This window comes from Callionymus lyra, chromosome 1, assembly GCF_982586985.1.
Source record: "Callionymus lyra chromosome 1, fCalLyr1.hap1.1, whole genome shotgun sequence".
In the NCBI taxonomy this organism is placed as follows: domain Eukaryota; kingdom Metazoa; phylum Chordata; class Actinopteri; order Syngnathiformes; family Callionymidae; genus Callionymus; species Callionymus lyra.
The window spans coordinates 29,789,355-29,998,457 of record NC_141818.1 but is presented as its reverse complement, the minus strand read 5'-3'; the positions used below and the strand labels follow the sequence as shown (position 1 = coordinate 29,998,457).

At 40.3% G+C, this 209,103-nt stretch overlaps 21 protein-coding genes across 26 annotated transcripts; 11 read left to right on the top strand and 10 right to left on the bottom strand.

The window, feature by feature from the left end:
• Positions 1-4,871: 4,871 nt before the first annotated feature.
• On the top strand, positions 4,872-16,122 carry p4hb (prolyl 4-hydroxylase, beta polypeptide). Its single transcript, XM_087800819.1, has 11 exons — positions 4,872-5,155; positions 6,866-7,072; positions 7,815-7,948; positions 8,201-8,338; positions 9,406-9,510; positions 9,587-9,712; positions 9,804-10,004; positions 10,760-10,880; positions 11,072-11,253; positions 12,490-12,600; positions 15,045-16,122. The coding sequence occupies exons 1-11, from the start codon at positions 5,017-5,019 to the stop codon at positions 15,114-15,116; spliced, it is 1,536 nt and encodes a 511-aa protein (XP_087656945.1). The 5' UTR covers positions 4,872-5,016; the 3' UTR covers positions 15,117-16,122.
• A 1,671-nt stretch (positions 16,123-17,793) lies between these two features.
• ppp1r27b (protein phosphatase 1, regulatory subunit 27b) lies at positions 17,794-19,809 on the top strand. The gene is made up of 3 exons (XM_087782686.1): positions 17,794-18,067; positions 18,143-18,293; positions 19,234-19,809. The coding sequence occupies exons 1-3, from the start codon at positions 17,857-17,859 to the stop codon at positions 19,355-19,357; spliced, it is 486 nt and encodes a 161-aa protein (XP_087638812.1). The 5' UTR covers positions 17,794-17,856; the 3' UTR covers positions 19,358-19,809.
• Positions 19,810-20,768: 959 nt separating this feature from the next.
• On the bottom strand, positions 20,769-22,498 carry anapc11 (APC11 anaphase promoting complex subunit 11 homolog (yeast)). Its single transcript, XM_087782655.1, has 3 exons — positions 22,401-22,498; positions 22,173-22,290; positions 20,769-20,974 (listed from the first exon to the last, which is right to left on the bottom strand). Exons 2-3 carry the CDS (start codon positions 22,279-22,281, stop codon positions 20,829-20,831), a joined length of 255 nt encoding a protein of 84 aa, XP_087638781.1. The 5' UTR covers positions 22,282-22,290; positions 22,401-22,498; the 3' UTR covers positions 20,769-20,828.
• Positions 22,499-23,692: 1,194 nt separating this feature from the next.
• On the top strand, positions 23,693-25,942 carry LOC148088876 (aly/REF export factor 2-like). The gene is made up of 6 exons (XM_087782597.1): positions 23,693-24,118; positions 24,706-24,867; positions 24,941-25,088; positions 25,173-25,224; positions 25,291-25,498; positions 25,579-25,942. Exons 1-6 carry the CDS (start codon positions 23,705-23,707, stop codon positions 25,591-25,593), a joined length of 999 nt encoding a protein of 332 aa, XP_087638723.1. The 5' UTR covers positions 23,693-23,704; the 3' UTR covers positions 25,594-25,942.
• A 2,145-nt stretch (positions 25,943-28,087) lies between these two features.
• On the top strand, positions 28,088-36,058 carry LOC148088875 (rho GDP-dissociation inhibitor 1-like). The gene is made up of 6 exons (XM_087800729.1): positions 28,088-28,214; positions 31,723-31,908; positions 32,608-32,691; positions 33,855-33,931; positions 34,002-34,065; positions 34,872-36,058. The coding sequence occupies exons 2-6, from the start codon at positions 31,725-31,727 to the stop codon at positions 35,069-35,071; spliced, it is 609 nt and encodes a 202-aa protein (XP_087656855.1). The 5' UTR covers positions 28,088-28,214; positions 31,723-31,724; the 3' UTR covers positions 35,072-36,058.
• Positions 36,059-36,434: 376 nt separating this feature from the next.
• ppp1r12c (protein phosphatase 1, regulatory subunit 12C) lies at positions 36,435-47,232 on the bottom strand. 2 transcript variants are annotated; one of them, XM_087800716.1, is made up of 20 exons: positions 46,885-47,232; positions 45,154-45,328; positions 44,951-45,081; positions 44,542-44,660; positions 43,462-43,621; positions 43,215-43,359; positions 43,077-43,151; positions 42,908-42,987; positions 41,657-41,769; positions 41,529-41,596; positions 41,219-41,349; positions 40,766-40,853; positions 40,071-40,188; positions 38,964-39,079; positions 38,859-38,908; positions 38,753-38,789; positions 38,575-38,679; positions 38,443-38,493; positions 37,937-37,987; positions 36,435-37,650 (listed from the first exon to the last, which is right to left on the bottom strand). In XM_087800716.1, exons 1-20 carry the CDS (start codon positions 47,076-47,078, stop codon positions 37,564-37,566), a joined length of 2,094 nt encoding a protein of 697 aa, XP_087656842.1. In that variant the 5' UTR covers positions 47,079-47,232; the 3' UTR covers positions 36,435-37,563. The 2 variants fall into 2 exon arrangements, with proteins under 2 accessions (XP_087656842.1, XP_087656835.1); XM_087800709.1 differs by having other exon boundaries at positions 41,529-41,769.
• A 1,782-nt stretch (positions 47,233-49,014) lies between these two features.
• LOC148088873 (nicotinate-nucleotide pyrophosphorylase [carboxylating]-like) lies at positions 49,015-52,551 on the top strand. Of its 2 annotated transcripts, none has more exons than XM_087782554.1 (5): positions 49,015-49,125; positions 49,780-50,033; positions 50,103-50,413; positions 51,952-52,083; positions 52,150-52,551. In XM_087782554.1, the coding sequence occupies exons 2-5, from the start codon at positions 49,781-49,783 to the stop codon at positions 52,345-52,347; spliced, it is 894 nt and encodes a 297-aa protein (XP_087638680.1). In that variant the 5' UTR covers positions 49,015-49,125; position 49,780; the 3' UTR covers positions 52,348-52,551. The 2 variants fall into 2 exon arrangements, with proteins under 2 accessions (XP_087638680.1, XP_087638703.1); XM_087782577.1 differs by lacking the exon at positions 49,015-49,125 and adding an exon at positions 49,163-49,354.
• A 1,293-nt stretch (positions 52,552-53,844) lies between these two features.
• Positions 53,845-69,517, top strand: LOC148088872 (integrin alpha-L). Its single transcript, XM_087800695.1, has 31 exons — positions 53,845-53,890; positions 56,108-56,225; positions 56,299-56,390; positions 56,489-56,571; positions 57,193-57,307; positions 57,402-57,532; positions 57,616-57,758; positions 57,843-57,999; positions 58,917-59,052; positions 59,113-59,186; positions 59,249-59,366; positions 61,648-61,790; positions 61,870-62,016; positions 62,087-62,284; positions 63,273-63,403; positions 63,484-63,641; positions 63,717-63,877; positions 63,946-64,062; positions 64,173-64,243; positions 64,314-64,446; positions 65,097-65,189; positions 65,256-65,335; positions 65,415-65,486; positions 65,552-65,627; positions 66,139-66,246; positions 66,341-66,382; positions 66,449-66,571; positions 67,375-67,485; positions 67,568-67,591; positions 67,656-67,766; positions 69,044-69,517. Exons 1-31 carry the CDS (start codon positions 53,845-53,847, stop codon positions 69,248-69,250), a joined length of 3,519 nt encoding a protein of 1,172 aa, XP_087656821.1. The 3' UTR covers positions 69,251-69,517.
• A 2,027-nt stretch (positions 69,518-71,544) lies between these two features.
• LOC148088871 (group XIIB secretory phospholipase A2-like protein) lies at positions 71,545-73,982 on the top strand. Its single transcript, XM_087782533.1, has 4 exons — positions 71,545-71,809; positions 72,875-72,963; positions 73,101-73,266; positions 73,843-73,982. Exons 1-4 carry the CDS (start codon positions 71,551-71,553, stop codon positions 73,959-73,961), a joined length of 633 nt encoding a protein of 210 aa, XP_087638659.1. The 5' UTR covers positions 71,545-71,550; the 3' UTR covers positions 73,962-73,982.
• A 1,449-nt stretch (positions 73,983-75,431) lies between these two features.
• LOC148088870 (uncharacterized) lies at positions 75,432-85,616 on the bottom strand. Its single transcript, XM_087800788.1, has 13 exons — positions 85,385-85,616; positions 84,792-85,056; positions 84,594-84,710; positions 81,523-81,630; positions 81,340-81,450; positions 81,180-81,272; positions 81,026-81,112; positions 80,438-80,551; positions 79,744-79,845; positions 79,515-79,631; positions 79,261-79,353; positions 79,001-79,108; positions 75,432-77,186 (listed from the first exon to the last, which is right to left on the bottom strand). Exons 2-13 carry the CDS (start codon positions 85,020-85,022, stop codon positions 75,618-75,620), a joined length of 2,850 nt encoding a protein of 949 aa, XP_087656914.1. The 5' UTR covers positions 85,023-85,056; positions 85,385-85,616; the 3' UTR covers positions 75,432-75,617.
• Positions 85,617-85,911: 295 nt separating this feature from the next.
• On the bottom strand, positions 85,912-89,016 carry LOC148088869 (uncharacterized). The gene is made up of 4 exons (XM_087782518.1): positions 88,866-89,016; positions 87,857-88,396; positions 87,539-87,622; positions 85,912-87,105 (listed from the first exon to the last, which is right to left on the bottom strand). Exons 2-4 carry the CDS (start codon positions 88,382-88,384, stop codon positions 86,125-86,127), a joined length of 1,593 nt encoding a protein of 530 aa, XP_087638644.1. The 5' UTR covers positions 88,385-88,396; positions 88,866-89,016; the 3' UTR covers positions 85,912-86,124.
• Positions 89,017-89,199: 183 nt separating this feature from the next.
• scrn2 (secernin 2) lies at positions 89,200-94,201 on the bottom strand. The gene is made up of 8 exons (XM_087800682.1): positions 94,078-94,201; positions 93,381-93,543; positions 92,637-92,818; positions 91,348-91,547; positions 91,072-91,287; positions 90,844-91,009; positions 89,726-89,906; positions 89,200-89,666 (listed from the first exon to the last, which is right to left on the bottom strand). Exons 2-8 carry the CDS (start codon positions 93,540-93,542, stop codon positions 89,514-89,516), a joined length of 1,260 nt encoding a protein of 419 aa, XP_087656808.1. The 5' UTR covers position 93,543; positions 94,078-94,201; the 3' UTR covers positions 89,200-89,513.
• Positions 94,202-105,459: 11,258 nt separating this feature from the next.
• sp6 (Sp6 transcription factor) lies at positions 105,460-110,422 on the top strand. The gene is made up of 2 exons (XM_087782469.1): positions 105,460-105,588; positions 108,060-110,422. Exon 2 carries the CDS (start codon positions 108,094-108,096, stop codon positions 109,057-109,059), a length of 966 nt encoding a protein of 321 aa, XP_087638595.1. The 5' UTR covers positions 105,460-105,588; positions 108,060-108,093; the 3' UTR covers positions 109,060-110,422.
• A 1,307-nt stretch (positions 110,423-111,729) lies between these two features.
• cwc25 (CWC25 spliceosome associated protein) lies at positions 111,730-114,829 on the top strand. Its single transcript, XM_087800670.1, has 9 exons — positions 111,730-111,869; positions 112,140-112,312; positions 112,387-112,623; positions 112,704-112,773; positions 112,854-113,005; positions 113,373-113,430; positions 113,503-113,687; positions 113,758-113,925; positions 114,003-114,829. The coding sequence occupies exons 1-9, from the start codon at positions 111,852-111,854 to the stop codon at positions 114,112-114,114; spliced, it is 1,173 nt and encodes a 390-aa protein (XP_087656796.1). The 5' UTR covers positions 111,730-111,851; the 3' UTR covers positions 114,115-114,829.
• A 1,621-nt stretch (positions 114,830-116,450) lies between these two features.
• Positions 116,451-127,703, bottom strand: LOC148088865 (polycomb complex protein BMI-1-like). 2 transcript variants are annotated; one of them, XM_087800858.1, is made up of 9 exons: positions 127,580-127,703; positions 124,612-124,740; positions 123,256-123,352; positions 123,100-123,155; positions 122,889-123,018; positions 120,391-120,430; positions 120,224-120,316; positions 118,890-118,970; positions 116,451-117,562 (listed from the first exon to the last, which is right to left on the bottom strand). In XM_087800858.1, the coding sequence occupies exons 2-9, from the start codon at positions 124,727-124,729 to the stop codon at positions 117,179-117,181; spliced, it is 999 nt and encodes a 332-aa protein (XP_087656984.1). In that variant the 5' UTR covers positions 124,730-124,740; positions 127,580-127,703; the 3' UTR covers positions 116,451-117,178. The 2 variants fall into 2 exon arrangements, with proteins under 2 accessions (XP_087656984.1, XP_087656976.1); XM_087800850.1 differs by lacking the exon at positions 127,580-127,703 and adding an exon at positions 125,270-125,881.
• Positions 127,704-127,903: 200 nt separating this feature from the next.
• On the top strand, positions 127,904-139,394 carry LOC148088864 (phosphatidylinositol 5-phosphate 4-kinase type-2 beta-like). Of its 2 annotated transcripts, none has more exons than XM_087800838.1 (10): positions 127,904-128,047; positions 130,923-131,020; positions 132,521-132,617; positions 132,680-132,832; positions 133,781-133,927; positions 135,016-135,054; positions 135,166-135,279; positions 136,368-136,629; positions 136,717-136,820; positions 138,466-139,394. In XM_087800838.1, the coding sequence occupies exons 1-10, from the start codon at positions 127,904-127,906 to the stop codon at positions 138,544-138,546; spliced, it is 1,239 nt and encodes a 412-aa protein (XP_087656964.1). In that variant the 3' UTR covers positions 138,547-139,394. The 2 variants fall into 2 exon arrangements, with proteins under 2 accessions (XP_087656964.1, XP_087656958.1); XM_087800832.1 differs by having other exon boundaries at positions 136,714-136,820.
• A 2,649-nt stretch (positions 139,395-142,043) lies between these two features.
• Positions 142,044-144,482, bottom strand: psmb3 (proteasome 20S subunit beta 3). Its single transcript, XM_087800658.1, has 6 exons — positions 144,354-144,482; positions 143,893-144,077; positions 142,683-142,790; positions 142,436-142,613; positions 142,271-142,365; positions 142,044-142,189 (listed from the first exon to the last, which is right to left on the bottom strand). Exons 1-6 carry the CDS (start codon positions 144,354-144,356, stop codon positions 142,141-142,143), a joined length of 618 nt encoding a protein of 205 aa, XP_087656784.1. The 5' UTR covers positions 144,357-144,482; the 3' UTR covers positions 142,044-142,140.
• Positions 144,483-146,964: 2,482 nt separating this feature from the next.
• Positions 146,965-148,680, bottom strand: LOC148088862 (CDGSH iron-sulfur domain-containing protein 3, mitochondrial-like). The gene is made up of 3 exons (XM_087782362.1): positions 148,495-148,680; positions 147,546-147,665; positions 146,965-147,454 (listed from the first exon to the last, which is right to left on the bottom strand). The coding sequence occupies exons 1-3, from the start codon at positions 148,570-148,572 to the stop codon at positions 147,266-147,268; spliced, it is 387 nt and encodes a 128-aa protein (XP_087638488.1). The 5' UTR covers positions 148,573-148,680; the 3' UTR covers positions 146,965-147,265.
• Positions 148,681-148,942: 262 nt separating this feature from the next.
• Positions 148,943-170,744, bottom strand: LOC148088861 (protein AF-17-like). Its single transcript, XM_087800607.1, has 20 exons — positions 170,420-170,744; positions 169,045-169,124; positions 168,920-168,974; positions 168,750-168,859; positions 163,589-163,692; positions 162,160-162,253; positions 161,935-162,045; positions 161,769-161,861; positions 161,573-161,711; positions 160,732-161,514; positions 159,851-160,047; positions 159,669-159,786; positions 159,304-159,370; positions 157,770-157,918; positions 157,285-157,479; positions 157,133-157,209; positions 155,361-155,674; positions 155,229-155,295; positions 151,793-151,996; positions 148,943-150,944 (listed from the first exon to the last, which is right to left on the bottom strand). Exons 1-20 carry the CDS (start codon positions 170,526-170,528, stop codon positions 150,909-150,911), a joined length of 3,102 nt encoding a protein of 1,033 aa, XP_087656733.1. The 5' UTR covers positions 170,529-170,744; the 3' UTR covers positions 148,943-150,908.
• A 1,854-nt stretch (positions 170,745-172,598) lies between these two features.
• LOC148088860 (zinc finger protein Aiolos-like) lies at positions 172,599-182,862 on the bottom strand. 2 transcript variants are annotated; one of them, XM_087800596.1, is made up of 8 exons: positions 182,560-182,862; positions 182,097-182,156; positions 181,950-182,030; positions 178,810-179,160; positions 175,808-175,975; positions 174,540-174,656; positions 174,134-174,244; positions 172,599-173,667 (listed from the first exon to the last, which is right to left on the bottom strand). In XM_087800596.1, the coding sequence occupies exons 2-8, from the start codon at positions 182,140-182,142 to the stop codon at positions 173,105-173,107; spliced, it is 1,437 nt and encodes a 478-aa protein (XP_087656722.1). In that variant the 5' UTR covers positions 182,143-182,156; positions 182,560-182,862; the 3' UTR covers positions 172,599-173,104. The 2 variants fall into 2 exon arrangements, with proteins under 2 accessions (XP_087656722.1, XP_087656715.1); XM_087800589.1 differs by lacking the exon at positions 182,560-182,862 and having other exon boundaries at positions 182,097-182,363.
• A 2,552-nt stretch (positions 182,863-185,414) lies between these two features.
• LOC148088859 (insulin-like growth factor-binding protein 4) lies at positions 185,415-202,939 on the top strand. Its single transcript, XM_087800575.1, has 4 exons — positions 185,415-186,430; positions 197,253-197,416; positions 198,368-198,493; positions 200,122-202,939. Exons 1-4 carry the CDS (start codon positions 186,073-186,075, stop codon positions 200,257-200,259), a joined length of 786 nt encoding a protein of 261 aa, XP_087656701.1. The 5' UTR covers positions 185,415-186,072; the 3' UTR covers positions 200,260-202,939.
• The last annotated feature ends 6,164 nt before the right edge of the window (positions 202,940-209,103 follow it).

Genomic DNA, 209,103 nt, shown 5'->3' with positions numbered 1-209,103 from the left:
TCACATTACACGCCACAAACTAGATATATCTCATTAGAATTTATTGTGAAAGACCAACACAGTATCACACAATTGTGAAGTACAGAGAAAATTATCCATGATTTTTAATTTTTGCAAAATTATGAAGCCCCTTTTCTCTGAGAGAACTAAATGCCTTCAGGCGTTGATGATTGAACGATTGAATATTGACCTAATAACTAAATAGATCCACCTGTGTGTGTGTGTGTGTGTGTGTGTGTGTGTGTGTGTGTGTGTGTGTGTGTGTGTGTGTGTGTGTGTGTGTGTGTGTGTGGGGGGGTGTGTGTGTGTGTGTGTGTGTAAAAAGAGAACTTTTGGGGAGCATACAGGACCATAAAGTCCAAGGAACACACCAGACGGGTCAGAGATAGAGTTGTTAAGATTAAAGCAGTCTTGGGCTATTAAAAGATTTCCAGAGCTTTGAACATGTCACAGAGCAACTGTTCAATCCATTATTAATGGACTAATACACAGGACAAGTATTGGATGTGCTCTCCTCAAATCTGGACTTTATGAGTAGAAAGAAGATAACCTTAAGAAGCCCCGTTTGCAGTTTGCCAGAAACCATGTGGTGCATACAGCAAACATGTGGAAGAAGGTGCTCTGGTCAGATGAGACCAAAATTGAACTTTTTGGCCTGAATGCAAAACGTTATGTGTGGCGGAAACACTGCACATCACCCTGAACACACCACTGTCAAGCATGGTGGAGGTCGCATTAGGCTCTGGCTTCTCTTCAGTGGGGACAGGGAAGTTGGTCGGAGTTGATGGGAAGATGGATGGAGCCAAATACAATCTTGGAAGAAAACCTGACTTGAGACTGAGGCGGAGGTTCGCCTTCCAGCAGGACAACGACCCTAAACATAAAGCCAGGGCTATAATGGAATGGTTTAAAACATATTCATGTGTTAGAATGGCCCAGTCAAAGTCCAGACCTAAATCCAATCAAGAATCTGTGGCAAGATCTGAAAACTGCCGTTAACGAACGCTCTCCATCTAATCTGACTGACCTTGAGCTGTTGTGCAAAGAAGAATGGGCAAAAATCTCAGTCTCTAGATGTCAAAGAGACGTACCCCAAGAGACTTTAGTTCTTTATTTGTGATGTGGCGTGTAATGTGACAAAATGTGGAAAAGTTCAAGGGGTATGAATACTTGTGCAATCCACTGCGTATATATATATATACTTTGTCTTTTAAAGTTTATATTTAGTTCCTCCACTTTTCCAAAACCTGTTAAAATATATGAAAGAAATATTTTTAACCAGAGAACGTAAAACACTTTAAATCATTGAAAAAAGTTTTTTTTCCTTGTTTGTCTGTGGAAGCTTTTATTTTTACAGTTCTGGTTGAGATAAAACTTATTTTGAAACCGTACACATTTGGCCCTTGATTTCACTTATGATCCGATGATTATGATGCTATCACCATATATTGTGATACTGTAGTAACCAGGATATATTTGTAGTATTGTCGAGTACTTTGGAATTGCAGAATTTACAGACCAAATGACTCTTGATGGAGTCGTAACTTTTTTTTGTTTTAAAATCAAACATGTCCAAACATCAGCTTTTAAAAGCTGCCCGAGTCGACTGTATCCTCTCGTCCTCAGTCATCTCAATGTTCGTTTAGCTGTGGTGGATGTAATGACTGCTGCCATCTAGCGGGTGGAAGTTTATTGGGACCACAAAAAAACGCTGTGAATATTTCTATGTTCAATAGTTAATAAATAAAATAATCAAATTATTTTATTTTATACAGACTTTATTTTTAATTAAATTACTATGTTGATTAAATTAAAATATGCCAAATAAAGCCGATTGAAAAAGGAAACTATAAAGAATTATTGAATATCAATCAGTATCGTGAAAAATGATCACTATATTTAAGTGTATTAATGTTTTTTACACCTAATCAAATTTATGAGTTTTGTTAAACTATGGGAAAGATTGTATCCCAGCTAAATGTGTAAATCATTGGAACATAAATCAAAGAGGCAGGTAGTTTATTTGCAACACAAAAATGAACAAAAGCTGTGAATATTTTCATGTCAATTGCAAATTTAAAAATCTAATTATTTTATGTAGCACACACTTAATTGAATTATAAACCATAAAAGTCATCTGATTTGAAAAAAATATATCCTTTTATTTATTGATTTATTTAAGATTAGACAACACAAGCCTTACACTAGGGGCTGGGGAACATTGGAAAATAAGCTTGGCTCTTTATTTTATTGTATACAATTTATTTTTTTTATTATAAAAACCGTTCCATATTTTATATGTTTTATCATTTAAAATAAAATACATCAAATGCAAAACTAGTGTTATTATCCCATAATTTTATTTTATTGTATTAATTGAATCTATTATTATTATTGTATATAATGATATTTTATAATAATATTTTATATAATAACATATTCAAACAAAGATCTTTAGGAAAATATATGTTAAGAAAAATGCATGATAAAGAAATTACGTCAAGACCTGAGGTAAATAAATTGTGCAAAATTTGATTCTATATACATTTTATTTTAAAAATATACAAAAGAACTAGGAGAAAAAACATAAATATTCAAATAAAGATCTTAAGGAAAGTATATGTAGGGTTGAGCCAGTTATAGCATTGATGGAAAATCATTGTAAACATTTATAAATGTCCAGTTTTATAGTATTATTTTAAGTTCATGTGGCCGCGGTCAGCTTCCAGATGTTGGGATGAAATCATTCAAAATCAGTGTGAGATCATAGAACTAAATCATATTCTTAATATGTTATCATTGCTTTTACTCTGCACCTCTCAAAATAATATATATATATTTATATGTAAATATTAAGTTTTTTTTTCCTCAATAGCTTCCAGATGTTGGGATGAAATCATTCAAAATCAGTGTGAGATCATAGAACAAAATCAGCTCTATAATATGCTATTATAGTTTTTACTATGCACCTCTCAAAATATATATTTATATGTAAATATTACTTCATTTTTTCTCAATAGCTTCCAGATGTTGTGATGAAATCACTCAAAATCAGTGTGAGATCATAGAAATAAATCATCTCTATAATACGCTATTATTGTTTTTACTATGCACCTCTCAAAGTATATATTTATATGTAAATATTAAGGTTTTTTCTCAATAGTTTCCAGATGTTGGGATGAATTCACTGAAAATCAGTGTGAGGTCATATAACTAAATCATCTCTCTAATATGCTATTATTGTTTTTACTAATGCACCTCAAAATATATATTTATATGTAAATATTACTTTATTTTTTTCTCAATAGCTTCCAGATGTTGGGATGAAATAACTCAAAATCAATATGAGATCATAGAACTAAATCAGCTCTATAATATGCTATTATAGTTTTTACTATGCACCTCTCAAAATATATATTTATATGTAAATATTACTTTATTTTTTCTCAATAGATTCCAGATGTTGGGATGAAATCACTCAAAATCAGTGTGAGATCATAGAAGTAAATTAGATTCATAATATATTATCATTGCTTCTACTATGCATCGCTCAAAATATTTTAAATATATACATTTATATGTATATATTAGTTTATTTTATCTCAATAGCTTCCAGATGTTGTGATGAAATCACTCAAAATCAGTGTGAGATCATATAACTAAATCAGCTCTATGATATGCTATTATTGTTTTTACTATGCACCTCAAAATATATATTTATATGTAAATATTTGTTTTTTTTCTCAATTACTTCCAAATGTTGTGATGAAATCACTCAAAATCAGTGTGAGATCATATAACTAAATCAGCTCTATGATATGCTATTATTGTTTTTACTATGCACCTCAAAATATATATTTATATGTAAATATTTGTTTTTTTTCTAAATAACTTCCAGATGTTGGGATGAAATCACTCAAAATCAGTGTGAGATCATAGAACTAAATCAGCTCTATAATATGCTATTATAGTTTTTACTATGCACCTCTCAAAATATATATTTATATGTAAATATGACTTTATTTTTTCTCAATAGCTTCCAGATGTTGGAATGAAATCACTCAAAATCAGTGTGAGATCATAGAAGTAAATTAGATTCATAATATATTATCATTGCTTCTACTATGCATCGCTCAAAATATTTTAAATATATACATGTATATGTAAATATTAGTTTATTTTTCCTCAATAGCTTCCAGATGTTGGGATGAATTCACTGAAAATCAGTGTGAGATCGTAGAAATAAATCAGCCTCTATAATATGCTATTATTGTTTTTACTATGCACCTCTCAAAATATATATTTAAATGTAAATATTAGGGTTTTTTCTCAATAGTTTCCAAATGTTTGGATGAATTCACTGAAAATCAGTGTGAGATCATAGAACTAAATCAGCTCTATGATATGCCTTTTTTTTGTTTTCACCTCAAAACAATGTTCATAATAATTCAATAATTTGTATGTTAATTTTCGCCAAAGTAAAAAATTCATCGACGGTCCCTAACAGACGCTGGAGCGTCAGCGACTCTTGGCAGTTCTATCGGCCGCTTCTAGTGAACTCTCTCCGGACATGTAGCGGGACAATGACTCGGCGGTTGCCGGAGCGAAAGTCCGTCGAATATCAAACTAACTTCAGTGTCAGAACATCTGGAATATAGTTGTTGTTTTTTTCAAGCTGACGTCATTAAAAAGAACCAAACATGTTTTTATTTATTTCCACGTGAGACTAACAAAGCGGGTCCGTGTTCTCTCGGTGTCGAGCCGCACTGACGCGCACACAGAGGTTTCACTTCCAGGTGACTTGCTCAACGGTCCAGTCACAATTCAACACGAACTGCTTACGGAGGGATAAATGCGCATGCGCGCTCCGCCTAACCCCTCCGGTTCCTCTGCTGTGTGCCACGTTAGTAGCGGTCCAGACCCAACACCAGCTACTCTCTAGACTCGAACCCTCGCGTCCAGCTTCTCTTCTTCTCCTCCTCCATTCCGCGCTCCATTCTTCTTCTCCGCGCGACCATGTTCAAGTGGCTGCTCTTGTGCGCCCTGGCAGCGGCCAGCCGGGCTGACATCACCGAGGAGGAAGATGTTCTGGTGCTGAAGAAGTCCAACTTCGACGAGGCTCTGGCGACACACAAGGACATCCTCGTGGAATTCTGTGAGTGTTTGAACTGGATCTGTTTCCTGCGGCTCCCGAGCCTTCGTCCAGCCGGGTGTTCGCACCGGTGCTCCTGCTATGCTAACCGTTAGCATCGAAGTTTTGACACTTGTCAAGTTGTTTCTCGTGCGTGTGACTCGGTGATCCGAGCTCGTGCGCGATCGAACCCGGCGTCAGACTCGAGTCGATCGCGTCGATTATCGATTCTCGATTATTGTCGACTTGTGTAGCCTTCAAGTGTAGCATCGATGCTATGAGTTCTGGTGAAGTTTTGAGACGAGGCTCTGACGTTAGATCCACGGCCAACGTCCCCTCTGTTTTTAGCGTTTAAATCCAATGTTTTATAGATTATTTACGTTTATATTGTTGACATCTTTGCTCCCTGTTTAGATCCAGGGGCGTGACGTCACCGACTTTCATCTGGTTTTGCGCTTTGTTTATTGGTAGCGATGGTTGTTTTTTTTTGTTACTAGTTGGAGCTCAAAGTTAGTCGTGGTTCTCACTCCTGCAGAAGTGTTCGAGGGGAGGGTCACTGGTCTTTTGTTTGTCATCGGGGCGGGATCTGACCTGTGACTGCGGCTCTAGGTCGACGTGTACTACACTCCTGAGTGACTCGTTGTATCAAGTGTGATGAAACTCTCTTCCTTGTGACGTGGCGTTCCCGATAACGTGATGTGTTAGGATTCATGTTGTGTTGCCGAGTCACATCTCGAGCTCAACAAATTTTATCTTCTATAAAATCTAACATGCAAAGTTGTTTTTAACGTCACAAAACAACAGGCTTTAAATCGAGTGTTATTGTGAGTCTTTAATATTGTAATATTGGTGAAAACACACGTTAACTATACATGGAAGTTGCTGCTTATTTATCCCACAAGTGTCAGATTACAGCAAGAATGTTCATAGACGTTGAAGAATTGGCTACAGCGTTGGATTACAACTGTACCTTACAGGCGTGTGTATTTGCAACTAAATGTATTAAGATACTATTGGAACAAAGATCTATTTGTAGTATTTTCGAAGTACTTTACCATGGAGTTGCAGAATCTTCAACCACTCTTGATGAAGTCATAACTTATTTAATTGGTTTTGAAGCCAAAATATACCCCAATGTCGGCTTGAAACGTTGCTGGAGTCGAACTGTATCCTCTTGTCCTCAGTCATCGTGGGGTTTCAATGGTCCTTTTAGCTGTGTAGGACTTGTGACTGCGGCGATCTAGTGGCAGGATGGTTATTTGCAACACAAAAATGAACAAAGACTTGAATATTTACACGTTAATTGTAAATAAAACTTTTATTGCCAGAGTTGTAAACGCAACACAGGAACTTGTTATGGCGGCATTACAGAATATACGATTGGAATAAAAAGAGAATAATTAAAGATACAATAAGTTAAAATAAAAACGGACTAACAATAAAATGGAATATATATATTATACAGTATTGTGGAAAAAAAATAATGTTATCTCTGTATCGATCTTTTCTTACACGCCTAGTTCCTCATCTCAGTGACTCAACATTATATAACACAAGCCAAAATAATTCATATACTTTTTATTAAACGACCTCGTGATAAATGCAGTAAAACGCATAATACTGAGATGTATACTGAACTTTTTTGTTCACTATTTGTGGAATGGAAATGATTAGTCTTTTTTTTCAATAATGTTTTAAGGAAGTTGTAAAGCTTATCTATCACTCCTTCTGCAGATGCTCCTTGGTGTGGTCACTGCAAGGCCCTGGCGCCCGAGTATGCCAAGGCCGCTGGCTTGCTTAAAGCCGAGGGCTCCACGATCCGCCTCGGGAAGGTGGACGCCACCGAGGAGACGGAACTGGCGCAGGAGTACGGCGTCCGTGGATATCCAACCATCAAGTTCTACAAAGGGGGAGAGAAGGAGTCGCCGAAGGAGTACTCTGGTGCGTACTAACAACTTTGGACTTTGGACTTCCTCATTCGTTTATGAACGACTTGAACACTGCAGCAAATTTTTTTATTCATCGTTGGACAGTCTTTGTTCAAATTATGGATAATGATGAATGAGCGAGTAGGATTTCAGGAGCTGCTCTTTTGATGCCTGAAACCAGATGCACACTGTGAGGATTCACTGGAAATCTCCTCCGGACACGATGCTCACAATTAAACTCTCGGTTTCAAAAACAGTATTTTTGTCATTTTAGATCGACACACTTTTTTGTTGTTCCCTTTTCTTTGATTATATTATTTAAACAAACTTTCCTTGTCTACTTCATCATCAAACAACTTGTTTTTAACTATTAAAAAAATGACAAACTGGATATTTCTGTGCAGTTTGGGACAGAAACTAGGATTGAGTTTTCTCCACAATTATACAAAATACATACCTATGTTATTCTGGATATAGCTGACAGTTTCCTTGCGTTAAATTCTTATTGTGGTAGTTATTACACTTGTTGCTTATGTCAACATTAAAGAAACTTATTTTTAAGATCAAGAGTACATTTGGCTGATCAGGCAGATCTTTCCTAAAAGAGGGAGAATATACTCAGTTAGTCCAGTTGCTGCTCTTGCATCACTTCACCGCTGAAAAACAAGATTAACTGAGCATGTGTAGGGAATATAAAAACATGTTTTTTCTTTCCTTAAATCACTTGAAATAAAAATGGATTATGTGTCCTTAAGCTGGCAGGCAGGCTGAAGACATCGTGGCCTGGCTAAAGAAGAGAACCGGACCCGCCGTGGCTCAGCTAACTGACGCCGCCGCCGCCGAGTCCCTGATCAGTGACAGCGAGGTGGTCGTCATTGGATTCTTTAAGGTAATTATTCCTGTTCGTGGAATGAACCTTTTTAATCAGTGTCTTCTGTTTTAAAACACCCAGTGGTTTCTGTTTCCTCAGGATTTTGTTCTACTTTACAAATGTATGAATTTATTATTATTTAAATTGATGCTTCAAAGAGTTAGTATTGGAGATGTTGCCGTTTAAGTTAAGATAAATCTTTATTTACTAAGGTCCATGTAGCCTGAACATTACATGTCGGGTCATCTAATGTTTCTGTGTGATCTTCAGGACGCAGCATCTGCCGGAGCCAAGGCTTTTGAAAAAGCGGCCGAGTCTGTCGATGAAATTCCATTTGCCATAACTTCCGACTATGCGGTTTTCACCAAGTACGAGGTGTCGGTAGACAGCGTGGTCCTCTTCAAGAAGGTACTTTACTTTTTGACTCTCGATTGAAATCACCTCCTGTAGGAAAACAATGGTTTGAAGAAAAATGAGAAAGAAACTGTGATTATAATCAATTTATTATTATTATTAGTAATATTTTATAATTTTGTGTGGTATATTGGATTCCCATTGGGCGTTGAGCTCTCACATCCACCTGTAACACAAGTGTACAGGTTACCAAAAAAAACACTCATTGAAAACGTTGTTTCTGGCTCCCCCATGTGGCCGAAATGTATTACTGCTTTTCTTTTTGTTAAATGAAAGAAGATAGTTTTTCTATCAGATTCTCCTGTATCTTGTTATTTGATAAAAACATGTCACGTTTTATGAAAACATGTGAACTCCTTGATTAAGTTTCAGGAAGTATTATTTTCCCATCCCACTTTTAGAGTTCTGAAAGTTATAAAGGTGATTCGTGAAGCTTCATAGGCCCATACAGGGCCGGGTCTAGGCAGGGGCAAGAGGGGGCCTGGCCCCCTCAAATAAATGTTGTGCCCCCTCAAACTTACATGTAAGTAAGTAACAGCACAATGCCCCCTTAAGATTTGTGGCTGCCCCCTCATACATGCCTGTCTAGACCCGGCCCTGGGCCCATAAGTAGTTTGAACCACTCCTGTTAGAGGGTTTTGTGGACACACAAGCTCGTCCTAGAAATGAATAAACCTTGCATGTTGTCAAATGTCCCTTCTTTTAAACCGTCCGTGATGGTCTGGTTTTGCCATTAACTTGTACTTGAAGTGACCTGTGTCTGAAAAACGAACCCCGTCCAGGCTCCACTATGATAAACAGTTGCTCTGTCCTTTAGTTAATCCCAGAAGGCTGTGCCAACATCACTCAAGCTTCTCGCTCAGGCCTTCGCTCTGAGTGCCAGTAAGTGCGCAGTGGATATTCCTGACGCGTTTTATGACGCTGGGCTGGGACTTTTCCTGGGGGTTACCAGGGATTTGAAGTGGTTTCATGCAGGAAATCTATCTGTGGTGTTCACAGGCAGACAACAGACACCAGGTGTTCAGTTATTAATATGGCCTCTTTCCTATCTCGCTTCCCAGTTCGACGAGGGGCGCAATACCTTCGACGGAGAGCTCACTAAAGATAATCTGCTGTCTTTCATCAAGGCCAACCAGCTGCCTCTTGTCATTGAGTTCACAGAGCAGGTAAGTGTCGAGTCGCCATTTAATTTTCGCCACAGTTTGACCGGAAGTGACTCATTATCTCGGACGGAACTTGCAGACCGCCCCAAAAATCTTTGGTGGAGAAATCAAGTCCCACATCCTCATGTTCCTGCCCAAAGGTGCCTCAGACTTTGAAGATAAAATGGAACAGTTCAAGAAAGCCGCACAGGGATTCAAGGGTCAGGTAGGTGTTGACTGTCATGACGTTACTACGCTTGCCAAGATAGAGTTAAGTGATCTTGATTAAAAAAAATTAAAAAAAATTTCCCCTCCAGATTCTGTTCATCTTCATCGACAGCGACGTTGACGACAACCAGCGCATCCTGGAGTTCTTCGGTCTGAAGAAGGAGGAGTGTCCCGCTGTGCGCCTCATCACCCTGGAGGACGAGATGACCAAGTACAAGCCCGAGAGCGAAGCCATCACCCAAGAGAGCATCACCGACTTCTGCACTCGCTTCGTCGAGGGCAAACTCAGGGTAGGAACGCTTAACATTTCATTGCCATTCAATGTCACGTTGACATTATTCACATGTTTTATCCTTGTTATTTATGAATGACATTTTATGTACTAATATTAGGAATTATTTTTGGTCACTATTATAGTTAATTGTGTTTTATAAGTAACATATCTAATGGAATTAACACATGACACAGGCCTGCATTTTATGATGAAAGGAATTGATGGAATCATTAAATAAATGTATATTTATTTAACTTTTAAACTAAAAAAAACAAATCTATTAAATGACAGAGTATAACACATTTTATATTAAAGGTATCACACAAGTGGCAAAAATGTAAATAAAAAATAAAGACACTAAACGTAAGTGGTTATCAATTCACTGGAAATAAAGTGACATTTAATGTTTCAGCTTCACTAATTGAATATGTATAATTATTTACATATATTTTTTACATTTTAATAAAATGACAAAACATTACTAAGGCACCACCTACTGTAGAGTCGTTGTAAGCGTTTTTGTATTTCTTTTTTTTTTTTTTCTCAAATTGCAAAGTGCGTTGTTTTAAATCGCAATGTAACAATGGTGGTCAGTTGGGTTCAGAGATAAAATGTAGTTTATAACTTTCCATGTCTGTCTCTGGATCAAAGTCATCATCTAAACAAACAGAAACTTTTGTCGTTGCATTCTTTGACTAACGTGTGGCCTGTGTTTGATGGTTTCATGTTAGAACTAGTTGAGTAATGAGTTGTTTTTTTTGCTCCTTCCAGCCTCACCTCATGAGCCAGGACATCCCCGAAGACTGGGAAAAGAATCCTGTCAGGATTCTGGTCGGCAAGAACTTTGAGGAGGTCGCCTTTGATCCTAAGAAGAACGTCTTCATCGAGTTCTGTAAGACATTTCTGTGATTTCATGGAACTTGCATGCAGATGTTATTTGGGAATAAGTGACTGTGTCGGGTTTTTGGAGGGTGTTTCATCTTCCCCTTCTTTACTTTGTGAATCACTCCCGACTCACTGCCATTGAAAGCTGGATCAGACACTATTAATAAAAATGAACCAAGTTTTAACTCCCTCTTCTAGACGCCCCCTGGTGTGGACACTGCAAACAGCTCACCCCCATCTGGGAGAAGCTGGGCGAGAAGTACAAGGACAGTGAGGACATCATCGTCGCAAAAATGGACTCCACGGCCAACGAGATCGAGTCCGTGAAAGTGCACAGCTTCCCCACTCTCAAGTTCTTCCCCGCCGGAGACGATCGCAAGGTGAGCTCGCCTCCGTCATCGACACTTGAACCTTGAAGACGCCGGATCGTGATCCATGTGTTTGTTGTCGCCCGTCTCTGCTGGGGGTCTGGAAGGGGATTTGGCTCCGAAATGATTGGCGAAGCAACAGATATTGAAAGTAGAGCAACTTAATTTAGCCACGTCAAGTGTTGCTGTCTGATGCCAAAGCGGCCGGTCAGCTTTTTTTCTTTTTTTGAGGGACCGTGATGATGCACCTCAAGATTCCTACTTGTTGACTCTCATCACAAGATCAGACTGCACCTGCTGCACACGCGCACACGGTTGTAAACCATCCACCCTCGCTCCAGAATTCTCACCAACGTCTCGAATACTGTAATAGAGCCAAGAGATTAGCCTGTGACCCCCATTCAAGGAGGCCCGCACGTGTCACTGGATTGAGAACCTCGAGGTTTTCAGATATGCAGCATTTGATAGATTTGATAAATAATTTGTGCCTCGTCACCCACATGACCTCGGATAGAACTTGGATTGACGGCGGATTAATTGAATTAGTATCTTATATTTATGTGTATAAATAGGTCATTCTTTGAAGTACATAATAAATATATTTTGAAGTTGATAACTATGTGTATACAGGTAATTTTGAAATGATTGATGGTATAGTATGTAAAGTAATGATAATATTGTAGTTACATGTGTATAATGTATATTATGTTTTTAAATGGATAACTATATATAAGTTTGTGACAAACTGAATAATAATTTAGAACTGAAGATAATTAGGATGATGATGATGAAGAATAAAATAATTATGATAAAGATGAAGATGAAGAAAATAATTAGGATGATGATGATGAAGATGATAAAGAAAATAATTACGATGGTGATAAAGAAGAAAATAATTAGGATGATGATGGTGATGAAGAGTTTTGTTTTCTTTTTTATTTGGCTTTATTTTTCTATCAAATGCTGTTCAAATGATGCATGTTTGATTGGTTTATTCATACTTGTCATTCATGGACGTGATTATTAATCTAACAGCAAGGGAGGCAAGTCAGCGATATTTTTGAACTGGCTATTTTAGGGATGATCTTCAGCTTCAAAGCTTCATGAAGCATTGTCCTCATTTTCAGAGCCCACTAGATGGCGCTCTTTGGCTTTAAACCATTTTACCCAGTTAGTAATGCTTCGGTCTGCCGACTCGGCATCATTGTCGTTCAAACCTAACCATCAAAACTCTTCTTTCGTTTCCAGGTTATTGACTATAACGGAGAGAGAACACTAGAGGGCTTCACCAAGTTCTTGGAAAGCGGTGGAAAGGAAGGCGGTGCTCCCGCAGCTGACGATGACGACCTGGATGGAGAGGTAAGAATGAATTCCGCGCGTCCAAAATGTTCAAGGGAGGTTGAACCTATTGTACCAAGAGTTTGATGACGGGTCGATAACTGGACAAGTCGGTCCAACTTGAATGATTTCAGGATCATTTCAGCATCTCTGCCAATAACCACAGATGCTAATATATTTGCTAGCATCGTGGCAGATACACAACAAAGTTTCACCTGTATATTTTTTTGAAGCGCTTGTTGGCCACAGAAAACCTGTCGCAGATTTAAGGCATCACTAATGCTAAAAAATACACCCAAACATATGCTTTAAAAGCAGCTTCAGCCAGCTGCATTCTATCCTCTCGTCCTCAGTTGTCGCAAAGGTCTTGCAAAAATGTAATTGTTCCATCTAGTGGCGTGAGGTTTAGTTGCAACATCAAAGTGAATAAAACACTGTAAATGTTTGCCTGTTAATTGTAAATGAAAAAATGTAGTTTTGTTTCACACACATACACTTGATTTAATATATTTAAATGAATTATACATTAAATTAACTAAATTAAATTTTACTCACTCAAAATAATCAATAAAACCACTTAAAACGAGTGTCACAGACTATTGTTACTTCAAAGAAAATTCCATCTTTTTCCACTTTCACGCTTACAACAGAAATTATCAATAAAATATATTTTGTGTCCTTTTTCTGCCTTGCACACCAGTACCGTTGATACCGATCTTAACTTCCTTAAATGACAGAGATGACTCTGCAACGAACTAGGCAGAAACTTCCAAAAAAAGTTTTCAGTTATAAATGTATACATTCACAACTTGTGGGCCAAGAAACGTGCTCTTTCATGTTTGTTCTGCCAGAAAAAAAATCTTGTTGTGGGTCACGGTCACCCTGAACCAGAAAATGGGGTTCGAGCCAAGATCTTGCCCTGAATCAGCAACCATATATATTTCCTTCATGCCAAACTGTAAACTCTGTCTATTTGACCTCCTTTGAGCACGAACCATAGATGGCATCTGACAGAGTTTGTTTTGGGGTCATCGCCGAGACCGAGACTAATGTTTACATGATCTACTTGGAGTCGACCTAGTTTGTTTTGGACCGACTAAACTAAAAGGCTCAATAAAACCGTAATAAAACCCTTATTTTAATTTAAATAAAATGGCCTAAAGAGAAGGCTTGAAAACGCATGACTAGTAAAAACATTAGCATTGAATAGTGTTACATTAGTAGTATTCGGTTAACTTGTGAAATATATTTCGTCACTATATTAATATATTTTAACGGTTCTTATTGCAGCCACTGATATTTCTTCCAGCTGCTCTCACCCGACACCCCCCCCCCCCCACAGTAGAGCAACACGTGCATCTCTGAGCGCGACACAGATTAGCAAGTCCACCCTGTCATCGGGGTCGACAGTTTGATCTATGAACTGCATTTTAATTTACACGTGAGGTGTTGAAGTCCTTGATTTGTTAGTTTTGATTTCGGGCGTGAATAATGCTCACACAGGAGGAGGTTGAACGTCTCTTGGATCTAAGACGAACCCATTTAATAAAGTTTCAAAAGTGTTACTGTCGTATGACATGGTAAAGTATTTTAATCACATTTTAACTTTACTCTCTTTCCTATGGAAACCATGTTGTGCGTCTGTAAGTTCACTGATACACGTATCAAGTGTCAAAAATGTGTCTTTAAGATGAAGTCACGACTGAATCCGTCATATTGTATTTCCGTCGACTCTTCATCCCTCAGGCACGTTTTTGCTTCATGGCAGAACCTTCTCTCTATATTTGAAGCTTCAGTGCGACGTATAGATATAGTCTCATGATCGTGACATGTGCTGTGCATGAGTCGGTTCAAGATGAGACCATGGAGCCAAAGAAGGATTAAGGATGTAGTTGTGATGGAGACGGGGCGAGTGGATGAGCTCACTGAATTAAAACGAGCATCAGTCTTGTGTGTTGAAGTGTAAAATGAGTGTTTTCTATCTAATCTAAAACTCGACCCAGAGGTGGCCCCTCGCCACCCCGACACAGAAAAAGATTCTGACACCGCCCAAACAAATGAATGCGCAATAACCACCCCGACACGGAGGTGGACGCTCACCACCCCAACACAGAGGTGGCCTCTCGCCACCCCGACACAGAAAAATATTCTGTCACCGCCCTAACAAATGAATGCGCAATAACCACCCCGACACGGAGGTGGACGCTCGCCACCCCGATACAGGAAAAAGATTCTGTCACCACCCTAACAATTACCACTCCAACGCCACCCCGACTCAAATACACATTCACCGCGTTGACACAGAAGTGCCCGCTTGCCGGACCGAACACTCAAAGATTTTTGTAGGCTAGCCTGATGTACTTTTACATTAGTGTTATTGAACATCATCATTACTCCTCGTTGACACCTCAGTTCAAGCTGCAGTCCAGTCGTCACGTCTGCTCACCTTCTCTTGTTCTCCGTAGGAACTGGACGACGTAGAGGAAGGACAGGATGACGACTCTGACGGCGAGGACGACGGACACGACGAGTTGTAAGAGGCGGCGGAGGAGAAAAGAGGAGACGAGTCCCACCTCACCCCTTCCAACCAGTCACCACCTTCACCTTCTCGCCATCCAATAATCCCTCGAACCTACTTCAAGTGTGCTACTTCAAGCCAGACTGGTCCCAGCTTGAGGGGGGTCAAGGGGGACTCGGGGAACAGCCAAATGCCTCGTAAGGAGACATCCATGCCTGCTCGACAGAGCTCCACACTGACCCTGTGTATTTGACGCCAAATTGCTACTTTTGTTGAATCTCCACCTGTCAGAGCAACTGATCAAGAGGCCTGTTGTACGGGGGGAGGGGGTGTTTTGGCTTTCCCACGACTATTTTAAAAGCACTAGTCTACATCCCTTTAGATTTGATTACCACACAAGCATTGTCAATATCCAGACCCCCTCCATCAGACGTGAGGGCGGGGTCTCCTTCTCTTGAGCTTCATTCCCAGACTTGCTCGTCTTCACAGCTACTGACTTACTCTCTAAAAGGAACCAAGGTAACATTCTTGAGGGGGAAATCCTGTTTATTTAATTCTTTTACACTCGGTGTTTTTTTTGTTTTTTTTTATTTAGTACCATTGTGCTCAACTGTAGGCAGTTGGGGTACAGAGTTGGCTCTCTGTCTGGGGTTCTGTGTTTTTTCTGAGCCAATTCTGATGGGTCGCACTGCGTTCACGCCTGATCAGAGATTCATCACGGTTACTAAAGCGGTCGGATTCGGGTCGGACGAAGATTTGTTTACCTGCACAGGTCGCCCCGCCCTTCACCCACTCTGAACCCCCGCCCCTCCCCCCCACGTGTGTGTCTTTCTTTGTTTGTACTAATGTAATCGGTTTACATTGATGAGTTTTTGTTAAACGTGTGAATGGGAGGAGGGGGAGCTTAAGCGTGGGTGAGGAGCTGGTGGACGGCAGGAAGGGAACTTGACAAAAGCATTCCATCATAAATTGTTATGGAAAAAATGAAATGGTGGCCAATAAATAAAAAATGTTTAAAAACACTACATTTTGTGTTGACATTGTTTATATTCGTGGTCCGACCTTCATATAAATACATTTTCCACTAGTTTACAGGTTTATTTTGTAAGTAATATTTATAGAGCACTTTTCCAGACCAGATTCACAAAGCGCTTAAACAATCAAAACAATGCACAATAAAATATATACTTAAAAGGTCAAGACAACACCGAGAACAACACGGGAGTCTCCGAGAATCAAGGAAAAGTCTGAACAAATATGAACATCTTAAGATGTTTCTTGAAGGAGTCAGTAGATCAATCAAACACAGAGAGAGAGGAAGCTCATTCCAAAGCTTAGGAGCAACAGCCTGAAGGATTTCTCTCCTGGTCCTGAACCGTGTTCAGGAACCATCAGTAGATTCTGATCCACAGACCTCAGAGCCCGAGCTGGGGTGTAAGTCTGGATCAGATCAGTGATGTAAGGAGGAGTCTGACCATGAATAGATCTGAAAGTAAGAACCAGAATTTTAAAGTTGATCCTGAAAGAAACTGGCAGCCAGTGAAGAGTTTTAAGGATCGGAGAAATGTGAGTTCTTCTACTAGAGCGGGTCAGAATTCTCACCGCAGAGTTCTGTATCAACTGCAGGCGAGACAGCTCCTTCTTGTTAAGACATGAAAATAAACTGTTACAATAATCTAAACGACACAAACGCATGGATTACAAGCTCCAGATCGTGTTGTGACATCATTTTCCTAATTCTAGAGATTTTTCTCAGTTGAAGGAAACAGTTTCTGGTCAGTTTTCTGCAGTGTTGAACAAGAGACATGTCTTTATCACACCCAGGTTTCTCAGGCTCAGTTTGACAGACTGACCCAAGTCACCCAAGTACTGACTCAACCCTGGAACATTATCATCAGGAGAAATAACCAAGGTTTCATTTTTTACACATTTAGCTTTTTTCCCTTTTTTTTAAAAAGTTTTGTGAGTACAATTAGCTGTAGTGAGTGTCTTGATATGTCACAGGCTGATGTTACTTCAGAGAAAGTTCCATCTTTTGGAAAAACATTTTTAAGACAGTAATATTCGATAATGATCTTTCTGTGGTGGTGGGGACTTCTTAGGAGTGTTCTTAAGAACGCGATGGAGACTTTTCAAAGAGTCGCTCTTTGCTTAAGAAGATCTTTCACTAAGAAGTAAATGTAAGATGGAGATGACCCACATCAACGTCAGGGACATTTTTATCTAATAAAACAATGATCGATGAATGAAAAACGTTTTTCACAGATGTACTGTAGTACTACTACCACTAAATTAAACATTACATGAAGAACAGTTATTCAGAACCAGGAGAGCGTCTAGACTCTTCAAACAAAAAGGTTCTGTTGCGTTACGCAGCAGTTGTTGTCTGGTCAAGAACTATCCCACATGACCATCCCGGTCACCAAGCAGCTCGGGTCAGACGGCAACAACTTCTCGCCCCAATGTAACCCTGCAGTCGGCCCTCCAGAGCTCTCGCTCTTCCACCTGGTGTTTACCATATTTTCTGGGTGGAGCTGCTGGGAAGAGTATCAGGATCCAGGTTCGAGTGTCAACGAACAGAAGCTGGTGGGAGGGTCATGGAGGGGATTCTCATCTTCCAGCCCTTAAAATAACTCTTGGGAGAGTATAAAGGGATCCACGGGGGAGGTCAGCCCTCAGAGACCCTCAGACCGAGAGAGCATTTTTACATCCCGAAAAGGACTTTGAGAAATCAACTTTTTTTTTGACAAACAAAGAGGATGAAACTCATTGAAGTCAAGGCTTACAAGCAGGACTTTGAGCTGCCGGTCACCTGCAGCTCAAGTGCTTCTTCCCTGGAGTCCGGCGACCGCAGCGTCCACTTCCCCAACGACGTGGTTTTCCAGGAATACGTCCGAGAAGGTGAGCTGGATGGAATCGGTGGTTTCATGCGAGCCAGAAGAGTCAGCCTGGAGACCATCTACCACTCTGGTGAGACCCCCTGGTCCGATTAGTTTTTGGACCCTCGTTCATGTCGGCACAACCGCTCACAGTTGCTCTACGCAGGTATGGCCGCCATTCACGAGGCCGTCCTCTCCGGGAATCTGGAGTGTGTGAAGCTGCTGCTCAAGTATGGAGCAGAGATCCACCAGAGGGACGAGGAGGGCTGGACGCCGCTGCACATGGCCTGCAGCGACGGGTTCCCCGATATCGCTCGGTGAGCAACCAAGCATTTGTTGCTTTTAAAACCTTTTTTTTTTTAGCCTATGAGACCATTTTAACAGAATAAATACGGGCCCAGAACAGTGCCACCTTAAAGTGATATTCAAACTTCATTTAAAAAATAATTCCAACCTTTGGTCGACATGAGGGTGAGCCGTAAATGAGTGAAGTTTGAATTTTGAATTGTCATTAAGATAAACAACATTGGTTGTACTGAAGTAGGAAAAGCACACAATGATAATCAAATAAATTAAAATATCTTGGTTGACAAATATGTTTACTTTATGGGTTTTTGTCTTTTGGCTGCTACATTTTCTACATCTAATTGTTTTGTTATTTTTAATCCACTATTGTTTTACCAACTTATATTTTAATCAACTACCTTGATAAATGAGAACCATCTTGAAATGCATCTCCCGGGGAGAATAAAAATGGTTCAATATACATTTTAAAAGTTACCTTTTCAAATATTACAATCGTTTACCAACTCTTCATTCTTCAAGCAGCAGCAGAAGGTATTAAAAATTCATGTTAACAAACAATCACACTTCACTGAAACAGAGGAGGAAAAGAAGTTGCATTTTTTGGCTACTTCCTGTAACTCAAGTGCAGAAAGTTGCCTCTCCACATTAAGAGATTTAAAACATATTTAGTTGTATCTAAAATAACAAAATTCATGTTGCTGAACTTGAGTAAGAATTTTTTTGACACAACTACACCCTTCATTTACTCAAGAAAAAAAAATTAATTCAGCCAGAATTGTGTTTTCCATGACTGTTATTTACATTATTATATAATACTAACAAGTTTAAATGCATATATTTTACCAAAATGGTACTTACTAGGCCACGTCAATACATCTTTGTTTCGTCTATAATCTTACTTCTCATCAGCAAAGAAGCCTCATATCGACGTCATTCTTAATTCTTTTTCAGATATCTCATTTCTCTGGGCGCTGACGTGACGCTGGAGAATGAGTGCGGAGAGACACCAGCTGACCTCATCGACCCCGAAAACAAGGATCTGCTGGAGCTATTCGGGCTGGCCAACAAAGACTGACCACTTCATGCCTTTTTTTTTTTCTTTTTTTTTTTGGACCCGAGTTAAAGGCCTGTCGCTCTGCCGGCAGAGATGGACAGAAGATAAAGAGTCCAGCATCTTCTTCTCGAGGAGCAGCTGCTCGTCACCTGAAGGTCTGGACCAGCAGAGGATGACTTTCCAGGGACTCCTCAATATCTTCAATAAACAATTTCCCGAAGGAGAACTCCAGAGGGATCAATAAAGTTTATCTATCTATCTATCTATGTTTACAGTTTATTTTGTATTAGACAAGTTAGTGAAAATATATATTTTTCCAAGTTTGTAATAACTTCAAACTGTTAGCTGCATGTTAGCACTTTAAAGATAACTAATGGCGTTTTAATGCGATCTGATTTTATTTTGATATTTTTTTGTACCTTTTTTTTTATGAACAAATAAAGTTATTTTACTTCATTCATTTGTGACTCTGTGTGGGAAATAACTGAAGTAATTGACTCGAATACATTTTTATGTTATTTAATTAACAACCGTAAGTTACTACATCATTGTGGTTATTTAAGTATTTAATCTATATATTATTTACCTGTTTTTTTTGGAAGATGATGATGTGATTTGTTTTTTTTGTGTGAGATTGTACACTTTTTAGATAAAGCAAAAACAGTGCAACTTAATGTGTCGCCTGTAAACATACGACACCACATCATAGTGTAACGTCTGGAATGATGAAGCTGAGCTGTGTCTCAAATCGCATACATGCGTACTCAACTTAACGTAGTATTTTTAGTGCATAAGCCCGTCTCAATTCTTAGTATGTGAAATATAGTTCTCCATGCACACTAAATTGTCACTAAAACGCCCACAAAACTGAGTATGGATCGATGGACACTTTCTACCCTAAACGGCCGCCATCTTGGTGACGTAGAAGTTACGTATATATATATACACGTATAAGTATATATATATATATATATATATACAGGTGAATTTTCAGCCAGCAGTAGGAGGATGACACGGTGCTGATACCGGCGTAAATATCTCACGAATATTGCGTTTCTCATATTTCTTAATCAAACGTGCTGCCAGCAGGTGTCGATAGTGTTACTACATCTGGTTGCAATCATCGTTAAATAGTAGTAGAAGAAGAAGCTGTCGCGTCATTTACTGTTAGTGCGTAGCGGCAGTGTTTGATTTGAGACATACTATCTTCCAAGAATTTGTTACTAGTTAGTACGTACACTATCCTGATGCATACTAACCTCGAGTGCACTAAGAGAAGTATGTGATTTGAGACACAGCTCTGGTGTCGTGATTTAATTTGGGGCCCCCAAATTACATTTTGCTGAAGGCCTCACAATGAATTAGAACAGCTCTGCAAGCAATGAATAAGAAAAGATCGATGACGCACCACAGACTTTTAATGTTTGCGCACATCACATAAAAATACGGACAAAAAATGACAGAAAAATATTTACATAAAACCTCAACGGAGTCATTCTTTAAACTTCCACTCTTGTCGACACATGGGACACTGTTGCTGGACCTGCTGCGAGTTGAGCCACTTGAGGATACAGTGCATGTGGAAGCAGTGGGAGCACTGACCCCACACCAGCGGGCAGTCATCGCCTGGCACTTTACCTGCAACACAGGAGCTCTTTATTTATGCTGCATTGAAAACCCGCACACAATGATGAGTCACACAAAAAATACATGACAAACGTTAAGTTGAAGCCATTACAACGACAATTTAACAATAATAATATAACAACATTACTCTTTACGGACTAACTTTAAATTGTGTTGATCGTGGACCAGATTATGATCCGAGTTTAAGGAACGCATCTTCATCATCGTTCAATAAATTGACCACGACTCGTGCCGTGTCTCAAATCGCATACTAGCGTACTCAAAGTTAGTATTTTTAGTCTCAATTCTTAGTATGCGAAATTTAGTGCGCCATGCACACTAAATTGGCGTACTAAAATGCCCACAAAATTGAGTATGGTTCGATGGACACTAACCACCCTAAACGGCCGCCATCTTAATGATGTTTTAAACGGAAGTTATGTCATATATATATATATGCATATATATGCATATACTTACTGGTGTATTTTCCGCAGCAGTAGAAGGATGACACGTCATCGGTGCTGATACCAGCTTAAATATCTCACCAATATTTCGATTCTCATATTTTTTCTTTATTTCTTTTTCTAAACTTGCAAAACGTGCTGCCAGCAGGTGTCGATAGCGTTCCAACAGCTGGTTGAAACATCGTTAAATAGAAGTAAAAGAAGAAGCTGTCACCTCAATTCCTGCAGTGTTTGATTTGAGACATACTATCTGTGGAGAATTTGCGTACTAGTTAGTATTTACACTATCCTGATGCATACTAACTTCTGGTATACTAAGAGAAGTATGTGATTTGAGACACAGCATCGGTGTCTGTCGATGATACTGTATTTACTCAGTTTTAATTAATTTAAAATGTGTGTTCTCACACACAGACGCGCTTCAGACAGTTTCTTTACTATACATTCATTTGCTAACCATTATTTACTTTGGAGTTATTTGGGGGTTTTCTTTTTTTTTTACAAAAAAGTGTTTTTCTAAACACCTGAACTTGAGGTGAGAATTTTTTTGTGATCCCATAATGGGCTTTACGCCTGCAGGGTTTTTGCACTTTTTATAGTAGTGTTACACAAGCAGCCCTCATTTCTGTTTTGCGGGATTCTGGGCATCATCTGGTCGATGCTGAAAGCCAGAGTATCGGTACATACAAGTCGGATCGGTGCATCCCTAATACTTAGTTAGGTTTTTTTCGTAACATACTCACAGTCCGGACAGCAGCCGTTGAAAGGCATCCTGCAGATGCCACAGTTCTCATCGTTGGCGACCCACAACCAGGAGGCGATCCCGCTCCACTGCCGAATCTTTACCTTCATATTGTTGTCCTGAAACCACAAGTATTTGTAATGTCGACCAGCAAATATCCAAACATCTATCTCAACATTTTCACCGCTACTAGTTCATAAAAATATATTAAAAATATATGTCGGATTACCCGATTTTAGCTGCTTCTCAATTCCCAAAACAATTTAGCTGGTTTTCACAGGAATATAAAGTCAAATCAAACCGCGAATGTGTTTACTTCCCGGTTTGTCTTCTTTTTTTGGCGCTTCAAAATGCACTAGTGCCACCTACTGGTATGGAGTCAGAATAGGAATTAAAAATGTTTTCTAATTTCCCTAATAACTTTTACTTTTAATTTACTAATTTAAATATTACCATTACTAATTTCATTCTCCTAAGCAGTTCTCCAAACCGTAACATGTTTACCTGTCATTTCAAATGAATATACCTTTTAAATCCAAATATATCTTCAACTTCTTTAAATTACTTGGTGGTTTTTCACTATTTTGTTTTTCCTGATCCGTGCTTTATTATTTTAATTTTAAGTGTACTGTTCCATCCTGCGTGTCCAAATCATTAGCCTGATATTATTGTTTCTATTTGTTGTTGTTTTGTTGTGTTTCTCATTTTTTAATTTCGTTTAATCTCGTTTTTTGTTATTACCAGTCCTCTCTTCTGCTCTCTATTATTTGTTTCTGTTGTCTGTATCCAGAGAAATGCAATCGTTATGCCTGCCATTTGGATTCTAAATAATGTTACTAGTATTTCTATAAGAATGCAAGTGTAAGTCATAAACTTGCGTCTAAGAAAATCACACATTTCCATTGTTTCTTGGTCATTCTTCCAACCACTGGACAACTAGTAACAACACCATCATTTGTATACTTATACAATTCCCTTATTCCTGTTGTGTTATCAGTTTTATTTTGCCCTTTAAAGTATATACTTTATTGAATATGGTTTAGACTGTTTAAGCGCTTTGTGACCCTGGTCTGGAAAAGCGCTATACAAATAAAAATTACTTACTTACTTAGTTATTCTTTGGTTCTCTTATGTTGGGGCATTAGTTTACACGTATGTACAATCACAGAGTAATGTAAAGTTTAAAACACGTTTGACAGAACGTTATTACATCCTCTACCAATGTTTTGTTTAAGTCTACTATTCAAATAAATAAAGAAATAGAATATTCTGTTACATCATTTATATTAGGGATTGAAGTTCTTAGAAAACATTCACAAAACAAAAAATCGCCCATAAAGTCTACTCTTACTTAATGATTTTTGTTATTAGATTAATGTATTGTTTTTCAATAAATGTTTTCTTTATAGAAAACTCGGAGCGTCTTTGGGTTTGTCCCTGTGGGATCACCGTAGTTACGTCATCGAACACCCGTTGCTTCCGCAAAACAAAATCTTTTGGCTCAAAGGCGTCACGCAGTCACGTCTGGTACTAATGAACTTCATCTTCCTCTTCTTCATCTTCATCTTCATCAGCCCTTATCGATCAAAGGCGTCCATCGATAACGAACAACGACCAAGTGCGCGCCTCGGGGCATGGGCGGGGCTTGCCAGTGACGCACTTCCGCTTAACAATTTCCGCAAGTTTGGAGCCCGCGCTGCCGGAGAGACCATAAGAACCAGCGACCTTTCTTTGTTTAGTCACTTTCTGTTCGAGTTCTGTTCACGAGAGACCACGATGGCGGACAAAATCAGCATGTCCCTGGACGAAATTATCAAGATGAACAAGAAGGGAGGCCGGGACGGGGGTTCCAGGGGCCGATCAGACCGCGGTTCTTCGAGGCCCACGCGTGGACGACAGAACAATTTCAACCGGGACCGAAACCCCAGACCAGCACCGTACAGCAGGGTAAGAACCACAAAGACACGAAAGCTTGCACGACAGGAAAAACGTTGTTGACTCATTTTAAACTACACGAATGAAGTCACGGACATCGTGTGCCGTTTTTTTTAAAAAAAAAACTTTTATCCGAAGGCCTATTAAGAAGCACGGGTTCTTCGGGAGAACTTTTGTGTATTCTCAATTCGCAAATCGGGATCTTAAAGTTAAGTCTTAAACACAAAGAAAGACCCGATGCTCTTTCGCCAAGATGGCCGCCACGATTTTCTGTTGTGTCGTGAAGTCATCAGGTGAGGGCAGCCGTGGGTGATGCTACCTTCGTTCATGCTAACACTGTAGCGTCTAACTTGTAGCTCGTGTCTCGACACAACCCTAGCGGGTTCAGGGACTGTCATCGTAGTTTTCAACTGGACTCTAGCGACTTCTGGGCCTACATAATGGTGCTATAACCTTCTTCACCACCAGACTGTTGAGTTTAGTGACTCATCCACCGTAACTTAAATCTGTTCAACATCTGAATAACCCTCTCTGTTGTCACCGTTGAATGTAGTATTCCGTGGGAAATCATTGTGCCTTTTTTTTTTTCTTTCTTCCAGCCAAGGGAGTTGCCTGACAAATGGCAGCACGACATGTTCGAGGACGAAGTGAGCAGTCAGAGGGTACGAAGAACGTCGCCCGTCGCCGACAGAAACGGAGACTCCGTTGGGAAGTTGCTAGTTTCCAACCTGGACTTCGGCGTATCGGACACAGACATTCAGGTAACAAAACGGTTGGGTTTTGGCTGTAATGGTTATCGTTGGGCACGGCTGATGTTGGCTTTGTGCGTATCAGGAGCTGTTTGCGGAGTTCGGCGCGCTGAAGAAGGCTTCCGTCCACTACGATCGCTCCGGCCGTAGTAAAGGAACGGCGGACGTCCACTTTGAAACGACGGCAGATGCGATGAAGGCGTTGAAACATTACAATGGAGTCCCACTTGATGGTGAGGGTCGTGCGTTGACATCATCCTCGCACCAGTGAACAATGGACTAGTTTCTGTGTATTTAACTTAACCCGTGTTCTGCAGGTCGCCCCATGAAGATCCAGCAGGTCGCGTCAGACTCCTCCTACACTAGCAGGTAAAGTTGAATCGGCAGACTGACGACATGGCTTCGGACACTTTTCTTACTCCCTTTTTCTTGTAGTTCCAGCGCCGGTACTGGTAGTTTTGACAGAAGCAGACTGGGCAAGCCCACGTTTGAACGCAGTGAGAGAGGCGACCGAAGCGAAAGGCGGTGGGGAGGAGGAGGAGGAGGCCGCGGCGGATCCAGAGGACGGGGTAGAGGAGGTGGAAATAAACCCCAAATGTCGGCAGAAGAGTTGGATGCTGAGCTGGACGCATATAACGCCAAGGTTCGACCATATACGTTTATACAACGGCTGAAGTACATGTCCTGTATGATATAAATGTAACCTTTTTTTATTTTCCTCAGATGGACACAAGCTAGGAGAACCCTGCGGACGGATTTGTCTACCCAACATGCAACCTGTGATTTATTTTATGGACCCCCATGTTATATTTAAATGTATTTTCTAGCTTTTTTTTTTTAATTTGTTTTAGAAGGTGGATGCTCTGGAATATCTTTAGACATCTTTACCTTTTTTTTCTTTTCTCTTTTTTAATGGAAAATGAATTTACACAGGATGGTAACATGGTTGTCTGTTTTTAAAGAATAATTTGAACATTATTCACTGGTTTGATACAATGTTTATTTTGTTACTGTAAATCTACTCTGACATGGTACCGAGTACTCTGGACATGTTTTAAAAATTTGTACATAAAAGTCTCAACGTCTATTTTGCAGCTTTTTTGTCTTTCATACACTCGTATTTCATAGATATTCTGGTCTCATCACCCATTTAATTTGTTGTATTATACCTTTTTAGTAGAACATGGTTCAAAGCAAACAAATTGATATTTCTGAAAAATCCTAGGAGTGTGTTCATCACTATTACACTATTACATTATCCCCTAAAATGTCAGTACTACTGCTACACATGTTTTCTTTGACAATTTATCAGAAGTTAGACTTATTGGGGATTTTAAATTGGCTTGACAAGGGACGCTGGAAAAAAGCTTAAAGAAATTGCCAGAACACATCAGATGATACCAATGATAAATGTAATGCAAATCAGCGTCTGCCTTGGTTTAATAGCAATCTCTGGGATGAAAAATAGAGATGCCTCTACAACAATTTCTAATAAGCATTGTAACTTAAAGGAAAAGCCCAAATATGGTAGCATGCAGCTTATGAAAAATTGTAGTTTAATTTAAAAAAAATGTTGGGTTAGAAAGTTTCAAAGATCCACCCTCGGCACTCCCAGAGAATCAATAACCTGTCATAACTATATGATAAATCCATCAATGAGTACTTTTCCTAGTGCCTTGAAATCTGCTATAGTAACCCCTGTGTATAAATCTAGTGACAAACAGGAATTTAGTATTTATCGTCCTACTAGCATATCCTGCCAGCCGTTTCAAAGGTCATTGAAAAGGTTGTCGCAGAACAACTAATTATTCACCTTGATTCCAGGGCTTTTTTACATCCTATGCAGTTTAGCTTTAGGGGGAAAAAAGCATCCTGCTACTTACTTGAAATGAAAACTAACCTAGACCAGGGAGGAGTGGTGAGAGCAGTGTGTCTTGATTTGCGCAGCTTTTGACTCAGCTAATCATGACATACTACTAAACAAACTGCCAAATTATGATCTTTCCATAGGCACACAAAATTGGTTTAAATCTTGTGCAGGTGAACAATACTCTATCCCCACTTAAAGCATTCTCCCTGGGAGTGCCACAGGGGTCAATGTTAGGACCGCTGCTTTTCAGCATATATATTAACGACTTTCCATCTTTGTGTGTACTGGTGTTGATTTTATTATGTATGCCGACGATACCGTGTTATATACTCATGGGAAAAATGCTAGGTTGCTATGAAACTAACTACTGAAATGCAGAAGGTTGTTGGATGGCTAGACAGCTCCTGTCTGACTTTAAACATTGAAAAGACTGTAACCATGTTCTTTACAAACAGGAGGAAACTTAGAGATTGTCCTGAAATCTTATTAATTTGGCAAAAAATAAAAAATGTGGATGAATTCAAATACTAAGGTGTTACCCTTGATCAAACTCCTAATTTTAAAAACCATATTAAAAAGCTGACTAATAGACTGAAAATTAATTTTAGAACTTCAGCCACAAAATAAATGATCTTTCTGTTGAAGCATCACGTACATATTTAAATGCAGTGATTCTCCCACATTTTCTCTATTGCATGACATCTTGGTCTCCGGCGTGTAAAACAGCCTTAAAAACACTTGAATAATTATATAATAGTGCCCTTAAGATTCATGACAAGAAAACACGTCAGTATCACCACTGATGGGTTCTTGGATATGTTTGCAAGATGACCAGTTGTTTTTTTTTAAATCAAGAACTTGCAGTTGTAGGGCCAATCTTATTTCATTCCTTTATTCTGTAATGGCACTACTTTCTCTGTGTTTACAACACTAGCAGTACAAATTTAGTAAAATGTTTTCCCTGGCTAAAAAGACAGACTGCAAATAACCAGTTAATGGTTTATTAAAAACAACCACGTGGAAGCTTCTAGAGTTGAAACCTGCATCAGTTTGTTCTTCCGTATGAATCCATAATATAATGTATTTGCGAATATCTTTCCACTTTAAGTCTACAATGTTTTTGGGATAACGTCCCCTTTTTTTTATTGCTAAAAAAACATCAAGTTTATTGACCATTTTATGGGGTGTTACGTAATACGTGAAAACAGACCGTTCCGTTCATTTTTAGTAGGAATAACAAAACCAGTCTAGTTTCATTAAAGGAATACAAACTTTGGTTTTGTATTAATCATTTCTTTTTTTTATAAAAATAACTCGACTATCTGTCCAGACGCTCTGCGTGTGCGCGCACGTAGATTGCGTCCGCGGGAACCGTTACGCGCGCGACCCACGGGGCGGCTCCGTTAGTTGTTCGCCATCGTGTCTCAGCAGCAGCAGCAGCAGCGTCTCGTGCAAACACCTGGGCTCGCAAACCGCTTCAGAATAAAAGGTTGGTACTTTTCCCTTCCTCGAGGAGACGTGTTCCTCGACCTCTGAAGGCCAACCGAGCTCCCGGGAGCCGTGGAGCGGCCTTTCTTTTTGGCGTGAAAGGGGCGGTTAGCTGCCAAATTGTTTGGAACATTCTAGCTACTAGCCACTGGTCTCCTTCCTCAAGTCCCACCCTGTGGGGAAAAGTCGAATCTGCAAAAGTTCTGCTTTTACTTGTTTCTTCTGAGAAACAGACGTGTTTCGTTTAGTTAAAACCAACGCGAAGGTACACGTCGAAAAGACGGAAGACACTTTTTTTTTTTCGAAACACTGAGCTTCCCCTTTTTGTCTGTGCTCGACTCATCATTGTGTCACCTGTGTTTGTCGCTTTAGTCCGTTTTCACTTCTGATTTTTATATGTACACAAGTGGCTCCACTAGTTTACAATACACACAATAAAAGATACATATTTAATGTGGAATGTGTGTAAAAAAGATGATTTATTTCTGTGAATCAAGTATCATCGGACAATAAGGACGATCCGAGATATAAGCATCATTATATATATATATATTTATATATATATATACATATATATATATATATATATATAAAGCTGTGGATTATCAAAACCGATGAAAATAAACTAATTTCTGGTCAATCTCCTTAATACTAAATCAATAGTTCAATGTATGTATTTTAAAAGGTTGCTATCATTGTAAAATATGCATAGTAAAAACAAATGAATAGCCCAAATTGAAGAAACGCACCATAAGTTACTCAAATACAAAGTTATGGAAATGTAAAACACAGTTACTTTTTTTTTTTATTGATTAATTTCAGGAAAATAGTGGAAGTGAAGATTCGGTAAACATCAACTCAAAACACAAGTTTGTATCGATTAATTTAAAATATATTTGACAGACTTGCAGATAAATATTTAATGTTTATTATTATACCCTTTAGATTTGGATTTGTGCCATGTGATCTTGCTCTATCTGAAAATGTAGACATTCTTGATAAACTAGGACACGTGTTCTACATCAGTATTGTTGTTTAGTGGTGAAAAAAAAACAACGCAAACACAGTTGAACAGGGAATACAGAATTCTGGCGTTAATCACAATCCAGGAAAAGGCAAACACACAAACCTGCTCTCAGTGAATGCAACTTGTGCATTTCCTTTCCAAATAGTCTTTGGAAGTTTATATCAAAAGGGGAATATTTTATCAGGATATTAACAAACAACATTCCAATGTCCTCGTCATAGCATAACAAATATTGTTTTCAAGTTCAATACATTGACGCAACAATTTCACTTTTTTTATTCCCTTCCCTTTATAGAAGCCTACATAACCACACAATGTCATTTAGACATCCTCCTATGGGCACAACATCAAGAAGAATGAATCAACAACCAGTCGTGCCTGAACACCACAATGAAATGAAAGACTAGTTGACGCAGATAATTCAATAAAAATGTAATTTATTGCAAAAAATGTAATTGATTTTATATTGGTATAAAATGATAAAATGAAGGAAATCTAACAATAAAAAGGCAAATGTGTAATAATGCATTACATTCAAAAGTCGCGCACACAACACGTGATGAACAATCCAAATATATTTGACGTAAACCTGGGAGTTATCTGACTTAAGGCTGCACGATGTATCGAAAAAATATCTATCGCAATGTTGGCATGTGATCAGCTACGAGTTTCATCTCAACTTGGGCACATTTCAGTGCTCGGCGAGTCCATTTCAGTTAAAACATCTAGTCTTACTATAGTTTTGTTACGATACCAACATCTCGGTACCGGTACCAAAATTTATTCAGATACTCACATTTTCTTACTGAACCCGAAAAATATTTTTAGAAAACTGAGTCTATTAGTGTTGCATCATGGGAGGAGCATTCATGCTCGATCTGCTTCTATGTTCACTGATGACAGTGTTCGGAGGATGACTGTCATCAAAAATAATCAATAATATAATAATAAACCTGCTCTATTTTCTTTTATTTCAAGACCTGCTTTTGTTTAGAGTGAAGGTTAGTGGCACATAACCTAAACTCTGGGTGCTTGTCTTTAAGGTGTATGGCTTTTAGTGTGTAAGTTTAAGGCGTTTCCTGCTGTCTCTAACTTTTACACTCAACTCCCCCTCACATTGGTTCTCTGCACAGGAAATGATTTTCACTGACCTGATTTGACTTTTTTTGGTGTAACTAAAATACAAGCATTTTACTGATGCTCTCGATTTTACCCTCATATCTTGCATTGGCAAAATTTTGTTTTGCTTTTTTGATATTCAATATTGAAACTTACTAAGGTTATTTTAATACTCAATTTAAAGATATCCACTGTACATCATGTCTCAAAAACTTTTCAGTTTTGGTAGTATCAGGGATTAAAAAGGAGGAAAATCATGACAAGCTTTTATAACGTACTTTAAAAGTTATCAAAATAAAGTGCTCTCTGCCTGGTTACTTTGGAATTAAGCCGTGATCTTGGTCCTCGAATACTATGTTGCCTATCCCCTGGATGACTGAAGTACATCAAAGAATACTTCGACGGGGACAATAAATGGGAACGTTTGAACCAGAGTTTTGTCAATCCCATTTAATTTAAAATGGTAATGCCATGGTTCACAACAACAACACTTGCAACAGATGCGTTGGTTCTCCATAAAGGAGGGAAACGGTTTATTTATAGGCAACATCCCTTCAGGGTCAGAGGCTCATAGAGTTGGCAAGTTACCCAGTTTTCCCATCTGAACCCTTTTCAGAGCGGTCATCTGTTTGGCCTGCATCATTTGACTCTGGCAAGATATAAATGCTGTGCCAAAGAAATGTGTACAAGTTTTCTCTATTCAACATGAATTTAGGTTTTATGTAAATATAAATGATAGAGTATTTGGCAATTCATGTCACTAGGGTATGTTTTTCTATTCTACCAAAGTGGGCCCGGGGGAGGGGGGGGGGATTCATAAGATGATTTTAAAGCAGGTCTATGGCTCTGTATGGACATGTTTGACGCTCACAAGTGTTGGTTCCTGACTGCTGGAAGACATTCCTCCGACAGATGCTAGTTTTGACAGGTCAGAATCGGGGTGAAGAGGAAAAGAATGCTCCTGATGCTTCACTGATAACTCTTTAAACTCTGAGAATTCTCTTATGGGCTTTGCCTGCCAAGGGATTTGAATATACTTGTCTCTGTGACTTGTGCTATTACTAGGCTTTTAGCTTGTCTTCTGAAGTGACTAGTTTCAGGAAGGAAGACGGAAGAGACAGGTCTATGGTCTCGACATTTCAAAAGAGTTGCGGTTTAACTGTGAGATGTTGAAAAGGTTGCAAATGCACTTTCCTAGCTAATCAGTCATGACTTCAAGTCGCGATTCCGGGATGATGACATGCGTTGTTGCCTGCTGGACACATCGTAGACGGACATCTTCTACTTAACAAATGTGTATTCGGCACATTGACTGGTAATACTTATGCTATCCATCCATATTTCTTCCTTTTCGCCCTCATAGACATGGCTGACGATGATGTGACCCCCGAGCAGCTAGCAGCTGTTGCAGCTGAAAACGAGGACTGCACCGATCAAGTCAACTACAAGGCCCCGGCGAAGAAGAGCCTTCAGGAGATCCAGGAGCTGGATAAGGATGACGAGAGTCTCTGCAAATACAAGCAAACCTTGCTAGGCGTATATAAAGCTGGTAAGGCAATTTAATGTATACATGTATTAAACCCTGATTGTCTGAGATTATTGCATTTAAATTGCGGTTTCACTGCCAGCAAGTAGCAGATAACTTCTAGCTATTTTGGTCTGATATTTGAAGTTTTTCCGTAGATCATGTATAGTTGTGATAAACTATTGTAACTACTGTTTTATACTTTTCTAGCATCTAGCAGTCTAGCATCAGAATTTTTCATGTGTAAAATCTTCATATACAGTATATTCTAAGGCTGCACGATATATCGAAGAAAAAAAAATTGATTGATTGATCAATGAAAAATTATTGCAATCAGTCAAATCAATATACTGCCAGCGCGGCTCAATATATATACGGGAAGAAGACTAACTTATGAGCGCTACTTAAACACGAGTAATCCAGTATAAGTGATATTTTTCTCTGATCATGTCGACACTGAAGCGCGGGAATAAACAAAGCGCCGTTTTCCTTCTCTAAACCTCCAGGAAAACCCAAGGAAAGAATTTTGCATTAATAACGATATTAAACTTCGAGATACCAATATCAAATATCGCTCATATATCCAATATCGTGCAGCCCTAGTATATACTTAGTTAAATTGACTTGGATATTTAATGGTCCGCCAACTTCACCAAGAAAGTGTCTGTCAATGACCTTCCAGCAATACCTTTGTAATAAAATAAAATCCTTGTCTTTGGTTAGATCCCAATAAGCCGATGGTGGAGGTGACCAAGATGGCTCTCATTTGTGAAACTGCCCCAAAACCCTTGGTGTTGGACCTGAAAGGTGAGACGGAAGTGTGTTGATGCATGTTTGTGTCTACACTAAGATGAACTCGCTCGTGTCCGTAATAGTTTACTTTTGTTCTGACTTTATATGGAAGTATATCACTGACATCAGAACTTTGAGTGCTTGAACTTACCATTTTTTATTTAACAAATATTATTTAATAACTTGTATATTTAAATGTTGAATTGTTGTTTTTTTAAAAAATGGATTAGAAATTAATGATTTGTTTTACAGATAATTCATATAATTATTTCAATAATATATTTAAAAAAAATCTAAATTACAATTTCTTTTAATCAATAGCCTTCAATTCAATGTACAATAGTTTGTTTTATAGTGCTAAATAATTAAAACTGCATGTTCTAAATTAATTCTGAAGACTTTTGAATCCAATATAGAAAGATATTGTTGTAACGTTACATGACATTTCTGGAACATCTTACTCTTGTTTGTGTCAATTAGAAAGTTCCTTTCATTTTTGAAGTTCAATTTTATATTTAAAAAAAATTCCAATATACAAATTATTGTATTTAATTATTAACAAAAACAAATTGAATCTTTTGATATTTCAATTATTGAATGTTATTATTTGAAGAAAAAAACAAACATTTTAATTAACTTACATTTGAAATGTTGACGCTTTGAAGTTTAATTCTTATTCTTCATCTCATGTTGAACTGAGCCCCCCGACGATCAGGATTTGCTCCGACATGCACCGTGAGGTCGTCTGTAGACCGTCGTCAGTAGACCGTCGTCAGTAGACCGTCGTCTGTAGACCGTCATCTGTAGACCGTCGTCTGCATTTTCTTACCAAACCCTTGGGAGCTTTGGTTTCTAATAAACCTTAAAGAACGTTGGTTGAGTCGCTCTGCTGCCCTAGATTCATTTAATCTAAAACCTGCCGGGGCTAAAAATAATCTTCTCTGCAGAACGATCCAAACTGCTTTGTTTAGTGTTTGCAGCGAGAAGGTTTAAAGCCAGAGTTCAGAACCAGAACAATGTTCAGAACCATTTTGTCCACAGAGTCTCTCTCATGCTAATGAGTGACTCACCGTCTGCTCTCACTTCCCGTTAAAAAGACTCATTTGACTTCCAGGACTCTCATGGAGAATCGAAGACTCTGAAGTCTTTGACATTGTGTTTCTTCATCTGTCCTCCAGGTGAACTGGAGAGTTTCAAGTCCCAGGCGTTCGTTCTGAAGGAGGGCGTGGAATATAAAATCCAGATCAGCTTTAAGGTGAGGACGTCAAGATGATGTCATGGTCGGTAGAGTCCGGTTCATGAAGTTATGTTGTCGTTGTCGTCAGGTGAACCGGGAGATTGTCTCTGGACTCAAGTATGTGCAGCAGTCGTACAGGAAAGGAATAAAGGGTGAGTGCCTTGAATAACTGTTGATACCTGTGAGTCTCTAATGCATCGACTTGTGTAATGTTGCCATCGATCTCATAGTGGTGCTAATACTGGCATTCATTGTTTTATATACTGGCTTTCAAATCATATTTTATTGTTATCATAGTTATTCTAAGGTTTGTATTTGAATGAAGTGTGAATAACAATAAACGCTGAGGTTTCCAAACCTTTGAGGCAGAGGTTTGATGAGGAAAATAAAGTTTCTCTTACGTTTAACTTTTACAGAATAAGCATCAACACTTGATGAAAAATGCGGTTAATAACTGACTGATGAGACGACTGAGGACGAGAGGATACCGGCAGCTTTTAAAAAAAAAAACGACTACAGACCACATGACTCTTGAAAAAGTCGTAACTGATTTAAATTCTACCAACACCGGAGTGGAGTACTCGACAATACTACACGTATATCCTTGTTCCTCCAGTATTATAATATATTGTATCGTGAAGCTTATCGTATCATCAGAATTTTGCCAATACACATCCCTAACTGTACGATTTATAGTTAAATTACCCAACATAATATTTTGAGCTAATTGCTTATTACAAACTGCACAATTTGATGGCTCAGCAGTAGCGCCTCTTGGATACCGGAGGTCGCTAGAAACGACAACAAAGAAACCGTGACGCCTTTTTTACTTTTTCAGTTGCTAAAAGTTTCAGGGGCAACGGCTGTAACATAAGATCCGATAAATAAAGTCAGCTGTGGGCTCATATCTTGCCCCCCGCCCAGAGTAACATGACTGTCGTCTGTCGCACGCCTACAGTTGACAAGTCCGACTACATGGTGGGCAGCTACTGCGCCCGCGAGGAGGACTACGACTTCCTGACCCCACTGGAGGAGGCGCCCAACGGTTTTGTGGCTCGAGGCACCTACGTGGTCAAGTCCAAGTTCACGGACGACGATAAGCACGACCACCTGTCCTGGGAGTGGAACCTGAACATCAAAAAAGACTGGACAGACTAAAGAAGATACAACTGTGCCCCCCCCCCTGCACACCATGTCTGCCTTCTTCATTTTTTTTGTCTCCTGCTTCCTTTCCTCAATTCCTTCCTTAACTACTCACCTCGATCAGCAGCAGTAGCACCCCCCCTCTCCCCTCCTCCTCCTTCTCATTTGTTCCATACAGCGCCCGCCCCCCCCGCCATCATCTCCCTTCGCTGCTAGAAGAGATTAGTCGGTGTCTACCTGTCCCAGTATGAAGTTGAGTGCTTGTCCACGTCGACTCCTTTTCTTTTTAGAAACGTGATTGTCGTACATCACGCCGCTCTCGTCCTTCGGTAGTGTAACCGAGTCATGCCTTTCAACTCTCGAGTCTCACATGACGAAGATGTTTCCTCCTCGGTAAAGTCCCGTATAAGCGACTGTGATGAGGATCAGCTCCTCCGAGTCCCGATGTCCCCCCTAAAGGCGTTGGTCACGTTGAGTGTAGCCAGAAGATGAACGAAGGGCAACTCGTTCCCTCACGAGGTGAAGATGTTTCTGCCTTATCTCTCCTCTGACCACGTTTGTGTCGAGGGCTTCACTGTTTACAGCCCCTGCTGTTCCGAGTCACCAACTTCAATTATGAATGTGTAAGAATTGAGCCAAGACCCCAAACTGAAGAGAACGAGGCCTTAAAATAGTCAAACGGAGGAATTTTGTCGCTTTTTTTTCTCCTTCAGCCTTAATGTCATTTTCTGCTCATTACTTCCCGACAATATGTGGAGGAAAACCGGGCCTCAACTCAGACGCTGGCGCTTCTTCCATATCTCCCGCCAGAACTGCGGGGTCCGGTTGCTCAACCCCCCCCTCAACGATCAAATTGTACTGTATCAACTGAATGGATGTAAAACTTTGTATATCTTTTGCTGTCTTCTCCATGCATTCCCTCACTTTGAACAGTTGAAGTCACTGTTGCTGGGTTGTGTCACCTGTGATTGTTCTTCTGTCTTTAAAGACTTGTTTTGCTCACTTTGTGCGTCACTTCATTTATTCCTTCTGCTCACGGGAAGGGTTTTGCTGTCATGGCGAGTCCAGCAGGACACTTGGAGAAAAATGTTTAATGAAACAATGAATGTTTGATTTAACAAATCCTTTCCCCAAAAAAGTAAATGCTGTAAAAGTGTCTTTAAGACTAATTTGGTTTAAATGTAAAAAAAAAAGCTGATCTTAACATGACTTATCACCCAAAGAATTATCACTTTAAAGTTTTGTACTTGGGAGGCATAAAAAAAATTGAGTAAATGTACTTTTTCTTTCAATCACTTTGAAAATACTAAAGTACTGGATATATCAGTGTTTCTGGTGAGATGACCATTGAAATGCTACAAATATCAAAAGGAAACGATTGAATGTTGAAAAAACAAGCCTGTGATGCAAACAGGCTCATTTTAACACTTTATTACCATCAAAATATTTTGGCCTTCCACTCATTTTCACCATTTTCTGTCCAGTGTCTCCACAAACGCACAAATAACAAGCACTTGTCAGCCAGACTCCCTCGTATTTACAGTGTTCATCGTCGCACCCACACGGCTCATACAGAAGAAACAAACCATCCACGACTCAAAGAATAAAGCGGTTCAATAGCAACGTTAACTTATTTTTTGAGACTATTCCCGATACAGTCGTAGAACATCAACACATATCTAGTATTTGTTAGGTGGTTAAGGGTTCTAGTTGTGCTCACGATGAACTACCTTCACAGCAGGTTACTAAACAAGAAACATCCCGCCCCGGAAAAGATCACTTTCCTCTCAGACATCCAAGTATTTGGCTCCAGTGTGAAACCGGAATCACATCAGACCCTGGATCAGTGTTTGCTGAAGCAAAAATAGATAGGAAACAAATGGAAGCAGAAGGCACATCATCAAACTCATGCACGTTAAGTTGTATTTTCCCCTCGAAGTTCTAGTAAACATTCAGACTTGAACGTGACCACGTCGGTCACAGGAACGAGGAACCCGGGAGACGCTCGCAGGCAGAAGATGGTTCTGTGTCGTCTCCCTGCTGCACATAAATACGTTAAATACAGAGTCGGAGGAGAAAATCTACGTTGGTCCTATGGTGGAGGTGAAATAAAGAGACTCCGGAAATTCAAACCTGGGCAGGATTTTGGCACATTTTCTTTTTTTCCAGTTTTCCCCCAAAATTCCCTTATACGTCCTGACTGAGGTCTGGAAAGTGTCTAAGCGTTCAAGTGATGCTGCATGGCTTTAGGTCCCAGGTCTCCAAGTAACACAGGAGTGAAGCATGTACACGTTAAAAACAAACAACAAAGAGCTAAAAACTGAGTAAAAGGAGGAAGTGAAGCTGGAACGTCCCATCGGACCCGAAGAAGCAACAGGGGCCGAACTTGAACCAGCGTAACTGTTGAATGTGCAAACGATCGACGCTGTTGCCGCTCCTGGTTTGTGTGTTTCCGGAATGAGGAATTCTTCCCGTTAATACTTTCAAATGTGGGCTTTTCTGAAGGTTCATCTGGAGAGTTTGCTGATGACTCGAATGAGCGCCGCGTTCTCGTCCTTCAGTCGCTGGTTGTCGGCCTTCAGGTCGGACATGACCTGCAGGACGAAAGAGAGGGAGACTCGTCTTGACACGCGCATCCATGCAACGACAACGGCTGCGAAAGCCTCAAATAACAATTCATGCTTTAAGTGAATACTCCTTTTTTTAATGAGTGATCGATCATTAAGTTTTGTGGACACAATAAACGGTTAAATCGAATTGTATTTAACAAGACGTGTTTGAGGAAACGTCGATTACTCTCTCCGCCACCAGAGGGCGCAGATGCGTTAACAGTGTCCAGATCATCACGTGAGGAATTCGATTCAACTGAAATGTTTTTACCTTCAGCTCGTCCTCCAACTCCAGAGCTTTCCTCTGAAGGGTCATCTTCTCCTGAAAAACATCACACCGTGAGAAGGAAAACTGGGTAAAAATGTTTCAATATAAAAAAAAAATGTTAATTCTTTAACAGACTTTTCAGAATCAGGAACAAATGATCGAATGTGTCGTAAGAATATGTAACAAAAAGCAAAATCCTAAAAACGAGGATATAAGTGTCACTTAATCTTATTGTATTTTACTAATCTCATTTGACGTGATTAATACTGTAATGTCGCCAAAAATTGTTTCAAATACATTTTATTTTCACCGCACAAAATGTTTATTTCAGAGTATATTGATGTTAATGATGCGTTTGTCAGTTTTGTTTCTAAAACATCGCGCTACAGCCGTCAAACCATCATATTTATAATTCATTTTTAAAGTCGACTTCATCAAATGTCTGTGTGGAGATGAGTGACAGACATGGATCAAATGCATGTGTTTTGTTTTGATGCAACTGGACTCACAAATCTCTCCAGCTCCAGCAGAGCGGGCCTCTCCACGCTGCTCTCTTGGCTCTGTTCAGAAGGAAACGCGAGGATCCGGATTATTGCCGATCGTCAAATCCATCATCGACCGACTTTAAAACGGACACAAACCTGTCGCAGTTTCTCCAGCTCAACCTTGCTCTGGCTCAGCTGCAGCTCCATCTCCTCCAGCTTTTCCTTCAGAGCCCGGTTCTGCTGCCTCTCCTGGTGGTACATCTGTGCGACGTTATGGACGCGATCAATCAAAGTCCTAGACGCATGACGCCGTCAAAAAAGCAGCAATACATACCATTCTGTAGCCGGTAGTCGATTCTCCTCCACTCCCGCTACAGAAGCAAAACACGATTAAATGAGATAAAACACGAAGAAGAAACATTGACGCAGATCAAACTCACATAACGGTGGAGTCAGTGTTCGTCTCCTCCTGCTGAGCATCGTTGTCGTTCTGAGGGAGAGCATCTGTCAGACCAGGTGTGGAGACACAGCAGCAAGACTCTCACCTCTTCATCAGGCTGAACGATGCCAGTGGAGCGTCGCTCCTTCTTTCCTCTCCTCCTCTCCCTCACTGCCAGTCGCTTGTCGCCCTCCGGCTCCGCCTGCTTCACCGTGTCGGTGTCTGATTGGAAGCAGAAAAAGTTTTTTCTTTCCACGGAACTAGGACTGCACGATATATCGATATCGCGATATTGGCATCTGCGATAATTTATAATTTTTTATAGTATAAATCAAGCATTTCTTAAATGCGAACTTTGGTGGAGCTCTCTGGGGAAGGAACCGGAGGCGTAAGCAGGGATCTCACCACGTTTCTTTGACTAGGTTTACCGGGACTGTTCTCCTTCTCCTCGCTCAGCTCCAAACCTCCCGAAATTAAATGCGCACTTTGACCAATCAGTAAAGTTGTCAATTTGTACTTCTATGTCTCGTTGTCGTCTACGTCTCCGTCCGTGACGATATACTATTCGATGCATTTCCTTTTGAAAATAACAGGATGTCTTGCAGAACTTCCTGCCTGCACGTCCGGCTCTTTGCTGAATCGATGCGTCAAAAATAGATTTTCGCCAGTTCTGTTGTTACTTTGGCTCGGAGGAAATGACGAATGTTGCCAACTAGTGGCCGGAGGTTTAATTGCAGCACACAAATTAATAAACACCGTGAACATTAAAGTGTTAATTGTAAAATAAAAACATTGATGATTGTCTTTTATACACACACCATTGAAATATAAACCATAAAATTACTTATATTGTCATTTTTAATATCGATTCAATATCTGGAATAAGTAATATGGCGCCTCATGGTTATATCAATATTTGCTTACACCTATTGAAGATTGTTTGCTTTGTGCTGCGACTCACTGTCATGAGCGACTATATAGTGTCAGAACTGCAACGATGCTGCACCAATGACATGTTTTTATCCACCAAGACTAATTTAGGTCATATGACCACAGCTGTAGCCCCGGGAAGATCCAAGATGGAAGATATTGACATTCCCGAGGGGAATCCCAACCTTGACCCTTGATCCAAGCAAGGGATCAACCATGGATTAACCTTTTATCGGTTTGAGAGTTTTTGAGGTTGCATTTTTGTCAAGTTGCAAGTTCTCACCTCTTTCGGCCGGAGTGAGGGTGATGATGGGACTGACGGGCTGGATGTTGCGAGGCGTCGCGTCGGGGGCTTTACCCACCGTCTTCTCCGCTTCTTTCAAGTCCGTCAAAGTCACACCCTGAGACAGAAACGAGAGGAAAAGTTATTATACATTTCTTTATCAGACCTTTTATTCAAATCACATGATGCGTTATGAAAAGCCCCGTTACACTGTATTACATAGTGTACTAGTATTTGCATTCAAAGATGGCCGCCTGCCATACAAGGTTGTTAAGGAAAACTATGACCTTCTTTAAGTGAAGGAAACAAGGCATAAAAGTTGGATTTGAGGAATAAAACAAGACTCAATATGTTTTACAAAATAAAAACTTTGATAACCGAGATGAGAAGTTGCTCAATTTTGCTTAATAACATCTGGAAAACCCCATCTCAGCGCTGGATCGACATGGATGATTGAAGTGCAGTCTATGGTGCATTCAATAGCGTAGGACAAAATACATTTGAGGACAAACACATTTTTAATAAATTAAAATCAACAGTGAATTAAAGATTTGTTGCCTGAACTGGACACGGCACAAGAGTATTAAAGGCAAAACTAACATTTAAAAAAAGTTACTTTTAAAGATGGATTCACATATGAGGCTAATCCAAGACCAGAACATCCGTATAGATAATGTTCCGTGGGCGACTCTCACCTGAGTGGAACGGCGGGTCTGACGCAGCAGCCGAGAGCGAGCTTTCCTCTGAGACTCCGACTCCTCGTCCCTGACTGCTGGTTGGAACCTGAACACAACGCATGCTGCATTAGAACTGACGCATTTACACGCACAAATACAGTATGTACAAAAAAAAAAATCTTTTCACTTTTGGATATGGATTGTCGTGACTAAGCTCCTTGGCTGGTTGTTGGTTTATGTAACAAGATGATTCAGGAGAATCTGTTGCGGTGTACTTTCAGTACAAGTTCACACATTAAATGAGTCCAACTGGTTCCTTCGTGAACATTGCAGACTCTGTATCCCTCAGGATGTTATTAATCCATCAGCCTAAACACTGTTTTCTTGAACACATGACTGGCTTGTTTGCTCAGTCTGAGATCAGATGGAAGCAGCCAGAGAGCACACAGCGGTGGAAACGGTGGGACTCACTTGCGTCGTTCAGAGGTAGGAGTGTTTGGACTCTCGCTCGGCGCTTCCCGGTTCTGAAGCGTCGGCTGAACCCGGGCTGTCGGAGTGGTCTTGTCGTTCTCCTTCTCTTCCTCGTCCTTCTCCTCGGGCGTCTTCGTAGAGTTCAACGAAAACATTGATCCAAGATAAAGAACAATTACACACAAACTTCCATTAACAGTATGAAACGCTTGTTAATACGGTAATTAATACGGTAATTAATACGGTATAATATGGTAAATCTGAAAATGAGTCATGTGACATCAAACATTCCTTCATCGAGGTCGCGTACCTTCTCAGCAGGGCTGACGGTTGATGTGGTCACGCTCTCACTTTCTGGACTTGAAATGGTGGAGCTCTCTGGGGAAGGAACCGGAGGCGTAAGCAGGGATCTCACCACGTTTCTTTGACTAGGTTTACCGGGACTGTTCTCCTTCTCCTCGCTCAGCTCCAAACCTCCCGAAACGCCCCTTTCTTTGGACTGATCCTGAACGTTCATCTTGTCTCGGCTGCTCATCCTGCACACGGAGCTCCTGTGGAGACATCCATAACCATTTGTGTCTAATTGCCCACTTTTTTGTAATCAAAAAGCAATATTCATGTGAACATCTGATGCGAGGACCCATGGCTCATTGGAAATGAAATAGAGGGTTGCAGATCAGCATCTATTGGACCAGATCATTTGATATGAACAGATCATTATGTGATTAAGCGAGTGATTTATCAAAGTACTGACCGTTTAATTTCTAACTCTTTTCACACAACATTTATTTGAACTCATCATCTCAACATCACACATGAGGTGCCGTCTCTCTTAATAACCCTGCCATAGTGCTTTGCCGCCCAGCCAGCCGATCACAGCCATCAATCCCTTTTGACACATTTACAGCCACCACCAAGTAGAGCTGGGCATCATGGGAGTTGTTTAGTTGGCACCATAACTAAATGGGTACGTTAGTTAGTTGGGATGTTTATCTGCCGTGAGATAACGAAGACATGGAGCTTTAGCAGGTCATGACCACAGCTGGAGACGATGCATTTAAAATATACAGTACAGGGTACCTGGGAACCGTGATATGGCGAGTTACCGCTGTAATGTCTACGTAATGAAAGTGTCCAGTGACATCATGATGTTGGCTGATTCGGGTAAATACACTGTTCTGGTTCTCTTGGATCTGTCCTCATTCTCAGTTGATCACCAGATCCTGCTGAGAAGACTCAGGGGTGAAGTGGTTCTCGTCATACTATCTGGGCTCAGTTTCAGTGTATCTGCCAATCAAATGAGGTCTGAATCGGCGGATCTGTTGTGGGGAGTCCCTCAAGGTTCTGTTCTGGGTCCTATATTGTTTTATGCTGTACAGTGCTCTACAAATATTACCTACTTAATGCTCGTTGTTCAAAATGACTGTCAAATATATTTGGATTACATTGATGGATCGTGGAACACATTTCTGGATTCTTGACAGAAGATTTCAAGCAGGATATAGTTTCTACAGCGTGTGCCGGAACAATAAGAAAAACAACATGTTCTTCTCCATACAATCAAACTGAGGTGTCAATGTCAACGCCACAGTAGTCAGAGAACGAGCCAACATCCGTAGGCCTTTGCAAAGTACTCTTTGGATAACTGTGTCTAAGGATATTGACTCAAGACGTCAGACGGATACGAACCTCCGTAATTTATTCTGCGCGTTTGCCGTGGTGGAGCCTTGTGGGTTTTGCCTCTCCAGTATAGAGCGTTCGTTCCTCCACTGTGAAGACAAGCAGCTGTCAGTGAGCGACGCCGATCCTTCATCATCTCGCCATTTTAAAAGAAGGCGCAGAGTAAACACGCAGTGACCTTTGTTTGCTTCTGAGAAAGATCCTCCAGGAGCTGCTCCACGCTTTCATCCGCCACGTCAAAGGGAGTTTGACCCTGTGGACGGCATCAAGAGAATGAAAAACAATAACAACAAGAAATGACAAAGTGCGCTTTTACCGCTTTGCTTCTGGCCTCCATGTTACACAGCTGCTCCGCCAATATCTGACAGGCATCCCCTTGACCCCAGTGAGCGGCAGCGTGGAGGGGCGTCCAGCCGTCGAAGTCGATCGCAGAAACATCAAGGCCACACTGACACAGTATTCTGAATGAGAGTTTAATTAGACAAGAGTTCTTAAAGTACAAATAAACTTTAATATTTGCACTTTAAGTTCACACATGTTGTTCTCAAAGAGGAAACACAGACCTGAGAGCCTCCAAGTAGCCTTTAGCCGCAGCCACATGAAGAGGAGTGGCGCCGGTCTTGGGTTGCCGGACATCTTCGGGGAGTCCGTCGGTCAGCCAGGTCCGGGCGTCTTTCATCATCTGTTCTTCTTCTAACCTTTTCACGGCTTCCAAGTCCACACCTGCCCACAATCAAACAATCGATGAGTCATCACGAGAGCAACGACGAAGATCAGGTCGTCGACGAAACACTTGGACGACAATATAGATCAGAACAGATGCCGTAGAAAGTACGGTACGACTCTCCAGTATTTACTGTGGTTTCATACACAGATTATAAGAATCTCTAAACAAAGAGTCAACGTTCAAGTTCAATACTATTCATCGAAACCACTTAACATTATAATTTTTATTTAAATATTCTCTAAACAAATATTGGGATTCAACGGTTGAATCCTGGTGCATTCAAAGTGCATGTGTGCAAACACTTCTTTACTCTCTGACAGAAATACAAACTGTGGTAAACTGGTCGTCAACTGTAGTTGAACAACCATTGCTCAAGCATTTGAATACATTAATCACAATTATCTTAAAGGACAACTAATGTCTGACTCCAACTTTCCTGATTTACTCCCATGTTACTCCAAACATTAAAGTTTTACTCTACAAGATGCAGTAAGTCCCTCATCATGAACATGTTTTGAACTTATCGTTTTGTAAAGTTCTCTCTCGTAACCTCTCATTCGCTGAGATTTCAGACAAACTTTATAAGGTAATAATGGCTTCACGCCTCCTTCAGTCAGCTGTAATCACGTCTCGCTTTGTTTTGTACAAGAAGTCCATTAGAGTGGGAAACTTTCAGCTTTGATAACGCTGCGTGACGAACCTTGATGTTTCACCAATCGCAGCGGAGTGGATGTAGTTATGGTAAACAAGATTTCATCTCCAGAAAAACAAAGTATTTTCAGTGGGTGGGGCTTAAGCACATTTTCTAATGTCAATATTTCAATGAAATGAGAAATTTGTTGATACAATAGAGTCCAACAACTACTTAGGACAGACTTATATCAAGACACTAGTTGAACTTCTACACAATTCTGACCTTGTCTTTGGGTATATTGTTGGATCAGAGACTCTGTGCTTTCGTCCAGAGCGATGTCCAGAGGAACATCTCCGTCACAGTTGACCGCACACAGGGATGCGCCTTGCTGTAACAGAAACCTGGCGAAAACAACAAAAAAGTAAATGTATCCAAAATCGAATCAAAAGTTGAATGTTTACTGAAGACTCGAGTCCGTTACGACACGCCTCGTACAATTAAAAAAAGTTTACATTGTCAACACCACCAACATTCAGAGTAATTTGATGAAACGGTGCAGTTTTAAAGTTGTGCGTTTGTGCACCAGAGTGACAGTGTTGCTATTGTTAAACGCAGAAATAGTGTGGCACCAACACAGCGATTAAGATAAAAAGCACCACAACAACAACTGCATTGTTTCGACACAACATACTCTGCGATGTCGGGGTGGCCGCAAGAGGCGGCGACGTGCAGCGGCGTCCAGCCCTCGCTGTCGACCTGGTTCACGTTGGCGCTTCGCTCCAAGAGAAACGACACCATCTCCATGCTGCCATCAATGCACGCCTGTGTGCAGGGCGGGGGGGGAGCAGAAGTCAGGCAAGTGGATGGAATCCAGTGGAACCTCAGGACACTCACTTGGTGCAGAGCGGTGATGCCGTCCGCGTTGGAACAGTTGACGATGTCAGGCACGTTCTCCTCCTTCTCGTTTTTGGTCTCGTTAGCATCCTTGAGCATCGCTTGAGCCTCGTCCGTGTCGCCGCTGGCACAGGCCGCCAGGAACTCGGCCGCCCTGTCGAACCTCACCCTCTTGCTGAGGGAACACGGAACAAACAGGTGGAGTTTACACAACATGCATTTATGAAACATGAATTTACACATCAACTTAAGGAACATGGATGACCCGGACCGGGGCGTGAGTCATTCAGTACTGAGCTGCACAGAAATAATAACAACTTGTATTATTGACTATTACAGACTGAAATGTATTTTGACAAAAGATGGTGTTTTCTCCAAAGTAAAATGAGCTTGTAGCTTTTTACAGTTTTTATCTGAAGGTTGGTCCATGAAAATAATGTAGACACTGGTCCGTGTTGCAAAAACGTTTGGGGACCCCAGGTCATCATGATTTATACCCTGTGATGAGGGTTGAATTTCGAGCAAATATTTTATATACCAGTACTTATACCTTCCCCTTTTTTTTGCCAGTTCCTTAACGACTCTTTAATAAATTAAACAAGACACATTCTGACAAAAACAACACGACCACAAGACCTAAAGACATTTTAAAATAGTACAAATCTTGAGTTTAACTCTCAGAAATAAGTAAACAATTTAAGACAAAAGAAAAATTGCCAACAAGCAACAAATAAATCCTGATATTATGAAGTTTTGACCTCGGCAGAGCCTTCTCTTATTGTCGAAAACAAAAGGCCTAAAAACTTTCCTAGTATTTGTGCCATTGTTCACACACATCAACGACCTGATATAGCTGGGATACACTATGAATAGTAAAAGTATGATATTTTAGCGAAGTATGCTATTTTAGTCATGACATCCTCCATAGCTACGGGAACAATAAAATCCTGCGGGATCCCAACGATGACTGAGGACGAGAGGATACATATGGCTCACACCGCTTTTCAAACTGATAATTGGACATATTTTGGTTTTAAAAACAAAAGAAAGCAGTTACGACTTCATCAAGAGTCATGTGGTCGGTAAATACTGCAACACCAGAGTCAAGTGCTCAACAGTACTACACATCACAATCACAATATCACAATATGTCGTATTGTTAGCCCTGCATAGTGATAGGTATCGCCAGATTCTTACCATTTCACACTACCTGTTATTGTTTTTCCAACAGAATGGGAACGTAAAACAAATAAAAAAAAAAAACATATCTCTGGGGTTGGATCGTCCATCACAGCTTATATCAACTCTACATTGAGCAATATTCCACATTATGAATGTCTGAATCGATGATCAGAGTATTTTGCTGCAGATATAATGGACAATCATGGAGGGAAGCGTCAAATTGTGAAGGGCATCAACATGTCGTGTGATGCTCGATCCAAACATGAGCTGGTGTTCAACGACAGCAGGAGGAACAGATAACACGACGGTGGTTGAAGCAAAAACACCGATAAAAGGAAGGAGAAGAAACGACTTGTAAGAGGGCGGGAGAGGAGAAGAAGATTAAAAGTGTCTAATGTTCGTCCTGGATCTTCACACACGTCACTCTGGACTCAAATGCTAATAATATTGAGCTAAAAAGCTTGTTTTGTTCGCTTCAAACGCAGAACATATCTACGCCATTCTTTCCGTGAGGAACGAACCGACGGTTCCGGAAGACTTTTGACGAACCTTTTCTTGCCCCCATCCCCGCCGGAGCCCGGCTGCTCGCACAGCGGTTCCCCGAGCTCGGCCTCCGGCTGCCCGCCTCCGTCGTCGGCATCGCCCCGCCACCTCCGCCTGGGAACGGCCGAGGCTTTGTCGGTGCAGGAGCCGGCCCAGCGCTTCAGCTGGTCCCGCCGCTTGGTCCTCGCCGCGTCGCCCATGGAATCAACCGAGGAGGACTGTTTTAAAAATAAAACACTCGGTGGCAGAGGCAGACACACCCTCCATGTGTACTTTCACTTCCTGGTTCTTGCTCGAGCTCCGGCTGTGGAGGAGGACGAGGAAGAGGCGCGTGACCCGAGCGTTGGACGCGCGCAGGAGCAGGCACAGGCCGGATGACGTCACGGTGTGGAGCCGGATCAAGAGGCAGCGCCGACGGGAAGTTGCCGCGTGCCACGTGACACGCACTTCCTGTCATTGTGCAAGCGTCGACCTACTGTGTTTCTGGCGTTAAGAAAGAAGACAGAAAATATAGACGTCAAGCATTTTGTAGAGGAAAAGTATAACATAAAGATATTAACATCCGATAAGACTGGATAGAATTAAAATCTTGGGCAAATGAACAGAAAATAATATTACTTAAAATATCTAAGATTTAAATATTAACAGGGAAATATAATAATTATAATTATATATATATATAAATAATAGAAAAATATTAGCATTATTTTGTAAGACTGGTAATAAAAGTTTCTGATTCTCATCTGCTTAAGGACTTGGCTGCTGTAAGGAAGAGATCATAAAGAATTATCTTGTTTAAATATAAAGTAGCCTAGATATTATAGTGATTGCAGATTGTAGTTTTAATATTTAAATTTACTTTTATTCCAATACTATGGGGGACTTTTCAAAAACTTAGATCGGACCCTGCAGGGAAAATGACTAAAAGTTTAAATGAACTGCAACGTTTTCATATATAATGGGCACTTAAGTCAGCTTGGTTCTCTCACAGGTGCTACAGGGGTCCTACAGAGCTCTTCTTGGGCTCAAAAATTGGGCTAAGTTTTTCGTCTTTTTCGTCCCTTAAAGCCGAAAAGGCCAAAAATCACTATATGCTAACTACTCCCTTATTATTAGTGCAACAATGGCGTTTATGGACCCCAAAATCGCACGCCCTCCAACCTTTTTGACCTTCTTTTAACCCTTAGCAGCTTCCGAGTTCCAGAGTGGCCGAAATAAGACTCTAGATCACTTTTAAGTCAGTAGTGACTTTAATTTTCACTTTTACTTTTCTCTAACTGTCAACCGTTCAATTGTTATTACACTGTGAAGTGATATATTGTTAAGTGAATGGGTTACATAACATACATGGCCTTTGCATTTTTCATTTAAAAATATGTTTCTCATGGTTTTGTATCTTGTTTAAATCCCTGGGTAATGTCGGGTCCTCAGGAGTTGAGGCTTCCTCACCACTGCAAACATGATGGTTATTCAGTTATGAAGGGTTTGCTGGGTTTTAAGTGACGCAATAAACAGTAGATGATTTGATAAGTTGAGCCGCGGGAGCAGGTGGTTACAGGTCGAGACTATCAAGACCATCGTGGAAAAACATGCAGTGAAAGCATCAAGAGAAGCCACTCCAAGTTTGGTACACACTTTTAAAAATAAATGATATAGTTATATATATAATATAGAAATATATAATCATGGATGATAAAGGACATTCTTAAAAGACACTAATTGCATTTTTAATTTAAATAATTACCACTATGGGGCATTAATAAAGGACAGAGAAAAATGACAAGATTATAATAATATTATTTATTTATTTTTACTCGTTAAGTGACCCCTGATCTAGAATTAGAGATGTCATTCCATCAAAACAGAAAACATCCAGATGCAAAAGATGATTTATTTCTTCTATATTCTAACAATCAAATTCCAGCAAAAAGGACCCAAAGGCAAAACAAATTCCTCTTGTGATCTTGAGTAGACTAGAAACCTGTTATATTTATGAACTAGTCTTTCTCTGGAGGTGTACTTCATGTACAACCGAATACCTTAAGATGACAACCGATTATAGTGAGTGATGGACTCCTGATCTCATCATGTTCTTTGTTAAAAGTCTTGTCATTCAGACCCGTGTTAACTCTATAGCGCCTCCACTTATCTCGCTGTCAACATTCCAGAATACAAAATAGGGTCAAATTCCACGTCGCACGTAAAACCCGCCGCCGTCACTTCAGCAGCGTCACACGGAACGATCACGTAAGTATGTGACGGATCTATTTACGAGCGTGTTTTTATGTCCGTGACCACTTGTTGGAGATTCTTCAACGTGTATCGAGCAGTTGTTTACGAATTGTTTGCTTGGAGCGATGACAACATGTAGCCACGTGATCACTGTCGCTAAATCGCCGCAATAAGGTAGATCGACGCGCTTCTCAACCAGCAGGGGGCGGCAAAGGCTTGAAATTGGCCTCTACTCCAACTCTTGGTACGTCATTATTCGCAGCTTATTAAATGCCGTCAATTTTTTTTAAATGCTCGTTTGATTCTGTGCTTTGTTTCCCGTATTTAAAGTACAACTAGTATGAAAACTCAACCCTCCTAAATCATTTTTCAAATGTTGAACTCTCCAACATGCCCTAAGTCTCTCATCACGAACATATTTTAAACTTATTACTTTTTAAGTTCTCCCCGTCGGAAATCTGAGCGAACGAGAGGTTACGAAAGCGGTGTCCATTATGACCTTATAATGGCTTCACTCCTCCCAAGCCATTTTAAACAATCTAACTAAAACGTTTTTTTTGGCTAACCCAAACAATTAGATGCATTTGAGGATCACACATGTATAACAAGCTCAGTCTTGTGAACGATTCTATGTTTTCTTCAATTTCTTGTTGATTTGAAACGTTGCAGAATGTCGTCGCACAAACAAGTATTGTGCGACTCCATCCCTCCACACTCCCTGACACGGTTGGCACGCCAGTGGCTGGAAGAGGACACGCCAAACTTTGACCCCGCCGGAGTGTGTGTGGGTTCCCAGGACGTGGAGGCGAGACTCCTGTGTAAAAGTCCCGACAGCGTTTTGGCAGGAAGTCTCTTTTTTACGGCGGTTTTCACCGAGCTGGGCTGCACCGTCCACTGGATTCACCAGGAGGGAGATGAACTCGGTGAGTGTCGATGAACAATAGTAGGCGACTTTGATGGACAAGATACAGAGCGTCTCGCATCCACACCAGGCTCGGATGCAGTGATCCTGACTGCCATGGTCCGAGGCCCGGCACGGAACCTGCTCCTCGGCGAACGGCCGGCTCTTAACTGCCTGGCGAGGGCGTCGGGGATCGCCACTCGCTGCGCTCAGCTCCAGAGGAAGGCGGCGGCGTCAGGCTGGCACGGGGAGGTAGCCGGTACACGGAAGACAACGCCGGGCTTCCGTCTGGTGGAGAAGTACGCCATGCTGGTGGGAGGGGTCTCGATGCACCGGCAAGACCTGAGTGGAATGGTGATGCTGAAGGACAACCACGTGTGGGCGTCAGGCAGTATCTCAGAGGTGGGTGACCTGGACTCAATCTAATACAGTGGGTGTATCGGCATGAAATCCGGGGATACGATACGTATCACGATACAGAGGCAACCTTACAATATTGCGATACTGTAGTAACAAGGATATATGTGTAGTACTGTCGACTGACTCTGGTGTTGCAGAATTCACAGACCACATGACTCTTGACGAAGTCGTAACTGCTTTCAGCAGCTTTAAAAGCTGCTTTAGCCCACTGTATCCTCTCGTCCTCAGTCATCGTGCAGTATTTGAATGTTTCTTTAGTAGCAGAGGATGTAATTACTGCTGCCACCTAGTGGCTGGTAGTCTTTTGCAACCAAACATGTTGTGGATAATTGTATGTTAGTTGTTTATTTTTTATATATCTATCAGGGAAGTGCGGTCAGGGGAGGCAGGTGAGGCACTGCCGCACCTCTCATTGCACAATCCATCACAAACTGCGTTGATACATGCAATTGACGCGTGTCGGTTGCCGTATCTCTGAATGTCAATATAATGTTCACAGATACGTTTGATTGGATTTTCCACAGTCTGGTTGATGCGTTTAACCATTAAAGTTTAATGTTTGTAAGGGTCTTATTTAGTTTCGCTTGAGGCACATGCTAATGATCCTCCACAAACTACATCACATCTCCATTGAGGCGCAGAGACTTTTAAAACTAAAGGAAACAAGGTGAACTTTTACAACAAAGTAAAGGAGGTTTGTGTGGTCGAAGGAAAGACGCATGAACCTTATCTAAAGATAATGGTAAGACGGAAACGGTTTTAATCTCAATCGTATATATCTATTGATTGTTTAAAACGGATTTAGATTTTCAGCCAATTGAAAGTTTTAGACCAATAAATATGGGTTAAAGATTTGGAATATAGAATTTAAATACACTTATAATTAAAACATAATATTTCAATATCAATATATAAATATTTATCCAAAATCGATGACTGCCATAGATCTAGAGAATGTAGACTAACATCCCACAAAATATCACAAAAATTCAATATAGACTTTTTTTTTAAACTATCTTAATATGATATTATCAAATATGACAGATTTATGATTTACCTGGCAAAGAGGACATCCGTCTAATAAAATCATTTAAATCGTCTTTTAAAGTTTGTACCCAAGAACCTGCGTGTGCTTGTGTGTGTGTGTGTGTGTGTGTGTGTGTGTGTGTGTGTGTGTGTGTGTGTGTGTGTGACTGAATGCTGTTGAGATATGAAATAACAGCAAACAATTGAATAAGCTTCTATTTTGTGTTTATATACTTGTAAATCTGACACTAGAGGAGTCAGTGCTTCACCAACCATGAACCTCACCACACGTCACTGATATCTATATATACTATGCTGTATTAACATAAAAAATATACAAATGACATGCAATATATATTTAAAAAAATTATTTAAAAAATGTGTGATATTTAAGTATATCAATAATATTTTCTTACACCTCTTCATATGCATATTATTCCACTCAGGAAAAACATTCTTTCAACTTTTATTTGAGGGTGTCTCATGTGCTGCAGGCGGTCAGAGCTGCTCGCTCAGCATGTGGCTTCAGCAGCAAGATCGAGGTGGAGTGTTGCTCCACAGACGAGGGCAGGGAGGCGGCCAGAGCCGGAGCAGACATCGTCATGCTGGACAACTTCCATCCCGGGGTAACGACCGCCGACGGACGGACTTTGAAGGTGAAGTTTCTTTCCCTGACGCTATGTCTCCTGCAGGAGCTTCAAGTGGCAGCCGGAGTTCTGAAGCAGGAGTTCCCGTCCCTGCTGGTGGAGGCGAGCGGAGGAGTCACGCCCGAGAATATAGCTTTGTTCTTCTCTCCGTTCGTGGACGTCATCTCTCTAGGCTGCATCACACAGGGTTGTCCAGTGGTGGACTTCTCCCTCAAGGTTCTGAAGCCTCAAGCACACCTGTGATGTCTCGCATTAGACCTTTTATTTACTGTTACTTATTCATTCAACGTTAACATGACATCAACAAACATCTCTGATGTCAAACGACACAAACATTCACACATATACACACATAGACTTGGCACACATCACACACAAAAAACACAAACATTCACGCATACACACACACACTTAAATTGTGTATACACTTGCAGTTGCAGGCACACATTATACACACAAACTAGACACACAACACAGATATTCAAACATACTCACAAAGAGACTTGTCTATACACTTGCAGGCACACACCACACAAGCAAAAACACACACATTCACACATACACACGGCTTGTGTATGCACTTGCAGGCACACATCACACACACACAAAATACACACAACGCAAACATTCAAACATACACTCACTGAGGCTTGTGTATACACTTGCAGTCACACACCACACACACAAAACACACACATTCAAACATACACACACTGAGGCTTGTGTATATACTTGCAATCACACACCACACACACAACACAAACATTCAAACTTTCACACACAGAGACTTGTGTATACACTTGCAGTCAAACATCACACACACACAAAATACACACACAACAAAAAGACTCACGCAAATACACACACAAACTACAAACACGACAGAAAAATGTACACATACGCACAGAGACGCTTGTGTATAAACTCGCAGACACACATAAAATACACGTGTCACACATACACTTGCAGACACACACGTAATTATCTTGTTGCTTTGGAGAAAATCCATTCAGTGATGTAACTGTTAATAAACACATTTGTTTCCACTGTTTGTATCGTATTCATGTGGAAGTGAAATGCTGCTCGCACTGCGACGACTAAAACTAGTTGAGGGTTCACAGATCACAGATCAAAGGTCAACTTCAAGTCACGAAAAATCCTGAAAAAAAAAGTATTTTTCTGGAAACTTTCGCACCATCTGTCCTGAGGGTGTCGCTAAAATCATATGCTCTGAACATTTATGACGTCATCTATGAAATGTATTTTTGCCTTTTTTTTTTCTTTTTTTTTTTTTTTGTTGTTAAACCGCCCGAAAACCTTTACATGTAAAAAAAATGTACATGTCACTGTGTTGACAAAAATCCAATAGTTTATTCCAATGGTTATCAATCAAGTAATAACTCTGTGTGTATCCCGGGAATAGCAGAAAGGAAAACATGGAATGACAGAAAGCACTGCCTTAACTACTGTGTAAAAACCATGGAAACTGTAAAGATTCAAGCTTTTTAAATTCAACTCTTATTCGTTTACTCATCCAAACAAATGTACTTCTAGTTTTTGCAGGCTTTAAATAAACAAGTCGACATTTTTTTTTTTAAAAAGGACAGAAAACAGGAAGCTTAATAGAAATGAAGAGTTACGTCGGGAACTGAGAAAATGTCACAACCATCTTTGACAGAAACGCCCTTTTACAAGTAAAAAACAGGAACTTCTGCTGAGATGTTTCATTTGTGGTCAAAGATGAGCAAGTGTCGTATCTTGCTGTTCATCTCCGTGCTGTCGGCTGGTAAGCAATTGCAATTTCCGTTTTAAAAGCAAAGTTATAGGTTTTAACGAGGTCGTCTTATAAGTGAAATGCTGAGATTGGTTGGTTTTTAGGGCCTAACAAGCTCCTGTCAATCATCTTCTAAATAGCTCTTATTGATTCAATTCATATCGAGTCATTTTCGGCTTCAAACAGCTGCTGCACAATCCATAACTTATCAACTTGGCAAGATGTTAATTACAAGTTTCTTGTTGAGGTTTTCCAGTTTTGACTTCTTAGTAGTGAGAGAAACAAAGATCATAGATCTTAATCATATTCCTAATATGTATTGATTGTTTTTACCATGCACATCTGAAAATATTTAAAATAAATATGTATTTGTAAATATTAGTGTTTTTTCTCAACAGCTTCCAGATGTTTGGATTAAATCAATCAAAAACACTTTGAGATCATAGAACTAAATCATAATATGCATTCATTGATTTTACTATTAACCTCTGAAAATAATACAAATATATATATTTATATCTAAATATTAGTGTTGTTTCTCAATAGCCTCCAGATGTTGGGATGAAATCAATCAAAATATGTTTGAGATAATAGAACTAATTCATATTCATAATATGTTATCGTTGTTTTTTCTATGCACCTCTCAAAACATTTAATAAATATATTTTTCATATGTTAACGTTAGTCAAAGTTAAAATGTATTGACGGCCCCTAACAGACGCTAGAGCGCCAGCGACTCTTGGCAGTTCTATCGACCGCTTCTGGTGAACTCTCTCCGGGCGAATGTCTGTCGAATATCCAACTAACTTCACCTCGGTGAGAAACACAAGGTGGAAAGTGTCAACCATAGAAAGTACAAATGGTGACAGTGATGCGATGAAGAAGAGAAGATGCTGCCGAAACTGACTCATCTTATCCATTGTTTGCATCTTCCATTGCGTTTATGTCCCAGTTAGTATTTTTGCTGCGACAGAAAAATAATTTTGACGCGTGTTTTGAATTGATAAATTGTGAATTAATTCATTCAGCTTGTTCTGGACAGTTTTTCAGGTAGAATATTTTTTTTGAACCGACCCTCCATAAGTTTATTTTTTATTTCACTTTGTGAATTATGTTTCAAATAAAGCTGTCATCACTGTATTAAGTTTAGTCAAGTTTTGTCAAAGAGTGAAAACTGTTTCAACAGAGAATTAAAAAGTATTACGTTAATAATTAAAGTAAAGTTGCAAGTGTATACACGTTTCTGTGTGTGTGTGTGAATGTGTGTTTTGTGTATGTCTTTTGTGTGCCTGCAAGTGTATATAGTGTCTTTGTATGCACATGTGAATGTTTGTGTATTTCATGTGTGTGTGCCTGCAAGTGTATTCACAAGTCTCTGTGTGAGTATGTGATAATATTTGTGTTGTGTGTCTAGTTTGTGTGTGTATGTGTGAATGTATGTGTTTTGTTTGTGTGGTGTGTGCCTGCAAGTGCATCCACAAGTCTCTGTGTGTGTATGTGTGAATATCTGTGTTGTTTGTCTAGTTTGTGTGTGTATGTGTGAATGTGTGTGTTTTGTTTGTGTGGTGTGTGCCTGCAAGTGCGTTTTATCTTTTCTACATTCATTCAAGATGGCGCCTCTGATAGTTGTCTTGGTGTATGGTGGTTTTTTCTACATCTTTTTTTTTGCATGTGTTAATACTGTTTCCTGTGTGACATGTTCAAGTTTTAACTGATGCATTTTTCTTTTATTTGTATTTACTATTTTGACGTCATCTTATGTTAATGTATTTTAATTTATTGTATTTTATTTGTTTTAATCTCTTTCTTTTACATTATTTTATTCTTTCTTACGGTCACCACCAAAAAAAACATGTTGTGTTTACAAGTTTCTGATTCTAAAGTATACGACAGTAATTACATGTTGTAATTGTAGACATTTAAAGGCACATTTTTATAATGACAGTTGTGGTTAATATTGTGTAATTGACACTTGAGTCTCAAACACGGCGGAATATAAATGACTAAAACCGCACATGTTCAAGTCTGTTGAAAAGTAGAAAATACATTTATGAAGACACTTTATTGAATAGTTTGAACTGTCACAATCATGAACTCAAACGGAAAAAAACACACACTAAGAGACTTTTTCCAACTATTTAAAGCTAAAATTAAAACTACAGTGAATTAATTACACTTTGTGATTCATTAATCAATATCTCTATTGATCATTCATCTATAAATGTGTAGTTACTACAGGAGCCTGGAGTTTCAACATCGACACAACACATCCAGATGTTTACCACGGTGACAAAGACGACTTCTTTGGGTACAAAGTGCTTCAGTTCCAATCTGGTTCAGCTAAAGGGTAAATGACATACATATGTATCTCGTGCATGTTTTTGAACGCACTGGACCTCACGACTCGCTTCACTCCACAGGTTCATAGTGACCGCACCCCTGCAGCACAATGGGACGGGTGGAGTGTGCAGACCCATTCTCAACGACAAACCACAATGTTTCAACCCCAAAGGTTTTCCCATTCAGTTTACATATATATATATATATATATATATACTTTAAAAAAATGTATCTATTCATTAAATCCATGACTCATTTGTCACTCAACAGAACTGTCTCTTGGGAGCACAAAAGTACCCGTGAAGCTCTTCGGACTGTCGATAGCTAAGGATGCTGCACAGTCTCACTTCACAGTAAGAAGTACTTGATAATGGTGATGCTCACTTAGAGCAATAGGTTGTTAGACAATATATCAAAACATTTATTTTTACGATACTGTATCGATATTTGACAGCACTGTGTCGATTTGAAAAAGATGATTTATTGTTTTGACTTCAAAAACATATATATTTACAATAGCTATTGAATGTTTAATATTGAAATAAAGTGTGTTTCAAATCAAATAATAGAGGATGAGAGGACACAGTCGACTCTGATTTTTTGGACATATTTTATTAAAAAATAAAACGACTTCATCAAGAGTCATGTGGTCTATTAATTCTGCGACACCAGACTCAAGTTCTCAAGAATACAACAAATATATATATCTATATATTTATATATCGTGATAGGTATCCTCCGCAGCTAAAGAAACAATGAAATCCTGCAAGATCCCAGCGATGACTGAGGACAAGAGGATACAGTCCAGCAGCTTTTAAAGCTGATGTTTGGACATATTTTGGTTGAAAACCAAATGAAAGCAGTTAAGACTTCCCTATCAACGGCAAGCATCATATTACTATGAAGTAATAATAAAAAGTTATTTTCAGTTTTTAAAAGGATTCTTTTTTTCCCTTCTTTTTTTTGTGTTACAGGTTTGCAGTCCAAATGTTGCTCACGAATGCTACGAGAATTCCTATCTGAACAGCGTGTGCTACACCCTGAAGAGAGATCTGGAGGAGGTTGCCTCTTTCAAACCAGTTTTCCAGGGTAAACAAAAAACAAACAAATTAAAATATTTGAATGCAATCTGCTTTTCTTTTTTTCCCATGTTTATGAACCAACAACACTTGCTTTTGCTTAGATTGCACCAAAAAGGTTGTAAACCTTGTTTTTCTCTTCGATGGATCCAGTAGCATGACAGAAGAGGACTTTGAAAAAAATAAACATTTCATATTGGATATGATGAGGCGCCTTAACGACACTTCGATAAAGGTAAACCATTTAAAAGAAAATCATTTTTCCAATATGCTGAAAGTATTGAAATTCATATGTTATGCTCTTCTGTGTCTTTAAAGTTCGCGGCAGTTCAGTTCGGCACTGATTACAGAATGGTTTTTACGTTCAATGACTACAGCGACGGTCTTGCTCAGAAGAAACTAACCCAGGAAGTTCACATGATGGCGTTGACCAACACATACAAGGCGCTTGAATTTCTGTTGTAAGTTGTGCCCTATAGGCTTGTTATGTTCTTGGGATTATTTATTTTATGGATATGAAAGACATTTAGTGCTTCATCTTGAAGGAATGACGTCTTCGACAACAAGAACGCGGGTGCTTCGCCTGATGCCACCAAGGTTCTGGTTCTGATTACGGACGGAAATCCTACGGACGGCGACAACCCTGTCAACAGCACCATAACGGCATACGATAAGAAATCCGTTATCAGATTTGTCATTGGGGTAAGATATATCGTCGTTTTTCTATAGATTCAAATAAGCTTAATCTTTTATGACATTGCAGTTGCACTATTACGAACAGGAGAGGGAGCCAAAAAAAACACTTTCAATCTTGCGTATTGGTACTTTTACAAGACCTGTGATGTATAGGGCATAAAAGGAAGTCACATAAAAGGCTGACAGTAGCTGAAAGTCGAAACTTATGTGCGTTAAACTGAAGAAAGAGACATGTGAACAATAAGGGACTCAACAAACTTCTTTCCTAGAAACTGGTGATCGCTCAATCATTGAACCCGGTGAGCCTCAGAAAAGAAAAGAAAAAGAACAAACCAGAAGAAAAGAAAGGAAACTACAAAATCTTACAGGAAGTTAGGAAGCTAACACAGGCAGATATTTTCATGAAGGGCTTTGCCAGTCTCCAGGAAGAAGTGATGAAATTGTGTTAAGTTTCTACAGAAACATTAGGGAGAGGCAGCTTTAGCAGTTGTGAAATAATTGTACCAATCCAAAAATAAACAAAAGTGTCTTCATTGTGAAGTAATGACTAGAGCATTCTTCAATTTATGGTTGATTTAAATGTCTGGTAAAACAAAATTTAAATTTTGGATAATTATTGGTAAGTAAGTAAATAAGTAAGTAATATTTGTAGAGCGCTTTTCCAGACCAGGGTCACAAAGCGCTTAAACAATCAAAACAATACCCGATAAAATATATACTTAAAAGGTCAAGACAACACTTAGACAAACACAGGAGTCTCAGAAAACCAAGAAAAAACCTGCACAAATACAAATTTCTTAAGAACAATGACAAGAAGTATAAAATGTATTTCCATGTGGTCACTGTCCAAAGAAATGGGTTTAATTTTAGTAATAAATGTCACTGAATTCATGAAATCAATAACAAAGTATTGTATTTTTTAGGTGAAAATAAAAAATATGGATAAAATCAGAGAAATTGCATCTCACCCCAAAGACAAAAACACTTTCAAAATTGAAAACTATAATGGCCTAACAGGAATTCTGGAGAATTTCCAAAAACATCTCTTCAGTGTTGAAGGTAGGTTTAAAAAACATCTCGCACGTGTGACAGTTAGTGAGTTTATTTCTCCACGACAAGGTTCTACGGTGGCACGGGCGGGAGAGATGACCAAGGAAATGTCTCAGACTGGATTCAGTCTCGCCTCCTTTCAGGTGAGTCAAGCTGAAATCAAAGATACTTTGCGACTCTAAACTCTGGGTCTATATCTTGATAGGACACTTTAATTTTGGGATCAGTGGGATCCAACAGCTGGCGAGGGGCCCTTCAAGAGCGTCAACAAGAATCAGCAAAACAGATAGAAGATCCACTCATGGAGATGGACTCGTATATGGGTATCTGCAATTTTCATTATACCGAAGATATATACTGATATTTACTTCAAAGCTAATGCTAACTACATTAGCTTTAATATTAGAACTTGTATTGAAAATATATGTACGCTTTTACTTTCACGATATACAGTATGTTCCTATTCAACCACAAGCTAATGCTAACTATATTAGCTTTAACATTAGAACTTGTATTGAAAATATAGGTTCGTTTTTGCATTCATGATATACAGTATGCTCATATTTAACCACAAGCTAATGCTAACTATATTAGCTTTAATATTAGAACTTGTATTGAAAATATAGGTTCGTTTTACTATCATGATATACAGTATGCTCATATTTAACCACAAGCTAAGGCTAACTATATAATCTTTAATATTAGAACTTGTATTGAAAATATATGTTCGTTTTACTTTCATGATATACAGTATGCTCATATTTAACCACAAGCTAATGCTAACTATATTAGCTTTAATATTAGAACTTGTATTGAAAATATAGGTTCGTTTTTGCATTCATGATATACAGTATGCTCATATTTAACCACAAGCTAATGCTAACTATATTAGCTTTAACATTAGAACTTGTATTGAAAATATAGGTTCGTTTTTGCATTCATGATATACAGTATGCTCATATTTAACCACAAGCTAATGCTAACTATATTAGCTTTAATATTAGAACTTGTATTGAAAATATAGGTTCGTTTTACTATCATGATATACAGTATGCTCATATTTAACCACAAGCTAATGCTAACTATATAATCTTTAATATTAGAACTTGTATTGAAAATATATGTTCGTTTTACTTTCATGATATACAGTATGCTCATATTTAACCACAAGCTAATGCTAACTATATTAGCTTTAATATTAGAACTTGTATTGAAAATATATGTTCATTTTTGCTTTCATGATATACAGTATGCTCATATTTAACCACAAGCTAATGCTAACTATATTAGCTTTATTATTAGAACTTGTATTGAAAATATAGGTTCGTTTTTGCATTCATGATATACAGTATGCTCATATTTAACCACAAGCTAATGCTAACTATATTAGCTTTAATATTAGAACTTGTATTGAAAATATAGGTTCGTTTTACTATCATGATATACAGTATGCTCATATTTAACCACAAGCTAATGCTAACTATATAATCTTTAATATTAGAACTTGTATTGAAAATATATGTTCGTTTTACTTTCATGATATACAGTATGCTCATATTTAACCACAAGCTAATGCTAACTATATTAGCTTTAATATTAGAACTTGTATTGAAAATATAGGTTCGTTTTTGCATTCATGATATACAGTATGCTCATATTTAACCACAAGCTAATGCTAACTATATTAGCTTTAACATTAGAACTTGTATTGAAAATATAGGTTCGTTTTTGCATTCATGATATACAGTATGCTCATATTTAACCACAAGCTAATGCTAACTATATTAGCTTTAATATTAGAACTTGTATTGAAAATATAGGTTCGTTTTACTATCATGATATACAGTATGCTCATATTTAACCACAAGCTAATGCTAACTATATAATCTTTAATATTAGAACTTGTATTGAAAATATATGTTCGTTTTACTTTCATGATATACAGTATGCTCATATTTAACCACAAGCTAATGCTAACTATATTAGCTTTAATATTAGAACTTGTATTGAAAATATATGTTCATTTTTGCTTTCATGATATACAGTATGCTCATATTTAACCACAAGCTAATGCTAACTATATTAGCTTTATTATTAGAACTTGTATTGAAAATTTATGTTCGTTTTACTTTCATGATATACAGTATGTTCCTATTGAACCACAAGCGAATGCCATCTTTATTAGTTTTATCTTGGTACTTTGGATTCATCTAAGTGTTGGAAATGTTTGAACTTGGTGTGACCTTGGTTTGAACCTGCAATGCTTTCTGTTCCTCCATTCTGTGTGACTCCCAAAAGTTTAAACAGCTTGTGTTTAGTACCGTGTGTCACCACCTATGCTTAAGGTGATCCAGCAATGTGTTTGTTCCAATCTAAAACGTTTTTACAGTATATGGTCGATCACGTATGTTTGAAGTTTTGAGATTCACAGGGGATGGTAGAACTCCCATTAGAGTGGCCTGTGGCTGGAAACATATCTTGTAAAAAAGACTGAGAATCCCAAAGTTATTCACCCCACTAGAGTAGGAGTTAAGGTCCCATCCAACCATAAGGTTATTTTTACTTGAACTGAAGAGTGTGACGATCATGGATATGGTATTGCAGGATACTCCATCGCTGCAGGCGAGAGGAATCACGTCGGTCTTTACTTCACTGGCGCGCCAAGATTCATGCATGTCGGTCAAGTGGTGTCTTTCAGAAAAGATACGAGAAACTCAAAAGTGGTCCAAAAGATCACCAGCGACCGGGTCGGTACCTCAACGTTTGTTTCAAGTCTCTGTTAATATTTTCATGTTTTAAATCAGTGATGGGTTTTCTCAACCACAGATCGGGTCCTACTTTGGGGCGGAGCTTTGTTCAGTGGACGTCGACTCTGATGGTGACACTGACTTTGTGTTGGTGGGAGCACCGCAGTTCTTCGAGCCTCAAGAGAAGACGGAGGGAAAGCTCTACGTCTACTCACTGTCAGACGAGGTGCCTGCAACTGAACCTCCTCCAGCTGGTGTTGCTACACAACATGCCCTGTTGACCTTCATCCCTGCAGTTGCAGCTAAACAGCGTGGTGAACGTGAGTGCGCCCTCCATGGGTCGGTTCGGCTCCACCATAGCGAGCCTTGCTGATCTCAATGGAGATTCACTTCGAGATGTGGCAGTGGGAGCCCCGCTGGAGGACGATAACGGGGGTGTCGTCTACATCTTCCTGGGCGACAAACAAAATGGCATACGCAGCCATTTTTATCAGGTGACAACTATTATCATTGATTTGATTTGCCTTACAAAGATGTTGACTATTCCTAAATTTTAAAGAAAATAACTGTACTTCTGCCTAGGTGCTCAAAAAGACAGGCTACGCTCAGAAACCCGATGGACAAATCTGGCCAACCATGTCAATCTTCGCGGCCCCCTCGATGCTTTAATCAATACGTTTAAAGGGCACCTAATGTGCTGATTTAGGCGTCTCTTAAATTGTTATAGGACCTTTATTATACTCATCAGTATGTTTCTTTTTGCACATTTAATAAAGATATTTACATTACAAAAAACTGTTTTGGCTGAGAAGAAATCTCATCCAAGCAACCACGCCCACTCTGCTCTGATTGGCCACAAAACACAAGTTGCATTCAAGGACTCTCTTAAATTTTAAACTCACCCCTAAAACTCCCGTTTTCTACATTAAAAACGAATGATAAAAATAAGGTTTGCTGCTTAATGTACACATTACAAAAACACCTAAAAGCAGAAGTAACTCTTCCCATGTTTACATAAATATTTATTTTGTTTCACGATTAACATGTAGGTACTTAACTGATTTAGGGCTTCTAGGGGAGGAATCCTCCACCAGAGTGACGTCAGACTATTTAATTTAAGTCGTAGTATGTTTGGCGAGATTTCAGACGGGAGAGAACTTTATTAAGTAATAATTTCAAAACGAAGCAACGTCATAATGAATGACCTGCATTTTGAAGAGGACGACTTCAACATTTACAACATGTGAATAACTCAGGAGAGTTGGGTTTTCACATTAGGTGCCCTTTAAAGTAGGTTAATGTTCAGGTAGAAACCATGCCAGTGTTTAAGCTAATAAGGGTAGAACTGAAGTCCAGGAAACCTTGTGACTGTCCTTCATTTCAAACATTATCCACCATTTCAATCTTTTTTTTAAAAGCACTGACATATCTGTGGTGGTGAAACAATTAATAACCACAGTCACTCAACTTCTGTCGCTACAGAGAATAAGAGGACGGAAAGTGAGTCCCGGAATACGATTATTTGGACAAGATATTGACGGCGACATTGACCTGGGAGAGGATGCACTCCCAGATGTTTTGGTCGGATCACATGGCACAGTGATAGTTTTGAGGTACAAATAACGGTTTGTATCCAATATTCGTGGCTTGACGTTGATAAGTCGCTACCAGGAGACACTATCTTGTCCTGCAGGTCCAGACCCGTGCTACACGTCGAGTCCAGTGTCTATTTTTACCCAGCAGAGATAAACACAGAAAATATCAACTGCCTCAGGGACCGAGATGAAAATCTGCCGATGGTCAGTATCGAGGCTTGTTTTAAAATGAAGGAAAAGACAAAGAGCCGACTTGGTAAGAGAGACGCCGAACGATTGTTCAAGGGGGGAACGTGTGAGTCTGATCTGGATGTTCGTCCCCATGGGTCAGGAACGGGGGACTCCAGGTTGAACATTTCTTATGTACTCGACGTGGATTCAGAAAGACAAACGGCGCGAGGGTTTTTCAACGACACGAAGAACCGGAATTTGAGTTCTGTAGTGGAACTGAAGAAGGGGCTCAAATGTTTAAATTATACTCTCTTAATGCCGGTTTGTACCAAAGGTTTCTTCAAATCTATGAGGGGTCAAAAAAACTAACATTTTTCTCGCACCTGCAGGTTTGTGTGTCGGACACTTTTTCACCCGTTGGCATCAAATTAAACTTCAGACAAGATGACAGCGAAGGTGCCGCCGCTGTTCTGGATGTGGACGGCCAGAGAGAATATCTGGTGGAGGTATGAACGAGCAGATACCTTTATTGGTTTAGTCAAAGATCTCCATCCATATTTTTCATCGTACGTCAGGACACATTTAGAAACAAGTCAAACATGTCCGACTTTTGCAGGTTCCTTTTAAGAAAGAATGCAGGAACAAAGAAAAATGCATCGCTGAGCTCGAGGTGGATTTCAACTTCACGTATGTACATGGAGAAAACACAGGAAGACCAAGATAGAAAAACAAAATGGTTGATGTCTCTCTGTCTCAGGACTCCTGTGTTACTGGTGGCAGAAGACAGCAACTTTAATCTGACCATCAAGCTGTCCAATCACGGCGACGACTCTTACAACACCCGCCTCACCATCCTCTACCCTGCAGGCCTGTCTTTCTCCAAGATGACGGTGCGTTTGTAAGCACTCATTTTTAACAGCAAACAGAAGCATATAAACTGCTAAAATAATCGTCTCCTCATTTTTTTTTTTTATATAAGCAAATGATCCAACCATAATGGACTATTGAAATTATTTAAAAGTTAACATGAAGAAAAAAAAGCGTAATATTATAAAGAGCATATTTTTATACATTAAAGCAGCTCTGGGTAGTTTTGTGTACCTTAATATTTTTGTACTAAAATAACTTGTGATGACGCATCAACTTAAAACTAGTTGAATGACTCATATACTGTGACTTGAGGTGTTTTGTGTGATTTTATTTTCACTGTAAAAGTTCTTGATGGTGTGAACATGCTACATTAACAAAAGTTAAAGTTATTTTATTAACAAAGCCATCATAACACATCATCTGATTCATTACCTCATCGGTATCATCCTTCATTCAGACAATGGAAGTCTGGAAACAGAAAATTCGTCCAACTGCTACAAACCTGGACATGGCAACTTTTGCGACGTTTAGCGAGCTTTTGTGTAACAGCCAGACCCAAAAGCACTTTATAAACATGATGCAAACTGAAACCTCCCTTGCATGTGACATTGTGGTACATGTGTTAACGAACAGCGAAGCTGAAAACCTGAGTTCTCACGTATCTCTGTAGGCCACAGGACCAACGCTGCACAGCTGTCAGGATATAGACGCTGTGAACAGAACGACTTGTGGCATCAGCCTTCCTGTTTTTCGCAGATCGGACGTGAGTTATCTTCATACTTTCTTTATTATTGAAAGATGTGAAATATATTTTCTTCTAACTGCGTAGGCGAGATTTCTGGTTTCCTTTCGCATCCTCAACGAGTATGAATGGAACAGCGCCATCTCAGTTATGGTCCTCGGTCAAAGGTCTCACCATCATGTTTGTCCACTTGTTTGGAATCCTACTTGGTTTTATTTAAACCCTCAATATATTCTGTTTCCTCAGTGACAATTCAAACCCCACCACATCCTCTCTCAGCAAGAATCTTCCGGTACAGTTTGAGATTAAATTGACAGTGTAAGTCAGTCTTTTCAGAAAGGTTAATCGTCGCTTCAAATCAACCAAATATTTTCTTTTCCCAGGAAAGAAGATACCATCGGGTACATCGACTTCACCGACGAGAACTTTGATGCCAAAGAAATAAAGAATGTTTATATGGTCAGTTCTAAATTTATTAGAATACAATATATTATTATTTATTATTATTATGTTCAAAGTAAGTAGATTAAAAGTCATTTTTATTTTTAAAGAGCCTTTTAGCAGGCCAGGATCACAAAGCAAATGCAGAGTTTTAAGAATCGGGGAAATGTGAGTTCTTCTACTAGAGCGGGTCATAATTCATAAGTCTATATGTTGCCATTTTTCTGTATTTATGCAGCCCGTATGACATTGTAGAAATGTTTGTTACATTATTCCGGACGATTAAGAAGAATTAATTTGTATTTACTTTTGGAATAAAGGTGGAAAACCAGAGTTAGAAAGGAACTGTTTCTACGAGGCTGCAACAAACTCTTTAATCACACCAACTAAACTAAACAATATTGCCAAAACGTGACAATGGATAATTTCAAAATACAACTGCTCTACTCAATAATTTACGTGATTTAACTTTATGTATCATTAACTTCATTTGGTCAACAGTTGTCAACACTGATTCATTCATCCTTAGGTGAACAATCCTGGTTGGAAGGCTTTTCCTGTGAATGTGTCCCTGCTTTTCCCAACTAAACTGGCCCATGACTTTCAGATGAAGAACTTTAAAGTGACTGTTACGCAGGTAAACCAATCATTGTTAACCAACCCCCCCACCCCCACCCCCCCCCCCACACACACACACAAACACACACCATCTACCTGCTTCCCTTTTTCAGAACCAAACTCAGTGCAGAGAAGAGAGTGATGGGACATCAGAAGTTAGTAAAGTCACATTTTTGTGTCTAAATTGTCTAAAAAACAACAACAACATTTTCTTTCCACAGTATTGTTCTGCAGACAAACAGTGCAGAGCCATCGTCTGTGACACCTTTATCCTGGAGAGAGAATCCACAGTACAGTTCAATCTGACTGGTGAAGTTCACTTCCCGTTTCTCCAACAACAGGCTGTAAGTACACACAAGCTCATGTACAAAAACTACATCGGGCTGTCGAACCCAACAAGTAACTTATTATTGAGATTGAATTATATTTGTTTGTTGAATGATTGCTGAAGTAACTTTAAGTTTTGTTTTATTTTATATTAATCAGTTACATCCAAGCCATTGTCCGGGCCGCACTAAAAACTTAAGACGGGCCGAAGAATGTCGTCCTGACATACATAGACATAAACACACAAATGAAACATTTAATCAGGGGTCTCTACCCCCTTTATTTTACTGCGGACCGGTTAAATGTCAGGATTACATTCACGGTCCGACACTCAAAAATACAATTGCATTACCTCAAAACAAAAAAAAAAGTTTATGAAAATACACTTCACCATAACGCTTAGACAGCAAGAGCTCTGGTTACAACAAGATGTTTGTATGTTTGATCGTATTCTGACAATGGTGTTCTGTATGTGTATGTACTATCTTTTAGAGACTTTGTGCCAATGTGTAAGTTCATGTTCAAGCATTGTTTATATGGAATGATGACTCTGAAATAGAAGTTTTCTTTCTAAATATTTTGTGTTTTACTCATTTTCACTAGTCAATAGTCGTATGTTTTATTTAATCGTATGTTTTATTCAAAATAAAACACATTCAAGTTATAACCAATAGAACAGATTATTATTATTTTTTTCTTTCTTTCTTTCTTTGTTGCCTGGTTACAAACGCGGGTATGATCCAGGAACCACTGAATTAAATCATACAAATACTGGTACAAATATTAAAACACGACCAGAGTCACCACTTCTACTCCACAGAAACTGTCCTTCCTACAACGATTCAAAGGCCTCGGTGCGGAGGTTCAGTTCAGAAGCTTCATCCACATGGATTACGACAAACAAACATACGTGCTGGACTCTAAGAAACAAGTGTGTATGACTGGATTATCAGTGTGTTCTCTGACTGGTGTTTCTAACCGTGTTTCATTCTTATGATTTGTATCTCCTACAGGAGGATGAACCTACAAAGAAATCGGTACGATTCTTAAATGTAGACATCTCTGTGGATATATAATGACGAGCGCTTTGATCTTCTGCAGGGTGAAGTCCGTGTCCAGTTCATCATCGCCCCGGATCGGCTCCTGATCATTGTCACCGGGAGCATCTTGGGATTCTTACTTCTGGTTATTATCGCTGTCCTCATGGTCAAGGTCAGTGGACAAGTATTTATATTATTATATATTCATAGTTATTATATATATATATATATATTACAGAGACACGCAATGGTCATCGTCACACCTTCAAATCCACCTTAATATTGTTATTCAAGGCTTTAATTCCAGAGCAAATCTATCAATAGACTCAGATTCAAAGATCTAATAAGTGCACCAGAACTATATATTTAAGCTTAAACGACTTAAAAAGTATTTAAAAAAAATCAAACACATTTGTTTTGGTGAAAATGAAACCTGAGGTGTGTCCCAGATCGCTTACTTGTGCACTTACACTTAATATTTTGAGTGCACAAGTGCGTCCCGATGAGCAGTGTGCGAAAATGTAGTGCGCAATGAGCATTCAATTGGCGCACTCAAACAGCCAGAAAATTGAGTGTGGATCGATGGACAATTTCCACCCTCAAGGACCGCCATCTTAGTGGCGTAGATGAAGCTAAACGGAAGCTACGTCACTGACAACGCGTCATCGGAGCCGATAATGCCACAAAATGCCACAAAACAACACAACAACAATAATAAAACAATGAAACACAACTTAATAATTTGTTTCAATTGGTGAAAAGTGTTGTCAAGTGTTGACGATTGAGTTTCAACAGCTGGTTGCGAACAGTGTAAAAAGGTAGTAGAAGAAGAAGCTGTAGAGTCATTTCCTGTAAGTGTGTAGCAGCAGTGTTTGATTTGAGACATACTACCCTGTCGGAAGTTTGAGCACTGTGCAGGTAAGTGCACTGTCTTACAGAGTACGGTAAAGCAGTGCACTTAGAGAAGTGAGAAGTGAGAAGTGAGACACAACCCTGGAGTATATATTTTTAAAGTGGTTATGAATGAAAGGTCACGACAGGAACATATCAGTCGACTCTAAGCGGTTCTCATGCAATCAAAGGAAACTTAATTCTCAGTTCACATGAGGCTTCACATGTGCTTTAGCTAAAGACACCATTGGCTACATGTCAGTGACATCACTCGCTAGCTGAAACATGATTGGATCCAGTCTCTAACTGGAAAGATACCAAATTACATACATTTACTTTTATAAGTATGTTGAGGGCTTCAGACTGTCCGCCACTGATCAAAGTTCAGGCCCCATTAGATTAGATTAGATAAATTTTATTAACTCGTCTGGACATCGTCAGGAAATGAGATTTCCAGTATATAATATAAGGTACAGCAAGTTTCAATAAAGCAAGAACAATGATGACATATTATGTTCTCTGAAGTTGATTATTTTGATTTTTTTCATTCATCCTCAGTGTGGCTGTTTTAAGAGGAAAACTCTGGAATATTATCAAGAGGTGGATCGAGACGAGCCTCGGAGCGACTCTTTCATGAAGAAACTGCCCGAGGGATCGTACGTGGCGGCCGACCAGCCCGAGCAGCCGGCAGCGGAGGAAAATACCTCATTGGATGATGTCCTGAGCCACAAACGAGACAGCACCGCAGAGACACCTACGGAGTAACCGACCAAATTTTATGGTTTCCAGACCGTGACCATCAAACCTCTGACACCAGAGAGATTTTTTAAACACCTACACATAGACTTGAAGATACATGCTAGCTTACCTTTGAATTTCATGTTATATTTTATGAGAAAAAAGCATTTTCTTAAAGATTTAGTTAATGCCAAGAAGTCAACCTGTTAGAAAAACTATTATCTGCACCCCTGATGTATTATTGTTATACACTTGGAATAGAATAAAGAATTAAAAACAATTTGTTTGAACAGATGACACGTTCAATGTCTTCAGTAAAACTCCATCTTTATGTTCATTCATCTACTGGCATCCATCTGTAGGTGACAGAATCGAGGCAAAATAGTTAGTTTTTCTGATTCTTCAATTCACGACGACAGCAAGTAACATTGTGTTTGCCAAATCGTCCACTTCTGCACATACCCTTAATATTTTGAGTGCACAAGTGCGTTCACACTAAGCAGTGTGCGAAAATCTAGTGCACTATGCACTTAAACGTCCATAAAATAGATTGTGGATAAACTGAAGCTACATCACTGACTTGTCTTTGGAGCAGATACCGGCGTAAATGTATAGAGGACACTTATTTTTTGTTTTACCACAACACCACACAACAAAAGTAATAACAAAATGAAACACAACTTAATAACTTGTTTCAATTGGATAAAAGTGCTGCCAAGTGAGCCAACTTCCGGTTGCGATCAGCATTAAAAAGTAGTTGTAGAAGAAGCTCTCAAGTCATTTCCGACAAATGACACGACAGTCAACATGTTATTAAGTTGTGTTTCATTTTGTTATTAATGTTGTTGGGTTGTTTGTGGTAAAATTTGTGTTTTCTTGTGACATTTACACCCGTATCTGATCCTAAGACGCGTCATCAGTGACGTAGTTTCAGTTTAGAGTCATGAAGAAGTCATTTCCGCTAAGTGTGTAGCGATAGTGTTTGATTTGAGACAGTTCTGTACTACCCACAAATAATTGGTGGGCTGAATTTGACACATTTGGGATCTACACCCAAATTTTTATTCTGTTGTACACGTATGTGACAGAGGAATAACTTTATTTGGTCACTGAGCTGTACTTCTAATGATCTCAAAAACCTTCCCCTTATTCACCTGAGCTGTGTCTTAAATCGCATACTTGCGTATTTAAACTTAGCATTTTTAGTGCATAATTGCATCTCAATTCTTATTATGCGAAATGTAGTGCTCCATGCACACTAAATATTGGTACTTAAATGCCCACAAAACTGAGTATGGATCGATGGACACTTTCTACCAAAAACGGCCGCCATCTTAGGGACGTTGACGTTGTAAATGGAAGTTACGTTATATATATACATATATATAAATAAATATATATATGTATATATACAGTATATATATATATATATATATATATATATATATATATTTATACATACATACATATACTTACAGGTGCATTTTCATTCAGCAGTAGGTGTAGTAGTGTATTTTATATTATTCTAGGATGTGTAGTGTCTTCCTCCCAGATGAACTATAGTTTATTCTTGATAGTGGTTGTATCACCTGGCGCTTCACAAATAACTATTACTTACTATTTGTGGCCGGAAATGAATTTTTATTTTTTATTTTTTTTTGAGTTTTAATCCAACACAATTTTCGCAAACATTTGCACTTTAGTCGTCATTCATGTCTCACCACAAAAAAAAAGTCAATCTTCCAGGTGAGGGTCCAATGTGGAAGTAAGAAAACACAACAGAAGAACATCAACATCTTGGTCCATAAGCCCCTTCAGAGGCTCGAATAGAAAGAATATAACATAATCAAATATAACATAGGGAATAATATAGTTTCTGGCTCCCCCTAGTGTCAGAAAAGTGTGAGTTTATGTGTAAAAGTGTACTCGGGACAAGTTGGGGAGCGAAGAGCATTTAAAAAGTTAAAAAAAGTTATACTGCACTTCAAACATATCTTTACAGAAAAAATGGACAAAAAAGTTGTGTAGTGCTGCTTTAAATCGATATAAAAATGATTATTTTGAGAAAACTTAGTTGTTATAGCTGGAGGTAAAATAGAGTCAAATAATGTTTAGTAACGTCTCTTAGTGTTCGACACGCGTGAAACTAATCTGCAGGAATTTGATGAGATCTTCCTCAGTGACCCATTGATCAGTCGGACCCAGACCTAGATAGAAGTGGGACTTTGCTCCTCCACATCTGAGCTCGTCATCACGCCCGGGTCGAAGTCCGGATCCCTCTCTGCTGATCTGCCTCAGCGCGGGGCGTGTGTTCGCCTCACTTCACCATGACCCGCTGGGCTCTGTTGGCTCCTCTGCTGCTGGGCCTGGTCCTGCACCGGGTGCTCAGCCAGGAGGCAGATGAGCAGACACCGGGCGCCCAGGTGACCCCCGCGCCGGGCCAGACCGTCGAGGGGGCGACCGAGGACCCGGACTGGGGTCTGGACTCGCTGAGGGGCGGCTTCGAGGCCGTCGGTGGATACTTTGACTCCATGCTGGAGTTCATGGGGGGTCGAGATGGAGTCTGCCAGTACCGCTGTCGTCATGGTAACACATTTGGGGTCGACTTTTGTGTATAATTTAACTGTAAAACGTGTTTTCTAGTAATCGATACAGGCTTAATCTGAGAATACACATTTAAGGGGTTGAGGAAATTATAAAAAATATTAGTGTAATATTCATAAACGGCTCAGAAGAATTGAGAAAATCATTTAAATCGAGATAAAGATCAAATAAATGTTAAAAAAAAGGCGAGAAAAGACCTCAGTGTGCTGACATGAATATAAATCTGTGTTATCATTGTTGTTATCATCTTCTGCTCATGGTAAATGGACTGTGGACGAATCCTGATTGCGTGTTCTGGATGATGTTTTTTTGAAAATCGATACATTCATACACAGGTGGAACTAAAATATATCAGAATATTTAATAGTTGAATTTCAAGTTGAAACTTGGAATTCTTTTAATCGAAATGTTGTTTTTTTTTTTTTTTAAATAATTAAATTGAATCGTTTCTAACTTGTAAGGTTGATTTTTATTTATTTATTTAGAATAATTTAATTCAATAGTTTGTACATTATCAACCGTTTTTTTCCCCCTTAATAATTTAATTTAAAAAATCGATTTTATTTTTCAAATAACAGCATTGAATTGCTTATAATGTAATACTTTTAATCCCAATAATAAACCATTAAAACATAAATGAATATACTGAATGTTTGTTCATTTGCAGACTTTCAACATAAAAATGTGCCTCCAGACAGAACCAACAGAGTCTTGAGCTACTTTCAGCCAACCGTGACACTGTCATAGCGTCTTTTCAATATTTAATTTAAAAGACAATTTCTTTTTGAAGGACTGGGTGTAGAATATCAAACTCTATGAGTAAAATTATGACAATATTCATTTTTTTTATTGTAAATTATTAAAATATATCAACCTTTCAATTTTAAAATTATTAAAATATATGATTCAAAACATAAGGATTCAATGTTTTAAAATAAAACTTGCATGAATTGTGTCTTTAGATAATATGTTTCAGAACTTATATATCTTCTCTTTGTATGTGTGACATTTGTGTAGACTGACTCACTGGTGAACTTCAACCCACAGGCGGTGCCCCAATCCCTCGTCCAGATTTCCAGATGCCGGAACCTGATGGATGCGGATCCTACTTCTTTGGTCTCCCAGTTCCCGAGGGGGTACGTGGGTCACACACTGTCCTCCCTGCAGAAATGTGTCCACATCAGGATTGGGCGACGACTTTTAAAAAGGGCCATCGTTGAGAGATTCTTGACGATTCTTACCCCAGAAGGTGACCTGTGACTTGGGTTTCCAGATGGACATGGGGGTCCCCGCCATGACCAAGTGTTGCAACCAGCTGGACATGTGTTACGACACGTGCGGCTCCAACAAGTATCGCTGCGACTCCAAGTTCCGCTGGTGTCTCCACAGCATCTGCTCCGACCTCAAGAAGAGCCTCGGCTTCGTGGCCAAAGTGGAAAGTGAGTCCAAGCGCTCGGAGACGGATCAGCAGCTTCAACCTAACGGCGACTCATTCGAGAATAATCAACCTTTTAACATAAAAAAAAACAGTTAGTTTTGTCGATCTCTGGCCCTTAGTGTCACTTTAACGCTTATTTTGTTTTTATAATTAAATTTCAAAATATAATATTACTAAAAAAAGAGATGTTGTTGAGATTCTAAAACCAATAATTCCATAATACATTTTCAAAATTAATTAATTTAGATTTTGTAGCTTTTTATATTAAGCATGTTTTTTATTGAATATATTATTAATGAAAAATGTCAAAGTGATTACATCCAATAATTCCATAAAAACAAATTTAAAAGTTCTATATATATAAATTATTAAATGTATTTTTTGATTAATTCTAAAATGTTAAATTCAACCTTCGAAATATTCTGATGGAACTGATCCACTTCCATAGTTTAACATTTGTTTTGATTATTATTATTTTTTGTTTGTGTGTTGACGACGGTTCCAACTACTAGATGGATGGATGGATGGTGATGCGTTCACTGACCACTGATCTCTTTCTCCCTCTGCTTCTCACCAGCCTGTGAAACTGTGGCCGACACCTTGTTCAACACGGTGTGGACTCTGGGCTGCAGGCCGTACATGAACAGCCAGCGATCATCCTGCCTCTGTCCAGGAGAGCAGAGGGATGAACTTTAGATATTTATACGAGAGTCCAAGTCTTTGTCACGTCTGTTGTTTTTGTTTTGATGTTGACGGAGTCACACATCGAAGAAGTTTGATTCTTACATTTTTTTTCCCTATTACATAAAATATTTTTAACCAGTTCTTTAATGGTTTACAGTTCAAAGTGTGTTTAAAATAAATGTTTATCACACTTAACATGCCAATATTTTACTGTTTGTACATTTTGTGTTGCAATTAAACTTCCAGGTGCTAAACAGAACCAGATATGTCCTCCCCAAGTAACGATTAAATCCTGCGAGATCAAGGTGTTGACTAAGCACGAGAGGATACAGTCGACTCCAACAGCTTTTAAAGCTGATTTTTGGACATATTTTGGTTTGAAAACAAATGAAAGCAATTACGACTTCGTCAAGAGTCATGTGGTCTGTAAACACCAGATTCAAGTACTCCACAATACTACACATACATCCTTGTTACTAAACTATCACAACACCAGAGTCAAGTACTCGGCAATGCTACAAATATATCCTTGTTACAACAGTATCACAATTTATCGTATTGCGTCACTGTATCGTGATACGTATGGAATCGCCAGATTCACAAATACCCAGCCCAAATATTTTAGTTTTTTTGAACATGAAACTCGATCTTTTAATCATAAAGTTTCCATCAGACTTTCCCTTCATGTGAGTTTTTAATTAAAAAATACAGACGCCAATCTTCCCTGAGCTCATTTTCCTTCGTATTTCCGTTTTTAAAATAACGTTAACAGAAACGTTTAACTGAAAATACTATTGTTAACGCTCACCCTAAATGTTTCAGTCATTTTAACAAGAACATAAGAACCTAAAAATCAAAATCACATCCTCAATAACGAACAGATGTGTGTTTTATATAGCAGTGTTTGCTATAGTCAGTTGTAAATGATATTTTAGCGATGATGGAACCGCCCAAAAAAAACAACACTTTGTTGGTCACGTGGTGTACAACTATAGGCTATTTACCGACACCTGGTGGTCGTTTAATGAACACCAGACCCGCTGGTGAATTCATATAAAAACGTAGGAAACCATTGAATAACACCAACGAGTCGGTTAAGCGACAGTTAACTACAGTAACAATGGAGTGACCAGGTAAGTCGGTTACTCGTTTACCACTCATTCTGCTCACAAAGAATACTCTGGAAATTGTGATTACATCTTTTTACATGTAATTTATCAGATACTATTAGCTAAAGTTACAACGAGTTAGCATGTAGAGCTAATAAACTCACCTTGGGGTGCATACTGCACACACTCCCACAATCCCCATTGTGGTTATTTAACATAGTAATCGTAACTAGACATGTTATAGTTAGGCTTTTAAAAAGAATACAAAGTTTACCTTGTGTGTATCTACAACAGGGTTGGGCAATAAAAATCTCCTCTGGGGCCACATTATATACTGGAGCGAAGAGCTGAAATATAATCGGAACATCTGAAATGAAAGACTTAATAAAGTTTTATTTAGAGTAAATACAACAAGAAACACAAAAAAACAAGGAAAAGAGTGGACCTGATAAAACATATGCACCTTAAAAGGTCAATACATCCGTTTTTCATAAGAAAAAATGAACACAGCTCAGAAATAATAACTGGGTTCTGTCGATGGGTTCTACTTGAGGTACCATCAGTCATTGTTCCCCGATTGGTTACCTGTTAATGTAATTACAGTCATTCCCATACTCCTGTTCACAATGTGTTGCATCTGTTGGGGTAAATTCGGGGCGAATGGTTCCGTGGCTGGGTAGGCCAAAACGGGCCTCGGCCCACACGGAGGATATTGCTGCTCATGAAAGTGAGGCGGGGGGGTGTTAAAGGTAAAAGGAGGAGGAGGGCGTTGTTGAGGTGGAAAAGTGGAAGAAGGAGGATTATAAAGGGGTCCCACATTTATCGGCATCCTTCGATAGTCCATGAATGGTCCAGGGCGTTCTATTGGATTTATTGGGGCTGGTAAGGGATAGTCGGACTGTGGTCCCGGGAACCGGGGGGGTCCCGGAAACCGGGGGGGTCCCTGGAACCGGGGTAGACCCGGTGGAACATATGGGTTGAGAGCAGGTCTTGGTGATTTCTGAAAGGACTGGTAGGAACTCCCCGGCCCCCCGTTCCTATAGGCTGAGGGTTTTCCAGCAAAGAATGATGGACCACAGTTAAGTGACGTCTTCTTCTTTTTCTTGTTTTTTTTCTTTTTAACTGCTGGCACAATCTTGGGGTCAATCTTTTTTCCATAAAGCCGCTCTTGTGTTCGGACTTCAAGTCCACTCAGATCTTTCGCTTCAAAATCCAAGCCCAATTCGGTTAAGATATTCTGGAGATGCAATTGCTTCTCGTTGTCCATCGTTATCACTTCTTTTAGAGACCGTCTATCAAAGCCCTTTGTTTTATTTGTACATTTCTTTGCTCTGGGAGACTTTGACCTATTTCTGCTCTCCCAATTAATTTCCCCTTCTTTCTTTCCCTTCTTTGCTGGTGAAGAAGAACCTCTCTTAAGGTCCTTGGAGGCATTTGTTTCATTTTGGGATTTCCTTGGTAAGGGAGACCTCGATTGACTCTCTCGTCGCACTCGGTCTGTTGTTTCCGCCCGAGACCTTGAGTGGCCCCTGGGGTCCTGAGCTTTACTTTTGACTTGGCATTCCGAGTTCCGGGGACTGTTTGATTGACTTGTGGTTTTAATGTTCTTTACAGATAACGAATGAGATCGGTCATTCAGAGAGCCTTTTCTTTTGACTCCTTGTTTGACGGCAGACCTAGCTTGACCTTCAGTCTCCCTCTTCTCCTTGGATGATAATCTGGACTCACTTGTTGAAATCACTTGTTGTTTCGCTTTCTTCCTGGAGGGAGAATCAGGACGGACACTGGACCTTCTTAAATGGTCCCCTTCAATGACATTTATCTCTTGAGCCTGTGGCCCTAGTGAATTAGGCGATACACCTCTAGACATCAAGTCCGATTTGCTCAATCTTTTCCGTTCTGGAATCTTATTGTTCGATCCACACCGGTCCAAACGGCCGGTAATGTTGTCGGAGGTTTCTCCCGACTTCTGGTTTACAGTCTGATCAGTGGCAACCCTCTGGAGCAACTCCATGTCTACTCCTCCATTCAGCAGTTTGAGGAAACATTGGAAGCCTTTGCTGATTTTCTCAGGCTTGTTTGATGAGGAAATGCGTCGGTGAGGTGGTCCTGACGACATGTTGGGAACCTGGAAGCAAAAGCATCACATAACTACCAACAATGACAGGTGTACACATAAATAGAATCTTATTAAGAAACGTCTAAAACAGCCGTATACTGGCGATGGTCTGATGACGCTTCATGAAGCAGTGTCATGTTGTTTAGTATGTGGCGCAAAGGAAAAAAGTGCAGAGACCGCCATCTAGTGGACTCTAAAGATAATGACACTGTTTCATGAAGCGTCATCAGACCATCACTTATACAGGTCCTTCTCAAAAAATTAGCATATTGTGATAAAGTTGATTATTTTCCATAATGTAATGATAATAATTGAACTTTCATATATTTTAGATTCATTGCACACCAACTGAAATATTTCATGTCTTTTGTTGTTTTAATATTGATGATTTTGGCAAAAAAGTAAAGAAAAACCAAAAATCCCAATCTCAAAGAATTAGCATATTTCATCCGACCAATAAAAGAAAAGTGTTTTTAATACAAAAAAGTTAAACTTCAAATAATTATGTTCAGTTATGCACTCAATACTTGGTCTGGAATCCTTTCGCAGAAATGACTGCTTCAATGCGGCGTGGCATGGAGGCAATCAGCCTGTGGCACTGCTGAGGTGTTATGGAGGCCCAGGATGCTACGATAGCGGCCTTAAGCTCATCCACAGTGTTGGGTCTGGTATCTCAACTTCCTCTTCACAATATCCCACAGATTCTCTATGGGGTTCAGGTCAGGAGAGTTGGCAGGCCAATTGAGCACAGTAATACCATGGTCAGTAAACCATTTACTAGTGGTTTTGGCACTGTGAGCAGGTGCCAGGTCTTGTTGAAAAATGAAATCTTCATCTCCATAAAGCTCTTCAGCAGATGGAAGCATGAAGTGCTCCAAAATCTCCTGATAGCTAGCTGCATTGACCCTGCCTTTGATAAAACACAGTGGACCAACACCAGCAGCTGACATGGCACCCCAGACCATCACTGACTGTGGGTACTTTACACTAGACTTCAGGCATTTGGGCATTTCCTTCTCCCCAGTCTTCCTCCAGACTCTGGCACCTTGATTTCCGAATGACATGCAAAATTTGCTTTCATCCGAAAAAAGTACTTTGGACCACTGAGCAACAGTCCAGTGCTGCTTCTCTGTAGCCCAGGTCAGACGCTTCTGCCGCTGTTTTTGGTTCAAAAGTGGCTTGACCTGGGGAATGCGGCACCTGTAGCCCATTTTCTGCACACGCCTGTGCACGGTGGCTCTGGATGTCTTACTCCAGACTCAGTCCACTGCTTCCGCAGGTCCCCCAAGGTCTGGAATCGGCCCTTCTCCACAATCCTCCTCAGGGTCTGGTCACCTCTTCTGGTTGTGCAGCGTTTTCTGCCACACTTTTTCCTTCCCACAGACTTCCCACTGAGGTGCCTTGATACAGCACTCTGGGAACAGCCTATTCTTTCTGTGTCTTACCCTCTTACTTAAGGGTGTCAGCGATGGTCTTCTGGACAGCATCAGGTCGGCAGTCTTACCCATGATTGCAGTTTTGAGTAATGAACCAGGCTGGGAGTTTTTAAAAGCCAATCATCAGTATTAAAACAACAAAAGACCTGAACTATTTCAGTTGGTGTGCAATGAATCTAAAATATATGAAAGTTCAATTATTATCATTACATTATGGAAAATAATCAACTTTATCACAATATGCTAATTTTTTGAGAAGGACCTGTATATACAGAGAGACATGATAATGCTTTAACAAGCTCCTGTTGTGATGCTTATACAGTACATCGGTTTTATATTTAAAAAAATATTTTTATTTATTTGATTCCATACAACTGTGCCACAAACCTCATTGCCTTCTTTAGTGAGACAGTTCGCAGAGTATTCAGAGACATTGTTCTTCTGGACCAGTGGAGTAGGACTTCTTCGCAAATCAGCAGGTGGGGGGTCATGAACCTTCAACATGGATGAAAGGCTTATCAAAGTCTGGCAATTTTATGGTGCCAGAACAAAGACCCACAAAAAGTAGGTTCTTGGTTAAGGGTTAAGTAAAGTAAATACAAATAAACAGTAAAAAGAGGTCAATAAAACAAAAAAACTACACTCACCAACTTCTCTGCTTGACTATGGGAGGCTCTGCTCAAGTCTTGGGGTGGTGGAGAAGAATTTTTTTGAGAAGGTGTTTGTAGTATGTCTGGGACCTGGAGACATCAATTCAATACAAACATAATGATATTTTATTCACCCTAATGCCTTAATACATGATCAGATGATTCATTAGACCATTGACTATGAGACCATTCTGTGATTCCAGGCACTCGGTGAAACGCTTGTGATACTTTAAGGATGGTTTCGTACACACCGTGTTAGCCCCTCTGTTGAGCAGGCTGAGGAAGAGCTTGAAGCCTCTCTCTGTTTCGTTCTCAGTGGTCGAAGGGGTGAAACTCTGAGCTGGAGCAGGTGGTGAGAAGTCAGGAACCTGAAAGAAGAGGTATAGTATGTTGTGCATGAATTCACCGAAACAAAGTTTTGGGGAAAAAAAAGGAAAGATTGAATTTGTTTTCCACTAAAATTCATGTTTTGAGAAACACCTTTGTTTCCGACTTGGTTGAGAAGATATCTGGAACGCTAGGCACCGTTTTCTTCTGGATAAGTGGGGAAACACTTACTGGTGTAGGAGGATTATGAAGGACCTGGACATGGATTGCATGTTTTAGGTGTGCGTGACGTGCACCTTGACAAAGTCATTTACACATAGCCTGGGTGCCATCCTATTTCTGCCGGGTGCTCCTACACTCACTACCCTAAAAAAGTAGTCTGGGATCGCTTGACACAATTCTGTTTGGAATTCGAAAATTCTTCCCAACTGTGGACAAAGCGCACTGATTGGTCCCTGCTATCTCCGCCCCATCGTCAGGGCTTCACGTCATCATCAACATGGCCGACGTGGAAGCCGACGCTAGCGATACTAGTAGTTTCAGAGCTGAAACGTGAGCAACATGAGGCACTGAAAGGTTTTCTTACCAGGAAAGAGATGTCTAAGCCCAACACATCTGACAACGATCTGATTGGATCGCGGTATGGAAGGGTCATCCAGGGGTCATCCAGGGGTCATCCAATTGGAAGAGCGTGCACCAAATGATGCCTTCATTACCTGATTTCGAATTCGGATGCGGGTCAAGGATCCAAGACTATTTTTTTCAGGGTAGCGAGTGTAGGAGCCCACGGTAGAAATAGAATGGCACCCGGGCTAATTTACACAGACCATAGAATATATGAACACACCATAACCTCTTCTTCATCAAAAGATGTTTTCAACACTCTGCTTTCTTCATTCCTTCGGTCATTCCTTCTGTCCTCGGAAGGACTTCTCAGAGGAGGAGCTAAATGGTTAGACACCTGTTATAGAAGACACAAGTTATTGAAACCTCCAAACACGTATATTGTACACGCATATGTACAACTGACCTCAGATAAGATATTAGAATACAAAAGTATGGTACCTGGTTTATTAGAGGGATTACTTTAAGCAAAATCTTTGAAGTAAAACCATTTATATTTTCAATTGTTCAAATAAACAACGTTATTTTGAACTAGCTATCGCAACATTGCATACGAGGTTCCATCCCTCCTTAGTAAAGGTGACCTGAATTGCTCATATAACGCTTTGCCGCCCAGTCAACCAATCACGGCTGAGGATCAGTTTGAACCTTTTACCTTAGAAATGAAATACATTAATGTAGCGACCAATCAGCCGTCACTTAATAGAGCAGTCTTAAGAAAGGCATCATCAAGACGCCTATGCAAATCTTTACGATTATACTACGTTATGATCAACGAGAGTTACGTATAGAAACAATTCTAAACACCTACTGTTGCAATTTGAATGCCTTGGTTGACGTTGCCAGGACAATTTGGTGCAGATACAGTTTGCTGAGGAGCGGGAGATGGGTAGGGGACCTGAAGACACAGGGATTTAGAGCTTTTCCTGAATTTTAAACAATAGTTTCAATAGCTTGACACTCACGTTGTCTTCTTTTTCATGAACTCCTACGCTTTCATTTTTCTTCTCAGCTGGTAAAGGATGTCTTTGAATAGGTGTTGTTGGGATATGAGGGACCTGTGCGAAGAGTTTCGAGATCAGTTCACATCTGCAAAGGGTTTCACACACGAAAAAAACTTCACACCTTCTCTTTGGCGGGAAACTGGGGGACGCTCTCCAGGCCCTGATGCAATTTGTCAGTGCGAGATGTTGGTGACACACTTTTCCGAGAACCAGATAGTGGCATGTTGCATTCCTGAAAAACAAATGTATTCATCAAAATGCTCTTCTGTACCATAAGAAATATGCACTCAATGTATATACATACTTTGCTCACTCCTTTATTTAGCAGATGAAGAAAGAAATCAAAGCCTTTTTTGAGAAAGTCGTCCCTAGCAGGTGGCATCTTTGGTGAAGGTGGACGAACCTCATATTCCTGGAAAGAGAAATCGGATTATTGCATGTCAACAGTTGCCTCTCGTTTACAGAAGACAATGATCTATGGAAAAGAGGATCTGTTTTGCGGGAAGTTAAACAACAAATAATAAAATATTATTTTACTTTAATTAAAAGTTTAAGTTTATTAATTTACTACACTACCCACAAAAAAAGGCTGGTGGAATTTTATTTTCACCTCCTCTATCACCGTGTGGTACTCTGCTGCAACAGCTACGGACAAGAACAGACTGCAGCAGATTATCTGTCCTGCTAAGAAGGTGATTGGCCGCCCTCTTCCATCTCTGCTGGAACTGTTTGTAACCAGCAGATCGAGGTGTGCATGCAGGATCATAGGCGACCTCTCTCACCCGGGACACCCCCCTGTTCCGACTGCTCCTCAGGCAGGAGACTGAGATCGATATGGACCAGAACCTCCCGGTTCAAGAACTCTCTTACAGTTCGCTGTCCAGATCATGAACATTATTTAATTAGATTTAACTTTTCTTTTTATTAATTATTAATTATTTATATATACTTTCAATGTAATGTCTCTTCTTTTATTTTAATATATTGTATTTTATCAGATTAATCTCTTTATTTATTCATTATTTCATTTTTATGTTTTGTAATGCCACAACCAATTCTTGTGTTGTGTTTATAACAATGTTTGTAGAAATTTGTATTGTTTCAAGTCATTTTTTTTTTCTTAAATAAAGGCTGCAAATTTAAGAATCCAATGTGAAACTGGAGTGGAGTTGGACTAAACCCTGATGGCGATGAAAGAAGAGATGAAGGTAATGAAAAACGAACTGAAAGAACTGAAAGAACCTCTTCAAAAGGCGATGGCTGAAATCCAACAGCTCCGAGAGGACAACGCGAAGAAAGATCTGCTCATAAAAACTTTGGCAAGGAGTTGGACCAGCAGGAAAAAGTAGCGAAGTAATTGTGTCTGTACTAAAAATCCGGACTCCAAATTATGCGAAAGTTGCAGCAGCTGCAGCCACAAAGCCTGCCGACTCTGACTCTGGAGAAGCTGGTGTCCAAGTTCTGGAATAGCAGAAGCATCGATCTGTACCCAGAAAGAGAGAGTCGGGTACCCGAGCGGTTGTGCTGAGATTCACCAACAGAAAATAGAAGTCTGCACTGCTCAAACAGGGCAAACCACTCAAAAGGATCTGATGTTTATATCATTGAGAACCTGACCAAAAAAACCCACAGACATCGCCAGAAAAGTCTGCCAGCTTAAGAAGGGAGGCAAGATACAACACACCTGGACTTCAAACTGCAGGATCTACATCAAAACGAATGGAGCATCAGCAGAAGAATAATCAAATAATCATGAATGAGGAATATTCGGACAAATATAACGACTAAGGAATACCTTAATCACTTCCATAGACCCTTCTATATCATTGCGGTGTTGGGCTTTTCATAGTCAATATAAAGCTATTCAAGGACAATATAAAGCTGTTGATCACTTATATGAATGTGTGACAAGGATGACCTGTGTAAAAATATAGTTGTGAGATGCGTTTACAGATCACTGAAAAAAGTCAGCCTGTCCCTGAACAGAGTCCTATCTTAATCTGGGCTCCCTCAGTCTGGCCTTGGAGGCCAGTCCACAAAAGTTCTCCTGGTAAGTTACGTTGATTGGACCACTTGGTGACCTTGCGACATACCAGGCTACAAGAGGAGACTGTTTGACGTAACATGTCATGACAAAATGACATGAGAAAAATAAATTGTTATATCAAACTGCAAAAAGAAAATGAAAAGAATATGATGAATATTTGATTCTGAGGGTAATGGGGGCGGGACTGGATAAGCTTTTTGCTTCTCCCGCGTATTATTTGAACTAAGATGCCCGAATAAACAAATACTAAGTAAGTAAGTAAGTCATTTTTATTTATATAGCGCTTTTCCAGACCAGGGTCACAAAGTGCTTAAACAATCAAAACAATATTCAATAAAGTATATACTTTAAAGGTCAAGATAAAACTGAAAACACAACAGGAGTTCCAGAAAATCAAGGAAAAGCCTGAACAAATAGAAACGTCTTAAGATGTTTCTTAAAGGATTTCTCTCCTCAGGTCCTGAGCCGTGTGCGAGGAACCATAAGTAGATTCTGATCCACAGACCTCAGAGCCCGAGCTGGGGTGTAAGGCTGGATCAGATCATTGATGTAAGGAGGAGCCTGACCATGAATAGTTCTGAAAGTAAGAACCAGAATTTTAAAATTGATCCTGAAAGAAACTGGAAGCCAGTGAAGAGTTTTAAGGATCGGAGAAATGTGAGTTCTTCTACTTGAGCGAGTTAGAATTCTCGCTACAGAGTTCTGAATCAACTGCAGGCGAGACAGCTCCTTCTTGTTAAGACATGAAAATAAACTGTTACAATAGTCCAGGAGAGAAGACACAAACGCATGGATTACAAGCTCCAGATCATGTTCCGACAACATTTTCCTAAGTTAAGAGATTTTTCTCAGTTGAAGGAAACAGTTTCTGGTCAGTTTTCTGCAGTGTTGAACAAGAGACATGTCTTTATCAAATACAACACCCAGGTTTTTCAGGCTCAGTTTGACAGACTGACCTAAGTCACCCAAGTACTGACTCAACCCTGGAACCTTATCATCAGGAGCAATCACCAGAGTTTCAGTTTTGTCCACATTTATTATTTACAGCTGTAGAGTGTTTTCACTCAGCCACTGTTTGATTACTAACAAACAATTGACTAAGCTGTTCAGCCTTTGGGGCTCAGTTGGGCAAAAAGAGCAGTAGAGCTGGATGTCATCAACAAAAATGTGATAAGAAACATCTGGAAATCTCAGAATGATTTTACCGAGGGGAATCAAGTACAGCAAAAACAATAAAGGACCCAGAACAGAACCTTGAGGGACTCCACACAACAGATCTGCCGATTCACTAATACTACTACTAAGATAAGCAACTGTGATGCACTCACCTTTTGCAGCAGGCTTCTCCTCCTCATGACCGTCTTCACTCTCATCTTCAGGGGATGATGCATCACCGGATCCTCAACCAGACATGACAAAGTCGCCCGCTCTCTCTGTGACTCCAGCTGAGCATTTGACACAAGTCAGCTCTTTGAGAAGCTTTCAAAAACAAATCTGTCGATCACTTGTAATCGCTTGTTACTCGCCTTCGATAGGAAGCCACTTGTCTCACGCTGCTGCAAAATGAAGTGGACTCTGTCCCGGAGAGGTGTATTTTCAGATGGGTACAGTAGCTCGCCGCCGCCGTCCGTGGTGCAGTTGTCGGACGTCTCGGCGGATTGTTGAGCGATCAAAGCTTTCTTAGTCTGGATTCTCTCTTCCATCTCTTTCAGCTTCTTCAGTCTTTCCGCCAACAAAGGATCTCCAGCCTTGTCCATTTTTAAAAGCTCTCCAACTGGATGATGCAAGTTACTAGAGAAACCAGAAAAGACTATTAACGCCACAGCTGATTCAGAAAACAGCTGTTTTAAGGACACCAGGCTCATTTTTATTTTAATCATATCTTCCACAAATTAAAATACTTTTTTATTACATTCACTCCGTCATTTAAATAGATAGATAGGCTTCAATCTTAGTTACGCAGTAATGAAATATCAAAATTAGAGTTTTAGGAAAAACTCGATACACACGACCAGAGTATACAGTATAATCGTAGAACATTTCAGTTTGATTCCCTGAGGTCGAGATGGAGACAAGTGACGATTCATTTTTGCTTGTTTTTAAACGAGACTTGACTTACACGTCTCAGGTTTTGGGGAAATGTCTTGAGGTTCCTCTCATAGCGCGTTATCTCCTATTCAAAATAAAAAAAGTACCCACGTCGTAGGGTCCTCTTCAAAGACGACTATTTAACACCTACTGTATCAATAAAAACAGTTGTCGACAAAAATCGATCTTGCTGAGATCTATAAAGGTTTTACGTTTTGCAAAAACCTTTAAAAAGGAAGGAAGGTCTTCTTTATTTTGAGACAACCATGGCGTCGTTTTTCCTAGGCTGTTCGAACAGCGCCCTCCTACGGAGGGAGGGATGTAGTGCATCACAGTTATCAACAGTATTCGTTGGAGTTTGTTTAATATATAGATTTCTTAAATGATTTAATCGCTGCAGATTTGAAACGTTTGGCTTTTATTGGAGATGTTAGTAGAATATCAAGTGAAAATGTTAATGGAGAAACATACATTCGCTGCACTATAAGCAAACGTATGGATAATAGTATCTATTGAAACGAGGAAGGTTGAGTTTGTGAAAAAATATCAGCAGCCATGTTTTAAATGTGATGCTTTTTAATTGACACAGAAATAAAGACAAAACATTTCTTTAACTGGAAATTTTGGACCCCAAAAAAAGTGACATGATGTGAAATTATATTTAATGTAAAAAATTGCTTTTCACTTTTCTCAGAAAACAAAACGTCGCTCACCGAGTTGAGCTCGATAAAATCCGCATTAGCAGGCACACAGGCCGCAGACGTTTATCAATCACTCTTTTATATTTACGACTTGTAAACATCGGAGCCTCAGTGGAGGTTTGGTACTTTTTTTAAGTGATGAAGCCGGCCGTGAATAAGCATTCGCTTGCTGAGGGGTGGGAGGACATTGTGGCGGAGGAACAATCGACTGTGTGACGGGAGGGTAAGAAAAAGGGGGAGGCGGGGGAGGCGCGGGACGCCAAGAGAGAGATGTAGGAGGTGGAATAAAGCGTAAAGGAGTCGAAAAGGGAGGAGGAGGACGGCAAAACTCGGGTCTAGGGTTCGGAGGAGGGAAAGGGGGACACGTGTTCCTGGGCTGTGGTGTTTGTGTGAGAAAGGGAATTGCTGTGTGAATAAAGTCTGGGCATTTAGGGGGATTGTTGACATGGTAGTCCTTGTTGCTGCCGTCCACAGTCCTGCGTGTGTGGTCTTCAACAGCGTCACTCCGGTCTCTGAGCACATCTTGGTAAGAATCGTCTTCACAGTGAGGCATAAACCCGGATCTGTTGGACGAGGATGATCTACTGTCCCGGCCCCCTCGCCTGCCACACTCCCCCACTTCCTTTCTCCCGTACAGGCGCTCTTGGATCCTGTCCGACATTTGGCCAAGTTCATCAAACCCCAAATCCAGACCGATCGCTTGCAGCACATCCTGCAGCTCTCTGTGCTTGGTCTGCCCTCCATGGGCGGGAATACCATTTTCTGAAATCAGAGCTTGAGCAGGCCTGCTGCTGCAGCGAGCGTCTCGCCTGTCGTCAGAGTCGAGTGAAGTCCTCTCCAGGGTAGCTTTTGTTGGGTAAAGCCAGTTCTCCTGGCAGGCTGACGCACTTTCAGACCTAGCTTCTTTCGGAGCGGTCACCTTTACAATCCGGGTCAACGTGTCTACGTTCACACCCTTGTTTAGAATCTCCAGGAATTTTTGGAATCCCTTAGATGCGTTCGTCTTGGCAGGCTCCACCCCAGGTTGGTTATCGAGGTCATTTTCCAATAACTGAGAGGAAACATGGAGTCAATCAATTAAAGATTATTTTTTTTTTAATGAATTCATAATAACATGTTTATATTCACAGCATTTGTTTATTTTCGTGTTGCCATTCAACATCCAGCTGCTTGAATCCTGCTAAATTTAGGCAATGACTGAGGACGAGAGGATACAGTCCAACTGCTTTTAAAGCTGATCTTTAAACATTTTCTTGGGTTTCAATACAAATGAAAGCATTTACGACTTTGTCAAGAGTCATGTTGTCTGTAAATTCTGCAACACCAGAGTCAAGTACTCGGACAATACTATGATTCATTTGGTGTTTTCTACGGTATCGCAATGTTGCAACTTCATCTTGATACGTCTCGTATCCCCAGATTATTTCCCCTAAAAGAGACGTTTTTTTAATAACGACAGAATAAATTTTGGGTAATATACTTACCTCTCCGCTAGGCCCTTTTTGGTGTGTGGGATACTGACGTGGGTCCCAGTTGACCTTGTCCCTCTCTGTCCGATTGGAATAACTCTGTTCAAAATCGTGAAATAAAACAATAAGTCAGTCTTTAGATGTTAGAGCATCTGAAGGTCTATTATTGATTATAAATAGCCAACAATCCTCCACCCATCGTCTCGCCCTTAAAATCTGGTTTTGATAAGACCTTTCGTTTCAGCATCGACACACACATGTTGTCTCTAGTGATGACATTTTTCCTCAAAACAATACAAAACTGACTGTTGTAATAAGTGAGGTCACACTTACTGATGAGTGAGAATTGCTGATCCTTTCTTCTGAACGTCTGTTCCCATAGCTTTCCTTTTCTGGAAAACATTCCGGCGAGCGTCTGTGCGTCGACTCTTTGTGTCGGCTCGTCCGAGTCGACTCGGTCTCCAGAGGCCACCTCCTGGGAGACGAATGCCTGTGGCGAAAAGTGTCCTCCTGTGATGACAACTTTCTGACTCCGTCCTCCGGATGGTGGCGAACGCCGTCGTCGGGTGATCTTCTGCCGCTGTAGTCATCCAAATAAGGTCGTCTGTTTCTCTCCGAGATGGGACTACGCCTCCTGGTCGGATTATTTCTGTTTCTATCCCTGTTGACGTCATCTGTGGCGTACGACCGTTGAGGTGAGCGGTCATACTCTCTCCTGCTCGGAGGGTCTTCTGGATATTTATAGTCGTGATGAGCCGAGTGACCATCTCTCCGTCTGTACTCGTCACTGTACTCGTCCCTGTGGCTTGTCCTGTGAACGTACTGCCCCTTGTGACCCAACCCAGACCTAGAAGGGTACATGGTCTTTTACCGCTGACGGAAAGAGTAGAGAAAGGTGATATAGTTAAAACGACCACAATAGAAATGTGGAAAACTACTCAAGGATGCCATTCATAATTTGACAGTTTATGGCTTGTACCATAAATATATATACTATTTCTCCTGTTTTAAGGAATAATAAAATCGCCATGTTTCCAAGTTAAACATAATACATCAGAAACGACGTACAAAAGATAAAATAAACAAAAGACATGATATCAGACACCTTAAAATTGAGTTCTTTAAGAATAAACCGAATAATGACCGCAGCAAATCTGATATACATGGTCCAGTATTCGTTTTTAATATCGTCTCGAAATCAAACTGATGCAAGCAAGCTTAAGAATACCTACAATTAATGCCAGTAACAAAAAAAGATTATTACTTTCAGATAGTAGGAATAGGTTAGCTGAGCAAGTGTTTTTATTTTCTCCATAAAGAAAGACTCCTGGTGACAACTCACCGCTCTCACGGCAGAGAACATACGATCTTCAAAGGAGCATTCCTTCGGTTATTTATGAACAAGTTTGGTTTTTCCAATATCTTGTATTTTGAATGAAAAGTAGCTGCTCTGACAAATTAGCAGCTAGACTTGGAGCTTCGAGCTTTTGCGTTTCCTGTTCCAGACCTGGTATATTGTAAGTGCTGCCCCCTGCTGTCTGGAGGATAAGGTTAAAAATCGACTATTTCGGCGATTAAAAGGGGAATGTTTTTAAATCCTGGTATATAATTGAGTAGAACACTGAATTTATAATTTATCCCAAACACTGAAGGATAAGAAAAAAAAAAAGGCAGGATACCACCCAGACATCTTTATTCAATGTATCAAGGCATCGAATGAATCCTATTTCCTTCCAACAACAAGGTTAAACCATTGCTATTCTGTTGTGCAACTTCTCACATGTCTACCAAAGTTTTTTTTTTCTTTCTCTAGCCTGGAACAGTCACAGCTTCTTCACCTTCACGTTATTAAAGATTGTGAAATATCTGAGACAAGCCGTGGATGCAACAGATCTGCAAGCACTCAGGACGACCCCTTGAGAGCGCTATAAGAGAAAAGATCAGACACTCTTAAGTATATGAGCGGGTCTATGATCCTTTCTAGCAAACATTATTGGTAGAACTTTATTTCTGTGTCCACGCAGTCGAAAAACAAGTCTCCTAGTTCATCTCCAGGTATCTCCCCACTCAACATGGCCGATATCTCACTTAGACACTGAGACTCCAGCTCTCTCAGGAGCTCGTACACCGCCACGCCTTCATCCTGGGAAGAAATATATAAATAAAGATGTTGATGTTGATGTTTCAACCTGAGACGCTCACCGGGTTGGTTTCCATCGTGTGAAGCGCCACCTGGTGGGCTTTGTAGAGGTCATGTCTACGGTCCACCCTGCTCTGAAAGCGGGGCTGCTTCCTGGCGGGGTCTTCTGGGCCGAACTGAGGGGAGACCACCCGCACCACCGGAGTGGAACCCTCGGTGAAGATGAAAGGCTTGAATATAGATCTGAGAGGAGGAGAAGAGATTCAATATTCAGAGCGACATGACACTTTTTTATTTCGTGTCTCTGATATTGTTATTGAACATTAGTTGCTAAACGATTGTTCGCACAATATATTTGTTTATTTATTAAGAATTTTTGAACAGGGTTTTAAAAAAAACTGAAAACTTAAGACTTTCTTTAAAAATGTTGTGACAATTTGTTGACAGTATTTTTTGACAAAATGCTATTTTCCAATTTCATTTTTTCATGTATTTTGCCACTTATCTTTATTCTGTTTTACTTGCTTGAATATTATATAAGTATTATATTTTAAAATATATTTTAAACTGTTTAAATAGCGTCATTCTTTATTTTAGTTTTCTTTAGAAATTATAATACGGTAAAATAACAATAACGATGCAATATCTCTTTTACTTTAAATATGTTTTTTTCTCTCGTTTGAAAACATCCATAAATGGATCAACTCCACCCGTAGTACTTTTCATAAATCATATAAAAATATCTTCTAAAAACAAATACACATGCTGTGTTGGAGTTAGTTCACCTTGAGGCAGAGACAACACAAGGGACACCTCAAACACATTTGTTTTCGGGCCTTCAGGTCACCTTGACCCTGAGACAACACAAGGGACACCTCAAACACATTTGTTTACGGGCCTTCAGGTCACCTTGACCATGAGACAACACAAGGGACACCACTGACACATTTTTTTCAGACCTTCGGGCCACCTTGACCCAGAGACGACACAAGGGATACCACAAACACATTTGTTTTGGGACTTTCGTGTCACCTTGACCCTGAGACAACACAAGGGATACCTCAAACACATTTGTTTCTGGCCTTCAGGTCACCTTGACCGATATTTTTTCAATACAACCAACAATCTAGGAGTTTGAATTTCCATTGATTAACAGTCAAGATGATGTTCCTATGTTCACCTGGAGGGGTCGGGAGTGGCAGTGAAGAAGTGGATGCAGGGTAGGCTGACGTCTCTGGGGAGGATGGACACCATGCTGCCTGTGGTGCGAAACCCTCCGGAGTCCATGCAGATGCCACTGGGCTTGTCGCGTAGGATGGACATCATCACCTCAGCGGTCATGGCGCCTGGATAAAAACAAATCGAGTTGTCACGGCGACGGCGACGATGGTCTCGTCCGGTCTCTCACCGTCGTGTTGTTTGAGGAGGTTAGCTCCTCCCTTGTAGCGCTGCTTGGCCAGCTCCATTCTGGCGGGCGGGTTCTCGGGACTGAACGCCTGCGAGAAGTCAAACTCCCCGGCGCCGTCCCACCAGCCGTGGTCCCGGGCCACACTGCGCAACTCGGGGTGCTCGGCTGAGATCTCCCGCGAGATGGTCAGCTGGTTGGAGATATTCTTCACCCCCGCTGAGAGAGAGGGAGAATACTTTGAGATCCCTTCGAGCGAGCGAAGACATCCTTCCTTACCGGATACTTTCTGCGCCACCCACAGTCTCCCGGCCGTCTCCAGGACCCAGGCCTCGTGGCGGTCCACCAGGAGGAAGGTGTTGTGGTAGCTGAAGGGGTCGGGACACTCCCTGCACTGACCCCCCTGACCGTGCTCCTCCAGCAGGCCGGTGACCACCGTGACTGCATCCCAGGCACTGCCGCCGCGCTCCAGCCCCAGCCTGCAATGAACCATCTCACATTCAGATCACTGATGGAAGGTCTGACCAGGAATAGATCTGGAAGTAAGAACCAGAATTTTTAAAAAGATCCTGAAAGAAACTGGCAGCCAGTGAAGAGATTTAAGGATCGGAGAAATGTGAGTTCTTCTACTAGAGCGAGTTAGAATTCTCGCTGAAGAGTTCTGAATCAACTGCAGACGAGACAGATCCTTCTTGTTTAGACATGAAAACAAACTGTTACAATAGTCCAGACAAGAAGACAAAAAAGCATGGATTACAAGCTCCAGATCATGCTGTGACAACATTTTACTAAGTTTAGAGATTTTTCTCAGTTGAAGGAAACAGATAAATAAATAACTATAGTTTTATGTCATGACTATGAAATAAAGGTGGAACCACATATCTTTACCAGCGTAATTGATCATTTGTTTCCCGATTTCTACTTTTAATTTTAAGTACTTTTCTTCTCTCCATCAAGTTGTTTGGCTCCTCAACATGTCACGGTACTTAACATGGCCTTTGGTCCCTACTTTAGTGCAACAGCATCGTTCAATGTGTTATTTAATAGATAACTTTTGTTTTATTTTTGATTCTGTAGGAGGAGGTTTGAGGTCATTTATTTTTTGGTTATTGGCTATTTGAGAAAAAAAATAAATCTAAATGCATTTTTTCGACCAATATCTTTCCCACTGGACTCAATAATTCAGAAATGAAGGGTTGAATAGTAAAATAATTAGCACCAATAATAATAACAAGCGCAGAAAAAAGTCAAAGAATATAAAAGAATAGTTAGCCACAAAAACAGAAACAATAAATAACATGAAAAAGAATGAGCAGAAATACAGAAAACAACTCGCACGAAAACAGGAAAAGTGAGTTAAAAAAAAGAAAAAGATTGAGCATAAAAACAGAGAATTAGTCACGTTAACACAAATAATAATCACGAAAACAGGAAAATACTTATCCACGACCAAAATAAGAAAAAGAATGAGCAGAAAATAACTAGCACAAAAACAGAAGGAGTATTAGCATCGTAAATAGAAATAACAATTAGCACAAAAAATAGAGAATTACTAGCAAGAAGCTCACCGGACGAGGTCCATGCCCAGCAGAGCCTCCCCGGGCGTAACAGCCTCGCGGGTCCAAACTGCCTCATTCCCGATGCACACCCCTTGGTCGTTGGCCCCCATCTCCGCCCCCCACATCCAGGCCGGCTTGCTGAGGACCACGGCGTGCGTGTGCGCCACCTGTGGGATCCGGATGTAGGTGCACTGTGGCCAAGACGAGAGGAAGAATCAGGAGTAAAGGTCAGGGAGACATGAAGGTTCAACCTGGACGTTAATCATTACGGCGTTCGCCAGTTTGGATGACTTCTAAATGGAAGTAGGTTTAAATGGACGAATACATTTAAGATATTTCAACTTGTATCCAAGCGTCACTTGGTTTTGATAACTAAAATAAACATGTTATTAAAGCTTGTATGATGACTCTTTGTTGAGTGAATTTAAGCAACAGACTCATCATTAAAGTTGTGATTAGATGTCAATAGAAATGATCAAGACGACATCGTACGTCAGGTTCAGAGATTCATTGATTGTCTTTTTTTTGGCATGTTTGTGAAAACACTCCCACTTTACAGCATAAGGATCGAGGTACATTGAGCTGTCGCCATGAAAATAGCAGGAATAAATGATATTATTGCAACCACATGTTGAGACGAGGCTTCTTTTGAATTCTGTTGAGGCCAAATATTGTTTTGTTTTTAGAGACAATATCTATGTTGTGATCAGGACCACTCATCATGAGCCCCCGCCGAAGGGGGGCTTGCATTACCTCCAGCGTGGAGCCCGGGGAGTGGGACTCTGCTGGGAAGTACACCACCTCCTGCACCTCGTCCCTGGGCCGGTCCGAGTTCTTCCCGAAGACCACGTGGTCGTCCCGGGAGCCGGGGGGCAGAGACACAAAACAGTCACATGACACGGGGGGCTCAGTCATCCTGGAACGACAGGGGAGAAGATCCGGGTCAGGAGGGGTCTGGACTTCTGTGTTTACTGTGGACTGTGTCAAGTGGGCGACTTGTGATCCACGAGTAATCCCCAGACTCTGACAATGTTCCAGAATATCCGACACAAGTGTCTGACCATAATAAGCACGTGTGGCGCAAAGGAAGCTTCCAATCTCCACCCATCCCTGCATCTCACCCGGATTAGAGCCGGTCTGCTTTACTGCCTGTAATCTGCGCAAATCCGCCACGACGCCCCGCTACCATCGTCACACGTCCCGCTACTTTATTTCGGGTGAGAAAGTCGCAAAAAAAATTACAACGATTTCAGCGCCATTGAAGTGCGGTTGCAAGAGAGGCCGTGACAAGCACGAGCCCCCCACGCCCCCGATGTACCCCCCAACTTCCCGCCCCCCCTTATACGAACACAGTGACCCCCCACGCCCCCCATTTTAAGAGTCCTTCTGCTCCACGAGACCAACTCGTAATCGCAGTTCGCGGGCCAAAGATGGCGGGTGTTTACAGTACCTGCACTTCTACGGAGGGATCGCGCGGCCGAGAAGCGGGCAGTGACTGGAGAGAGACGCGCGAGTCACGTGACCCAGACATCCCGAAAGCGTGTACTTAAAGGTCTCGCCTGACCACACGGGCGCACGCACGCGCGCACACAACTGCGCGCGCGCGATCGCAGACAATAAATACACGGTTGCTGATGTCGAAGTGTGTGTCCATGTCTCGGAGCCGTTCGTGTTCCGAGTCAGACTCACAACAGTGATTTTTGGATTATTATTGTTGTGTTTTTAAACAGGAATTTATTCCATCGCCGACTGTGAAAATACTTTGTTTTTAACCAGTTAGAAACGCTCTTAAAGTTCAACTAATGTGTTGATTTAAGTGTGACTCTATTGTATCATCAGTGTGTGTTTGTACAAAACTCTCTTTTCATTTAAATATTTACATTAGAAAATGATCTTAAGCCCCGCCCACTGAAAACACGTTTCTTTTTTCCATAGATGAAAACTCGTTTACCATAACCACACCCACTCTGCTGTGATTGTTTAAGAATTGAGGTTTTTTCACTTCATGTCACCAATCCCAAAAGTCTCCACCTCCAAGGGACTCGTTGTATAAACAAAGCGGGTGTTATTACAGCTGGCTGGAGGAGGAGTAAGTAAGTAAGTAAGTAATATTTATTTATATAGCGCTTTTCGAGACCAGGGTCACAAAGCGTTAAACAATCAAAACAATACTCAAAAAAGTACATACTTTAAAGATCAAGATAGTTTGGGACCCCTGTTTTAAACCATCAATACACAACTTCACGTCATAAGAGTGACACTTAAATCTAAATTTCATTGTCACCATAGTTAGGTTGTTAATGTCAGCTTCCATAAAAATCACTCAACGGAGACAGCCTTACAGAAGGTGTCCAGTGACATCATGATGTCGGCTGTTTCGGGTAAATACACTGTTCTGGTTCTCTTGGATCTGTCCTCAGCCTCAGTTGATCACCAGATCCTGCTGAGAAGACTGAGGGATAAAGTGGGACTGTCTGGGTCTGTGTTAGAATGGTTCTCATCTTACCTTTCTTGGCGCAGTTTTAGTGTATCTGCCAATCAAATGAGGTCTGAATCAGAGGATCTGTTGTGTGGAGTCCCTCAAGGTTCTGTTCTGGGTCCTTTATTGTTTTTGCTGTACTTGATTCCCCTGGGTAAAATCATTTAGAGAGTTCCTGATGTTTCCACATCTTTGCTGATGACATCCAGCTCTACTGCTCTTTTGATTCAACTGAGCCCCAGAGGCTAAATTTAGTCAATGGAGCTTATAATCCATGCGTTTGTGTCTTCTTGACTGGACTATTGTAACAGTTTATTTTTATGTCTTAACAAGAAGGAGCGGTCTCGCCTGCTGTTCATACAAAACTCTGCAGTGAGAATTCTGAGACGCTCTAGTAGAAGAACTCACATTTCTCCGATCCTTAAATCTGTTCACTGGCTGCCAGTTTCTTTCAGGATCAACTTTAAAATTCTGGTTATTACTTTCAGATCTATTCATGGTCAGACCTTCCATCGGTGATCTGATCCAGACTTACACCTCAGCTCGGGCTCTGATGTCTGTGGATAAGAATCTTCTGATGATTCCTGAACACGGTTCAGGACCAGAGGAGAGAAATCCTTCCAGGCTGTTGCTCCTAAGCTTTGGAACGATCTTCTTCTCTCTCTGTGTTTGAAGGATCTACTGACTCCTTCAAGAAACATCTCAAGACACTTTTATTCTTGCAGGCTTTTCCTTTATTCTCTGAGACTCCTGTATTTGTCTCGGTGTTGTCTTGACCTTTTAAGTATATATTTTATTGAGCATTGCTTTGATTGTTTAAGCGCTTCGTGACCCTTGTCTAGAAAAGCGCTCTATAAATATAAATGACTTACTTACTTACTTAACCCTTGTGTTGTCTCAGGGTCAAGGTGAGTTTGAACAGAAATATCATATTCTGCCACCTGAGCCACACCTAAGTGGGGTTTATTGTTTCTTCCTTTAAATCTCTGTCATTATTAATTCAAAATTCCATTTTCCTTAACAAATATCCCTTAAATAGGCAGTAGATGACAATAGAGTCAGTGAAAAATCAATTAAGAAGATTTCCAAATTCAGATTAGAATGTATTGAAATCTATAATGTTTTTGAGTTATTAAAATAATTTTTTTCTGCATCTCAATTAATTTGATAAAAAAATTAAATCAACTGTTTTTTTTCCGAAGCAAGTAGAGCACAGACCACCTGTTGCGTTTGATCAGAAAATGCAATGGTCCCAATAAATAGTCTTGGTTTTCAGGTAAAACTTGTCATTTTATTTGCAAGACTAGTCAAAGATTATAGTGCTTGGAAGTACGTCGTAAATTCATTTTGACACTAATTTTAGGCTTTGTTAGCCGCTGCTAGCTTGTTTGTCTTTGGGACTTCATTTGAGTTTGTTTTTTTAAAGGATATACTTTTTACTTACTTATTTTCTTTTATTTAAGAGTAATGATATTTCAAGGGGATTATTAAAATGTAATCCACTCGTTTGATTATCCTGATAATATAAATAAACATAAATATAAACAATTTCCCGAAGGAGACCTCTTGAGGGAACAATAAAGTTCTACCTAACCTAAATATAATTTTCTTGACAACCGTCCACAATGCCTTTGTTCACACTGACAGAAACAACGCTGTAAAGTGGAATGTTTAGAAAGAACCCAAATACTGCTTACAAAATAAACATCATGTAAAAAGAGCTTTGACTCAAACCATCAATTAACCATGTCTAATTTTAAGTGCTTCCGATTTGATACTTTATATAATAAAATATATTTGTAATTCCCAAATTGTGGGGAAATTATATTCTTACTATTCAATCTATAAATATATTCTCTATCTTGACTGGACACAAAATGTCATTTTTTTCCTTTTTTTTTTAAGCCTGTCATGTACTACTGTAGTAAAACAACCAGGTGTGATGTAATTACAACCTGTTAACGAGTTTACAAATTCAACTTTACAAGGTGATAATGTGACGCTGACGGTGAGACACGCGGCGACTCCTGCGTTTCCCGTACATCTGTCGGCGTCTTGCATCTCAACCCCCCCGACCGCATGGATGTAATGAAATGTACATCCAATGTAACCGCAAATGAAATTTGAAATTGGAATTGTAACATGTATTTGTGTGCTCGCGCCGTTTGTGTGAACCGGCCCGACGGCATTGTAGTGACATTCTAGCCGTGTTGTACGAACCAGACTTGCGTGTGATGACACAGAACAACAATCCAGCTGCTGCTCCAGGGCTCTTCTGTGCACCTGGGGCCAGTTTGAAGTTTTTGTTCAAAATAGCCCGGAGTCGACGAGTGATATTCTAGTGTACTTCAATGTCTCATGGTGACTGCTGTTCTTTCCTCGAAGAGGAGGAATGCCGCCGGTCGAATTCTTCAGAAGGTGTTTCTAAAGACGGCAACATGTTACCTGAACTCGACTCTGCTGCTTCCACACCCTTTACTGGTCTTTCATCTGCAGAGTATGCTGACAAGCGACGCATATCCTGTCTGCCCTCACACACACAAACATTGAAAAACACCAGTGAAGGCGAACACCCACCTGAGCGAGAGCAAAGGCACACCCAGAGGGTGAGACACATGTACAGTGAGACAGGCCTGTCAAAAAACTCTTCCTCCATCAGCATAAACTCTGGCAAAAATAAAATCACTTGTTAACTAATTGAACAGCAATTAAATCTTGATTTTTTTCGCTCACGATCTGCAGCCGTAAAATGTGCCAGGTGTGTGTGCGGATGCAGGAATGTTACAATGGCCAAAGAAAAGTAAAAAAAAAAAAAAAGGATCATAGGAATTTTCTTTTATGTTTTAAAAGGTTTCTTAGACAGACAGATGTTCAAGGATCACATGGAAAAAAAACGTTTTAATGTAGGATTTAAATGATTACGTTGGATGTTTTTTTTTATCCACAGGTGCTAGAAGACGTACTTACGATTGTGACTTCCTACTGCCTCTTGTGCAAAGAAAGACCAAGTTCTCTCTTCCATGATCTGTTAAATAGAGAGCAACAAGTGCAGAGTCATCATGATGGTCCCGAGGCAGTGTTGTGGTCTGAAGTCTTAGTCAGTGAATAACAGAGAAACAGAACCACACGAGGGAAGTTTATGTAGACAATCACATTTTATATTTACCAAACTGTCTTTAACAAGGAATATCAAATTCCCACCAACCTCAGTTTTTACTGGTAGTCTCTGTATAATTGTTGAAGTTCATAATCTCTGCTCCTTGTTTTATCTTAATCACTGGTATCTTTATATATCACCATATTGAGGTTATTATGGTTTGATTTCGAACCATCCGGCGAGACTTATAAAAGGACTTGGTGGGCAAGATTGAGAATTTGAGACATTTGATGTATATGTCACAGTACAGATTGGATTCCAGATTCTACTGAACAACAACTTTTTGTAAAACAACATTACTGAATTACAGTATGACATGCTATAAGAAAACATCTATAAGGCGATATATCGCGCTGTTTTTTTTTCTTCACAATACTGTGATGATATTTAAAAGCACCCTGTTAATTTTTTTATTTTACAAAAATATTTCTATTTATATCCTTTTTTTCCCCCTTAAATTACACCTTATTCTTTACCATAGTTCTTTCTGGTGTTAATGGTTTAGAGTTCATTAAAGTATATTTAAAATGTTTTTAAAAAAAAGGTTTTTTATTAACAATTAACATCTAAATATTCACGGCATTTGTTCATTTTGTGGCAGCAGTCAAAGTAGGTAAAGGAACAATGAAATACTGAGAGATGAAATACGCAGCAATGACTGAGGACGAGAGGATACCGTCGACTTCAGCTTCTTTTAAAGCTGATGTTCGGACATATTTTGGTTCATGAAGAGTCATGTCTGTAAATTCTGCAACACCAATCAAGTATTCGGACAAATATATACGTACATTGATATATCATTTGATATGCAATATATCGTTGTCCCGGTGTCTTGCGAATCATGTCTCCACACAGCCCCAGTTAAAAGAGCTCAGTTAATAACGTCATCATCTCTGACTGGATCTTAAAGCACTCTGGGAAAGACCATCGTTTGAGAATTGTGGGTGTTCACGTTCGTCTGCTTCCTGTCACGAGGTCGTAAAGACATTAACTTATCAACACTAGTCGTGACGCGACGGCGACGACAGTCTCGCTCTCGTTAAATCGAAGCCGGAGAGCGTTCCGTACGAGGTTTTATCGCCGGCCTGTCATCTGAGGCCCAGGATCTGGAGCGAGGAAGATGAGGGGTGTCGGGGGGTCGGAAACAGCTGCTGAGAAGCCCAGAGGATATTCATCTAAGGTGGGAGACAGGATGGCAGGAGAGGCCAGCTAATAAAGCATGGTATTACTGTTGAGAAGGAGTGTGTCAGTGTCTGCCTGTGTTCCTGCTGGATTACTGGTGAGCTCAGGAGAGAAATGATGGGTGTCTGTGTCCATCTGGACCAGATTTTGTAAAAATACCTGTCTCGCCATTTTTCTGTCTTTTACCTTCCAGCGAATCGGGAAAAAAAAACCAACATTCAGAGATTTACAGCCGCTGGCAGACAAGAAAGGCTTCTGGAAATTAGATAAAATAAACCGTTCAAATTGTCGCGCGGCAATTAAAGCTGTGCTTAAAAGGTAGAGGTGGAAGATGGGAGGGGGAGCCGGGCGGCATCACTCACACAGACAGTAATGACGGCGCCACCGCTGTTTAACAATCAAAGATGGGAGGCGGGAGCTCGCGAGGAAGTCTCTGCTCGAAAAGTACAGGTGTTTGCTACAATCAAAGCACAGCTTGCAGAAATGACTGGGTTTGAAGTTGAAAGGGGCGGCAGGAGGAGGGGGGGGGGCTTTGTGGTGAGTGACTGAGTGGCTGGCTTGAGAAGAGAAGTCGGTTCTGTGGGCCGGTCCCTGGAGATTGTGAATATTTATCATGGATAAGGAAGTTGTCTACTCTTTGCTTACTGTTTACCTTGGATTGTTTCCACCTCTGGAGGGGAAGCGCGGCATTAACTCTCTCATGTCCGGCGTGTCTGGATGGAAGGGGTGGTGGTGGTGGAGGGGGCGGGGGGTTCATCCAGGAAGCCTTTGCAGTTCCCGTGGGACTTCAGAACCAAATCAGGGTTTCTTATTGTGGAAACCAAGCGTACGGGCCCACAAGCAAACACGCACTCGCAGAACAACAATCCGACGATCAGCCATGTTAACCTTTAGAAACCAAAAGAACCGAAAACTTGTTCTTGGCTAATTGCTGCAATTACAAACACAATAGACGCTCTCTTATAAGGTGCAACCACCAGAGACAGATCTAATATTAAAATGGTTCTCACTTATATAGCCCTTTGATGTGCTTATTCAGCCGCCAAAGCGCTTTACGCTAAGTCACACATTCACACACAATCACACACTGATGGGAGTAGGCCGCGACGAAGCGAGCAAGCTCAACCATCAGGAGCAATCGGTGCCACAATTCAATCAGGAGCGGGGATTGAACCCGCAACTTCTCAGGCCACGAGTCATTTAACAGATATTATGGTCGAAGGTTCATTGACAACAATCGTCCTATGTTTAATCATACATCAATCAATCTTGTCTACTGTTACTAGTTTGTTTTAAGCGATTGTTTCTTTATTTTTTTGTAATTCCTTCTCATTAACTTTAAGATACACAAATTACTGTTTCTATCACTTACATTTTCTTTATTTAATCTCAGTAGTTACGCTTATTTTTCAAATTTGGCCCACGTGTCATTTATTTGTGGCCATTTAAAGGGTTAGTTCACCCAAAATCAAAATTCAAAATGTTCCTTTTTTTTAGAGTTAAAGGCAAAAGTTCATGTTTATTTTAATGTAGGACTGGAGCTCAGGTTTATCTTCGTGCAAAAAGACACTTAAAAACTTCCATACTGCTCGTCTGTAAAGTCCCTTTTGTGCTGAAGCCTCGACATTGTTTGTAGCAGACGTTTAAACAGTAGCAAGCCAGGTAAACAGGAAGTTTTCCGGGTAATATCGCGAGTGCACACAGTCTAACGTCTACACTGGAAGCGCTCGCTAAGTACGTCCGGACTTACACTTTTGCCTGTGACTTTATGATTTTGTTTTTGTACCAGATATGGGTCTTGGATATACAGTGTTCATGTCATGCATGTTTCATCTATAAATGATGTGTAATGACAATAAACAGAAATTAAAAAATATAATAAAAATGTAACCTTTGGACGTTAAGTAAACATTTGACTGTATAATTGTTGTACTTACATACAACATCATCAAAATACACGTTTACAAAATGTCCTTAACGTGAATGTAACCTTTGTCTGTTTAATTTTGTCGACTGAAAATTTTTAGAAATCTGATTACTCTGAAAATAATCTAAAACCATTAGTCGACATGAGGGTGAGTAGAAAAGGAGTTGAATACAAGTTTAAAGCTGAACTAGACAGTAGGCCAACCCAGATAACAGCCTGTGTAGCGTGTGGTTCAACAAGATGTGTTGTCTTGATGATAAAATGAGCTGCAGTTTTCAAATATGTCCACTATGTTTCTCTCACTGTCGAACAATGCATCAATCATCCAGAACATTCTATTAGTAAATTGTTATGCAGTCGGTCTGGCACACTCGCGAGTGACTTTCCCACCCTTTACCTTAAATCCATTTTTTTTTTCAGTACTTGGACTCCAGCAGAGGAGAAGCTCTATGTTACAATTGGCCTTAGATAGTTAATATGGAGATGGACAATGATTTCTAGACCACTTTTATAGTAAACATACACAAAACTTTCAGTTCATTTGAGACTTTTCCAAGAGCAATGTATGGAGCTGCCTCGCCGCTCTAGTAGAAGAACTCACATTTCTCTGATCCTTAAAACTCTTCACTGGCTGCCAGTTGCTTTCAGGATCAACTTTGAAATTCTGGTTCTTACTTTCAGATCTATTCATGGTCAGACCTTCCATCAGTGATCTGATCCAGCCTTAAACCCCAGCTCGGGCTCTGAGGTCTGTGGATCAGAATCTACTGATGGTTCCTGAACACGGTTCAGGACCAGATGAGAAAAATCCTTCCAGGCTGTTGCTCCTAAGCTTTGGAACGATCTTCCTCTCCCTCTGTGTTTGATGGATCTACTGACTCCTTCAAGAAACATCTTTTTACGTTTTTATTTGTTCAGGCTTTTCCTTGATTCGCTGAGACTCCTGTGTTTGTCTCTGTGCTGTCTTGACCTTTTAAGTATATATTTTATCCAGTATTGTTTTGATTGTTGAAACGCTTTGTGACCCTGGTCTAGAAAAGCGCTCTACAAATATTACTTACTTACTTTACCTAGAGTGGCTTTTGTAAAACCTCTGGAATCAATGTAACACAGATTTCGGAACATTCTTTAATCTTTCCTTTTTTTATATTGTTAATTTTGATTTCCCCAAACATTTGACTTCTATCCAACAAAGAACCTGTTCTCGGTAAGTAGCCAGTCAATAATATGAATACTTGCAAAATGATTTAGTAACCATAGGCATCCTAATAAAACCTAATAAATCTAAAAACATACTTGAAGAGCAAGAAAGTCGCTCACGGTCAAACGTGTCTCATCGTTTCAGTCGAGGTTTCAGATTCATCTGTACAGAAGCATATACTGTGTATTCACCTTCAAAATATTGTACAAACAGTCAAGTGGCTGATTTTAAGGATTACAAGAGAACATTAAAGACATGAACCACTGTTAGAAGTAAAAGAAAATAGATAAAAAAATAAATTATTATTGTTAAATAATTGTTGTAAAAAATAAATCTATAACAGACAATATATAAACTGTAAAGTGTCTTTAGAAAGCTTTGTTATGATGTGACAAATACAATTGTTAGATTTGTTTTATATCTTTTTTTTCCCCAATTCAAACATACAACTTTTAAATGCAGATAAAGTCCCATTGTGTGTTTAGTTTGAGGTCATTTGGTTTTAAGGTTGTCTTTAGTTTTAACAGTTTTTTGTTTTTGTACTTGTATACAGTGTTCATGTCATGCATGTGTCATCTATAAATTATATGTAATGGCTATAAACAGAATACAAAAATAATCAAATGTTACTTTTGGGCATAAAGTAACATTTGTCGGTATAATTGTTGTACTCACATAAACACATCATCAACATACACGTTTACACAACTTCCCTTAACAACATACTGTAACTTTTGTCGACTTCTTAATTTTGTGGTTTTATTAAAGTATCACTTTATACTGAACTTCCCATAAGAAGTTTATGTTGTTGTTTAACGATTGGTTGAAAGGTAAACCAACCCAATACCATTTTAAATAAAGATTCAAAGTCACTAAACCCTAAAAAACGTCACGATATTAACTAACTCTGTGTGAAACCATGTTGTAATTGGACGCCATTACGCTGTCCTAGTTTTGTCGCCGCACATTCATCAGGAAATATTCTTGACTTGTCTTAAAGACTCTGTAAACAGCATTTAGTCAAGGTGTGTGGTCCTCCCTCCAGTAGCCGGGCCGTCTGAGCAGGACGGCCGAGCGTGGGCCGGAGGTGCTGGTCTCCAACGTCTTAATCTCCTGGTCGACGTTCACCTCGGCGTCGTCTGATGCAGCTCAACACTCCTCTGGTCCTTTGAGAGCATCTTCTTGTGATTGAAGGAAAACTCGACATTCTCTCCAGAGGAAGTCGCTCGGCTTTGTCAGAAGATTTGAAGCTGCCGCACTGACGTGCCGGGACAGGAAAGGAATTAAGTCGGTCAGGAGACCGAATCAAAACGGCTTCAAAAGAGGATGCTGCCGAAGAAAAAAGGGCCTCGACGACCCGCCTGACACTTGTTTGAAGAATTTAAAAGTCTCACATTCTAGTCTGACTCACTTCTTGCACATGTTCATATGATAGTGACATCATGGTTATAATATGTATGGTGGTTAAATATTGCACAATATTGTATGGTGTTGATAATAAAGTTGGAACACAAAAAAGTTATATATGTATATACATTTTTTCTTGTCTAAAATATACAAATTCTTCATTACTAGAACATTAAAAGTATAAATGATGATGTATAGCTTATATCTTTAAACAGTTGTTTTTTAAATGGTCGTTCAGGAAGATTTAACATGTTTTTATTTTACAGTTTACAAAATGATTAACACCACATCCATATTAGACATAAAATAATTATTATCAACCATATTGTTTTATCCATCTTATTTAATACCTTAATGGGTACACACTCACACGAGTCACCTACACACCTAAACACACACACACACACACACACTAGTCACATACACACACACCCCGACACACGAGTCACACACAAGTCGATTCAGATTCAAACCGACAACCTCGTTCACTAAATGACTTTACTGCCAATGGTCTTTTTCAAGTATTCCTTTTTTTTTTTTACTTGAATGGGTATGTCTTTGTAAATGTGTAAAGTTATTGATAGTACTGTAGTTTCTGTGTACCCATTAATATAACTATTTCAAATATTTTTTTCTTAATTTATTAAACAGGTTTTTAAATGTTTTTATACACACTTAACGAATGTTGTGGCTAGACTTAATAGTTTTTGGCATATGTGTCGATTGTGTGTGTGTGTGTGTGTGTGTGTGTGTGTGTGTGTGGGGGGGGGGGTGTGTGTGTTGGTGTGTGTGTCTGGGAACAGATTCAAGATCAACTAGATAAAATAAATACATTTAAAAAAAACTCTTGAACACAAATCAAACTACTAGCGGTATATTTATTTAACCAACAGAATCATTTCAGGTCAATGAAATGTGACTGATTGATGGTGTCAAGCTGTCAAGAGTGTGTGTTTTGTTCTCTTTATGTTCAAAGGTCACGGGCAACAATGTCAACAAGACAATAAATCTTCTTTTAAAACAATAAAGACGGTATGTGGGCAAACTCTTGACAGTCACATTGATTTATTGTGTGTTTAATTTCGTATTTGTGATCCAACACAAATCAACCAATACATCTAAGTTTTACATGTTTATTTCCTTTATTAATTGGGTTAATTAAATATATGGTTATTTATTTATTTTTGGTGTCATATAATTGACCGCTAAACATTTATATTTGTTAAGACTTTATTAGTTTTGGCATTTCGTTAATTTTCAAAAAAAAATAAATCTCGTTTTGTTCCGTGTCTCGGTGATATTTATTAATGTTCGGAGGTCACCTTGATATTTTAGGGGGACTGGAAGTCCCGACACCTGGGCCTGCAGCGGCACGGAGCGCATCCTGAGAGGGGGGCCAGAGAGAGGGGTGGGGGGCGGAGCCTGGAGGCAGAAGTAGCTGAAGACTGCGTTTATCACAAACTCTTGTCACTGCTGCGCGTGAATTCGAACCGAGCGCATCGAGACCGAGGAGCGTGAGCTGGAGAAACATGAGGATTTTATCCTTCGCTCTACGATCGTCAACCCAGGAACGAGGTGTCTTCTCTCTGCTGTAACTTTCACCAACAGGTTAGTCCGGATGGATGTGTTGCATTTGTTTCTGAGACCATTCAGTGTGTGTGTATATATGTATATGATTTAATAAAAAATAAAAATATAATAAGTAGGAACAATATTTTTTTTATCACAAGGGTTGAGAAAATAAATGAATAAAAAGTAAATAAATCCAGGATTCACTTGAGTATTAAACAATTCCACAGTATCCTCTAAAGGTCAAACTCTTATTACATTTGAAGTCTAAAATAGAAACAGGTTAGTAGTTATGGTTACATTCATATATTGTCATTTAAATTGTGATTTAATTTTCAACTGTTTCCAGAACTTGTAACATTATGTAGTTATTCCATAAGAATCACAAGTATATCTCTAAAAAAAAGTCTGTCAAATATTATTTTTTTCCCTACAGCACCCAGTTGACGCTGACTTCTTCTCCTTGCTGTCAATATGTTGGATCAGAATCAGAAACTTTTATTGCCAGTGTTGTAAACACAACAGGATCGTTTTTGTTATGGCAGTATGGTATAATATATAATATGAAATAAAATAACACACAAAATAATCGATAGAAAAACCAGGATCACCGAGAAATTGAACTACCAACTTACCTGCAAGTATAATAAATCAAGGTTTAAATAGGCGAAGAGATTTTTTTCCCCTGAATGAAACGTACTCTGACCGTAAGTTATCAAATTGACTTAGGAGATTCCAAAACAGTTAATGGTATTAAAAATATATATAATAATGGTTGGATTATACAGCGAGACTAAGCTATATAAGGGCATGTTTTTATAATTAAGGTAAGGTTAGGTAAAACTTTATTGATTAAATTGTTTAACACAAATATATAATTTAAACAAAAATAGGAAAGACATTTTTTTTTTTTTTTTACTGTTCATTCTTAAAATAAATTGAAATTAAACATGGCGGACTTAAAGAACCTAAAGAAAACGACCTCAATTCTTGTTGATGGAATTAACATCCCAATGATAAAAAGAACCCTGATATGGTATATTGATCTACGCCTTTTCACGGCGACTGACTTCGGAACAAACCTGGTCTACGGGGTCTTGGTTTGGCGGATTTCAGGACCGGCAACAATGGAGGCCTCCCTGACGCCAGCTGTGCTCGGGACGCTCCGAGAGAAGGAGGATGCTGTTGTCTGTTTGTTTACACCCAAATCGTCTGTTCAGACCCTGTATCTAAGTTACATTCCCAAAAAATTACAGAGCAGTAAGTCTGGCTCCAGGCCGACGTGGAAATAAATCAGCTTGACCTGAAAACATCAGACCTTTCATTAGGGCATTCCAAACTAATTGCTTTACGATTTTATTGCACGTAGAAAGCATCTGTGAGTGGCTTTTACCGAGCCTTTGAGGAGGACAATGTGTCATCCTCTGATTTGTGTTGCCTGAACAAATTGAGATCCGCCAAAGTCAAACCTTTGCTGTCAATCTTAGATGTATCGGAATCCGCGGAGCCGTTTACGCCGCGGATCCCACCGGCTGAACCAGGAGATGCCCACCTGTTCGGCTCCAGACTGTCTTTACTGTTTCCTGTTGTAAAGATAATTGCATACGCGCAGGTTTGAAGGTGTGGTGGAAGTCGTATTGGAACTCGGGCATGTTCGGAAGACGGTCTGGGTGAGTTCTTGTTAAACATCCTTGGAGTGCGGAACTTTAACGAGCCTCACGTCAACTTCACAAACCTGGTCTCCGCCTCCATGCGTGGGACAATGAAGGTGTGTCTGACAATGCATACCTGTACCGTGTAGAGGACGGGATGCCGCTTTAAAGCATGTAATTGTCGTCGTGTTGTTTGCTCTACTGGTCTTGAGTCCCGGGTACAACAGTATGCAGATGGTTCCGCCTCTGGTTGGTTTTACGGGGCCGTTTTCTAACCCGCCTGCGGGGCTGCCGTTATAAATCACAAACAATTCATAAGAACAGGTTCTACTGTCTGATAAGTTGCAAGTCCACAACCCTCCTAGACTTACGTGTTGAGTTTGGCCTTCCGCCATAACTCCCTGGAACGTCTTCCTTTACCAATGTGCCCTCCTGTCAACACCCCCCCCCCCCCCCCCAACCGCCACCACCACCACCACCACCTCCACCGCAACCTCTGCTCAGGGCCGATGATGTTGTTTTCTTAGCGCTTGTCTTTGACCGTCCTCAATGGGAAGTACCTGGCAGCGGATACATGTGGCAGGCATCTGTCTGGACACGTCGTCCCTAACCACCCCCCCGCCCCCTCTCCTGTCTCCCTGGCCATACAGCGTGAGAACAGCGGTATCCATGGTGATAAGGGGGTGTGCTTGATTGTGTCTGGTCTTAGAGGCGGATTTAGGTCTGAAGTTCAGAAGAGTCACATCAGCAGAGGCTGACGCAAACCATAGACCACTGAGAGAGTGACATCATTAAACGGTTTCCTGAAATCATTTGGTATCATGAGCTGATAACAAAACTTTGTCTTTCTGTCTGCAGGTTATCCGGTCCTCATGTGATGTGGTAGTCGTATATGTATCCCCGGAAAAATTGTGACCAACACTTTGACCTCATCAACAGTCACATCGGCACCGGTATCATGGCCCACCCTTACGAGCCTTGGTTAAGGACAGCACCATCTAGTGGCAGCTCCGATGACATGAACATCCCGTCGTGGTGGGACCTCCACAGAGACGTCCAGTCCGGTAGCTGGCTGGACCTACAGACAGCACAGGGATTGCCTTCTGTCAGTCCTGGAAGCTCCATGGGACTGCAGCACTCGTTGGGACCGTATGGTTCGGACCCACAGCTGTGTTCGCTGCCCCCCTCGCAACATGTCCCAACTTCCCACTCGCCTCACCTCTTCCCACAGGACGGCTTCAAGATGGAGCCGCTGGCTCCAGAAATGCTACAGCAGGAACCGTTCTCCCTTGAAGAACCCCAAGAGGCTGTCGCGGTGCGGCCGAAACCCCAGAGGCGGTCTTCTTCCAGAGGGTCTGGGCAGGCAGTTTGTCGCTGCCCCAATTGCGTCCACGCAGAGCAGCTAGGTCAGAGCACCGACGACAGCCGCAGGAAGCACATGCACAACTGCCATATTCCTGGATGCGGGAAAGCCTACGCCAAGACCTCCCACCTGAAGGCTCACCTACGATGGCACAGCGGCGATAGGCCGTTTGTCTGCAACTGGCTTTTCTGCGGCAAGAGGTTTACGCGTTCAGATGAACTGCAGCGCCACCTACAGACGCACACCGGCGCTAAAAAGTTTAGCTGTGCGTTGTGTCCGAGGGTTTTCATGCGCAACGATCACCTGGCCAAGCACATGCGCACTCACGAGTCCCCGCCAGGACACGGGGATGAGAGGGGGAACGGAGATAAAGGTTTCGAGTCTACCACTGCTTCCCAGGCTTCCTCCAGCATGGTGGAGACGTCAGAGCCTGTGCTGAAGCTCAAATGTGAGACGGACGCGTCAGTGTCGAGCGTCAGCGGGCAATCTGGCTAACTCCTCCAAGATCACAGCAACATCTCAACGTATCCGAGCTAGTAATAAAAGAAGAGTGTCTCGTGAAGTTATCATCCGAGCTTCATCCGCGATCATCTCAAATCTAAAGCACACAATACTGCGTCAGTGCCGCGACAAAAGAAAATGGAGGCGACGGCACCACTGAGCTAGAACTGTAGCTTGTTGCTTCCCCTGCTGCTAGAGCCAATGTAGGAAAGACCCAGAGAGCACGACGTGTTTTTCTTTCTTGTTTACATGGAGATTTATTTGACGTGTCAGAGACTGTCTGAGGTTAAGAACAAAGTAAAAGCATTAGTTTTAGATGCTCTATCGTCATTTAAGACGGGAGAACATTTTTCAAGTTTGTAGCTTAAGATGATGGACTAGAGTGTAACGAACTGTTACACATGTTTATTTTGGGGAGGGAAATGGGTGCAACACAATCATTGATTTCTCTATTTATTAGAACCACTCGGTAAATTACGACATGTAACACAAGGTTACCTACAATGATATTTATTACACTGTCATGTAACACTTGAAGCAGACACTACCATACATAGCATTATTAAATAGATTTACTCGTCCATCCAAAGACAAGAAGTTAGTGTTACAAATGCAGCAACAGCATTGTTAGCAGAAGATCACAATGCAAGTAACACATATCATTCACACAAGTCACACTATGAGGTGTAACACGATGTTTTATGGAAAATATAAAATAGGTTTTGGAGAAAACATCAAATTATGATACAGTTTAAAGTGTATCAACGTATAGTTGTGGTAGTGACAGAAAACTATTTGCAGCAGAGCAAGAAATCTAGACATGAAAGATGGATGTACAAGAAGACTGTCCTTCACTTGGTCCGGAGGCAGATCCCAGCAAGCAAGAGATGTTTATGGCAAATTAATACTTTTCATTTATGAAAAGTAAACATTTAATTAAATATTAATATTAAGCAAATAAATACGATTGGATTTGTTTGCTGTGGATAAAAGTAAAAAAAACTAAAAATTTAAATTAGAAATACTATTGTTTTTCATTTTAGGGTCTGGAATTTACAAGCCGTGGACCCTTTCTGGTGTTTTATGCAAATGCATTAGCAGTGATGCTTCATGATAGGCAGGATATGCAACGATGTTTAGGTTAGTCAGACTCTACAGGTGATAGACAGCATATGATCAATAGCTCTGTAGAAGCACATTATTCATAAGTAGAAACAAGTGGTCACTAAAAACAGACACCGATAGAGTCAAGGTTTTAACACTGGTTAATTCATGTGTATTGACGTTCGACAATTTTATTTCATTGCTGTTATTGTAGAAACATGTTTTGTTTTTATTTGGACAGTAGACTTAATAAAGAATACTGTAGTGAATAATTTAGCTGTGGAGACTGTAATAAATGTCGGTTTTACATTTTTTGGTAAGTTATGAATATTGTAATAACTTGTATTTAATCTAATAAAAACAGATGTTTTGTTGAATAAAATTGCATTCTGCCACTGTGACGGTGTTTTTCTTTTGTTTCGGGTTTTCATTTGATATATAATGGGATGAATTAAGTTAATAAACAATCTTGTTTTGAATGAATTAAGTATCACATTGAGATACTTAATTATTTAAGTCATAAACGAGGTTATAACTACTTTCTTTAAGTGGTTTGAAATCCAAAGTCTTGATTGGCAGGTTAGTAAAGGAATGGAGACATATGACACTTCTGTGTTCTTACTGTCAACCATGGGAAACCTTAGCATGAAACCTGATTTGATTTTCTACTTGTGAGGCATGTAAAAAATGCAGAGTAAAATATGACTTCTAATCTAGTCAAAAAGCGCCTGCACTTCAACAAACAAGAAAATGGTTTGAATTCTTCATTTTTCCAGTATAAAAGTCCCATGAGGGGAAATTACAGATTTACAGCAGCAAAAGAAATATAAAGAGTAGAAAATGAATATAAAATAAACAACAGATAACACACTTGTGAAAAATATACAATACATTTTAAGAATTAAAAAGTTCATTAATTCATTCTACCGCTTTATCCCTTATGGGGGTTGCGGGGAGACTGGAGCCTATTCTAGTATCATAGAGCGAGATGCAGGGGACACCCTGGACAGGACGCCAGTCTGTCGCAGGGCAAACAAAGACAGACAACATTCACACACACACTCTAAGGACACGTTCTCAATCAACCTCTGTATGTTTTTGGACTGTGGGAGGAAACCGGAGTAAACCCACGCAACACGGTGAGAACATACAAACTCCCCACAGAAAGGTCACAAGTTGGCTCGACCTGGAATCGTACCAGCAACCTTCTTACTGTGAGGCGTAAATTAAAATCCATAAATAATATCTCATAATCTACATGATACAGATCTACATAGAAATAAAAACCCCATAATCGGACATATCTTGGTTTATTAAATCAAATTTTGGCAAATTGTAACAGCAAACAATGAGTTGTGTTTGTACACAAAAAAATGTAACAACATTTTTGTGAATCTTTCTCTCGTGAAAGCAATTCATAGGAAGAAAGTAATGATTTGTAGTTGCTAACTTGCAAAAACTCGTTGAAATAGGAATTTCCGATTGACTTGAATGCATCACGGACAAGACCGGAAAAGGAATGCACTGTGCAGGAAATGCGTCATAAGTGTTTTCCTTGACGGCACGGTAGCTAGCTCTCTAGCTAACAGTGGTCGTTTCTTTCTTTTTTAACGAGGGTAATAGAGCCAAAACACAATTTTATTGATATTCTTTGCTTGCCTGGAAAAGGATAATCATTCAAGATGGGGGGCGGAGACTTGGTAAGTTTAATAAAAACGTTTTTTGAACACCTATTTGTTACGATAGTGCTGGATTCTATATTACTATTTGGGGTTTGTTTACTTACTTACGATCTGACTTATAAGTTGTACTTTTTGTCGGCTGAATTAATTGTTGGTTGATTTTATGTTTAATGGTTCGACTTCTTTTTTTAAATCAACCGTGTTTCTTCAACCATTCTCCTTGCTTTAATATAACCTGCTTATTCTGGTTTGGGTTCCTGATGCAACTGTCTTCCTCTTCCCTTACAGAACCTCAAAAAGAGCTGGCATCCCCAGACTATGAAAAATATTGAGCGTGTTTGGAAAGCTGAACAGAAGCATGAATCTGAATGCAAGAAAATTGAGGAGCTCCAAAAAGAGTTGAAAAATGAGCGAGCCAGAGAAGAAATGACCAGATATGCAGAGGCATCGGGCGCCATCAAGTCAGTCGGCATAAAAGAAGCTGCGCCTGCTTTGAGATGTGTGTATTCAAACCATTTTTTCTTTTGTTCAACAGAAAGAAGGATGATCGCCTAGACTGGATGTACCAAGGAGCTGCTGGCCAGGTCTCAAGAGATGAATACCTTCTTGGACGTCCCATTGACAAGCAGGTCACCGACCAATATGAGGAGCCAGAGAGTGGTCCTTCGGCAGAAACTGGCCTTCTACCTGGTTCTATTTTTAACCAAACCACCAATGCCTCTACCTTGGATATGGCAGCCAAGATCAGGGAGGATCCGCTGTTCCAGATCCGGTGGGTTAAAAAAAAGGAACTTTGCAACATTCAAAGGCAAATAATTCATATCTAACATTCGTTGCTTTTCTAATCTATAGGAAACGAGAAGAGGAAAAGAAGAGAGAAGTCCTTAGTAATCCAGTGAAGATGAAGAAAATCAAAGAAATGGTCATTAGATAATAGATTTCTATATATAATCCTCAGAATTTGACATTTATTAACTGTTATTTATTTATTTTTGTTCATAGCTACGTCAAAATCTGGACAAGAAAGACAAGAAAAAGAAGAGGAAGAAGGACAAGAAGGAAAAGAAAGGAGACAAGGACAGAAAAAAGGAAAAGAAGCACAAAAAGAGGAGATCTAGTTCAAGCTCAGAGGACGAGGATGAGAGAAAACACAAGTATGATGTTCATTTTGTATGACTGTACAATTTTGCTGGTGGTTTTTGTTATTGTTTGCTCTACTGCTCTAATTAACAGATGGTGTTTTTTCTTTGAAAAATACAATCTTCACCTGTTTGTGCAGAACCTTATGATGCTAGTTTTGTCTTTTCATTTTTTGAATTTCAATGAATCGACACATAAGAAGATAAATACTCTCAGTATGGAACGTGAAATAACTGAAACATTTCTCTTTGATCCACCAACTCCTCTGTCAGTTTGAAAATATTGTTTTGTATTGATCGAAAAAGTTACTATTAATGCAAAAAAAGCCACTTTTGTTTTGTGCAGCTGTTGAATCCAGCAAATAACAATCGATCTTCTCAGGTCCAGCGAGGATTCCCACACACATAAACCTCATCGTGTTCCAGGTTACGGTCTACAGGTCAGCACACAGCAGAGAAAACTCTTTATTTTTTACATGGATGTATTTCAAAACGTCTCTCTGGACTCGCAGCTACCCGCAGGCAAACAGTACGAGTCCTCGGGGCGACGTGACCGAAGCCGCAGTCGCTCCCCTCAAAGGAAGGAGAACCACAACCACCACAACTCGTCCTCACACAGAAGTGACAAGAGTGTCCGTCAGGCATCACGCAGCCCTAAGAAAGAAACCTTCCAGCGGTATAGAGGCAACGTCTCTAGGTAGGACCCGGTTTAAGTAGTTCAAATAGTCAAATGTTCTCTTGTTAATGTAGCCTGACCTTTGCTGTAGAAAACTCACGGGTGACGAGCTGGAGCAGCGGAGGAGGGCGATGATGGAACAGGCCAAGGAACGCGACGAAGAGCGAGAGAACAACGTGAAGAGGTACAAGCGGCAAGACGAGCAGGAGAGGCAGCGAGAGCAGAACGTCAAGCGCGAGCGACACGCCGGTTTCATCCAGTAAGTTGACCGGAACCAGATCCATCGGGGGGTCGACTCGGTTGCTGGTACTAGAAGTAACCCGTTGTTTTTCACAGTGACGTGCAGTTGCAGAGTGCCGCCTGCTCCTCCCTAGAAGACAGAGTGAAGAGGAACATCCACTCTATCCAGAGGACGGCAGCATCTTCAGATAACTTCATGAGGAGATGAGTCTTCACAGTCCGGACTGGAAGAGTTAGATGCTCGAAATAAAGGTTCTCCAGTCACGTATCCACGTCCCACGGTGGGATTTTTACCTTTTATTGTGTTGCTTTTATTTTGATCGAGGATGATGTCTTCAAATGTCTGGATTTGAACTCTGTAAAGTGTACATATATATTTTGTTAATAGTCACAGCCTCACATATTCTCAAATGTTTTGTGATTCACTAAACTTTTCATCATGTATCGGAATAAAAGCATCTTGTCCTCATGTGCGGTAACAAAGCTAATAACAGAGCTGTTTTTTTTAATGATCGTTTTTCGATTCTTTTTATTTTTATTGTATTTACAATTACTCTGCAAATATTGATGGCAATTTCTATTGCAATCAAACTTCGGGCAAAAAGGAATGAAATCCCTGAAGATCCCAGCAATGACTGAGGACGGCAGGATACAGTTGACTCGACTCGACTGTTTGGACATATTTTGCTTATAAAAAAAAAACAATTCTGCAATGTCATAGTCAGGTACTCGGACGAGACAAACGCATTCTTGTTCCTACAGAATCACAGCATGTATCGTTGTCTGTGAATTATGCATCATATCGCTAGATTCTTGACAATACAAATCCCTTGTTTTGTATAATTTGTGTTTGTATAGTGAGTGTTTGCTTGTAGATGAGGCAGCACCAGACAAGTGGAATAAAAGACTAACTCTTGACGAAAGTATTAGCTGCACCTTATGTGTCGTCATTAACAGATGTCACTTTTGGTTGATTAGAATTAAATAGTTGCCCAAAACCAAATTATGCAGAAAAGAGTGCCATTTAGTAGGCACTGAAAATGCAGCCCTAATAGGGTTAGAAAATAACAAAAAAAACTCTGTATTTAACAATTTATTTTGTGCTAAAATGACTAAATAGAAGTAAGGTTTTAGGTTTAGATTTTTCTCCTTTCATTTGTCCTCTTGTTACTCCCTGACAATGTTCAATGGACAGCATTTGACTACTTTAAGTTCCCAGTTGCTCTCACAACCCTTGTCAGGACCTACGCCCTGGACATCCAGCTCTGTGTGACTCCACCAGAGAACACCACAGCAAGGCATCACTTCAAAGTACAAATGATCTCCCTTTTGGCCTTCAACGTGGCCAAGGGTTAATTGGTGGACCCTCGTTTTCATTCTTTAATGTTTTTTGTTTTTTTGAGCAACCTTTTCAATAAAACCTTTCGACTACTTTGTTAAAGCGCCATCCACGTTTATACAGTCTTCGGGGCCTGTGGATAGGTGGTTGGTTGAGATGACCTACAGTCAGAGCCTAACATGGATGACCTCGGAATGTTCACCACAACTCAAGCCAAGCCAGTACAGAACCATCTCCATTGTCGAGGGGAAGCTGTAGGACCACCGCTTCAGAACACATTCCAATGGTCTCCGAGAAGCCTGTGAAGAGTCGAGGCAGTTGGTATGATAGCACTGTCATAAGGTTTCTGGCTTCAGGTGTTTTTTTTTAAGATTATTTCAGCGACTTTCAAAACGTATCACAGATTTATACATAAGGAAGGACACAGGAGAAAGTCTACTCTTTCTTGCAGGCTATACGAGAGGTCGGTCGCCAAGTCTCGCACAAAAATCCGGCAAATCCCAAAAGATGTGAAGGGAAATCAATTGCCGATCGATGGCGCCTATATTTCTTGATTTCGAGGGAATCCGCCAGCGCATCCTGAACTGGACACGTGATAGGCTGGTTCGTGAGGCATGGAATGCCAACAACAACAAAGTCCTCTACACGTGCTTTGACACCGTAAGACATGGGCCCACCCAACGCCATTGTTCCGTGGACTGGTTAAATGTCTCTTTACTAGGCCCAATGTTCAGATAGTAACAAGTAAATACTATTCATTATAAGGAAAAAAAAAACGGGTTACAACAAGATGCGTTGCATCAATGTTTGATTGTATGCCGACGATGGTGTTCTGTACGTATGTGTCTCCTAGCTTTTTTAGACCATGTGCGACTTTATGTTTAAGCATTGTTTATATGGAAAGATGACTTTGAAACAGAAGTCGTTTTTTGTGCCGCAAGACACATGACTCACTAATGGCATCTAGGGAGTGAACCTAGGATTAACCGGGGGCAAAACACCTAAAAAGGGTGCCACCAATAATGTATAACCCCACAGAGTAATCGGTGAATGAATCGAGGGGTTTCAACATCCAGTCCTACACAACAGGTCTGCCACCGTTTACTCGTTCATTCAGTATATATTGAAAACTTACATCGTTTACATTCACAACACAACACGTACAAATATAGAGTGGCCCCTTGTTTTAAGAAAAGTACACCAAGTGGGTTAGAATCCTAGAAAGTAAACATTTTATTGACCTAAAACATGCACGTATGGCTGATGAAGTATCAGATGGTCGAACATAAACAGAATGAAGGAACTGATGGAACTGATGGAACAGCAGCCAGATTTTTTTTCAAGATCGCGTACAAAGAGTCTGTTGGCGAAAAACGTGCCCGTGTGCGCCCCCCTCTGGTCAGTTTTGTGATGTTTGTGGAAAGTGCATTAGCAGTTGTATGAGTGTTCACGTACACTGGACATCAATACAGCAGTTACCAAAATGACCAAAGACAAGATGTTTCTATTTTCTTTAACATCCAACTTCAGCAGTGTTTTTTTCTTTTGATTCCATTATTTTTTTTCAGCTTATCGGAGGTGGAACTGGAAACGACGTAGATGATAGCGACTGCATGAGTGATACAAAACCGTTACAATATCTTGTATAAAAGATAAGTTTATACATATTCACACTCGCATGCTCACTTTAGATACAGACTTTACAGTTTGTATGTGTGCACCATTCTAGTCTAACACACTTATACACACACACACACACTCACACACACACACACACACACACACACATACACTCAGGGTCCATTTTGGCTGCACCTCAGTTTTCCTGAAGACAACTTTCACCCGTCCTTCAGGTGGAAGTCTACAGCCTGGCCTGTAGTTCTCTTCAAGACAGGGGCAACTCCAACATTGTCCTCCCTGGTCACATGATGTGTTAGGTCGCGGGAGGCAAACTGCTTTTCTCGCCGCCTCCCCGGGCCTCCTCTTTGCTGACGGCAGCGCTCGTGCCGTTGACAGTCACCTTCCGCGTGGCCACGCCCTGCTTGGAGGCCAGAGTCTGCCGCGGAGCGTTGCCGGGCGCCGGGGTACCGTTTGAGCTTTGGACGGAGGAGGGGAGGCTGTGATGGGCGGGGCTGGACTGCGAGGACGCCCGGGGCGGCTGACCGGCGGCGGGGCTGTGGACCTTGTCGCTGTGCGAGTCGCTCTCCGACGTCGGGCTGGTGTTGACCCCGTCTGAGTGTTGCTGGGCGGCGGACTGAGATGCCTTCCGGCGCTTTCGGTTGGGTTTAACCAAATACTGAAGTGGGATGGGACCGGTCTGAAGGGAGTTAAAACAATATATCACATGTTATATTACAAAATGTCCCCTTTTTGTGAATCTTCTACAGCCATAAAAACTACATAAATACTGGTAATCTCTATTAAAATAGTTAAAGTGATGAAACATTGTTACATTATCAGCACCACAAGTACAGAACTCTTGAATGTATAATCAATCTGTGTAACTGTAAGGAACTGATTCAATGAAACCTCCCATCATTTCTTAAGCCAAGAGCGCCATCTACTGAACAATGACCATGAGAACGGATATTCATTTCTGAAAGATGAATGCCTAAATAAGTAACAAATATGATCATACATAACTACATGTTATATGTTTGTTATTTAATTAAGTAATTAAATACAGTATGTTAAGATTGTGTACTCAAGTAGCAACTCTCGGTGTAAAACTGACAAAAATTAAACTTATAATGTAATGAATTGCCCATTTTTGTTCGTATGAAAAGATGACATTATTTTCATTGCTCTGCTTTCACAACCAGACGTAAACTATTATTGCAACAGAAAATGTGTGGAATAGTAAATTAAAAACTAAAATGCTAATTATTTCAGAAAAAAATCCAATTTTCCTTTTTGAAATGTGTAGAAGAAAACAAATTGTATGCCAAATATCTATTGAGGTCAATAGATTTCTTATGAAAGTTAAGTAGGTTGTAAATGATTTGATGACTTAACGTAATTAAATTGACACATAAAATAGAGGTGGAAAAGTACGTTAGATAACTAAAAAGGTGAATAAGGAAGTTATTAACACTAGTGCACTACATTTCTAAATGATCACTTTTATGGTTTCGATCCGACTTTCATGAGGGCCACATTAACACAGGCGAGAGACTGCATGTGGCCCAGCAGCCACACTTTAATCGGTTGATCTGCAGCTCAGATATCAGATTTAAATGTATTCTCTTACATTTTGAGCAACTATTACAAGGAAATCATGATTTAAAAGCCAACAGCGCCATCTCATGAGAGAGGAACTGCAGAGCCCTTTCAAAACAAACAATTACACAGCCAACTCAGAGTTTTAAGGATCTGGGGAAATGCGAGTTCTTCTACAAGAGCGGGTCAGAATTCTCACTGCAGAGTTTTGTATGAACTGCAGGTGAGACAGCTCATTCTTGTTTAGACACCAAAATAAACTGTTACAATAGTCTAAACTAAACGAGAAGACACAATTAAAAAAAAAATTCTCCAAAGAGACTACTATAAGAGTTCTTCTATAATCCAACATTAACATTTCAGCAAATTACATTTGCTTTTATGAGCATTAAATGGTTTTATTGGAAATTTGAAAAAAAACTCACTCGTCTCCACTCGTAGAAGTAAGCAATATCCATCAGCGTGTAGTAATCCTTCAAGGGCTCGTCGCCGTACAACACCTCCACCTGTAAAATAACACACAGATTCAGGATCTTGTGTTGCTCTTCATTTCTGAGAGTCAACGTGAATTATTGATGATCCCTGAACAGGACAAACCGTGGTGGATTGTGGGTCAGTATGAATACCACTTTGTCAAATACATTCAATATTTCAACACAAAAGTATTGATTACGTACACGTTTGGCAGACCTCCAGATCGGCAGAAAATAAATACTTCCGAGACCTTTTCGTCTTCGTACATTTTTGTCGCCGCGGTACATTTGGCGATGGTTACCGTGACAACCTTCAAACTGTGTTCAATAACATCACTCTGCAAATGATTCACAGTGACTTCTTATCGCCTGATGAATTGATTCTATTCATTTATGTTCAACTGATGTCTCTCAAAAATATCTTGGACCTCTATTGTATCATTAGTGTTTGTACAAAACTATTTTAATTAAAATATTTACATTAGAAAATGTGCTTAAGCTCTGCCCCCTGAAAAAACTGTTTTTCTCAAGGTAAAATCCTGTTCACCATAACCACACCCACTATGCTGTGATTGGTCAAGTGTCCTGGTTTGTCACTGCGTATCATCGATCCCGGAGGTCACCACCTCTAAGGGGACTCGTTGTATAAACAAAGCGGGACATGATTACAGCTGGCTGGAGGAGTGACATGACATTTTCATACCGTTATCACTACATTACGCACATCTCAGTAAAGACGCGATGCCAGGATTTCGGAAAAATGCTAAATCGCAAAAACCTACTTCCCATTCAAAGACAGAGTTAAAGTGATAGTTCAACGAAAATTCCAACTCATTTTCTACTCCCCCTCACGTCGACTAAGAGTTGAGATTATTTTCAGAGTAATCCGTCCCTTCTTAGAGTCAACAAGTCTTTATTTTAAGCTCATTTGTAGCAGAAGCTTAAAGGCTAACATGCTACACAAACAGGAGGTACTCTGGGTAAATATCGTCAGCGCTTCCAGTGCAGACATTTTTTGCTTGAAACTCTCAAAACGAAAGAAGACTGCGAGTGAATCTTGGGTGAACGACAACATAAACATATCATTGTCAGCCAAAATCTAAAGAGAAATCAAAAGGTTGCACTTTAAGAGCAACTTCAACATCTTTCCTACGATGGATCCTTGACATTTGAACTGAGACCCATTCCGACAACCAAATCCAACGACTGAAACATTAGAACTACATGTGATTTCATGGTGTGAAGATAAAAACTCGGGGCTCATCACGACATGTTGCTGCTCTGACCCTGTAACTGCTGGGAATGTCCAACTTGCTTCGGAGGAACTTGGCCAAGTGCAAGACGGACATGGCTGCCGGACATTGTAGGAAGCGTTTGGACTGCAGAAGAGAGAGAAGGCGGAGTGAGAGATCACAGGAGCTTTTTCTCCGGGAGTAGATGGAGTAGAACCTACCTTGTCTCCGTCCACCTCCGTACGCTGCCGCTCGTTATTTCTGCGGAAACAAAAGCAGATGGAAAGTTTGTTTGTGACACAATTATTTAACATGTTTCAAATCACAATCATTTCATTTTGTTATGTAAAGGGACCATTTATTTTGTGACAGTCATATTTTCTTTGTCACTCATACGAATAGTTTCAACTGCTGGTCATCTTTGTATCTTCATCTTCAAGTATTTCTTCACAATGTTATCTGGTCAGAAAGTTAGGCTTACAAACTTAAAAAGGAAGTTTGTCTTGTAGCCATTTTGTGCGACGTTTGTTTGTCGGAATGACAGACGACGTCCATGAACATTAAAGACAAATTAATTTGGAGAAATGGGGGTGTCCCCTGCATCTCGCCCTATGAAACTGGGATAGGCTCCAGTATCCCGGCGACCCCCAAAAGGGATAAAGCGGTAGAAAATGAATGAATGGATGAATGAATTTTAAATCATCTTTAACTAATTTATATTGCCTTGCATAAGCTCAGACAACATCAGGTTATTATCATAAGTAAGTAACTAAAGGTTATTTGTAAAGCGTCTCTCTAGACCAGGGTCACAAAGCGCAAACAATATACAGTCAAAAAATATACTTTAAAAGGCCAAGAAACATAAAAACGAGACCCAGATAATCAGGGAAAAGCCTGCATGAATAAAAGTGCCTTCAAATGTTTCTTGAAGGAGTCAGTAGATCATCAAACACAGAGAGAGAGGAAGATCGTTCCAAAGCTTAGGAGCAACAGCCTGGAAGGATTTCTCTCCTTTGGTCCTGAAGCGTGTTCAGGAACCATCAGTAGATTCTGATCCACAGACCTCAGAAGGTCTGACCATGAATAGTTCTGAAAGTAAGAACCAGAACTTTAAAGTTGATCCTGAAAGAAACTGGAAGCCAGTGAAGAGTTTTAAGGATCGGAGAAATGCGAGTTCTTCTACTAGAGCAGCTCAGAATTCTCACCGCAGAGTTTTGTTTTAACTGCAGGCGAGACAGATTCTTCTTGTTTAGACACCAAAATGAAATGTTACAATAGTCTAAACGAAAAGACACAAACACTTGGATTTCAGCTCCAACACGGTTGTGACATAATTTTCAAATAGGCCAATTAGACTGCACGATGGGGCACTGGTTGGCGTGATCGCCTCACAGCAAAGTGGTTGTGTGTCTTTTGTGTGCCCTGCGACAGAAACTGGTGTCCTGTCCAGGGTGTCCCCTGCCTCTCGCCCAATGAAACTGGAATAGGCTGCAGTCCCCCTGAAACCCCATATGGGATAAAACAAAGTGCAAACAACCAAACAATAAAATTGCTGAGCTAAATAAAACAACACTTTAATAGAATAAACGTCAAATAAAAAGGACATTTATTGTCTTCCCTGCTTCAAAAATAATTTGATTTTGCAAATAATTGTAAATCAAACAAACTTACAATATTATTATATTAGAACAACACAAATGGAATCCAATAAACCAGTTAGAATCTGCTTAACACAAGCTACCTAGTGAAAATACACGATACCAATGCATCCTCACTATAATGTGACCAGTGTACAGTAATTTCTCAGTGAAACCACTGGTCACTGAGATCGATGAAACCAACGGCCCTTGTCATTTTCCCTCCATCTTTTAGATTCAAGTCAACCGAGACATATTTTAATTCATGATTAGTAAGGCTGCACAATATATTGAAAAAATATCGATATCACGATATTGGCACGTGCGATATGCATATCGAAAACATGTGCGATAATTTATAAATGTTTATTGTAAAAATCAAGCATTTCTTAAATGTGCACTTTGACCAATCAGTGCCACGTTCTATAAAGTTGTCAATTTGTACTTCTATGTCTTGTTGTTGTTAACGTCTTCGTTTGTCTTCGAGCTGTGCAGCACAGCTTGATAGGCTCAGTTGCTATGGCGACGGGTCTTGCTGGCGCACTGACTTATGATCTACTAAAACACTAGTGATCCAGTCACTCATCTCTTTCAACCTCCTTTGCTAAAGCAACATATTGTAAGAACTTTTCATCTCGTCTCAGTTGTTTTCTTATAAGTTTGTGGAACTTGCAAACAATTGTAAACCTGTCCGTCTTCGTTGTTAGCGTCAGGTCATTTATAAACTGTTATGTGTGCGTGTACAAGGAGGTGGATTTATTATTGATTCGGTGATATCGCGACGTGCCGGCGGCTCCTCTCTGATGTCGCCCAGTTTCGCAGGAAACCGATGCTAGTCCCGGGAGACTGAGCGTTTTAAGTGAGATTTTTCTACGATCATGTCGGCACCGAAGTGCGTAAATATCGTATCGTTTTCCTTCTCTAAACTCCCTGACCTCAACTACAGTACTGGAGGCTGGGCGTGCACGCGGCCAGATTTTTATGTGAAAGAAATAATATATCTCATTAATATCGAATATCGCAATAATTTCCAATATCGTGCAGCCCTAGTGAAGAGGGAACCGTTTGACGAAGACACTCACTTTTTCCTTTCGTAAAACTGTATGGACAAGCTGATGATCTCGTCCTCGGCTATGTTGAACGTCTCCACCACCTCTCCGGGCTCCAACTCACGATTCTCAGAGTAGAAATTCCGTCTTCGCTTCATTTCATCTGGACGTAAGAAGATGAAGAAATCGTCTTAAAAAAAGGTCGTCGACCACTAGTTATTGGCTGGAAGTCAACTCAACTTACCTTTGAACAGACCCGGAACAAGTTTGTAAACAATATCTTGGAGAGTCTTGTCCGCTCTAAAAAAAAAAAAAGACATTTCAAAATCAACAACAAAAATGACAGTTAAGTACTTTATTATCTTAAGCATGTGTGATTCCAAACTTTTCCACACTGTACCTTATGCTGAGCTGCGGACAAGTCTTGTGAACCTGAACGTCACACCGGGGACAGAATTTGTTGGTCTCCAAGAAAGCGACAATGCATGTTTTGCAAACTGGAACAGAGGGAAAGACATGACATGTCGGGTAAGTTACTCAAGTCACTTAAAATAGTAACTTAGTTACAATACTAGTTTCCTCTTTTCGAAAGTAACTTGTGGTATTTTCAGTTACTAATTACTTGTAGGTTTAGTGTAGGATCAGTGTAAGTGTGGATGCCGTGTTTAATCAATTTTCGACAAAAGGTAATACATTAAAACAAATAAACTCATCATTTCTGTGGCCAATTTTTGAGAGTCTCAACAGGCCATTACAACCCCACCCCCAAGGAACTTAAACACAAGTCACGTATTCTTAATTTTACTAAAAAATAGAACTAAGTGCAGACAACAGTGAACTAATCCAACCAAAAATGTAAACTTCATTAAAATCAGGAAAAACTGAGTGTTTTCTCTGTGTTACATTTTTTTTTAAATTTAACTGCTACAGTGTTCAGTTATGGCGTTTCTTGTTTTGATTTAAAATACCACAAGTTCGTAAACGCACCAAAGCAATCCCATCGTCATTAAACACATCATTGCTGTGAGCAAATACAGTTTCTTACAGTCTTTACTTCATCCATGCATCCATGCATTTATTGTTTATTCATTTTAAAAGAGTAATAACAAATGTATATCCATTCATCATCGTGTATAAATAAAAATAGCCCTTTAGACAAAGTGATTCGTTACAGCACTTGTTACCGCAGAAACTAACATAGTTACTCAGTCCTAACACTGCTAGTTAGTCCTCGCTTCCAAACAGAATATAAACAAGAAAAGAAAATACACAACTGCCGATGAAAGTACAACGTAAAATGTTGTCATTTGCAGGTGATGGGTTGCTTTTGTGAAACATTATTAAGCTCATTTTTAAGAGCTCAGTAGGTGAAGAAGTGGTTCAGATACAGAGAGTGACGGACAGAGTATCATGAATATGTGCCAGTGGTGTCAGGTATGAATCAGTGACATACAAAAACATAAAGCTTTCTTATACGGAAATTATGTTTCAGATGAAAAAAAAAAGGGTAAAAAAAATGGAAAAGGGAAATAGAAAAGGAATGAAATGATCTTAATGTCATTGTGATCTGTGTAATACTTTAAATGTGATTTAAAAACAGTATAAACAACATTTGTTTCACAAGCTTAAGCAATATTTGTGTGATCAAGTTGCACATTGCAGTTAAGATGATCAGAAGAGATCTGGTTCCGACCCAAACAAGCCTACTTCATTTGCATCTGGGGTCACAAAAATGCTCAATAACACAGAAACTCACACGAGTGGAGACACTCCACGATGGTCGTGGCGTCCACCAAGTACCCAGAACACAGTGGACATGTGAGGTGTGGGTTCAGGTCTGTGATCTTGATTCGGTTCGGCTGCATTTTATCCATCTTGGACAGATCTGGAGAGGAGAAGACTGGATCAACCATGAGGCTGTAGAAAAAAAACATCTATGTTCGGACAGTGGGGTCCACGGGTGGGTTTTCTAGTGGGTCAGTGGTTCTCCTCGCAGAACAATGTCTGCGGATCGTCCTTGGACCGGAGCTCGTGAAGCCACAACAAAGGGAAAAGAGACCCGACACGAACCGGAGTCCGTTTGACGGATCTGAGAGGGGGAGACACGGTGTGGGCCGGAACAATACGGTGTCGGGTCACGGCCTCGTCCCGGGCATCAGCTCTGCGGTCCAGCGGGGCAACAAAGAGCAGCTCCGAACCGAACCTTTCCAGCCCGAAACACCGATCGGTGGGAGTTCGTGCAAAAGCCCCAGAAAGGGGGTAAAAAAGCCCTGGTACACAAAGCAGCCATCTTAAATCCACTGACAGGCTGCATCAGGCGAACAAGAGGCTGAAAATGTGACACCGTGCACGGCGAGAGACACGGATACGAACCGCGGCGTGAAGCCACGATACAGAACCGAATCTTTCCTTACCTGCTGTGACATGAAAGTCCACTTTCTCCTCCCGGGAAGGATTCAGGTGAATTATTTGAACGGAGTTTGCAGCAGCGCCAGAAAATGGCTTTTTTTTTTTTTTTTTTTTCAGCCCGGCGGAGGGACTGCCCATTTCGGGTCACGTGATATTATTTTGTCGCCTCGTTGACGGGGCACGCAGGGTGTCCACGACCGGGTGCAGGCCCCACGCACTCCCACGCAGCGGTCCCGCCGACACCGGCTCGGATGCGACCTTTTTTTTTACTGAGATCCTTGTCCAGTATTTTCATTTAGAATGGCTCCAAGGTTTCGGAGCAGGTTGGTTTGATTGCTTCTGTCTGGCATCGAATGGTGGAGAGTAGAGGCCCTGAAGGCCTCACGGGCCCCTCACTACATTACTGCCACAGACAAGGCCCCAACTCCTCGCTCTTTGTCACTGTTTATTCTAAAGAAAGAAGGACTTCTGGTGACCAAAGATGAAAGCAATGTTTATGTTTGGATGATCAAAATCCTAGATATAAAGCAATTGGACACTTTATTTCGAGATGTTTGTAATTATTTATATATAATACCTATGTATAGATATATCTATATATGTATGGCCATAAAAAGGAATCTTAGTTAATCATTAATCTTAGTTGGCACATTTGTTTCCTTTCAGTCATGCCTTTTGTTTAAATTAGAACTATATATATATATATATATATATATATATATTATATTATATATACATTTTTTTCATGTGTTTGAAATCCAAATATTGGTGGGGTCATTTGCCTCAGTTCATGCATTTGAGTCATATCATCTAAAAAGCATAAGGTGGAAAATGTCATTTTTTACACCACAATTTTTTGTTTTTTTGTATTTTTGCTCACGGGTGTCAAACTATTTGTGTTGACTAAAAAGGAAAACAACAGTCTTGACCCTTTTTTTATGTAACCTGGCATATAATAATAAATCGGTCAAATGTTGAATCCCTACTATTTTGTAAAGCCAAGATATACATTTGATTCAAATTAAAGTGTATGGTGCAGTTTGAATTACTATTATTTCTGACATTTCGATGTGCAGACTATCTCCTTTCAATTTAAAGGTGATAGTTCACACAAAATTCAACCTTTGCTCATTTTCTACTCGCCCTTTTGTCAACAAGGAGTTGGGATTAATTTTTTATTTTAGTATTATAGGCAAAAATTTAAGTTCATTTTAAAGTAGCGACTGGAGCTCAGTTGTCTTCGTCTTCATCTTCCTTAAAAAAAATACACTTAAAAACATCCAAATACCTCCATGCAGCTCGTCTGCAACGACCATCTTGTATTGAAGCCTCGACATTAGGAATTGTTCTGAAATAACTTAAATAAATCTGTATATTTTAAGTTTGTTTGTAGTGGTAGTGATCAGTCCCTGAGCTCCTGTCTCATTGAAACACATTGCCACTGACACCGATGGCCTGTCAGCGTCCACTGAAAACAATCTTAAAATATAGACTTATTTCATTTATTCCGGAACAATTTCTCATGTCAAGGCTTCAATACAAGATGGACGTTACAGACGAGAAGTATGGAGGTATTTTGGTGTTTTTAAGTGAGTTATTTTGGACCAAGATAAGGACTATTGATGGTTCCATGCACACGGTTCAGGACCAGAGGAGAGAAATCCTTCCAGGATGTTGCTACTAAGCTTTGGAACGATCTTCCTCTCTCTTTGTGTTTGATGGATCTACTGACTCCTTCAAGAAACATTTTAAGACGTTTTTATTTGTGCAGACTTATCCTTGATTTTCTGGAACTCCTGTTGTGTTACCAGTTTTATCTTGACCTTTAAAGTATATATTTTATTGAGTATTGTTTGGATTGTTTAAGCGCTTTGTGACCCTGGTCTGGAAAAGCGCTATACAAATAAAAATTACTTACTTACTTACAACTGAGCTCTAGTGGCTACATTAAAATAAACAAAACATTTTTTGTCTATAAATCTAAAAAGGAACATATTAGTCTAAAAAAATAATCCCAACCCGGTCGGCATTAGGGTGAGTAGAAAATGAGTAAAGTTCAGGTGAACTAACTCTTCAGGTCTGAAGAAGAAACGAATAATGATTTCCCTCGGACAGATGTTGAAGAGAACCTCCTGTAGTACTCCACACCACCTGCTGTGGGCGCTGTTGGCTGCCAGATGTAGCACCGTCGCCATCTTGACGAGACCGTGAACGCAGCGCTGACAACAACCGAATCACGATGGGACTCAGTGGAAGCTCGTCCCTGTAGCTCTTGCTTTTTAAAAATAAAAAAGGAACAAGAAAACCCCGCATACCAGAAGGGACAGCGGTCGTCAGAGGAGTCCGCGCCGGGTTGTCTCCGAGGGCGTCTCTCTAACCCGATGGCCGGCTAGCTGCTCGCTGGCTCCACCGCGGCCTGCTCGGGAGGAGGAGGGAAGGGTGGTGACGGCCACCGACTCCCGGCGACACGGCTATCGCAGCCCAGAACCCTCGACCGGCAAACATGCACTCGTAGAGCCACTGGCTTTTTTTTTTTTTTTAAACTTCCAGACGTTTTTTTTTCGTTGTTATTGTTGTGGTTGTTCCGCGTTCGAGGCTCTCGGCGACAGCGGGCGTGAACCCGCAGCCCCGCCGGAGACATGTCGTCCAACTGCACCAGCGCTGCGCCCGTCAGCGCCAGCAAAACCAAGACGAAAAAGAAGCATTTTATAGGACAGAAAGTGAAACTGTTCCGCGCCAGCGAGCCCATCCTCAGCGTCCTCATGTGGGGGGTCAACCATACGGTAAGACCACTTCCTCACGTCCCTGGGACTGCTTTTGTTTATGCTGCTGTTTTTGTGATTTCACTGTCGTGTAGCTGTCACTCAAGCTTGACTTGTGAACCCCCCAAAAATATACTCGAGGGGGTCTCTGTGCTTCAAGTCACTGGTGGCTATGGAAGGGGCGTAGGCGCTCGCGGGGAGGCTCATGTGCGCGTCGCTGTCGAAACAGTTGCTCGTGCTTGGAGTCAATATTGATCCGAAGCAAACGATCGCAGTGATAAGTCTCTGAGAAGATGCGAGAGGATCGTGATGCGCTGCTAGTGCAGCAGAAGAAGAGGGGTGTGACCCAGACGAGGGGTTCGTCTCTGCTCCACATCTGCACGCGCTTCCTCCTCTGATTCTCAGAGAAGATCGTTTACATACATCTGTGTTAAAGCTGAGAAGAACAACAACGTGATTCCATCAATAATAATCACCGTCTTGTATGTACGTGTTATTTTATTCATTCATATGAAAACAGCAGGTCTTCCAAAGATGTGATGAAAGCATCATTATATGGTAAAGATAAAGAAAGTTATTGATCATCAAAAGCCAAGTCAATATTTTAAGGTGTGACCTTTTGTTGAATCCCACTTTCAAAAATGTCATAACTTGCTTAATATTTACCTGCTTTTAAAAAAAGGTTGCTATCATAAGAAAGCTTGCTTGTATCATAATGTTTACGTCTACTAATTTACGTTAAATGAGAATATTTTACTTTCAAAACATGCGTCGACAAAATAAATGAATAGCCAATATTGATCAAACACACCACACGTTGTTTAAATACACAGTGATGGAAACATAGTATGTTAGTTTACAGTAACTGTTGTTTATGTATTGATTCAATTCATGAAAAGAGTGGAAGTGAATTTTCAGGAAACATGGCTGGTCGGACTCGACTTGTGTCAGATTACAAGCGACCAGACAAATCGACCGGGCCGAATGTTTAAATCGATCAACTTAAAATATATTTTTCAGACACGCAGATCAATGGATAACATGTAATATTATTGGGATTCCAATCGATACTTGACTCGCACAATACGTTTTGCGGAAGTTTTGTCGAATGAAAACTTGGTAAAAAATGTTGAGTGAGATTTGTGGCGCGTCAACTTGATTAATGTGAAAATGTTCATTAAACTAGGACGTGTTTTCTACGTCATAAGTATTGTTGTTTTCTGGAGTTGAGAGAAGGGATACAGCGGGTGTTATTGATCGATCAAGTGTAAAAACACCTTGATGGATCACTGCTGATATCAGGGAAAAACTATGACTTGGTTCGTTGTTTGTCATACTTTTTTGCTTCAACCTTTGAAAGAATGAGGGCATTAAAAGTTTACTGTTGAGTTTTGTCACAACATATGCTGGAAATAAAAACAGCTAATGGAATAATGAGTCCACCTTTCACACATTTCTAGTACAAGTCACATATTAGACCGGGTGTTGCTAGTCAACTGTCTTAAGGGACCACATACAGTCACTGTTCTGAGGGGCCGCCACAAAAAAAAGTGGAAAAAGACTAAGGGTTGGGATTATTTTTTGAGTTATAGACAAAATGTATGTTCATGCTAATGTAGAGACTGGAGCTCATGTTCATCTTTGTCCACAAAAGCCAAACCCTTAGTAAACATGAGGGTATGTTGATAATCAGTGAATTTTATATTTTGAAAACAACTTTTAATGATTTGGGAAAATGTGACTGGACAAATTAATAAAACATGTGTAGTATTCATATTACATTATAGCCATCATCTTACTATTTAATAGCACATTCTCAGATTCATTATATTGTTATTCAAATAATAAAAATGGCTGCCTTGGTTCTGTTTTTCTATTGCTTATATTTTGTATTGAATTATTACATTCTTTTATTCCGTACTCCCACCTCAAAAAAATCCTTCGTTATCCGTGTAAATACGATATAAAACACTTTACATCAGGGAAGTATATTTTAAAAGGGAACAAATACTGGGAAGAGGAACAGAGAACGTTGACTGTTCTATTTAGGAATGAACTGGTAAATGCATAATAAAATAAAATGAGTGTAAAATGTTTTCTCCAAGGTCAGTTTTGTACTCAAAGTCTAAACCTGACAAAGGATGTATTAATAGACCAGGTCTGTTTTGTACCATAACAATGTATTCTCTTAAATAATCAAAAGTTTAACTTCTGTGAACTAACATACTGCATTATACTGAATAACTTTTCAAGTCAGTGCCAGTTGTTGTGCTTTTTATAATCACCAGAAAATAAATCTTACAAAGAAATGCTTTTATCCAACAATCTGTTGAATGTCTGAATATCTAGTATTTCAATAGAAAAATGACTAAATAACATTTAAATACAAAAGTCCAGGAAGTTGACAAATTCTGGTATCGATAATGATGGTGTTTATAAAACCCAGTTGCAACATCAACCCCAGATGCATCATCGGTAAACCCCCTTTTTTTCCAAGAAGAAGAGCCAACATAATCTGAGAAGGCAGATAATTGCAGCGTCTCCAGCTCTGAACTTTGATGCCGGGTGTGTGGGTGAAGCTCACTGGCTCGCCTGGTGATCAGAGTTGTGGGTGGAAGGCAGTTCCAGGACTTCAAATGGACTCTTAATCAAAGCTCCTGCTCAGAACTAGTCAAATGTATTCTTTTTTTTTCCGAGTCAGTCCAACGAGCAAGCGCCATGTTCATGCTGCGATCATTAAAATTATAGTTAAAAATGTGTGTTTTTTTGTTTCAGGGTTCAAAATGAAAACTATATCCAGTTGCTTTAATTAAAGAAATACTCACAATGTCTGTGTAAGTGTCTGGTAATGACTCTCTCTGGTGCGTCTACAGTGATCTTGTCCTTCTCCTTGCAGATTAACGAGTTAGGTAATGTGCCTGTACCTGTAATGTTAATGCCGGACGACTTTAAGGCGTACAGCAAGATCAAAGTGGACAACCACCTTTTTAACAAGTGAGTATGTTGTTGCTGTCCTTTTATTAGACTTGAAGTGCACAATCTCATCAACTAAATGTTGAGATTTGAAGTAGAATTCAGGGTATAATCAGAGTAGGCCTGTAGCGATACACTAACCTCACGATACCATTTAGTTACTATATATTTAAAAAAAAACTTGAATCATTTTCGGAATGATTTTTAGGGAACGCTCAATTCTAGTGACATCTCTTGGCTGTTTGACTCTCTTTTGGTCTGATTAGTAGAACTCAAAGCAAAAATATGTCCAAACATCAGCTTTAAAACCACTGAAGTCATTTGTATCCTCTCGTCCTCAGTCATACCCTGGATCTCGCAGGATTTCATTGTTCTTTTAGCTGAAAAGTTTAATTATAGTTTAATTGCGACAAAAATGTAACCAATGCTGTGAATATTTTCATGTTGGTAAATTTCATGTTAAAAAATTAAATTATTGTACTTTATACACACTTTATTTAAATATAAACCCTAATAGTATTATGATAAAAGGAAATGTGATTGGAAAAAAAAATCGATATACTGTATATGCTGGCGTATCAATTTTTTCACACACACCTAATTCAGACTCAATTTGCTCTCACTGTCTTCTACTTATTTGACCAGTTTTAGTTTTATAAAAGAAGAAAAAAAAGAGTAATCCATTCCCAACGTGACCTGCTGTCTGATTAAAATCTTCTTGATAGATTAATAAACCACTTTTTCTTTTCATGTTTTTATACACAGGGTTCTTTTTTTAAAATTATAAATGAATACTGACATATTTGTAACACTCTTTACTTTTGAAAGTACCACATGATTGTCTTATTGAGATTTTCTTCCGAGTGGTAGTCAAAGAATGACGTGGTAAACCTGTCGAACTTCCTGAGGAACTAAGTAATGAATTAGCTTAAATCAACACTGTAAACTTTATGGATTCTGCTGCAGGCGTTCGATCCCTGCCGACGCACAACTTCACAACTCCATGTGTCGACAGGATTTCCCGCGGATCCTTCAAAACTAAACTAAGGCATTACATTGATGGATCTTAAAATAGGGCCTTAAATCAAATGATTGAAAAGCCTTAAGAACGTGAACCCATGATTAAAAACGTCAATTTTGGAACTTAAAATAGTTTGTTTTATTTATTCATTCTGAAACAAGTAACACAACAGTGAAGTGGTGTAGTAGCCTGGACTATTCGTGCAAAAAAGTAAAAAAGTCATGTTTATTTTATGTTAAAAAGAACATTTGGGTAAATCATCCCTAAAAATTTGTCATTTATTTTAATTTTTTATTCCTCAATTTTGGTTAATTGTGGATTTTTGTCTTGAAAATAATTAAAAATGGTATAAAAAGTTTTGAATTTAAGCTGTAGGAACACTGATGGAGGAAACATGTGTAATAGTTTTACTGAATTAGTCGATTAGAGCCAAATATTCTCTCTGATGGTGAATTGATTCTAGTCTGACCTTTCCTACTGTGTCTCGCCTCCATCGCCAGAGAAAACTTGCCCAGTCGCTTCAAGTTCAAAGAATACTGTCCCATGGTGTTCCGGAACCTGAGGGAGCGCTTCTGTATCGACGACCAGGACTACCAGGTGAGAGTCCGGATGACGTCCGAAGATGGCGGCGTTCTTGATGTTTACGTTCTGATCCACAGAACTCCCTGACGAGAAGCGCTCCTCTTAACAGCGACACTCAGGGACGCTTCGGTAACCGCTTTCTCTCCAGCTACGACCACCGCTTCGTAATCAAAACCGTGTCCAGTGAGGACATCGCAGAGATGCACAACATACTGAAGAAGTACCACCAGGTAGGACGGCAATATATTATCAAAACTCGGCATAAAGGTCGATCTCTTCTGCTGCTGCTAGCTGGATGCTACTTTACGATCACACATCTGTTTGCACTGGCATGATTTAAAACACTTGGGTTGAATGTTTAATGGTAGACTATAATAATGCTATAGCTACATTGTAATCGCTTCAGTAGTTGTTAGCTACACTGTTTTCATTAGCTGCTAGCAGCTATACTGTTATTAATAACTTCCAGCTATACTGTTGTCATTAGCTGCTAGCTACATTGTAGTCACTATAGTAGTTGCTAGCTATACTGTTGTCATTAGCTGCTAGCTACATTGTAGTCACTATAGTAGTCGCTAGCTATACTGTTGTCATTAGCTGCTAGCTACATTGTAGTCACTATAGTAGTTGCTAGCTATACTGTTGTCATTAGCTGCTAGCTACATTGTAGTCACTATAGTAGTTGCTGGCTATACTGTTGTTATCAGCTGCTAGCTTGTTGTGGGCAACATCCTGAGACTCGTTGTAATCCTGTTGGTGTCTGGAAAGCAATAGTTAGAACTCCCTGATTCCAAATTACATTAATCTTACTAGGGCGAATAAACCAATCTGAAAATACTATTTGATACAATATATTGAGGTGACGCTACAATTTCACATGTTTCAATACAATACTATTTCGAAATGATTTTTAAGAGACACTGAAATTTTAGTAACATCATGTCATTGTTTCATTCTCTTATGGTTTAATGAACTTAGAAGCCAAAATGTGTTCAGTCGAGCATTGTTTTAGAAATGAACTTCAGCAGTTATTTTTAATGGTTTTTTAAAGCCTGTGTGATAAGGATTTTTTTTTTTTTTACAATTAAAAATCGTCCTTTTAGCAGCAGCAAGTCCGATCTCATCTGCATAATACCCAGCAGGCTCCTCACTCCTACTCTGCTCTCGCTTCTCCACAGTTCATCGTGGAGTGTCATGGCAACACGCTACTGCCTCAGTTCCTTGGAATGTATCGGCTAACGGTGGACGGCGTCGAGACCTACATGGTGGTGACCCGGAATGTATTCAGCCACCGTCTCACCGTGCATCGCAAATACGACCTGAAGGTATTTTTCTCTGCTGGTTATTAAGATTGAAATCTATATGATTTAGATGATATGAATGATAATATCTGAGCATTTGTCTGTGCATTTAAGAATCATTTAATTTTAAAACATCGTTGTCAAATGTCTTAAGACTACAGTGATATGGATCGTCAATAGTTGTTTATGCAATGCATCATGGGATAGCACAGAACTGTTTGGGTGAAACAGTTTCATAAATAAACCAAGGTGTAACAAAAAGGAATTTCAATAATCGTTCCGGATCTGAACTCTCGTTTTCTCGTCAGTCAGTTTCTCCTTCTGCTGAGTCCTGTATCCACAACCTTTGTGTTTTCAAAAAAAACTAAAGTGTGTCGCTATAGAATAAATCAGTCAGTAATGTAATTAAGTCATTATTTCTTCTCATTTTTACAATGTGTAGTTTGAAGCTTCTCTGAAATGCTTCAGTCATACAGTGTTTTGATCAGTTGAAATACAACTACCCATTTGTAGGATATATCTAAAGGATTGCGGGTACATGGGTGTTTGAAAACAAAATAAAAAACATTGCTCAGTTTCTTGATAAAATAAATTATGAAAATGTTCCATCGTTAAACCCTAACACACACACACTTGTGTGCCGGTTCAAGTCCAAGCTAGTGATGGTCTGACGAAGCTTCACGAAGCATCGAGTCCACTAGACTCTTTGTTTATTGAGTTTGGAAACGGATGAAGCTTCATGAAACAATCAAAAGATCTTCACCCTCAACAAGCTGGTTCAGCTGGTTGTTTGTGTCAGGTGTTAATATAAGGACCGGACTTCAAGATATGGCAGCAAAAGTGAAACAATACTGAGTACCTCAGTCGACTGTTTCGCTTCGTTATCGCTTCAGTTCTTTCCATGGAGTCTTACAGAGATTTAAATACTAACCCAGAGGCGACTGTCTCTCGACACAACACCACAACTGTCACATCAATAAAACCCTCTGGCAACTTCTCTCTAGAGACGACAGACATCCTCTTTCAGAAGCAGAGGAAGCTAAAATATGCTGACGCTGACTTGAAAGTCCTTCGTCTCCATGACTTACGATTGCACTTATGTTCGTTCTCAGGGTTCTACCGTCTCCAGGGAGGCCAGCGACAAGGAGAAGGTACGGTCGTCAGGCACAAACCACACAAAGTAGAGTCAAGTTGCTCTGACAGAAAAACCGTGATAATAAAGTTTTCACATGTCAAACTCTGACCCGGGTTCCTCTGCTCAGGCTAAAGAACTCCCCACTTTCAAAGACAATGACTTCCTGAATGAAGGCCAGAAGCTGCAGATAGGCGACGACAACAAGAAATACTTTTTGGAGAAGCTAAAACGAGACGTGGAGGTGAGTGTGTGCGTTTGTGCATCTGCATTTTCAGTGTGTGTTTATGGGCGGAAATAAGGTAACTGTGTGCACGTACACGTAAGTGAGTTACAGCTAGCGATTGGCAGAACGATGCTTCATGAAGCTTCATGATCATCTTTAAGTTACAAGTCAGGAAAAGTCATTCTTGACCGCCATTTATTTCGTTTTGTCCCTAATTTAAGGAACATAGAGTACAATAGATGGCGTTGTTGGATTTAAAAGTATGTATGGTCATTTAAATAGTTGCTCTAAGTCAGGTGCGCCATCTAGTGGTTCATGATGAAGCTTCATCAGCCCATATCAAAATAGAAAAAAACAATAAATTCATTATATACTGGCATCCAAGTTTTTCTTTCTCTGTATTTGTTTTCACGTTTAATCATTTTTAAATGAATTGGGAAATAACTACTGTATAATTATTTATTGTATTTTGTCATCAAAATATTGTAAAAGTTTCTCATTTCAACAAAGCTTGTGGTGGAGGAGGTTGTTGGCTGGACTATGACTAATACAAAACTGCAGCCAGAATTCTGACCCGCTCTAGTAGAAGAACTCACATTTCTCTGATCCTTAAAACTCTTCACTGGCTGCCAGTTTCTATTAGGATCCATTTTAAAATTCTGGTTCTTACTTTGAGATCTATTCATGGTCAGACCTTCCATCAATGATCTGATCTAGCCTTACACCCCAGCTCGGGCTCTGAGGTCTGTGGATCAGAATCTACTTATGGTTCCACGCACACGGCTCAGGACCAGAGGAGAGAAATCTTTTCAGGCTGTTGCTCCTAAGTTTTGGAACGATCTTCCTCTCTCTCTGTGTTTGATGATCTACTGACTCCTTCAAGAAACATCTGAAGACACGTTTATTCGTGCAGGCTTTTCCCTGATTCTCTGAGACTCGGTTTGTCTCGGTGTTATCTTGACCTTTTAAGTATATATTTTATTTAGTATTGTTTCTATTGTTTAAGCGCTTTGTGACCCTGGTCTAGAAAAGCGCTCTACAAATATTGTCTACTTACTTAGTGATGCTGAATTGTTTACATTTTAAAACGAGTTGCGTGTTTGCAGTTCCTGGCGACTCTGAAGATCATGGACTACAGTCTGCTGGTCGGCATCCACGACGTGGAGCGAGCCGAGCAGGAGGAGATGGACGTGGAAGGCGCCGCCGAGGAGGAGGAGTACGAGAACGACGGGATGGGCGGCGGCGTCCTCACCGGCTCCTACGGGACGCCGCCCGACAGCCCCGGGAACCCGCTCAACTGCGGGAGCTTCTTCGGCCCCGGAGAGTTCGATCCCTCCGTGGATGTTTACGCAATCAAGAGCCACGACAGTGAGTCTCTTGGTCGTGGCGGCGGGTCGAAGGACGAGCGACGCCACGTCGGCGCCGTATTAAAAGTAACTGTTCTCTCTTTGGAAGGTGCAGTCAAAAAAGAGGTTTACTTTATGGCCATCATCGACATCCTCACGCACTATGACGCCAAGAAAAAAGCTGCACACGCTGCCAAAACTGTGAAACATGGGGTGAGTTTCCCTCTTAAGTCCGTGTGGAGGTTACATGAGTTTATGAAGCTCTGTCTTCCTTTTTCATGAAGCGTGAGCAGAATGAATTCGTGTGTAAAATGCGAGAAATCTACAGGACTTGGTCATTACTATTTGAGTAGCTGCAATCTTGTGTTAGACATATTGGAGAATTGAATTGCGATGTTTTTTCCTTCACCTAAAAATGTAGCCGCGCACAGTCAAGCACAGTAGTGAGTACTGTAGGGGAGGTCCGGGGGTTTAGAGAAGAAAAACAATGAGATATTTCCCTTTCGTTTATTTCCGCGCTTCTGTGCCGACATGATCGGAGAAAAATATCACTTATAATCAGTCTCAGTTTCCCGCGAAACTGAGCGACATCAGAGAGGAGCCGCCGGCGTGTCGCGATATCACCAAATCAATAATAAATCCACCTCCTTATACACGCACACATAACAGTTTATAAATGACCTGACGCATAACTTAGCTCATTAGCATACGCCGAAGACGGACAGGTTTACACTTGTTTGGAAGTTCAGGATCTAATAAGAAAACAAATGAGACGAGATGAAAAGTACTAACAATATGTTGCTTTAACAAAGGAGGTTGAAAGAGATGAGTGACTGGATCACTAGTGTTTGAGTAAATCATAAGTTAGTCTTACTTCCGTGTATATACTGAGCCGCGCCAGCAAGACCCGTCGCCATAGCAACCGAGCCTAGCAAGCTGCGCCGCACAGCTCACAGACAGACAGAGACCTAAACAACAACGAGACATAGAAGTAGAAATTGACAACTTTACAGAACGTGACACTGATTGATGGAAGTGCACATTTAATAAAAGCTTGATTTAATCAGTAAAATATGATGAAATATCGCACATGTTTTCTATATGCATATCGCACGTGCCAGATATCAATATTTCTTCAATATATTGTGCAGCCCTAAAAAGAATATTTGTTAATATCAGAAATTAACCATTTGAATTATGATGCACTTTGGTGTGTCAACAATTGAACATAACAAAAAAAACAAGATGAATCACATTTGGTTAAATATGTTGACAATAGCAGGTTTAAAATCCAGATTATGGTCATGATTGTGAATTATTATTTTTAAGATTAATGTTTATTTAAAAAATAATTAAAAAAAATAACCAATAATAAGCAACTCATCCTGTGACTGAAGTGTTTCTTTTGTGCTTTCAGTTTATTTGCCTCCAGTTTCATTTGTCGAGTCTTCGTCCGCAACATTCCCAAAATCAAATCACCAATCGCGGCCGGTTGAACATCCAAAATACTACAGCGTTTGTCTGTTAGCATCTGATAACATTGTTTTATTTCAGGGTCAAAAACAGAAACTTTTATTGCCACATCCACTTTGACTCAACAACAGACAGAAGAAAATAATTGTTTATATATTTTTTACTCTAATAGTAATGAATGAAAAAAAAAAGTGTTTCTAAACTTCTTTTCTTCAGAAAAGTTCTCTCTCTGTTTGTTTGCGATCTGATCTGAATGTCCTTCATGAACCTGTACTAGGTTTTTCACAAGGGAGAGTTTTATTCAAAAAGCCCGTGACTCGCGCTTCATGAATGAGACCTAGTATTTCTAGAAGCTCTCCTTCACGTGTCTCTTCGTCTGTTCCAGGCGGGAGCAGAGATCTCAACGGTGAACCCGGAGCAGTACTCCAAGCGATTCTACGAGTTCATGTCCAACATCCTGTCATAGACTCGGCCCGAAGCTCCCGCCACCGATCTGACGACATGCACTTATTTTTCCTCACCCTCATGTCAGTCCATCTATTGAAAAAGAAAAAAAGCCTTCAGAGAGTCCACGGCTGCGACTGTAGGTTCCTTCTGTCCCGACTCACCGGGAGACGAACGCCACTTTCTTTCGATTCGGAACCCCCGACCTGTGGATCATCTCTGTGTACTGGTAGATGATTTTTTTTTGGGGACCTTCTCCGCCTCCTCACGCCAGCACAGGGCGTGTCTCACCGCTGCCTTGAACACGTGTGTCCGCTTCTGTCCGTACGCTCTTCTCAGTTTCCTGTTCTTCTAAATTCTACTCCACACTCGCAGAACAGTCCAAAAAAACGCATGACTGAGTCTTCACCAGGCGCGATCCACACCCGCCAATCAGACACCGCGACAAACAAGTTAATCTATTAACTGTGTATAAATCAATGAATGCAATATCCCAAAAAAATGCATGGCTGACGTGTACACAAGAGTCCGACATCCAACTTTGCATCTGAGTGTTTTAACAAAAACAAACAAATCGGTGTTTGAATGTTACGTTGCCATATTGTTTTCTTTGGATATTTGGGGGGAACTTTAACATGAGCTTGGTGGAGGTTGGTCTTAACTTTAAAAAAATACAGTTAAAAAAAATGGGAATTCTGCAGCAAAAAAAACCCAACTTGTTTTATTACCATCAGAATCATTTTTATATCTTGTTTACATTAATGTAGCAATTTTGTGTTTGTATACAGTATTGTTTTGTTACCAACAGACATTAGAAAAAAAACGGTTACTTGAAATTGATCAATGCATATTAAAGGGAGTTTTATCTTGGTTTGGTTCTGTCACTTCATGTTCTTAAGTTTGATGAGCAACACACACAAATGAGAAATTGCAAATACATTTAACATGCAACATCGAGAAAGATTCATGGAAAATAAAATTTTACTTGTTGGAACATGTTGCAGAACTGACGATCGGGAGGTAGAAGCACCCCAATACGACAGGGAGCGACGTCGGCCCTCGCTGTCCTAATAAAAACGATTTGCGCATTAACGGAATATGCGCTCGATGTTATCGTGTTCTTACGTGAATAGCTCAAGTTTCATAGGAAGATTTTTCCAACAAATATAATATATTAAAAAAAGTACGCAACTAAAAATAAATCGAGTATTTTATTAGAACTCTTTAAGCTACAGATCAGTCAGTGTATGAGAACTCCATCTAGTGGACAAACTCAAACTAGTTTAAATTGCAACTCGGAAGAATAGAATAGAATAGAAACTCTTTATTCATCCCCAGAGGGGAAACACACTTTTACAACAGCATAGTTGAGAAAAAATAAAGAAATAAATAAATAAAGTGCAGGGAAAAAAGAATAATAGAAGAAATAATACAAAATAAAATAAAAACGATCTTAAAAATATACAAATTATTTACAAAATTAGAAATTTAACACTATTAACAAAATAAAATAAAAAAAAAACAAAAAATAAAAAAAAACATACTACGGATTAGCATCAGGATATTTAAAGTAGAGAGTTAAATATCCTGACACCAGTTGGGATGAAGGACCTTCTATAACGCTCCGTCCTACACTGGGGGTGCCTGAGCCTGCCACTGAAGGAGCTGGCCAGCTCCTCCACGGTCAGGTGCAGTGGGTGAAGAGCGTTGTCCCTGATGGAGGATAGTCTGGAGAGTGTCCTCCTCTCTCCCACCTCCTCCACCGAGTCCAGCGAGCGGCCCAGGACAGAGCCGGCCCTTGTGACCAGCCTGTTGAGTCTCTTCCTGTCCCGGTCCGTGCTGCCTGCTCCCCAGCAGACCACAGCGTAGTGGATAGCAGAGGCTACCACGGAGTCATAGAAAGTCCTTAAAAGTGGTCTGCACACTCCGAAGGACCTCAGTCTCCCCAGGAGGTGGAGGCGACTTCGGCCCTTCTTGTACACGGCGTCGATGTGTGTGGACCAGTTCACTTTATTGTTGAGGTGAACACCCAGGTATTTGAAGCTGTCCACTAGCTCAATGTCCGAGCCCTGGATGCTCACCGGTTGATGTGGTGGGGACTTTTTCCTGAAGTCAATCACCATCTCCCTTGTCTTGCCGGTGTTTAAGCAAAGGTAGTTGCTCTCACACCAGTCAACAAAGTCCTTGATGACTGACCTGTACTCCAGCTCGCCCCCCCCAGACACGCAGCCCACAATGGCCGAGTCGTCAGAAAACTTCTGGAGGTGACAGCTGCTGGAGTCATAGGTAAAGTCCGCCGTGTAGAGGGAAAAAAGGAAAGGTGACAGCACTGTCCCTTGAGGCACCCCGGTGCTGCAGATGGTCACCTCAGACCTGCAGTCCTGCAGCCTCACATACTGCGGCCTGTTGGTGAGGTATTCCATCGTCCATGCTGCCAGCTGTGTCCCAACTCCTGCGTCCTCCATCTTCTTCCTTAGCAGCGCTGGCTGGATGGTGTTGAAAGCACTTGAGAAGTCAAAAAACATGACTCTCACAGTGCTACCGGCGGCTTCCAGATGAGTCAGTGCCCGGTGCTGCAGGTAGATGACGGCGTCATCCACCCCCATCTTTGGCCTGTAGGTGAACTGCAGCGGATCCAACGCAGAGCTCACCGTCGTGCGTAGATGACGGAGTACCAGCCTCTCCAAGGTCTTCATCAGATGGGAGGTCAGGGCGACTGGTCTGAAGTGGCTTGGCTCCTTCGCATGCACTGCCTTGGGAACCGGAACCACACAGGAGGTCTTCCACTGGACCAGGACCTTCTCCAGTTTGAGGCTCAGGTTGAAGATGTGTGTGACCAACTCACAAAGTTGATCAGCACAGTCCCTGAGCAGTCTGGGGCTGAGTCCATCTGGTCCAGCAGCTTTCCATCTGGTCCAGTCATGATAGTATTTTTTTTAATGCATTTGGATAAAAGTCTTCATTGAATTTTCTAAAAGTACATTGAGTTGCTCTCTTTGTGTCAACAACTTACATTCCTAATTAAAGTAAGTAAGTAATTTATATTTGTAAAGTGCTTTTCTAGACCAGGGTCACAAAGCGCTTAAACAATCAAAATAATACTCATAAACACAGGAGTCTCAGAGAATCAAGGAAAAGCCTGCACAAATAAGAATGACTTAAGATGTTTCTTGAAGGAGTCGGTAGATCCATCAAACACAGAGGGAGAGGAAGATCGTTCCAAAGCTTTCCTCTGGTCTTGAACCGTGTTCAGGAACCATCAGTAGATTCTAATCCACAGACCTCAGAGCCCAAGCTGGGGTGCAAGGCTGGATCAGATCACTGATGGAAGGTCTGACCATGAATAGATCTGAAAGTAAGAACCAGAATTTTTAAGTTGATCCTGAAACTGGCAGCCAGTGAAGAGTTTTAAGGATCGGAGAAATGCGAGTTCTTCTACTAGAGCAGGTCAGAATTCTCGCCTCTGGGGCTCTGTTGCATAAAAAGAGCAGTAGCGGTGGACAAACGAGAAGAGTCAAATCGATGAAACGCATCTTCATTTATTATCAGGAAAACAGAAAGCAGTAAAAGTGTTTCTTTTATACAAAACAAGAGGAGGCGCACGGATCCGGGGATTTTAGTCCATTCTTGCCTTCAGTGTTCTAGTGGTGATCTTGTCTTTCTCACTATCACAGACAAGACATATAAGGTAAGGTAAGACTTAACGTTACACTCTTTTCAAACACGCGTCGACGGCATTTACTTACATGACATGTACGACCACGCCCATACCAGACACGGCATCTCTGTCCACCGCGTTCAGCATGGCCTGGGAGATGGTCTCAAACAGGTCCTCCGGCTCCTGCGCGTTAGGACACACTCGTGAGTTCCAGTTGGACCGGCACCAACACTTTCACTTTGCCGGTTCTCACCATGTTCGGTTCCCACAACGACTCGCACATGCCGTACATCTGCTCGGAGCAGGTCCCGCTCACGACGAAGTCCTCCGTCACCATCGGGCAGCCGATCAGGTCCAGGGAGCAGATGAAAGGCTCGAAGGTTTTAGGGTCAAGTCCGGCGATGACGGGTTCAATATAGTACGGTCCGAACCTGCCAACGTAGGGGGAAACGAAACGCTTGATAAGAATCGAACTGAACCGCGTGCGAGTCTGTACGTACCTCCTCTCGTACAGCAGGTTGGACACCATGCTCATGAAGGTCTTGGGTTTGATTTGACGTCCCTCTTTCAGCTCATAGAGGTTCAGGCGAAATTTGAGTCTTTGTGATCTACAGAGAGAAATGGACGACTTGAAATCAGCTCAGGCAGAAGGTGTGTTGACATCAATATCATGTCTTGCTCCATCGAGTTCCGATGACTTGTGGGTATGTGTCAGGATATGAGCAGTGATCGATCATTGGTTTCACGTTTGATCGACTAAACTGCCAGAGCGCCGTGTTCCTCCATCAACTGTGTTCGTATAAAAATAGGAAGATTATACTTGTATGACTGGAATCTTCTTATCAAGACCAGCCTGACAATACTGGATTAATATAGGTATTCGTTTATTTTCCTCTTCCTGGTTATCGAGAGATGTCGATCAGCTCGTGTCACTTTTGATCGCACAATCTGAAGAGCTGCAGGATGAAAGCCGTCTAACTGCGTTCGCTTTGTTTATCTCACCAATATTTATCAATACTGGTGACACAGAACACACGTCATCGTTTCTTTAGAATATTGAAATTACCAGAGATCGCGCCACAGATTGCCGACAACTTTTGACAATTTTTCATTCTACAAAACCACTCAGGCGACTAAAATATTCTTTGGAACCCCCATTATATAATAAAGTATATATTTACCGGTCTGACAAATATCTTCTAAACTGATCCATTTGTTTTGGACCCAGCGATTTTCTAATCCGACGAGTCATGTTTACTGACAGTTTGTCACTTCTGACTAATTTAATGAAGTTCATCAATTCAATACAACGTCAATTTGCTTTATGGATTCATTATTTTACAATTAAACAACTTAAAACGATTAACATATTCATTTAGTTGTCAGGTAAGCTTTCCAATGATGCCAACCTTCTCGAAATTGAGCAAATATTGAGCAAGTTATAGTATTTTCAAAGTCAAACCTAAAATATTGAACCGTATTGATCAGTGTGGAGGAGGTTGATAGAAATTAGTGCATTTTCAGGGGTTATTATGGTTCATAACTTTCTTAATATTTATCGCAGAAAAATATACTTGTATCACTAGAATAGTCTTAACAAGATATTTTATATAATTCTGATTTCATAAAAATCAATTCATATTTAAAATTGTACACACATACTTCATCTTATTTTGTGTATTTTTAAACGACTGAAGCGACTTCACTCACACTGTCTGCACGTCAGTCGCCAGGCCTGCCAGTCCGATGAACAGCCTGTCGCCCATGGGGAAGACCTTCTGGAAGTCTGTGGTCACCATCTGAGCCTGGATCCCGAACCTTCGGTCCGCTGCGATCGCGACGCAGTTCTTCCCCCGCATGGCCATGACGGCCCCGCCGTTATAAGACATAATAGACTGAAAGAAGAGAAAAAAGGGCCAAAATGACAGACATCGAATCGATTGTCAGCTATTCTTCTTCAGAAAAGGATTTTAGGTCAACATGGTGTGTATTATTTAATACGTTTGATAAACACTGTGACACAATAATAAGGAATGTTTAAATTAAATAATGATAGCTAAACACCTAGCATCCATTAGCTTAGCATACGCTTTGGTTTATGTTTCCAATTACTTCTACTGATCACATTCAAACCAAAAACAACATTAGACTCGACGACGGTTTAAACCCACCATGGTGAAGTTATTCGGGTAAATCTCCAACGATGAAACGAAGCTTCCGGGTGGAACTCAGCACAAAGTGTTAGCCACGGAGAGTGACTACACGGTTTAGAAGAAACACAACAGTCACACTACCTTGCTCACCGACGTCATTGCAACGTCAAATTCTATTGGCTGAGGACGACGCAGGGAACCAACGCTCTTTTCTCATTGGTTGGTCAGCCGGTATATGCATAGTTCGGTTGACGGGTGGTAAAGTGAAATTAAAAACTGTTTTTTTTTTAAAAGAAAAATATCAGTTTAGCGCATAGTTATACATTGTAAACGAACGTTATTTTAAAACCAAAAAAATTACATACATACAAAATAACATTCATAATAATAATAATAATTTGTATCTATATAGCACTTTTTAAACCGTAGTTACAAAGCGCTTTACATAAAAGAACACAACTACAGATAAAAACGATACAATACATTAAAACATCATAGTAATAAAACAAGATAAAACAACACGCATTCCATTCAAGGAAAATATCATTAAATAAAATGATAAACCCCTGAAAATAAAGGAGAGTAAAAACCCCTTGATGAACACGGTTAAGGGTTAAAAGGCGACATCACACAAAAGCCAGTCTGTAAAAGTGTGTTTTTAAAAGAGGTTTAAAAGAAGGCATTTACAATACATCTAACAACAACTAATAATTGATTCAAATATTGCCCCACATTCTTGTCCATCAATGCGGAGGTAAGATATTAAACATCATTATGTCTACTTTAGGGAAGTTAAGATTATTTTTAGGGTTCATTTTACACATGTATACAGAAAACCACAGACACTAAGATGCATCTTCGTAAGAGTCTTTATATAAGAAGTGTCTTACCTTCTCTCCTCTTTCCATCAATAACTTCTCATTTAAAAAAACTTCCATCAGGAACGACTCATTTGTTTGGAAGTATAGAAAGATGGACCTGCAGACACAGTTGTGGTAATTCAATCTACTGTTCTATGGTCCATTGTTGTTGATTTCAGCCTAAGTTAAGCTTAAAAAATAAAATGCAAACTTCACTGTTGTTTTAATAGAATTTCCAAACTTTAACATTATATTCCCTCCCTTACAGGTGTGTCAAGGTCAGCCGGTCCTGGGTTTGGCCTCCCGTTTAGGCGCCATGAAAGTGCCATGAAAACCGACTCATCATGGTGTCATTATGCGGCAGGTTTAATCGCTATCCCGGGACCTTTTGGGTCGCGGAACTACCTGCCCCTTCTGATGGAACACATGTGTGAGGAGCCCCTCGAGCTGAGGGGGAATCCAGGGTTATGCGATCCATGCTTGGATTTCTCCACACGCGGTCGCACATTATCTCCCAAATTCTTACCGAGTGGTTGAGGAAATGGAGGACAGTGCCCTTTTTCACAGGCCTGCTCCAGTCATGGATGCGGGCCGAGAAAGTTTTTCAATTTGCGAGTCTGATTTTACTTCAGTCAAGATGAGCAGAGGGAAGTATCCATGGGTCTGTGTTCTCCAGTTTGAATGTCAACCTCCATGTTTTTCAGGTGTTCTATGGACATGTGTTGTGGAGCACCATGCTAATTTGTCTAAATATATATATATATTTATGCTACATAAAAGACGTTATTTAGTCGGTGTCGCCTGCCGAGATGGTGGGCTTTACAGCCACCCACTCGTTTTGAGTTGTTGACCTCAAACATCTGCTGAATGGCGTGCGTCCAGAAGCCTGGATGACGTTACATAATCTGACAGTCCTGGACTTGAATGTCCCTGTGGTGAGAGGACATGCACGTTTTTCAAGGGCCTTGAGGATCCTGTTTTAAATTAGACACAGCTTCCGTTAAGCAACCCCCCCTGCGCCCCGGCACAAAATGTCTAAAGGCAGCCCTGGAGCCACAGAGGGTGGAGGAGCTAAAGATCTGGGCATATGTAGTCGACTGGTTGTCCTCACAGAGTCAGAAAGCTGACAACAGCGTCCACAGTTCACGCTCAGAAAGTGTTGATATTTCTTGCCAACCCAAGAATCATTGGGAACTCAAGAGCGCTTTGACTCCAGTGCAACAGTTAGTTGAACCGTTACTACATATTTCAGCTGGGTGAGGTGGTCTTCTCCCCCTAATGGTCTGAGGGCGCACTCCACCCGCATTATGGCTGCTTCAGTGGCTTGTCGTGTCCCAGGTCCCCCACCTTGGCCGTGGCGCAACTCCTCTACATGGGGTCAGTAGCCCACACTGTCTTGGATGACGTCTATTCCCACAGACGTCTATGGCCACATTTGACTTGTCCTGGGCTCCACGTGATGCACCCCATTGGTCTTGGTGTTTACCAATAGCGAAGCTTGATTAGAGGGAGTAGCAGTGTGAAGTAGAACCCCCAGATTGAGTCACATTGGAGGAAGTGTTATTCCCTGCTCAAAATTTGGAGGGAGCTGCACATAGATGGGCGATAAAATGATCCTGTTTTCTCCAAGACGAGGCAGGGCCTTGGGGATTAACCAATACCAAAGCTCGGTTAGAGGGCTTCGCACCATTCGTAGAACTTGGATTATGTTTGATAATACTGGGGTTTTCTAGCATTATATTTGTCATGCACAAAAAACCCAGAACTAGAACCCTTAAAAATAATCTTTAATAATATATAAAACAATACATGTTTATTTGACACATATTCACCGAAAACACATGATTAAAAGTGCAAAATCCATGGATCAGGACATGCAAAGAAAAGAAGACAGTGGACAGAAGGAGAGGCACTTTTTCATTTAAGGACATTTTGTTTGTTTTGTATTAGATTAAATTCAGCCACTGCCTTTTTTCATAGAGTACATGTTTAAACACAAGCTTAATATAACTTCTTCTTCAAAGTGTTGTTTTGAGTTTCCTCTTCAGTTGAAATAATGCAAAAAGGTCGTCATTTAAACACATTTTTCACCGACTTAACAACGTCTTGGAAGATGACTTTGAAGTGGGAACCGTCGCAGTACGGGGCATTTTTGGTTTGTTTGCAGGCACAAAGCAGAACTTTCTGGTCTTTGTCTGGAGTGAAACGCAGCGGAGAAATGCTCGGTGCTTTTGTCTTGTGAGCTCCATCACAGAACGGCTGCAAAAAGAGTTTTATATGTTAAACACGAAAAAACAAAAGGTGAAATCCAACCATAACTACATGCGTTTAAAAAAAAACAAACGCTAACCTGTTTTTTACTGTATCCACAGGCACACCAGGCGTAGCGTTTCCCCGCAGATACTTTGACCCGGAAAGGGATCCGAGCGGCAGCAATGGGCTGGTCAGTGGATTGAAGACAAGACTGAATCTAAAAAGACAAACAATCTTTAAACCATTTTTTAAGCAGATTTTTGTGCATTCGTGCAATTTTTACGATTATAGTTTCACATTTAGGGTTAGCGCGGTCGCCTCACAGCAAGAAGGTTGCTGGTTCACATCCAGGCCAAGCCAACTTGTCACCTTTCTGTGTGGAGTTTGTATGTTCTCCCCGTGTTGCGTGTTTACAGGAGTCGTGGTTTACTCCAGGCACTCCGATTTCCTCCCACAGTCCAAAAACATACAGAGGTTGATTGAGAACTTTAGGAAATTGTCCATAGGTATGAGAGTGTGTGTGAATGGTTGTGTGTCATGGGTGTCCCCTGCCTCTCAACCTTGGATAGGCTTCAGTCTCCCGCAACCCCCATAAGGGCAGAAAATGAATGAGTTTCACTTTTATTAATTCAAATATCTCCACAGCATGACATCAATTAAACACTGGTGAGAGTGTGTCACCTTAATATAAAAGTTATAAATTAAAAATCACTTTGTATTGTTCATTAAATAGTAACGCATGAAGTACAAAAAAAAACAATACGAACACATTAACACTGATTTACCCAAAAGAAAGTGTTGATGTATTTCCGGGTTCTAATAATTCATCAGATAAATACGTTAATATCTGACTCAGAGTCAAAGGCATCAACCATGATAAACTCAGGTGTGTCTGTGGGCCAAAGGTAAACGAATGAACTTCACACACGTTTGTTCTTATATTATATTAAAAATCACAGTTGGGGAAACAAGCCTCAGACTAGACTCTCCGTCCTCGTTGAATTGGAGATAAAAAGTGATTTAAAACAAGAAGGTAGAAGTCTCACCACCAGTCTGCTCTCAGGGACCAGGAGAGCTCGTAGCGTGAGTCCTCTTCGTAGAGGAGCCAATAACATGCGACTCATGGTGTCGCGCTATGGTTTCTATTATTTTACACTAGTTTACAGTCGCAGCTTCTTGATCTATGACGTCTATATGCAGACGACCTCCTGCTAATGACAGAAACGCAAGAACATGGCTTCCGTCTGTGGCGGTGGGATCTGATTGGCTGTTGAGTATAAACATCCCTGTGGCTCCTCCCACCCTCGCCCACTAGATGGCACTCTTGGCTCTATAGTGTCGCGGCAACTATAAGTAAGTAAGTAAGTAATATATATTTATATAGCGCTTTTCGAGACCAGGGTCACAAAGCGCTTTAACAATCAAAACAATACTCAAAACAGTACATACTTCAAAGATGGACCAACTGAGCTCATAAAACGAAAGGACACAAAATCAGTAAAATACATTTATTGTCAAAAGTCATTTCAAACCTTGGTTTTGCATTTGACACACAAAAAATATCAAAATACTTTACAGGAGTTTTTTTTTTCCTCATCTTAATATCGTCAATTAAATCCGATTAATTCTCTCAAACAAATACACTGTACATCAACCTTCCTTACTTTTCAATTAAGTGCGCATCAAACTTTGTTTGCGCATTTATTTTATCGGGAAAATGCATTTTTTTTAAACTATGCATAGTTTTCAATTGGTTTTTAGCCACGTGTTAGTCACTGCATTTCATGCATTTCTAGGGAAACTTTGCATCAGAACTCATCCAGGTGCTTGAATGTCCAAAAAGAACGACAAAAAAAACAAAACACAGAACAACATTCAGAAAATCGAGTATCTCGGTTCCATTTCCGTCAAAGCTTTCAAAGAAGGAATGTGTTTTTGCACAAACACTTATAGATTAACAAAATCCAAACGATACTAAACATGAGTAATATGTGGGCGTACTGTGCCCCAGTGCAACATGGGAAACTAGATCAATCCTTCGCGCCACTCTTCGGACCCGTCGGTGAAGTGGTGTCGGCTCCTGGCTTGGATGAAGTGAATATTCCACTTCTGTCGTTGCTACACTTCTTGTCGGCGACAAGTTTTTTTTTTACTTCAGCTGCCAACGCCTGCATCAGTTCTCGACGGAAGCTTCTAGTCACGATACGAGTTCTACGAGTGGGAGATCGCGCTAAATATTCACACGAGAAAACAGGAAATTGAAACAAAAAAAAACATGAGTCTCTTTCACTAAAAGCATTTGAGTTGTGTCACATCACAACAGTTCCACTCCATGAAGGTGGGCTCAGACGTCCCAGCAGGTGAAAGAAACATCGACGACAACAAAAGTTCATGATCCTCTGCTAACGTTCGAGCTACTTAGAACACACCATCGTGACAGAATGATGAGTAATAATTTACATGTCCTATCTTTATCCTCCTTTGTCAACTTTTTTTTTTTATCATAGAAGTAAAAAACAAAACACAAAACAACTAAAGAGCATCGCATTAAAATACAAAGTAATAACAATAGAAAAAGATTCGACACACGAGTATCCACTATACGATTGTTCACACATTGAAATCCTCAGTCCAATATCAAAAGTATAAACAGGAAGTGTGTCCCAGGTAAAAAAAAAATCCCTCAAAGAAAGAGGAAGCGCTTGGGCTGCAGTTTCCTCTGAATATCTTGTATCATTAAGGCATTATCTATCCAGTATTGCTAAAGGAGAACAGAAACGCGGAGGACGGGAGTAACACTTCAGAGTCGAGTGCAAAATACAAACAGATACAAATAAAAAACGGTCCATTGTGTCTTAAACGAGCTTCCTTTAAAAGGTTAAAGAGTTATTTTGCTCTGTCGGCTTTGAACATGCAAAGTGCTCACTTGTTGATGAATTAAAATATAATTGTTTAAAAAAAAAAAAAAAAACATTTCCAAATGTTTGGTTTCATCTGCTTAATCTCCATAGCAACCAGAATGATATAAATAGGTTTTGGACGTTGAAGTGAATTCTTGTGAGGGTGGTTGTGGATTAGAGTGGATTTCTCTCCAGTGAAGGTCATTTCTGAGGTAATCTTAAGAGTCGACACAAACGGTGACACGTGATCAGGAAGTGAAACAGTAAGAAAGACGCTTAAGTAAAAAAAAAAAAGTGGTGAAGCATCAGTGCTGGAGTTCGCATGTCACATGACTAGAGTGTGCAGTCAGGGACGTACAGGCTCCTCCCACATCAGGAGCCATCTTGGTCTGATAAACAACTTAGTGCAATTAAAGAAGAGACCACTGGGTTCATGCTCTCTGAAGCTGCCTACGCAAAAAAATCCTACAGAACCTCAGAATTCAGGGAAAGGTCGACCTGTTGTACATTCATAAGAGTGTAAGATGAGAGAAGATTCGTTCGTGGCATGGGGTCGGAGGTCACCCGTTCTTGTCTCCGCCCTTCTCTCCAATCACCTGCAAACGACATAACATTATTCTTCACCAGAAATGTACATTTTTAAAAAGAAACTTAGGAAAAATTTATGTTTTGAGTGTTTCATTGAAATAGTGCCTCAAGGCCAATACATAGAGTGCCATCTAGTGGACTCTGAAAATAAGAACAACACTTCACAAAGCCTCAGTGCTCAAGTGTTTACCTCCAAATAGGGCTGCATTATATATCGGAAAATATCGATATCGTGATAATGGCAAAAAATCGAAACATGTGCGATCATTTATAATTTTTCATTGATCAATCAATCAGTCAAATCAAACATTTCTTAAATCCACACTTCGACCAATCAGTGTCACGTTCTGAAATGTTGTCAATTTGTACTTCTATGTTTTGTTGTCGTTTACGTCTCCGTCTTTCTGTGAGCTGTGCAGCGCAGCTTCCTAGGCTTGGTTGCTATGGCGACTCGTCTTGCTGCCTAACTTATGATCTATTCAAACACTAGTGATCCAGTCACACATCTCTTTCAACCCTCATTTGCTAAAGCAACATATTGTAAGAACTTTTCATCTTGTCTTATGAGATCATGAACCTCCAAACAAGTGTAAACCTGTCTACTTTGGGAAAGAGTGTTTGACCTACTAAACTTGAACTGCTCTCACAGGCAGGATCATCAAATCATTTGGAAATGGTTGATAGCTAGTGATGAGAAGATGAAGCTTCATGAAGCATTATTTTCTGAGCTCAGTAGATGGCGCTGCTGGCTTTAGATACATATTTGATTATACTTCGAAGAGCGCCATCTAGTGGGCATTGGAATGATGCTTTACAAAGCTTCGTCGACTCACCAGTGACGCCAACCGTCATGTACCTTGTGGAGTGTGCTGTCCTGCAGCCCAAAGAGCGACCCTTGACCTCCCTGCAGGGGCGAGGCTGTGGTGGACGACAGCAGGTTGGGCGACGGTGCCAGCAGGGGAGAGTTGGGGTTGGAGGAGAGAGCTGCAGAGAGTGTCAGACGCTGGAGCTCTCTCTGCCTCTGCTGCTGCAGCATCTGACAGACCAGGACCTGCTGCTCCTGAGGATGACCACAAGATGACACTTGAATTATATCTGAGTGGTTATATTTTTTACATAACTTAAACCAGGCGTCGGCGACCTTTGGAACTCAAAGAGCCATTCGGACCCGCAAAACCCTTTTGACTTTTAAAATGAAAAGACATTCATTATCATTTCTTTGTTTACCTTTATGCTATATATAAACCAACTAAATACATGAATAAAACAATTAATTAAGTTCATCCAGAAATCCTTCTAACCTCACTTTCTACTCTCCCACATGTCGACTAATGGTTGGCATTATTTTCAGAGTAAACTGTACCTTTTTAGAGTTAATAATAAGCAAAAATGTTTGTTTATTTTAATTTAGCGACTGGAGCTCTGGTTCATCTTTGTCAAATCTCCACTCATCCAAATACCTCAACACTGCTCTTCTGTTCCGTCCCTCTTGTATTGAAGCCTCGACGAGATGAATTGATCAGAAAAAAACAACACAAGTTTATATTTTAAATTGACACCAGGCCGTCATCCTAAAGCTCTCTTGTCGAGGCTTCAATACAAGAGGGACGTTGTTAAGGGTGTTTTTAAGTGTCCTTTTGGATAAAGACAAAGACAACTGAACTCAAGTCGCACACTCAAAACTAATAATTTGCTATAACTTAAGCTAAATTATAAAAATGTAGCGGTCTGTAACTGACTGACTCGCCGAAAAATATAAAATATTTTCTATGTTGGTTAAAGTCTTGATTTTTTTGGGAGCAGAAAGGGCAAAAGCTCGCTTGATCTTGATTTTCAGTAGTAAGGTCTTCACCAATTTGAAATTACAACAAACATTCGTTGTTGTGCGTGTTACTGTCCCTTTAAGACTGAGACAGTCACCTAGAGGGAGGCGAGGAGTTCTGCGCTGATGACCGTAAAGAACTGATGTTGTTCTTAAGTTCCTGTATCGGCCAAGTTACAGTAACACGTTTTGTTAAATGAAAGGTAAACTGAAGGGGAGAGCTGCTCGTTTTTCACGCTTCAAAACATTTAAATAAGAAAAACCTGTTTATACCAAAACTAATTTTCAGTCGACCCCTGACGTAAACTGTCTCCTAGGAAGCGACGACACTCAAAACTTGCAGCAAAAGCCACAAAAGGGCTCATGATCCTTCCTTCACCACTTCCTACAGAGTTCTACTCACCACGTTTTCACAAAAGTTTGTTCATAAAGGTGTTACTTTAGCAGAGCGTGGAAAAAAGAATCACTCATAAAGGTGACCCGAGATGCAACTAGTTTTAATCATCAAGTGTATAATTTGGAAGTTTGCTGGAAAACAACCCCGCATTTTCAACATTGCAATAATCTTTAAATCTACTTTACATTCGTCCTCTGGTCGCTTATAAATTTAATTAAGCTCTAGCAGGCGACCTTCAATGATTTCGGCCCTGGACTTTGACAAAAGAATGTTCTGGCAGAGAATCCTGGAGGCACATAAACAGTCAAGACCTTAAAGTTACTCAGTCAAGTAACTTAAATTTCCCTCATTTTCTACTCAATCTTATGTCGCCTAAAATGTGGGATTATTTTCAGCGTAATCTGTTCTTTTTTGGAGACAAAAAAAGTCCAATACATGTCCAGTCTCAAACTAAATCTGTGTAGCACGTAGGCCTTTTAGCTTCTACTTAAAAACAGCTTAGAATATTGACTCTTATTTATTCCTTACAATTCCTCGCGTCAAGGCTTCAATTCAAGATGGAAGTTTCAGACGAGCAGTATGGAGGTATTTGGATGTTTTTAAGTTTCTTTTTGGACGAAGAAAATAGACAACCGTCTCCAAAAAAACATGGGTCACTTTGAAAGTGATCCAACTTGGGTTGCCAACCGTCCCTTGAAAACCGGAATCGTCCCGTATTTAGAAATCTAAGTATGCGTCCCGTGTTGAGTTTAAAAGAGACGCACTTTGTCCCGTATTACCATGAGAGTCAGTCTGTTAAAATGTCGATGGAGTTTATGAACAAAAGTGCCCTTTATATGAAAAGTTACAGTATTGTTCCTCGAACCTCTCCTGCTCTGTGACCAATGAGCTGATGATAATATAGTATCCGCTCATCTCATTGGTCGAGGTGCTGTTTCTTGCCAAAGTCGATGGCGGCACAACAAAGCAGCATGGCCGACAGAGACACACCTTCGAGCAACAATGTGACCGGCAGCAGTAATACTGGTAACAAATAAAAAAGCATAACAACTTCCACTGGGTTTGTGGAGGATTTTCTTGTTCACGAAGAGTAAGTGGACGGATGGAATAAATGTTCCGCTAAACTGATTAAAGTTGAGCTCTTTGTGAGCCTCAACTATGACTCTGTAGCTCAAAGACAAAGACTCCTCACAGTAGCAAGATCTCAGAGGGAATATAAATGGAAACAAATAGGCTCCACATAAAATGGCATTGAGCTGTTCATAAGTTACAGGATGAATGTTCTGCTTATAATTTATTGTTTTATATTTATTTATACAGTTAAGTTAATTTTGTATTTAGAGTAGTGTATTTCTTTTGATAAGTTTGTATTAAAGTACATTTTTGGATAATAACTTGTTTTTCATGTGTTTATCATTCAAAAATGTGCATCTAATTCAACTCAGGTTTAAAAAGTTATGTTTTAATAAATAATCAAAAACTGTTTCACCCGCAAAAAAAAGAGGTAAAAAAATAAATCACGACCGGAAAGGTTGAAGGCCTTCACGTCGATGAGGTTTCACTTATTTATTTTTCAGGTAGTTGGCAACCCTGATCCCAACCCTTGTTCGACATGAGTAGAAAATGATGGACCCGACAAGTGTTAAGAGAAAACATAAGGAGCTGGAGTTATCAGATGATTAAGTAAAAAGTAGTACTTCAGTTTAGGGCTGAACGATTATAAAAAAATATATAATTGCGATTATTTTTCAAAATATTGTGATTATTTTTTCAATGTCCTTTTTTTATTCACTCTTTAAATCAAATACAATAAATTATTAACTTTACATTAAAATGCATTTCCCTTTGATTCTCAAGATAAAGTTATGAAGTAATTTTTATGATAAAGGCAAATTAAGCAAACCTTAAAATAAAGGTAGAAGGTTTATTTAGTTACTGTAATTACACTTGTAAACAAACATAACATATTCACTGCGAATACTAAAAACTATTAATCGTCCAGCCATACTTCAGTTCTACAAGACGGATCCATGTTAGAATATCCCCGACAGCAGAAAGTAAATAAATACTTACTGGCGTGAAGTTCTGTGAGGTGAGGAACTGCTGGAGCTGCTGCTGCTGCTGGTCCATCCATGAAGACCTGCGAGACCAGAATCATATTTAGACCCTTATATCTGCCGTGATGATGAAACCGTTGATACTCACGGGCTCGCACTCTTGGGAAGCTGAAAACCCTGCGGGTTCAGAGGAGGGGGCTGAGGTCTGAGGGATGGGAAAGAGGGCTGTGGGCCAGGAGACTGGATCACACCGTTCAGAGCTCCATTCAGGTTCATGTGAGGACTTCCTGTCAGGGACGCCACGAGCCCCCCCACCCCGGGCAGGTTGGAGCCGTCGCTCGCTCCTCGTCCCAGACCGTTGAGCAGTGGTTGGCTGGAGGAGGCAGGGCTCTGCTGAGGAGGAGGGGTACTCTGGAAGGAGAGGGAGGAGCTACTGCGGGAAGGACTTCCCGAGTGGAGTTCCTGGGAGGAAAACACACAGAGGTCACCAAGAGATTGAAAACAAAGATGTTGGGTCTCATTCGTGAAGCGCGAGCAGAACAGTGTCAAACATGAATTTACTCGAAAATTCTACACCTGCTCCTGAGTTGGTGCAAATTCAAGAATGCACTAAAATATTTTCTATCACTATTAGAAATGAACAACTGTATTCATATATATATATATAAAATAAAATAGATCACATTTAGTTAAACTAGTGGACAATAGCAGGTTTAAAATCCAGATTATGGTCATGATTGTGAATTAATGATTGACATCGACTCAATATTCTTTCTACGTGATGATTGTTTACTTGAAAATCATATTAAAACATGAGAATATAGACCTAATAATAGGCTAAAATAAAAGAATAAGTAAACAATGGGCAGGTTTATTTCCCTACAGAGAGGTTTCCTCAATAACGTTATGGTCATCAAGTGATATTTTCTACTGTGAAATCAACTCCTCTTGTGACTGTAAGTGTTTCTGTTGTGCGTCTATTTAGTTTAATTTCATCTTAAATCTTTTACATTTCATTTATAAAATGTTCTTCTTCTTTGTATTTGATATGAGTTATATTGGGATAATTGACAACTGCCACATCCCTGTGCTTTGATGCCACAACTCAAAAAAGAAAATACAATATATGCCTTTTGACTCCACAATAAAAAAGCAGCTCAATGCGATTTGAAGTCGAGCGACGCCATCGGACTAAAGTGACAGTTTTTAGCCCGAAGGGAGACCACATTTCCCATGAGCACTTGCTAAACGTCGCAGAAGTTGCCATGTGCCGGTTTGTAGTACTTGGATGAATTTTCTGTTTCCAGACTTCCATTGTCTGAATGAAGGATGATACTGATGAGGTAATGAATCAGATTGTGGATAATGAAATATGATATGACAGCTTTGTAAATAATATAACTTTTACTTTGTTTTTGTATCGTAATCCCCCTCACCCCCACAACAACCAGCGGATATGTAGCATGTTCACACCATCAAAAACTTTTACAGTGAAAATAAAAATCACATAAAACACCTTAAGTCACGGTATATAAGTAATTCAACTAGTTTTAAGTAGATGTTTCATCACAAGTTATTTTAGTACAAAAATATTAAGGTACACAAAACTACCCAGTGCTGCTTTAACAGTAGAAAAAAACAACTCCATCTCCACTTCAGAAAAGTTTGTTTCTCTCTCTGTTTGTTCGTGACTGACAGGTGGACAGGATCATCTTCACCTCCTTATATGGTCAATTATGGGCGGAGATATATATTAATGACTCGTTACCAAGAGCTGCTTTACATTTTAGATTCATCAAGTACTCGCGTGTTCACGATAAGATCCGAATGGTCCTCCATGAATCTGGAGTAGGTTTCATGAATGAGACCCGTGTAGCTCAAACATTTAGGAAACATAGTCAGACATCTCCCTGCACCTACCTCAGAGGATGTGACGAAGGAGGTATCATTCAGGAAACCGTTTTTGGACAGAGGACTCTTGCTGGCACTCAGGGGGTCTGAGGGATCAAAGGTCAAATGTCACGATGACGATGATGAACAGTGACACGCTGAGGGATGATAAAGGACCAAACCATGCGTGGATGCCAAGAAGCTGATCTGGGCTGAGGTGTGCGTGGAGCTCTGGAGGAAATGTGGCGGGAAAGGGACGGTCAGGTCAGTGTTGAGCAGCTGCAGTCGCTCCCTCTTGGCCGACAGACTGAGGATCTGGTCCTGGAGGCGCTGGTTCTCCTGCTGCAGGGAGTGAAGGGACTGCAGCATGTCCACAACTGAAGCGGCAGGACAACAATAATAGGTCAACACAAATAAAAACATGTACCTGGATTAAAAAAAAACTAAACTTATTTGGACCAGTCTAATAGTTGACCCTTTGACCTCACGCCAGATATTAAGATCAAGTTAACTTGTCATTGTTCTAAAAGGTTAAAACTATATTTAGTTAGACAATATGTGACTAGATGGTTAAGATATACAGGAGTGAATGTGGCTCGACATTTAGAAAAACAACAAGAATTTAGTTTTTCAGTAAATTCCACCATGAATATTCCGCATGACTCACTGTTGACTCCCATCTCTCCGTTGCTGTGTTTTTCCAGCAGCAGTTCTATGTGGGCGCTGGCCGCCGGGACGTTCTCAGGCTGAGGTCTGACTCCGGCCCCCAACCCGTCTCTCTGGTCAAACAGTAGAGGAAGACAGCTCATCGGGGACCTGAGAGAAAGAGTTTATTACCGACATCTTAACATTGAGACAAAAGAACAGAAATACTGATGGTGCTAAACTTAAGGTTGCGGCAACACTTGGGACTGTAAATCCAGCAGAAAGTCAATGACTAGAACCGCATCTATTCAAAACCATACATTACTTCATGAAGACTTTTTTTTTCCTTCTATATATCGATACTTTAAATTGACATAATCATGAACTTAAATGAAAACACTAGATTTATATATGAGAGAGTGGTCACCAAATGAATCAGTTTCCGCTGAACCCCTTTTCCCGCAAAAAAAGGAAGGCTTTGTGAGCATTTGGTGAAATTATTTTTTGGATCGCTAGCACATTAATATATATATTTTTTATTCCTCGAATCCTGAAAATCGTACGTACTAAAAATAGATAAAAAATAGTCTAAAAATAGTATTTTTTTTTCTTTTTAAGTCATCAGTGTCCCAGTTGTTGTAGACGAACCTCTGACATGAAGTCTATTTTTAGCTGTAGAGTAGCTCCTTGAGATGTGAAAGTGAATGAAGGTTCTGCGTTATAAGATAATAACAACTTCATTCAAACAAATAAGACATTTCAAAGTAAAAAAAAATGGTGATCATGTCTTCCCACTAAGGCTACACGATATTTCGGAAAAATATCGATATTGTGATATTGGCACATGCGATATGCATATAAAAAACATGTGCAATAATTTATAATATTTTATTGTATAAATCAAGCATTTCTTACATGCGCACTTTGACCAATAGGTGTCAAGTTCTGTAAAGTTGTTTATTTGTACTTCTATGTCTCGTTGTCGTTTGCGTCTCTGTCTGTCTGTGAGCTGTGCGGCACAGCTTGCTTACTTGACGGCTCAGAATATACACGGAAGTAAATCTAGCTTATGAGCGCTAGTGATCCAGTCACTCATCTCTTGCACCCCATTTGATAAAGCAACATATTGTAAGAACTTCTGATCTTGTCTCAGTTGTTTCTTATAAGAATCGCGGAAACGATGCAAGTCCTGCGAAAAAAAGCCTTGTAAGTGATATTTTTCTACGATCATGTCGGCACCGATGTGAGTAAATAAACGAAAGAGAAATCACATTGTTTTCCTTCTCTAAAGCCCTGGACCTCCACTACGGTACTCGCACCTGCGCACGACTGAGCATGCATGCTGCTTCATTTTTAGGTGAAAGAAAAAAATCGCATTGATATCGATATCGCACTTCAAGACACAATTGTCGAATATCAAACATATTATTAATATTGTGCAGTCCTAATGTATCTCTAAGACATGATAAAAATAACACGATTACCAGTAAATCACCAGGAAGGTAATGATTCAAAGGTTTTGTGGTACAAGCATTAAAAAAGAATCAAGAACCTACTGTGAGGACAGACTCTCTCTGGGTGAGTTCCCCTGACAGGGGAAGCGACAGTCATCAAGGTCGGTTTCTACAAAACAGAGAAAGTTTAAATTGTAATAAGCTGCTGAAGACGTTTTCTCCAATCACATCACAAACAAATCTTCCATTTTAATCCTGTGAAACAAAATCGTAAATGCCTTTGAGTTTAACCCTTTTGTTATCTCTGGTTCAAGGTGATCCAAAAGGCCAAAACAAATGTGTTTCTGGTACCCCTTGTGTTGTCTCTGGGTCAACGTGAACCATCTTAGGGTCAACTTGACCCAGAGATAACACAAGGGTTAAAATGGGTTTAGTATCTGTACAATTACAAAAGGAGGATTTCCTACCTGGCAGTGAGGTCTGGGATTGGCTCAGTAGTTGCGGCAGTGTCGGGCCAGTGGAGAGAACACTTGAGAACGCTTGTGTGGAGGTCAGACTGTACGAACTGCTGGATCCTGGGTGGACCTACCAGATCAGAAACATCAAGACTCAGCTTCACTCTCTTTTATGACTGACGTCGGAACATTACCTGTGTGGAGACGGTGTTGACTGGCGGAAGAGACCGTGAGAAGGTGTGTGATGGAAGGAGCCCTGAGGATAGAGGGGTGCTACACATACCCCCTCCCAGAGACAAGGAGGTGCTACACACTCCTCCACCTAGCGATGGGGGGGCTGCACAGATTCCTGCGCTTTGTGGTAGAGGATCCTTAGAACTAGAGTAGATTCCTGCAACAGAAATATATATATTTTTTAATCCTCTGATACAAGCAGAGATTAATTTCATAATAAAACGTCTCAGAAATGTGTTTTTTTTCTTCAGATTTGTTTCAATGGCATTGCCTATCTTTTTTAGCAACTATTTAGTTTTAACAAATTTAACCACCTTAAATTATTACCATAGTAATATGTTTTTTCAATTGAATTGAATTAAATGTTTTATTTATACATTAATGATTTGCGCGTATAACGTAAAACCTGCTCCACCACCTCATGTAAATCAGGTTCATTCATATATTTTTAAAACGTTGCTTCCCCTGAAATTTGACTAAATTTCCCTAAGTTCTCAATTAACCTCTGTATGTTTTTGGACTACAGGAGGAAACTTAAGTGTCCGGAGTAAACCCATGCAACACAGGGAGAACATACAAACTCAAAACAGAAAGGTCTTGGCCTAGAAGCTAACCAGCAACCTTCTTGCTGTGAGGCGCTACTCACTGCGCCACTGCCCCAAAAACTGTAATTAAAAGTTTAAAATCCAACATGGCGGCAGTATAACGACTTATTTTTCTGTCAAATGTAAAGTGAAAGAAGCAAAAATAGAGAAAAGTGTTGGGAGTATTTCATCAAAAATAAAGTGAACAGTAGGCAGAGTAACTCCCAGGATGCATTTGTTCCAACACCAAGACCCACCTGTGCTGAGTAGCGAGTTTCCGCGACTTGTTGAAAAGCTGCCCGCGGAAGACGAAAAGAAAGAAGACGAGGAAGTGGCAGCAGGCAGCGTCGAGGAGAAAGCGGGATGAGAAGTTGAGGAGGCAGACGAATGCAGCGAGGAGCTGAACGCTGGAGGAGGAGGAGGAGGAGGAGGAGGTGCGACCGGTTGATGGTGATAGTGATGTTCCTCCTCCCTCCTCTCTCGGTTCTTGCTGCCTCGCGGTCGGCCCGGCCCGTGGCGACTCTTCTTGTTCCCCCGGTGCCGTCGTTCTCTAGCCAGCGGAGGCGGCGAGGTCTTCTCCTCGGGGTCCGCCTCCTCCAGGATCGGGGGAGTGCTCAGATGCGACGGTTTGCAGAGAGACTTTGACGGCTTGTAGTCCCCCGATGACGAGATCTTACGGATCTTACAGCTGCTGCCCAGCCCGGACGTGGACGTGATGCGCATGATGGACCCGAACGTGGAAATGGTCACCTTGTTCTCAAACGGGCCGGAGTTGCTCTCCGGCCGGTCGTGAACTTGAGTGACCGTGAGTGGACCATCGGCGGGGGTCAGCGCTGGCGGTTTGTGGAATTTCACTTCCTCCTCTTCATCTTTGTCCTCCTCCTTCTCATTCTCTTCTCCGTCCTCCCTCACCGCTGACCGCCTGTGTCTCTCCTTGCGCTCCTCGCCATTGCTGTGGTCGTCGCTGGCCCGGTCGTGCTCCCGTTCCGGGCGAGGGGGAGGAAATTGATGGAAGTCCTGGGCCGAAGACAGAGAACCTCCTAGAAAGACGGAACAGGTCAGGAGCCGGGGTCAGACGACTTCAAGCGAGTGTCGTACCTGTGTTAAAGGGACTGGACGAACAGGACGACGAGCAGCTTTTGCTCCCAAGTTTTTTACTGCGATGACCATGACTGTGTGAACTCAGCTTCTTGGACTTCACTTCGCCGTCTTTGCTGCTGTGGTGACTGGTGGAAACCTGCGACCAGACCCGCTCATCAATAACAGAAGGAAAACCTCTCAGAGTCTCTCTCACCTTGTCCGTACTGGCCGGTGTCGGTGTGGAAGAACTCAAACTGTCGGACGACTTCTTGTGTCGTTCTTTCTGTCGGATCTTGTCCTTGTGACTCTGGAGGACCAACAGATGATCATCATATATCCTGACAGCGACAGAACAAATCACCGGCGACGTGTCTCTTTACCCGTCTCGGTCTATGGTGGTGGTGTTGCTTGTCCTGGGACGGAGAGGTGGGGCGCGCCCTGGACTGGATGAAGGAACTGCTGATAGTATCATGGGAGTGCCGTTTCTTCTGCTGCGAAGACATGATGAAACAAACACCTATTGAGTTTTTTGTTTACTTACCTAACAGGAAGTTTGAGTCTGATCTTCTCTTTTTTTAAATGATAACATATTGAAATGTTCATACCATTTTGTTGTAGTGATGTTTACAGTAGCCACAATACTTCACGTTGTCAGCCTCAGGACCTTCCTCTTCACACAGAAGTCCTGCCATCTGGGCACTGCAGTGTCACAGAGAATTTTTTTTTAAAGCAACACATGTCGAATAGAAATAGATACAAAGTTATTGAGATCATCATTAATTAAATAGATGTCAGAGTTGGGAAACGAGTCCAAGGTCAAAAGTTTAGGGTCTCAGCAAAAGATCATATTTCTAAAGTTGTCATGATCAACTTCCAATGAGACAGTTGTTCTGCATTTTAATCCATTTTAAGTTCAACAAATGTGTTAATTTAAGTGTGTCTTAAATAGATGTTGGACTCTATTGTATCATCAGTGTGTGTTTGTACAAAACTCTCTTTTCATTGAAATATGTACATCAGAAAATGATCTTAAGCCCCGCCCACTGAAAACAGTGTCTCCTAACCCTGGAGATAAACTCTGCTGTGATTGGTCAAGCATCCAGGTTTGTCACCGCTCGTCATAAATCCTGGAAGTCTCCACCTATAAGGGACTCGTTGTACAAACAAAGCGGGGTGTGATTACAGCTGCCTGGAGGAGTGTAGCCATTATTACGTAATGATGGACTCCGCTCTCGTAACCTCTCGTTCGCACAGATTTCAAAGCTTCAAACTGTAGCTAATGTGAAAACCCAACTTTCCTGCTTACTCACATGTTTCAAATGTTGAATCTTCCTCTCTAATATGCAGTAAGTCCCTCCTTATGACCGTGTTTTAAAGTTATTACTTTAAAAAGTTGAATTCTTGGCGAACAAGAGGTTACGAGAGTCCATTATGTCGTAACAATGGACATCACTTCTCCTTTAGCCTGCTGTAATCATGCAAATCAGTACAAATCCTTTGGAGGTGGAGAAGTCCAGGATCGATGACGGGCAGTGACCAATCACAGCAGAATGGGTTTGGTTATGGTAAACCAGATTTACAGTGTTTTCAGTGGGCGGGGCTTAAGCACATTTCATAATGTAAGTATTTAAATGAAAAGAGAGTATTATAAAAATAGACTCATTCTGATGATACAATAGAGTCCAACATCTATTTAAGACACACTTTAATCACATTAGTTTCTCTTTAATTTAAGACCAGTTATCGAGTTATTGGATGTTGAGGCTTCATGAAGCTTTACGTCCTTATTTTCAGAGTACAGTAGATGGTGCTGATTGCTTGAAAAAAATAGAGTTTTCATTAAAATACTTGCTCAAAGCCAAAGATTGTACAGCCACGAGCGCCCTCTAGGGGCCTTGGAAAATGAGACACAAACTGCACTCAAGATAATGAGTTACAACCTATGTGTTTTCAAAGACAGGCACGAACCAAAGACTAAGCACAACCATCTGACCTCGGTGGGCCTCAGTCTATATACTCAGCTCTAACACTTACCAGGTGACATGGAAGGCTTGTCTGCAGCCCTGTCTGTTGCAGGTCATGCAAGCGCCGCATGCAGCCTTGCTCTCCCTCCCTTGGTCCTCACAGATGTAGCATGTCTGGCAAATCAGAAGAGACAGAAGACCAAATTAAAACTCGGGCCAAAGGTCACCGGCTGACGACGACGGTCTCTCCGTGCCGCTCGGAAAGATTTGGAGGACATTTTAAGGGTCAGGCGGACGGAGACACAAACTGGCTTTTGGGAACAGTTGAAATGTTGACCAGATGTTTTGTACGTGATTGAAGGTCGCTGCTTCTTTCAAAGGATGAACTTTTCACACGTCAGAGACGGAAGCAGGAGAATGAAATCTCAGCAGACTCGCGAGCAGAAAAAAAAAACGCATGCACACACGCACTCGCCGCGGCTTTTGTACTTTCTCCACAGATTTCCCCCCAGTGAGCTGAGCCGGCTGGTGGGGGGCAGGAGAGGCCTAGCAACAGGTGTGGGACAAAGGAACAGCAGGCTCTTTACCTTTCTGCCTCAACCCACTCTCTCGCCTTTTCTTCTTCGCTCCCCTCAGTCCTCCTCCACTCCACACAAGACGTCTACGCTTGGTTGTCCTCAGAGGATGTCGGCTAGGTCTTGAAAAGCTCCAGACATAACTACACCAAGCATGCAAATGGCAGAGTGGCTTCTCAAGTTTTCACTGTCCATTGTAACGCTGTCTAGGAATGCAGGCTGCAAAATCCGGGTGAATGGCTCCGACGGGGGGAAAAGCTGCATGCAATTTACTGTAGCTGACACAGTAATATGAAACCAGGCACTCCAGCACTCGCGCGTGTACATTCATATGCAGGCAGCAGCCCAGTCAAATCTCTGCAAACTGGTATTTGTTTAAGATGCAAAAAAAAAAGCATGATAGTGCAGCATAACACAACTCACGCGAGTGAATACTGTACAAACTCTTTTCGACAAAGACAAAGGTAGGAGGTTGGTTTCTGGGTCACTGAGCAATTGGGAGTAACGTATACAAGCCTCGAGAGTGCGGAGAGAATTTAGTTGGTTGTAGTAAATAAGAAACTATCAAGTAAAGATGTTAATGTATTTATAGAAGTACATTTTTATTTTCGTTAAATGACTATTTAGATTATACGGGTCGTTGGTGGAAGAAAACTTAAAATACGCTCAGTTCTCCAGATGTGTTAAAACGTTTTTGGTTTTATTTTCTACATTAAAAAAAGGAGGATTAACAATAATACAAACAAATTATTCATAGTTCACTTTTGCCTGAACAGTATCTTCTAATTTGACTCGACTGGATATTTGCCTCCGTCGTTTATAGAGAACTAAGATACATTTGTTTGTCGGTTGTTTTAAACTGTTAATCTCTTGAACGATCTTCCTCAGTTTCCAGACGGAGCTCGAACTCTCTCTTGCACAGTCGGAAACTACAGCACAGTCTCTCCAGGGTTGTAGAGATGTGTGGGTGGAGGCGAAGATATATGAAGTATGTTCTACTGTGTTTCCTGAACCCGTTAAGGGGTAATTCGAGCGACGCCAGTGGACTAAAGTGGTAGTGTTTAACCCGACAGTAGACCACATTTCCCATGAGCACTTGCTAAATGTTTCAATTTCCCAATTTGTAGCAGTTGGAAGAATTTTCTGTTTCCAGACTTCCATTGTCTGAATGAAGGATACTGATGAGGTAATGGATCAGGTTGTGGATAATGAAATATGATATGACAGCTTTGTAAATAACTTTAACTTTGTTTTTGTACCGTAATCCCCCTCACCTCCCCCCACCACAACCAGCGGGATATGTAGCATGTTCACACCATCAAGAACTTTTATAGTGAAAATAAAAATCAGACAAAACACTATATATATGAATCATTCAACTAGTTTTAAGTTGATGTTTCATCACAAGTTTTATGAAAATATTTTAGTACAAGAATATTAAGGTACCCGAACTATTGCACTCTGACTGTCTCTACAGAAGATAAAGGGGTGACATACAGCAAAGTAGAGGGGTATAGATGATGCATGTTTATCTTTTGTTCACAGATTCATGCCTATACATCAACCAGGTATAAGAAAAGGAAGCTCTATTCTACTTTATCTTTCTCAACACGTTGTGCTGAAACCACAGAAAAAAGAAGTCACAAGCCTAAAATAGCGGGTGGCGTGCATGCTGAAACGACATATCTACTAATCAGGAAATCACGGATAACATTCTGCAAGTTACTTAAGCACATGTTGGATACACAAAATGGTAAAATGTGGATCCAAAAACAGATGAAAAAAAATGGAAAGAAAAGAAATACCTGGATAAATGTGACCCTTTTACTTAGCGCATGTTTATTCTGTTAAGACATTTCCAGATGCTCAAGTGCTACGTAAACAACAACACAAACAATAGAAGTTAGATTCAGATTATTCTTTCACTTCTACATTATCCTTTTAATTAAACTGAAACTGAAATGAAAGAAATTCGCTCAATTTTATAGAGGATGGCTGTGGCATCGCATTGAAAGTTTGTCTGAAATAATTGACATAAATAAAGATGGTTAAAAGGTACTGTCATAATTAGTCAAACCAACCGAGACCTGGGTCTCGAATCACATACTTCTCTTAGTGCACTGGTGGTTAGTATGCATCAGGATAGTGTACGTACTCACTAGTAACAAATTCTCGACAGTATGTCTCAAATCAAACAAACACTGCTGCTACACACTAACAGGGAATGATGCGACAGCTTCTTCTTCTACTACTACTTAACGATGATTTCAACCAGCTGTAGGAACACTATCGACACCTGCTGGCAGCACGTTTGGATCAAGAAATATGAAAAAATATATATATTTGCGAGATATTTACGCCGGTATCAGCACCGAAGATGTGTTATCCTCCTACTGCTGGCTGAAAATACACCTGTTACTATAAGAATATATATATATATATATATATATATATATATATATATATATATGACGTAACTTTTGTTTTCAACGTCAACGTCACTAAGTTTCGGATAGAAAGCATCGATCCATACTCAGTTTAGTTCGCCAATTTAGTGAGCATGGAGCACTAGATTTCGCATACTAAGAATTGAGATGCACTTAAAAATACTAAGTTTAAGTACGCAAATATGCGATTTGAGACACATCTCAAGACATTATGAAGACTGGACAGTATCAAAACCAAGACGAGACTAAGACATCTGACCAAGAAAAGACTGTATATAGTTTATAACACCTGCTATATGTCAAACAATTAAGTCAAACTGAACAAAAAACAATTATCCTTTTACAGCAACAACAACATGTTTCAGGAAGATTTTTCTACGTCAGTCTCGACTGGGTTTCTAAGTCCTCCAGAATGAGACTTAAAAAAGGTGGTCTTGAAACCAAGGCCAAACTGGGGCACTACAACATTAGTTATAATCCCAAATGAGTCACAGGAGCTCCTGCTCAGACCCAAGTTACCATTCTCTAAATGCAGTTGTCCTCCCCTGCTGAACTCATCTAAAATGAGACAAGCTGCTATTTTTGGTTTGCTTTGGCTGATTCACTGGACACTTGAATGTCAGGTGAAGCAAGTACAAACAAAATCAATCTATCATTTGTTACATGTCTCGGCCCTGAGTTTAAAAGCAGAAAGATTATAAGATACTGAAGTTTCCATTTCTAGGTCACTGATACACAAGGAAGAGCGGCAACAAACACGACGACTACTACTTCCTCTTCAAATGTGCCAAAGGTAACTTGAAAGAAAAGGTGACCTATATAAGGACTGAAGAAGATTTAAAAGATTACAAATATGCCTTATTTATTATTGCTTCCATCCTGGCAGAGGTCAGTGGCTCCTGATCTGTGACCCATATTTTCCACCAGGGAAATCTTTAACCCTGAATGTGTTACGGTAACCAGCTATAAAAAAAAGTTTCTTTAACCGAGTGAGTAATTACCCTTAGAATACACAAGTATCAGCAATAACATCATGAGTTCAGTAGAATATTGCAGCTGACCTTGTGTATCACTCTATTCCTTCTATACTGTAAAGTACAACAATGATATTGTATGTTAGCTGATTAATAAACAGCATCTAATGTTCACACACTAGATTTGCTTGTGTTTAAGCTGTTTACACAACATGAGATGATGTTAATGCATCATTACACATGTCTACTCTGGTGGAAACGAGGCTGAGCCAGTAATAATAAAACGACCCGGTAGCCGTGTTCAGATGCTTTTATCGTCATAATGTGTGTCTGATAGACTACTAAGAACATACACCAATGTGAATTTGTGATTGTGGCCCGGGGGCCAAATATGGTCCGCCATCAGATTTTATGTGGCCCGCCGGACGGTTGGCTCAAAATCAAAGTATTGTTTATTTTTTCATTCATACAGATCACATTTTACAGAGCGAGTCAAAGTGAATCATTCAAGAAAAATATTTTGGTGTATGTACTGTATTTGTTCAATTTTAACTAAATACTGGATCAGTCTTGATTTATATCATTTATCCTGGAATTCAAATGGCTAAACTTAATTAACTTAATTAAGTATCCGTCATCCTCCACCAAACATCAGTTTTACTATTATTTTTCAACATCATCAGGAACGTTAATCTACATTGTTTTTTTTTTGTCAACCATCAGGCAGGCAACATACAATCACACATTCAGATGCAGAAACTTGCATCAATTTCAAACTCTTACAAATCATGAAAATATATCCTGAGGCCAGACCCATCATTACCCACTATAGTTTTCGTGAAAGACTTATTTGAACTAGAATAGAATAAACCTGTTTTTGAAAACACTAACCATGGTTAAGTCAACACAAACTCAACTAGAAGATGATACCTTGCTGCTACCTACAGTTATTTTATTACTAATTCTGCCCATGGATGGACCATATATGAACAAAATACACATTTTCGAGTGTCAAAACCAAGTCATGGACCAATCAAAATATATATTTACCTAACAGGAAGTATGTATCATATGGTATCGTTGCCATCCACCATCTCTCTCCCTTATCTTACCTTAAACGCTGGCATAAAAATCACATAAACAGGACTTGACAGGGTTGACTTGTCCCCCTGGTCCGTGAGTCACACGTGTCTTACATGGTTTCTATATTTGAACTCCAGTAAAGAGTGTAGTACCTTCATGTACCGATCGTGGGGGACGTACTGCAGGATGATGGGCTCCATGGTGAGGACGTTGGCGAACTGCACCTCCGGTATGTACAGCGCGCACACGACGTGAGCCCAGCCTAACGGGGGATCATCGGGGTCAGAGCGGGGACGGGACCGAACCGAACGTAGACACTTACCTCCGCTGTCCGTCCTCTTGAGGGCGCCATCCTTATGGGGGCAGAGCTCACATCTCTGTGGAGACAGAGCAGCGTAGAGCGCTTGAACGTGCGATTAAATGAAAAGGATGTGTCGCCAAACTCACCACGCGAGCAGCTCGCTCCTGTGACTCACACTTCCGACAGAACCACGGACCGGTGGGCACCTGCACGATGCCGTAGCAGGCTGTGGGACACACACACGACACATTGTAAACATAGACCTCCCGATCAGAACCAAGTCAACATTGAATTTAAACATCAAGAACGTCCTACTGTCACTGCAGTCATCGTTCCTACTACCCAAGTATTCATTCATGCAGGTCATCAGTCACATTATTTACTTCTAATGTATGTTTGGAGTAAAGATCTACTGACAACTGCAAGTCATGCGTATTCGTGTATATCTCATGCACTGTATCACCACTGGAAATACTTTTGTATTGTATTTAAGAGGCGTGTTTTCTGAGAGAGAAACACTTTTGTCTTCCCTAAATATCTCTACGAATGCTTAATGGACACTATGAAGAGAAGGGTGCCTCGTTCTTTCAAGGTTTCTGCCTTCAAGACCCATTTTTTTCTTTTTCTTGCCAAAGTAAGAGTTTATCTCAAGTTTTATTAAAGCTCTTGGCTTGGGTTGTAAAGACCGAGTTCAAACTAACAATGTAAATAATAAACCATGAAACATCAGATCAAATCTGTGTGACATGATACGAAGATTATTCACTTAAACCCATTAAACACATACAAAATGTAGGTCTGGTTCTATCAGGTCCAGCATAATAACGACTTAAGCTTAAACTTGCTATTGATGAAAAACAATAGAAACCTTAACCACAGGATGAACACGACACTAGTAAATAAAAATATATATATAAAGAGACAAACATTGGGTCCCTTACCAAGTAAATAAATCGGTTTATAACTACATTGATTAAAAAACAACACGTATGACCATCGAGGATGCAAATAAATACACAATAAATGTATATTTAAATCTTTGACTTGATCTACTGATTACGTTCAATATAAGATTGTGTTTTTGGTTAAGCAATATTTGATGGTAATATTTTTGAAATACGTTTTAGTTTACGTTTTTTTTAGGGGGTGGTGGTGGTGGTGGGGGGGTCGGTGACGTCACCGTGGTGGAGTCCCTCTAGCTGATTGGTCTCCCTCACGTGTAGAACTGACCAATACAGTGGCGAAAAGAACGAAAGTCGGCGGCCACGGTACCGGGCCTCCGTCAAGACCTCAGACCCGGTCAAAGACAATCGAATCCCCCTCACGCGCACACCGGAAGGTGCCGGGTGATGGCGCGCGCCCCCGAGTTCAATCATGTGTGTAGATAACAAACAGGACGCCCACCACACACACACACACTCCCCTCCCACGCACGCCGCCGCACACAAACACGCACGTAGACACCTCTGGACGCCGCAGCTGCCCCGGCGGAAGACGCTCGAGCCCCGGCCCCGCGGTTACCTTGATGCACGGCGACGCTGCACCCGTGTCCATCACAGTAGACCAGCGGGTTCTCCGCCCAGCCTCGCTCGTCCGAACACACGCAGCAGCCTCCGACCATTTCCCGCATGCTGCTCCCATACGAACGAAATGAGTCTCTTCCTCCCTCACGCCTCACCCGGGCCTGTCACGCGCTCGCCCCGCGCTCGAACGCCGGGCAGGACATCGTCAAAGGCCGCGGCGGACGCTCGCAATCTCGGCGCGGGGTCTGTGGTGCTGCTGCTGCTTTTTTTTTTCCGTGATGTCCTCCCCGTCCCCATAGAGCCGATGCAGTGCGCATGCTCAGAGCAGCGCGCGCGTGTATAAATAAAGTCACAGTATTAGAGACGCCATTTCAATGGAATCCAAATCCGCCAGACGTTGATGATACTTTCGAACATGTTTTTTATTCACACGTATGTTACAAACATATGACGCTATATATTGAGTGACATGGCACCACTTTGCAAATTATGTTCCTTTTGTTTGTACTAGCGCCATCTACTGGACGAGTCAAGTAAAACCAAGCAGACATTACAAGATGTTTCACCATCCTGTCGTAAAAAAACAGAAAGCTCGGGATGAACCCCGAGTGTTGTTATTGTGTATGATCACATCGACACACGAGTTTGATTTCTTCAATGAGGTTTCTTTATATTTTATATTTATTTTCGTTGGTGGACAAGGTATTGATAAACTATTAAAGTAAGTGTGCCATCGGAATTTGTGTATAATTGAGTTATTACATCAATTACGGACTTTGAATTTGAAAATCTATTCAAATTCTTCTCAAAAGTCTATTTACTTGTGCATAATGCTACTAATGCATGAATACATTTAGTGTAAAAATGTATTCTGTAAAAAAAAACATACAATATTTGAGTGTAGACGATTCGAAAAATTTAATGTAAAATAAAACATAATGTAAATAAATTCACCAAATTCCAAATTCAGTGTTAACATACCCAAAAAGAAGCATTTTACTCGACACATTACATACTGAATTCTTATGTGTGATTTGTGTTTTTTTTTGTAATTCTTATGATTCATTTTTACACATAATTTTTTCATGCATTGAAAAAAACCCTGGGGCCCTTGGAGTAGCTTGTGGATTCATGTGATCCTAAAGAAGTGTGAAGTCCCCTCCATCTTAAAAAGATCCACCATCATTCCTATACCCAAGAAACCATCACTGGACTGAATGACGACAGACTGGTGGCCTGAACATCTGGGATCCTGTGATGTGCCAACAGGTCAGTGGATAATGCTGTCTCAGCTGTTTTTGCATTTCAGTTCGGCATTCAATTCCACCATTCCTGAAATCCTTAAAACTCTCGCAGCTAAACGCATCTGCTTCCATCTGTCAGTGGATCATCGGCACGTGAGACTGGGTGATGTCTGTATCTCCACAATACATACAATCAGCGCTGGCGTCCCCCAGGTATGCGTCCTGTCACCACTGCTCTTCTCCATCTACACATACGACTGCACGGCTGAGTAAGCCGCTGTCAAACTCCTGATGTTTGCCGTTTCAAATCACAATTCCATCACCTGTGTGCACAAAACAATTCAAATAATCATATAGAAATATATATATATATATATATTTATATATATATATATACAGTATATAGAAATAATAATATTAAGAATCGATAACTAAATAGACTAGCAATCCGAAGTGAACTGTTTCTTTGTGTCCCAGCATGCAATGCCAGTGCATTACTTATGCACTTCAATGTTTTGTGGATCCTTGCTATTGCACCATTTGTGCATTTGTAGTGCTACGGTGACACAATTCCTGTTTTACAGTTTTAGGGGGTTGTGAACCAAAATTCAAAGTGAATGCTTTCCAGATGCAGTTATTTTTCTTTAGCTTTGTATTTACAAAATGTATTTGATAACTTTCTCAAACAAACATTAATAATAAATGTACAAGTTTTGTATTTTCTAATGAATCATTGTATTTTAAACGGATGAACAAAAACTACTACATCGGTTTAGGCAATCATTTCTCACATTTTTAGTCAAATCAAATCATTTGAGCCATGAGGAACACAAATTCATCCGTCTATGTCGTATATATAATATTGTTTTTGTTGTGCTATTCAAGCAAAAATTCACTCCACATTATGCAAGTATATGTCTTTATTTACATGCATTTAGCGAACACGTTTTACCCATTAACACACACAATCACATGGGACTGATGGGAGTAGGCTGCAACGTAGCACCACCGTGATCAGGGTTAAGTATCTTCCTTGGGCTACGTCAATATTAGTTTCATTTATTCATGGCCATGAGGCACAATTTCACAATATCCTGTACATCCAACAAAAGTTTTGCATGACATAACATTTTGCTCCAGGTCTACAAATACAACTTAATTCATACCCCTCAACCCCCCAACACACACACACAAACACACACACACACACACACACACACACACACACACACACACACACACACACACACACACACACACACACACACACACACACACACACACACACACACACGCACACACACAAACACACCATTTGAGACAACATCATAATAATAGGTTCAATCAAATTCACATTGAATTAGACTCATCCAGTTACATGCATGTCTTGGGACGACTTCCTTGCAACCTTTGCAAGCGACCAAAGAACACGCCAAAAACTACTTCAGCTCGAGGCGATGCTCTCCACGTACTATATGTGAGGAGAACTCGTACCGGTCCCTGCTACGGTGGCCACACACGTTGCACTCCAGCGGGTCCCGAAAACCGTGGCAACCCATGTGGATGGTGAACATAACATAGTCTAGAAAGATCACCCGGCAGTGGCTGCAAGTGAAGACAGCCCCGGATAATCCTCCCAGCTCTCCACGTGAGGACTCCACAAAGGACAATGGCGGGTGCTGGTTTGGAGAATGAGGAAGTCCATTCTGATTGACCACTAGGTTACCTAGCCCGTACAACACCGGCTGTGCCACCTGGGCTCCGTTGGCATGGAAGGAGTCGATACTGAGGTGGGGCTTGGCACTGTGACTCCCCATCTTGTGGCCATTGGTCAAACCCATCTGGTGCACGTCGTTGTGATTCATGTACATGTTAACTCCTGTTAAGACCGACTGCTGATGTGGGCCATCTGGCAGCGGAGAGTTCAGAACCGGTTCCTTTGCATCCCTCTGTTGGGTCTGGTGCTTGTTCAAGCTCAGGTCCAGGCAGATGTTGTTGTCACCTGGACAAGACAGATCACTGAGGTCTCTCCGGAGACATTGGAAAAAGATAGATGCTCACATGGACGACAGACTTAGCAGCCACTTGTAGTACAGAAGGAGAGCAGCTGGAGGCAGAAGAGGACAAGAAGACGACGAGAGGAAGCAGAAGATGCAGCTGCATCTTTGAAAAAACGACTGAGAGGCACCTGCTCACGTTTCTCGCCTCCAACCTCTTCCTTTTGTCTCTTTGCGGTCGCACAATACTTCTCTTTCCCATATGTGGCTTTCATATTGAAAGATCACCCGTCATTGACACCTAGGTTTTGGTCGGACCACCTACCTAGAAGACAGCGAGGACTGTTCTGCGAGGAGCGTGAAGCGGCCGGTCCTGGCTATAGCTAAGATGCACAAACACACAAGCGGCTCACAGAATAACATGATGTGCAAAAAGAGACGAAACAGTGAGTGCACGAATGGCGTTCTCACCAGTGAACTTCTGTGGCATGGTGCTCTTGCGTTTGGCCACGTTGCTGGCGAGCTTGTCGAGGAGCAAGGCCCGCTCGGATCCCACCGGAGTCCTGGGCGCGTGGCCGAGGTCTGCGCGGGAACAAGATGTTTCAGACCTCACTGACCCAAGGGAAGCATTTCTACGTCACTTTGTATCCATCCAGTGACACCCACAAACAGTTGTTACTGCGCCGTCAGAGTGGCTGAATGTGGTTAGCCATGATAACAGGGTGAAGGCGGTGGACTCATTAGTTTAATGAGGCAACGACGGCGAGTTAGCGAACAATAACTGTTTTACAAGTTCTCCCGCTGGGAGCGAACAAGTAGGAGCTGCAGGGCTAGGTTCTTCCTAAATGTCAAGGAGGTCTGTGGATGGTGTGTATACCTTGCTCAGTGGCACTTTGGTACTGCATGTAGGCGTGGCACCGGTCCCTGTGCTCCTCCAGGGAGCTGCGCTGCTTGTAGCTGCGGCTGCAGTGGTTACATTTGAAGGGTTTTTCAACTGGAAACACAAGCGAGACGCCGTTTGTCGGCCGATCAACGAACACACACTGCAAACAGCTTTGCCAAAAAAGAAGCTGAATAAAAAATATTGACAATCAATATAATTTTTCCTGTGTTTTGGTAGTGATGGGATGATGAAGCTTCATGAAGCATCATTTTTCCGAGATGAGTAGATGCTGCTGTTGGATTTAAAATAACATGATTAAGAGCTAAAACCCAATTGTTATACAGTGAAGAGTGTCATCTAGTGTGCGCTCATAATTCTAATTAATTCTATTGTTCGGGATTATTTTCATTGGAAAAGGAACATATTTTATATTAACATTACTCTTTACTAATTGTTAATTAATTAAGTTGAAACGAAAGTGTTATTTTGACAAAATATATTTAGTTTGCAGTGCATTTTTTTTTACAAGATGAAGATAAAAAAACAAAAACAAGATACATTTTTAACTAAATTGCCTGGACGTAGTTTCCTATAAACAAGCGGTCCTCAACCGGTACCGGTCGGTGGTGCATTTGTTACCGGGCCACAGGGAAAATATATAGTTATATAATAATGTGTTTCTTTACACGTCGCTATTTTAAGTAGTGAAAATCAGTAACACTCTATATCGGACCATATTGGGATATGGTGAGATGTATGTTCTGCTCTTAACATTGTTATTTTGCAGGTTGTGCCTTTTTATTTTTTAATGTTAAAAATATCCGAAGTTCGGTCCACAAAAATAATGCAGTCATTTAACCAGTCCTTGTTGCAAAAAAGGTCGGGAAGCCCTGCTATAAACAATGGGGAAGGCAGACTGACAATGAAGCCACTCATGAGATGGAGACAAATCATTCATTTTAAAATATAATATTTAGTTATAGCATTTCCTCTTTATCACATGCTGTCAAAATTTAATGTAAATTTTCTACGTTCTACTTTTAGTTCAGTAGCATTTAAGACTGTGAAAAAGTCTGCTGTGATGTCATAAGGAGTCAAACAGGTGCTATCAAGACACAACAACCACAGACAGACTGACAACTGTCGGTGGTGATTGCATCAAATTATAAACATCAACCACACTGCTGTCACAGGTGTGTGTCTACATCAGTGTGTGTGTGTGTGTGTGTGTGTGTGTGTGTGTGTGTGTGCTCAGCTGGTACCAGAGTGTGTGCGCAGGTGTCCGCTCAGGGCATCGCGGCGACGGCAGGCGTAGCTGCACATGGGACACTTGAAGGGTTTCTCACCAGAGTGCAGCTTGATGTGGCGCAGCAGGTTTCCCTTCTGGGTGAAGGAGGCGCCGCACTGAGAGCAGTGGAACGGCCGCTCACCTGGATCACCCAAAAAAGGAAACAAAAAAAAATAATGAAAAAGACACTTACTACGGTGCTTCTGCACTTGCATCGCGGCCTACTCCCATCAGTGTGTGAATCGATGACTTAGATTAAAGAGTTTGTTCCTTTGGCCTTCAAGGACTTCAACGGTTATACATTCACCAAAAGCTAGGTTACCTACTTACATTAGGGATGGGCTGATGAAGCTTTGCGAAGCCTCACCCACATTTTCACTTGATAGCACTCTTTGAAACTATTTCTATGAAACCTATGATTTAAAATCTAATGTCTTCTGGGATGAGTATACTGCACCCTTGTGCTATCTCTGGGTCAAGGTGACCCGGGGGCCCAAAAACAAATGTGTTTGAGGGTTCAAAGTGACCAAGAGAAAACCCTTTCGTTTAAGGCTCAACTGGCCATTGTTGAAAATAAATACATTCTTCTAAAGAAAAGTTAGGGATTGTTACCAGTACACTGTAACACAGTGGCAGATCCAATGGAAGACCCCCTTAAAATTGATATATGAAATATGTACAATTATGAAAACATGTAAACCATATGTTTTATATACTAAGTTTCCAGAAATATCAGTTCATTATTCTAATTTTAAGGGGGAGCAAAAGGAAGAAGAAGCAGAAGACCCCCATGACAATTAAAAATGGTCTAATTTAAATGAAATGTACACCTTATTTAATTCACATTAAATTAATAGGACTACCAAAAGCGTCCTTCGATGATTACTCTTTCTCTCCTTACCCTTTTTCTTCAGTTTTGTCAGTATCTATAATAATAATAATAAGAATAATCCATAGTATCACGAAGATGTTTCTCTGAAACTCTTGTTCCTGGTATGAGCGTGACTTGCAGACATGACTAAATCAATCACCATCTTCAAAAACGGGAACATCCTTTGAGATAGCCAGAAACTCAAATACTCTATCTTAACGGCCAAAACCACAAGACAAGCAGACACATCATGAAGTTCCCATGTCTTTTTTTAACTTGGATGTTGCTGCAACATTTCTACTCAAATGCACTCATCGAGGAGGAACCACAGGGTCTCTAACCACACTCACTCCGACAGTTTGCTTCATTTCCTAGTTTTTATTATTATTATTTAGTATAATATATAATCTATTAAGTCATCTTTGTAAGGGTCCTAGATAGATCTTCTTGGGCCCCGAATGCCTGCCATAAACTGCTCTGTCTGGACTAAGTAAAATAAGTTATAGTAATAAAAAAAAAGTAGTGTTAATAGGTTTTGTTTTCCATCACAATGCAAGAAACGTTTTCCAAATAAACTAAATCTCTTTAGCCCAAATTTAAAGCAAATTACAGTCTTTCAAAAGTCACAGGTCTTGTAATGTTTTTTGGCAGCTTCCGCGTCATTTTTCGGAATCTTTTGCGATCGGCCGAAAAATGACACTAGCACCCTTTTAGGTCCATGCAAACATGTTGAAGAGAGAGTCCAAATATTTAAAACTGATTTCCAGGGACGTTGCGAAAACCATTTAACACAAAAAACTGAGGTGGTGAGGAAGAAAGTTCAGGTGCATTGTGGGTTTTACTCATAATGGTAGACTGACATTCTGGAAGTTAAACTTATTTAACAAGTATTAAATGTGGTACAAGATTAAGTTACCCTTGTGTTATCTCTGGGTACTGAAAACAAAGGTGTTTGTGGTATCCCTTGTTTTTTCTCTGGGTCAATGTGACCTGAAAACAAATGTGTTTGTGGTATCCCTTGTGTTGTCTTTGGGTCAATGTGACCTGAAAACAAATGTGTTTGTGATATCCATTTTGTTGTCTCTGGGTCAAGGTGACCTGAAAACAAATGTGTTTGTGGTATCCCCTGTGTTGTCTCTGGTCCAATGTGAGCTGAAAACAAATGTGTTTGTGGTATCCCTTGTGTTGTCTCTGGGTCAATGAGAGCTGAAAACTAATGTGTTTGTGGTATCCCCTGTGTTGTCTCTGGGTCAAGGTGAACGACCTCCACCACTGAAGGTATTTCTGGAAGGCAGGGAGGTCGATCATCTTTACCCAGAGACAACACTATGGATACCACATGGGCCCTAAGGGTCACTTTGTCCCAGAGACAACACAAGGTTTCAAATAGTATTTGAATTTTCTCCTTTCACCTGACCTGATGGTCCTTCATTGAGAGGTCAGTAGTCTGCATGGTCATCTTGAACCCTTGTGTTATCTCAGGGTCAAAACAAATGTGTTTGTGGTATTCCCATTTGTTTTCAGGCCTTTGGGTCAACATGACCCTGAGATAACACAAGGGTTAAAGAAAGTTTTGTCACACACACACACACACACACACACACACACACACACACTCAGACCTACAACTAATATCCTTTAAGAAAACCTTTTCTAACTCATTCTAATCCATTAAAAAAAGCCAAAGATCCCAAAAACAGTGCCATCTAGTGGACTGTGAAGATGAGGACACTGTGCCACAAAGCTTCATAAGCTCATAACTACCTTTAAGCTTTCGAAAACATACCTCCTGAGCTATTGGTAAGACTTGCACTCATCGTGAACTCAAATGTCGCCTGAGGAAGTCTGAGCTCACAACACACATTCATAATAGGAGCAAAAAATGACTCAATGTTCTTCAGCATGGAAGTCAGTTAAGATCTCGATGGATGGTGTGACAAGGGTGATGCAGAGAGACGCTAATCTCTTTGTGTGATAAACAAAAAAGGGGACATTTCACAACCCTGGCTTCAAGAAGACGCTCGCTATCTGCCACCGATCTTAATAGAGCAGGGAATTGCACAACTTTTGTGTTTAAGGTCATGTGTTTGGGTTCCTGTGCTCACCAGTGTGGCTGCGTTTGTGCACCAGCAGAACGTTGATGCTGACGCAGGACAAGCCACAGATGTCACACTTGAGTTTTCCTGCACTCGAAATGCGTGGAGGCATCACGTCGAGGGCGTAGAGGCCGTGAGAGGCTGCGCCGTGACTGTCAGGCAGGACGCCGTCACCGTAGCAGGCGAACATGTTCCCGGACTCGTTGCCTTCTTCTTCTTCTTCGTCCTTCTCGTCGTCCATGTTCTCCTCCATCCTCTCGTCCTCGTCCAGTTCATCCTCGCTGCCTCCCTCTCTCTCCACTGATGTTTCTCCCTCATCCGCGGTGTTTTCCACCTCCTCGGCCTCAACCTTTATTTTCCCTGCAAGGTGAACCCATTGAAAGACATGGAAGAAAAGTTTATTCACTTAAATATTACCTTATTTTTCTCACAATTCCATATAAATACTGAACATCACTGTATAAATCTGATTCATGTACATCATGTACCGTTTGTATCTATTTTTAAATGTGTATTTAATCAATGTATTTGTATTTAATTTACAATAATAATGAAAATATTCAGGGTCTTTTTCTTTCAATTAAAATCCAATCAAGGAACAATGAAATATGGCATTATGCCCGGCTATGACTGAGGACGAGAGGATACAGTTGACTTTAAAGCTGATGTTTGGATTTTTTGGTTTCAAAAAAGTCTTGCTAATACACACAGTTATTAACCATCGACCAGGGGTCAGTTTGTAGCAGAAAAAGTGTGGCACATTTGCAGGGATGCCAAAAAAAAAATTGTTTTCTAGAAAAACACTTTCTGGGTTCTTCAAGGGAAAAAAGTCAGGAAATAAATAATTATTAATTAAAACTATTTATTAAGTAAATTATTACTAAATAACCCTCACTAAGTCAAAAAGTCAGGAAATGGAATTTAAAAATGTTGATATCTTTCAAACCAGACCGTCTTAAAGAGGAATGAAAATGTAACTAAGTGTTAAATAATACAGTCTTGATATTTTTTTAATACAATTTATGTTTTATTTCAATGTTTTATTTTTATTTTTTATTATTTGTCTTTTTACTATTTATTAGCTACATTATATAAGGATATTTTGGAAATCCAATTAAATTCAAATTGAATGATGTGGTTCTTCAGGGAAATGTGTTGAAAATTTGGTAAAGTATAGTAAAAGCTGTGACTTGTGACAAGTTTAAGATAAAACATTAATTTTTTTTAAAGCCAACATCCATCTTGAAGGCATTCAGTGGATAACAAGTGTAAAAGCTATGACTTTGCAGAATAAGGACAAGAAGAAATGGAGAAGAGAAGAAAACATTTCCTGGACCAGACACGTTTATACTTTTAAACGATTCTTCCACGCAAAGAGATCAACGCTCTAACGTCACGCTGACCACAAGTCGCACGAAAACACAGTTTCTAGGATCTGCATTATCGCAAAGAAGAAAAAAGAAAAAAAGTGTTGACATGCAGGCTCGTGTGGGCTGTTTGACACTTGGTGAGAGCAAGCAACCCACAGCGTCTGAGCTCCATCCAGAAACCACAGTGTTTGTGAGACAGCGAGCTCTTCTCGACGGTGGAAAGCACTCGCGGGGGGAACGCAGTGTGTCGAGATGCAGAGTCCAGGGTGTCACTGAAACCACAGGCTCAGCGACACCAGCAAGAGTTGGAGGAGAGGAGTCAAGGTCATAGTGGACACAAGTCAAATCTACTGTACATTTATATAGTCACTGTTTTAAATGAATTTTTGACTATGCTTTTTTGTAAATTACTAAAGAAGGTTTATGACTCCTTGACCCACATATTTGTTGATTTATATTTAATGCATTAAATAATATAAATCCTCATTTATTTCAATTTAAAGTTATCTTCTTCTACCTCTTGTTATTGACTGTATTTTACACTTGTTTTTATTGTGATCCATAGCTATAGACAGATTGAAAAAATTAAAAATAAAAAAGTTAAAGTTTATAATTATAATTTTCTTTTCTTTAAAATAAGAAAAAGTTAATGCTTGGCCTTATTCACAAAGACGATATGTTCTTCCACATACTCACAACCTAACATGAGGATAATGATGTGACATAAAATAGAAAGTAAATCCCCTTAAAAATACATGAACAAAGTTGTGGAGAACCTTCAGGAGCAGTGAACACATCCAGGAAAAGAAAGGCGTTTGTTCACCCTGAGTAACTATTGAGGAGTAACACCAGTTCAATTAACAAGCATCTACACATCTACAATTATTTTGTTCTACACAATTTGATCAAGAAAACCCCAGACAATTGAAAGAAAAACCTTCTATTTGTTTTGTTTTTTTCTGTTATCATTCACTGCTATTGTCATCATTTTACAGGTTAACTGCATCAAATGTGGCTTAAAAAAACAATAATGACTTTTCACTGCCATTGTCGCACGAATCCGTATAAATATGAAAATAATTTTTTGGCTTTTAAATAACGGTTTATATCTATTTTTAAAGGTGTATATAATCAATTTATTTGTATTTAATTTACAACAATCGTGCAAATATTCGGGGAGTTTTTCTTAATCTTTTTCTTTCCATTAAAATCCAATCAATATGTTCTTCGCAACTAAAGGAACAATGAAATCCTGCATTACGAGTATGACTGAGGACGAGAGGATACAGTTGACTTTAAAGCTGATGTTTGATGATTTTGGCTTCAAAAAAAGTCTTGCTAATACACACAGTTATTAACCATCGACTTGAACCAGGGGTCCCCAAACTTTCCCCTGTGAGGGCCACACAGCTTTTCTCTTCTCTCATGGAGAAATCCAATTCAATTCACAATAAATGATGTGGTTCTTCAGGGAAATGTTTTGAAAATTTGGTTGAAAGAAATTGAAATTGAAAGAAAAACCTTCTATTTGTATTTCTTTCTGTTATCATTCACTGCTATTGTCAACATTTTACAGGTTAACTGCATCAAATGTGGCTTAAAAAAACAATAATGACTTTTCACTGCCATTGTCGCACGAATCCGTATGAAAACAAAGATGGTCTTGGTCATTAAAGTGGCTGTAAAAGAATCTAAAGATGCAAACCCAGAGATTTAAATCATCCTCAAAGTCGCTGAAGATGAACTTTTAAATCTGTTTTTGCAGACTGGCCATCCTACCTTTCTTTTCATTTAATGACTGTTCTTCCTGCTCGTCCTCCTCCTCCATTGGTTTCACGTCTGCACCGTTAGTCCACATGTCTGCAGAATAAAACAACAAGAAGTTGATCAAATGAACAATTAAAAACCAAATTAAAAAAAGCATACCTGGACTCTTGGGAGATTCAAACCCTAAACACTTTTCGCTGCTCATGCTGCAACAATTGACTGCGACGAGAAAGATTTGGTTGACAGAGTTGAAATCAAATAGAGTACATGCGGTGCTGTGCCTCACACCCATCTGACAGTTCCTGTTGCTGAACCAGCCGAGAATCAGTTTGAGAAGATCACGGTTGACTGATGGACCCTGTCGCTCTGCACAAACCCCACACATGCATTTCCTGTCTCTAAAGAAACATGCTTTGTCTTTTAACCGACAACTTTTAATGCAGGATCCCTTCAAATTCCATAACAATCTCAATAAAATGCATGTTTTGTTGTTTTGTTTTAAAAAGAAGAAACATCTGACAGGTGTGAGGTTGAAATTATAAACTAAAAAACAAGATTTTAAAAGTTGAGATCAGCTAAGTAACCAACTTATGGAAGTTTGAAGGCAAAAGGAGGAAGTTACCTGATGTATCAAGGTGAAGAATCTCGACAGGAAGTGTCAATACTGGACTTTCTGTGACTTTGGAAGAGAAGACACTGTGGAGCTTCTTTTTTTTTTTTTTTTAAGAAACAGGAACTCGTTTCAAGTGAGGAGGAGCAACAGTGGTGGTGCTGATGGTGATTCAACTGTTTTACATCATCATCTTTTTATTCGACATTAACCAGAATCGTCAGAAGACTTCGCTTAAATACTTTTATTCTGCTCTTTGTTAGCATGGATTCACAGTGGTAGAGCTCCCTCTGGTGGCAAAATAACAGAACGATTTTAAACACTCGTCAGGAAGTAAAACTCTGACATAAATGCTTGTTCTTTAAAAAAACATCTCCTCAAAATGAATTATATTTAAATATAGTTCTTATTATGAGCAAAAAAAAGCTGCTTGTATTTGAAACCTAAGTGCATTTTCAGCGTTTCAATTCAACTCTGAAGTTTAACTTGAGTGTAAAATAAACGTGTTTTAACGTTGAGATTAACGGTATTAAGTCGCAAACCATTGAGCATATTTCATCTTTTTTTTTTTTTTAATTCTCTTTAGTTTCGCGTCGACATACGAGTTTATTTCCATGTGCATGTGTGAGAACACTGAAGAAACAGGTGTTGGTCCACAAACCAGATGTTCATACAGAAGGGTCGCACAAATGTCAATATGCTATTTATGTGGACGTTTATATTCACGGATCATACAATACTCTGTTTGGGACCTTTTCCCGACATTTCAATAGTTTGACTAGTTTAGTTTTGACTCTGTTAATGTTCACTTCCGTCTATTAGCAAAACAACTTTAAATAACTGATCAATAACAATTAAAACAATATTTGTATTTTATTATATTTAGTGTTATTGTCTGTAATGTTATTTATTTCGGGGAAAAAAAGGCCACATTAACATATTAATTTAAAATATAGTTAAAACGTTTTAATCAAAACAAAAGTTGCTTCAATAAAAAAGAAGTTACTACAATCCTTAAAAAAAATAAAAGCTTTTTTTCACTTTTAATTGATTGAAGCAATTTATTTTATATTAAATAATAAGGACCTAATACAGCCGTGACAGAAAAAAGACAACTTTCATCAAAGAAAACGTCCAGACGCTCATCTTAGCTTAAGTTTACTTAAAAAAAATTAAATCTATAAAATAGTGAAAGTGAGTAAAACATAAACTCTACATGAGATAATATAGTTGTTATTTTTTTCCCTTTTTAAATATTCAATATTTAAAAACAAAAAAAAGTTAATTCAATCGAAAAAAAGAAAATTCAAAACATTAAAATACTTCTAACCATTTCCACTTTAATTGAAAAAACGTTATAGTTTGTTTTCATTAAAAAACTTAAAACACTTTTTTTTAAATAAAGCAATTTAGACATTTAAAAAACATTTTTTTAAATAACTTTCTATTTAATTGAAGGAACTTTTTGGCTTAAAAATACTTTCTTTAAGTTTTCTTTTAATGGAACAATAAAGAACCAAATCCACCTCCATAAATGAGACCCCGTTGATTTGTTGTTGCCAAACGCTACCGCCACCTGCTGTCACATGTATTTCATTGCGATCTACTACAATTAAAAATACTGAATGTTGGTTTCTCGTGCAACTCGGATGAACTTAAAACATTTCTTTCCTAGAGCGTCTTTGACTTTAACATGCAAACATAATCTCATTGGGTCTTTTAGTTCAATATTTATATAACAATTTGAAAACATGCGCAGGGCCCCAAACAACAGTCCCAGTTTCCCAGGACTCACGCCTCAGATTGATCCGCAGTAAACATGGTCCCAAACAGAGCTAATCACTATGTTAACCTCTGAGTAACCGCACTCTTCGGCATTTGTCAAACACATGCTTGTGTACACACAGGCGCGCACACCTCATAAAATACACATAATGAAGCTGCCTTCCTTGCTTTTAGCTGCAGAGCTCAAACGACTATCAGTTCGCCGGTCGTCTTGTTACAGCTGCAGACCCCAAACTGTGACGTGTTACACCAAGAGGTCAAGATGTAGCAGAAGGTTTGGGATCGTATCCGTGGCGATCAGTAACCCGCCCGTCATGGCTGGAATACTGTTCTCCATGTTGTGCACCCACCTGAGCGGCGCAGGCACGGCCTTCGCAAGGGTTTGGCGAGGGTCCATAGCCAGCCTATGGCAACCAGCCACCAAGCCGGGATAAGAAAGAAAAAAGAAAAAAAAGCCCACTCACAAAGGCACCACAATACGTGCCTGGTTTCCATGGCAAGAGAAAGCTTGATATAAAAAAGAGGAAAAAGTACAAGATGTGACCCATAAAATCTAGGATATCAGGCCTGGGTGGTGGGGGAAGTTGACGAGACAACCTCTTGTCTTATGTTAAATAAATTAAAAAAAAACTTTTGAAGACCAGCGGGGGCAGGGATGTGTAGTATAACCGGGGTGAGATCTTGTCCAATAGAGGTCTGGGGCTGAAATAATGAGGGGGACATGGAGGGGGGGGGGGGGCAGATTGACCACTGCACACAAACACATGCTCTAGAACCCACAATAAACACTACACACACACACACACATACACATGGAGAAGGCAGGCATGAGCTTGTTATGTCCTTTGAACAATGTTTTGGCGCCACAGGCACATTCATGTGTGTGTGTGTGTGTGTGTAGAGCATTTGGGCTTGATTAAAGTGAGAGATGTGTGTTTTATGGACCCAAATGTTTTACAATAAAAACAACAGGGTGGCGGGAGTTGTGTTTTCGGAAAGGGCAATTCAGCTTTTTTTTTTCTTCTTCTTCTTCTTCTTCCCCCTTGCTCTCAAGATTGAGGAGACAAGTGTGAGAGAGAGCGAGCGTGAGTGAGTGTGTGTGAGTGTGTGTGTGAGTGTGTGTCAGAGAGCTACGGAGACAGAGGGAGCTTTAGCTGGGCTTTTCTCCGCTGTGCCTTTCAGCTCCTCTCTCTCTGTGGAGAGAGGCGTGTCCACGAACCAGTATAAAGTCCAAGGAGAACCGCTGGAGTTGAGCCATTCTCAGGAGCCAGGAGTCTTTTTCTCTACTCACTGACAACAGGAATAAACTTCAGCTGTTGCTTTAACCATATTGATTTGTCTGGACACTTTTAAAGCCCTTTTTTTTTTTCAAGAGGGGCTCCTTGAGGAAAAAGGAGACACACCTCCGGACATAGTGAAACTGCAAGAATCACCTGGATAATCTGATTTTGGCTCTAGCGTAGTTTCGACATCTTGTCAGGTCGTCCCACAGGTAGATGAAGGGCTACAATTTGAAGTCTCTGAAAGGAAATGAAAGGCACTGAGAACAGCAAAGGCTTTGTGTCCCAAAGCAGCTGAAAATACCAGAGGCCATCCTGGACAAAGCATTTCTTCTGCAGTCTTCTTTGTTTGTCTACAACCGGCCTTCGTAGATATCGATCAGGAGCTGCCCAGCAACCTGCAACCGGGAGGTCGAAGTGACGAAAGAGCCGAAGAGGGCGGGCAGGTGCCAGGGCGACCATGGTGTGTGAAGACGGCATGGCCAGAGCCTCGTCCTGCTGGGGCTTCCGGGCGTTTGGCGTCCTGTTGCTGGTGGGACTGTGTCTGTCTGACCAGGCAATCCGCTGTCCCGTATGCTCTGAGGAGAAACTGGCCAGCTGCCGCCTGCCGGAGGACTGTGAGGAAACGGTGCGAGAGCCCGGCTGTGGCTGCTGCCCTACCTGTGCCCTTCCTAAAGGGGCCCACTGTGGCGTCTACTCCCCACGCTGTGGCACCGGCCTCCGCTGCTTTCCACCGCGTGGCATCGAGAGACCCCTGCACTCCCTTATGCACGGCCAGGGCGTGTGCACGGATGAGAGGGAGGTGGAGGTGAACTCAGGTAAGACCCCTCGTGCCTTTAGTCATACATCTACACAACTTAAAGCTGCAATGTTACCGCTCAAACTGGAGCGGCGTCTGTATTCCCGCTCTCTTGCTGCAGGGACCTTACCTGAGCCAGGCGGGGTCAGAGTTTGGGGTGTGTGTGACAATGTCCTGCTTGTATACTCTAATCTCAGCTAAGCCCCCAAACCAGGGCTCGCACACACACACCCACTCCTCACGCACAGCCGTACAGGAGAGCGCACACAGTCCCTCTGCTGTTTTGCTACCACTCCGGGTGAAAGGGGCCCTGCTGTAAACGTTTGGGTGGGCGTGAGTGTCCACGACGAAACTCGCCGAAAGCGAACACATTCGGTTGATGAAGCGACTTCTCTATGCCTTTGATGAGCGAAGAACTCATCCAGGTTGTTGTTGTGTACGGCGTGTGCGGCTGCAGTGGAAGAAGCGTGTGTGTAATGGGAAAAGGTAATAAAGCCGCTGTTTGAAACGTAATGGAGTGTGGCCAGTCAGCGGCTATTAGAGCTTTCTACGAGCAGCAGTTGACTGGATGCTTTTTTTTATTGCCCCTAATCTGACTGCTGCGCTCTGCCTGTCTCTTCTTACACTCAGAATGTCTTCATCGGGCTGCCTTTGTTTTTGCTTTGAAGTCTGTTTCCACTCCTTTTTTCTTTCTTTTCGGCTCTCACTTCATCACCTCTAGAATACATTGTCTCCAACACATGCTTCTTTTAGCCTTTAGTAGCTAATGGCAGGAGGCTCAGAACACCAACGATTAGAATGGAAGGATAGACGAGTCCCAGGGTGCTCATCATCAGCATAGCATCTGCTTCCGCTGGCTCCGGGTGTAGCTTAGTTGCCCCCCCACCTCCCACCCCCAGCCCAAAAACACCAACAATTCTTCAAGTGCATCCCTCCATCACATCCCGCTCGCTCGGCGATGAGCTCATCGGCACTGGTTCTGCCAGAGCTGAAATGAGAGCCGTCTGCTCCGAGTGCAGGGCCAGCATAGGTTCGGCCGGCACATAGCGTGACTGAATAAAACCACCGAAAAAGGGGAACGCTGGAGAGGAGGAAAGAGGAAACTACATATCTATTTAGCAAATACAAGATATTGTCGTGTGGGTTTGAGAGAAAAAAAGATTTGTATTTAACCTTTTGTTTTTTGGTGCTAATTCATATGCTGAAAAAGAACACAATGTCAGTATTTGTTTGGGTTTTTGAAAAGGTCGACGCAAGATAATCCCTCCTTGAGACCCGAGCTTACCTAAATGTTCAGAAAGTAGTTTTCTCCAAAAAAGAAAGCAAAACAAACCCTGATATTCACTGCCATTAACTTTATCACTACCTGTGTAGATTTGATTCTATATTCATTCTAGTATACCCAATACAATGTTTCATCTTTTTGTTTTCCGTGAAATTATTGTAAAGATTTGCGTCTCTTACTTGCAATGATCATGTTTTATGATTGACAATGGGAAGAAATATACTATGCATAGCAATCGTATTGGTTTTTATCTAAAGTACAGTAGGTACTTCATAATTGGTGCTTAAAAAATACATTGATTTTCTCTAAACCTGAAAAGTAAAAGCCATTTCTTTAGAAATCGGAATAATTAAAAAAACCTTCAACTTGTTTCCATAGTGATACGCTTTGTCTTAGAAACTATCTGTCAGTAATATTAAATATTTAATTTGTGCGATGATGTGCCTGAATGGCTCTGCCAGGCGAGTTCTGATGCAGTCATGCCAATATTATAAATACATGTAGAATGTCAGAACCAATGCCATTATGGTACCGAGATGGGCCCCAGAGGTGACCTCGATTTGGGTCAAAATGACCCGGAGGTGGTTCTGTTGGAGGAGGGGTTGGAGTGAGATGCTCTGAAAAGTTCAAAAAGTTTTTCTTTTTTGGCGTTCTGAAATCGGATCTGGAAGTTCTGTTCGTCTCAGCAGTTCTTCTCACACTCCCGGAGCCTGTCAAAACAAAAAAGGGGGGAAACTGTCTCATAAGAATCACATTAAATCAATTCATCTAGGCAGCTGCAATTTTTTTTTTATTGTAAAGCATGGCTGAGTTGAGACAATCCGGAAAAAGGAGAATATAAATGTGTTGTACCACAGATGAACTACAAGTGATTACTTTTACCAGAGATCTCTCCTGGCATCACCTCTTTGGATTCATTTTCTGACAGCTGCGAACACCTACGCACGCATAATCCCTTAATTCCATTAATGACCGTGTTTTTTTATGGAGACATCCTTGTAAAAGCTTCTATGGAGCTTGTTGCATGAACTAACAGGTTGAGCATTGTTGTTTGTGTTTTTCCATGGCAACAAAGGAGGCGATAAAATCACAGCTAACAAACTCCGAATTGATGTTTTGCCAGGGATTGTTAAATCCAGATCACATTCAGTACTCATTGCATCACTGTCACTTATCTCAAATCAGAAATAATCTCATACTTGAAGCTCTCACGCAGTGTCTAATAGTATACTGTTTCTTGAAGATATTTTGGACATATTTAAAAAAAAAAGAACGTAGCTGTTTGTGTCAAAACAGTCATGGATTCATTTATATGAAGATGTGTTGTGTCCCCGAATCCACGAGCTTGTCCGTAGCAGAGGTCAGGCCTTGTTGTCTATTTGCTTTTTTGAGTTCTGAGGGGAATTTGGACAGCTGGGCTTTTTAGTAAATGTGACGAGCTAATTATTGTCTTTTCAGGTCAGGGATCTCTGTTTTGTGTTGACACAGAGAGACACACAAACAAATTGGGACTTTAAGAAACTGAAACTATTCATGGGGTGGCATGGGGGGGAGGGGGGCTAGTATACTATATTATATTATAGTTACTATAATTCTTTCATTCTTTCCATTTTGGCTTGTGTAGAAGTAGAAGAAGGTAGTAAACTGTTACACTATCAGCTGTGTTAACCCTTCTCTCACCGTGTTCACCCTGCTCCCCTTACTTAAGTGTTCCCGGTCAAATTCAAATAGTCTCGTTTAACAGCTTTCAAATAAATGCTCAACCATGATACTTGCATCCCATACTTTTCTATGTCGGCCATTCTTTGATGGGGAACACCACAAGTGCCACAAGGATATCCAGAGCCCTGATGAGGCGGAAGTGCTAAAAAAGCAAGAAATGTTGGAGGAACGGCAACTTTCCAAAGACTTTCACTCACTTAATATTTGAGCCAGATAGCTCTTATTTAGTTTAAAACCTTTGGACTGAGACAAAGAAAACGCTAATAATAAGGGAGTAGTAAGCACATGACTGTTTTTCTGTCTTTTTGGCCTTGCCAAAAAAACGAAGCACCCATAAGAGAGAGTAACCAAGTCAAGTGCCCAATATAGATGTAAACATTTCAGACAGAAGGTGAATTGAGGAGAAACATCACCAGCATAAACTATAGTAACAATGCAAGTTGGCTCAAGGCTTTCTACTATACTGTACTATCTTATATTGTCACATTTTATACATTTTCAAACAGTAGTCTCAGTTTTCTTTCCTTAGTCAATAAGTGCTACATTGTGTGATGGTTTGTTTGTTTTGGACATTGTTTATCACGTAGTTTGTGGCAAGTATATTAAAATTACTGTCATTTTTTTATTAAGTTGAACAAGTCCACCCATTTTTCTGATATTTTTTTTCTTAGTGATGATCAAGCTTTATTAATGAAGCATTTTCAGAGCTCAGTAGATTGCACTTCTGGCTTTAAAATGATAGTTTTTAAAATTAATAGTAGTTTCTCAAAGCCAAAGATAATACAGCCAAGGCTGATTCTCTGGCAATGCTTCATGAAGCTTCATTGCCTGATGAGGAAGTATTTAAATTAAAAAAGTTTGAACTTCATTAAGTTGTCTTGGCCACTTCTAGACGTCAAAAAGCATTCAGTTACTGCCTCGTGATTGCCTCCTGATCGCGTTGTCATCTCGAGCCAATGAACCGTTGGACCTAATAACGTGTCGGGTGAGGATTTACGTTCATTGTGTGTGTGTGTGAGAAGTCAACCACATCTACACATCTGCAGACTTTTACCACACTTCTTTGACCTTCAGTTACACTCAGGATCTCTGAATTAAAACAAGAACATTGGAATGGAAATTAAGTTAATGATGTCACCGTGAATAGCTTGACCCAATTCCCTGCAGGTGCAGGCTTCCCTTACTCTTGAGACGCCAGACTCGAGGACAGAAAGACGAATAATATGCAAGAATGTCTAATTAATTGTAGCCTTTAGTCGACCCATTTAAAGTGAAACAGTATTCTGAAACGGTGTTTCCTTGGGATAAAAGCCTTTCCACATGATTAGTTGTTTTGAACAAAGTTCTCTTTTAATGAGGGATGGATTCGACCAAGAATGTTTAGCATAAATTAGAAACAACCTAAGAGGCACTGTTTTCTTTACTGCTGACAGTCAGGTGTAGGCCTGAGATCGAAAACTCATCCCTAAGTGAAGTACCACAGAGTTGTGTTCACCCTTCGTGGTGAACAGCAACACAAGTTGCCAAAACCATCAAGCTGTCGAGGATTCTTTCTTAGACATCCAGGTCAAGAGTAAGTCCACTGTTCTTAAACTTTGACGGCAGCTCAAGAGGTCTTGGCACATATAAGATGCCCCTCAACACCTCATCCCTAAGACTGATCTTACATTGAAACCATAAAGTCAGGCTACGGTTCTACAGCTCCTCAAACACCATATCATAAAACACATCACACCGCAGGATGCCTGTTTGATCTGGAGTCCAATAGGAAGTAGTTGGCCGTTTGGCCGCTGGGCTCTGTCCACAGGGATTTACTGTTGATTTAATTCTCTGCTTTGGCCATGACAAATGAGGCTATAATGAATACTCAAGTTTTCTTTGGCTCAGATCCAGTGCAAAGTCAACTGAGTTCTGAACTGCGATGTGTAACTGATTCTAAGAAACCTGCTGCCTGGTAACCAACAGGTAGAAAACACACACACTGTGGACTGATGCAGATTTAGTGGAAATCCTGGGAAGGGATTGAGCAAACATTTAAGGACTACAGTTATTACATGACGTTTGTTACGGACTTGGAACCTCACCAAAGTCATACTATCTAGTTTCTACTATCCTACTTCCACAGAAAAGGTCACATTTTCAGGTTGACCTTGAAACACTCGAGGGGGAAGATCCAGTATTTAAAAGTGAAGAAATGTAGAATTGCAATAAACTGCAGTTAAGACTTGACCACTTGAGGCTGGCCGCAGAAAGACCAGGATACAAGTACAAACCCAACGCAAAAAGGCCTAAAACACACATTGGAATAAACATTTTTCTAACCTTTCCTTTTCATTTTATTTCTGCTAACTCCCAAACAAGGGGGTTGGTTACCTTGAAGTGGGGATGGTGTACTCTGCCGGAACGTCTCCGGTCCAGAATCTGGCCAAACAGGAAGACAACAATTTTCAAGAAGGTCGCTCTAATTAATACCTGACTTTCAGTATGTTACAATAAATGAAGAGGAAAAACAGAGGCTAGTTTTCATCATATTATTTAACCTGTTTTTGGAACACTTTTCATTGAACTGATGAAACGTTGTAGCCATTAGTCTTATAGTGTGAGATTGATGTCTACACCGTCTGGTGTGACTTACTTTGGTTGTAAACCAACCCACACATTAGCTTAGACCAAATCCAAAGTTGTCTCGTCTGTATCGTGATCTTTCCTCCAAACTATCAACTGCTCACAGTTGTTCCCTGCTTTGTGGTTGCATAACATAGGTTCCTGAGCGGTGGGAACATTTTCGCTGTTGGTCCTTTTTGATACTCATCTCTGTGGTATTTGAAAGCTTTCTGCACTTTCTTGGAAATAGGTGGAGGTTTTAGGAAGTCACAAGTCATTGCAGTTAATGTCTTGTATCTTGATTAATTCTACTAAGATGAGTCTAAGGATAACATTGATTACGACTTGTGTTTCTGGCTCCGGGACTATTCAAACATTCCCTGATGGTGACAAGCACCGGTTAGGAAAATAAATTCTTTGGCAGGTCTTGATATTTTGGTTCTAAAACACTGAAGCTGACATTTGTGCCTTGAACTGCCGGATACTCGTTGTGTCTCTTCAACCATGGCAGTCGAGGCAGTGATAGTACCGACCTGGTGTCCGACCTTCTCAGGTTAGTTCAAATGCCAACAGAAAAGCCTTAACGCTTGAAACCTTTTTTGCTTTCCTGTCAACTTCTGACTTCATAGCATAGAGGGGAGGATACCATTACGAGCCTTGGACTTTGCACCTTTCTGGCAACAACAAAGATACAGTTTTTACTAGAAGGAGATTATGTAGTATGTCATCTATTTCAAGTTATTTTCTTCTTTTTATCCTCCAGAAGCATTATCCGTTTTTTTTCAAGTCCTTTGAATTCATTAAACATGTATATATATATTTTTTACATGTATACTTCAATGTAAAAGTCTCTATTTTATTGTGTATATCTAATTACATTTAATTTCTATTCTATACTGTCAACCCCAAACACAAAAAAAATGTGTGTGGCAATAAAGGTGTTCTGAGGTTCTGCAGTTAAAAAAACAAAATCATTATTGAAAATGTATACTTCTAATATTTGTTCACATTTTATACATACTGTCCTCTAAAAATACAAACACACATTTAATCTATATTGATTTGATAAATAAGATATAGACATAATTGTTATTTATAAATCTAACTTCATTATTGCTATTACGATTAAACTGTCTTGTTGTGTATGTTGTTTGTATGTCTCTCTAATGAAGGTCAACTGGAGACTTGTTTGTGTTTTTATTACGGAACAAATGGAAATTGTGAAATTAAAAACGTGTGGGCGACGGGGCAAGGCTTTTGTGTTGGTTAACTCCCCCATCCCTGGCTTTTTAATTTTAAGGTTTGCAACCGCACAGGGAATAGTTTTCATTTGAATTCTTAAATACAAAACCGCTTGCTTCTCCTGGGGCTTGTTTCACAATTTCCATGTTGTATTTTTTTCAAACCAAGAACATCACTCATCTCCCCATAAGGAAGTGATATTAAAAAAAAAAACCACAGCATTTTCGACTGAACTAAATACTGAAAACAAATAGTGAATATGAAACTAAACCTTAAGCACCCAATAATTTATGACCTATGCCGGTGGTTTGTTGACTGAGCTGCTGGCACACAGAGCGTGCCGCACTGCCTGCTCATAAACCCCCTTTCACAAATACTACAGCTTAACAGGAATTTATCCTGTATTTTATTCTCCAAACAAGATTTTTAAGTACCAACAATTTGCAGATGTGGTTTTCTATTTGCGAGTTGCAATTTGGTCTCACGAGAAATTCTATTGTTTGAGTTTAAAGTCGATTAAAGTGAACAAGATTTTATGAACTACAACTTAAAGTGTACTTTCTTACTTACCTTATATACTCATTTATTCAATCAAAGCCAATTTACGGTTGCGTTGTTTAGCTGCGGTAAGTAGACAATATATGGGAGCCCTACAGTGATTCACAAAATTCACAATATATTCACATTTCGGTAACTAGAAAAAGTACTTATCTCCATATCTTTATAATTAACGTATCATTTAAGCCTTCTAGTCCACCGTAGCAGCAGAGCACAGTTTGGATGGGTTGATGAAGCTTCATGAAGCAGCGTCATCTTTTACAGAGCTCGGTAGATGGCACTGGTAATAAAACGTTAGGAGATTTCTTTGAGATATTTGTGTAAAGATAAAGAATATACAGCCAAGAATGCCATCTAGTGGGAAAAAGGTTATCAATGGTTAATTGAGGATTTCAACATGTCCAAAACCTTTCGAGTTATTTGGCGAACAAGTACACACACTTAAGTCCTTTTTGTCTGTGGGCCGGTCAACCCCTTTACTACTACCTCCTGTTAAATGTTAGGGCACAGATTAAAAAAGGGATATACACTGTTATAATGTGTTGCAGATCGGTGAAACTTAATCGCTTTTTTCATAACACATTCATTATTTACGGTAAATAGGCGACGGCCCTGTACAGATTGCTTAAAGGGACAGCTCTGGCCTGTGGGAATTAAGTTACATAGACCTGTCAGAGTCGAAAAGAAGACGGGAATCATCATCCAAAGAAAAGCCTTCAGAAACAATGCTCTTGCCCGGGGATTGTTGGTTACCTCACTGGCATTCGAGCCCATTTCCTAGTCATTGTGGTAACCCACAAAGCTTTCCAGCAACTCACAGATATGACAATGCAACCAGGGATTTTCAGATGAACAAAACAAAAACACCCATATTTGGAAAGTCAAGTGTAAATATTTAGACTGCACAGATCTGTGATGCGCTGGCAACAAAACTGTTATTTCGTTCACGATATACAAACATGCTTTGAAGTGTATCCTTCTCACTAACAACGACCTGTGTTTGATCTTAGTGTAGTAGCCTCACCGTACTCCTGACACCAGTATCCAATGCATGCTCCAAGAATAACGGGCATGGCAGCGAACAGGATCCAGTTCCAGTGACACACTTCTGTCTTGCCACAGAAGAGATTCCTGGCATTAGAGAAGACAGAACCGTATTGCACGGAGGAAGCGGCCTCTAAAACTTTTGACACTAATGGAAGAAAGTGCTGATGAGTTGGTAACGGCAAAAACTGCTAAAAATACAACAGACAGTTTCCCCGCTCCCGAGCCAACGGGACGAAGTCGGAAAAAGTCGCCTTTTGAATGTTAGAAAATTGTGTTAAATGCCATGGAACATTTATGAAAAGTGTGTACATGCAGTGGTGGCTCTGTGCCCGCTTCTTGCGAGGGAGTGACATTATCCATTTAGCAGAGCTTAAGTCTGGCTTAGAGAATGTTCTTGGATTCCAGTGCCAACCTGTAACATACCTCAGGTTATGAGCACAAAGACATTCATCCTTCATTTGGAACATATTATCTCTCTCAGCTTCCACGCACACTCAGACATGGCTGTGCCCACTTGTGATAGTACGAGTAACCTCGAGCAACCTCCATCTGGCACAGACAGGGGCTGTTGTGGATGGATGGAGGATGAGGAGGGTGGGGGCATTTCCTCAGGAAGCAGCTGGCTGCCTGCAGGGCCACAGAGCTGCACCATTATACACATGCAAAGGTGAATGTGGCAGAGACCACAATGCACAGAGGGTGGCAGAAGAACATGGGTCTGATTGGCTCGGTATTAGTGGCCCCGAGGAGGTGTAGTCACCTAAACGACCCAAGCTAACGACTAAGGGGGAAACAAAACCTCCAAGACAGCTCATTGAGATAAATCTGGCCTCATTTTAACCCGGATAAGTGATACAGTATGTTTAAGGCTCTCTTACTTTTAAACAGGAGAATCACAACAATGCTTACATGGCACTTTCATCTTAAATTTACTCCAAAAGGATCTTTGAACTAATTTCATTATCAGCTTGTCCAAACAAAATTGTCTCATTTTGACCCCAGGCTCACAATCATTGTGTCTCAAAGGTAGCTTTTGGCTCCCAAGTTCAGATAAGCCAAAGTGGTGATATAATGATCTGGTCCTGAGACCCCCCCCCCCCACCCGCTCTCCTCTCAGGGAGAAAATACCTGAATAATGTCCAAAATAAAGCAAAAAAACTTCCTCAGAAGTCTGCCTGACCTTGGCAACCACCTCTTCTCTTAAAAGCTCTTCATCTTTAGACTGCAGCCAGACGCCCTAATGACATTTCGGTCAGCTTATTTTATTTGGATTCCTGTCTCACAAGAACCAGAGACTAGAACTTCATATTTTGACAGGCCTGTCTGACAACCGGCCCAGACGGTGTGGTGGTGGTATCGGTGCCCAGGGTTTTGTGACCGAGGTAAACCATGGACATGGTTGATCACAGAAACACAATAGATGTAAGGAGGGTGCTGAGGAGGGTGAGGTGGTGAACACTTCCTGTTGAGACCTAACTAAGCAATGACCTCTGTATTGTGATTAACTCAAAGTTGCATTGCAGGGCAACTGGGAATTATAATGCATCCCCCAAATTCGGGAAACCAGATATTAAGTCTACAAATTGCGTATACCTTGAAACTAGCAACATTATTAATCTCTCTCTCCATGCCAATGAAATACCCCTGAGAAATATACCTTCTATTTATCTGAATCTGCATCGCACTTACTCAGACTTCCTTAGAAGTCGCCATCTTGTTTTCACTGGAATGTTCCTCCATCATTCCGGACTTCTAGTGTGCTTCAAAATGAACCGTCAGGCAGCTGTGCCAGCACCACGATGAAATTTTATTTGACTGGTAACCAGAAAGAAATTTAGAAATGCACTGAGTGCATCCTTCCTCCAAGGGCCACATTTCACATGTCTTTATGAAACCAGAGCATACAACGAAAAGAAAATTATAAAGGCTAAAGTTCACACCAAACCCCAATTCCTTAAGAGTTTTCTTGGGACCAAAGAGTGGAACAGGGAGAATATTATGTTCCATTTATTTATGAAAGTTTTTTAAATCAGTTCTCCTCGAGATTCCAGAATATCTTGAGAGATCTGGCAGTCATTAAGTGCAAGGAATACACAACAACCTTGTGAGGTGCTACTTTCAGCTACAAAACCACACTTAAGATAAATACAATCTTGGCCTTGAGCATTATTAATCATTTCAAATATTACATTCATGTGAGCCAACCAACCAGGAAGGAATGTGGAGTTTTATCTTGTTTTATCAGGTGATACTTCTATTTCTGCTGCGAAACTATAAACATACAGAAGATTCCGTACTACACTTTTACTGACGATTGAAAGTGGGAACGTGTGGTCAAGATGCCATAAAGACATTTTTAACAAAGTATTTTCTTGTCCTGCAGCGATGGAGAGACAGGAGGAGATCGTCCCCGAGCATCCCAACAACAGCAATATACGCTGCAGTCTGCAAGACAAGCGGTGCATACAGAAGACCCTGGCCCGACATCCGCCTAAATCCTTGAACCAGAGGACCAATTCTGTGCGAGAGGAGATCAAAGTGTCACTGGTAAGTCTGACATCATTTCTGAGAAAGCAAAAAGATCCTAACAATGTGAGTCTCCAACAGGTGTTTGCCATTAGACATTAGATGTTTCGAAGCCAGAGGCTGGTTGTAAATCCAACCGTTTACTTATTCCCAGATCATTACTTAGTAGCTTCTTTTTTTAAAGACACAAATCTAACTCGGAAAGTCAACGCCTCATCTGAATTACAAGAAATTGATTTGGCAAAGAAACATGAACACAGTTTGTGTTGTGTTAGCATCCTTAGGATTCATACGAGCAACCCAACCAAGCAGATTCACTCCAGTCCATAACAAGTGAGCCAAAAGTCCATCAGACCAATAGTTGGACTTTCCTCGCTCAGTTGTTATTGCTCTTGGCTCGAAGATAGTTGGAGGTTTCATTGAAATGGATGAGTATACAGCCAAGAGGTCCATCAAGTGGACTCTGAACGCTTCACGAAGCTCCATTTGTCTGTCACTAGTAGGAACACTTAATTGATAGATTATTCCTAAAATATTTCAGATACTAATAATGTCAATCTGCTGTGACTTCCATTGAATTCCTGCTGTACAATTAAGACACACACACAAAAAAAAATCGAATTATATTAATGTAATATAGTGTGAATTAGATATTTTTTACTGAATTATAACAGACTTCATCACATTACGAGGAAATATTGGACGTGGAATTCTAAAGCAATATTGATTTCAAGCTTCAAAAGTCAAGATCTTTAAAGCAATGTATTACGGATTTTAATAATGAAATGTTTAACACTTTTATAGTTTACCTGGTTGATTAATTAAGCGACACTTTGAATTGCTAGTTTCTGACAGATTGCCATTAACTTGAATCATTTTAAAAGGGTCTAATTATAACAAATAGTGAACATTACTTTGAAACTTAAAATGCCATTAAAGTGCCACGTTGATGTTTTCATTTGTTTTCTTAAGGCACCATGTCGCGCGGAGCTGCAAAGAGCTCTGGACAGGTTGGCTTCGAATTCTCGTACCCATGACGATCTCTTTACAATCCCAATTCCCAACTGTGACAAGAACGGAGATTTCCACCCTAAGCAGGTCTGTGATCAATTGTACTAATCATTACGACTGTGCGAGTCACTGTCTTCTCTAGGTTTCAAACCACAACACACAGTTCTCCTGCACAGACAAACCGTGCCTGAAGAAAGAGAAACATTAAGGCTAACATGAAAACAGATTCTTGGATCCAACAGCAAAGTCCTTTGTCTTCTGGAGCCAGATGAAAAGACACTTTCACAAATGAGCTGTGTGCGTTAAGTGCTCTCTCCAAAGCTGCGGGACAATGTTCACATCACTGCAGCAATGGCTGCAATTACCTTTTCAAGGGTGTCTGTTTCTTCTTTTGTTAGAGTCGCTAATTGTGCAGCGGCGCAGCAGCAAGAGCGGATTGTGCATGCACAGCTAAAACTGCACCCTCAGGGATAAAGGAAAAGTTCTGAGCAGAAGCTACGTTGATTGAGTAACATAGTTAAAGTGTCACAGGCATCTGTTTACTGTTTAACCAAAGGAACGCTGCGATAAACTGTGTCTAAAAGAAACATCCCAGGATCAAATATCTACAACTGTGAGGGTAGGAAAGCAGAAAATAACAACGCATAGTTTATCTTACGAGACATAATCTTGAGTGAAACACTGATAGTGGAGAGTTACAGTTGGTAACATTTTCAGTGCCACGTCAGGAAAGAGGTGAAGTGAGTACTTAACAGGACTCTACAGAGATTTATAGAAAACAGAAAATTCCAAAGAACTAGTTTTGGTTTTCGTGTAAAAACTTGCCCGGAATATGACCCCAGCCAGATTATTGACCCAGGCTCAAATATAGAGTGAAGTGGATTCCAAGGGTCTCACGGCAAATACTTGAAAGAGTAATTTATGTTAAAACTCAACTCTACTGACTCCCATGTTTCAAATGTTGAAGTCTTCCTCTGCAAGATGCAGTAAGTCCCTCATCACGACCATGTTTCAACGTATTACTTTATAAAGTGAGGTTACGACACCGGAGTCGTAACAATGGCTTCACTCCTCCTACAGTCGGATGTAATCACTCCCCGCTTTGTTTGTACAACAAGTCCCTTGGAGGTGGAGACTTACAGGATTGATAATGCGCAGTGACAAACCTTGACACTGGATCAATCACAGGAGAGTGGGTGTGGTTACTGTTAACAAGATTTAATCTCCAGAAAAACAGTGTTTTCATTGGGCGGGGCTTAAGTGCATTTCAATTGTACTCATCAGACATATACTGATAAGAGGTTCAAGATGTATATAGGAGACACTGAAATATCATCTTTAGATTTCTTCACAGACGAACAGTTTTTTTTTGGCGTCCCAGGGTGGCTCTAGCCTCGGGGGCAAGTGTTTGTTGGGCACGTTATTTGCTTACCTTACTATTTTCACCACTAAAATACAACTATGTATCTCTTAACAGGGGGCAGTGTAGCCTTAATCCATATAGTTGGTGTACCAATGACATGGTCACCTGGGAAGTGTGTTTATACTGTAGGGCAGGGGTGTCAAACTCAATAATACAAGGAGCCAAAATATTTATGCAGTCAAAGTTACTGGCTGAACAAAATGTTTTTTTTTTACCAAAATGGAAATATGTGAACTTCAAACAACATTCATGTTGTTAATGTTTCTAATGTGTTTAATATTTGTGTCCCCAGTGTCATCCTGCACGAGATGGGCTGCGTGGAAAATGTTGGTGTGTGGATCCAAAGTCCGGCCTGAGGCTGCCAGGGCCTCTGGAGCTGCGGGGCGATCTGGACTGCCACCAGTTAGTGGCTGCCGCGATGAGGGATTGAGGCGACGGTGCAGCAGCTCTGAACCAGCTTGAAATCACTTTTGCATTTGAGTGTTTTTCTACATAAGGACTTCCACCTGCAGCCTCACGTAGTCGAGGCTAACAGTACCTTAAGTCTACAAAAAAAAGAAGCTATTGTTTAGTTATATTCGTCATTTTTTTAAGTGTGATCATATGTGATGTCTCTCAGTCTTTGAGCACTTGTTGAATTTAAAAAAAAAGATTATTTTATTGCATTTAGGAAACAAGAGACAGAGTAAGGTTTTGCTGAAATTGTTCTCAACTTTCTGAAGCACTAGTTCGTCTTTAATCTGCCAACCCAAAATTGAGCCACTATCTGTGTAAGAAGGTGATTGTACTCCATATTATACATTAAATTAGTGTATGTATATAAACAATAAATCAAAGCAGGTTGGCCCCTGCATGGTGCTATATAGCGAGTGTGCCAAAAACACAGAAGGAGCTTTGCACTATTTGGCCTTGTAATGTAACAAACACGTTTGTTGCGCTGCGGTAGCAACGGACATAACAACATCTTTCCTCCCTACTTTCAACTTTTTTTTTTACGACTTTCCTTCTTCAGGGTTCACGTAGCAAACAACACTTAAGAAAGGTATATTAAAAAAGATGAACTCGAACAATAAAGTCACTCTATTTGTTTCAAATCAGGAATGTTTGTAAAGGGAATCGAGCTGACGTTATTTGTGTAACATAGTCTGTGCGATGGTTAGCATTTTGTTATAACAGCTTGTCATAATCAGCCAATAACTGGACTTTTTGTGTGGTTAAATAAATCAGGTATGTAGAACCGAGCTCACCACTGCCCAACCAGCCGCTCGTTCTTTATCCTCTTTGTTTCTCAAACTGTGTGTGCGGCTTTGGCAAGAATTTAGCAACAGTGTCTTAATAACCGTCTCTTGGTTAGTGATTGATTCCATTTTAAAAAAAAAAGTCTTCTTCTCCTAAATATGACCTTTAGCAATGAATTAGAAAATGCTCGTAATTTATGCGTAAAAAGATGCAAAATTCAGTGCATAAATGAATGAGGAAGTACCAAATGTTTTTACAATGAGCTAAATTTGATATAATTATCCAAAAACATCAAGCATTCAATTAAAAAAATGCCTCTTTTCATGAGGTGATTTGTTTTATTATTTAAATATTTTTGTGATTATTTGTGTTTTTTTCTAAATAATATAAGGGAGGGGAAAAACTCAAACATTTAAAATGTTACCTTGAAAAAAAACGTAACTCGACCACCCCCTCAAAAATATAATCCACAGAAAAAAAAAATTCATCATTCATTCAAAGTGAATGCAATAAGCGTCCATATAGTGAGGATAATAACAAGTTATACTTATAATTATGATAATATACATTTAGCATATATTGTGGTTAAATATGCCAAAATGGGTAATATTATTTTAAAAAATAACCACCAGTAAAGCAGAAAAAGAAACAGCATTAAAAATATATTAAGAAAAAAAAATTGTGGGGAGACTGCGTTTCAAGATGGTGGGAAATAAAAGATAACTTAACATTTAAACAGACCAACACTTGGATAAATCAGCTTGTTTAAATCTTTTTTTTTTCAATCTATGCTTTTGCATATAGGACAGTAGCTTGAATACATTTTTTAAGTTAACTTTGAACATGTTATCTGCTTTAAAGTAGTATATAAATAACAAATAAGGAAAAGACAAAACAACACTTGTCTGACAAAAAGATTTAATGTTTTAACTGTAAAACGTTTTTTAAAAAATGTGATGATAATAATACTGATGCATTTCATCCTTTATATCAAAACGTTGAAAAACCCCATTATTCCGTATGAGCAATTCAATAAATATATTGAGATGACCAAAAAAAGACATTTTCCCAAAAGTCAAAGCAATATAATGTGTCAGGCCTAAAGATAACTCAATTTTTTTTTATAACATCTCATGTGTCCTTTTATCTCATAAGGCTTGGAGTATAAATAGATAAACATGTTCATGATACGATGATGTAAAAAGAAACCTCGTGCTCTTATTGTTGCTTTCATATGTCCACAGTTATTGTTGTCCACTTTGACGATTGCCTCTTGAACATTTCAAGAATTTACTGATGGTAAAGGATCGCTTTTGATTCCTCAACATTGGGCTGCTGCACTGTAGCATTTGATTGTATTTAAAACGAATGTATCCAAAGGTAGTTGAGAAACACACAAACAAACACGCACACATGGTGCACATAGTCGACGCTACAGGCCTTAATGTCGAATCTATCATTTGATCACTTCCAAAGGAAAAGAAAAAAAAAAAAAGCACATATGTATCTGCCTGTCGATGACACTCGAATCAACAAAATATCATTGAAAGAGTCTTACATTTATTCAGAATTGTGTTAGATGGTTGGTTGATGGACTTTGAACTGCATTAATTGTTTTTCTTAAGCTATAGTGTGTCTGTTGACCTAACTTGTTGTTGTATTGAGCGTGTGTATTTCCACACAGAAGACTGTTTGATTAATCATGAATAGTCTTTGTTTGCATGCATAGAAATGATTTCTAATGTCTTTATTTTGGTTGCCTATTTAGCTGATAGCAAAACTGAAATACTGTTTTCACCAATCATTGTCAATTTTTTTATCTGAAAAGTATATTCACAGTGTAATATGTCAATTAAATACTTTTAGAAATGGCTGAGCTGCTGATGTCGTCTTTATTAAACAGGGTTCTGTTGTGCTCATTTCAGGGGCTTTAAAAATGACAGTTGATCCAAATGCACTTTGATAAGTTTCTCTATATCAGGAGTAAGCAATAAAACCAATAAAACTTGCCCAGTGCGCAAATGTTCGACAGGTAGAACTGCCTCAAATCAAACATTGCCACTACACATGCTGTGTCTCAAATCGCATACTTCTCTTAGTGCACTGCTGCTACGCACTAACAGGAAATGACTCGACAGCTTCTTCTTCTACTACTATTTAACGATGATTGCAACCAGCTGTAAGAACACTATTGTCGACACTCGACAGCACTTTTCGCCAATCGAACCGGGTTGTTGATCTGTTGATCAGCCCTTGGCAGGGTCCTGAGGGTGCATGGGAGTTTTCCTCCACATCCTCAAAATGTGTTTAAGGGATCCCGAGAAGGCACTGATCAAGTCCCTAAAAGAGTCCTGTAAAGGGTTGCTTTCTAGGGACTATCAGATACCATACATGGGCGTTCTGTTTCCTCCATGAGTGGCGTCAGAGCCTGTCCACACGGCCGCTATTAAGTAAGTAAGTAAGTAAGTAAGTAATTTTTATTTGTATAGCGCTTTTCTAGACACAAAGCACTTAAACAATCAAAACAAACCTTTTATCAACAGGTTTGAGTTAATATCTTTCATTAGATGACGGGATCCTGTTGGCTTCATCAGTCAGTCTGCAGCGGTTTTTGAGTAATTGGTTCTGAAGACAGTGGCACTGAGGAAAAGGCAGGAAACAGAGCTGGAGGTAGCAGAGATGAAGATGTTGAGGTTCTCTTTCGGAGTGACAGGAATCAGTCAATCAGAGGAACAGCACATGTGAGATGTTTTGGAGATAAGGTCAGAGAGATTTATCTGGTTCGGTCATGTACACAGGAGGGATAGTGAGTATATTGGTAGAAGGATGCTGAGGTTGGAACTGCGAGCAGGAGGTCTAGAGGAAGACCAAAGAGAAGGTTTATGGATGTAGTGAAAGAGGACATGAAGTTGGTTGGTGTGAGAGAGAGGGATACGGAGAAGAGGGTTAGATGGAGGAGGTTTGATTTGCTGTGGCGACCACTGAAGGAAGCAGCCCAAAGGAAAAAGAAGAAGAAGAAGTTCTCTAGCTAGAGGACTATAATCAACCTGGGTTTTGTTCACGAGGGAGTTATGTATTCACTGCACAGATCTTAGAAGTTAAGCTAAAAGGTAGATCTCTCTGTATACCGGTTGATCTACCTTTCAACTCTTACCTATGGTCACGAAGAGTGGAATCTGGGTAGTGACTGAAAGAACAAGATCGTTGGTACTAGTAGCTGAAATAAGTTTTCTTCACTGGATGGCTGGGCTCTACCTTAGATATAGGGAGAGCTTTTGGAACAGCTGCTTTTCCGTGTTGATGGGATTCAGTTGAGGTGGCTTGAGAATAGGATTAGGATCCTTCCTGGACTAAGGGCGTTCAGGTTATGCTGGAGAGATGATGTCTCCTAGCTGGAAACACCTTGGTCTCAAGAAGACCAAGATTAGGTAGCTTTCATTTCTACATTATCAGTTCAATTGTTTAGCTTTGACTCAACAAGGGCAACATAAAAAAATTCAAAGGGGCCACATGTGCACTTTGGTCACGTCTGCCCATAAAAAAATAAAAGTCCACCTTTTTAACACACACACACACAACGCATAATGGGGACCCCCGATTGTTATATTTCTGCATATTCAGCATCCCCTGGTTCCCTCCATTGTCAGTCTGTGCCAAGACATCAACAAGATTCAATAGAAACCTATTCACTAAACAAGTTCACATGACAAGAAACATATTTGTCAGCAAATAGATCAGTTATTTTGTGTTTTTTCTCACGCACGGCTGTGTGTATAACCCAGACAGACAATATAGATAACATCCAGGAAATAAAGCAGATGTCATTCTCTTGCTCTTTTTTTTATTTATTTTTATTTGCAAGATACTAAAAGCGTGGACTGTGAAAGTATATTCACCAAGACAAGGAGCAGTTCCACTCTGAAGTCTCGTCCAGAAGTTTGTGACGACACTGCCATTGTCGGATGCATCAGGGACACCAACGAGGACGAGTACAGGAGTCTGATACGTTGAGGACTGGAGTGAGAGGAACCACTTGCAGCTGAACACCTCAAAGACCAAGAGGCTGGCCTTGGACTAGGTCTAGGACAAAGCCACGTCCAGTGTCCATCAGAGGCGACGAGGTGGAGATAGTTTACAAGTACCTCAGTGTGTGGCTGGACAGTAAACTGGTCCTGCAACACAGACCATGTTTATAAGAAAGTTCAGAGTAGACTGTACTTTCTGAAGAAGCTCTGATCATTGAACATCTGCAGGAAACTCCTCTGCATGTTCTACCAGTCTGTGGTGGGCAGTGTCCTGTTCTATGCAGTGGTGTGTTGGGTTGGGAATGTCCACAGGAGGAGTGTCAACAGGTTGGACAAGTTGATCAGAAGCTCTGTGGTTGAAGCTGGACTCACTGGTGACAGTTGCTGAGAGGAGATCACTGGACAAACTACTGTCCATCATGGATGATGACATCATGCTCTGAACACTGTCATCAGTGAACAGAGAAGATGGAGAAGAATGCTCCTCCCATGATGCAACACTAATAGTCTCAGGGACTCATTCATTCCTTGTGCTATTAGATTGTTTAATTCTGAGTTTTGGGGCAGGAGTGAAAAGATGATTATATTCTATTTTAATCTTTGTATTCTTTGTCTTTGTTATTTGTCTTTGATCTATGTTCTGTATCCTTAGATGTCGGTTGTGTCATCTTGCACTTTCTTTTTATTGCACTTTGTTCTTGTTCTTGATTTATGAACCTATCGTCTATGTTGCTGTGTTAGTGGAAAAACAATTTCCCGAAGGATACCTCCGGAGGTATCAGTAAAGTTTATCCATCATTTTATTGCCAACAGTGCCATCTATTGCCCCCAAAAAATTATGCTTCGTGAAGCTTCGGTGATGTTGACAATTTCTTAAATAAAGGTTGACTTCAATCTTGTATGACATAACTGCTGACTCTACAATGTGTCCATCAGTAATAATATGGCAACACTATGGAAGCCAGAGCTTCTTAAAATACCTTCACGATCAAGATGCCAAGAGTCAGGGCTATTTCGGTCAGCTCTGGAGAATTTGGAATTGGGTCGGAATCTGCATTACACGCACAGCTTCACAGATAACCCTATGATTGATTTGAAATGTGGCAGGCTTGCTTCTGCCACTGGGCATTCAAACCCCCACAGCTGTGCCAAGGAGACCCATTGTGTATCTGCACAGTAGCTTATGGAAGGCATGTGACCTCAACCTCACCTCTGGATGTTACACCACCGTCCAAATTGTTCTGCCGTGCCATTACCAGAGTCCAGCCCATGTCCTGGGCCTCTGCGATGTCTGGTCAATGGAACAACCACCCGGTGCACCTGGTGAGGAAATGAAAACAGTGTCATGGTGCATATTGTGGGAGATGCGCTGTGTGCCGTGCAGACTGACAGACACAAAGGTCACAATGAACACAATCAATTAACCAATCTAAAACAACTTTTCAGCTCGAATGGTCAATGATGGAGACAAAATCCTGCTGGATATGGGTTGTTATTCTTAGTGAACACACTATTACAACTATCGACCAGAACAGCTCACCAACAATGAGAAGAAGAATGTTAAATATTTCCAGCTTGAACAACAAGAGAACATTGTCTACATCAACAAGGTGCTTTAAGAGGCCACAAAGAATCTATTATATATATTCATTTCATTTGTTTAATTCCTATCATTATGTTTTAAGATTAATTTATTTGTTGAAAATGTTGTACTTATTTAATTTGGTTCAATGTTGTTTTTGTTGTTTACAACTGTTGTAAATGTTTTATTGGTCTCATAGTACGTAATTGTGTTTTACAAATAGGTAAATTAAAAAAAAAAATCTGTTTAGAATTTAGTTTTTACATTTTTGTAAATGTGTTACAAGAGTTTGCTTATTAAATTATGTTTTGAATTAAAAAAAAAAGTGTTTTAAGATTGAATTTAATAGTGTTTAAGTGTTTTAAGAGTTTTTCAATGGTGTCCCGGTTCATATTTAAGTAACTAAGTAAGTACGTAATTTGTATTATAAAGCGCTTTTATTTAGGTTTCACAATTTTATCAGGACTTGCAACTTATCAATTAAAATCAAATTTTTTTTGAAGGGTTTGAAAGGACAGAACAACAGAGTTGCAAAGTGTAATGCAATTCCAGCCGTTATCACACAACATGCCACACTTTACATTTCTCACAGCGTATATTTACCCTTGAAATGCTCTTTATTTATTTGTTTTCATGATATTACACTTTGAACTTTTGAGTCAAACTACACGAAAGCAAGCACTTTATCAACCAATCAGAGGCAACATAAGGCGAGTCAAGGGGTCTATCTTTCATTATAGCACCACTACACACAACTCTCATCATAACTTAACATTTTAACACAACGGCGCTGACACTCTTTGGTAATCTCTATACGGAAGTAGGAAATAAACTTCTGGCTTGCAAATCAAGAGCATTGAATCCGCTGCAGTGTAACCCTTTATTATCAGGGTCATACTGAGTACAGTTAAAATGCAAGTTTGTTATTAATTGATTTATTTTGGTATTATTATTTTGTGCCATACCTATTGATTGTATAAAACAAATTAATATTTAGATTGTCACCCAGTTAATAGGTTTCAGGTCATTTAAAGTAGCAAGTTTAAAATGTTAAATGATAGAACTTTACATAAACTAATCTTTATATCATCTTTTGTTTATGATTCTGAAGGAGGCAACATAAAACAACATTAAAAAAATGTCAATTGTTTATTTTCGTCGAACATGACATGATAGATAGATAGATGGACGGACAGTCGGACAGACATATTTCTGTCTGCAATTGATTCAGAACTCTGCAGCGAGAATTCTGACCCGATCTAGAATCAGAATCTACTGATGGTTCCTCACACTCGGTTCAGGACCAGAGAGAAATCCTACCAGGCTATTCCTCCTAAGCTTTGGAACGATCTTCCTCTCCCTCTATGTTTGATGGATCTACTGACTCCTTCAAGAAACGTCTGAAGACACTTTTATTCTTGCAGGCTTTTCTCTGATTCTCTCCTGTCTTGTTCTCTGTGTTATCTTGAACTTTAAAGTATATATTTTATTGGGTATTGTATTGATTGTTTTAGCGCAAGGACGGACGGATAGATGGATGGATGGATGGATGATCCCATGTCACCCACCTGTATGCATAACTAAAAACTCAGTCCTAGGTCACTCCCATGTCACCCACCTGTATGCATAACGAAAAACTCAGTCCTAGGTCACTCCCATGTCACCCACCTGTATGCACAATGAAAAACTCAGTCCTAGGTCACTCCCATGTCACCCACCTGTATACATAACGAAAAACTCAGTCCTAGGTCACTCCCATGTCACCCACCTGTATGCACAATGAAAAACTCAGTCCTAGGTCACTCCCATGTCACCCACCTGTATGCACAACGAAAAACTCACTCCTAGGTCACTCCCATGTCATCCACCTGTATGCATAACGAAGATCTCAGTCCTAGGTCACTCCCATGTCACCCACCTGTATACATAACGAAAAACTCAGTCCTAGGTCACTCCCATGTCACCCACCTGTATGCACAATGAAAAACTCAGTCCTAGGTCACTCCCATGTCACCCACCTGTATGCACAACGAAAAACTTACTCCTAGGTCACTCCCATGTCATCCACCTGTATGCATAACAAAAAACTCAGTCCTAGGTCACTCCCATGTCACCCACCTTTATGCACAACGAAAAACTCACTCCTAGGTCACTCCCATGTCACCCACCTGTATGCACAACGAAAAACTCACTCCTAGGTCACTCCCATGTCATCCACCTGTATGCATAACAAAGAACTCAGTCCTAGGTCACTCCCATGTCACCCACCTGTATGCATAACGAAAATCTCAGTCCTAGGTCACTCCCATGTCACCCACCTGTATGCATAACGAAAAACTCAGTCCTAGGTCACTCCCACGTCACCCACCTGTAAGCATAACGAAAATCTCAGTCCTAGGTCACTCCCATGACACCCACCTGTATGCAT

Bases quoted from the DNA above. Each gene is read 5' to 3' on its own strand.
- scrn2 (XM_087800682.1), bottom strand. From the start codon at position 93,542: ATGACTGAGCCCCCCGTGTCATGTGACTGTTTTGTGTCTCTGCCCCCC. The intron at 92,819-93,380 runs GTAATGCAAGCC...TCTTGGCCACAG, and splicing joins CCCCGGGCTCCACGCTGGAG to TGCACCTACATCCGGATCCC. The intron at 91,010-91,071 runs GTGAGAGACCGG...GTTTTTATCCAG, and splicing joins CCTCCTCAAACAACACGACG to GCGCCATGACCGCTGAGGTG.
- LOC148088870 (XM_087800788.1), bottom strand. From the start codon at position 85,022: ATGGACAAGGCTGGAGATCCTTTGTTGGCGGAAAGACTGAAGAAGCTG. The intron at 84,711-84,791 runs GCGAGTAACAAG...TCAAATGCTCAG, and splicing joins CAAGTGGCTTCCTATCGAAG to CTGGAGTCACAGAGAGAGCG. The intron at 77,187-79,000 runs GTTTGTGGCACA...TTTTGCTTCCAG, and splicing joins TCACTAAAGAAGGCAATGAG to GTTCCCAACATGTCGTCAGG.
- LOC148088859 (XM_087800575.1), top strand. From the start codon at position 186,073: ATGGTGTGTGAAGACGGCATGGCCAGAGCCTCGTCCTGCTGGGGCTTC. The intron at 186,431-197,252 runs GTAAGACCCCTC...CTTGTCCTGCAG, and splicing joins GGAGGTGGAGGTGAACTCAG to CGATGGAGAGACAGGAGGAG. The intron at 197,417-198,367 runs GTAAGTCTGACA...TGTTTTCTTAAG, and splicing joins AGGAGATCAAAGTGTCACTG to GCACCATGTCGCGCGGAGCT.
- ppp1r12c (XM_087800709.1), bottom strand. From the start codon at position 47,078: ATGGGCGACGCGGCGAGGACCAAGCGGCGGGACCAGCTGAAGCGCTGG. The intron at 41,770-42,907 runs GTTCGTATCCGT...ATGTCTCCACAG, and splicing joins GCGCAGAATAAATTACGGAG to GAGCTCCGTGTGCAGGATGA. The intron at 38,909-38,963 runs GTGAGAGTCTTG...GCTCTCCCTCAG, and splicing joins TCGTTCAGCCTGATGAAGAG to AACGACAACGATGCTCAGCA.
- LOC148088861 (XM_087800607.1), bottom strand. From the start codon at position 170,528: ATGCGGGAAATGGTCGGAGGCTGCTGCGTGTGTTCGGACGAGCGAGGC. The intron at 168,860-168,919 runs GTAAGTGTCTAC...ATCCCCCGTTAG, and splicing joins CAAGAGGACGGACAGCGGAG to GCTGGGCTCACGTCGTGTGC. The intron at 157,210-157,284 runs GTTTGGTCCTTT...TTGATCCCTCAG, and splicing joins CTTCTTGGCATCCACGCATG to ACCCCCTGAGTGCCAGCAAG.
- ppp1r27b (XM_087782686.1), top strand. From the start codon at position 17,857: ATGAAACTCATTGAAGTCAAGGCTTACAAGCAGGACTTTGAGCTGCCG. The intron at 18,068-18,142 runs GTGAGACCCCCT...TGCTCTACGCAG, and splicing joins GGAGACCATCTACCACTCTG to GTATGGCCGCCATTCACGAG. The intron at 18,294-19,233 runs GTGAGCAACCAA...ATTCTTTTTCAG, and splicing joins GGGTTCCCCGATATCGCTCG to ATATCTCATTTCTCTGGGCG.
- LOC148088862 (XM_087782362.1), bottom strand. From the start codon at position 148,572: ATGAGTCGCATGTTATTGGCTCCTCTACGAAGAGGACTCACGCTACGA. The intron at 147,666-148,494 runs GTGAGACTTCTA...TTGTCTTTTTAG, and splicing joins TCCCTGAGAGCAGACTGGTG to ATTCAGTCTTGTCTTCAATC. The intron at 147,455-147,545 runs GTTAGCGTTTGT...CTCTTTTTGCAG, and splicing joins GTGGATACAGTAAAAAACAG to CCGTTCTGTGATGGAGCTCA.
- LOC148088873 (XM_087782554.1), top strand. From the start codon at position 49,781: ATGTCGTCGCACAAACAAGTATTGTGCGACTCCATCCCTCCACACTCC. The intron at 50,034-50,102 runs GTGAGTGTCGAT...CATCCACACCAG, and splicing joins CCAGGAGGGAGATGAACTCG to GCTCGGATGCAGTGATCCTG. The intron at 50,414-51,951 runs GTGGGTGACCTG...CATGTGCTGCAG, and splicing joins CGTCAGGCAGTATCTCAGAG to GCGGTCAGAGCTGCTCGCTC.
- anapc11 (XM_087782655.1), bottom strand. From the start codon at position 22,281: ATGAAGGTAAAGATTCGGCAGTGGAGCGGGATCGCCTCCTGGTTGTGG. The intron at 20,975-22,172 runs GTGAGTATGTTA...CCTGTGTTGCAG, and splicing joins CAACGGCTGCTGTCCGGACT to GTAAAGTGCCAGGCGATGAC.
- LOC148088871 (XM_087782533.1), top strand. From the start codon at position 71,551: ATGACCCGCTGGGCTCTGTTGGCTCCTCTGCTGCTGGGCCTGGTCCTG. The intron at 71,810-72,874 runs GTAACACATTTG...TTCAACCCACAG, and splicing joins CCAGTACCGCTGTCGTCATG to GCGGTGCCCCAATCCCTCGT. The intron at 72,964-73,100 runs GTACGTGGGTCA...TTGGGTTTCCAG, and splicing joins GTCTCCCAGTTCCCGAGGGG to ATGGACATGGGGGTCCCCGC.
- LOC148088869 (XM_087782518.1), bottom strand. From the start codon at position 88,384: ATGTACCCTTCTAGGTCTGGGTTGGGTCACAAGGGGCAGTACGTTCAC. The intron at 87,623-87,856 runs GTAAGTGTGACC...GATTTTGAACAG, and splicing joins TCAGCAATTCTCACTCATCA to AGTTATTCCAATCGGACAGA. The intron at 87,106-87,538 runs GTAAGTATATTA...GTTTCCTCTCAG, and splicing joins AAAAAGGGCCTAGCGGAGAG to TTATTGGAAAATGACCTCGA.
- sp6 (XM_087782469.1), top strand. From the start codon at position 108,094: ATGTATCCCCGGAAAAATTGTGACCAACACTTTGACCTCATCAACAGT.
- p4hb (XM_087800819.1), top strand. From the start codon at position 5,017: ATGTTCAAGTGGCTGCTCTTGTGCGCCCTGGCAGCGGCCAGCCGGGCT. The intron at 11,254-12,489 runs GTGAGCTCGCCT...TTTCGTTTCCAG, and splicing joins CCGCCGGAGACGATCGCAAG to GTTATTGACTATAACGGAGA. The intron at 12,601-15,044 runs GTAAGAATGAAT...TGTTCTCCGTAG, and splicing joins ATGACGACCTGGATGGAGAG to GAACTGGACGACGTAGAGGA.
- LOC148088860 (XM_087800589.1), bottom strand. From the start codon at position 182,322: ATGTGTGGGGTTTGTGCAGAGCGACAGGGTCCATCAGTCAACCGTGAT. The intron at 174,657-175,807 runs GTACCAGCTGAG...TTGTGTTTCCAG, and splicing joins ACACCTGCGCACACACTCTG to TTGAAAAACCCTTCAAATGT. The intron at 173,668-174,133 runs GTGAGAACGCCA...TGTCTTGTCCAG, and splicing joins CATGCCACAGAAGTTCACTG to GTGACAACAACATCTGCCTG.
- LOC148088865 (XM_087800850.1), bottom strand. From the start codon at position 125,402: ATGGGCAGTCCCTCCGCCGGGCTGAAAAAAAAAAAAAAAAAAAAGCCA. The intron at 123,353-124,611 runs GTGAGTTTCTGT...CCTCTGTTCCAG, and splicing joins CGTGGAGTGTCTCCACTCGT to TTTGCAAAACATGCATTGTC. The intron at 123,156-123,255 runs GTACAGTGTGGA...TTTTTTTTTTAG, and splicing joins TGTCCGCAGCTCAGCATAAG to AGCGGACAAGACTCTCCAAG.
- LOC148088876 (XM_087782597.1), top strand. From the start codon at position 23,705: ATGAACTTCATCTTCCTCTTCTTCATCTTCATCTTCATCAGCCCTTAT. The intron at 24,119-24,705 runs GTAAGAACCACA...TCTTTCTTCCAG, and splicing joins GACCAGCACCGTACAGCAGG to CCAAGGGAGTTGCCTGACAA. The intron at 25,225-25,290 runs GTAAAGTTGAAT...TTTTTCTTGTAG, and splicing joins GACTCCTCCTACACTAGCAG to TTCCAGCGCCGGTACTGGTA.
- LOC148088864 (XM_087800832.1), top strand. From the start codon at position 127,904: ATGTCGTCCAACTGCACCAGCGCTGCGCCCGTCAGCGCCAGCAAAACC. The intron at 133,928-135,015 runs GTATTTTTCTCT...GTTCGTTCTCAG, and splicing joins ATCGCAAATACGACCTGAAG to GGTTCTACCGTCTCCAGGGA. The intron at 135,055-135,165 runs GTACGGTCGTCA...TCCTCTGCTCAG, and splicing joins AGGCCAGCGACAAGGAGAAG to GCTAAAGAACTCCCCACTTT.
- LOC148088872 (XM_087800695.1), top strand. From the start codon at position 53,845: ATGAGCAAGTGTCGTATCTTGCTGTTCATCTCCGTGCTGTCGGCTG. The intron at 64,063-64,172 runs GTATGAACGAGC...CGACTTTTGCAG, and splicing joins AGAGAGAATATCTGGTGGAG to GTTCCTTTTAAGAAAGAATG. The intron at 67,767-69,043 runs GTCAGTGGACAA...ATTCATCCTCAG, and splicing joins TCGCTGTCCTCATGGTCAAG to TGTGGCTGTTTTAAGAGGAA.
- cwc25 (XM_087800670.1), top strand. The intron at 112,313-112,386 runs GTCAGTCGGCAT...TTTGTTCAACAG, and splicing joins GAGGCATCGGGCGCCATCAA to AAAGAAGGATGATCGCCTAG. The intron at 113,006-113,372 runs GTATGATGTTCA...CGATCTTCTCAG, and splicing joins GAGGATGAGAGAAAACACAA to GTCCAGCGAGGATTCCCACA.
- psmb3 (XM_087800658.1), bottom strand. The intron at 142,791-143,892 runs GTGAGTGAAGTC...TTCTCTCTGTAG, and splicing joins GCGACTGACGTGCAGACAGT to ATCACAAAGACTCAAATTTC. The intron at 142,190-142,270 runs GTAAGTAAATGC...TGTCTGTGATAG, and splicing joins GGCGTGGTCGTACATGTCAT to TGAGAAAGACAAGATCACCA.
- LOC148088875 (XM_087800729.1), top strand. From the start codon at position 31,725: ATGGCTGACGATGATGTGACCCCCGAGCAGCTAGCAGCTGTTGCAGCT. The intron at 32,692-33,854 runs GTGAGACGGAAG...TCTGTCCTCCAG, and splicing joins CTTGGTGTTGGACCTGAAAG to GTGAACTGGAGAGTTTCAAG. The intron at 33,932-34,001 runs GTGAGGACGTCA...CGTTGTCGTCAG, and splicing joins AAATCCAGATCAGCTTTAAG to GTGAACCGGGAGATTGTCTC.